Below are 266,881 nucleotides of genomic sequence, written 5' to 3'. Positions count from 1 at the left end.
CTTTACTTTTAAATTCATTCTTTCTAAGATTTTATGTTAACATGTACAGATCTGAGTTTAAAATGATTTATCTAACTGATTCCTTTTGTTACCTGGCTAGCAGGGAAAAGGGGTCGAGGCCGGTCCTGACCTGTTACAATGAAGACTGACTTGCTATGTGGGATTACACCAGAAGCTTGCAGTGGAGTAATGGTAAGGAAATCAAGCAACCTTAAGTATCTCGGCTGTATAGGAGCATATTCTATTGCAGAAGACCTTCCTGCGAAGATCATGGATTCAAATATGGGACATTTTGAACTAATACTTGGACTTTGATATGAATTTCTTTAACAGTTTTCTCTGCAGTGCAAATTATTAAACTAAAGCTACTCTATTACCCCAATGTGTTCAACAAAATCCTTAACTTCTAGCATGGTATCTTCATAAAGAATAAAGTTCTTCTTTAAAAAAATAAAAATAAAAATCTGCTTTAAGTAGGTTTTCCCTCCCAGGTTTTCTTAATTATAAGGATTCCAAAAGTGGTATTCTCTTGCATTCTTGCATTGAAATTTTTATTGCAGTGGTATAGATGAATGCCATCATTGGTATCCTTAAATTTTATTTCTGCTCATGAAGGTTAATCATGATTGTCTATATAGTAATCACTTTTGGATTGTGTTCAGATACAGCAGTTTCAGGTGTAATCATCAGAGCTGGTTAGTCAGGCATTCCAGATAGTGGTTCTTTTCAGAACCTTTTTTAAAGGGTTGGTTAACTACCTCAGTAGCAGAGGATTGAACTATACCCTGTCTGTACTGTACATAGAAAATCTTTGTAGATAAAAGCAAGGCTTGTTTAATATGATATGAGGGTAAGATAATATACCAAATGTAACATTCTTAGTTGCCTTTAGTTTCAGAGGCTTTGTAAGATTTCCTCATGACCATCATAACAGGCCTTGCTTTTGTCGTATTTTGTGGCTGAAAAAGCAGCCTTGCTTCTTCAGATATTGTAGTTATTTGGATGTATAATAGTTTAGCAAGATGTTACTTTTGTAAGACATCAGATGTTCAAAAAAGTGCATCAGCAACTTGTACTAAATACTGCAGTGTCCCTTTATAAAAGGTCAGACTAAAACTGACAACTGTACAGTGAAGCCTGACATTTGGATATTTTGAAGTTTTTCATAAATCATAGAAAATAGTATATGGCTGTAGTTTAGCTTTTTAGGTAAAAGGTATGTTTTCATTAGTGCATTTCTTATTGCTGATCGCTGTAAAAACACGTGGATCAGCTTTCCATTTCTCTTATGCAGATCATGATAACCTGTAGAGTAGAGTACAATCATTTGTGCTATGTTTTTAATTTTCTAAAGCACCTTGATGACAGTGAGCGTTCAGTGGTGAAGCATCCTCTATTGAATCACCTTTCAAAAAAAAAAATTAAGTCCAAACTCGTATAGGTAAAGACAAGTGAAATTATGATTTAACTTGGACTTGACATAATGAGCTTCCCTTATCCCCTTTCCCAAAGGGATACTGCAGTTATACTACATACCCATAGGCACCACAATGAAAATTGAAGCTTATACCTAATTAAGGTTTTATACACACCAGTTCCCCCCAGTAAATGCAAATTTTATTAAAAAATTAGATATGTCATATGTTGAAAATGCTCATGGCAAACAATCATTTTGCATTCCTGCAAATAAAATTGTTTTATACTGTAAGCTGGAGGCGAGTGTAACTTATTTTTGTAATAAAGTTTTTATTTTTTTTATGTGTCATTAATATAAATGTGTGTTAGTACAGAGATCTTCTGGTTTAAAAACTTAGAATCGCACACATTTCAGTATGTTTACTTGTATTTACATAATTTTAGAATAGTGGTTGCCAATAGCCTGTATGTTTCACATTAATTGAATTTTTTGTTACCTTAATAAACCATTTTAGTATGTTGTATGTCAATTACTGGGATAGCTGGGACATGAAGTGTAATTTAAAATTGTCAAGTATTCATTGGAATATGTAAATGTGCCTTGCCAGTTATGAACCTTAAACATAAGTGGATGATGGTAAATTGAGTAGTCAATGCTTAATGAGGCATTTGCTGCCACAGTTTCGTAAACTGCCCATGCTAAAGAAAGTACTTCTTTTTCCTCAGATTTGAGCATAAAAGTATGATATTGAATCAGCTTCTAAAATTTCAAACATTGATAGAATATTAGGCTAATGGAAAGTGGGTTTGCTAAATACATGTACCCTTACGTATAATTTTGAAATTCAATGTAATCTTTGGTGCTGGCAATTCCCAGTGTCAAGGAGTTAATGCTCCCTTCAAAAGAGGTTGCCATGCCTACTGGCACTTTTACTGTCATATATGGTTTTATAAGGAACACTGTCAGGGTGTTTGTATCACTTTTACAGTAAGTCACAAATTTGGGTTTAATGAATTGGGCACTGGGGAAGAGGCAAAATCCTCCAATTTCTATATCACTTAAATCTCTCCATTGCTGAAAAATTGAAAAATGCTTTTGTGGTCTCACAAGTGCTACTTTTTTTCCTTCTCTGTTGGAAAAACTGAAAACCTTCTTATTTCAGAATTGTGTTAACAATTGGTGCTGGTGGGCAAAGAAGATATGACACTAAGGCACTATGTAAGTTGAAATTGTGGACAAATATCCATCCATTTCAGCTCTAATTAAAGTACAGAGGGAAAATATTGGAAAATGTTAAAATTGACAAGGAAGTGTTTTTGTTTGAATGGAATGTAAGCAATGGTGAGTAAACAAAACTACCAGAATCTTGACAGTGTTCTTTTTAATAATTATGAACTCAAGCCATTATAACTTTTAAAATTAAATATGATTTGCACTGTTCTGATATTGGTGCAGTTTTTTAGCAATATGATCTGAAAGCTAAAGTAAAAATGCATGTGATGACTTCATGATATTGTGCAAAATAAGTTTTCAAAACAAGAAATGTTAAGATGTTTGCAAAGCTTTAAATTTGGTTGTTAAAGGAAACAAAACAAACTTCAATATTACGTATTAATGATATTGAAGATGGGCAAGTGCATATATAAAAGGTTGGTTTGGTTGTACTGGGTGTTGGTAAACTTGAAATGTTCTACAGCAATAATGCAGTTTTTATGGAATATGATATAAATGAACATAATACACACACTTCCTATCAACATGTTAAAAGCAACTGTTTACTATCTAAAATATTTTACTACCTGCAGTTGTGTTCATGGGGTCTTTCTCTGCTGAAATAGTTGGAAAGAATTGAGTATGAGCTCTAATAGTTCCACACTAGTGTGTGCAGATCTCTTCCAAAATTCACAGGATAGTTGAATTTAAGAAGAAATTAGAAATCTGTGCTGCTTAACACTTCTGGTTTATAAACACTCCAAAAATGTCATTTGAAAGTATGCTTCGTTTTAAAATTCAAGTTTGTTTTTGTTAAAAGGGGGTTGTACAGTCCTGTTACTATTGTGTTCTTTTTTTAAAGAAGCATGGTTAAATCCAACTTCACTCAAAACTTAGGATATGTGAAAAAGCTTTTTACAAGTCTTCAGATCAGTACCTTACCAGGAACTTATTTAGAATGAAGACCATTTTAAAAATAAACTTAGTCCTGTCCTGTGTGCATCCTGCACGTTCCTGAGCATGTGAAAGTGAAATTGACTAAAATACTTCCATTGTCTAAGCTGAGAAATGCAAAAAGGAAATAACAGTGAAAGGAGAAACTATTTTAATAATATAGGTAATTAAAAATTATATTTCTTTGTTTTACTTTTACCTGAATGTCCCTGTAAACACTACAGATTTAAAAGAAGGGAAATTGCTATTGTTGCTATACTGTGATAACAGGATGACATTAGAACTTCAAATTACACAAGTCTTCTCTTAAAGTGACACCTACCAATTCTAAATCAAACTTCTGTCTGAAAATATTACCTGCTATTCTATATCTCACACAATTGCTATTACTAAAACCTGTTTTTTCTTTTCCAGTTTCACTTTGTGCATTTGTCAGTACTTATAGTCTGTTTCACTCTTCCCTTGTTTAGCCAGTCTATTATTACATTTGTGTGTGATTTTTACAAAGCAATAGGAGAAAAAAAATTAAGTGTAACATACACAGAAATGGAGACCTAGGTTGGTGGCTACATAAAAATAAGTGTGACCGTTTTCTGAATTCACCAAGTCTCAAGCTGATAGTGCTCCTTTCATACCAAAATTAGTTACAATCAAACACATTTGTGAGGACTTAATGAAGAGGATGATGCTTGCTTAAAATCATCTCCGAAGCAGGTATTGGAAATATATATACACACAAAATAAGAAAAATGCATTATTTCTCAAAATGCTCTATAATCTGAAAACTCTCAGATTTTGTTTTGTTTGCACAGATATGAAGCTTAGATGACTTGGTTCCTAATTCTGTAACCAGCTCAGCATGAGCATAGGGATCTGGCTAAATTTTTTAAATTGGGGCTCAAACTGTTAACCAGCCATCTTTGCTGGCTATGAGCACTTGCTTTAACTGATCTCAAGTCTGAGAGAGGACCAGCTCCATCAGCTGAGCCAGGATTTCTAGTGCCAAGCTTCTGCGTTGAAGTGCTTTTCTCACTGACTCTGCCTGCCAAATAAAAATGACAAGTTATTTTCTAGTCCATTTTTCTGCATGGCACTCTGGTAAAGCATAAGAGAGTCTTGCTAAAGATCCTTTTTTGTGTGAGAGAGGCAGGGAGAAAACAGAAAGCGGGGAGAAGACATACCGCTATTTTGGTTCTCCACAACTTTGTGATGAGATACCAAAATTAGGCCACTGAAAACCTCTGTCCCACCATGCAAAACTACTTTTGTATAATGCTTTTTTGGACCAATCTGATTAAAACTTCTCATGCAAATTTGCCAGATCTGTGTTCAGACATATAGGGCAAAGGAAGCTGATTTTTTTTGTTTGTAGCTTTCAGTCCTGCTTTTACAGGACATCCTAGTCACTAAAGGACTTTGAGTGTCAATATTACTATAAATTCTGGTATTTTATTAGCTTATTTAAATTTGGAGAAAGGGACATTTGTTATGGCGAAGTCCTAGATAAAGTTTTAGCTGGTTGATGGGATAAAGAATAGTTTTTTCCCCATCCTAAGGTGGTCACTCAAGTGGATAGCTGAGCTCACCTGGGAACACTTGGTCAAATTTAGTATCATTAACATTTAATGAGAATATCTTCCCAAGGCCTCAACATTTTTCTGAACATGTGGCAAGAGCTAGATAATTCATTGGAGAGTAGCAGCAATTGTTACAGTTGTCTGCTGTTCTGCAGTATCACAAGTCTAGGAGTACTAGTCCTCCTGGTAGGTAAGTAAATATACAACTTCTTGACTGTAGTGCAATGTATCTGGATTAGATTAGTTTCAGGTAGTGGCAAACTACAAAGACCAGAAAATACTATGTGGCTGTAGGAGTTCTCTTGATTTCTGAATGTTAAAGGAGTCAAACATCTGCTCCATGTCACCTTCACACAGTGATGTAACTGGTAATATACTAGCCAAAACCAGCAGCACAAGAAGTCTGGTTTCCTTCTAGGCTGAAAGACTGCATTCACCAAAGCATTGGTGAGGCAGTTACTTAATTTGTTTAAACTCTCTTCTGTGGGTGACTGAATGGACACTAAGGACCACACAGATTTATCTCCTGACCTAATGTAAGAGAAGTAGCATTGAGGACATTGTTCTAAATATGACATCAGCAGTTTCCTATAATACAAGAACTGTTGTGTACTCGGAGCTTATTTTAATGATATACTTTGTGTTTTACCGGGGATTTTGTTTTGTGCAGCACACTCGCCAGGTCTTTTTTCCAAAATTTGTTTGGTGCGTGACCACTTTAAGATCATATTCCTTTCTAAATTTGTATGCCAATTTGCTTGAAGTATTTATTTTCATTTGTTCTATCTTGATCAAAAGTCCTGAATTTTGTTGTAACATCTCTATTTAATAGCACTAGCGCTGCATTGTAGTTCTGTTTTTTAAATGGGATGTTGCTTTCTTTGGTCACTGATGCATAGAAAGAACAAAATAGGACTTGAGCCATCTCCTCTCTATCCCACCCCCATGCTAAAAATTTTCTTAGTACATTATTTCCACCACCCATCCTAGTCATTCTAGATAAACACACACACCCCCACCCCCCATACTGTAATTTGACCTTTATAGAAAATGTGATGAGTAAAAACCTTATGGAACTCTGGATAAGTATTCCATCATTCTTGAAAATGATGATCTAAAATCAAATATTGAGTGTTTTATCTGGTCTCAACTTTTTTATTTCTCTATAGCTGAAGATAAATCACAAGTGTCTAATACCTCTAAACTTCCTGTGACCCAGGTGTGGATTTAGTATTAGCTAATTTCCAGAATGTAGTTTTTATTACATTTCTCTAATGTATAATGTACTTCACATATGAGAATCTCAAAAGGCTTCACAAATATTGAGCCTACCTGGGAGGAAAGGGGGTGTGTGCATGTATGTATATGATGAGTAAGGTTATGATTTTCATAGATATTTTTAGCAAAATCAGGGACAGGCCATGGGCAATGAACAAAAATACATGGAAGCTGTGACCTTCTGACTCTTACTAAAAACATCTCTGACAAAACGGGGTGGAGGGTCCAGCACCCTGCTCCACTGCATGCAGTGGCTGGGAGAGACCCCTGACTGCAGGGCTAGGAGCTCAGGGGAACCCTCCTCCCCCCCTCCCGCAAGGCTGGAGGTTCCCCTGCAGCAATGGGGGACTGCAGGGTTCCCTGCTGCCCACTGGTGCTGGGGAGCTCCATAGGATTCCCCATTGCACTGCAGGGCTGGCGGAGAGGGCCACTACCTGGGGTGGTTAGGAGCTGCAGGGGCCCTCTCCTGCCATGGTGGCTGGGCTGCTGTGGGGCCCCAATGTCACAGTCATGGAATCCGTGACTCCTGCAATTTCCATAACATGCTCATAGCCTTAATGATGAGTAAACCAAGCCACAGAAGCTAAGGTAACACAGAGTGACCCATTGGCACAGCATCTGGCTCCCAATCCTGTGCTCTAGTCATCATAAGGTATTACCTTTCCATCTTGTAGTAGCTAGTAATTTATCTTTTTTCACTTCTGTCTTGAATCATGATATAGTATTTGGCTATTTTATGTTTAAGAGAAGTTACTTTGAGGTGGGCAAAGCAAGGGTGGAGACAACACAATCCATGTTCTAACTAAGTATCTGAGCAAACTAATACAGAATGACTTGTAAGGGAAAGTGACCATCAAAGTGTTGAATTGTTAATGAATGACTAGAGCCAAACACGCAGAAGCAAAAAACTGGTTTGTGGTATTAAACAGGTGTGCCTTCTGTCAATATTTTCAGTTATCAGTCCTAACAAGTCTAGAATGTAGTAGGTGCTAGCAGTGAATAAGTTTCCACAAACTACATCAACCATAGTTTAAAAGCATGTTGAGTATTCCATGACAGGTGGCTGATAGAAAAAGCCATTTCAAATGCTGCTTAATGACTAGGTCTTCCTTCTGGTTAACTTGTGTGACATAAGGACTCCAATTTGGGGCTGCTCTTCTCTAAAATGGTTTCTGTAATTCACATGGGATCCGAACTTCTTGCCTTTGTCTCCATTTAAGTCTGAAAAGGGGGATTGTGCTTCCATAGGATAGGTTTTTGGCAAACCTGGGAACTTTGTAGTAGTTTTCAGACACCTAAGAGAAATAAGTTACTAACCTTTCTGTAACTGATCTTCAAAATGTGTTGCACTGTCCATTCCAATGTAGGAGTGTGCACATCCTGAGCACACTTGCCGGAATTTTTTCCCCTAGTGGTATCCATTGGGTTGTCTCCAGCATGTCTGGTGTATCACACTCATAGCGCTGGTATAACGGGCCCTGCCGACCAGCTCCCCTTCAGTTTCTTACTGACTGCCTCCAGTAAGTGGGGATGGAGGGCGGGTTCTGGAATGGTCATGTGCAACATATCTCAAAGAACAGTAGTTACTGGAAGGTAAGTAATTTTTTTCTTCTTTGATTGTTTGCACATGTCCATTCCAATGTAGGTAACTCACATGCAGCTGTACAGGAGGTGGATTCAGAGTTCGAGGGCAGGCTGATTGCAATACTGTGCATCCGCTCCAGCCTGCTGGGTAATGGCACAGTGCGTTGCAAATGTGGATTGACGACCAGGTTGTTACCCTGCAGCTGTCCTGAATCAAGACTTTTGTGCTAGAAAAGCAGTGGAGGAGGCTTGTGACCTTGTGGAGTGAGCCATCAGATTAGCTGGGAGACCCATCTTTCTGCTGTCATTGTGAACAGTTGAGTAGATTTGCAGAATGGTTTAGTCCTATGTATGTTGAAAGCCAGGGGCCTCCTAATATCCAAGAGTGAAGGCTCTGTACTCCATTCACATATGATTTAGAGTAGAATCGTGGTCGGAAGATTGCTTGATTGCACTGGAATTGTGAGACCGCCTTTAGGTGATCATAACTGAACTTTGTCCTTGAAGAAGACCGTATATGGGGGCTCCGATATGAGGGCCTGGATCTCTGAGAATCTTCTTGCTAAAGTGATGGCCACTTTCCAGAAAAGGGGTGGTAACAAACACATTGCTAGGGGCTCAAACAGACCCTGTAACCTTTGACAGGATGAGGTTCAGGTCCCAGGGAGGGACTGAATCTCTAACCTGGGGTACACCCTCTTCAGGCCTTTGAGAAAACGGATCCCCATCTCATGTGAAAAAACTGATTGGTTGTCAACCTTGGGATGGCTGATAGGTGAACCCTGACTGAAGAGACAGCTAGATCTTGTTTCAGCAGTAGGAGGTACTCTAAAACAAGCTGCAGGGAGGACTGCAAGGGTGAAATTTGCTGTTGGGAGCTTCAGGGGGAGAAGCGCTTCCATTTTGGAAGGCTGGGGCCCTGATGGAGGGCATCCTACTGCCCAGTAGGATCTCACGGACCTGTCCCCAGCAAGCTTGGTCCTGTGGATTCAGCCATGGACCTTCCAGGCCATCAGATGAAGAGACCTGAGGTTTGGGTGGAGCAGCCGACCATGGTCCTGGGAGATCAGGTCCAGTTGCAGCAGAAGCCGTAGCAGTGCCTCCACTGAGAGATTTAAGAGCCCCGGGGGCGAGCTAATGATGCCTGTGAGACAGTGGGCCTACAAGAATGATCTCGCTTGATCTTCATCAGAACCTGGTGAATCAGCAGGATAGAAGAAAATGCGTAATACAGGTGTCTTGTTCATGGTGAGGGACCCCAGGCTCTGACCTTGCAGAGAGCAGAACTGATGGCATTCCTGTTGCAGGTGGCAAACAGGTCTATAAGGGGAGCCCCCCACCATTGGAAGATGTCCCTCATAATGTCCAGTCAGAGAGACCACTTGTGGTGAGAGGAGAAAAAGTGCTGAGGTGATCTGCCAGCTGGTTCTATGTTCCTAGTAGGTAGGATGCTTTCAAGCTGATGGAATGAGCAATGCAAAGCTCCCACAGGTGGAATGCTTCCTGACATAGGGGAAGAACACATGCTGCCCTGCCTACGTAGACCGTGGCTGTCGTATTGTCCATGAGAACCAAAACAGTCTTGCTCGTAATGTGAGGTAAAAATGCCTGGCAAGCTAGACAAACTGCCCTGAGCTCCCTGACATTGATGCAGAGAGCAAGCCCTTCTTGAGACCAGGGGCCCTGAGTCCTGAGGGACCCTAAATGGGCTCCCCAGTCGAGGGCTGATGTGTAAGATGCTATGGACAATGAGTGGTGCCTTTAGAAGGGTACCCCTGCACATGCTATGTGGTGGTTCAGCCACCATGTCAGTGAGCTGAGGACCTCTGCAGGCACCATGAACAGTGAGTCCAGGTCATGACATGAGGGGGAGTATACTGTGGCTAGCTAGGCTTGGAGAGGTCTGAGATGTAGCCTCACATGTTGCACTATATAGGTGCATGATGCCATGTGGTCCAGGAGGCTCAGATGCTTTCACACTGTTGTGATCGGATGAGCTTGGAGGGATCTTATCAGGGATGTAACTATGAAAATTATCATCTGGAAGTAGGGTTCTTGCTTGCACAGAGTAGAGGACTGCACTGATGAACTGTATCTTTTTGGACCTTCAGCAGAAGACCCAATGCACTGAAGGTCAATTGAATAAGATGGATGTCTGCTTCCACCTGAGCTCTAGATTGGCCCTTGACTAGCCAGTCATCAAGGTATGGAAAAATGTGGACTTCCTTCTGAGAGAGGCTGCTACTACTGCTATGCAATTAATGAAAATTCCCGGGTGGCTGACAAGCCAAATGGGAGTACTGCAAACTGATATTGTTCACTACAAAACTTAAGAAATGTCTGTGGCCTTGGAAGATCAAATATGGAAATAAGCATCCTTTAGCTCGAGGGTGGCATACCCGTCCCCTGGATCCAGCGAGGGAATGATGGAAGCCAAGGAGACCATGGGGAACTTTAAGTTCTTGAGATAGCAACTGAGATGATGCAGGTCTAAAATGGACCACCCTTTGCTTTCAGAATTAGGAAGTAGCAGAACTAGAACCCCTTTCATTTTAGGGGAAACGGAACCTCTTCCATGGCTCCCTCCCAAAGGAGGAATTTAACTTCTTGTTCCAACAGTTACTTTTGAGAAGTGTCCATGAAGAGAGGCAAGGAGGGGTAGTGGGGTAGGCAGGTGGAGTAGACAGAAGTTAGATGGTGTAACCCAGTAATCTGAGTCCAGACATCCAGGAAGTGGGAAAGGCAGTTGGAGAACAAGGGGTAGCTGAATCCAGTGTACAGAGGTTTACAATGCTGACCTTGTGTCTTGTCAAAACAAGTGCTTTGAAGATTCTGTGTGTCTGGGGCTGGACTACGCAGGACCTGCTGAGGAGGATTAGGGACAAGGTCTGCACCTGAATCCCTTGCTCTGACTGTGAGAAGTAACTTGTAGTGCTTCCTTGATCCTGCTCATTTGTACAGCCCCAGGGATTTCACAGTTGCCTTTGAGTCCTTGTTTGCTCAGAAAAGAACAATGACCCTTCAAAGGAACAGTCTTGTATTGTTGCACCTCATGTGGGAGCCACAAGGACTACAACCATGAGCTCTGCACATAGTTACCACTGTAGCAATTTTTCTTGCTGTGAATCCAGGGCCACCTGAAGAGAAGATTGTGCCACTGTCTCCCCTTTTTTGACTAAGACTGAGAACTCCTGTCTAGAGTCTGGGGGAGCAGGTCTTTAAAATTTAGCATAGACTCCCATATATTAAATTCATACTGATCCAGCAATGCTTGCTGATTTGCTTTGTGGTGCTAAAGGCCCTCTGTGGAATTTGCTTTTCATCTGAACAGGTCCAATTTCTTTGGATTCTTCACCTTGAGCATAGGACCAGTCTATCCTTGGCAATCCCTTTTGTTGGTAGCCGCTACACCCAGGGATCCCAGGGGAGGGTGCGACAAAAAGAATTCATACCCTTTGGTGGGTACAAAGTACTTGCACTCTGTGCGCTTTGCTGTAGTCAGCAGAGAGGCAGGGGTTTGCCACAGAACCTTGACTGGGTCCATTATGGCATCAGTAAGTGGTAAAACCACTCCAGAAAGACCCATAAATCACACAATGTCTGAGACTGTGTGTTGTCTCTGATCATATCCACTTGGACCCCCAAGTTTGAGGCTACCCGCTTTGAGAGGTCCTAGTGCGCCTTGTGGCAGGGAGACCCCTGGTGCCACTACTGCCTCACTGGAGAGGAGGAGTTTATAATGGGCTGAGGACCCATTCTGAGGAACCCATTGGTTCCTCGCTGTCTGCAGGGGCCTGTGGGGTTTCTTCCTGAGGTTCGGTACCGGAGTCCAGATCTGTGGTGTCTCAGCACAGTACAAGGGTGCCCTAGCCTCTGAGACAACAGAGTGTGATTGTGTTGAGGAGGTGCCCTATGGTGGGGAACCCTCCAAGAGTTCCAAAATAGCCACTGTATAGCTGCTTGTCCCCATGGACCTGGTAGCCAAATATTTGGAGGAACTGCTGTCTTCTGGGCCATGGTGGAACAGGAATAGCCCAGGGAGCAGTGAGGTCTGCTGTGGTGATGAAGGGAATAAGATCCCACCTCCAAATCTGAGGGGGAAGTTGAGCTGTGAGGCAGAGACCAGGGCGGTGTTGTCCTCCTCCATGCCAGAGATGGGCCGTGGGGTGGAGATCTTGAGGCGGTCAACGGGACTTTTTCCCTAGATGGTGGCTGCAGCACCGAGTGAAGTCTTGGTGATAACTCTGTGCTGCTTGGTGGCACTGGTAGTGCCAAGTATTGACCTTCTGGGGATGCTGGTACCAGTAGGGTGAGAAGATCCCTGGCTGCTGCAAATGCCTCAGGAGTTGATGGTACCACAAACTGGTTGGTATGTTGTCTGTCCTGACGAGGAGGCTCCTGTGCCGAAGTCCGTTGTGCTTACAGCAGCACCAGGATTGCAGGCACCTGATGTTGTGGTGCCGGGGAGAAGAGAGGCCTAACATGGGTCTCACTCTATCCCAGTCTCCTTTTGCCTTTGGCACCAGGGAGCAACTCTTCTCTTGATATATTTGGTGCTGCTTCTTTGTCTTCCCCCGTGCCCACTGTGGCTGAGAATCCCAAGTGATGGGAAGAGCGCTCTGCACCAAGGCTGAGGTGCTCAGTATTGAGCCTCAGCACAGCTTGGAGGCAGGTTTTAAGGCTGCCTCCATGAGGATAACTTGCAGTCTTGCTGCTTGCTCCTTTTTGGTTCTGGGATCAGAGTCCCTGCAGACTTGGCAGTGGTCTTTCCTATGAGCTTCCCACAAGCACTTGAAACAAACAATGTGAGTGCAGGCTCACTTATAGACTTACCACAAGAGGCATGCCAGTGACTGAGGCATGCCCCAGCATGGGAGTAAGCAGACAATCCTGCTAGCTAAGTGTGGAGATGTCTGAAATTATATAAGTTCTAAAAATTATTAAACTAATTCCTCACTAAGAACTGGATTTAAAAAGCCACTAGAAGGACTGCCTGAGCAAAAAAGGGTTCCAGCGATCGTCACAGGTGGTAAGAAGGAACTGAAGGGGAGCTGGGTTGGTGGAGCTCTTCATATCAGCACTTTGAGCATGCAACACTGGAGGTCGCTGAGATCACTAGGGGAAAAAATTCCAGCAACTGTGCCCAGGGCATGCATGCACCTACACTGGAATGGACATGTGCAGGAACTCGAATTTGCCCTTTCTCTATCCTAATTTGCTATTTAATACTATATAGTTGATTCCAAAGGAGGGGAAATGAGTAATCTTATGTATGTGACATTGTTTTATAGTTTCAAGTTTTTCATGCCATAGGCTATGTCTACACTACAGCAGTAAGTCGACCTACGCTACATAGCTGGAGTCTATGTACCTAAGGTCGAGTTACCGCAGGGTCTACACGATGAGGGGTCGACAGGAAAAACTCTCCCATCGACTTACCTTACTCTTCTCATCGGGGTTAGAGTATAGGGTTCGACTGGAGAGCGCTCTGCAGTTGATTTGGCAGGTCTAGTGAAATCGACCGCCGGTGGATCAGTCTTAAAGCGTTGATCCCGGCTGTAGTGTAGACCTGCCCATAGTAATCTAATTTAAAGCAGAACATTTTAAGTTGCTTTTCACTGCAGTTCCACATTTGTTGAACAAAAACTATTTAAAGTACACATACTTTTAGATCACATTTGTTTCTGGTAAAACTCTAGCACTACACCTGTTATGGCTTACTGGTCAGAATGTGGACCACATAATCTAAAGACCCCTGGGATAAATTCTCAAAATAGTCAAACCACCAGCAGACTTCTCTCAAAATGTGAAAATAACAAAAAAAAAATCAAACCAGAAATGTTACCTGCCTTATTCACGAATTTGACCTCATAGGATCTTTTGCTCTTCAAAAGCCTCAATAAATGGGCCTTGCAGTTTGCTTTGATGTCAATAGATTTTTAGCTATAACACAAAGGGGGGTGAGTTCCAAAGCCTATACCTGTGGTCTGTCTAGAAATAGACCAAATAGTGTACTGTTAATTTAAATTGCCTTTCTACATTATGTACTCCCTGCCTGGAGAGGTATTTAAGGTCTTAAAAGTAGATCTGGTAGGGAGCCTCACTCCCAAATGCATGCTCATTTACATTTTGAAACAATATGTAAGTTACTAACATGCTTGAAGGTATTGTGGAAGAAAATAATTTCTTTGCTCAGTGGGGCAGTCATCTCCTATAGGTAATAATGAAGTATCAGTAGCTTTGCAGATTGCCCACAACGAGGCACTTTTTGAAGTGAATGTCTATCTATTCAATATTAAATGCAGTATGGAGCTCCACTAGGCATTATCCAGATTTAAAAAGTTGCATAGGTTTAACTAAATTTAAAATCTTAAGTTTGAGTCTCTAATGAAGACACACCTCTTAACTCTTGCCTAGCTTAGCTTAAATTGATCACTGGTTTAGCTTGTATCAGTAATATTGAGGGGTTAATCCAGTATAACTAATCTATTTTACATTATTTAAATGTGTTTAACTTATTTAATGTAGACCTTTTCTAAAGGCTAACAAAGGCTGAAACCAGATTCCACTATAAAGCTATGCTTTAACCACATCCAATGATTTTAGTTTGGAAAACTGGTTTGGTCTGATTGTCAGAATGAAGGTAATAGTACTTCTGTAAAGTTTGAAGACTCTCATTGTTTTGTTACATGTGACTTGAAATAAATCCTGATTTGAAATGTTAGCAGTTATGAAGAATTTAAAGGAAGGGACTATTAGATCTAGTCTGACCTATAGCTCACAGCTCATTGACTCCATTTATCTCTATTACTGAGCTCATGAGAGGCCTTAGTAGGCTTTCCAGAAAGGCATCTAGTATTTATTTGGAGAATCCACCACTTCTCTGTGTAGTTAATCGCCTTCACTTAAAAACGTGCTCCTTGTTTCCCATTTGAGTTGTTGTAGCTTTAGCTCCCACCCATGGGTTCTTGTTATGCCTTTCACTGCCGAATTAAGGGGCCCTTTAGTGTATCCTGTATTTTCTCCAGGGAAGGTACCTCACTCTTTTTTTCTTGTAGAATTCTATCTCTTCATACTCAACCAGCCTACATTTCCTTAAATGTATCCACTACATGAAATGGGTTTTAAGCAAAGCTGATTACTTTAGATGGCTATATCCCATCCTATTTCCCTTCATGTACACAGGATTGTTTTGCCATTGACTTCAGCACACAGGACAGCACTTGTCTGCAAGCAGAATACAACCCAACATATCTTTGACCGTCACTCAGGCAGAAGATATCCACCCAGAAGAGGAAACTTGCCACCATTCCTCCCCTTAAACTTACCTGGTATCTGCTTTCTTTTAACCTATAAGTAGGTATTTCTGGCCAACTTCTAGCAATACAGAGACCATGGGAAGAAAGGAGTATGTATCATCTGTGTGCAGCTCATCATTGCAGCACTTGTACACAAGCAGTGGTGGCATACTATGGTCAATGCAGTCATTTTTAAGAGTAAGGTCTGGACTGCGCAATCTCTGGGTCTCTCACAAATCACAATACTACTTCAGCATAGAGGTGAACAGGCAGCTAGAGGAAGACAAGGTGGAAGAAACAGCTTTGGTCCTTTTACTGTTCTCTCCCCATGCTCCCAACTTCCAGTAAAACTCTATGGAGGGACTAGCTCCTGGATAAATAAAGCTTATACAGCCTCCCTCCTAAAGGATCCAGCACCTTCGGAGAAGCTCCCTAAAATAACCCAGGATTTCTGTTGTGTCCCTTTCTCTGTGGAGGCTTAGGACTATTATCCTGGGGGAGGAAGGAAGGAAGGCCACTCTCCAGTTGTCTTCTGAAGGTGGTCAGTGTGTTTAGATCTGGATAATGCCCTGCCTTCCCTGACTACCACCATTTTTAGCTCTGAAGATGCCTCAGATGAGTATCTGCCCCTTAAGGATGGGAACTAAAGGATATCTGAAATTAAAATTACCATTAAGATTGCCCCAGTAGCCAGAGGAGGAATCAAGGCTGGCTGCTGTTGGCAGGGGAGAAGGGGGGGAAGAGGACAAAATTGTCAAATGGTGGAATCAGTGTTCACCTTCAGTCCTGGCCCTGTCCAGGAATGTATCAACTGGATTCTACCTTGCAAGACAGCTGGTTTGGCACATGAAGTTGTTGATGATTTCCCTCAAAACCTCTCATATTTTGAAAATGAAAAGAGGTAAGATTTGAATTTTTGTAGTGGGTCATAATAAAAATGAGAACCAACTTAATGCAGGACTGAGCAGCGCAGCTATATCTTGTACTGTTGACTAAATATCTTATCCACAGCAATTCAGACACCTTAACTTTCTCCCTGTGTCCTCCTCCCTCGCCATGCCAGCAAAAATCAACCTCAAAGCTGCAGTGCGTTAACAGTACATGGGGTTGAGATTCTTTCACATGTGAGCTCTCCTTGCTTTTGCCTGTGAATTTACATTCCTTAACTCTCTTAACTGTGGCCACGCTGCCTATGGCAGCTAAAGCTCTAGAACCAAATTAACTTACACATTTGTGGGGTAAGTAGATAACTATTGACCCATATTAGTGACCCAGACCATTTAAAAAAACCAACACCACCTTCTATGGAAAGGGCTTACTGCTCAATCTCCATCTTGTCCATATCTGAAACATAGGCCACTAGCCATTCTAAAGGGAAAGTGAAGATGGTCCTGCTTTCCTAGACATTTTACAAGAAAGAGGGTTAATTTGACAGCAGTTGTAGAGCTGGGTTCTGAGAAGAACTGAATGTCCTCAACTCTGAGTCAGATTTAGCTCTCCCAGAGTGGTGCACCTATACAATACTGAACCAAATATTATGGTACACATTCCAGCCCATCATTACTCAGAAAAATTATGCAAAAACAGTACCAATACTGTCAAAGTAACATTTTTTCACAAAGACCACTGCCTAAAACTGTTTTCAATGTCATATTTCTAATGTGCTGTGTTTTCAGTACATCACAGCACTTAACACTCAAGGAGATTGTGAAAGAAAATGCCATTACTTTGTAGTGTACATTGCAATAAACTGATTTTAAAATCGGTCATGTTTTGCCTTCAGTTCTGTTTTTAAATTGAAGATCAATATTATTATTGTAAATTGTACTTATGCCTTGAGCATTCTGTCAGGCACATTAAATAAAATAAAGCAAGGCAACAAAGACTATTTTAAACATTTAGCTAGAAAGCACAATGTTTTGGGTTTTTTTAGCAATGTTTAATTTTGGCAGGCTTTTATCACAAGCTTCTGCCTATATCAAAAACCTTAATTATAAGTCTTGTGCTAAACATAGTTAACACTGTGTGGCATACTGTCTGAAAATTATTCTAGTTTCCTTAAAGAAGAGCAAGAAAAATGTTCAGGGGTTTGCAGGGAATGTTTTAGCAAGAAAGGTTAATGCCCCCTATTGGTTTCAATTCAGCTTTGTGTAGATACAAGGAACTGCCTGCATAAAACAGCTTGCAGGAGTGGGACCTAAGAAGGCAAATATATTGAGCATGGTGAAGAAATGACAGTGGGGAAAAGACACACATGGTCTATGACTTACCTAAAGGTTTAACGCCAAGAACAGAGAGAGAAAGTACTTAGGATGGTAAAGTGGGCTTATGATTGAGCCATTGGACGAAACAGAAGAAAATTCAGGCTGAAAGTCTAACAGAAAGAGGTGTTATACTGTGGAATTAGTTTCCAAAGAGAAGTATAGGAGGTCCCATCCCACAGGACACTTAAATATAGACTTAATCTGGCTCATTCCCCTCACAAATAGAACAGACAACAGCTAGGTCTATCTAGGTGACAGCCCTGTGCTTGACTATGGCTCTATAAATCCTTCTCATCAAGAATGGGAAAATCCAGACACTCAGCTACAGCTATTTCTTCTGGGAAGGCTACTTCAGGCCCAGAAGAATGGGCATCATGTTCCAAGACAGCACTTTTTACCTGCAACTCCCAGTTAGTCAACATTTGAGCTAGACTGTGACTCCTAAGACTGCTCCCAGTAAGACATCTGACACACCACTGACAGCTGATCCACGAATACCAAAATCAACTCAGCATCAATAGCTGCGCTGGTGATGAATGCCAGCACCACCGTCTCCACACCAAGACAAGGTAGAGTAGAACAACTGACCAATATAATTCCCAGAACTGAGTTACCGCCCCTAAAAATGGGAAAAGCAGAAAGGCCTAAGACGCATTTGCTTTCAGTATTCCCCTGAAGTGGGAACGGAGTATAAATCCCTTTTGTCATAGGGGGCAGATGACAAAGGATTGAATTCCGACCTAGTATCTGTTAGTAACAAAATCCTGCTACCCATCTGCTACCACTTTCTCAGAACCAAAGCTGGTAATATTGACACCTGAGCTGACATTTACAACAGAAGCCCTAACAGTTCTACTATGTTGTCAGAAGTCACTACTTCTCATATCAATCATACTAGAATGTGTAGGTGCCAAGAGTAAACTAGTATTGACACCACCACCTTTAGAATGCCTCTTCTCCCCTCCTTCTGCTCAAGATCCTTCCCCACTATCCTACCATAAAAAGAGAGATCAGGGAATGGTTCCCCGAGATGAGGGCCACTCATTTCTAAGCATCAGCTTATCCTCCATACCTCTGGCACTCGTCTAAACAGTCCAACCAACCCTACCTTTACAATCTTGTACCATGGTAATTCTGGGCTTCGTGGCATCCTCCATCAAAACTGTCTAGAAGTGGGTCTCCGTCTCACCCATTGTGCAAACAAAGGTTCGACAATTCTGCAATTTCAATACTCCTTCCTGAGACCACCCAAGTCCCCTGGCCTTAACACGGTTAGAGAGCCACATGAGGAAAAGGCAGGTTCCAAAGCTCTAGAACAGTATATGCCAATCTCTTCTCAAAGATCCCTCAGCGTAATTGCCTGATGAAGTAGTCTCCTCAGCTCCAATACCAGCTCACACATGATTTTAGACCTTTTCAGTAACAGACAACCTTGCCCAGTGAAGTCTACTCCCAAAGACAGCCCCTAAAAAGCTCAACGTCTTTGTGAGAAAAGGCTTATTCCATTGACTCTCTGTGGTTGTGACTAGCAAATTAGCAAGCACTATTTGCTCAGTATAACAACCTGGGACAAGGCAACCCTTTTATGAGTAACTTCAAGATGCTAGTGAGAAATTTAAGGCAATTATATCTGAAGGTCAGGAAATGGCAAAAACACGTAAGCAGCCATGGATGCTTTGGTTATAGCAATTAGATCCATGGCCACAGTAGCCACAATGAGGAAAATGTTGTGGCTACAAATGTCAGGTATCCTAAAAGGAGATACAGAATGACATTGAAGACCTGCTCTTTGAGAGAACAGACTTATTTAGCACTTGTTCTGAAGATGATTTGCATCCACGGAAGGATTCCAGAGCTGCTTGACGATCCCTTTATTTATAGTCTGGGCCTCCAGGAGAAAACCCTTCAAAATATCCACAACAGACCAGTCAGAACACCCACTATTTTCAACAACAGCCTGCTGATTACCCCCCAGGAAGAAGCCTAGGTTATGCCAAAGGAGACTACTATCATCTCCAGCACTAGCCATCCTGCTTCATCATCCAGGCATCAGGCTTGACATGCAGGAAGAGTCACAACTCAGCCAGTACATAACCACTCTTTCTCTCTAACCCAACCCCAACCAGAACCCTTCAGATGCTGTCTTTCTTTATTTTCTCCATCTTAGACTGGAATTACTAATGACAAATGGGTACAAGAAGTCACCTCCCAAGGGTATGCTCTTCAATTCCAGTCTCTGCCCCTCCTCTTCCTTAGTGACCCTTCCCATGAAACCCCAATTACTTAACAAGTAGTTTCCCTACTCTGGCTAGGGGCCATAAAAGGAGACGTTTTAGAATTCAGAAGAAGAGGTTTTAATTCCCAGTATTTCCTCATTACACTGAAGCAAGTTTTTGTCCTGTCCTATATATAAATATATATGCTATTTCAGATTCAGGATGGTGACTTTAGCCTTCCTCCCTTCATTATAAGCTGAAGACTGGCTTGTGGCTCCTGACTTCCAAGACACGTACTTCCATATCACAATCCTTCCAGCCCACAGGAAATACTTGCAATTCACAGTAGGGTGTAACCACTAGCAATATAAAATCCTGTCATTTGGTCTCTCCACAACACCTAGAGTTTGCACAAAGTGCCTACCAGTGCTAGCAGCACATCTGGAGATAGGGTGTTCATGTCTACCCATACTTAGATGACTGGCTAATCAAAGGCATTCCCCCATCAGGAGTTCTCCATGGCCCTAGATTCTGTCCTTCTATTCAAGGAGAAACTACAGCAAATTATCTATCACAGATGATAATTCATAAGAGCTCTAATGATTACAAACCAACAAATTACACATCTTTTTGAGGAGAGATTTCAATCTATCCAGACAATAGTATTCACCATCAAATTAATTCCATCTACCACATTGAGAACTTGCCTCACACTCTTAGGCCACATGACAGATTGCATTTATGTGATGCTGCTAGCCAGACTATTATAGGGATAGCTGAGGTTAGGGGTATTGCCTTTCAAGACATCAGATGTTCGTACATGTTGTAGTTCCCGTTAAACTAGCACTCAACTTGTCGACAGATTGTCAGAATACCTACAAAGGGGATCCCGCCTTCTCCATGTATAAAGTCACTGATCACAGATGCTTCCAGTATAGCGTGGGTGCTCACCTGGACCAATGTCAGATACATGGTCTCATGAACAGATAAGACCTTTATATGTGGTCTCAGGACTATCAGGCTAGCATGCAAAACTTTCCATTCAGCCTTAAAGAGTTTCACCATATTAGCCCTCACGGACAGCACATTGGCAAGGTATTTGGACAACAGTATTTGTGCAAATAAGTAAGGAGGTGCTTGTTCATTGTTTGTATGTGAAGAGGCAATCAAATTTTGGAAATGGTATCAAGTTCATGGGATAACTCCCAACAGACCTTCACTTCCTGGAATTCAACAAATTAGCAGATTTTCTCACCAGACTGCTATCAATCATGCATGGTCTTTGGAGGGTCCCATTAGACTAATATTCCACCAGTGTGTTACCCCATCATGGATCTATTTGCCACAAGAGAACACAAAATGCCCAATGTTTTGCTCTGGGGTGGGAATGAGCCCACAATCCTTACAAGATACTTTTCTCATCTCTTGGACTCAAAGTCTCACACAGTCAACTTGTGTAACTCATTGCCAGGGGATGCTGTGAAGGCCAAACTATAATGGGGTTCAAAAAAAGAATTTGATAAGTTAATTAGATAAGATTAAAAAATGAGAAAATTAGTTAAGAGGATAGGTCCATCAATGGCTATTAGCCAAAATGATCAGAGATGCAACCCTATGCTCTGGATGTCTTTAGCCTCTGACTGGCAGGGAGTGGACAACAGCGGATGGACCACTCAATGATTGTCTGTTCTGTTTATTCCCTCTGAAACACCTATCATTGGGCACTAATGGAAGAGAGGATACTGCGCTAAATGGACCATTGGCCTGACCCAGTGTGGCCATTTTTATGTCTCCTGTATGAATTTCCTTCAATCCCTCTAAAACTAGGTATTAAGAAAAATCAGGCAGTTATGCTGATTCTAATAGCTCCTCATCAGCCCACACAATTCTGGCTGATGGAACTTACTCAAATAACCACTCTACCTCCAATTGCACTTCCAGGTTATCCTGACAAATCACTGTCAGATTCTCCAGCCTGACCTAAAACTGATACACCTAACAGCCTGGATGTAGGCTAAGTGCTTCTGATAGACTGTTTATTGCAAGTACAAGAAAATATATTACAAAGCCATGAGACCTCCACAAGAACTTGCTCCGCCAAAATAAAAAATATTGTCTACCTGGGCCGTCCAATGCAACCATGACCACATTCTCGAGGCCCCTAGCACCAAGATTCTCAGCTATATTCTGCATCTGAAGATCTCTTGCCTCTTCATTATTTCTATGATGTTCCACCTTGCAATTTCTACATGCGACCCTCAAGTCCAGTCATGCTCCATATTTCCCACCATTTTCTAAGTTGTTTTTTAAAAGATCAGTTTACCCTTATCTTCCAGTAAAGAGCTCCCTCCCTCTTGAGATTTTAATATCCTTCTCCCAGGTTCAAGGAGGCCCCCTTTCAACTCCTCTCTAAATGTTCTGTTTACCACCTTATTCTCAAAACAAATTTTTGGTGGCCATTATATCAACCAAACAAGTCAGTGAATGCCAAGCCATCACAGCTCACCCCTATCTCCCTATACCGCATTTCATAAAGTGACATAGAGACCCCATTCTAAACGTACTCCCAAATTTGTTTCAGGTTTCCATTTAAGGCAGTCAATTATTTCCCAATTTTTCTTCATACGCCCCCACTCCTCTCTACGCAAAACAAACTCTGCACCTTAGATGTTTTAGGTCCTTGCTATACTACCTAAATAGGATAAAGGGAAAGTGTGTAAAGGGCTATCTTCTTATTGTCTTTGCCTATTAGCAGTGCACATTATCTCATCTCAAAGATTATCTAAATAGATTACCCAGTATTTCAGTCTGTTATATTGCATTCCCCTTCCTCCAAATATCAATGTTCATTCAACCAGAGTTCAGGCTGCCTCCTTTGAATGTTTCAGAAATATTCCAACAACCGAGGTCAGTTTAGCAGACATTTGAAGTAATCCCCACACCTTTGTCAAACACTTTGTCCTTGATCAGATGCCAAATTTGGGAAGGCGTTATTACAATCAGCTAGAATTCCTTGATCTTGATAGAGCACTGCAGGCCAGTCACCGAGAGTGGGATTAACAGAAATTCTCCAATAAAAGTTGCTTGCCTTCCAGTTACTATGGTTCTTTGAGATGTTATGGCTGGGTGGATTCTATGACTCTTCCTCCATCCCCACTTCTGCAGTCTCCTCCAGTTGAGATACTGAATTAGCAAGGAAACTGAGAGATAGACTTTATGCTTGTGGTAGGAGGAGACCAAGGATGCTCAGGAACAGCCCCAATGGACCCTGCTGTTCAAAGATTCTAATCTCAATATATGAACAAGAGTGGGATCCACACAAAGCATCATGAACCGCAGTTACTGTAAGGTAAGTAACCATTCTTTTTCTGATTTGCCCTTGATTCATGCTTACCAATTGTTCCTCATTATTATGTAAATACATGGAAATTAAATAAGTATATATGAAATCAGTGAAAACCGTGATCTCTAATTGACTAAATCTCATCCTAATGAGTCTGAGGTCACATGTAAGCTATGGTAATGGACTGTTAAGATTGCAAATTTAATGCTGATAATTTAATTGCAATTTTAACTTGGCAACATTTAGCAGCCTAATAAGCAAAAATACAACATATAGTATGTGTAATGGGAGCAAGTTAACACCACATTTCTTAAATGTTTAAATTTTCAAAATTAGGTCTTAATCCTGAAAGTCACATGTGTAATTTTACTTGCATAACTAATTTCACTAAAGTCACCCATGTTTGCAGGAACTGGTCCCAAATCTTGCACTAATATATTTGCATTTTATTTCCTTTTATTTTTTAAATTAAAAAAAAAAGTACTTCATTCCCCTGCTACCCAGTCATTGCACTACTTTCCTCTTCCCTTTCTTCTCATCCCCTTCCCTATTCAGAGGTGATGGGAGTCTGAAAATTGACCCTAGATGGGAAGATGTTGGGTGATGATTCAATGTAAGTCTCGACCATACTTTTCAGGATCAGAGCACTGCCACAACCTCCTTCCCTTGCTCCCTGACCAGCTGTTTAAGTCGAAAGCACAAGGTCCCCTCCTTAGTCAGTAGTAGAGAGTAAAGAAAGAGCCTTTGCATGGATGCGGTGAAGCCTGAATCCTGATCAGTAATAGCCTTAGGTACAAATGAAGCCTCAATACCTATTCCTAGGGTTCTACATATTTGACTCCACCCTCTAGTGATGTTATCACATCACTCCTGGGTTGACGGACCTATTTTGAGACTTTTGAAATTTGCTGCTTTAGAATGCTCACGTGATTAAAAAAGTTCTCCTTTAAACCTTTACAAAATTTGCATGGTTACAGGTCCCCAATTAAGAACCAGCCCTACTACCCAAGTATGACTTTGATGGTTCAGCAGAGTTATGGGTGGAAAAAGTCTTGCCAAGAAAACTCAATGCAAAAAGTGTACTAATACCCATACGTATAATTGCTCTCCCCATTCATTATTAACCCAAATAATTGAACTGAAAAATTTTCTGAAAGAACAAAAACAAAACTACTTTACTAGTTTCAACCTGAAAGGACAGCAAAGGGTTCTTAAAAAATTTAAGAAGAAAGAAAAAAAAAAAAGAAAATTCCGCATCTGGCTGGCTTTAAGCAGTCCTATGACCTGATTTCCCCCCTCTGCCTCCCAAGCATCCAGCCTATAGGTGTTCCTTAAATACCTGTGCAAAAGGATTTACTAAAGTTGGCTCCTTGTTTACTGGTGAACAGGTAGTGCTCCTGCCTCCTAAGACATTACCCTATGGAGACACTTTAAAATACAGTTGTTTTGGGATGTGAGTATCTCATTTGCTCTTTAATTCTTGCAGAAAGCAAATTCTAGCTGTGTTCCTCTTTGCGTGATAGTGTAAGGGCTGAAACCTAGCAGAACTATTTATTTTGTTGAATGTTTGTGGAGGGCAGCACAGAGAGGCATGCATCACTGTCTGCAGCAATGAGAAATGGGAAGAAGTGGAGGAGAAGCAGCTTGCTGAGGTGTACATGGTCACTGTGTTCACTGTCTCTGTGTAACTGGACAAAAACAGTATAAGAAAAACATACTGGACTTCTGAGACAGTATGGGCTAATAAATACTCAGCATCTCCTCACTGCCAGCTCGGTTACATTCACAAAATCTGTTTACTTGATTTTGTGTGGCTGACAAAGATTTCACTTATTCACAAGTGGAACTAGTGAACACTTGCAAACTTTAAGGAAAGTTTCTAAATCATACTTAATATTCTAGGACTGACTCTTCTGTGTGAGCCTGAAGAAATCACACTGTTGCCTCGCAGATGACAAATGATTAGTAATCCCAGAGATTTATAGGTACACAAACACGATTCTTAATGCATTTTAACTAAGGAGGCAGTATAGACCCATGACTAAGACACTGAAGTAAAGTTAAGAACTGACTTATGTTCCTAACTCTGCTATTGGTTTGCTATGTGATGATGGACACGTGACTTCACTCTGTCCCTCAATATTCCCTTTTGTAATATGAGGATGATACTTCTTATTTTCATAAAGCACTTTGACAACTATGGCTAAAAAGCCCAATATAAAGGGCTAAATCATTTAATACATTATAATAAAACTAAGAGGACAAAAAAACCCCTTCCCACTGTGCAAGAGCAGTAGAGTTAGGGAAGGAGTAGGAAGACAGTGGGAAATAAATGCTTCTCCTGGGACTCTGAGTAGCAGATCACACCATTTGTTTTGCACGTATCTAGTTAGACATGTAGTTTTTCTTAATAAAACACACACTTTACTAACAGCGACAGTGACATGTAATCTTTTAGCAGCAGCTCCTACAGCAATTCAATCCCACACAGGGATTTTTGCCAAACCTGAAAAAGGTCAACATACCAAATTGTGACACTTCACCTGCCGTTGAGATCAATAAAAGCTTTGGATTTTATGACAGACGGACATGCTGGAGAAATATTTAAAGCCACCTTCATCTTCAGTCACCCAGATGTTGATATTAGCAGGATTTTTCATGAATGACTTGACTTTATCACGAGATTTGAAAACATGGCTCTTATATTGCACGTGAGGGTCCTGAGTGCACTTATTAGTCTCTTACCCAAGTGTGCCCCCAAGGCAATAAAAAAGATTAAAAATAGCACCTGCTTCTTAGCCAGTCCAGGAGTAAGCAGAAGAGTCCTCTTGAAGCAGATCTTTTGCATGACAGTAATCCAACTGTTCCTGTACACATCCTAGATGAAAACTTGCTTAGGAGTTCATGTCTTTTTTGGTTTGTTTCCCCATAACATCCTAGCTGAAGTTTACATTTGATTTATCTGCACCTAAACAATGATTTGTACCATCATATCTCTTAATTTCATGGTAACTTAGTAAGTACAGATGTGCATTCAATTAATATTAGAAAGTCTATGTCTTACTTTGCAGCTAACAGTAGTTATTAATGTGAACTAGACCTTAAAGTTTAGCCACTATGACCTAAAAATTAATTTTCAGACTATTATTTTGCCTTAGAGACAACAGCACAAACTGTGCATTCACCAGCTAATCTCCCCCCTAAAAAATATTTTTTCAAGTGACCCTCATCCCCTTTTCCCTCAAGTACTTACTTTGCAAATAAGGTTTTGAGAAGCTGGAATACACTATTTGTATATTTCCTCACTCCCCTGATTAATCAGCTTCTTCAGTTCAGTCACCATATGCACACACCACTTTAATAAGATATAGCATATACAGTTTCTAAATGCCACAGGTCTAAATCCCTGCTGCATTAGAAAGTGAGTAATGAAAACTCTATGTCAGCATTCTGCCATCAGGGATCTTCTATTTCCAGGGCTTGGGACAGCATGTTATGCAGTCGGGCTTGAAATGTCATCTAGGCTGGTCACTGACCACTTGCTGGAAAGGATCTTTTTATGCATGAGGTACAAGGGGAGTAGTTCTTGCCCCAAATCAGACCTAGTTTAAAACTGTTCTAAACTGCTGACTTTCTTCTCAATCTCTGGCTCAAGAAAATGTCAAATTTGGAAATAAAACCATTCACCCCAGCGAAGCTAGAGGACAAGGCAGCCAAGTGTGCACTAAAGGGACTCCCCACACACGGGGATCTCTCGAGCCAAGAATCTAAATGGCTCCTAACGGGAACAAAATGTAAAAAAGGGGGAAAGTATCCCAGGACACAGCAGCTGAAGCGGAGACCATGGAGCCAGCAGCAGGCCGACAGCCGGTACAGGCTTGTTGGGCTCGCCGCGCGTGGCCCGCGGCTGCTGGCGGGTGAACGACTAAGAAAGGGAAGCGGATCGATTTTCTCGACTCCTCCCGCAGCCCCGTTTCCACCGGGCCGCCCCGCCCGCCTGCCTGACCCCCGCGCACGCCACAGCGATATCCGCCACCGCGGCGGCCTCGCTCCCGCTGCTTCGCGCCATAGCAAAGAATTTGTCCCCTGCGCCGGGCCTGTTGCCCGGGCGCCGCCACGCTTCTCGCTACGGCGAGGGGAGCAGGCCGCTTCTCCCGCGCTAATCCGGTTCCCCGCCGCCGGGCTGAGCCGGCACCCTCCCGCCCCCCGCAGCCATCTTGAGGGCAGCCCTGGCCTTGCCCCGTCTCCCGCGGTGGGGCCGGGGCGTTCGCAGCGGCGTCGCGCAGCCAACCCGACCGCGGGGCGGCAGGACCCATCCAGCCCTTGGGGTACACAGGGGCCGGGGCCGTTCGGCTCGACCCTCATTATCGGAGCTTTGCCATCCGCCTCCAGCGAAGCTAGGTCCTAGCGCCCCGCCCCCCATCACCATGGCGCCGGCCGGCGCCCCGAGCTGCACGCACGGCACGAACGCGACGCACGCTAGTGCAATCACGTGGTGGTGGGATCACATGACAAAGAGCGGAAGCGGCGCTGCGGCTCCCTGCTCCCCTCCCCAGCCTGTGGGTTCGAGGGTCTCCGCGCTGGGTGCGCCGCGCCCCTCGCCCGCTGGCGGCGATGGGGTGGGGGTGGGCGCGGGCGCGGGCGGCGGGAGAGAGGCTGAGGCAGCGCGCGCGGGGGCTCGAGGCGCTGCGGGAGGCCTGCCGCCAGTACCCGCTGTTCTGCTGCATCCTGCTGGGGCTCAGCGCGGCCACCCTCCTGCTGAACCGGTAACCGCCACCGCCTGGGCCCGCGTCCTTCCCGCTTCTTCCCTGCTCCCTCCCCAGCAGCCGGCGGCTGCGGCGGCGACCTAAGGGCGGCCGTTGCTGGGCACGACGCGGAAGGGTCTGGGAGGGAGGCCGGGGCCCGGGGTGGGGGAGCAGGGCAGACGCTCCCCTACTTGTTGGCCGGGGCCCGTGGGGGCTGTTCGCCTGCAGCGGGGTCGTTGGGCCGGGAGGGGCGCTGGGGGTAGCTCTCCTGCACCGGCTGGGGAGGGCGGGATGGGAACTGGCTTCCCCTGTCCCACGGGCTGCGCGGACGGGAGCTCGCCCGGGGACAGCGGTAGGCGCCCCACTGGCGCAGCTGCGTGGCGCTGTCATCCCGGTTGCTGGGGGCGGGGAGAGGCCGGGACGACTCAGCCCTCCCCCAGGCACGGGCTTAGCTCCGTCTGCTGCCCCGGTGCGGCCCGGTGCGCGCGGTCAGGAGCAGCTGCCCTGACACAGCCCAGGCACTTTGGGAAGCAGGGAAAATGAGGGCTTAGTTCAGATGGTGTCCAGTTTATCCCCTTAACTTTAGAGGAGAGGCGGCAAACAGCGTCCTCTCCTCTTAATCCTCTTCCCTCCCAGAGGCAACGTATTAGCGGCTAGCAATTCAAGGGAAAGTTGGGGCGAGGGGCCAAACTGTGTGGGAGAAAGGGAGCCAGAAAGTGACACCCTCTATCTTTACCCTCCCATGACCCCACGCTTGCTTCACATCCCCCTTCATACTCTTGTCAGCCAGCCTTCTTCTTTACCTATGCTGTGAATAAATAACTTTGGGGGTCAATATCAGTGTGTTGTTATTAGTGCCCCCGGCATGTGATTGCGTAGTCTCACTCAGTTTTTTTGGTCACACTCCTTTCTGACTTCAGTCTCCAGAGTTTCCCTGCTCTATGTGCATTGCAATCCAGAATAGCAACATACCCATCCCCAAATTATTAAACATAAATTGTACATGGTATGAGCAACCGTTCATTGTAAAGAAATGAGTACAGGCTTAATAAAGTCTTGGTGCTGATTCTGTGCTGTACAGGGCACACATGCATACTTTTTGCCCTGAGGCATTTTCAGTGTGAGATTTAACGCTGATAAAACTACATTTACTGGGAGACTATGGCCGTGTCTACACTGCCACTTTACAGCACTGCAACTTTCTTGCTGAGGGGAGTGAAAAAATACCCCCTGAGTGCTGAAAAGTGGCAGTTAGACAGTGGAGTTTTTTTAAACTCTCCCAGCACTGGTGCCGCGACTACACAGCCACGTTAAAGTGCTGCCGCAGCAGTGCTTTAATGTTGCTAGTGAAGACATGCCCTAAGAGGAGAGTGCTAGTTTAGGTTTCTTAAAATTTAACAAAAAGTTCCTGGACAGAAAGACATTTATCAGCTACATCCAACACAGCTCTGCAAGAGGTCATTATGATACTGACTAAAACCTTATTTCATCATCCGTTACTAAACTCAATACTTGTTAAAAAAAACCCCACAAATGTAAACAATTCCCACAGAGCATGAAGGTAGAGAGTGCTGTGTCCCTATACAAAATTAGTATTCAGGCTCACCACCTATTGTAGTAGGGTTAAAAAGTCATATTTTAATGCTTAAAAGATACTATTAAGTAAATGTAAAATATATTTAATTTATTGGATTGTCAGTCAATATCAGAACAAGAAGAGATGAAATGTCTAGTCTGAACATAGACCTGCAGGCCAGTGGTGTTGTGGGGATTAGTTATATTTGTAATATGCTTTGAAGTAAACTACTGTATTAGTATTGCTGTTTTATTAGTCCTGTCTGTAGATGAGTTCAGCTTAGATTTACGTAACTGGCAGCTCCAATTATTATCACACTCTTTTCATGAACACACAGAGCAGTGGTTCTCAAACTTTTTGTATTGGTGACCCCTTTCACGCAGCAAGCCTCTGAGTGCAACATCCCTCTTCTCTCAGTGGCTGACTGCGACCCCACCAGAGACTGACAGCCACAGCCCTGCCAACCAGGGGCTGACAGCTCACAACCCCCATGTAACCACTTCTTGACCTGACCTGTTGCGACTCCCAGTTTGAGAACTCCTGAGATAGAGCTAGGTGTAGTATTTCAGTTAATTTCTGGTAGAGTAGTCACTAAAAGAAATACTTGTGTTCATATGTCATTCTGAAAAATTCTGCTGTAAACATACCATATGGTATTGTCTACCTTGTCATACAGTTTTTTTTTCCTGTTTGTTTACAAGGTATCTTCACATTTTAATGATCTTCTGGTCATTTGTTGCTGGCGTTGTCACATTCTACTGCTCATTAGGACCAGATTCTCTCTTGCCAAATATTCTTTTTACAATAAAATATAAACCCAAGGTAAATTTAATTTTTCTTTGTAGCGTTTGTTTAATTTTTCTCCATTTATTTTGTAGCAATATGTACAACCAGTAATTTTAGAAAATGTTATGCTCTGTTAATGTAACAGTGGTGAATGTAGTTGATATTAACTTGTAACTCTCTGTGGTGAACAGTCTTCAAATACAAATGAAGGCTCTAATTTGACAAATATTTGGGTTGAACCCAGTGGGACTATTTACATGTGTAAAATTAAGTAAATGTGTTTGCAGGATTAGGGCCTTATTACTTAAAGGCTTGAAATATGCAGTCGTCAGTGTGGGCAATTCAGCTGCAGCTTGTATAATGCTTTTAGAGTGTCTGTAATAGTTGCATTTTTTTTTTTTTAAATCCTAAATATGCATGATACTTGTAAAAGAGATGCATTTCCTTTGACAAAATGAATTCAGAATATATCTTACTGGCCACACTCCGCCTGCTTTACATGAATTTGAAAGTTTCAAAGAAAGAAACGTCAATTCTAAATCACCTTTCTGCTGAATTTAGAACAATGTTTTATGTTGATTAGTTTTAATCTGTAAGTTAGTTTCTTAAATTCAGGTGCTTCCATTTGGTACTTTACTAACTTAATTATCTTTCAGAGTAACAGCTGTGTTAGTCTGTATTCGCAAAAAGAAAAGGAGTACTTGTGACACCTTAGAGACTAACCAATTTATTTGAGCATAAGCTTTCATGAGCTACAGCTCACTTGCATCCGAAGAAGCTTATGCTCAAATAAATTGGTTAGTCTCTAAGGTGCCACAAGTACTCCTTTTCTTTTTAATTATCTTTGTATTCACCCCCCCACACACCCCAAAAAAATCAAGCCATCTATGATATTTTGTGCAATTTAATTTTATTTTAATCACATACACTAAAAGCAAATTGGCTAATGCAGAAATGCATTGAGAGAGAGGATTTTGAAAAACTGAGATTTGTTAAATACTTTCTCTTTCTTAGCAATTAGAACTGCAGGAGCTATTTCCCCAAGGTCACAGCTGTGCTGTATGTGGTAATGTCAAATGCAAAAGGCATAGGTAAGTTAAATATTTGGCATTTCTTATCATAACAGTTGTTACATCTTGTACTTCGGGGTGAGAGAACCTTCTATTAAATATTGTATTATTTCTCTTGGTTTCTTACAGACCTGCATTGCTTCTAGAAAACTACCAGCCATGGTTGGATCTACAAGTGTCTTCCAAGGTTGATGCCTCTCTCTCAGAGGTAACTGTTATTTAATCTAAGGTGCCACAAGTACTCCTTTTCTTTTTGTTATTTAATTGTCAGTTAATGTTAATTATTTGACATGATTTCAGTGCATTGAAATCCAAAACAACTAAGGTTTTATCATTCAGATCCCTCCTTAAGACTCATCATTACTTTTGGACATCAGAAGTGAGTCCATCACAATTCTTGTATGTATTAAAAAATATGAAATCAAGGAGGAATAGAGAGATTATACTACCTCTGTATTTTGCACTGGTGCAACTGCTTCTGGAATATTGTGTCCCATTTTGGTGTCCACAATTCAAATAGGATGTTGAAAAATTGGAGAGTTCAGAGAAAAGCCATGAGACTGATTAAAGGACTGGAAAGCATGCATCATAATGAGACCCTCAAGGAGCTCAATCTGCTTATCTTGTCAGACAGAGTGTGTGATCTTTCCCGGGTGTTATCTGGACCGGTGATCTGCTAGGTCACTCCAATCCTCGACTCGGGGAGCCAGCATTACCCTGCTCTGCTGTAAGAACCCCCACTCCCGGGCTGTTCATGCACAGCCTTTATAGCAGAGGTAGGCAAACTATGGCCCATGGGCCACATCTGGCCCACGGGACCCTCCTGCCCGGCTCCTGGGCCAGGAGGCTTGCCCCCAGCCCCTCCCCTACTGTTCCACCTCCCCTGCAGCTCTGGGCAGCCGGGCAGCGCAGTTGCAGAGCCGCGGCCTGACCCTGTGCTCTGGGTGGCGTAGCTGTAGCTCTGCCAGCCAGCAGTGCTCCAGACAGCGTGATAAGGGGGCAGGGGACTGGGGGGGTTGGATAGAGGGCAGGGGTTCTGGGGGGGGGCCAGTCAGGAAGGGGGGGGTTGGATGGGGCGGCAGAGGGCAGTTGGGGTGCAGAGTCCGGGGGTGGTCAGGGGACAGGGAGCTGGGGAGTTGGATGCAGCAGAAGTCCCAGGGGAGCTGTTAGGGGGTGAGAAGCAGGGGGGTCGGATAGGAGGTGGGGGCTGGGCCATGCCTGGCTGTTTGGGGAGACAAAACCTCACCTAATCGGCCCTCCATACAATTTTGGGGAAAAAAAAGTTTGCCCCGCCCCTGCTCTATATCATGTAAGCTGCTCGCAGCTATGTAAATGAGCACTTTTGGCCAGTCGCTGCTTGGATTGTGCAACTGAATGACACTAGGCAATATCTCCGGTCCCAGACGCAACCCTAGGACCCTCCGTCTTGCAGTGTCCAGTTATGCCCACTGGACGCTGCAAGCTTATATGAGTTTGTCAGTTTAACAAATAAATTGATATGTATCAGCTTGTTATCCCAAGGGGAGTCTCAGACATGCTTCAAACCAAACGCACTGCTTCAGGTAGAATAAACAAATTTATTAACTGTAAAAGAGAGATTTTAAGCGATTATAAGTCAAAGCACAAGACATCAGATTTGGTCAAATGAAATAAAAGCAAAATGCATTCTAAGCTGATCTTAATACTTTCAGTGCCCTTACAAACTTAGGTTTCTCACCACAGACTGGCTGGTTGCCCTTCAGCCAGGCTCTCCCCTTTTGATCAGCACTTCAGTCGCTTGGTGGTGGTGTCTGTAGATGGAGGTGGAAGAGAGAAAGCATGGCAAAAGTCTCTCCCTTTTATCATGTTCTTTCTTCCCTCTTAGCTTTGCCCCACCCTCCAGCTTCAGAGTCAGGTGAGCATTACCTCATTGTAGTGCCGAACTGACCAGCAGATCCTTTGTTGCTGCCTAGGCCATTGTCCTTTGTTTCTGTGAAGCTGGGCTGGGTTTGTCCCACACATGCCCTGATGAGGTGTGAGCTGCCCCTCTGCTCCTGGGGAGATTTTGCTTGGGCTTGTTTTAAGCCATGAGGACACATTTTCAGCCTCATAACTATATACATGAAATTACAACCTATAACATTACTATAACAATGCTCAGTGTACCATGAGCCGTCCGAAGACACCCAACATGGCAAACTTTGCACTGGATACCACACGATCATATTATAAGGACGAACATGGAGGTGCAGGGTGCTCTTCCGAGGTACAGAGTGTCACAGGATGAAGGTGTGACTTGATCACAGACTATAAGTACCTAGATGGGGAACAGAAATTTTATTATAAAAGGGTCTTCAATCTAACAGACAGAGGTATAATAAGAGCCAGTGGCTGGAAGTTGAAGCAAGAGAAATTGACTTGAAATAAGGCACAGATTTTTAAATGAGTGTAATTAACCACTGGAACAATTTACCAAGGGTTGTGGTGGATTCTCCATCACTGGCAATTATAAAATCTAGATATGCTCTACTTCAAACAGGAATTAATTCAGGGAAATCCTATGGCCTGTGTTGTACAGGAACAGGAAGTCAGACTAGATTATCATGATAGCGTCTTGGGACCTTAACTATGAAAATGAGTGTATATTTAAACTGAGGCTCCAAGGTAGGTCCAGGACTGTCATTACAATACTACCAATACTAAATAATAAAATACTGTTCTTTCTTATCCATTGTTCTTTCCAGCGTACTGTTATGCACTCTATTATGACCTAAATTTAGATTAAGTTCTCTAAGATGGGGGCATTTGTTTATGAGAAGGAGCCAGCATGTTTTTGGGTTCTTTAAAATATTAAATATTACCAATAATTAAGATGTGCCATGATTACCCGAAGAACTTATTTATGTCCTATCGCCTAGAGTTATTTCCTTCCTAAATGTGAGTGCATATTTAAAAAAAAAAATATTGCACTTTCTTATGCAATAGCTGACTTTTTTACAGCATCTTGACAATGCACAGTGTGTATCTTGAGAGCAGAATGAGTTGAAGAGCTCTGATTAGCAAACCTATTAGTACTTGTAGCTCAATCCCATCAAGAGATTAACATATGTAGAATCTTTATTAAGAAGTCTTTTTGGAAATAAATGCAGTGAGAATATCCTGGAGGATGGTGGTGTATGGTATTCAGAGTTGTTGTTTGTATGGCAATACTACAGCATTGTGCCTTAGAGAATCATGAATTTTACAGCCTTCACTACTCCAGTTAAGCTTGAAAGAAGACAGAATGGAGAAGACTTGGTGCTGGAGTGGGGCATGATTTTCCATGTTTCATTGCAAATTCTAAGTTATAGAATGATGCTGCAACTCATGTAAATTGCATGAAATCTGTGTTCTGTTGTCCAGTTCATCTTGGGCTGAGTTCAAGATGTGATATGTAATATAGTTTTAAATGTCACAAGTTGCATAAAATGAATCTGACTGAAAAATTGCTTACTTGAATTATCTACCAATAATATATTTACAGTGTAGGTTTACTTACCTCTTGATCAATGCACTTGTGAGATGCTTTGTGGCATAAACCATGCTAATGTGTCATTGTGAAAGAGAGCTGATCAGAGATGTCTGTAGCCAGCATCACAAAAGACAGTGGTGTACCTGGTTCAGAACTCCTATCATTATAAATTTATCATTAGTTCTTTGGATTTTTTTTAATTCTTGGTTCCATGTTCTTAAAGAATAGACCTAAGGGATAATGCTTTACTTTCTTGGGCAGGAGGGGAGGGATGGTTCTTTCACCTGTCAGTCCAATTCATCCCTCCATCAGTTTGATTGACAAGCACCCTATAAGCTATCATATTGTCTAGCATTGTCAGACTGAGCCCTTGAGGCAATCCAGAACGCAGCAGCAGCATGGCAGGGTATGTTCTCTATCACCTGGGATCAGTTCCTCGTCTCGGAGACAGATATCATCTTGGTCATCTGATCACTGCTTTCTAAGACTCTCCTCTTATGGGTTGCACATTAACTTTCTAAGGTCTCGCTTTCTTTCAGTCGGTCCCCAGGCTCACTGCTCTGGCTTGGTATTGAGTGCTTCATCCCTAGACCTGTACTCTCATAGTTCCTCTTCCTGGCAGCCTTGGTCCCTTCTTTGGAGGCCCACAGAAAGCTTGTCCTACATAGAGCATTTGACTCTATGGCTTTCAGCCTTACAGTGTTTGCTTAGAAATACATTCCTCTTCTCCTTTCCTCTAGATGTCTTCCCTTTTTTTTAACATATTCTTCTCTAGCCAGTGCATTTTGTTTCTCCACTTTTAATCTCTTGTTGTTTTAGAGTTATAATTCACACATTGAGTGAGGTTAGAAAAGATGTTTGTGTATTTATTTTTCTTTCAGTTCTTCGAACAAGTATATAGAATAAATAGATCCCTTATTTTGTAATGTGATTGTCTTTGTTCTACACAGGTGCTTGAACTGGTGCTGGAAAATTTTGTTTATCCATGGTACAGGTATGAGTTTTCCACAAATTACTTTTTCTTCTAATAATAACCCCTCATTCAAAGCAGTATAGTGGAAACAGTCCTTTACAAAATACATATTCAGTTTTTGTGTTAAAAATAATAAAATACAAAGACTTTTTTTTTACTTTCTCAATATAAGTGTTATCACCTTAGTTTGTTTTATATCTTATTAGTTAAGTAGAGTGGATCAATTTGTTCTAAATTTTTAAAATATTACAAAGATTTTTTTGAAATTTGTATTGAAACTATAAAAACACTGTATCTTAGTGAGGCTTTCCTGGAAAAAGACACATTTTTGATGCAACCATAAGAGGTTCAAAAACTGTAAGAACTTTAAAAATCTTCTTTTATGAGTTATGATTCTAAACGAAAAGTATTCCTCTGACCCGGTATTTCATGTAGTGTCTTAATCTAAAAATAAACGTTTTTATCCTTTTTTTTTTAAAAAAAAGGAAAATACATTCAAAATATGAGCTAAGGCTTTGACCCTGCAAAGATTCTACACATGCTTAATTTTAAGACTGTGAATAGTTCTGTTAAACTCAAATGAGACTATTCACATACTTAAAGTTAAGCATGAGTGTGAATAAGTCTTTGCAAGACTGGGGCCTATATGGGTTTCTTGTGTTTTGTTTTTTTAACTTAAAGGCATATTACTCTAAGCACTTTGAAGGAAAATAACTTAAATATTTCAATTCTTGGTGCATATTAATGCCATGATGTAAGATTATTTTAATTTCTAAAACAAATAAAACACTGGATTTACCTAATTCAACTCTGAATTTGACTTTCCCCTTCTTAAAGGTGATGTTCATTAAAAGAATCAGTCAGCTACTCACATCTTTTATTTTACGATGTCTGTCTTACCCACTGGAAGTTCAGAATTTTTTTACAGGGTGTTCTATTTATCTCATTTATTTTTAAATATAACTGAAGTCTGCATGTCTCTGTTTAGTTATGCCTTTGCTTTGGGTGTGTCAATATTGGTTTGAATATACTGAACAAAGCTATACACTTATCTGCAGGACAACAGAGGGAGCCCAAACACTATGGTGTACATCACCAAATGGATAATCTTTGGGTGTTTAGTAGCTGAGTAAACTTTCAAGTATATGAAATCCAGAGGACATTTTGCAGAGCTCCTTTTAAATAAAATAAAATTTAAGGAGGCCATATAGGTGGCTGTCTTTAATATTTTATAATTTAAAATCGGTGGAGAATCTATGGGCACTGTATCTTTTATGTTACGTCAGACTGACAGAGAGAACTTAGATTGAAGATATTACATTTAAGAATCACAGGTTCCAAAAAAAAGGTTCTTATGTGATCATGTTGTGCTTAGCACAGTGGGGTCCTGGTCATAACTGGGTCCTCTGAACACCTTAGCATTGTGATAATAAAAAGAAGTGAATTAGCACTTCGAGGTGGGGGAAAATTTCTGAAGTTATGGTTTATTGCTTAAAATCGTGGGGCAATATACAAAATTGGAGAATTATTTTTACTTAAGGGCAAATCTTCTTAGCATGTTTGACTGTCTTTAGGGCAGAATTTGTCTAATGTTCTAGGATTTTTTTCTCTTCCCGTTCCAGTCTTTCATCCCTTCTCTCGGTTTGCATCTTTGGGGAAATCCATTTGTCCCAAACAGGAAAATGAGGCCCTCAGCAGACACAGCTTTGTAGGAAGGGGCAGATTTCAATGATGGGACAGGTTTGGTATCTCTTTCTGTCCCAGGCTAGAGCAGCTGGACCAGAGTTTAGGGTGGGAAAGGACTCTGGGATGATATCTTCCTGTCAAGGGAAAGGAGCACAGACTTCCTTGACACCAGCTAGACCCTTTTAGGCAGGAAAAATGGGAACTGGGCGCATGAGGATTTTTCCTTTGCCTCACCAGCTGATGCCATCTTCTACCATCATGCATATTTTGTATGTTAGAGCTCTAACATGCTTTTCCCTACGTGGGAGGGCAATAGGATGATCTACTTTTGGTCAATTTTTAACAAATGAGAATTCCAAAAAATGCTGTACTACAGGTAACATGCATATTGTATTATAATTAGAGCTAGCCAAAAACTTTCTGGTGGGAAAACTTTTGTCAGAAAATGTTGATTCCACACAATCAAAATCTTGTCTCGGAATGTACCAATTTCATCTAATTTTTTACAGGAAATTATCAGAACTACACTATAATATATAAAAGTAGAAACATTTTGACCTTATCAAAACAAAACATTTTGAAATTTCAGAATTTGTCATTAGATAGAAATGCAAAATTTCAACCAGCTCTTCTGATAATATTGAACAGTTACTGCATTTTTCTTGCAAACATTAATTTAGGCTCACTCTGTCTCACCTAACTGGGTAACTATCTTTTTTTTAACATACGGGGAAAGTGAATTAGAGGTTGTTGTTTGCTCAAAATTATTCAGTTAGTTAGTATTAGAACAGGAATTAGAACATAATTCCTGGCTGTTAGTCTTATGCTCTGACCATGCCTCTCAAGTCACAGCTAATTAGAAGTGCAAATATATCTACTATATTGGGGTGTCTGTATGTTTCTATGCTTGAATAGAGGACCAGTCACCAGCTGGCCTTGCCCACTTTTTGTGCTTTCATTTAGAGTGGAGATAATTCTTACACTTTCAAGTGCCACCTTTTAATGGTTTTATTCTTTCTTTTGTAAGTGTCAAATGTAACATGGATGGGTTAAAGTTCAAACTAAATATTTTCCTTGGTTTACTTTGTTTTAAAACTTCGCAGGGATGTAACTGATGATGAGTCCTTCGTTGATGAGCTGAGAGTAACATTGAGGTTTTTTGCATCTGTATTAATTCGCAGAATTCACAAGGTAAAAATTGCATGGAGAGAGAACATGATTTTATATGTAAGAAATGGTATCTAATGCCAAAGTAAATCTTCTTTCTTTTAATTATGTTACCAAAAGAAACATATTGTACTTTCTATATAGAATTACATTTGACAGTTTCTTCCTCTTTATGCCAGTTTCCTTCCTCTGAAACTTATCTCCCATGGTACTCTTGGCCACAGCCCAATCCTATAGAATCCTGCAAATTAAAGTCTTTGTTCCTGCTGTTTTAGTAATGCTTTGTGTTGGCACAAGACTATCTTCTGTGTTGCATTGGCTGTTTCTAAGGTGATTCATTTGAAGGGAGTAGAGAGAAGTACTAGATATTGGGGAGCTGTAGTTCTTGTAGCTACCACCTGGTTCTCCATCTGTGCTTCGGTTCTTTGAAGATACTTTTATACTTGTTAAGAGGATAACTGCTTCAAATAGCTCACTCTGAGAATCCCAGTAGGTGTGACTTGTGTGGAGAAGGGACTATGCTAACTTGGAGTCATTTGATATGTTATAAGTGTTAAGTAAAATTGTGTGATGGGGGTATGTTGCTGGACAAAGACCAACGAACACATACTGTATGTAGGTGCACAGAAACACAGAGGCTTGGACTTCTGTATGGAAGCTCCACCTAAACTGCTTATTCAGAACTTTTTTTTTTTAAAATTTGAATGATCATCAGTTGGCTTCTGTGATCCTGCTCCCTCTCTTCAGAGCAGGTGGGAGAGCTGGTCTGCAATCAGGAAGGGAAATATTGCCAGGATTTTATAAGATCAGATTTTCCTTGTAATAAGAATAAGAAGTGGAGGTATTACCAGACATGATTGTTCTGTTTTTTGTATTTAACCACAGTAAACATTTAGTGGATTGTTTTAAAAGAACAGATTTTGGAGTTGGAATACATTAGTGGGGTTTTGAAGAGATCTGCAGGGCTCTTGAAATAGAAATATAAAAAGCATCCAGCATTGCCCGATGTTCACAGGCAAGTGTCCTGAGAGGAAGATTATAGGGGTAAAAGGGCTGTACTAATGACTCAGACATCAGTTTCGAACAAGATGTTTATCCTGGAAGGGGCATGTCATGGCAACTTGTACGTGAATTTAGTTCCTGTAAAAAGTTTGGACTGACCACCCTCTGTCCTTTAAATAGGTACAGTATATGCAAAGGAAACTTTCTGTTGCTCTGTGGCAATGTGTCTCAGTTCCTGCAAAATGCACTTATCTCTAAGTACCTCTATTCTGCCTACAACAATCAGGAGTGAGAAGCAAGCTCAGTTTCCGTGCCCATTCAGTGCTGGCCCCTCTGCTGACACAGCTACCTAAGGGTATGTCTACACTACAGAATAAGGTCGAATTTATAGAAGTCGGTTTTTTAGAAATCGGTTTTATAAATTCGAGTGTGTGTGTCCCCACAGTAAATGCTCTAAGTGCATTAAGTGCATTAACTCGGCGGAGCGCTTCCACAGTACCGAGGCAAGCGTCGACTTCCGGAGCGTTGCACTGTGGGTAGCTATCCCACAGTTCCCGCAGTCTCCGCTGCCCATTGGAATTCTGGGTTGAGATCCCAATGCCTGATGGGGCTAAAACATTGTCGCGGGTGGTTCTGGGTACATATCGTCAGCCTCCCGTTCCCTCCCTCCCCCCGTGAAAGCAAGGGCAGACAATCATTTCGCGCCTTTTTTCCTGAGTTACCTGTGCAGACGCCATACCATGGCAAGCATGGAGCCCGCTCAGGTAACCGTCACCCTATGTCTCCTGGGTGCTGGCAGACGCGGTACGGCATTGCTACACAGTAGCAGCAACCCCTTGCCTTGTGGCAGCAGACGGTACAGTACGACTGGTAGCCGTCATCGTCATGTCTGAGGTGCTCCTGGTCGCCTCTGTGAGGTCGATCAGGAGCGCCTGGGCAGACATGGGCACAGGGACTAAATTTGGAGTGACTTGACCAGGTCATTCTCTTTAGTCCTGCAGTCAGTCCTATTGAACCGTCTTATGGTGAGCGGGCAGGCGATACGGACTGCTAGCAGTCGTGCTGTACCATCTTCTGCCGAGCAGTCATGAGATGTGGATGGCATGCAGTCCGTCTGCTGCCAGCCAAAGATGTAAAAGATAGATGGAGTGGGTCAAAACAAGAAATAGACCAGATTTGTTTTGTACTCATTTGCTTCCCCCCCCTCCCCTGTCTAGGGGACTCATTCTTCTAGATCACACTGCAGTCAAGGTGCAGCGAGGTAAATCTAGCCATGTATCAATCAGAGGCCAGGCTAACCTTCTTGCTCCAATAAGGACAATAACTTAGGTGCACCATTTCTTATTGGAACCCTCTGTGAAGTCCTGCCTGAAATACTCCTTGATGTAAAGCCACCCCCTTTGTTGATTTTAGCTCCCTGAAGCCAACCCTGTAAGCGCCCCTCCCAGCGTCAGAGCAATGGCAAACAATCGGGCATCTGAGAGTGCTGTCCAGAGCAGTCACAATGGAGCGCTCTGATGGGGCTAAAACATTGTCGCGGGTGGTTCTGGGTACGTGTCGTCAGGCCCCCGTTCCCTCCCTCCCTCCGTGAAAGCAAGGGCAGACAATCGTTTCGCGCCTTTTTTCCTGAGTTACCTGTGCAGACGCCATACCACAGTAAGCATGGAGCCCGCTCAGGTAACCGTCACCCTATGTCTCCTGGGTGCTGGCAGACGCGGTACGGCTTTGCTGCACAGTAGCAGCAACCCCTTGCCTTCTGGCAGCAGACGGTGCAATACGATTGGTAGTCGTCCTCATCGTGTCCGAGGTGCTCCTGGCCGCGTCGGCTGGGAGCGCCTGGGCAGACATGGGCGCAGGGACTAAATTTGGAGTGACTTGACCAGGTCATTCTCTTTAGTCCTGCAGTCAGTCCTATTGAACCGTCTTATGGTGAGCAGGCAGGCGATACGGACTGCTAGCAGTCGTACTGTACCATCTTCTGCCAGGCAGGCAAGAGATGAGGATTGCTAGCAGTCGTATTGCACCATCTTCTGCCAGGCAGGCAAGAGATGGGGATGGCTAGCAGGCGTACTGTACCATCTTCTGCCAAGCAGCCATGAGATGTGGATGGCATGCAGTCCTTCTGCACCGTCTGCTGCCAGCCAAAGATGTAAAAGATAGATGGAGTGGGTCAAAACAAGAAATAGACCAGATTTGTTTTGTACTCATTTGCCTCCTCCCCTGTCTAGGGGACTCATTCCTCTAGGTCACACTGCAGTCACTCACAGAGAAGGTGCAGCGAGGTAAATCTAGCCATGTATCAATCAGAGGCCAGGCTAACCTCCTTGTTCCAATAACAACGATAACTTAGGTGCACCATTTCTTATTGGAACCCTCCGTGCAGTCCTGCCTGAAATACTCCTTGATGTACAGGCACCCCCTTTGTTGATTTTAGCTCCCTGAAGCCAACCCTGTAAGCCGTGTCGTCAGTCGCCCCTCCCTCCGTCAGAGCAACGGCAGACAATCGTTCCGCGCCTTTTTTCTGTGCGGACGCCATACCACGGCAAGCATGGAGCCCGCTCAGCTCACTTTGGCAATTAGGAGCACATTAACCACCACACGCATTATTCAGCAGTATATGCAGCACCAGAACATGGCAACGCGATACCGGGCGAGGAGGCGACGTCAGCGCGGTCCCGTGAGTGATCAGGACATGGACACAGATTTCTCTGAAAGCATGGGCCCTGACAATGCATGCATCATGGTGCTAATGGGGCAGGTTCATGCTGTGGAACGCCGATTCTGGGCTCGGGAAACAAGCACAGACTGGTGGGACCGCATAGTGTTGCAGGTCTGGGACGATTCCCAGTGGCTGCGAAACTTTCGCATGCGTAAGGGCACTTTCATGGAACTTTGTGACTTGCTTTCCCCTGTCCTGAAGCGCATGAATACCAAGATGAGAGCAGCCCTCACAGTTGAGAAGCGAGTGGCGATAGCCCTGTGGAAGCTTGCAACGCCAGACAGCTACCGGTCAGTTGGGAATCAATTTGGAGTGGGCAAATCTACTGTGGGGGCTGCTGTGATGCAAGTAGCCCACGCAATCAAAGATCTGCTGATATCAAGGGTAGTGACCCTGGGAAATGTGCAGGTCATAGTGGATGGCTTTGCTGCAATGGGATTCCCTAACTGTGGTGGGGCCATAGACGGAACCCATATCCCTATCTTGGCACCGGAGCACCAAGCCGCCGAGTACATAAACCGCAAGGGGTACTTTTCAATAGTGCTGCAAGCTCTGGTGGATCACAAGGGACGTTTCACCAACATCAACGTGGGATGGCCGGGAAAGGTGCATGATGCTCGCATCTTCAGGAACTCTGGTCTGTTTCAAAAGCTGCAGGAAGGGACTTTATTCCCAGACCAGAAAATAACTGTTGGGGATGTTGAAATGCCTATATGTATCCTTGGGGACCCAGCCTACCCCTTAATGCCATGGCTCATGAAGCCGTACACAGGCAGCCTGGACAGTGGTCAGGAGCTGTTCAACTACAGGCTGAGCAAGTGCAGAATGGTGGTAGAATGTGCATTTGGACGTTTAAAGGCGCGCTGGCGCAGTTTATTGACTCGCTTAGACCTCAGCGAAACCAATATTCCCACTGTTATTACTGCTTGCTGTGTGCTCCACAATATCTGTGAGAGTAAGGGGGAGACGTTTATGGCGGGGTGGGAGGTTGAGGCAAATCGCCTGGCTGCTGGTTACGCGCAGCCAGACACCAGGGCGGTTAGAAGAGCACAGGAGGGCGCGGTACGCATCAGAGAAGCTTTGAAAAACAGTTTCATGACTGGCCAGGCTACGGTGTAAAAGTTCTGTTTGTTTCTCCTTGATGAACCCCCCCGCCCCTTGGTTCACTCTACTTCCCTGTAAGCTAACCACCCTCCCCTCCTCCCTTTAATCATTGCTTGCAGAGCCAATAAAGTCATTGCTGCTTCACAGTCATGCATTCGTTATTCATTCATCACACAAATAGGGGGATGACTACCAAGGTATCCCAGGAGGGGTGGTGGAGGAGGGAAGGAAAATGCCACACAGCACTTTAAGCACAGCACTTTAAAAGTTTACAACTTTAAAATTTATTGAATGACAGCCTTCTTTTTTTTGGGCAATCCTCTGTGGGGGAGTGGCTGGTTGGCCGGAGGCCTCCCCACCGTGTTCTTGGGCGTCTGGGTGAGGAGGCTATGGAACTTGGGGAGGAGGGCGGTTGGTTACAGAGGGGCTGCAGTGGCAGTCTGTGCTCCAGCTGCCTTTGCTGCAGCTCAACCATACACTGGAGCATACTGGTTTGGTCCTGCAGCAGCCTCAGCATTGAATCCTGCCTCCTCTCATCACGCTGCCGCCACCTTTGAGCTTCAGCCCTGTCTTCAGCCCGCCACTTACTCTCTTCAGCCCGCCACTTACTCTCTTCAGCCCTCCACCTCTCCTCCCGGTCATTTTGTGCTTTCCTGCACTCTGACATTATTTGCCTCCACGCATTCGTCTGTGCTCTGTCAGTGTGGGAGGACAGCATGAGCTCGGAGAACATTTCATCGCGAGTGCGTTTTTTTTTCTTTCTAAGCTTCACTAGCCTCTGGGAAGGAGAAGATCCTGTGATCATTGAAACACATGCAGCTGGTGGAGAAAAAAAAAGGGACAGCGGTATTTAAAAAGACACATTTTATAAAACAGTGGCTACACTCTTTCAGGGTAAACCTTGAAAGTTAACATTACATACATAGCACATGTGCTTTCGTTACAAGGTCGCATTTTGCCTCCTCCCACCGCGTGAACGGATTTTGGTTGAATGCCAGCAAACATACACTGCAATGCTTTGTTCTACAGTGATTCCCCAGTACGTGTTGCTGGCCTGGAGTGGTAAAGTGTCCTACCATGAAGGACGAAATAAGGCTGCCCTCCCCAGAAACCTTTTGCAAAGGCAGAACCGCAAATGCCAGGGCAAAGTAATCCTTTCACATGCTTGCTTTTAAACCATGTATAGCATTTTAAAAGGTACACTCACCAGAGGTCCCTTCTCCGCCTGCTGAGTCCAGGAGGCAGCCTTGGGTGGGTTCGGGGGGTACTGGCTCCAGGTCTAGGGTGAGAAACAGTTCCTGGCTGTCGGGAAAACCGGTTTCTCCGCTTGCTTGCTGTGAGCTATCTACAACCTCCTCCTCATCATCTTCTTCGTCCCCAAAACCTACTTCTGTATTGCCTCCATCTCCATTGAAGGAGTCAAACAACACGGCTGGGGTAGTGGTGGCTGAACCCCCTAAAATGGCATGCAGCTCATCATAGAAGCGGCATGTTTGGGGCTCTGACCCAGAGCGGCCGTTCGCCTCTCTGGTTTTCTGGTAGGCTTGCCTCAGCTCCTTCAGTTTCACGCGGCACTGCTTCGGGTCCCTGTTATGGCCTCTGTCCTTCATGCCCTGGGAGATTTTCAGAAAGGTTTTGGCATTTCGAAAACTGGAACGGAGTTCTGATAGCACGGATTCCTCTCCCCAAACAGCGATCAGATCCCGTACCTCCCGTTCAGTCCATGCTGGAGCTCTTTTGCGATTCTGGGACTCCATCATGGTCACCTCTGCTGATGAGCTCTGCATGGTCACCTGCAGCTTGCCACGCTGGCCAAACAGGAAATGAGATTCAAAAGTTCGCGGTTCTTTTCCTGTCTACCTGGCCAGTGCATCTGAGTTGAGAGCGCTGTCCAGAGCGGTCAGAATGGAGCACTCTGGGATAGCTCCCGGAGGCCAATACCATCGAATTGTGTCCACAGTACCCCAAATTCGAGCCGGCAACGTCGATTTAAGCGCTAATCCACTTGTCAGGGGTGGAGTAAGGAAATCGATTTTAAGAGCCCTTTAAGTCGAAATAAAGGGCTTCATTGTGTGGACGGGTGCAGGTTTAAATCGATTTAACGCTGCTAAATTCGATCTAAAGTCCTAGTGTAGACCAGGGCTAAGGGTGTAATTCCACCTCAATAACAACTATTAATACATTTTATTTCCTGAGCTACAAGATATACCACACATGCTGCAGTAGCTGATGAACAACCTGACACAATCCTAGCTGAATGTCAGATCTGGATGTCTTGCTTGTTAACATGCTTGTGGTACTACAGATGGTTTAAAAGTTATGGTGGGGAAAGCATAAAGGTTTATAAGTGAAGCAGATGTTTCAAAATGGAAATGTAGCATAAGTCTTTAAATTTACTTTAGAATTTTAATTCATGTAACTTGAGCATACTTGGGAGTTACTAGTTGACTTTTTGATCCATTGCTATCATACATGAAAAGATTAAATATGACGGTGATAATACCTTATTATACAGGTAGCTGAAGGAAATGGTTACGTGTGAACTGAAATAATCTAGCATAAACATCTTTTAAACGTATCCTTTGTGAATTAGAATAATAAAGATCACCCAAATTCTCCACCTTTCTTGTCAAGAACAAAAGATTTATAATAACTTCAGTCAGGCTTGGCTGAGAGCAAAAAGATATTTGATCTTTTGTGGCAGTTAAGCTGTGTTAAGTGTTAGATGCTGTGTGGAGAATTGCAGAAGCTTAGCCTATGTCTACACTAGCACTTTTGTCCATGAAATCTTTGTCAGCTGGGGTCTGAAAAAAACACCCCCCTCACCCCCCCCGCCCAACATAAGTTTCACTGATAGAAGCGCTGGTTTGGACAGTGCTACATCAGCAGGAAGCTACTGCCACTTGTTAGGGGTGGTTTAATTATGCCAATGGGAGAGCTCTCTCCTGTTGGCAGAGTGGCTACACAGGAGACCTTACAGTGGCACAGCTGCAGCAGTACAGCTGTGCTGCTGTAAGGTCTTTAGTGTAGACATAGCTTTAGTAGGTACAGGAGTTTAATCAAAACACATTCCCCTTTATACATTATTAGTTCATAAATTTTGTATTAAGGTTGTATCTGATGTAGTATCATTAAACTTATTTTCTGTGTTTTTTTGCGCAAAGTTGCGCGAATATCTCTAAATAACACACAATTAGATGTCATCGTGATAGCTTGAGCTGTATGAATTCTGCAGGGGAGGTGGAGTCTGTGTGCGTGAGTGAGATGACAGAATAATAGGCCTTGGAGCTCACAAAAGTGTAATTCAGAGTGACAGGGTGAGTGAAGTAATATGTTTTATTGGACCAACTTCTGCTGGTGAGAGAGACATGCTTTTGAGTCACGCACAGCTCTTCTTCAGGTCTGTGGAAAGTACTTGCAGCATCACTGCAAAACGCAAGGTGGAAGAGGTGGTTTAGTTAGCACATATTGTAAGGGACCGTTCAAGGTAGAATGACCCGTTAAAATCTCTGCAGTCGTAGGGTAAAAAGAGCCATAAAAGTTCCTGAAATCTAACCATCAGATACTGATCAAACCAGCAGACAAGAGGCACCACTGTAGTCCTCAACTGTGATGACAGTTAACGAGGCTAACCAACAGCACTCTGACACCACCTACTATAAAGAACTCAAAGATGACCCCAGACCACAATTTATCCAGGAATTTAAGGATGATATCCAATCCTTCCTCAAACAACTCAGAGAAACTTTACAAACTCCGCCCCCATGAAACCACCCCAGTGCCCTTCTACATGCTTCCCAAGATACACAAAAAAAGGAACCAAGGCAGACCCATCATATATGACCACGGCACTGTTACTGAAAGTATATCGAGACTCTTAGAAACCACCCTCAAACCACACAAAGGGCCAGCTTTCTCCAGGACACAACTGATTTTTCTCCATAAACTGCAATATTAACAACCTTCCTCAGAACACTGTCCTCACCACTGTGGATGTCATTTCTTATACACCAACATCCCTCACAATGACGCATAGCTGCCTGCCTCAAATACTTGCAAGACAATGGACAACCCTGAGATATTCACTCCAAACACTTCACCAAATTCATCCATTTCATTCTCACCCATAACAGTTTTACGTTCAGCAACAAACATTTTGTCAAAACTATGGGAACAGCCATGAGTACTAGGGTGGCTCCTCAATATGCCAAACTCATCATGGGCCAATTTGAAGAATTTCTGAACAAATACCTGAGATACGTTGATGATATTTTCATCCTCTGGACAGATAGCTTAAACTCACTCATAGATTTCCATCACAACTTCAACAGCCATCACCTGTCCATTGAAGGCTCTCTGGAACACTCCTACACGAGCATCAACTTTCTGAACATAACAGTCAGTTTCAGCAATAAAACCCTACAGACAACCATATCCAAGAAACCCATGGATCACCATGCCTACCTTCATAGATCCAGTAACCAACCCAAACAGCAAGAAAACTTTATCTACAGCCAGGCACTCAGAGACCACAGAATATGCTCCAAGGGGAAAGTCCAGGATATACACCTTAACACATTTAAAACTGCCTACACCAATCAAGGACACTCCACCAGAGAAGTAGATTGCATCATAGAACAGTCCACTGAAATGCCAAAAGAGAACCAGCTTCAACACAGAAATAAAACCCCCTCTGACCATTCACCCCTAGCCGTCACATACCATCCCACACTGGAACCCATGAGGGATACCATCAAACTACTACAACCCATACTCAATGGGGACCCTATCCTGACAGAAATTTTTCCTGAACCCCCTCTGTTGGCCTTCAAACAACCCCTCAACTTCTCTAAGCTAATCAACAAAAGCAAGCTCCATACAGACCAGGACACACCAACTCAAAGCGGCACCAGACCCTGCCAGAACATTGGATGCGAAATCTACAGACATATATCCTCTGCTACAGTGATCAACATCCCCAACACACCTTTCAGGATCCATGCCTATCACAACGTGTAATGTACCTCATCCAATGCACTAAATGCCCCAATAACAACTATGTGAGTGAAACCAGATACAGTAATCGCTATGCTTTTGAGTAAACTCCTTTAGGAAAATGATAAAGTACAAAAATACCCTCTCACATGTGGATGAACACTTTTCACAAAGCGATCACTCAATATCTGACATCTCAGTCCTCATCCTAAAAGAAAACCTGCATAACACTTTCAAAAGATGAGCCTGGGAGCTTAAATTCATTACTATGCTAGACACTAAAAATCATGGACTAAACAGAGACACTGGATTTATGGTTTATTAGAACAATCTGTAACCCGCTAACCTGCTCTTTGTACTATGACTGTAGAGGTGTTAATGGGACACTCTACGTTAAATGGTGCATTACAATATATGTTATCTACTTATGCTAAACAATCTGTTCACCTTGCATTTTGCTGGGGGTACCTTTCCCAAACCTGAAGAAGAGCTCTGTGTGGCTTGAGAGCTTGTGTCTCTCACCAACAGTTGGTCCAATAAAACGTATTACCTCACTCACCTTATCTCTCTAATCTCCTGGGACTGACAGGGCTACAACTACACTGCATGTAATTCAGAGTGTGAAAATTTACATATATGGAAGTGGACAGACTGGAGTGGTGGTTTTGTGATGTGCAGATCACTGAATGTACTGGGTTTAGAAACTGACTTGGTAAGCAACTTACAAAGAAAATTGTCAAATTCCTTCCTCTGTAACAATCTACTTTTAATGCCTCAATAGTCAGGTGAAAATGATCTGTGACATAGAACTCATTTTCTTCTTGAAAGGTTTCAGGTGTACTGTAATGCTTCTTATGGACTTATTTTGGACTTATTTTGAGGGGAAGGAGGGAGAATACAATACATTGTGAAAGGTGGCAGATTTACATTTCTTTTCTAAGGCCTTGTCTACACTACACGGTTATATCAACAAAACAGTGGAGGTGTACATACTGAAATGTTCATCCTGTCAGTGTAACTCCCCTGCTTTGCCAACTTAATAAAACCATCTTGACAAACAGCATAGAGCTTTTTGCGATGTAGCATCAGTGTAGACACCTCACTTGGTTATGTTGCCCTAATTGGCCTCCAGGAGGTATTCCACTATGCCCAACATGACTGCTCTGGTCAGCAGTTTGAACTCTGCTGCCCTGAAGTTACATAGGTAACTATGTAACTATGCCCCTCCCCTGTCTAAAGGTTTGGGAGTTTTTGAAATTCTTCTCCCTGTTTGCTCGGCACAGTTGACACAGCATCTTCACAGCTGACCAGGCCAGCTTTACTCAGCAGACGTGCTCCCGCATGGAGCACACCGGAGCTGTTTGATCTGCTGAGTATACAGAGAGAGAAGGTTGTGCAGTTGCAGCTTTGCACCAGCTGTAGGAATTTCAATACCTATGGGCTGATTGCTGGTGGCATGCAAGAGAAGGGGCACGAAAGGGACGAGCAGCAGTGTCGTGCTAAAATCAAGGCGCTGAGGCAGGCGTACCAGAGGGCAAGGGAGGCCAACTGTCGCTCTGGTGAGGAGCCGAAGACATGCTGCTTCTATTAGTAGCTGCATACCATCTTCAGCAGTGACTTCCCCACCAAGAGGCCCGTGGATACTTAACAGGGACTGGAGGAAGCAGCCCGTGGACTCAACCCTAATGAGGAAGTGGTGGACGAGGTGGAGGACCTGGAGGATGATGTGGAGCCCACGGCAGGCTTATCTGGTGGCGTGGAGAGTCAGGACCTCTTTTCCACTCCAGAGGGGTCTAGCCAGTCCCTGCACTCTGGAGGCAGGAGAGGGGAGCTTTGGTAAGTGTGCATTTTGCTTTGATATTGCACAGTGAGAGGAGATTGAGCTCTCATGTACTTCGTTATATGGTAGAAGAGGGATAAGAGACAGAAATTAGTAACAGAGCCTGTCCATCTAGGCAGTGGAGCCATGGTGGAAAATTTTGTTAATGTACATGGGGATGTCTGAGGAATCCTCCATAGTGATCTCTAGGAAACTTTCCTGTAGGTATTCTGCAATCCTCTGCCGAAGGCTCCTTGGGAGAGCTGCCTTGTTTCTGCCCCCACTGTAGGAAACTTTGCCGCGCCACCCAGCAATTATTTCTGCAGGGACTAGAGTGGCACACAGGTGAGCAGTACACGGAGTCAGTCTGAAGCCACACGCATGCAGGAGATGCTCCCTTACATCTTGGATTGCCCTTAGGAGAGAGAGATCAGGTTTGATTACCCTAGCCTGTGGAAAAAGGATACCGGTATTCAGAATAGGCTCTCTAGTCATTTAGTGCCCCCCTTCCCAAACCACTGTTTGTCCCCTTGCCAATTGCCCCTTTCTCTGCCAACTAACCATAATTGAGACTTGTGGAGACCTGTGTGCTAGCGGAGGGACAGTGAGAAATAGGTGTTATTTTTGTGATTCATAGCTGTGAGTGCACTTGCAATATTATCTCTTTTCATTGTTTGTTTGCTTTCTGCAGATGTGCCTTTGAGAACACTCCTCTATACCGGCAGAGCACCTCCATCAGATAAAGTGCCAACCCAGAAGGAGTATGTGTTTGGCCAAGCGCTGCAGTCAACAGTTTCAGCACAGAGTGAAACTAGAGCATGGAGGGAGACAATGAAAGACTGAGGGCTGGGTAGACAGGAAAGGACATAGGGGCCGGGGCGGATGACAAAGCATCTCAAGGACCAGACAGAGATGTTGAAGTCCCTCATTAGCCTGCAATCACAACAAATCTGTGCCCGACTCCCCCTTCAGCCACTACAGAACTCCTGTCCATGCCCTTCCCAAACTCCCCCACTGCATTCATTGTGTGTTCCCAGTCCCGCACAGTACCTGTGCACTCCACGTCTGGAGTTTACCAATGAAAGCTGGAGTTAAACCCAGCTGTGAGAGCCCTAACCGTGAGACTGTTCTTTGTCATGTCCCCTGTTTGACCAAACATTTGTTTGATCCTGTTATTAAACTTGAGTCTTTTTGAAATTAAATGTCTTTATTTGTGAAATGCATAGATAAATACGTAAATCATTCAGTGCTGACATTGAAACACATTGGCTATAGGTAAAAGTATGTGCTCCTTGCAATTAATGTTCAAGAAGCAAGCATGACCCAGGTAATTCACGTTGCCTGGCTGAATGCATTCTATATGGACACATTACTGGGAATTGTTGTCAAAATGCTCCTTCGAAGCACCCCTGATTTGAATAACCTCCCGCTATGCCCTTCTAATTGCCCCTGTATTGGATGCTCAAAATCAGCAGCCAGCTGATCAGCCTCATAGCACACCCCTGGGGAAACTTTCCCCCTTTGATTCGCAAATATTATAGAGTACAGCAGGCCACAATGACTATCGCAATATTTTCCTCACAGAGGTCTAGCCGGCCAAAAAGACAATACCAGCAACCTTTTAATCGGTCAAAGGCACATTCAATGGTCATTTGGCACCTGCTTGTTGTTGAAGTGCTCCTTGCTGCTGTCTAGGTTCCCAGTGGTAAGGCTTCATGAGCCTCGGGAGCAAGGGATATGTGGGGTCTCCAAGGATTGCTGTGGGCATTTGCATGTTCCCCATTGGAATCTTCTGGTCTGGAAAGAAAGTCCCTGTTTGCAGCTTTCTATACAGGCCAGTGTTCCAAAAGATGTGTGTATCATGCACCTTCCCTGATCACCTGGCATTAATGTCAGTGAAACGGCCTCAGTGATCCACGAGTGCCTGCAAGACCATGGAGAAGTAGCCCTTTTGGTTGATGTACTCCATTGCAAGATGGTTGGGATATGTGTTCTATCTCTCCCACTGTTGCAGTTAGGTAATCGCATTGCCTCAAAGCAGTGTTATTTTCTGGACATTACCGAGAGTCTCAGTCCTTCGTAGCAGGAGGTGATTAATGGCCCTGTACACTTGCATCACTGCAGCCCCCATGGTGGACTTTCTAACTCCAAACTGATTCACGACTGACTGGTAGCAGACTGGAGTTGCCAGCTTCCACACATGGATCGCCACTCACTTTTCCACAGTGAGGGCAGCTCTCATTCTGGTGTCCTTGCACTGCAGCGCTGGGGCGAGCACCGCACGGTTCCAGGAAGGTGGCTTTGCACATCTGAAAGTTCTACAGCCACTGCTTCTCATCCCATACATGCACCATGATGCAATGCCACTGCTCAGTGCTTGTTTCCTAAATCCAGTGCTGGTTGTCCACTATGGCAAGCTGGTCCATGAATGTCAGCAGCAATAATGAATGATTCATTTCCATGGCAGGCAGCAGGGTGGGCATCTGTTTCACAGCTCATGAAATGCTGTAGGACCAGCCGCGTTGTGTTCATAACACTTATCACCACAATGGTCAGCAGCTCAGGATCCATGCTGACAGGCAGAGTTGGAGGTCTATTGAAAAACAGCGTGAAACAAAGAAGGAATCCATGGAATGATGGGACGGAAAGAACTGCATCACGGGGCAGCAAGCACATTCCAGTGATGCACTGCCATCTGTTTGCAGAGCTCCCAGCAGCAGAGGGTGACAGAGGGTAGCGAGTTGCACAGTGGGCTAGCTACCCACAATTCAACACTTTCTCTGTCAATGCAAGAGCAACCACTGTAGACGTGCTCAGCTGACACAAGGAGCATTGTGTGGACATGCTCCACTGATGTTATTAAAGTGATTTATGATTGTTGACAGAACTTAAGTTGATTTAACGCTGTAGTGTAGTTGTGGCCTCAGTTACCTTTTGAAGTGCTGTGCCTTAGTTGATGATAAATCTTTGCTTGTTTTTAATTGCTTGGAATAAATATGTCTAAATCTCAGATTAAATGTATTTAAACACGAGTTAAAATGGGTGAAGACAATAAGGACAAATCCCATCCATTACATTTTATTTATTTTTGTTTAGCTTAGACTTTGTACTGTAAAATCGTCTTGGTTTGAAATGTCAGGAGAAAGGTAGCGCTCATTACCGCCCCCCCAACCCCACAGCCCCTTTATTGACTCTCCTAAATGCTTTTCTTTTTGTGCATGAGGAGGGCTGGACTCGGCACTCTGGAACTCTGTGGCTGGTTGGCTTGAGGAACTTGAATGAGTGACACAGGATACCCTCTGCTTGTGGACTGAGTATGGCCGTCGCTTTGCTCTTGGTCCTTGTTGGCCTTAATGCTCAGGAGCCAAAGCTGGAGAGTGCGTATTGCCTTGATAGTGGCCAGAACAGCCCTTGTGGAATAGAACTTGAGGTTTCATTTAAATTGATTCTAAAATGATTGAGTTAAGATTTATTATTACTACAGATGTACACTTCAACAGATTTCCATTTTGACAGTAAATATGCTAAAGATGTTTAGGATGTTTGTCGGATACTCTAAATGCAGTAGAACCCCAAATTTATAAACAGCAATCATAATGAACAACCAGTTAAGTGAACCATTTTTATCCCCCAAAGAAAAAATCAATGATTTATTTCACTAGTTACTACAGGACACTACAGTACAGTATGTACCTACAGTACTGTATGACAAGACTTGGAGGGATTCGATTTTTATCGATAAATATTGGTAAACATTGATTTCACGATATACAAACTGCTGAAAAAGTATTCCATCAATAATAGAAAAGTGCAGATTGGTAAAGTAAGAAATGTTCCTTGAGAACTTATTAAAGTTTATTTAAGGATATTTACTTTGTATATTTTGACGTGTGATGTTGACAATTCATGATTTTTAACAAATAAAAAGCTTTAACTTGTTGAATCTCAACATTTGCTGTCATTAAATAATTGTCTGATCTTTCTCCATTGTCTGAATGCCTCCCGTAAGTTCCAGCAACTGTGAAAATTTCAATAAATTAAAAAAAATGCTCAAAATTGAACTTTGATATTGAAATTATAAAATAAAATAAAATTGAATTCTGCCAAGCCTGTGTATGATCGTAATATGCACATGCATACATTTTTTACCATTTATGTACATTATCATTGAACGAGTAAATTAACTTTTGCACCTTATCTACTACAACTAACTTTCAAAAGCTCAATATTTTGATGTTTTTAATGTTATGAACTTTAGTCCCCAAATGGTTCATAAAATAGGAATTCTACGGTATTAACTAGTAATTGTAAGTACCTTGCTTTCCCATGAAAATGAGCATGCTGTCAATTACTGTGGTTACTTTTGATAAAAACAAATCTTACTTTTTTGAATAGATTATTTTACTAATAAATTGCATTAACATACTTTTGATAGTAATCTATTTTAATAACTTTGGGAGAATTGGTTTTTTCCTTAATTTAAAATTTATTCTTTTAGGTGGACATTCCATCTGTTATAACAAAGAAAATGCTAAAGGCAGCAATGAAACACATAGAAGTCATAGTTAAAGCCAGGCAGAAAGGTACTGTGAAACATTTGTATGTATGTTAATGTTTTGTAGATTTAAAATGGTTTGTAAGTTTAAAATGCTAAGCCTAAAACTTTTGATGCTTCACATTTGCCAGTACTTTGGCTAATCTGTTCATTCTCAAATCTACTGTTGCCTTCATTTTTTAAAAAACTCCATCACTCCGTCTGCTGTGGTGCTTGTCTGGGGATAGAGGGCCAAACCTGGGCAAGGACTGAATGCAGACAGTTTTTGTTCGATTTAGCAGAACATAAGAATGGCCATGCTGGGTCAGACTAAAGGTCCATCCAGCCCAGTATCCTGTCTACCGACAGTGGCCAATGCCGAGTGCCCCAGAAGGAGTGAACCTAACAGGTAATGATCAAGTGATCTCTCTCCTGCCATCCATCTCCACTCTGTGACAAACAGAGGCTACGGACACCATTCCTTGCCCATCCTGGCTAATAGCCATTAATGGACTTAACGTCCATGAATTTATCCAGTTCTCTCTTAAACCCTGTTATAGTCCTAGCCTTCACAACTTTCTCAGGCAGGGAGTTCCACAGGTTGACACTGCACTGAGTGAAGAACTTCCTTTTATTTGTTTTAAACCTGCTACCCATTAATTTCATTTGGTGGCCCCTAGTTCTTATATTATGGGAACAAGTAAATAACTTTTACTCATTCACTTTCTCTACACCACTCATGATTTTATATACCTCTATCATATCCCCCCTGAGTCTCCTCTCTTCCAAGCTGAAAAGTCCTAGCCTCTTTAATCTCTCCTCATATGGGACCCGTTCCAAATGCCTAATCATTTTGGTTGCCCTTTTCTGAACCTTTTCCAATGCCAGTATATCTTTTTTGAGATGAGGGGACCACATCTGTCCACAGTATTCAAGATGTGGGTGTACCATGGATTTATATAAGGGCAATAAGATATTCTCTGTCCCTTTTTAAATGATTCCTAACATCCCGTTTTCTTTTTTGACTGCTGCTGCACACTGCGTGGACATCTTCAGAGAACTATCCATGATGATTCCAAGATCTTTCTCCTGATTAGTTGTAGCTAAATTAGTCCCCATCATATTGTATGTATAGTTGGGGTGGTTTTTTCCAATGTGCATTACTTTACATTTATCCACATTAAATTTCATTTGTCATTTTGTTGCCCAATCACTTAGTTTTGTGAGATCTTTTTGAAGTTCTTCACAGTCTGCGTTGGTCTTGACTATCTCGAGCAGTTTAGTATCATCTACAAACTTTGCCACCTCACCGTTTACCCCTTTCTCCAGATCATTTATGAATAAGTTTGAATAGGATTGGTCCTAGGACTGACCCTTGGGGAACACCACTAGTTACCACTCTCCATTCTGAAAATTTACCATTTATTCCTACCCTTTGTTCCCTGTCTCCTAACAAGTTCTCAGTCCATGAAAGGATCTTCCCTCTTATCCCATGACAATTTACGTAAGAGCCTTTGGTGAGGGACCTTGTCAAAGGCTTTCTGGAAATCTAAGTACACTATATCCACTGGATTCCCCCTTGTCCACATGTTTGTTGACCCCCTCAAAGAACTCTTAACAGATTAGTAAGACATGATCTTCCTTTACAGAAATCATGTTGACTTTTGCGCAACAATTTATGTTCTTCTATGTGTCTGACAATTTTATTCTTTACTATTGTTTCAACTAATTTGCCCGATACTGACGTTAGACTTACCGGTCTGTAATTGCCGGGATCACCTCTAGAGCCCTTCTTAAATATTGGCGTTACATTAGCTATTTTCCAGTCATTGGGTACTGTAGCTGATTTAAAGGACAGGTTACAAACCATAGTTAATATTTCCGTAATTTCACATTTGAGTTCTTTCAGAACTCTTGGGTGAATGCCATCTGTTCCTGGTGACTTGTTACTGTTAAGTTTCTCAATTAATTCCAAAACCTCCTCTAGTGACACTTCAATCTGTGACAATTCCTCAGATTTGTTACCTACGAAAGACGATTACGTTTGGGAATCTCCCTAACATCGTCAGCCGTGAAGACTGAAGCAAAGAATTCATTTAGTTTCTCTGCCATGACTTTATCGTCTTTAAGTGCTCCTTTTGTATCTCGATTGTCTAGGGACCCCACTGTTTGTTTAGCAGGCTTCCTGCTTCTGATGTACTTAAAAAACATTTTATTACCTTTTGAGTTTTTGGCTAGCTGTTCTTCAAGCTCCTTTTTGGCTTTTCTTACATTTTTACATTTAATTTGTCAGTGCTTATGTTCCTTTCTATTTACCTCACTAGGATTTGACTTCCACTTTTAAAAGATGCCTTTTTATCTCTCACTGCTTCTTTTACATGGTTGTTAAACCAATGGTGGCTCTTTTGTAGTTTTTACTGTGTATTTTAATTTGGGGTATACATTTAGGTTGAGCCTCTATTATGGAGTCTTTGAAAAGTGTCCATGCAGCTTGTAGGGATTTCACTCTAGTCACTGTACCTTTTAATTTCTGTTTAACTAACCTCCTCATTTTTGCATAGTTCTCCTTTCTGAAATTAAATGCCACAGTGCTGGGCTGTTGAGGTGTTCTTCCCACCACAGGAATGTTAAATATTATTATATTATGGTCACTATTTCCAAGGTTATAGTTACAGATCCTGTGCTCCACTCAGGACTAGATCGAGAGTTGCTTCTCCCCTTGTGGGTTCCTGTACCAGCTGCTCCAAGAAGCAGTCATTTAAAGTATCGAGAAATTTTGTCTCTACATTTTGTCCTGAGGTGATGTGTTACCCAGTCAATATGGGGATAATTGAAATCCCCCACTATTATTGAGTTCTTTACTTTGATAGCCTCTCTGATTTTCCTTAGCATTTCATCGTCGCTATCACTGTCCTGGTCAGGTGGTCGATAATAGATCCCTACTGTTATATTCTTATTAGAGCATGGAATTATTATCCCTAGAGATTCTATGGAGCATGTGGATTCATTTAAGATTTTTATTTCATTTAGTTAATTTAGAAAACTGGTCTTTTTTCCTGGAGTGTGGAGCAGGAATGTGTTTCCTGTTCAGTTCAGAGCAAAATATAGATATTTTTCTTAAGACTTTCCAGATGAGCAACAATAAATGAAAGGATGCATGTGTATGTGAATATATTATTTAACTGAAATAAACTGTTCTATAACTTACTAACTAAACTAAAATGAAACTATAATTAAGTAACTGCAAACTGTGCTAATTTTATAGCTAGTGTGAAGTGACATCCATAATTTATTAAATGTAGCCAATCCAAGTATGTGACTTATAATGCATAGGCAGCCTTAACTTTGCCCTGTGAGTGTATGCATTGAAATACAGTCTGTACTTAGTCAAATTTCTGCCGGACTTCAGGCCTCAATGTGCAGGTTAGACGGCGCCTAGTGAACGAACGGGGAAGTTCTTGGGGTAAAAAACTGTTTTAATATCCTTGTTGTTCAACATGTGGCATGGCATGTATGTTCCTTCCCCTCCCCCCTGCACCTTAGCTACTGCACACCATCCAACACCTGCCTTGAATAAGGAACTTTTTCTTCAGGATTTTGCTGAATTTATTGTCACCCCTGCGACGTTAGCAAGTATTGTACCTCTGTTCTGCATCTCTAAAATGAGGATAGAGAGGCTGTTTCTTGCCCGTGGTGTCACAATCTATAGCAGAGGCAGGACTAGAACTAGAATCCGGGGTCCTAGTCCAGTGTCTTAACAGCACCACCATTCTTCATCTCCACCAGGTTCTTGTCTCATTCTCCACAGATTGTATATCTGTTGGAGTGAATGGGGTAGGATGCTTTGGACCCGGACCCAGTCACTGTGCAAATTTACCACATCACCATCCAGCGTGTGCACTGAGGCTCTGGTTCAGCAAGGTACTTAAGAATGTGCTTAACTTTAAGCATGTGAGTAGTGCTGTTGAAGCTGGTGGGACTACTTACATGCTTGAAGTTAAGTAGGCCTACTTGCTGAATTGGGGCCTAAATAAAGCACGGATTCTGCAGAAAAAGTAATATGTAATCACCTTTATGCAATACAACAGTCTTTAGTAATCAAAAGGGAATAGAGTTAAGGTGGCAGAGGCAACCTTAACTTCATCCATTCCTGAGTTTTCAGTGCTTTGCTTTGCAATCTTGACATTCTCTTAACTGTAGTCTTTATGTATGGAATTTCCTATGCTCTTTAAAAAGAAAAATGAAAACTCTGCCACATCTGGCTATTTGCTTGGAAGCAGTAGAATGCTCTGTGCAGCACAGTGGTGTAATCAGTGTGACGGAGACCTTTGCCTCGTTCTTTATGCACCAGTCCATAGCCTGTGGAAGAAGACAGGACCATGGAGCCTTGCCTTCTTTCATATGCCCATTCTCAGATTATATTCCACAATCCTTTGTCTATTAAATCTGCAATTTCACTCCACTTCATTTAAGGATGAGTATGTCCATTGGAATCCTGACAATTCCTTCAATGGAAATTTCCATTCGGGTTGCGTCCTCTATTTTGCGGAGTGTCAATGGAACTTTGGGAGCCTGCATGAGGTATAATTTAGACAAATCAAATCTAACTTTCACCAAGCAATGAAAGGTACATCTTGTGGTGCTATCATAGTAAATTTAAAGTGTCCATGGCCACTTGCTAAGGTGCTAACGCTGTTCAGAAAAAAAATTGCAAACATTTTTCTTACCAGAAGAGCTGCATTTTTTCACTTCTGTGCTTGTAAATGGCATATTGTGGGTGGGTCTTTTTTGAGATTTTTCGCAAAAAATATTGCTACCTGACTGAGAGCAGATATACCCAATTTCAGCTGTAAATGTGAAATTAGGAAATGTGTAAATAGCTGAAAATAACTCCTTGTAAAGTGAAGGTTTCCTAAGCCTTCCCCAGAGGTGTTGCTATATACACCACCATGGTTCAGAAATCTGGACTTCAAGCCTTGCCTTGGTTCCAGTTCTCTTTTGGCCTCTTCCCATTGTTTTCTTTTTCCTCTTTCTACACCCTTCATCTCCGAGGTCTCTTTCTCTCCCTTTTTCTTCCAACTTTTTCCTCTCCTCTATTTCAGATCGCTCCCTGCTATCTCCTATGGCGACTCCTTATTTATAGTTTCCAGAGTGTCTCTCCTCCTGCTGCTTTCAGCAATGCCAGTTAGCTAAATCTCATCAGGTGGTATAAGGATCTATAATAATTGACTCACTTTCAGAATTTGTTAACTGAGATTTATTTTGTATACAGATTCTAGTAAACTAAATACACCTATCTGTAGCCCTCTAATTCACAGGTTCTGTTCTGCAATTACTTCATTTTTAGTGTATTTCTTGGCATAGGGCCTATGTTGAATTAACTCACACCTTGTTGTGCTGATTTACTACAACCCAGTCCTTGCCCTTAAAGTGATTTAAAGGGATTATAAAATGTTTATTGCTAATTAAGGTGCAGAGGTTTTACCTGTTGAAAAAAAAGAATACTTTTTTCAAATAGCTACTGATATGTGAATACTTTATACTTTTGACCAAATAGTCCCAGGTCAACTTTAATTTAAACACAGTGACAAGCAGCACAAAAGATGTATTGCTTCAATCTTTCTTCCAAAGCAACTTTGGAGTATAAATTAAGTAGGAAACACATTACATAACTATAAAATTTCTAGTCTCAGATGTTTCCAAATTATATTTAGAGCAAACCAATAAATAAGAGCCTAGCCTTGGAGAGTGAAACTTAGGTAAAAGCAAATGGAAAGAAGCTGTAGTATAGTTAAAAATCAAACAAGGCTCAAGTTGTCCACTAAATGGTAATATTGAATTGGTCCAGTGAAGAAGTTACTATTTTTTACAGAAGAAGGTGGAAATTTTATGTAGGCTTTGAAGTATGGCTCTACTGTGAAAAGACCATGTACAGGTGTCTTTTTCTTATACAGTTGTTGCTTTGTGTGTCTTTAACAACTATGCATATGTTACATGACATTATCAAGGTAATATTTTTATCAGTGGTTTTCAGTGTGTGGGGGTCTGCAGACTGTTTAAGATTTCCAAAGGAGTCTGCTCCTCCACTTGAAATTTTTTAGGAGTCCGTAGATTGAAAAAAGGTTAAAAACTGCTGTCACATATCGAAGTGGAAAGAAATCTCCTCACCCATTATTTCACAACGGTAGGAAGGAAAAGAGTAGAACATGCTAAACCTTTGTTTTCTTGCAGTGAAAAATTCAGAATTTTTACAGCAAGCTGCTTTAGAAGAATATGGACCAGAACTCCATGTGGCTTTGAGGAGTCGAAGAGATGAACTTCACTATTTAAGAAAACTTACTGAACTTCTTTTCCCTTATATTCTTCCCCCAAAGGCAACAGACTGCAGGTATCAAATATATTAGAAGTTGTACTATTTACAACAGTTGCATGCCATGTAGCGCTGTAGTTCTTAATGGTGGTAAAGTGGGTAAAGGACAGTGTCAGCCTGAACTTTGAATTTTTTTTCTGTGTAAGTACCAAGCGTATTAAGTGTAATTTAAAGAGTGAATTCTTTCTTAATGTTTTTGTTGATTGTATATTTCTGTACAAAAGAGACTAAGTATCTGTTAACTAGGGAGAAGGGAAAGGAATTGAGATGCAGTAGCAGCACTTGGTCAGTTTCCTTGCTTCTACAGTAGTGATCTTAAGTGAAACTCCAAATACAAAAATATAAAATGAAAGAATAATTTGTTGCTTCCTGGGATCCAGGGCAGTGATAGGTTAGTGTGCTTGTTCTAGATGTTGGGTGCACTGAAGTAGATGAAGCTTATTGGGCTCATAAGGTATTTGGACTGGGTAATGCTGTCTCAGGATACTAGTGGTTCTCATAATGCAGGAAACAGCAAAGAAAAGTAGCTGCTTCTCAACAACCTACCCATTTTTACAGTTGGAAATTACCAGTGTCTGTCTTAAAGCTGAAATATATGATTTTTGCTGTTCTGTAGGAGTCTCCCATTAGCATTAGTGAGATATGCATGCATCGTGAATTTATGTCCAGTTCCTACACAATGTTGATTTTTGAAAACTGAACTGTAGGGGTGGGAGGTGTTGTTGCAAGCTGGTGACTGGGGGTGGGTGGGGAGCTTGATAGGCATCAGTAGCTGTGCTCGCATAGATAGGTGGCAGCACTGAAGTCTGAGACATCTACATGCAGTTTGCACCAATTTAACTGAATACGTTGAAAAACCAATTTAGTTAAATCAGTGGAACCCCTTAATGTGGTGCAGTTACCAGTATAAAATTGCTTATCAGTATAGTGAGTTTTGGTAAATGTTCAACTGGTAGCAGGCTGGCCACTAGCTTGTATTTTCTGAGCTCCATGTGTGGCATCTGTCATAAATATAAAGGGAAGGGTAAACCCCTTTGAAATCCCTCCTGGCCAGGGGAAAGCTCCTCTCACCTGTAAAGGGTTAAGAAGCTAAAGGTAACCTCGCTGGCACCTGACCAAAATGACCAATGAGGAGACAAGATACTTTCAAAAGCTGGGAGGAGGGAGAGAAACAAAGGGTCTGTGTCTGTCTGTATGCTGCTTCTTGCCAGGGACAGAACAGGAATGGAGTCTTAGAACTTTTAGTAAGTAATCTAGCTAGGTATGTGTTAGATTATGATTTCTTTAAATGGCTGAGAAAAGCATTGTGCTGAATAGAATAACTATTTCTGTCTGTGTATCTTTTTTGTAACTTAAGGTTTTGCCTAGAGGGGTTCTCTATGTTTTGGAATCTAATTACCCTGTAAGATATCTACCATCCTGATTTTACAGGGGGGATTTCTTTATTTCTATTTACTTCTATTTTTTTATTAAAAGTCTTCTTGTAAAAAACTGAATGCTTTTTCATTGTTCTCAGATCCAAGGGTTTGGGTCTGTGGTCACCTATGCAAATTGGTGAGGCTTTTTATCCAACATTTCCCAGGAGAGGGGGGGTGCAAGTGTTGGGAGGATTGTTCATTGTTCTTCAGATCCAAGGGTCTGGGGCTGTAGTCACCTAGGCAAATTGGTGAGGCTTTTTACCAAACCTTGTCCAGGAAGTGGGGTGCAAGGTTTTGGGAAGTATTTTGGGGGGAAGGACGCGTCCAAACAGCTCTTCCCCAGTAACCAGTATTAGTTTGGTGGTGGTAGCGGCCATTCCAAGGATAACGGGTGTAATATTTTGTACCTTGGGGAAGTTCTGACCTAAGCTGGTAAAGATAAGCTTAGGAGGTTTTTCATGCAGGTCCCCACATCTGTACCCTAGAGTTCAGAGTGGGGGAGGAACCTTGACATGGTGGCACAGTGGTGGGATTAACCTGAAATCATTTTGAGATCCAGTTGAGATTTTTTTGAACTAGAAATACAGATTTTAAAAAGGAAAATTTTTTTTTCCTTTGAAAAGGAGTCCAGAAAGCAGTTGAAACTGAAAGCTGAAACTGTGGCCAAGCAGAGACAAAAGGGGATTATCTTGTGAATTGCAGGTTTTCTTTGCCTGGAGGCAGGGTACTTAACTCCTGCAGGGAAATTCACAGTCTTCCAACCCAGAGGTTTTTTTTTCTTTTCTTCCTAAAAGTAAATAGGGGGTGTGTGTTCTACCCATTTGCTTTTTCTTTGGGCTGGGTAAGCAGGTTTCCAAGTAGTTGGAGGTTTTTTGCTTTGATTTGGGCCCAGAGCAGAGACAAGGGAATTGTCTTTTTCTGTAGGCTGACAATCACTATCAGAGAATAGGTATTCTATTCCAGCACAGCAAAATTTTACAGCCAAGTTTTGTTTGTTTATTTCTAAACCTAGGGTGTAAAGTTAGTTAAAAACAGAGAGGTTAGAATGACCAAATCCTCAGCTCGACTACAGCTGGAATTAGCCAAATTTCAGGCTGAGGAAAGACAAAGGGAACATGAAAGACAGATAGATAGAACTCATGCGGCTGAAAATGGAAGCAAGGGACAAAGAAATGGAAGCAAGGGCCAAAGAACTGGAGGAGAAGGAAAAAGAGAGGAAGCATGTGGAGGAGGTGGAGAAGATAAAGGCCCAGCAGAATATACCAACAAACCCTAGCAATCCTTCTCCAGGTACCACTTCCCATCCCAGAAAGTTCCCCACCTACAAGGCAGGTGATGATACTGAGGCCTTCTTAGAGAACTTCGAAAGGGCCTGCCTTGGGTACAACATCTCTACTGACCAATACATGGTAGAGCTGAGGCCGCAGCTCAGTGGACCCTTAGCTGAGGTGGCAGCTGAAATGCCTAAAGAACACATGAACAAGTATGAACTGTTTAAATCCAAGGCGAGAGTCAGAATGGGGATAACACCCGAGCAGTCTCGTCGGAGGTTCAGAGCCCTAAGGTGGAAACCAGACATGTCATTTACCCGACATGCCTACCACATTGTGAAACATTGGGATGCCTGGATATCAGGAGCAAGTGTTGACTCTCCAGTAAATTTGCCCTTCCTAATGCAAATGGAACAATTCTTAGAGGGTGTTCCTGAGGAAATAGAAAGATACATCCTAGATGGGAAACCCAAAACTGTAATCGAGGCAGGAGAGATTGGAGCCAGATGGGTGGAGGTGGCAGAGAAGAAGAAAACTGGTCGCAGTTGGAGCGGAGACCAGAAGGGACCACCCCAGACCACACCCTATTACCGGGGGCCGCCCAAAGCCCCACCTACCTCCCAAAGAGCCCTCCAGACCCCTTATCGTCCCACCACCCCATTCTCCAGCAACCCTCCTCGCCCCAGTGACCCGTCAGCTGGACGATGTTTTAAGTGTAACGAGCTGGGGCATGTGAAGGCCAACTGCCCCAAGAACCCCAACAGATTACAGTTCATTGCACCGGAATCACCCCAGAGGTCCACAGGCCCAGATACCTCCCAGATACCCTTGGAGCGGAGGGAAACTGTGAGTGTGGGCGGGAAGAAGGTCACCGCGTGGAGGGACACCGGAGCACAAGTGTCAGCTATCCATGCTTCCTTAGTGGACCCCAATTTAATCAACCCAGAGATCCAAGTGACGATTCAACCCTTCAAGTCCAACTCTTTCAATTTGCCTACAGCCAAGTTGCCTGTCCAGTACAAGGGCTGGTCAGGAATGTGGACTTTTGCAGTCTATGATGATTATCCCATCCCCATGCTGTTGGGGGAAGACTTGGCCAATCATGTGAAGCAGGCCAAGAGGGTGGGAACGGTCACCCGCAGCCAGGCTAAACAAGCCGTGAGGCCTAGCTCTGTTCCGGAAACTTCTATCAGGACCCAGTCAGAGGTGATGGACCCGGACCCCAGGCCAATGTCTGCAACAGCAGTAGTGGATCCAGTCCCAGAGACCCAGACGGAACCAGTCCTAGAACCGGAACCAGCCGAACAACCAACACCAGACCCCGTGTCAGCACTGAATCCAGTACTTGCAACCTCAACACCAGAGGGCCCCACCGAACCTGAACTGGCAGCAGCCGATAACCCTACACGAGAGGCTCAGCCGGAGCCTGAATCCCAACATAGTGCACCAGCGGAGAGCGGTTCACAGTCAACAGAAACAGCTCCATCCCCTATATCGCTTCCAGAGGGACCAAGCCTAGGTCCACAATCCCATGAGGAACTGATGTCCCCAGCATCAAGGGAACAGTTCCAGACCGAACAGGAAGCAGATGAAAGCCTCCAGAGAGCTTGGACGGCGGCACGGAGCAACCCACCGCCTCTCAGCTCTTCTAATCGATCCAGGTTTGTTGTAGAAAGAGGACTTTTATACAAGGAAACTCTTTCTGGTGGACACCAGGAAGACTGGCATCCTCAGAGACAGTTGGTAGTTCCAACTAAATACCGGGCCAAGCTCTTGAGCTTAGCCCATGATCACCCTAGTGGCCATGCTGGGGTGAACAGGACCAAAGACCGTTTGGGGGGGTCATTCCACTGGGAGGGAATGGGCAAGGATGTTTCTACCTATGTCCAGTCTTCTGAGGTGTGCCAAAGAGTGGGAAAACCCCAAGACCAGGTCAAAGCCCCTCTCCAGCCACTCCCCATCATTGAAGTTCCATTTCAGCGAGTAGCTGTGGATATTCTGGGTCCTTTTCCGAAAAAGACAGCCAGAGGAAAGCAGTACATACTGACTTTCATGGATTTTGCCACCCGATGGCCGGAAGCAGTAGCTCTAAGCAACACCAGGGCTAAAAGTGTGTGCCAGGCACTAGCAGACATTTTTGCCAGGGTAGGTTGGCCCTCCGACATCCTCACCGATGCAGGGACTAATTTCCTGGCAGGAACTATGAAAAACCTTTGGGAAGCTCAGGGGGTAAATCACTTGGTTGCCACTCCTTACCATCATCAAACAAATGGCATGGTGGAGAAGTTTAATGGAACTTTGGGGGCCATGATACGTAAATTCGTAAATGAGCACTCCAATGATTGGGACCTAGTGTTGCAGCAGTTGCTCTTTGCCTACAGAGCTGTACCACATCCCAGTTTAGGATTTTCCCCATTTGAACTTGTATATGGCCGTGAGGTTAAGGGGCCATTGCAGTTGGTGAAGCAGCAATGGGAGGGATTTACACCTTCTCCAGGAACTAACATTCTGGACTTCGTAACCAACCTACAAAACACCCTCCGAACCTCTTTAGCCCTTGCTAGAGAAAACTTACAGGATGCTCAAAAAGAGCAAAAAGCCTGGTATGATAAACATGCCAGAGAGCGTTCCTTCAAAGTAGGAGACCAGGTCATGGTCTTAAAGGCACTCCAGGCCCATAAAATGGAAGCATCGTGGGAAGGGCCATTCATGGTCCAGGAGCGCCTGGGAGCTGTTAATTATCTCATAGCATTCCCCACCTCCAACCGGAAGCCTAAGGTGTACCATATTAATTCTCTAAAGCCCTTTTATTCCAGAGAATTAAAGGTTTGTCAGTTTACAGCCCAGGGAGGAGACGACGCTGAGTGGCCTGAAGGTGTTTACTACGAAGGGAAATGTGCTGGTGGTGTGGAAGGGGTGAACCTCTCCATGACCCTTGGGCGTATGCAGCGACAGCAGACCCAGGAGCTGTGCACTAGCTACGCGCCAACGTTCTCAGCCCCCCCAGGACTGACTGAACGGGCATACCACTCCATTGACACAGGTAATGCTCACCCAATTAGGGTCCACCCTTACCGGGTGTCTCCTCAAGCTAAAACTGCTATAGAACGGGAGATCCAGGATATGTTACAGATGGGGGTAATCCGCCCCTCTGAAAGTGCATGGGCATCTCCAGTGGTTCTAGTTCCCAAACCAGATGGGGAAATACGTTTTTGCGTGGACTACCGTAAGCTAAATGCTGTAACTCGCCCAGACAACTATCCAATGCCACGCACAGATGAACTATTAGAGAAACTGGGACGGGCCCAGTTCATCTCTACCTTGGACTTAACCAAGGGGTACTGGCAGGTACCGCTAGACGAATCTGCCAAGGAAAGGTCAGCCTTCATCACACATCTCGGGCTGTATGAATTTAATGTACTCCCTTTCGGGCTGCGAAATGCACCCGCCACTTTCCAAAGACTTGTAGATGGTCTCCTAGCGGGATTAGGAGAATATGCAGTCGTCTACCTTGACGATGTGGCCATATTTTCGGATTCCTGGGCAGACCACCTGGAACATCTACAAAAAGTCCTTGAGCGCATAAGGGAGGCAGGACTAACTGTTAAGGCTAAGAAGTGTCAAATAGGCCTAAACAGAGTGACTTACCTTGGACACCAGGTGGGTCAAGGAACTATCAGCCCCCTACAGGCCAAAGTGTTTGCTATCCAAAAGTGGCCTGTCCCAAGGTCAAAGAAACAGGTTCAATCCTTCTTAGGCTTGGCCGGTTATTACAGACGATTTGTACCGCACTACAGCCAAATCGCTGCCCCACTGACAGACCTAACCAAAAAGAAACAGCCAAATGCTGTTCAGTGGACCGGAAAGTGTCAGAAGGCCTTTAACAAGCTTAAAGCGACACTCATGTCTGACCCTGTACTAAGGGCCCCAGACTTTGACAAACCGTTCCTAGTAACCACAGATGCATCTGAGCGTGGTGTGGGAGCAGTTTTAATGCAGAAAGGACCTGATCAAGAATTCCACCCTGTAGTGTTTCTCAGCAAAAAACTGTCTGAGAGGGAAAGCAACTGGTCAGTCACTGAAAAAGAATGTTACGCCATTGTCTACGCTCTGGAAAAGCTACGCCCATATGTTTGGGGACGGCGTTTCCACCTGCAAACCGACCATGTTGCACTAAAGTGGCTTCACACCGTCAAAGAAACTAACAAAAAACTTCTTCGGTGGAGTTTAGCTCTCCAAGATTTTGATTTCGACATCCAACACATCTCAGGAGCTTCTAACAAAGTGGCTGATGCACTCTCCCGTGAAAGTTTCCCAGAATCAACTGGTTAAAATCGTCCTTGAGATGTGGAAAATATTGTTAGTCTTTATGTACTTGGTAGTATATTTAGAGATGCATGTGTCTTATTAACTCTGTTTTTCCTAGAGCTCCAGGAAGAAATCCCAGCCAGTGTTTCACCCTAGCTGAGATTTGGGGGGCGTATCATAAATATAAAGGGAAGGGTAAACCCCTTTGAAATCCCTCCTGGCCAGGGGAAAGCTCCTCTCACCTGTAAAGGGTTAAGAAGCTAAAGGTAACCTCGCTGGCACCTGACCAAAATGACCAATGAGGAGACAAGATACTTTCAAAAGCTGGGAGGAGGGAGAGAAACAAAGGGTCTGTGTCTGTCTGTATGCTGCTTCTTGCCAGGGACAGAACAGGAATGGAGTCTTAGAACTTTTAGTAAGTAATCTAGCTAGGTATGTGTTAGATTATGATTTCTTTAAATGGCTGAGAAAAGCATTGTGCTGAATAGAATAACTATTTCTGTCTGTGTATCTTTTTTGTAACTTAAGGTTTTGCCTAGAGGGGTTCTCTATGTTTTGGAATCTAATTACCCTGTAAGATATCTACCATCCTGATTTTACAGGGGGGATTTCTTTATTTCTATTTACTTCTATTTTTTTATTAAAAGTCTTCTTGTAAAAAACTGAATGCTTTTTCATTGTTCTCAGATCCAAGGGTTTGGGTCTGTGGTCACCTATGCAAATTGGTGAGGCTTTTTATCCAACATTTCCCAGGAGAGGGGGGGTGCAAGTGTTGGGAGGATTGTTCATTGTTCTTCAGATCCAAGGGTCTGGGGCTGTAGTCACCTAGGCAAATTGGTGAGGCTTTTTACCAAACCTTGTCCAGGAAGTGGGGTGCAAGGTTTTGGGAAGTATTTTGGGGGGAAGGACGCGTCCAAACAGCTCTTCCCCAGTAACCAGTATTAGTTTGGTGGTGGTAGCGGCCATTCCAAGGATAACGGGTGTAATATTTTGTACCTTGGGGAAGTTCTGACCTAAGCTGGTAAAGATAAGCTTAGGAGGTTTTTCATGCAGGTCCCCACATCTGTACCCTAGAGTTCAGAGTGGGGGAGGAACCTTGACAGCATCAAATTAGGTCTCTCTTGAAAACTGCCCCCCTCCCCTCTTTCTCCAGACTCATACTACATAGACAGGCCTTTACTCTGTAAGTGGTGCTTGGGTGCATCATCGATGTAGAACAGTGGACCACCTGCTTCACAAGCGCCTCATCTTCAGAACAACATTTGTTTTAGGTTGTCAGTGTACCATGAAAGGATTTATAGGAAGAATATATAGCAGAGCCCAGCTGAAGAATCTACATGATCCTTATCTAGACTTCTTTCATTGGCACAATAGAAAACCTATGTTTCAATACTAAAGAAGGAGGATGGGGTAGTCAGCACAGTCTAAGTATTAAAAACAAGTCAACCTGCGTGTTGAGATAAGGACCTGCTTCCAAACACAAGCATGACCGTTTTTAAAAGGGAGTGCTGAGAATTAAGCAATGAGCTGAGTGAAAAGAGATGTATTTGCCCCTTAGTTTCCATGTGCTGAATCAGTTTAGATATCTTGTGATTCTGAGAGTGAATGTGTAGAGTACTGGAATATCTTTTAAAATAACATGTTTTTATTAAATAAGGAAAGACATTTTAGTACAAAAATATTAACTTTACATCTCTCATCCCATTACAAATTATGAATGTAATAACGTGAGTTACTATGAAAACGTAATACATATTTTTTTCCCTTTCAGATCCCTGGCATTGCTTATAAGAGAGATCCTGTCTGGTTCTGTTTTCCTTCCCTCCATGGACTTCTTAGCTGACCCGGTGAGATTTTGGAGCAGTAGAAATAATTTTTATTTACTCTATCATTGTGTTCCTTTTTGTCCGATGATGAGGTGCTTTGTGGTGAAACAAGTACTTCACATTGGTTTTATCATTGGTGACTGCTTAATGGTTTACAGAAAGAAAAATAACCCCATACCCAATCCTCTTATTTTTTTGGTGAAGCAGTGTTAATTTGGTTTTAGGGATTATTTGGCTACATTAATAAAAAAAAAATACTTAGGCTAGGTCTACAAACTGATTTTTGTATTTGTTAGAGGTATGATTTATTACCAGAATAGTTATACTTACTAAAGCTGTGTATGCAATAAAGGTACTTACAATGGCACATCTTATAACTATATAAATTAATCCACACTAGAGTTGTACCACTTTATCTATACCGGTATAGTTACAATGTTTGTGTGTGGACAAGGCCTTTCTAAAAGCCACTCCCCATAGATGCAAATTTGTTTACTTCTTGCTTATGTAGATACGTGGTACTGCATTTATAAAGATTGGATAGAAAGTCACTTGTCTGATCTTTGGTTTTCAATTGGAAGAAAATTTCACAACTGTCTGAATACAGCTTGGCTGCAGGCAAAGATTAGTTGAGCTTGTGAAACTGCCTGTAGTCAGCTGTAACTCACCTGACCTGCACTGGCATTAAAATGCCAAACAGCTCTCATCTTTGCAGGATGGAGAACTTGTGTCTGTGCATGTCTCATTTGGGAAGTTCATTGACTTAAGAATCTGGATGTAGAGATTATTCAGGTGTCAATTTAGAAGTTGTTAGAACCATCTTTTAATTATTCTGCTTATGTTTGCAATTTTAAGATATAAAAATTGTCAGAATCTTGCTAGAAACTTGGATGGCAATGAAATGGTTTTCAGACAGATTGGTTTGTTGTCATTTGTTTGTTTTTTTCCATTAGGATACTGTCAACCATTTGCTTCTCAAATTCATTGATGATAGCCCAGTGAGTACTGACAAAATGAGAACATTTATAATTGATTCACGCATGTCAGTGTCAATCTTAATCAGTAGGTCAACACTCTTTCTACAGCCTGAAAAAGCAACTGAGCCAGCTGCTTCTTTGATTCCATTCCTGCAGAAATTTGCGGACCCTCGCAATAAAAAAACATCTGTAAGTGAAGAAAACTCTCACTATATACAGATTTTGAATAAGTATTGTATGAGCTGTACATATTACCAGTGCTCTTTTCATTGATTCTATTAGAAAAGGTTTATTTTAATGAAAGCTTGAGAAATATACAAACTAACTGCATTTTCCTCTTCATGTTTAGGTCCTGAAGCTGGAATTGAGGGAGATTAGAGAACAGCAAGACCTTTTGTTTCGCTTCATGAACTTTCTGAAACAGGAAGGGGCAGTACATGTGTTGCAGTTTTGTCTGACCGTAGGTAAGATTACCCTAGTATGCTTAAGTGTACTCATTGAACTTAAACAGTGAGTTTAGGTGTTGGTCCGTTAGTGGATTCTGCAATCAAAGACAGCATCTCAAAGCAAAGGACTGAGCTGAGGTTCTGTGTTCAGTTTTTACTTAGATATTTCCTGACATTTTAATGCTGAACTTAACAACATTAATGTTGCTTCATTGTGGGTTTTTTGCATTTAATTGGATTTCTATTTAGTTGAGAAGACTATTTATTTATTTATTTAAAAAAATTTCATTGCAAGTTTAAAAAAATGCACTTGTCAATTATACAATGTAAAGCCTGGGATATCTTGATTTTCCTTTAAAAGAAAACTATTGTAGTTACCATTGCTACAGTCTCTCTAAAAAGATGTACTGCAGACTATGAAAATTCTGTGAGAATCTCAGTTCTAGCTTATGAAAGTTCTGACTTCTGGGTGTGCCTCCCTTTTTTTGCAGAACGTAAAGGAGGTTGAAACTTGTTCAGCAGCTGTGTCCCTTTTGCCATTACTTATTCAAATTTTGTTACACAGACAGCTTTCTAAGCACTCATTTGAGAATCAAATGGTAGAGAATGGACAATGGCTGTGGTCTGTAAGCAAGATTTTCAGCAAAGAGGCACAACCAGAAGTCTCAACCAGAAGGGAAATAATGAAAATGTTCATAACCCATAGTCTTCCAAAGGAACATTGTGAATTTTACTGTGGAAGGGAATAATTAGTTTTATTGCAGCTCTTATTTTTATGGATCAATTTATATAACTTTAGATTTAAACCATAAGTATTCATACAACTTAAACTGCATTAGAGATTTTGGTGTTATCAGCTTGGTCATAAATTTTAAAACATTTAAGATTTTATGTATATCCACATCTGCTGGAAAGGTATCTGAGGGTATACACTGGAGTCTGGAGGTGTGATTGCAGCGGGTGTAGGTGTAACCAAGGCAACTAGCAGCCATTCAAGTATGTACCCAGGTTCCTGCACAGACAGAGCTATCCTGTGCTGCCATCTGCGCTACCCTGGATTCACTACTCTTGTTACTCCAGCTGCTCTTGATCTAGCTAGATCAAAGCTAGCTCAGATATGCTGCAATCACATGTCCTGAATGCAGTGTAGACATACCCTGATGGCTGATCTGTGCGCCACTTTAAGGTGCCACCATTTATATTAGCTAAGTTTGATCAACACATGCATTTTCTTTTCTTCACCTTCCAGAGGAATTTAATGACAGAATTTTGCAACCAGAATTATCAGATACTGAAAAAATGTCTCTTCATGAAGAGGTGCAGAAAATCTACAAAACCTATTGTTTGGATGAAAGTATTGACAAAATTAGATTTGATCCTTTTATCGTGGAAGAGATTCAAAGAAGTAAGTTTGAGATTGAAAGGAATGATCAAGAATTTATACTGGAATCTATAAAGCATTCTTTCAGACTAAAAAAAGTCCTAGTCAATTCAAATAATAAATAACTTTACCTTTAAATTTATCATAACCATACAACCTAATTAACAAACCAAAGATGTGTAAGAATACATATACTCCTATCTCTGGATTTTCCCTGCCTAATGTTCTCTATGAATGATAATGTATTTAAATCCTGCTTTACAAAGTACTTTAGTATTCCAATATTTTGGCTGCATCCTGCATGGATTTATACAGACTAATTTGAGACTGCGACCTGTAAAAATCAGAAAAACTTTATGAACAACAATGGCACATCCAATTAATATTCACAGCAGGATTTTTTTTCTGCAGTTGCTGAAGGTGAATATGTAGATGTTGTGAAACTTCAAACTATGCGATGCCTTTTTGAAGCATATGAACATGTTCTTTCACTCTTAGAGAATGTCTTTACCCCTATGTTCTGTCACAGTGATGAGGTAAGCATGAAAGACTTGAAGTCTTGCCTTTAAGCACAGTTGTTTCTTTTTTAAAATGGCAATGTAAATGTGACAGCTTAAACAATAGTTTTGCTCCTTGTATGTATTCAAAATTTTATCTATTTAACTGGTAAAAATAGGTGCTTTTATCATCAGGGTAGAGCCAATATAACTGAGGCCTGGTCTACGCTACAAAGTTATGTCGATGTAAGCTGCCTTGTGTTGACCTAGTTTTGTGTTTCTATATTTAAATATGTCTCACCCTGATGTAAATTTCTCATTAGGCCAACATAATAACACTGCCTCCCGGAGCAGAATTGAGCAAAGGTCAATGTACAGAGGTTGATGCAGCACGTGTGTAGATGCTGCATTACCTAGATCGATCCTAACAGCCCTCCAGCAGCTGTTCCACAGTGCCTCACATTGACTGCTGTGGTCACCGTTATGAACTCCACTACCCACAGGTCACCAGGACCAGACACTCCCCCCTCCTTGTTTAAAACCCCTTGAATTTTTGGAACTCCTTTTCCTGACTGTCCGGCTTGGCAATCACACCTAGCAACTCTCCATATTGAGTGTAACTGCCCAGTTGACCATGTCAGCTGCATGCTCCAGACGTGCTCCTCTCTGGAGTGGACAGAGGATATTGGCTCTCTTGGGCCTGTAGGGACAAAAGGCTGTGCTGGCACAGCTCTGAACCAGCCACAGAAGCATGGACATCTCTGAGCAGATGGCTCGAGGGATGCAGGAGGAGGGTATGACAAGGACCAGCAGCAGTGCTATCTGAAAACCAAGGAGCTGTGGCAGACATACCAGAAGGCCAGGGAGGCCAACAATCAATCTGGTGCCAAGCCACAGACCTGCTGCTTTTACAAAGAACTGCATGCCATATATGGCGGAGACCCCACTACCACCTAGCACAAAACTCTCAATACCTTCGGGGAACACAAGTCCCAGGCCTCGGCCATGAACAGCGAGGAGGAGGAGGAGGTGGGACAGGTGACTGGGGGATCCACCGCAGTCCTGCCATTTGAGCATGGGCAAACCTGATGCAAAGGAAGGAACCTCAGGTAAGTGTGTGGTTTTTTTTCATTTTTTCATTACAGAGATGCCACCCCCATTTTCCCCCCTGCTCCTCCTCCCTCCGACCCCCCCGTAGAATAGGAGGACATGGCTTTTGACTTTTGATTAATTTACTTGTGCTAGAAGAGGTAACGGAACAACCAAGAGAGGTAGAGTTGCTATCTGCTTTTTATTTCTCGCTAGAGTTAGGCAGGGAGGACCAAGTGGGACAGTTTGTTTATATATGTAGGGACGTTCCTTGAATCCTCTTGAGAGGTCTCAGTGAAACTTTCATGGAGGTACTCTGCAGTCCTCTGCTTAAGGTTTCTAGGGAGTGACTGCCTTATTTCTTCTTCTGCGATAGGATACTTTCCCATGCCAGTTAGCAATAACTTTGCATTACACCATTGCAGTACATAGGCTAGTTGCATACGGGCCCAGGCAGCTTCGGGACGCTAGCAGCAGCTGTGCTCTTTCTCCCTTTGTTACCCTCAGGAATGAGATATCCGCTAAAATCACCAATGCCTGTGGAAAATGTTGCCAGCATTCAGTGCCAATGCCCTATGCTACTAGGTTCATGCAACCAAGCAATTCCCTCCTCATTTCCCTCATCCCCAGCTGGCCATACTCACAGTGGCTGATGCTGTGACTGGTGCCGTGCACAAGCAATCGCAAACAAAAGTGAGAATGAGCGTGTAGTGCTTAAAACTTTAGGAGAGCAAGGGGAGTGATTTCTGCAGGTTTGCTTCCTGTAGTAAATATACTGACAATGGTATCTCTGTTTTACTTCTGCAGGTGCTGCTGCTGCAGCCTTGAGGGACTCCACCTCCATACCTGCAGAACATCTGACCAAAATAAGGAGGAGAAGGGACTTGGGGTGGTATGATGGAATGCACAGGTGTATTCACAACCTACACACTACTGTAATAATCTTTGTGCAAAATATGCCTTGTAAGATTTCATTTAAAAGCTAATAACTCACAGGTCAGTCTTATCATGGTAAAATATATCTAATAACATTGTATGTGAAGTTATAAAATTCCCCTGTATAATGTTGTTAGCTCCCAGGGAGAAGCTGTCAAACAGGGCTGTCTTGAGCAAAAGAAAATGTGTTTGCCTTGATTTGCATTTAAGCAGTAAATGCAGTCATCAAACAGAAAGGGGGAAAGGGAGGAAACAAAAGGAAACCTGCATCTGAACATAAACAGGTGAAAGAACCCAGCAGGAAGCCTCCTTCCACACCAGACATGCTGTCTCCTTATGGTCAGCTGGAAATGCCTTTCAAAAGAGGGACTGAAACTATAAAAAGAGGGTCAAAGACCCCAAGTGACCTCTCTCTCCCTGGCCATCTCCCTCTTTCTACCTGAGAAGACCAGAGAAACAGCTGCTGGACTTTGAGGAATGGGTCCTGACCTGAAAAGTTCGGTCAGTAATGCTGCTAGAAGGATGTGGTAAGGACTCTACTTTGAATCAAGTATAGTTTAAGGTAGGCACTAGGAAGCAGTTTATCTTTGTTTTTCTTGTAACCATTTCTAACTTTTATGCGTCGTTGTGCTCACATAAAATCTCTTTGTAGTTAAATAAACTTGTTTTTTTCTTTCATTGAAACTGATACAGTGTGTTTAAGTTAAGTTGTTGGGCAACTCCATTTAAGATGGTAAATTATTGTGTTTTGTTCCCTTAAAGGGACAACAGATCTAATATCTCTGGACAGTCCAGAACGTACATTTTTGGGAGAAAGTCTGGGACTGGGAGTGTGTTGGGGTCACCCTGCAGAAGTGTAACCCAAGTGTGGCTGGCGGGTTGCAGTTACACACAGACACTCAGGGTCTGACTTGCTTGCTGGAGGGCTTTTTGTGAGCGGCCCAGGTGGGAGCTACTATAGCAAAGTATTGTAAGGCACCCAAGGTTGCAGAGCCAAGGTGACACAGCCCCTCACTGGAATGGACTGCACACTGGTATGTAACAGACATGTTCAATGATATCCTACATTGGACTATGAGTACAAGGCTTGGAGGATGAACACTGGGGACAGCTTGGAGAAGGAGAAAGTATAGAGGAGAAAGGTACAGGAAAAGAAGAGGGAGATGCTCCAGGACATAATGGGGCTTTTAAGGCAGCAAATACAGATGCTGCAGTCTCTGGTGTACCCAGGCTTGCCTTCCTCTGCAACCCACTGAGAACTCCATATCAGGATCTCCCTGTACCCTCCTCTCAACACTCCATGTGGCATCAGAGGTCACTACACTACCCTTACCACTACCTTGGGAGACATTAAAGACAATCACGGCTTCGTGTACACTGACCTCTGAAAACCAAGGTTGGCATAGGAATAGCTGAAATGGACATAAATGTTCTGTCTGCTTCTTAAGTTCTGTTCTCTTAAGTATTAGTAAATTTTTAAAATATATTTGTTTTAAAATTTCACGATTTCTTTTTTACAGTGAATTCAGTTGCAAACTAATAGAACTATTTTGTAACATCTGCTACCGAGTGCTTAGCAGGTCTGAAAGTAATCAATTACCTCTTACTAACTGTGTGACACAACTCATAGGATAAGATGCAAACAAAATTAATAGACATATTGACAATGTTATATTCCTAAACATACAGCATTCACCACACAATTCCTAACAGCCCACAAAAGAGCAGGGCCAGGTAAGGTCGGCACATGGATTCAGGAATATTGCCTTGTGCACCCAAAAGTTCTGCAACCACTGCTTGTCCTCCGAAGCCTGCATTATGATGCAATCCTATCAGTCAGTGATCGTTTCTTGGGCCAAGAAGTTGTGCTCCACCATCTGCAGCTACTTTGTGAATGCCACCAACCTTGAATTGGTTCTCACTATCTCCCACAGCAGTCTGGCCTCCAAGAAATCCCTGTTCCCCACTGATTCGGTTCTTCTTGCAACTCTGCAAATAGTTCATGATCGTGTGCTCTGTGTTTCCAACACCCATGGCAGTGCAGAGCTGTGTAGGCTTCATGCTTCTGTCAGACGGTGGTCAGCGAGGAGGGCTGTGCGGGTTTTGTGGGATTTTGAAAAAAAGGTGCAAAAATTATGGTTTACAGTTGACATTATGGGAGGAGACAGTTGCACACTGCGAAATTGACCTCAAGCTACTCGTCACCCCGTGCAACTCGTTTTGGCCCCACCATGCACTGCCAAAACTTCCAAAAGACAGAGCACTGCAATGTGGTGGGTTTCATGCTGGGATACCTGCCCATGGCCCACCTCACCATGCATCAATGCAAGCACTCGTTTTGAGTACACGTAGCGCCAATGCAAGGAGCCAAGTGTGCAGTCGCACAAGTGATGTACTAACAGTGACAGCTTTATGATGATATAACTTGCATCGACATAAGTTTGTGGAGTAGAAGTGGCCTCCTAAAGGGAGCTAGGTTCTTAGTGGCTTTCACATCAACAGAACTGTTAATTAGTTCCAGTTCCAGAATTTTTGATGGTGCAAGAGCCTGAAAGAATAAAACTTCCTTTTCAGTTATTACGTTGAGTTTGCAGCACTTACTTTTCTTTTAGAAAAAGGCTTTTTTCTACTTTTATAGTTTCAATTTCTGTCTAGAAGTAATGGACATATAATACATGTGGAACACCATGAATGTTCTTCTTAATTGTTTTTCAGACTACAACAGCACTTCAGGACTCGTATCCGTTTTACACTAAAAAGTTAGGTTGACCTAGCTACGTTGCTCAGGGGTGTGAAAAATCTCTCAAGCCATGTAGTTAAGCTGACAACCTCCAATGTAGGTCTTCCATTGACCTAGCTACTGCCTCTCGGGGAAGTGGCTTAATTACAGTGATGGAAGAACCCCTCCCATCTCTATAGTGATTGTCTACACTGAAGCACTATATATAGCATCACTGCTGCAGCGGTGCAGCTGTGGTGCTGCAATATTTCTAGTGAAGACCTAGTTTTAGTAGAAAGCCTGCCCCTCCATGCCTGTAAGGCTGCCCTTGGGAAAGCATAAATTATGTTGTAAGTTCCTTAGAACTGACCATTTAAAGTGGTCTTATGTGAAATACAATATCTCAACTGCAGAGACTTGTATAGTGTTTCTAATATACTTGTATTAAATCCTCAACAGCTGTGAAGTTAGAAGCAAGAAACATAATTAATTATTAATATTTACAACTGTAAACTACTAGTAAAGAGAGAGAATGAAAAAAATAGAAAACTTGAAGCCAACACTTACTTGCATATTAACTGTTCTATTTTAGTATTTCAGGCAGCTCTTAAGAGGAGCTGAATCCCCAACACGCAATTCAAAGTTTAACAGGTAGGTGTGTTAAACCTTTTAATACGTTTTTGCAGTTGAAAGTTTTAAAAATGTTTGTTTATATGATTGAATCTTCTGCCAAATATACAGTACTGTTCAATGTTAACTTATTTAGATTTCTAAACTTAGTTTTAGATTTGTAGATTACTTACAGGAGCAGCAAGTAATATGTGAAGCAGTACTTCACTTAGTGTTTTTATTGCTTTTTTATTTTAAAAAATGGTATGAGATTCAGACTTACAATCCTTTTTTTGAAATGTCAGAGTGAAAAACCCCTTCAAACTAAGGACCTGTCCAATAACATTAAGATAATATGGCAATAGTGAGTTATACAGAACACATTGGAGAAAGCAAAATAGAAAGAGTTGACTCTAGTGTTTGATTTCCACGTTGAATCACTTTTTCCAGTAACTGTAGAAAACAGCCATGTGAGATGTTTCATTTTACAAATCAGCTCAATAGGATCCTGTGAGAACTGTAACAATTTCTCCCGCTAATATTTAATGGTTATAACAAACACATTTAAGCTCTGAATCTGATTTCTTTAAGATACCCTTGATCTTGGAGTTTGGGAAGAAAAAATTAAAATCTTTTCAATTCTGAATTTGCTTCCAATATGGCCAAGTTTTAAAAAAACAAAAACCATACAGTATACCCAGATTTCCAAACCTCTGGATGTACCTGCTTTATCCTGTGTGGCAGAGGTATACAGAAAAATATATAAAAAATAGACATGCTAGCTTTTGATGTATCAGAAACACAACAAAATACAGTACCGATTTGCCAAGTGGAAGCCAAAAATGGTGGCCAATATCATTGTCAAGTTGTGCTGTGTACTATTTATACTTCAGTGTTAGGTTCCATTCGGCTGAACATAATTCAGGTTTCACAAGTAACATGACCAATGTTACCTCTAATTTTTGACAGGCCGTATGCGCAAAAAATTTCTTCTGTGCAAATTTTTGTGTGCACGGTGTTTTGCCATGTGTGCAGGGTTTAGGATCTGTGTGTGTGCGCACACGGGCACAGCTTAGAAGGAACAGTGAACATGACTAAAGAACAGTCTGAGACATTGTAGAATGAGTTGTTGGTTTTTAAAACACTGTTAGAAGTGTAGGAAGTTTGATCTCAGTCTTCTTTTCCCCCTTCCTTTACTCTATCCAGTATGTGGGGCCTCCCGTGTATCAGAACCAATAACTTCTCTTTAAGAACATTGTTTATTACTGGTTTTAGCATGAATTTGTTTTAGTTCATCCACAAGTTATTGTGCTTGGTGCAGGAATTACTGGGAAAATGTTACAGCCCATATTATGCAAAAGGTCAGACTAGATAATTAAATGGTCTCTTCAGTCCTTAAAATCTGTGAATCAACATAAAAAGCCCTTTGCATCTTTAAAGTTCTTTACAAACTGTTTTATTCATTTATAAAATGTCTATAAATATTTCCCAAAAACATTTTTTCTTTAAAGACTCCATCAAGCAGGGTAAATTCCTGTATGAATCAAACCTGAATTACAGCCTAAGGTTCTGAATTTTCAAGCATTTATGCACATGGTTAACTTTAGGAATGAGGGTAGTCCCTTTAAGCTGGAATTACTTAAATGCTTAACGTCTACAACACACTTAAGTGTTTTCAGGATTGAGGTCTAAAAATTAAATGCAACTATCCCAGCCAAATGCATGTGTATTGATCTCTGGTAAATTTTGGATATTTACATGCTATTTTGAGAATATTTGTCTGGAGATTGGTAGAGACCTTTATAAATACAACAGCAGTCATGCTAATTGCAATGAAAGTTCTAGGCTGTTTAGTGTTGCTTGAAATAAATCTGTCTCTGTCTTTGGGAGTCTCTCTCCTTCTGGGCTTGTGGGGTAATTTCTTGTACCTGTTGTTGCAGAGGTAGCCTGAGTTTGGATGACTTTCGGTAAGTCAAGATAATATGCCATAATTGTTGCCTGTTAATGTTAAATTGCATCTATCATGACTGCATCGTACTGCCTTTTTAACAGACATTAACTGTTTCATTTTTAAACACATGCAAACTCTTTTTGGGCTAAATTCATTTGAAACAGCAAACTAACTGCATGTTCATTCTCTAAGTTTTTAGCAAACAGTGGTTTTGGTCTTGGTTTAATGACTGTTTCTCATACACACAAATATTAAAATATACAAAATATAATCTTCCTGGCCTTTACCTATTTTGTTCTCTCATATTAACTTAGCATATTAGTTGTATGTCTCAAAGTTTTATTGCTGATAGGGTGCTGGTTATTTTGTAGACTTTATTCAAAGTTTTTTCCTTGCTCCTTGTCACATGCTTTCAGAGCCTATCACTTTAAAAAAAAAAGGGGGGGGGTGGAGGGGGAGAGAAAAGAAAATTGTGCCTTCCTTGGCATTAGAATATCAGGCAGCTTCTTCCTCCACTTTACCTGCACCCAACAGGGAGTCACTGAGAGCACAGGACAGACAGGCTCTGTGCTCTTAGTCATGACGCCCAGCTCCCCTTGGGTCTGTAGCAGCCCTGGGCTAGGTCATGCTCAGCGCTGATGGAATCTTCAGAGATTCTAGCTATGAAACTCTAACAAGTCTCTGCTGAGTAGTACAATCCATGATTGGTGAAGACTTACAATTGGGCCAGATTTTCTCAGGGACAGCAGAAGTCACATTCCTGACACAAACCTCATGGCAAACATCAAGTTCCTGTTCCAAAGCATGGGGTGCTAGAGTTTCTCAATTATTTTAACATTGGCAAAACAATGCATTTTCCTCTAGCCTCGTTCTTGGAAATGGCAGAACGGTTTTGGCTGATTTCTTCCACAAAATTCAGCCTGAGGCAGACGCCTATCTGAAAAAACTCAGTACAAATGGTTAAACTTTGGCAAAATTATAAGCACCTGAAAACAGGGTCTTATAATAGGAAGTGTAAGACATGTAATAATAGGGGGCGCTACGAGCACCATCTATAAAAATAAGTATGTGTTTGGGCCTGTCTTTGGGTAGGAGATGACAGTGAATTAGACTTTGTAGAGCGAAATGGGCTTGGGAGAACAAAGAACTGATTATAACAATTGAATTTTAAAATTCAATATACAGAAAAAATTGAGTAGAGTTATAAGCAGGTAAGATTGAAAACAAACATTCAAGTCCCCTTTTAACAAAAAAGTCCTCAGAGTCAACTGGTGATGTCACTGCAGCTCTTAAGGCAATAAAGACACTTCACCTGCTCTGCCCACTGTTCTGCTTTCCTGATGGATTTTTAAAGAATCTTTGTAACTATTACTAAAAATTTTCATATAATTAGAAAATAAACATTGAATAGTTTTTAGTTTTTTTAAAATGTTCATTACTCCTTTGAATGCCAAATGAGTTATCCACTTTTTTCACAATTTTCAGTTTTACAGTTCACCTAGCAGACTTGTAACAAGCTTTATGAAAACTTCAGATAACTATATTCATTAGGAATATGTACCCTCCTGCCCCAATAGGGTTTTTTCAGACTCTTAATTTGTACATTTCTAGTACAAGAAATAAGTTTTCTTTTTCAGGTCTGATGTAAGGGCAGTATATATGGCGTGCATACATTTATGTGCTGTAACATGTGGCTACAATGAAGACTGCAGGCTTCATGCGTAATGCCTCTGCCCTTTTTACTTGAACTTGCGGCTTTTGGATACTCTTTATCATAAGTAGTTCGAGCTCTGAACAAGACTTAAATTTGCATTAAGCCTTCATCTCTAGGGCAAATTGCCTTCTTGAGCTAGGAGTTTTCATCTGTTTCTGTTTTCCTTCATGTTTTGTAAGTTCTGACCCTCCTGTCTGGCTTTCTGCCTACTCTCCCTGCTGCTTTGAAGTAAGTCACAGTCCATCTTGCATCACATGCGTCTGTATAAATGTCTTGATGTTTATAAAGAAAATAAACAGTGTGTTTAAATGTGCAGTACTTGACAAATATGGATGAACGCTCTGATGCCAGAAACTGTTGTGTTGCTACAATCACTCGCTGAAAAGGTCATTGTCATTCCTTGCAATCTTTTACTAAAACACATTGTATTAGGAAGTTAGTGTTATGAAAATAGATTGTTGTGTGTTTCATTCCAAAGTAATGCTGTAATAAGAACATCAGTGTTAGTTTATAGCTGAAATTTTAGTCATGTCCTAAATGCTCTTTTTTAAATCATTTTCTTCCTCCCTAGCAGATGTATTTTACTGATACATTTTAAATTGTTCTGTAATATGCAATACAGCCAGTGAATCTGTAATACTAAAAAGTGTAAACCTACACATCAGTTCCATACTTCATACAATTGCTCACTCTTATCTCTAAATTATATGCAGTGGCTAGTATTACAATTTGTCCTATGCTGTGAATTTTGTTTTTGTATAATCCTTAGGGCCACACAGAAAAGAGGAGAATCATTTGCAATCAGCAGATTAGGCAGCAAAATTAGAGGAGTATTCAAGAGCAACACAATGGAAGGAGCTGTGCTACCTAACTATGGTTTAACTGAAGGAGAGGATGATTTTGTGAGTAGAAATTTTACATTTTTCCTAAATCACGGGGCTGTTGGTTTTCCAGAATCTTTAAATACTTTCAGCTTCTGTCCCTTCTTTTCCTTTCCTTTGCTCCTGGTATATTATAGGCTATTCCACCGTGCCATCCTAGGGGTCACAGCATTTTTCCAGCTTCCTTGTTCTCTTAGTACTACTAAGTTATTTACTCAGTGAGCACAAGATTTGGGCATCTCCCCAGTTCGGGTAATTCCAAGAGTTAATTGCTGGGGTAAAGAGAAGTATTAGAAAGTAATGTTCTCTTTACGAAAGTAATCTTTGTCAAGTAGTGTCATGACCAACTGTTACTTTTCAGTCTAGTAAATATTTGCAGTAAAGTCCTGGGGTCTTTCACACCTCAGTCCTTTCTTTGTCATAGGGCTATCGTGATTCAGGGCCAAATCTTTAGTAATTATTTGAATAATATCTCTCACAATACTGCTTTTATACTAATGGCTGAAAATATTTTTCTGGTTGCATAATTGATACATAAATAAGTATCACTTAAAATGTACAAAACTGTGTTTTGCTCCATAAGTCTCATTCTCATGAATTTTTGAAGTAGAGTATCTTTTAGTAGCATTTCAGAGGAAACCATTGCGGGGGGGTTTGTTGGGGGGTGTGTGTGTTTATAATATTTTCCATTCCAGCTCTTGGTGATAGGCAGTGGTAGAAGCAACCTGTGATAAAGCTATAGGAACTGGATGTCTGAAAAATTGGCATAGCTGCCTTTAAGCTATGTTCCTGAAGGCCAAGTGTATGTCTGACCTTATGCTGGAGAGAGGAGATCACGGATTTGGGTGGGGTACAACGCTATATTGTGGTTAAAGGATGGATGTTTGAGGGAACCACACTGTTTTCTCTGTACACACGGGCAAAATGGAACATTGCCTGTAAGGCTTAAGAGCATTAAGACTACTTCCAATTTTTTTCTTTATTTCTTTTGTGGAACCATCTGCTTTGTGGGGTGACATATTAAATCACGGAAAATTTCAAAATACAGTATTAGACTGACTTCAGCTCAGATGGTGGGACCACGTACTCTGCTGTTTCTTGACTAGAAGGCAATTCACTTTTCTTGTATTTTAAAAGAAGAACCTTAGTTTCGATTTATTGCAGAAATCCCAGTTCTAGGTGGAACTGAGCTAATTGGGTTTTCCATAGTTTTTATATTTGATTACATTTTTCAAACTTTTACTGTTAGATGATGGAAATTTGGTTTAGTGATCATGGCTAATATGGAGCAGATAGGACACTGCCTAAATTGTAAATTGTCACAAGTTCCTTAAAAAGACAGATACAGTGACACAATAAGATACACAAGATACAATAAGAGAAATCATTAAAAATCTCTGAACCCTGGTGTCCCTACAGCTGTTCTTCAGAGGGAAATAAATTGAAATAATGTGTTAATATGTATATTCTGCACTCACACTGCGTTCATTTCCCTGATCCTAGATGAGCTGTTTACACTGGAGTAACCATGTGGGTCCATAACTCATGCTTGCCACAGCTATTTTGCCAGGCTTCTCTTGCAACTAGGTTTTTTCTTGTACACCAAACAGCAACAGCAGTGACTGAATAGCAAACTGGCTGTCAGGAGGTTGATGCCCTGGTATCCATGGCACAGATGTAGGCAAGGAAATATGAGGACGGTGTGGGAGATGAGGGAAATTAAGTTGGTCACAAACTGCCTGATAGTCATGAATTTTTAATTATTTAAATTTATTTCTGTGATGATTTCTCCTGAATTTATGGAAATACATTGGTTTTTAAGTCATGTGAATTTGAGACTTTCTATGGCACTTATAACTATTCCACTGTACATTACATTTAATCAACTTTGTGCTATGTTCTTTGATGCTGTGCTGGTCCATTTTCCACTACTGGAAAATAAAAATATAAAAGGTTTACATGAATTTGAATCTTTCATCTCCCCTCCCCCCCATAGCTCCTCCCCACCCAACTTGTATCCAAAATGGTAAAAACAGAATAATTGATTTTGGAATCTGTATGTTTCCCCTTTTTCTTAAAGGATCCACAAGGTATAGGATAGCTCTTCAGACTATCATATCTTCAAATGAGCAGTGTTGCTTTGCTGTCTTGTAGAGTTTAGGTCTTGTGATGTCACTCATCATTGGACTGTAGTGTAATGCTCCCGAGGAAGGGGCAGAAAACAGATTGTCCAGTATCCTGCTCTTAAAGGATTAATTCTCATCCTACTAGGCTGAAATAAAGCAAGAGTGTATTTTTTCTCTTCTAATTTTTCAGCTATCCAAGAAAAGCAGAATTGTATTTGAATTTTTCATTCCTCAGTAATCAACTCTTTTAAGTTTGATTTTTTGGAAAAACTATAGATTCGTTAGAGAGTCTAACATCTTAGGTACAATGAGAGAGATCATAACAGAAATGTATAAAGAACTTTAAACACAATCTCATATTTATTGAAATAAATAGCTCCACATACTTATGTTACACTTCAGTCTTTTTTTAATTGAAAGACAAAGTTACAAAAAAAAACTATTAATATACTACTTCAGTCTGTTATTGAATTCTAGAAACGGATGGTTGAGATGATGTAAGGGATTATGCTCTATAGCAAAGGCTGTTCATGTTGGAAATAATTTGAGTGAGTTGCCAGTTACAGGGCTTTTGTGGGCAAAATGACCTGAAGCTAATTTTAGTGAAACTTGATAAGCTTGCTTGTAAAATCTTTATGGATAGTTGACTGATGCCACTTATGCCAAAGCAATATTATTTTTGCTGATAACAGAAATGCATAACTTGTATTTCTCTTTGAGTGCTTGCTCACCTCCATTCCATGTTAGGTGTGCGTGAGCTACGTGCACTGTTGCTGGAGATTTTTCTCTCAGTGGTATCCGTTGGGCTGGCTTGAGCGCCCTCTGGTGCCATGCGCTAATATTAGGAGCCCAGCCAGCCCCGTGCCCTCTCAGTTCCTTCTTACCACCCGTGACGGTTGTTGAAACAGCTTCTCTTGCTTCAGCAATGTGATCATTTAGTGTTTTTTTTTCTGTTAATCTGCATGTCCATGAACTCTGAGCCCACCTCCTCGGGTACCGCTTGTGAGTCGCCTAACATGAAATGGACATGAGCAAGCACTCGAAGCAGGAAAAATGGTTACTAACCTTTCCGTAACTGTTGTTCTTGGAGATGTGTTGCTGATGTTCATTCCATGACCCACCCTCCTGCCCTTCTGTCGGAGTTAGCTGGCAAGAAGGGACTGGGAGGGTGTGGGGCCGGTTGGGTCCCTTATACCAGCGCATGAGTGGGCACTAGAGCTTGCCTGAAGGATACCACTGAGAAAAATTGTTCTACTTAACCTCCAAGGGTAGGACAAGAAGCGATGGGCTTAAATTGCAGCAAAGACAGTTTAGGTTGGACATCAGGAAAAACTTCCTAACTGTCAGCGTGGTTAAACGCTGCAGTAAATTGCCTAGGGAGGTTGTGGAATCTTCATCAATGGAGATTTTTAAGAACAGGTTAGACAAACACCTGCCGGGGATGGTCTAAATTATACTTAGTCCTGCCATGAGTTCATGGGACTGGACTAGATGACCTCTCGAAGTCCATTCCAGTTCTATGATCTTGAAGAATAAGTTACAGAAAGATTAGTAACAGGTTTTTTTTCTGATTACTCTTACTTAGCTCTTACCTGTTTATATCTAGAATTACTTTTGTAATAGGTGTAGAATAAAATAGATCAGTGTCTGAAGTGACGACTTTAAACATGGGCAAAAGTGCAACAGAGTGGTGAAATTTGGTATTCTAGGTATAGTGTGCAAAATCCTTTCTCTACCTCCTCCCACCACCTAACAAAATGTAAAACCAACTTTGCAGGCATGTAAGGACTAAAAGACAGTGGAACAAGTGTGCTCCTACTGTGCATGGCAGGGCCTGAAATGTTGTTTTCCATTTACTTAGTGTCTACCACCAGTTGTAGCTGCAGGGTCTGATTAAGGCTTCATACTGGAGACCTTTTGTAGGGGTTAAAAATTGTTGCTTCTCAAAAGATTGAAATGCACCTTGCCTCTCACTCACTCAAAAGTTCTATGGTTGATTGCTGGTGGGCCTTCAACTGGTTCAGATTACCCTATAGTTTATAGGGGATAAACACTGATAGAGGTCCACTCAGTTCAGGCTCAGATGATTGAGTGCTTTGATAGAAGCAACATGCTGGCAGAAATGGTCCCTCAGATGAACCTCCATAGCTCACCAATTGAGAGAGGGCTCCCACTGCTTCAGCTCCACAGATCATCTAGCTGTGGATTGCCAGCTGAGACTGTTCTTTGCTCCTCACATTATTTCCTCACCACTGGGTGACACACCATAATGCCCTATAGTTTTGTACTACCTCAGCCAGTGCACCACTGAAAGTCTGCCAGCTGTAAATCCTGCCCTGAGGCACATAGATGGTAGATCCTGCCCTGATGCACATAGATGCAAGACACCTCTGACTCACCAGATGGAACTGAAGTAGGAAGAGCATCACTAGTAAATGGGCTCCTCCCAGCCCTTCAGCTATCAGCTCCCTTATTGGTGCCTCCTTTTAGGGTCAGGGGGACGTTGGTAGCTATGAGGTCATGAAGAATGCAGTAATCGGTTCTGCTGCAGTTCTAGCTGGTGAACTACATGGTTCATCAGAGCAAGATTTGTAACTGGCAAACAATGAGTGGTTCACTGGCTCAATTGCAGAGCTGGAGGTTACATATATGTGCCATTATTGCTGGGAAAGAACATGACCAGAATGACAGCCCACACGGTAATCAGTTAGGGCAGCCCTAGCTAGGTGCAAGGGCAAATCTTAAACTAATCAAAGATGACTGGAATGATGTACTCAGTTATTTACATAAGAACGGCCATACTGGGTCAGACCAAAGGTCCTCTAGCTCCGTAATCCTGTCTTCCAACAGTGGCCAATGCCAGGTGCCCCAGAGGGAATGAACGGAACAGGTAATCATCAAGTGATCCATTCCCTGTCTCCCATTCCCAGCTTCTATTTGTGCTTCATTCACTGCAGTACAATTAGCTGGTCCATGAGCACTTGAATGCTTTATTGTAAACAAAGCCAAAGTGGATCCTCTAGCCAACTCTGCCCTCCTTCCATAGAAGTGGATAAGGAGCTGTGGTAGCAACCCCTGAACGGCTTCCAGGTATACTCTGTAGCTTTTGTGGATAGCTTCAATTATCCCAATTTCCGCAGAACTCCTTCAAGCAAAACTGGACTTGAATTTAGAGCAGGTGAGAAGGTTCGGCCCTAATTTATTAAGTCAAAGGGGAGGGGAAAAAATGACTTTAGTTTGATGTGTATTCACACATAAGTGGTGTTTTTTTTTTATTGAAGTTGCTTTATTTAATTTTATAAAGTGGGGATTTATAATTTACTGTGTTTATAATTTATTTTTAAAATGGGATATTCCTTTAGTTCACCTATTACTCCACGGTTCAAGATGGAGATCAGTTCTATCTGTACTAACTTATAGTGAGAAGTACTAGCCACTGGAGTTTAAGCAGGCTCATGAACCTTGCTGACAGTCTCAGCCATAATGAAGGGCCTTGAGGTTTTTTCTCTCATATCCAAGTTTACTATTCCGACAGGAGTTTATCTTCTGTTCAGCAACTGAAGAGGCAGGACCAGACCTGTCTACAACGAGGGAAGGGACTTGGCTGCCCACTAAAGAAAACAATCCAGTTCAGTTTGCTTTGTGGCAACTGCAGACAGGTTGAACAATTTAGGAAGACGTGACTGACTTCTAAAAACTGTATTTGTCTTTGGTAAAGATCGGTTTTTTCCAAATGTATCAACTGGCCGTACTTAACAGTAGAGCTGTGCAAAAATATATATATAATTTTGGATTGTTGGCCATTCTGAAAAATAAAAAATGGGTCAAACCAAAACCAATTTTTAATTGCATATTGAAAAAGTCAGAAAAGTGCCATTTTGTATGCTCCAAAATATTTTGTTTGGGGCATTTTTAACTGTTTAAATAAAAGTAAAGGAAATAAAGAGCTAGATTCATAAAACAGAAGGAAGAGGGGGTGGTCTTCTAGAGCAAGCATTTGAATCCAGGTCTTCCACATCCCAGGTGAGTGCCTTAACCTCCAAGCTATTAGTTATTCTTAGGTGATTCTCTCCATCTCCCCTGTTGAAGCTGTTCCAATTTGAGAGTGATTCCATAGCTCAGTGGTTAGGGCACTCACCTGGGAGGGGGGACAGCCATGTTCCAGTCTCTGCTCCAGAACAGGGATTCAAACTTGGGTAGCCCACGATCCAGGTGATTGCCCTAACTACTGGGAAATTGGGCGTATGGGGGCACCTAAATCCCCCTGTGAATCTAGCCCCAAAATATCAAAATTTCTGAAAATTCTTACTTGTTTTGTCCAAAACAGTTACCTGAAATTGACATGAATTCATGTTTGTCAATCTATATCTGCATTTTTCAGCCAAAAAAAATTCAACTGAAAAATGTTGCCCAGTTCTACCTAATAATCTCCCCTAAAATTCTGCTTTTCTCATTTTTGCTGTGTTATTTAGGGTTAGGATTTTAGAAGCACAAATTGACTTTTTAAAGCTTTTTCTGCCTTTTCCCCCCTCTCCCCAGTGCACATACCACACTGTATCTAAATGTTCTTTTTGCTCACACATTTTAATTTCTATGCCAAATTCCAGACAGCTGAGATATGATTCTGTCTAGCCATGTTTGGGGGAAATAAGTAGCTTTTGAAATTAATCAATGGAGTGGTAACAAGATGTAACCTTTGATGTAAGGCCTTTAATGTTTTAAAATCTTTAAAATATTTATTTTATTTTGTTTTTGCTGGTAATGGACTACCAAACTTGATGGTGCTGTATACCATATTGTACTTGAAATGCCTCATCCTTCCCCAAGAGCTAGGAAGAAACTTCAACATGCTGTGAGTCAGCTGGTGATATATTAGATTGACACCTGAGAAACTGTTAACAATTTTGTTTTTAACTTCAAACAAACCTACAGGTCTAGAGATTTTTATACAGAAGTTCTAAAAATAGCAACTACGCAAACGTGCCCCCTTCCAGAATTTTGTTTTAATATGTTGTCTTTGGTCCTGATCACATGTACTTCTTATGCAAAGATTGATCTTCTATATGTTCTGCAAAATTAAAAATTGTGTCCTATACTAAAAATCAGATCAGGGAGGTCTTGATGCTTAAATCTTTCACTGCAGATTGAAGAAGGCATTATGGTAATGGAAGATGATTCTCCTGTGGAGACTCTTAGCACTCCCAATACACCTCGTAACCTTGCTGCATGGAAAATTTGCATTCCATATGTGGACTTCTTTGATGATCCCTCCCTTGAAAGGAAAGAGAGAAAAGAGAGAATTCCTGTGTTTTGTATTGACGTGGAGAGAAACGATAGAAGGGCAGGTAGGACTTTTTGTGATTAAATAAAACTACGTTAAAATGTAGCTCAAACTGTCTATTCTACTATGTTTTATTTATCTGACTGTTCTGATGTGCTACACACACACATTTTAGCATCAAAGTAATGACTTACTAATGAATTTTAAGTCTTTGGTAATGTGGGCATGAAGGAAAAATGGTCACTTACTATCTGGAACTTGTGACAAATTACTTCTAAAAGGAGTCCAGTCTATTCAGAATTCCAACCAAGGCTTAGGAATTCCTCCTTCTCTACAAAAATGTTAATATTGTGATTCATGTTGGTAAATGTTGAATGTGTTTGAAATATATTGCTGGTACATTAAATGGAAAACTCTACTCACTCTTTCTTGAATAGTACTTTGTTTTAAGTAGATTTGTTGGTGCCCAGGTATCTTTCAGATGGACACCGTTACAAGTAGACAAATAGGTATTTACTATTAAACATTCCAGAGCAGGAACATGGCTTTTTCTTATAAACTTTAAAGCAGATTTCTTATGCAAATTAAATTTTTTGGTAACTCGGAAATAAACTTAAACTATTTGCAACAGAGGATTTCAGCATCTGTTTAGAGAAATGTCGATATTTGGGGAGAAAAAAAATCTAACTCCCCTTTTAGAGAAGTAAAAATGGGCATTAATGGGGCTTCTTTCTGCTATCTGAATACTGTAGCACTTGACAAACAGCTGGTGGAGATGACTGGAAGAGCCCTGTACTGAGAGAAGATAATTAGAAGACCCACGCTTGAATTAGATGCAGATTTCCTTCATAGTAGCGTTCCTGTCTACCAGCCATACCTTGGGCTTCTCATGTGATTTAACACTACTTTAGTTATTTAAATAACTAAGTGTGGCTAGAGTAGTGTTATAATATTGGCAGTACTGATTACTTTACACATTTGAGGGCTTTTCCTCTGTGGTATATTTGCTGATCTTAACTCTTTTCTCCCACCTGGGAGAAAAGAACCTATATTACTTCCAATATGTGTATTTTTCAGTTGGACATGAACCTGAACGCTGGTCTGTCTATAGAAGATACCTTGAATTTTATGTGCTTGAGTCAAAGTTAACAGAATTTCATGGTACGTTTTTACTTCCTACTTCAGTGATTGCTTTTTAGAATTGAGCAGAAATTTAAGATACTAAAATTTTTCTTTTTGGTTTTAAGAATAAATGAATCTGCTTGACTTTTTACTAATTTATAGGTACCTTTCCTGATGCTCAACTTCCATCAAAAAGGATCATTGGTCCAAAGAACTATGAATTCTTAAAGACAAAGAGGGAAGAGTTTCAGGAGTACCTGCAGGTACCAGACTGTTGTTCCGTTTTTTAAGTAGATTGCATAATTGTGAAGCTTATAAAAGTTAACACATGCCAATTTTTCCCAAAGGTAATAAAAATTATTTTATGTGACCAAATACTATGTAAAATATTTGGCTGGCATTTTTAGTCTACAGGTTTAAAATTGTTCTATTCTCAAACATTTAAATATTTAATTCTGTTTAAAAAAAAAAAAAAGTATTTGGATGAATGTATAATTTCTAGGATACCATAGCACTGTTTTAAAAATCTGTTGTTGTTACTATAGAGAAACAAATTTTTAACAATGTTCTTTCATCTACTCTCTTTTATGTCCCCCAAAGAAACTTCTGCAACATCCAGAGCTGAGTAACAGCCAGCTTTTGGCTGACTTTCTGTCTCCCAATGGTGGAGAGACGCAATTTCTCGATAAAATGTTGCCTGATGTAAATCTTGGTAGGTAACATAGTTGCTCTTTATTCTGGTAAATAGCACTCTTGTAGAAACTAATACACCAAAATTAAGTGAGGGCCCATTAGTACTGAGAGACTGAACTTTCATAAGTTCTGGGTGTGTGAAATGTGATATGTCTCTTCTGCTATATAGCTGTTACAATCCAGTCATTTTTCCAAGAGTCAGATATTTTGACGCTTACATTCCTATCCATTCCCAGGAGGGAAAGTATTGTGAAGCTTTGGAAAATCTAGTCTGCATATGGATACCTTCTGAATATCTAAGCCTAGTACTTCCAAAATCCATTGCTCATGGAGATCAGATCCTCTACGTCTTCAAGTAATTCAAGATGATGTATGGCATTAGCCCAGATTTTATTTTCAAGAATCAATCCGAGAAGGCAGCTGTTTGTTTGGGGTTTTTTTTAATGTTGATAGAGGCAGTGTATTGATTTAACTTATCTTTGAATATTAGCTGATCGGCCCTATTTAAGTTCATTTGAGAACTACCAGAATTAATGTCAATTTCGCGTACTAATGTTGAGTCTGTGTATTGTATAACATGGTGTCCGAAATTCAACACAGCACCCTATGTAGTTAAACAAGATGGTAATTTGTGTTTCTGCTGATGACCTGTTTAGCTGTAGGCCCATTTTTTTATGTTTTGGCAATTGTGAGCATCTCTTTCAGTAGAAGTGTTTTTTTTCCTGTTGGTATGACAAAATGTCCAAACAAATGTATGTGGTGGGTAAATGTGTCAGGTGTTCTGAAGAGGCATGTCTTATCTGGTCCCAAGCTAGGTGCCGTGCCTCCCCAAACTTACATTTGCTTTTAGTAAATAGAAATCCTCTCAACAATTCACAAGGTTTCTGGTCAGAGGTTAGTTTGTTGTGAGATAAAATTACTGATATATGACTGTTGTTGTGAGATGATAGATATCTAGCTATCTAGATAATCTCACAACAGTCTTAAAATTACTAATCTCTGACCAGAAACTTTGTGAAATGTTGATACGATATATAATTTCTTCCCTAAATTTCCCTTTTATAATATTTAAAGATAAGAAAATCATAATTATTGAATTTGATATTTAATTTTACAATATTTTTAAAATATATTTTTCATTTTTATTACCTTTTAAACTGTTCTGTTGTGCTTCTGATATTCTTATTCAGGTTAATGTGGGTAGTTTTTAAGAATAGGTCTACAGTCTCCCCAACCCTGTAAATCCTTTCTAACATGAGTACTTTCTTGAACTTGCAACATTGTGCATTTCAATACATTGTGCAGACTGGATGACTCTTATTACTGGGGGAGAGGAGAGTAAATACTGTCTCAGAAGTCTGAGGTTTAGGACATTCTTGTGTGATAAAGGCTTGCAGAGAATAAGTGACTAGAACTGAAAAATTATTCTTATCCAGATCATTCAAACAGAAAAATCGTTGGAGCCTAAATTATTGAACAGTTTAGGTCTTTTTTGTATTGTCCCTGTTATCCCTGCACCCTCAGGATGCCTCTTGCTATTTTTTCTTACTGTCACATGCCTCCCATCCACACTACTTGGAGATAAGGCTGTTCATCTCTCCATGGTCCTTTAGAAAACTACAGAAGAAAATCTATGGGACTTAGATTTCTTTATGAATGTGAAAACTTTCTTGCGTGTTTGTAATTTGAAATAGCTTTTGCTGATGGGTATCACATATTTAGTTCCTTTTTAAAGTTTGATGCACCCAAAATTCCATAACTTTCTTGTATGTACTCAGTATCTTTTCAAAGTACTGGTAATTTATTTCTTTCAAATGTTTCTTTAAAAAGATTGTGCAATGATGCTTAAAATGAAGCCATAGATATCAGTGGTGTAAGCTAATCAGTTTCAGACTGAGATGATAAAATGAGACCATGTGTAGGTTTTTTTGCTTCACTTCTGTAAAAATTTATAATATAGCTTATTATAGATCATGGTGGCTTATTCATTTGTATTACAATAGCTCTTAAATGCCCCAGCAAATATTTGTCAGAAACATCATATATTCATGGTAGAAGACGAGCCTTGCCGTGGAGATCTTAGTCTAAATGGAGAAAACAGATAAGTGGGGTAGGGGAGGAGAACAGAAGGAAACTAATAGATATCAGATATGATATTCAGAAGGGCATGTGGTAATATATACTTTTTTGTTCTTAATTGTAGGGAAAATTATAAAATCTGTTCCAGGAAAGCTAATGAAAGAGGTGAGTAAATACTGTGTCTCAGTAGTCTATGCTGTGACTATAGTTAGTATCTTTAACTGTCCACTGACAGGTTGCTACATGTTGGTCCAGCACAAATTTTAGTTTGGAAACTGTCACTTTTTTAACTATTTAACTATCATTATTGTTCACTGTGTATTTAATTTCAGAAAGGTCAGCATTTGGAGCCATTCATCATGAATTTCATTAACTCCTGTGAATCTCCCAAGCCTAAACCAAGTAGACCAGAGCTTACAATTCTCAGTCCCACTTCTGAAAACAACAAGAAGGTGCAGTAAATGTACAGAGGGGGAAATACTGACCCTTACCTGAGAATGTGAAGAGTAAAGGGGAGAAGCTATAAAGATGACAGCTTGACTGCCTATGTTCATGTCTGTTCTTATGGTGGTGGGTGGAGGTTTTTCCTTTTTTCCAGCGTCCATTCATCTTGGTACAGCTGACCTCCATGTTTATCCATGGATGGATTGGAGTCTGTACAATTTATAGAAACATAGGGCTGGAAGGGACCTCAGAGGTCATCTAGTCCAGCTCCCTGCACTGAGGCAGGACCAAGTATACCTAGACCATCCCTGATGTGATTGTCTAACCTGCTCTTAAAAACCTCCAGTGATGCAGATTCCACACCTCCCTGGGTCACCTATTCCAGCAATTAGCTATCCTTATAATTAGGGCTGTCAATTATCACAGTTAACTCACGCAGTTAATGAAAAAAAAATGAACTGTGATTAAAAAAATTAATCATGATTAATCGCACTGTTACACTATAGAATGCCAATTGAATTTTAGTAAATATTTTTGGATGTTTTTCTACCTTTTCAAATATATTGATTTCTATTACAACACCGAATACAAAGTGTACAGTACTCACTTTATATTATTTTTATTACAAATATTTGCACTGTAAAAATGATAAACAAAAGAAATAGTATTTTTCAATTCACTTCATACAAGTACTATACTGCAATCTATATCGTGAAAGTGTAACTTACAAATGTAGATTTTTTCTTTGCACTCAAAAACAAAACAGTTAGTAACAATGTAAAACTTTAGCACCTACAAGTCAACTCAGTCCTACTTCTTCAGCCAATCGCTAAGACAAACAAGTTTGTTTACATTTATGTGAGATACTGCTGCCTGCTTCTTATTTACAATGTCACCTGAAAGTGAGAACAGGCGTTTGCATAGCACTTTTGTAGCCAGCGTTGCAAGGTATTTACGTGACAGATATGCTAGACATTTGTATACCCCTTCACGCTTCAGCCACCATTCCGGAGAACATGTTTCTATGCTGATGATGTTCATTTAAAAAAATAGTGCGTTAATTAAATTTGTGACTGAACTTCTTGGGGGAGAATTGTATGTCCCCTGCTCTGTTTTACCCGCATTCTGCCATATATTTCATGTTATAGCAGTCGTAGATGATGACCCAGCACATGTTGTTTGATTTACGAACACTGTCACTGCAGATTTGACAAAATGCAAAGAAGATATCAATGTGAGATTTCTAAAAAAAGCTACAGCACTCGACCCAAGGTTTAAGAAGCTGAAGTGCCTTCCAAAATCTGAGAGGGACAAGGTGTGGAGCATGCTTTCAGAAGTCTTAAAAGAGCAACACTCAGATACGGAAACTACAGAACCCAAACCACCAAAAAAGAAAACCAGCCTTCTGCTGGTGGCATCTGACTCAGATAATGGAAAATGAACATGCATCAGTCTGCTCTGCTTTGGACCATTATCGAGTAGAACCCGTAATCAGCCTGGATGCGTATCCTCTGAAATGGTGGCTGAAGCATGAATGGACGTAACAATCTTTAGCGCATCAGGCACGTAAATAACTTGCGACACCAGTTACAAAGTGCCATGCGAATGCCTGTTCTCACTTTCAGGTGACTTTGTAAACAAAAAACAGGCAGCATGATCTCCTGCAAAAGTAACCAAACTTGTTTATCTGAGTGATTGGCTGAACAAGAAGTAGGACTGAGTGGACTTATTATAGAGTTAGGTATTCATAGAATCACAGGGTTGGAAGGGACCTCAGGAGATCATCTATTCCAACCCCCTGCTCAAAGCAAGACCAAGCCCCAATTTTTGCCCCAGATCCCTAAATGGCCCCCTCAAGGATTGAACTCTCAACCCTGGGTTTAGCAGGCTAATGCTCAAACCACTGAGCTAGTATGACTTAATAGGCTCTAAAATTTTACATTGTTTTATTTTGAATGCAGTTATTTTTTTTGTACGTAATTCAACATTTGTACAGTACTTATATTAGGGGAATTGAAAATACTATTTTTTTTACAGTGCAAATATTTGTAATAAAATAAAGTGAGCACTGTACACTTTGTATTCTGTGTTGTAATTGAAATCAATATATTTGAAAATGTGGAAAACATCCAAAAATATTTAAATAAATGGTATTCTATTGTTTAACAGTGCAATTAATCGTGATAAATATTTTAATCGCTTGACAACCCTACTTATAAGTTTTTCTTAAAATCTAACCTAGATATCTGCTGCTGCAGATTAAGCTGATCATTGAAGGTAGTATACAAAGTTGACATGGAGAACAATTGATCACTGTCCTCTTTGTAACAGCCCTTAACATATTTGAAGAATGTTATGAAGTTCCTCCTTAGTCATGTTTTCTTAAGACTAAACATGCCTGTTTTTTTCAATCTTTCCTCATAGGGCAGGTTTTCTAAACCTCTTATAATTTTTCATGCTGTCCTCTGGACTCTCTGCAATTTGTCCACATCTGTACTTCAGCTGAGGCCTGACCAGTGCCAAGTAGAGTGGGACAATTACCTCCTGTATCTTCTATATCACACTCCTGTTAATACACCTCAGAATATTAGCCCTTTTTGCCAATGCATTGTATTATAGGCTCATATTTACCAAATGTAATGAATATAAAGTATACTTGCAGTCTTGCAAGCAAGTGACATGAATAAGTGTTATGATTATTTATTATTTGTATTGGGGCCTACCAGTTATACTATAGTAAGGAATTTGACTGATTTTTCTATATTTACTTACAGTCATAAGTCAGTTCTTTAGTATTTCTAATACATTTATCACTCTTCAAGTAATTCTCCGAAGAGTAAAGTCGCATTTTGTCTTAAGGCAGTCTTATACATATGGTCCCCGCTATTTCTAGTGGTTAATTTGAAAGGGACTAGTTTAAAACATCCAAAGCAATTGTTTAAAGTTGTCTGAAACTCTCTTGGGCCACACAAGAGAAGTGCAGTTTTTCCAGTGAACCGAGACCAGATGGAAGAGTGAGAGCATAAAGCAATCAAAATACAGTTCCCATAAAGCACTGCAATGCCTGTTTTGAATTGAAATATTTTATTTTTTAGCTGCAATATATTGGTTTGGGGGCATTTGTAACAGGTCTGCTGCTTAATGAGTGGTCCCTTGTGGCCACAGTGCCCTTTGCAGCAGCCTCCCTCCATTCTTCCTTGTTGGGGCCCCTTACAGACTCCCCGCAGCCTTTCTTAGAAATCCTACCGTCCTCCACTTGGGGCTGGTTTAATGACCACAAAAAGTCCATTACTGTAATCCAAAGATTCACACTTATCTCTAGCTCTTCTGCATGGATGGCAGAGATCTTCCTTTGCTATAGCCTGCTCTTCAGAGGGTCACCTTTTCATAGCTTTCCCTAGAGTTTAGCTTTCTGGCTTTGGCTTCCTTCTCTTGCCAGTGTCTCCTCAGTTCTGAGGGAGAATGCAGTTTATATACTGCCCTCCTTGAAAGAGCTCCTCCTGATTGGCTGGAAGAGAGGGGAACACAGCCTCACCCTGTGTTACAGAGCTCCTGATCTCCGGCCTGTAAAGGAACAATGGATGGTGGGGAAACCCCAGGACAACTCCGAATTACCCAGAACTGCTTCCTATTGTCCATTACCAGGTCATTTCCTGGGCCTTTGTTTGTTCCATCTCCCTGGAATGGAGTCTTCTGGCCCCCTCTACTCTTAAAGGGCCAGTATACCCCATTACAACATTCAACAAAATATTGAAATTTTCTTTGGAAAGTAAACATCTCTGAAAAACTTCATCGTTGAAATCAAATTTTCCATTGAAAATCTTGACCAGTCTGAACTTTTTAGTACTGATTGTTTTTACTCTAGTTAAGTGGTTCCCAAACTTGTTCCGTCGCTTGTGCAGGGAAAGCCCCTGGCGGGCCGCGCTGGTTTGTTTATCTGCCATGTGCGCAGGTTCGGCCAATCGTGACTCCCAGAGGCCGCGGTTTGCTGCTCCAGGCCTACGGGAGCTGCTGGAAGCAACGGCCAGTACGTCCCTCGGCCGGCGCCACTTCCAGCAGCTCCTGTTGGCCTGGAGCAGCGAACCGCAGCCACTGGCAGCCGCGATCAGCCGAACCTGCGGACGCGGCACGTAAACAGCCCCTGGCGGGCCGCACCAGTTTTTCCCTGCACAAGCAGTGGAACAAGTTTGGGAACCACTGCTCTAGTTTTCTTTAATTTGTTTGTTTTTCAAGATGTAATGTTTCTATTTTAGCTTTTCAATGATCTGTTCAAGAACAATGCAAACCGCTCTGAGAATATAGAGAGAAGACAAAATCAGAACTACTTTATAGAGATGATAACAGTAGAAGGAGTCTATGACTACTTAATGTATGTTGGTAAGAAATTATTTTTCTTTGTACTTGGTATGAAGTATAACAGAGGTGCAAAAATTCAGGGTGTTTGATTAGAGTGCTGTTTGAAAAGTTTGTCTAAAGTTTACAGTTTGTTATAACAAGGAAGATGCCAGTTAGGGACACTATCCTGTTTTTAAAGTTCTTGCTATTAGGGTGTCACAAATGTAGCAGTATCACTCTGATTGCTCTGCTTGCATGTTGTATCCCTTCCCCTCCTCTCCCCTACACACTTAGGTTTTGTATTTAGAGTGTAAAGCTGCTTGAGGTATAGACCATGTCTTCCTGTGGCCACTCTAATTTAAATAAATAATACCAACACTTGGTATTTTTGTAGTAAATGTAACACAAACGGATTTAAAAGCTAAAGGATCTGCTGTAGGTTGGGGGGAATGAGGTCACATTGCATGAAGTTAGCTATCTCTTTTTTTTTGGAAATATCAGTGTGCACACTTTTTAAGAAATAAAGCAAGGTACAATGATGATGGGAGCCTTCTTCATATGTGTAATAATAACTTTGCAGGTAGAGTTGTTTTCCGTGTTCCTGACTGGCTGCACCACCTCTTGATGGGGGGAAGAATTATCTTCAAAAACACATTGGAGATGTACACAGACTACTATCTACAGTACAAATTAGAACAGCTATTTCAGGAGCACCGCTTGGTATCACTGATAACACTCCTGAGAGGTTAGTGAAAAGTCATGCAAATACTTCTTCTTTTATCATGTGCTTCTTGTACATGCTTAAACTGCAGTGGTACTTATTTATAAGATATTGATGACTTAATTTTATACTTGTAGCACCCTTTTTTGTGAGCAACCCAAAGTGCTTTGCAAACTATATAGTGCAACATGTGAAAAAGAACACTTGCGCAACATAAATGAGTCAAGAGATTCCAAAAGTTAGTTTCTGCACAGTGTTAGTTTGATTTTGTTGCACATCCTTGATATTTTATTATAGAATTAAGTATTGTGAACAATAATCCACAAAGGCTTATAGTGAGCAAGGAAAAGAAGACTAAAAGACTAATGATCAACATGGTGGAGCTAATGATGCAGTATATATATTGAGTGTAGGAAATTCCTAAAGCGTATGTTATATTTTCATCTTTTTTGGGGGGAAATTAATGCTAGGTTTTTTAATTGTTTCCCTTTTTTTATAAGGGTGGCAGAGAAAATGAAGCCCACAGTTGCTAGCTAACAAGTACCAATTGACCATAGACTGAACAAAATTGGCATATTTAGGAAAATAACTTGGGTGGAGGCCAGTTATGAAAATTACAGCTTCCGAAGAGTTATTGTGAATGAATGAAACTAAAGCGAGGAAGCTTTGAGTGACTGAAACCAAAAGTGGTAGCTGCTCGTGAACGTTGTAAATATTTTTAGTCCTCTGTAGTAAATATGGCCTTTGCAATAGGCCCCATCAGTACTGCAGGGCTGTTTGACATAATGTGAAGAATATCTTTATACAGTTATAAGTACAGGGGGAATTATAGTTAAGCAGCATATAATTAACCTACAGTGGAATTTAGCCAGAATTCTGTGCTGCTGCAGAATTGTGATGCTCTTTAAAAACAGCTTAACACAAGGAATGAGTTGGCAAAACACTATGTATGACTTTACTGAAAACCAATTCCTAAATGACATTTTTGTTCTTTTGGTGGTTACAGATGCTGTGTTTTGTGAGAATACTGAACCTCGCTCACTTCAAGATAAACAGAAACGAGCAAAGCAGACCTTTGAAGAAATGATGAGATACATTCCAGGTTCCACATTTATGACCTATATAAGCTTTTTAATCCTTCAGTCAAGCACCTAGCCCAAATATAATATAATAATGCTAACTTTCCAATCCATAAAGTAGTTATCTGGCTGAGGTTTTAAAGAGTTGCCTAAAATGCCGCTGCTTAATGAGACTTTCATTTTCAAACTTCCATAGTTTTAACAAGGGTTACTTGCACCCCTAGGCCTTTGGTGTAATGGTTCAGTAATGACACTGTGCAGGTCAGGAGGAGCGTGGGATCTGAACCAGTTGAAAGGCTGACACTGATCTTGAGCAAGTCACTCCACTTCTTTGTACATCATTTGGCCCAGCTGAAAACTGAGTAAAAAGCAGGGATGCAGTGAAAACCTGAAGAAGAATTTCATCTGAGCTGTACTTACCCTATATAAATTAGGAAAAAAATCCGGTGATTAGAGGTCATCCAATAATAATTCATTGCAAATGTTATTTGAAGTTGTTCTTTGAGTGCTGATCTCTGTGTGTTCTGCACATGGGTATGCATGAGCTCCATGCACCTGATACTGGAGATTTCTAGCAAGTAGAATCCATTGGTCTGCGCCTGAATACTTGTTCCCCTTGTGCTCCATATCAAGGATATATGGGGTTATGTAAACTGATGCCAGTTCCTCCTTACACCGGTGCATGGCCTGAGTTGGAATCCTCTGTGTCCAAAGCTATGTTTGCATTGTCACTCAAAAACCTGGAAATATAATTGTATATAGTTTTAGTATTCTTAGTGTGTTTATAGTTTAGTTAGTATAGTTTAGTTTCCCCTGCCTCAGGGATCGTCTTCCTGGGGAGAAGTACTGTGCCCAGAATCCTGAGGTTTAAGAACTGTCTTCTGACCCTGCTTGTTCTCAGTCAACAGTGAGCACCATTGCTCCCTTTACTGCCTTGGTGAGGCTCATGTTTCTGCCAGCTGCAGCATCTGACTCTCCTCCTCTCTCCAGACCCATGTGGCATGAGAACTTTGACTGAGGAAGTACCCCTTGGAAAAGGCCATGAGACCCAGTAGGATCCAGGCCAAGGAGATCCCCTGGTTCATTGGCCTCAGTCTAAGAGTGGTGCTCCTCCGAGCAAGCGTTCAGGAGCAGATGCCAGAGCTGTTAAGCCCAAGGAATCAATGCCTTGGGGCGCTCTCATGAACACAGACAGATCTGCTCCTACAAAAAAGGATCCTTTCCTGACTGTCCAGTCAGGTGAGTCCTAATGTTTGGGTCCTAAAGACTTAGGTCCACCTCAGCCTTCCAACCATGAAGGTAAGGTGTTTAGGGGAGAGGATCTATTGGTACTAGCTGTGGCTACAGCTATACAAAAGATCAGCACCTATTGACACCAACTGAGAACTCCAGGTTGAACTCTTCTTCCACAGTAGTAACTTGCTCCCAGAAGGATCTGTTGACTGCCGTGCCATTGGGTGCACTGGATCAGTCAGTCCTGATCACAGGGACACCTCATACCCTGGGATGGACTGAAACCTATACCTCACCAGAAAATATTTTCACCCTACCTTACCCTCAATCTCCTGTCCTTTTGAGTCCAGCCCTCCTGAAGGACATTTTGACACCAGAGGAAGAAACCCCTTTGAAGAGAAGCGGATACTCCCGTTCATAAGTTGGCACATTCATCCACCGGTATCGCTAGTGGAACCAGAACCTGCCTTCTCGTTATCAGAATCTGATGTTCCTGACCCACAGGGAGGCTAGCTTGGACAGAGACTCTAGGAGGTCTTGGACTCATCCTCCACCCAGATATCACAACCTAGGGGACTGATGGTACCTGATGCATTGCAGTCGTCTCCCCCCCACCCCCCCAGCTTGTTGACTCTTCATATTGGCCCTATTGGGCACCACAGGATTCCTATGCTAGGCACTCCAGATCTGAACATGAATCCCACTGCACCCTCTCCTCCTAGCTGACACCAGCTGGCTCTTTTGGAGTATGCAGAGGAGGAAATCAATCCAGATCCACAGGTACCAATAGGTATTTCATCCTCTTCACCTGATGAGGCAGTTGCCCCATCTTCACCATCTCTGCTTGATGATCAGAGGCAATACCAAGAGGTCTTGCAAAGGGTGGTGGCTAAGTGCCAGATTCCTCTTGAAGCAATCCATGTTATACAGCATTGGCTCTTGGATATCTTGCAGCCCTCAGGCCCAAGCTGGATGGCTCTCCCAATAAATGAGGCCATTATGGAATCATCCAAGGCAGTTTGGCATACTCTTGTTTCCTGTGCGCCCCCTCTCCGTCCCCCCCCCCCCGCCACCCCAAAAAAGGTCTGAAAGGCAATATTTTATACCCGCTAAAGGTGCAGTTTCTGTTTATTCACTCTGGTCCCAACTCTCTAGTAGTAGCCACATATTTTCTCTGTTGCCACAGTGAAATCCAGGCTAGAAAACACCAAGGCACCCCCTGCAGACAAAGGAGCTAAACGCCTTGACCTTCTAGGGAGGAAGGTATTTGAATCCACCAGCCTTGAGTTTAGAATTGCTAACTACCAGGCCCTGTTAGCAAAATAGATTTCACAAATTACTCCAAATTCTTGGAATTCAAAGACAAACTCCCTCAGGAGGACATGGCTCAATTCCAAGCCCTCATGAAGCAGATACCTTATCTAGAGTTATAGCTAAAGCAGTAATTATGAGGGGGTGAATCTTGGCTCCACTCCTGGGGGGTCCCCAAGGATGTCCAGAATAGTATTGAAGACTTGCCTTTTGAGTCTGATCTCTTCAATGAAAAGACTAACAAGTTTTTACACTTGCTAAAAGACTCCAGGACAACCCTCCACCCCCTGGGCATTTATATCCCGGCTCCAAAGAGAAAATACCACAAACAGGAATATAAGCCAAGAGCTCTCCCTCAGCTGTTCTACCACCAGTTCCCTTACAAACTGTCGTGGAAAGAGAAGGGAGTACAAAGACCCAGCTGCACACATCCTCCACCTCAGCTGCAGCCACTCTACCTCACCCACCAACCAGGAGTTACTTTTGACAGCATGCTCAAGAACTGTGTACCCTTGTTGATGCAATTTCCTACTACTCCCCTCCCCCCACAACTGCCACCTGGCCCCTTTCGTCCACAACTGGAGGGCAATAACAACAGACAAGTGGGTATTCGAGATCATCCACTCTGGCTGCATTATCAAGTTTCTCTTCCTGGCCCCTCCTCAGGAACTACTCTCACAAGGAAATCCTCTCTCGGGAGGTAGACACTACTAAAATGAGTGCCACCTTAACATCAAGACAAAGGGTTTTACTCCCTATATATCATAGTTCCCCAGAAGAAAGGAGAATGGAGACCCATTCTCAACCTATGTCAGTTGAATTTCTTTATTTGCAAATCCAAAATTCCACATGATCAATCTGGTATCAGTAAGTCGCCCCCCCCCCGCCCCAGAGAAGGGCACATGGTTTGTGTCTCTCAGCATGAAGAGTCTTACTTTCACAATGACATTCATCTGGCCCACAGAAGGTTCTTCAGATTTCTGGTAGGACAAGAGCACTACAAGTTCAGACTACTGCTATTCAGGCTGGCACTGGAACCCAGGGTCCTCACTAAAGTCATCTCAGTGGTGGCAGTCCAGATGAGACAAAGCAACTATACCAGCTTCCCCTACCTGGACCATTAGGTCATAACTGGCAGATTGGTCAGGACACCCAGTCAGTGACCATATCCTTACTCTGTCTTCTGCCACCTTTGGGAACCTGCGTAAACAGAGAAAATACAGACTTGGTCTCTTAGAATTAAGGGCAGTCTGCCTAGCCTGCAATGCATTTCTCAACTTACATGGTTCCATCATATTCAGATAATGTCAGATAATGTGACGATGATCTTCTATATAAGCAAACAAGGTGGAGCGAAATATCTTCCTCTCTGTATAGAGGCAGTCAATTATGGAATTAGTGCATTGGGAACCACATCATGCTCTTGGCAACATACCCACCAGGTGCGCAGAACTCTCTGGCAGACAGTCTCAGCGGACACTTTCCCACATACCACAGATGTGAGATACACAATTCTCTTCTGAACAAAATCTTCACCCAGTGGAGAACATCATCTTGGGACCTGTTCACCTCCCGGATGAACAAGAAGTTCAACCTAGACTGCTCCAGAGCAGCACTTGGTCAGGTCTCCGGGGGCAATAATGCTCTATCCTGGACAGACCACCTGAGGTACACCTTTCCTCCCCACAGGTTCTGCAAAAGATTTGTCACAAGAAGGCTCAAGTCATGCTCATACATCCAACTGGCTCAGATATTTCTGTTTGCTGTTTACAAATGTCCTCCTGTTCTCCCATCAGCTTCGACCCCTTCCTGGATCTGTTAACTCAGGAGAATACAAGATCAGACATCTCAGCCTGGACCCTCTTCACCTCATGGTTTGGTATTTGGATGGGCAACAGACCTAGAATGTTTGTGTTTGGAGGTTGTTCAAGATAGTCTTTTCTGCTTTGATTGAGGTTATCAGAAAATGCTATTTAGTTAAATGGAGATGTTTCTCTACCTCGAGACAACAGAACTAATTATCCCCCAAATCAACAGGAATACCTGCTATTTTAGACTACCTACTCACCTTCAAGACATTGGGACTTTCCATTAGCTCACTGCAAGTCCGCCTAGCAGCAGTCAATGCCTTCCATCCTCTCGTGGAAGGCGGTTCTGTTTTTACTTATCAACAATAAGGTCTCATTAGGACCTTCCCACTGGTGGTGAAACCATCGCTGCTATGGGACATCAATCTTGACCTCTCAGTACTTACCAGACCATCCTTTGAACCACTGGCCATGTGCTCCATGTCCTGCCTGTCCATGAAGGTCACTTTCCTAGTCACCATCACATCTGCTAGAAGAGTGAATGAGCTGGGAGCACTCATAGCTGTCTTGCCCTATTCCACATTTCATAATGAGAGAGTTTCTCTTTGCATCTACCCAAAATTCTTCCCTAAGGTAATTTCCAAACTTCACATAAATCAACTTATCTTAAATAACAAATCAATAAATCAGTATTCTTTCCAAAATCTCATGCAACCAATGAGACGATTACTCTCTCTCGACATAGAATGCTAAAGCCCTTCTGATCTGCAAAGAACTAACCAATTATGAAAAGGCCTACACTATTTGTTGCTCTAGTGGAACAATCAAGGGGACAAGCGTCTGCCCAGAGACTCTCTAAGTGGGTCTCTGGCTATATCATTCTTTATCAGCTGGCATATAATGCACTGCCAGATGGGGTGCAGGCCCATTCCATTACAGCATAGGCAACCTCAATATTATCTCTCTGAGAAGTATCTATGCTGGAAATTTGTAAGGTGGCAACCTGAAGCAGTTCTTTGAGTAGATGCAGCCATGTATTCCACTTAGGTGAGTGCACTGCCCAGAGCACCGGAGCCAGAGAATTTTGCCTAGTGGTACCCATAGGAGGCAGCACTCATGCCTCATGCTCATAGTGCCTCCCCTGGCTATATGAGGCAGTGCTGCCTCAAACCCCCACAGCTGCTTCTTACCCCCTGTGGCTGGAGTTGGAGCTCTGTGTGGTTCTTAACCTCCCAATCTCTCTCTTTATGGTCTTACCCTGTTGTATATAGTTAGTACCCTTAGTGGTAGTTTGTGTTAGATTTAGTTAGTACTTCCTAGTGTTACCCCTAACAACAATCTCCACACATGGTGCTTGCTGTGCTTGGGTGAGGCTCACGTCAAAGAATGGTGTTTGATTTGCAGATTGTTCACAAAATGGCATGGGGCCTTTGCCTAAAGCAGCACCTGCTCAAAGGGTCCATGCAGCCTGCTTTGACACCGAGGTCAGGTTCTGAGAGTGCTGCCAGTTTGCTCTCTGGAGCTGGTGACTATCTGAAGAGATGGAGGAGCTGCTTCCCATCAAGTGCACCGAGGCAGAGATCGCATAAGACCAATCAAGACCCTCCAGGTTTCATGCACCATCTTGCACCACCAATGTTACTATGGTAGCACTCCTCACCCTCCACTTCGGCATTGTCAGATGTATCAGTACTGCTGCTGACTTCAGGGCCGATGCCACTCGGAGCACCAGAAACAATGGAGGCGTACTTGGTGTCGGCGGTGCAATTTCTACCATCAGTGTCGGTCCCTCCCTGGTTTTGGGAGACGGATTAATCAGACCATTAGCTCACACCCTCAGGGCTGGCTCTATTTTTATTCCTGGAAACCCAAGATGACTTGGTGTCAAGGTTGGGATTTTCCTCCTTCCATTCTTCATCACGTAGCCCACATTGGGAACCATTCATGGAGTATTGTGGGTACTGGGATTGGCACTTGTGTGGCAGTTGGGATAGGATCCCATGCCCTGCACCTACTGGCCACTAATGCACTCTCATTATGCCCAGTGGCCTCCATAGAATTCGCGGGGCGCTCCTCAGTCATGGTGGTCGCACTCCACATCTCGCTCCAAGGCGAGATCACTAGGCATGTCTGTGGTGAGGGACGTTGACTTCCCACAGGTTCAGGCACCAGTGAGCCTTCCCATTGTGGAGCCTCCGGAGTTGTCTCATCCAGGACCACCTGTCCAAGAACAGGATCCAGTCCTGGTGCAGTTAACTGCCTCTTCATCATCCTTAGATGATTCAACGATGCTCGGCTCTTCCTTTCCTTCGGTGCCTGAAGACTTCAGGGTCTACCATGACATTTTGCAGTGTATGACTTTTTTCCTGGGCATTCTCCCTGCAGGAGAATGTCCATAAATTGTTGGATATCCTGCAGCCATCTGCTCCTGGGAGAATGACCCTCCCTATTAATGATGCGGTCCTGGAGCCTGTGAAGTTTCTTTTTGGAGCATGCCGGCTTTGGTGTCCCCTGCTGCAAAGCATTTGGGGAAATGCTACTTCTATTCATACCTGAAACATTACTCCTTAGTCCAGGCCTATTCTGCAAATGTAGCTGTTGGAACAGCAGTATTATAGACCTCTATGGTAACTGTATCCTGATACCTCCTGTCCTGTTTGAATACTGCTTACCCATCATCCACGTGTCAAATACACATAGGGACCAGCGCTCAAAGAAATGAAAGTCACTTACCTGTAGCCTGAGGTTCTTCGAGAAGTATGGTCTCTATCTGTATTCCACACCCCTTCCTCCTTACTTTCTGCTTTGGATCCTATTTGATTTTCAGTAAGAGAAAGAACTGGAGAGACATTGGTCCACACCTGTGAAGGCTGATTCCCCACTCTGGCACTCCGAGTGCAGAAGGTGGGGTCCCACAAGGATTTTAAAAATTAATACTTGCCACTCCAGGCTTGTATTAAACCCCCAAGGTTACAGCTTTTCTCTGACCTTGGCTTGGTAAATGCTGCCACCCCCCCAAGTGAAAAACTGTCTCTTGCAAATCCTGGAAAAACTCACTTGGGAAGTTTTCCCTAAGGCCCCTCGGCTTTTCCACCCCTCCCTCAGGGAAGCCAAGAAACAAACAAAAGGGAAACCTATTTGTTGCCACCAGCTAATGGAAAAATGCATGCACAGACCTTTTAAGACACAAAACCAATCAGGTTCTTAAAAAAAGTAAATTTTATTAAAAGCAAAAAAGAAAATATATCTGGAACTTAGGCTTTTGCTAGATTTTAAAAGAGCAATTCCAAAAATTGAGCACCCAAAATAGCTTTCTTGGGGGTTCAGCTTAAAGGTTACAAGCAAACAAAAGCATCTGGGGTTAGCACAGAGTAGTCCACAAGCCTTACAGAAAATAGATGCAATTAGGGTTATTTCTTTTATCTAAACATTCCGTGTCCCAGTGAATTCTTCTAGGTATGGACGATGAATTTTCATACCTGGTCCAAACTTTACACAGCATTCCAGATACCCCTGTCTCCAGCCCAGAGAGTCAAAGGGAAAGCTTTTCCCCTTTTAAAAAGTTCTAGCCTTCCCGTTGGCTTTTTTGGTCAGGTGCCCACTCCTTTTTCTTTACCTGGGGACTTTTTAACCCTTTACAGGTGAAGCAAGCAGCCACCAAGAGGGACTTTATAGGTAACTATCTGGCTAGGTGCCCAAAAAAGGGAGCTCCCCCCTTCATTTATCACAACATCTCTCCTTATTCCCTCAGTACAGAGCATGAAGGGGAGTAACTGCTCAGGCATGGACTAATGGCTGCTACTTGCTAGAAATCACATCTCAAAAAACCTCCGTGTACAGATAAGGAACTTATGTTTTATTACACAAAGCATTAGGGCAGTAAACTCAGGTTGTATTTTTTTCACCTAAAATCTGGCAGTGACTTAGTTCTATGCCATTGAAAGTAAAACTACAAGTGAAAAGATATATGTGTATATCGCTGCAGTGAGTTGGCTAACAAAGGAATAATTTATCTCATATTAAGAACTTGAAGACATAAGCTTCCACTTGTACCTCTTGAAATTCATTTAGTACACACTTTGGCTAATTCTTAGCTAAAATAGTATAATCAAAGGGGTTCAGAAAGATTTTTGACTTATGTGGTTATAAAAACAAATTCATTTGAAAGATAAAGTTATAGCATACAAGTTTAGAGCTATTAGAAGTGCGGAGGATATGATCTACTGAATTTTGGTCTAGCCATGCTTTACTGTAGCACATAACTAATTTGTAATGGCTTTTTGTGATTAGTATGTGTTGGTATCTGGTCTAGATTTGATAGGCAAATGCATTGGAGAAGACGCCAAGTATGAAGGCATCAGACTTCTGTTTGATGGAATGCAGCAGCCAGTGCTTAACAAGCAGGTACTTTTAATTCTGAAAACAATTACATGAGAAACCTTACCGCTTGGTGTAGTGTTTCATAAAGGCTTTCAGTGATCTTTTGTGTATCCCAGGTAAATGCAAATTCTCTTTTAATTATTAAAAATGAAGAGCAATATAGTTGTTCTAAAGGGTTGTCATTAGAACTGACCTTGACTCTTTTACAACAGCTACTTTTTCTGTTTTTTTTTAGTTGACTTATGTTCTGCTGGATATTGGGATACAAGAACTGTTCCCAGAGCTCAATAAGGTATGTGATGACAAACCCATATAAGTGCTGCAGAATAGATCTCCTCTAATCTTAGTCACTTTAAACTCCTCCACTATATTAATCACAAGCAGATAGACAAGAAATCCCAACAGTTACTGTTATCATTACCCATCGAAAGGTTAACTTCATTGAGGAGTCTGTATTTTGTTAGGTTGAAAGATGCCTTCAGATCTTCCAAGGCCAAACTTTTTAATTTTTGCTGATTAAAATTTTTCTCATGAGGCCTGTAAGTTGTGCTAGAAGTAGAGGTGCCAGTGAAACTGTGCAGGGTAGCCAGCGGGCTATCCCCGTATGCCTTGTCATTATTGACTGTCAAATTTCAGCAGATGCTGCCTTTGGAAAATTTATCCTGCTTGTTGCATTCTGATGTGGAGGTTCAGCATTTTTCCCATCGAATGTGTATTTTGTTGTACCTAATTTTGGTTATTGCTTTCTGAAATTCTCAGTGTCCAGATAAAGGAGAGAGTAATCACATGGCTAAAAAGTACTGTATAAGGGCTAAGCACTATTTATATAGTGTATAGTAATCTGGAGGGGTGTGATGTGTTTGTATCTACTGTGTATGTCAAACTTTTTGAAAGAGAATTGTATAATGAGTTTTTTGTTAGCCAAGTAACTTTGATATTTTATTTAAAATATAGAACTTGCATCTTAACAACTGAGATTGTAAGCACCACAGCACGGGAGCTGCATCTTAGAGTTTGCATAGTGCCAAGCACAGTTTTAGCACTTAACTCAAAAATAATACCCTGTCGTTGGAGCCAAATTAATATTTCAGTTTTTCTTGGTAAATATAAGTTAATAATGGAGGTTGAAATGGAGGCCATCTATATTACTTTCACGAAAGAGAGACCTAACTTACTTAGTTGAAACTGCTTTGTGCCTCGGACTCATATTTAATTCCTCTTGTATTTATGCGTTCTAGTGATTTCAAATTGAGGGCAGTGGAAATAAGTAAAGGGAAAAGAGAAGTAGCTTTATGGCCCAAGACTATGAGGCTGCTACTCTTATGCACTGAACTATTTCTGTAGGTGTCCTGGTACTTAACGCTATATCACCAGTAACATTAACCAGTCCCTCAACTGAAGACTTCAAAATGAAGGTTAGAAAAAATGGTTCAAGTTTTTAAAAATCTTACAGGACAAGTTGAATTGTATAATCTGCAGTCATGCTAGACTGCATGTGGATGTACAAAGAACCTATCAAGAAGCTGAAAAAGAAAATGAACTCTGGGAATTATGTACTCCAGAAATTGACCAGTACAAAATGGGGAGTTCACCCCCAAATACTCCAAGCAACTAGTCACTCCTTGTGTTACTCAATTGCAGGTATTGTGCACCAGTATGGTCATGCTCCATCCATGCACACGCAATTGATACTGACCTCAGTCAATCCTGTAGGATCATCACAGGGACTTTGAAACTGACCCCCACACTGTCACTATACTGCCTTTTGGGATTGCACCACCATCAGTGAGGTGGGATGCCTTCAGTAAAAAGGACACTAAAACAGATGCATGGTCCAAGACACGCATTGTATGGACACATTCCACCATCCAAGAGGCTGAAGTCCAGAAAGATACTTGCCTCTGAATATCCCGTACTTCAGAATACCATTGTGGAAGGAGAGAAATGCCAATGATTCCAGAGAACCTTCAGAACAACTCCCTCCAGACACCTCGAACTGGTTGCTCTAAATCACGTGAGACCTAGGGTGGTAAAGCCTTGTGACACTATGACCAAGTGGAATTTGATAAATGACCCCAAATGTGAATGTGGAGAGCCTAGTCCAGTGGCTTTCAACCTGCGGGCCACTTGTGGGCCAATTAGCACACAGCTGCGGCCCAGCTGTCTGCTTAAAAAAAAAAAATTCAAAATTTGCTGCTCCAGTCTGGCGGAGGGTGGGGTTGGCTGAGGGGAGACAGCATCTGGCAGTCCTACTGGAGCGCTCCTGCCAGCAGGGGGCAGGTGAGTGCTGCAGGGGGCAGGGTGTGGGCCACTGGCCTAATTGACTAAAGAGCTATGGCCCTAGCTCTGGAAGCTTGATGCTCTTTTCCCCTCCCACTTGGTGGAAGCTGAGAGGGTCTAGGTCTCTTTCTTGGACTTCAGTGGCTGAAAAAGGGCAGAGATGAGGCCCCCACTTGACAAATTCAGCTACTCCCTCTTTGGCATGTGTGAAGGGGACCTTTTCTCCTAGGAGGCAAAAGCATTCTAGTGGAGATAACAGGTCTGGGATCAGGGTTGGGGGGAGGCAGCAGAAGAGAGACTGGCAGAAGAAAGACAACTGGTATGAGAGGGGTGGAAAACATGGCACAGGATGAGGGATAAGATCTGGAGTCCCAAAGTACCAAGAAAACAGGGGAGAATAAAATAGGTGATAGTCGCTTGATTCTAGGTTGGGGATTACATTTTGATTTCACCCCCATTCCTCCAATCTATCTGTCTAATTTCCATTGATTTGGTAGCTGAAATTTTCATATATAGTCTCCCTCCTAAAAATGCCCTTCCTGCTACCCTTTTTGAAAGAGCCTTGAAGGGAATCTCTTCTTTTTTCCCTCCAATAAATGAGGGGGAGGCGGGGAGCCCTGAAATTACAATCTGGTTTTTGCTTAGTTATTAGTTAACTGTTTTGGTTTTTTTTGGCAAAAGTCTTGACTCAAGTGTCTGGTCTGGCCAGAGTTACTTTAAGACTTCTGAGATTTATGTTCATTATAAAAATTAGAGAGTTACAACTAGTTACCTACAGAATGGTCCCTGTTTAATGTTGGCTTTCTTTTTGTCCAGTTGAGGAATTGTATTAAAACTAAAAATATATTCAGATTCTGAGCAAGAACATACAAAATGAGAGCTCCTCCCATCAATATTTAAAGAGAGGCTGAACCTAGCTTTTGGAGCATTGTTGTTACAGAACACTCACTGTGACGGGATCCCTGCAGTGCAGCCTGCGACTGTGGGACCACTGTGCCCCCTTAACTCTCCAGCTGGGGCAGTCTCTCACAATGCTTTGCTAGTGACAAGCAGCAAACCCCTCCAGGAGCTGTGATCACTCAACACAACTGCGTGTGGAGCCCCACAGCCAGCTAGATTGTATGAATGCTCCCAGAGCCACTCATGAATCACACAGATAAAGTTTCAGAGTAACAGCCGTGTTAGTCTGTATTCGCAAAAAGAAAAGGAGGACTTGTGGCACCTTAGAGACTAACCAGTTTATTTGAGCATGAGCTTTCGTAAGCTACAGCTCACTTCATCGGATAAAGTGTTTTCTTAAAATTAACATGTGCTGGGTCATCATCCAAGACTGCTATAACATGAAATATATGGCAAAATGCTGCTAAAACAGAAAAGGCGACATATAGTTCTCCCCCAAGGTGTTCAGTCACAAATTATTTAATGCATTATTTTTTAACGAGTATCATCTACATGGAAGCATGACCTCTGGAGTGGTGGCTGAAGCATGAAGGGGCATACAAATGTTTAGCATATCTGGCATGTAAATACCTTGCAATGCCGGCTACCAAAGTGCCATGCGAACGTCTGTTCTCACTTTCAGGTGACACTGTAAATAAGAAGCAGGCAGCATTATCTCCTATAAATGCAAAACAGACTTGTTTCTCTTAGCAATTGGCTGAACAAGAATTAGGACTGAGTGGACTTGTAGGCTCTGAAGTTTTACATTGTTTTGTTTTTGAGTGCAGTTACGTAAGAAAAATCTACATTTGTAAGTTGCACTTTCACAATAAAGAGATTGTACTACAGTGCTTGTATGAGGTGAATTGAAAAATACTATTTCTTTTTTCTCATTTTTACAGTGCAAATATTTGTAATAATATAAAGTGAACATTTTATAATTTGTATTCTGTGTTGTAATTGAAATCGATAAATTTGAAAATGTAGAAAACATCCAAAAATATTTAATAAATTTCAATTGGTATTCTATTGTTTAACAGTGCGAATAAAACTGCAATTAATTGCGATTAATTTTTTTGAGTTAATTGCGTGAGTTATCTGTGATTGACAGCCCTGATTTATATAGAACAATGGCTTTCAGCAGATCATAACCTTTCCCTTGATACCTCACATGGCATGCTTTAAATGCAAGATCACAATTGTATATAAATGAGGAATATGGGGGTTACAGGGCACTCCCCCAAGGTATAGTGTTTCACACTCACATACTAGACACATCTTGGGACTCAGGAGAGAAGTCAGCTAATTTTCAAAAAATAAATCAAGTGTTTATGCTTCTCCCTCAGCAACTGCTTGGGATTTTGGGAATGAATCTGCATTTTGAGGCAGCATTGCTTGTTCAGAAGACCTAAATGAGGATGTTTATTTTTGAAATATCCCATTGAAGATCATAGAATTGTACAATTATAGAAATGTAGGGCTGGAAGGGACCCCGAGAGGTTATCTAGCCTAGCGCTCTCTGCCAAGTATACCTAGACCATCACTGACAGGTGTTTGTCTAACTTGTTCATAAAAACCTCCAATGACAGGAATTCCACAACCTTTCTTGTAAGCTTATTCTAATGTTTGACTCTCTATGCAGGAAAACTTTCTAATAGCTAACCTGACTCTCCCTTGCTGAAAATTAAGTCAATTAGTCATTGTCCTACTTTCAGTGGAGATGGAAAACAATTGATCACTCTTTACAACAGCCCTTAACACATTTGAAGACTGTGATCAGGTCCCCCTCCTCAGTTGTATTTTCTCAAAACTGAATATGCCAGTTTATTTACCCTTTGCGCACGTGTCAGATTTTCCAAACCTTTTATCATTTTTGGTGCTCTCCACTAGACTCTCTCCAGTTTGTCTACATCTTTCTCAAGTGTGGCACTCAGAACCGGAAACGGTACTTCAGCTGAGGCCTCACCAGTGCCTAGCAGAGTGAGACAGTTAATCCTTTGTTTTACATACAACTCCCCTGTCATATATGTCCCAGAATATTAGCCTTTTTTGCACCTGTATCACATTGTTGGCTCATATTCAATCTGTGATGCACCACAACCCTAAGATCCTTTTCAGCAGTACTACCATATAGCCAGCTTTCCCCATTTTGTAGTTGTGCATTTGATTTTTTTCCATCCTAAGTGCACTTGTCTTTATTGCATTTCATCTTGTTGATTTCAGCCAAGTTCTCCAATTTAAGGTTGTTTTGAATTCTAATTCTGGTCTTCAAAGTGCTTGCAAACCCTCCCAGCTTTGTGTCTTCTGCAGATTTTATAAATATACTCTCCACTCCATTGGAGTCACCGCATTAGGAATCCATTAGGAATGCAGCTTCGATGCAGCATGCCCCACCAGAGATTCTGCAGCTCTTCGATCTTTGTGGTGCTGCAGAAAACGCAGACACCCTCCTCTAGCTGGGTGCCTCAGTCAAGTTCACCAGTACCATAGCCAGCTAGAGGCAGAAGCTCTAGAAAAGACACTCGAGGCATTTCCTAGAGCACTCATTGACCAGAAAGAAGGGATCACTGCCTCTGGAACCTGGCCAGGTCCATCAAGGCTGACCTGTGAAAAATCCTTGTGTCAGGAATCATTACCACTACCAACCACTCCAGAGGCATATGAAGACCTGCTTAGCCTTTCAGTGCCAATATCCCCAGTGGTACAGAAAGGCTTCCAGTCACCACATCAGGAGCATTCAGTACCACTACAGCCCACACTTCCACAAAAGCCAGTGCAGTTGAGAGGCAAGCCAGCAATGATATCCTTGGTACTGCCATCCCTGGATTCTGGCTACCTATCCCCAGTTCTCACTGGCTGTGCTCTTCCATTTTCTGAGGGCTCAGGCTCTTCTTTGTCAGACTTGGGGGTGCATTCTTGTGTCCCAGCTAGTTCTCAGAGAACTGGGGACCATGGATGTCACAGTAATTACAGCACTGGCTGCCTCCTCAGGGGCAATGGCCCAGTCAAGCAGGAGTCCTAGGCCCATATCTGTTGCCATTCTGGATGCTGTGGGGAATTCCCCCCACCTGCTAGTACTTCTATTCACCTTCCTTGTTTGGTTTCCTCAAGGGTGCACCAAAAGAATTGGCACCACAGACAACATTCTCTAGTACCCGGTACTGAGAGCATCCAGAAGTCACTTGGGTGGCTTCTCCACCATAAGACTCAGAGCAGCCACTACCTCAGCATCTTGTGGTGTCGTCCTCTTCATCACCAGACAAGGCTGTAAAGGTGGCAGGTTTAAGCACCACCAGAGGACCATGAGGCTCATCAAGATCTACTGAGAAGGGTAGTCTCTTGTTCTTGACATTCAGGCAGAGGAGGTCTGTGAGAGCTCTCACAAGTTAGTGGACATTCTGTTACCAGTGGCCCTTTCTAAAATGGCGCTGCGATTCATGAAGCAATTATGAAGACAGTTAAGGCACTTGAGTAGACCCCCATATCTCTCACAACAAAATGGGCCAAGAGGAGGTACTACAACTGTTCTAAAGGATATGAGCCCTTGTTTTCTCATCCTCCTCCAGGCTCCTTAGTAATAGAATCTGCTAACCAGCAGGAGAGGTAAGGACACCAAGCATCAACATGTAAAGGCAAAGATTCAAAAAGACTGGACTCGCTGGGTCGCAAACGTTAATCCTTGCGAAGTCTGCAATTTAGGATTGCAAACCAGCAGGCACTCTTGAATCACTATGACTTCACGCTTGGGGAAGACATTAAATTCAAGAACAGGTTACCAGAGAGCTGCAGGCAGGAATTCACTATAATGATGGAAGAAGGTAAGTTGGTTGCCAGAACTGATCCTCAGAACAATTTGGATGGTGTGGACTTGGCAGCTCGAACCATGGCATCAGCTATTACTTTAAGATGTTCATGGTTTCAGTCCTCTGGGCTCCCCCAGAGGTCTGCCAGGCCATTCTTGACCTTGCTTTCGAAGGTCCGTCTTTGGTTTTGGATAATTTAACAATAAGCTCCAGAGACCCCTGTGGGATGCCAGGAGATATGTCCTTCCAGTCTGACAATGAATCATGGATAACTACTCTTTGAGTATGGGCTTTCAACCAGTTGTGCACCCACCTTATAGTAATTTCATTTCGATCACATTTCCTTAGTTTACTAATGCCTTTTATGACCCTTGCTAGATGTAATTCATTTTGTGCCTTAGTTTTTGATTTTCTCTCTACATTCTTGTGGGTATTTGGTACTTGTCCTTAGCTATTTGTCTGTGTCCACTTTTTGTAGAATTCCCTTTGGATTTTCACATCATTAAAGAGTTCTTGATGGTGCCATATTGGCTTCTTACTGTTCTTCTTGTCTTTCCTTCACATTGAGCTATTCTCATTGTGCTGTTGTGCCTTAAATATTGTCTCTGAGAAACGGCCAGCTCTCCTGAATTCCTTTTCTCCTTAGTTTTCTTCCCATGGGACCTTACCTGTCAGTTCTCAAAGTTTTTTTTTTTTTTTGAGCGTTTTTTGAAGTCATTGTCCTTGTTCTGCAGCTCTCTTGCGTTCCTTTCCTTAACATGATGACATCTGTCATTTCATGGTCACTTTCACCCAGATTGCTTTTCCTACCTTCAGATTCACAACCAGTTCCTTCCTGTCCCCCTCGTTACTACTTCCACTTTCTGAAACAAGTTATCCCAAATACATGCCAAGAATTTATTGGACATTGTGTTTGCCCTCTTACTTTTGTAACAGATATATGGGTAGTTAAAGTTCTCCATTATTACCAGGTCTTGGATTCTGGATATTGCTGTTGTTTGTTGTAGAAATGCCTCATCTACCTCCTCCGCCTGATTTGGTGGTCTCTAGTGACCCCTACCTTGACATCATTCTTGTTTCCCCTTCACCCCCACTTATCTTTACCTAGAAACTTTCAGCTGGTCTGCATCTGACCTTCTGGACCTCAGAACAAGTGTATATATTCTTGATATATAATGCAACACCTTCTCCCTTTTTCCCTGCTTGTCCTTTCTGAACAAGCTCTACTCTTCTATACCAATATTCCAGTTGTGAGGTTTATCCCACCAAGACTTACCAGTGATGCTAATTAAATCATAATCTATCTTGTGTACTACTACTTTATTCCTCATATTCTTGCATTTGTGTATCAACATCCTAAGATGTTGAGCACATTCCCCTGCTCTTTTTCCTCTTGTTGCTCCTATTCACCCTGTTGTAATTTTCCATTTTCCCCGTATCCCTCCTCCCGCAACATCTAGCTTTGTTTGTTTGTTGCCTTTTTTTATGCCTACTTGGGGCATTTGTCACCTGCCCCCTTTGAACCTAGTTTAAAATGAGGTATTATGCTGTAAAGCCATAGCTTGTTTATATATTTGGTTAATAACCCAGTTCTTAACTGGTGCTATGAAATAATTCCCGGGCTTCAGGTTTATATCTATCTTTGTTTGTTTTGTCCAGCCATTCTGTTTCCTTTTCAGCCATTAATCTTCATGTTCGATGTCTTGGATTCTTATTTGATTAGCCTTGTCATTACCAGTATACATTTAATCATTTCAGATGTACTGGATTTAACACCCAAATAAACATTCATAAATAGATTATATAAGAGCTGTCTTTTTAGAAGAGCAGTAAAATGCCATTATATAAACTCAGTCTCAAACACAATGTACATCTAATCTGGAAACCCTGGGGTGGTGAGCTGGGATGATAGAGGGAGGAAGAAATCACAGCAGGGGATGAAGAGAAATGAGAGGTAAAGACTGAAGATTTTATTTCAGAATGAGGGATTCTAGATCATAGGATTGTGTTGAGAAAAGCTGGTTTAAGGTTTGGGAACAGAAGGAAATTACAGAGAAAGGACATTTCCTGATTTAAGGCACAGTAGGGGGGAAAAATTGTGAACATTATCCTTTAATTTCTGGACCTCCATATTTATTATGATGGTTTCTAATGTGTTTAAAATATTTTGTTCATTGTGATTGTTTCTGTGTAAATGTTTCCATATGTCAGTAAATTACAGTGCAAATTTTTTCTCAATTACTACTTATAATAGGTTCAGAAGGAAGCTACCTCTGTATCATCTTGGATGTAAAAGCAGGAGCTTGGATGAACACCAAATGGAAATGTCTGCAGTGCACTAATTTAATGGATGTGAAACATTTTAGTCTTGAATTGTATATTTTCTTGTAAATAACAGTGAAATTTAACTTCTGAAGGTCTGTTTGCCTAATAAAGATTAATTCAAATTTAATACTGATTGAAATTAAAGAACTTTGTCCACTATTTGAACTTGTTACCCCTCTTCTCAAAAGTGTAACTGTTGCTAATAGACAAAATACTCATTTTACAAAGAATTGTCAGTGTAGGAGAGAATATGGTAATGTTTATTGTACATTGAAAAGCAGACCTGTAGAGGACGTAAATGAGTACTGCTAAAAACAAAGGGGTCATCGTCCTGAAAGGATATTTTGAAAAACTCTGGAATTAGGAAGATTTTGTGGGGAGGTGGCTACTGTATATAAACTTAGCTTTGATAGAGTAAGGTTGTAAAATATTGCTAAAAATTTCCCCAAACTAAATCTCTGTCTGTCTTCACTTCCTATGAAAAAAAATTGAATCTGTTGCAAGCAAATCATTATCTCAAAGCTTAAGTTTTTGGCCTTTCATATTTTGTTAGCATGAAAAGTACTTACATTTTGTAGAGAACGGGGAGCAAATGATCATTAAGTGTTCAGTTTATCTAGCAACTGATGTTGAAATATGAAGCACTTCAGACATAATTAGGTTGGTGGTTTTGTTTTTCTGTTTTTACTTCAGAAATATCACAAATATGAAGTCTTGCCAAAGTCTTCCTTAGAGGACTAAAAAACTGGAGTGGGAGCCCCCTCTGTTCTTGATGGAATATGTTTAAAGAATCTTTCCATGTTGAGATTCCCTCCCTTTTCCCGCCCCATGTGCATTTTAAGCTTTTTTTTCCCCCTTCAAAATAACACAATCCTCTGCTTGAGTGATATTAGTAAACCCATTGACAAGTCCTTTTTAAACTAGTTTTATTTTTTGTAGTTACATATTACATGTCCATGCTATACCTTTTCACAGATACTCCTGGGCAGCACTTTCAGAAAATGTCAACACCAAATAAGATAGCTTTGTATTCTAACAAGAAGTTTAAAACAAGTACACAAATCTGAAACTCTGTTAGAGTTCTTGGTCAACCTCTGAGTCACATAACTTTTATATCCCCTTCCCATTTACTCCCTCCTCCCTTTAGCACAAAGATAGCTAAAATGTTAATTCCGCTGGCCAAATCCACCTCATTGGATAACTTGAAGGATACAGCAGAAGCTATCTACAAGGTTTAGATGCTTCTTGGCCCATAGGTGTAACCTTTTGTTGGTTTTTTTATGTCTGTTTAAAAGACACTGATCTGTAAATCAGACTAACTTTTATTCTGCTGGAAGTCTTTGCCTCTGACATTTTCTTATCTATAAGTGGAAGTTGCTGCCTCTAAGAGAGTACCTGTTGAAGGAAGAAGTACAGAATACTATTGAGATGGTATGTGAAATCCAAAAACTCTGCAACTTCCTGGGAACCCACCTTTCTAAGAATGTGGCAGTCTTAATCTCCTAGTTTAAGAGGAGCTTATGTCTGGTTTAAACACTGAAGCATAGTCAATCTCCATAAGAGGGGGCAAATTATCTCCTATTTGCTTCCTGTGTGGTTCTGCACCATCTGTGGCGTGTGGTGCTGGCCACTGTCACAGACTACAGGACTAACTGGACCCCAGGTCTCATTCAGTATGTTAATTCTTATGTTCCTATGCATATTTAGCAAAAGATATGAGCTGTCTCTCCCAACCCACCCTGGAAGGTTTTGGGGATGAGGATAAATATTGTTTGAGAAGGCTGGATCTGAGATGGACAAACAGGTAACAACTAACTTGTAACTAAATGTCTTAAGCGTACAAGAAGGTGGTAGCTATGCTAATATTTTACCTTATCAGAAGTTTAAAAATGCCTCTCTTAGAAACAGTGAGATGCAACCCCACATAGCTCAAGGTTTTTCCAGAACTACCTTATGTTGGAAGTTACCGATTTGAGAAGTAAATATTGACCATACAGAATAATTTATTTCCTGTTCATAATTTGCCTCTAGTATTAAATGTCCCATGTATGTAGTTCCTAGATAAAATGATTGGTTGTAATATAAATAGGTTCTGATTAACGTGGTGCCATCAGTTCATTTTTATTTTCTGGAAAACAGATTAAGTGAATTGAAAATCAATTACATACAGCTACACACAAACCATATGGAAACGTTTTGATATTAAGTTCCTTTATTAGTGGGAAGGTGATGGAAGGGTTTGCAATATCTGTAACTAAAAATTGTAACTAAAGCTGGTGCGGAAATGAGCTGATGTCATGCAATAATAGTGGTAAACTTGGTCCAGTTATTTCAGGCACTGACATAGCCAAGACAAGTGTTATTGAAAACTGGATACAGCTGTCACATTTAAGTTTTCAACCCTGCATAGGGGACAGAGGAAAGTAGTAATGCATCTATAAGTAGGAATTTACTTACACTACTGAAAAAAAGATTGTTTTCACTGTTTCAGCGTGCATGGGAAGAGTTGGAGGGAAAATTTTACACTGAGATGCTTGTAAATATTTCTATATAATACAAATTATTTTCTCCATGGAATAGGATGTTTTTCCTTTAATGCTTTGCTCTTTGGAACTTGAGTTTGAGGGTAGAAACATCAAGGAAGTGCACTTAAACCTGCTGTATCAAATTTGGAAACCGACTACCTGCCAAAATGTCCCATCATTCTGTATAGTATGCTTCACAGCTTTTTTTCAGAGCCAAGCATTGATAGCCAGATCTGGGCTAAAAACCTGTTAGAATGTGTCAACCTTCAGCAAAGCTGTTTTGTTTGTTCCCCAGAGAGATACATCTCAGGAAGCCCTTGGTCAAATGACCCCAAATTTGGATCAGTATTCCTACCTCAAACCCCTACGAAGCACACCAAATTTTAAGGCAACCTAGGTAACCAAGCACATAATACAGCATTTAGAAGAGCCGTGTTTTAGAGAGAGCTCGTCTCAATTTTGACTGTAGTACAGCTGCCCCTCCACTGTAATTACTGAATGCCTGCCGAGACCTAGGACCTGTTTAAACGTGTGCTGGGAGGTGCAGGCAAAGGGGAGGGGAGCAGGCATTCTAGCAGCAGTCTAAAAGCATCGCAAATAAGAATTAAAAAATAAAGTGCAGGAATGTCACAGTGAATAGTCCAGCAATCAGAGTAATACTTCCTTGGATGAAATTTCCTGCAGAAAACTTTACTCGACCTTCAACTGCTGGAAAAACACGTCCCATTCTAGAGATGTAATTGGAAACTACTTCAACATCGAGATCACCTAGATAAACAGAAGTTATAGACAGATATTGTGAAATTACAATTAATGTTAAATAGCACCCTCCAACTTTGTTTTCTTGATTCTCATTTTTAACTATAATTTCCCTTGAAGAAGGAATTGCTTTCTACTACATTTTCATATTCAGGAGAGCACAATTATTTATGACAGTGGTTTTCAACCTGTCGTCTGCAGACCCCTGGGAGTCCACAGACTATGTCTAAGATTTCCAAAGGGTTCCACACCTCCACTTGAAAATGTTTAAGGTTGCAAACCACTGGTTTAGGACATCAATGGACTGGGAAATCACAACTGATTATAAATGTGTGTTCTACAGGGATGGACAGCTAGAACAGTAAAACTTTTCACAATAGTTGTTCCTAGAATGTCCAAGGTGGGCATCTGAAAGATTACTGGGAGTGCATTGCCCCTGCCATAGTTACTCTGGTTTATCTTTGTAGGGTTCCTAGGGCATACCGAGTTTCCTGGCATGTTTACACAAAGAGTGATCCTGAGTCCCATTTCCAAAGGATTCTCTAACACTGTGCATTGTTATGCTGGTAACAGGTATGCATAGCTGACAGGTTATGCACTGTATCTTTCCAGTGTTAAATCTTTAGTATGTTTAGGAACTGTGCACTTCCTTGTACACACAGACTCCTTGTGAATTTTCCTTCAATATGTTAATTTATTTCTGTAGAGGGTTTTACTGGGAGTTGTTTTAACATTACAAAATAAGTGATAATTATGCAAATATGTTCACCTAATGAACATAAAGACACTATAGATTAACTGACTTTGAAATAGCTATGGCTCAAAAGATCCCATCTGTGAGGGATGCAAAAACCATAGATTCTCAGACTAAGGTCAGAAAGGACCACCACTGAACTCTTGCACATTGCAGGCTACAGAACCTCACCCCCCCTTCCCCCAACAGACCCCTAGCCTCTGGCTGAGTTACTGAAGTCCTCAAATCATGGTTTAATGACTTCAAGTTACAGACACTCCACCATTTACACTAGTTTAAACCTGCAAGTGTCCCAGGCCCTATTCTGAAGGGGAAGGTGAAAAACTGCCAATCTGACTCAGGGGAAAATTCCTTCCCAACCCAACTATGGTGATCAGTTAGACCCTGAGCATGTGAGCAAGACCCACCAGCCAGACACATGGGAAAGAATTCTCTGTAGTAACTCAGAGCTCTCTCCAGCTAGTGTCCCATCTCCAGCTGTTGGGGATTTTTGCTACTGGCAGTTGCCAATAGGCCACATGCCATTGTAGGCAGTCCTGTCATACCAGTCCCTCCATAAACCTATCAAGCTCAGTCTTGCAGGGTTTTTGTCCCCACTGCTCCCCTTGGGAGATGGCTCCAGAATGTCACCCCTCTGATGATTAGAAACTTTTACCTAATTTCAAGCCTAAACTTGTTGATGGCTAGTTTATATCCCATTTGTTCTTGTGTCCACACTGGTGCTTAACTTTAAGTCCTCTCCCACGCTGGTATTTATACCTCTGATGTATTTATAGAGAACAATCATATCTCCCTTCAGCCTTCCTTTGGTTAGGCTAAACAAGCCAAGCTCTTTGAGTCTCCCCTCGTAAAGTAGGTTTTCCATTCCTTAGATAATCCGAGTAGCCCTTCTCTGCATCTGTTCCAGTTTGAATTCATCTTTCTTAAACATGGGCAACCAGAACTGCACACAGTATTCCAGATGAGGTATGACCTGTGCCTTATATAATGGTACTAACATTTCCCTGTCTCTACGGGAAATACTTCACCTGATGGATCATAGGACTGCATTAGTCTTTTTCACAGCCACATCACATTGACAGCTCATAGTCATCCTGTGATCAACCAATACACACGTCTTTCTCCTCCTCTGTCACTTCCAACTGACATAAGTCCCTAGCTTATAGCAAAAATTCTTCTTGTTAGTCTCTAAACGCATGACCTTGCACTTTGTGTTATTAAATTTCATCTAATTTCTATTACTCGAGTTTACAAGGTCATCCAGATCTCATACGATATTACAGTTCTCCCCCCTATTCATAGTATCTCCCACCTTTGTGTCATCCACAAATTTTATTAGCTCACTTTTTGTGCCAAAGTCAGTAACAAAAAATGTTAAATAAGATTGGTCCCAAGACCGCTCCCTGAAGAACTCCACTACTCCCTGAGGAACCTCCCTCCAGCCAGACAGTTCACCTTTCAGTATGACCCATTGTAGTCTCCCCTTTAACCAGTTCCTTATCCACCTTTCAAGTCTCATATTAACCCCCATCTTCTCCAATTTAGTAATTTCTCATGTGGAACTGTATTGAATGCCTTAGTGAAATCCAGGAAGCTAAAATTTGCATTTCTATTGTCTAAAAAAAAACCCCAGGTATCTTCTCAAAGAAGATCAGGTTGCTCTGGCATTATCTACTTTTTGTAAAACCATGTTGTATTTTATCCCAATTATCGTTCACCTTTATGTCCTTAACTACTTCCTCTTTCAAAATTTGTTCCAAGACCTTGAATACAATTGAGGTCAAACTAACAGGCCTGTCATTTCCTAGATCACATTTTTCCCCCTTTCTTAAAAATAGGATCTATATTAGCAATTCTCCAGACATAGGGAACAACTACCGAGTTTACAGATTCATTAAAATCTGTGCTATTGGACTTGCAATTTCATGTGCCACTTCCTTTAATATTCTTGGATGGAGATTATCCAGACCCCCCCGAGTTAGCCCCATTAAGCTATCTGAGTTTGACTTCCACCTCAGATGTGTAATTTCTACTTCCATATCCTCATTGCCATTAGCCACCCTGCCACTACTCCAAGCTCTTCATTTGCCTCATTAAAAACGGAGGCAAAATATTTGGACCATGCCTAGATAATTCTTCATCTCCACCTCATCCTCAGCGGTCCCACTTCTTCCCGTACTTATATGGCTATAAACCTTTTACTATTAGTTTTAATTTCCTTAGCAAAGTCCAACTCTGCTGGACTTTGGGCAGGTCTCACTTTATCCCTACACTCTCTGACCTCCAAGAAGTAGCTTTCATTACTGATCCCTCCCAGCTTCCATTGCTTGTAGGCCTTCTGCTTTCTTTTAATCACCTGTTTGAAATACTCAACCAGCTTGGTCTGCAACCCTTCCCTACAAATTTTTCCCCTTGCTTGGGATACAGGCTTCAGATAGTTTCTGCAGCTTTGGACTTAAGTAATTCAAAGCCTCCTCCACATTCAGATCTTTCAGTGCTTCAGTCCAGTTTACTTCCCTAACCAATTCCCTTCTTTTGAAATCAAGGACCCTTACTGCAGATCTATTTTTGTTTATCCTTCCATTTAGTTTAAATTGAATTAGCACATAATCACTCAAAACAAGGTTGTCCTCTACAATCAATTCTTATATGAGGTCCTCACTACTCACCAATACCAAATCTAAAATGGCATCACCTTTTGTTGAAAATCAAAAGGGAACTTTCTTTATATTTTTGTGAATTGAGCTAACAGGACAGTAGCCAGTCTGGAACTGGGAGACCCATCAAAGTCAGATAACATTACAGACCAAATGAAAACTTGTGCTAGATCTAGAAGCATGCCTTTACCCAGGTACTCTGTTTTATGGGAGGCTCTGTCCTTTGTGTATCTTCAGAAATGAATTTGAATAAATAAGTGGCTGTTAACTATATATGTTAAACATTAAATCCTTTAAAAGTTTTACTTCCTAACAGATTTGGATGGCAGCTATACAGGGCAGAGTAGTGTACTTGGTAAACACTTAAATGCTATTTTAAAATGGTGTTAGAAAAATCCATTCATTTTCTTTCCCTCTGGTGCTGGTTTGGCTTCTATTCTGGTACCATCAGCTGTGTGTTGATGCTATATACTCGTACGTGACTAGTCATAATCTGATACAAGGCTCCAAGAGGAGCAAAAGACGCAGCACCAGCTTTTAAAATGCTGGCTCTGTTATGTACGGCATAAGGATTTTTTTCCCCCCTTTCTATAACTTGTTTCCATGTTGTCCGGTGGATGCCTCAGTACCTGGCAATGCAGCTTTGGTGATCCACACACAACAGACTCTCCTTTAGATTTTGGACTAACCTTTTTGGTAAAAGCTACTTGAGCAAATATATTTCTAGTTGGTAGCATGTTTGAGGTGTAGATGAAAGCAGCCACTCCCTCTTCGTTTATTACAAGCTGCATGGTGTACCTAGTGCAGATACCACCTGTGGCCCCTCCGGCACGCTTCTGCTTATTTCCGTAAAATGATACGTTAGTGACACTGTTTCCTGCTCTGTGCTAAACTAAGCTGTTACATGCAGCCAGAGAACCTGATTCTGAGAGATGCTGATTTCAGTGGAAGTTGCAGGTGCTTAGTTTCTCTCAGGATCTGGCTTAACACTTATCAACTGAAAGAGAAGGAGTTAAATCTGGATGATTAGCCCTCAGTGTTTAGCGACTCAAAAGCAAATTATATCCATTCTATTTAAGATTCAGCCGTGTGGTCTCATACTATAGAACATCTTTAACATTCTTAAAACTAGGGGGATGTTAGTCTTCGATGTCCACTACACAGCTAATAGCTTGCTACATGTTCAATATGGAGTGCCTATGCTTACCCTGATTGTGACTCAGTGATTTATTTTTTAGCATAGAATATCCATCTCCTCCCTGCTGCAGAAAAGAAGGAAGAATCACTTTGTATGTTTCATCCATTTGGAGTGGTACATAGGCTGGTACTCTACAGGCTGTGCAAAGAACTTCTGTACTGACAACTCTGCTTCCTGGTGGTCTGGAAAGATCATAGACCACGTGAATGCCTAGGAGAAAACACATTTTTAGACATCACTTTAAATAGCCCCAATGGAGCACCTCAGACCAATAAAATCGTTAAACTGACTACACTTCCGCATGTAAGAATTAGGCCTGACTTTTGAAAGAGAACATTCTTATTGTAAAAAGCTTCCTGCCCTGTCCCCCTCTTACACACAAATCAGCTCTTACTCTTTACTCCAGAAAATTCATGGTTACTGGAACTGTGAGAACAGAGGGAGCATCCCAGCTCAAGCTCCATACCCTTTTTCTTTTCCCAGTTCCCTCCTGGCTGCTGACACACACAAACAGTTCATTGGTGAGATTATGATATGGGAGGTCAGACACCTCCCCTCCTCACCTTATTCCTAGTCTGCCTCCTTGTCATGCATTTGTTTACATACTATTATCTTCCTGGTTGAAATGAGCTCGTATGAAGACACATGCTGACAACTATGCCAACACTATGGTTATTACAGATAATGGCTATCTTCTTCATTCTTTTTGTACCGTAGCTACTAACTCAAATTGATCTAGGCACTGTGGACTTCTTGGCCTCATTGTACACTATGTACGGAAGTTGAAGTAGTGATGGTGTAACTCCGGCCATAACTCATTAATACAGTACTAAAATGCAGAACCATACAATGAAACCTACCAACCATGCAATTACATTAAGGTGTGTCTTAATATGAGGGCAGCAGCATGAGTGAGCAGTAGAGCTAGCATTAAAGGAAGTACAAATAGGTCAAGATAATCGCCGATCTAGTACAATTCCCTTCAAAAGGATTAGTAATCCAATCAATATAGTTATTAGGGTACCTCACAGTCAGATCATAGCACAGTGACACTGTGACAAACTGACGAGAGAAAGGACAGTTGAGGTAATCCACTGGACTGATTTAGCGCAGTTTGTTTACCAAAGGACTGAAAACAGGAAATAGGAGTTTGCAGGGAAACCAGACACAATTTTAGGCAGAATGTCATTTTACCCTCCTTAGAGGCAGGCACCCTAATTAGTCAAAAGTGCCAGTCAAGCCATTGCTATAACAAACAGATTATTGAAATAAACGTGAGTACCCTACCCACTGCTCTGGAACTGCTACAGCACAAGATGTATTACAGAATCTGGTGCAGCTGCTCCCACGTCTCCTCAGGATAGTTAAGAATGTTCTTATTTGAACAGACATGAATGAGATGTTTCTTATCTGGTCATTCTCTTCCTGTTAGCAGTTTCTATCCTCATTTATTACTAACGGGTTAATGCCCCCCATCTATGGTATTTGGAGGTGGTCCGGTGTTGTTGCTGAAGGCTCTAGAACTAAGCTCTGCCCTTCAGATCAGGCCACTTGAAGAGTTGTTCCAAAGCTAGAGAAATGCTCCAACAACCTATTATTAGCATTAAGAGAACAACTTGATATAGTGTATTAACTAACATGAAGACAATACATGTCTAAGTCACCCTTCAGAGAAAATTTTCAATTTTGTATTCTGGTCATTTACCAGATTATCAAGCCAGGTTGAATTCAGAGAAAAGTTGTTAACAGAAAAAATTATCTGGTAAGAAGTTTCTTATTCTGTTTCACAGCTTCTGTCCTCATTCATCATTAATGGGAAGTAGTAAGTAGTAAATCCTAGAAGTGGGGGGGAGGGAATCATAGGGTTAGAAGGGACCACAAGGGTCATCTAGTCTAACCCCCAATTTTAGGAATAATTAAAAAACTCTGCTCATCCTTCTTACATAGAATAATAGGCAGGGATGGATGCTCTTACTATATAAAGCAAGAGATTTGTAAGCTAACGAGTTACATGGGAATCAACCTAGTAGCACCTTCCTATCAAAGGATGCCGCGGTCGAGGAATGGAAACTTACTTTGCACGTCTTCCTCAGATAAGGCTCAGACATGTATTCCCCAGTGCCCACAGGGACTTCTGGGAATAGTTTCCCAGATGCTCAGCATGCAAACTGGTGCAGAATTTAATGTCTTGACTATGGCAAACTTGAGGCCCAAAGGCCCTGGCTTTTTGGACGGCCAAAATGATGGCACTATCTCCCGGAAATTGTGGAAAGAACTTACCTTGAATAGAAAAGGTTCTGGAGTTCTAAGAATAACCTTTTCTTCATGACAACATCAGTGTGGTTCTTGTATAGATTGAGCAACAAATTCCAAAGCTTGCCTTTCAGAGGTAATAGCAATTATTAAAACCAGCCACAGGACTGGTCTAATGTGTCATTGACTCATTTTGGCATCTGATGATACTCAAATGGAGAGTCCAGTGAGCCTACCTACAGAATGCCACTAGGGCTGGTACCTGTTTTTATGGTGCTTGGGCTGTAGGACTCCAACCTATCATCCTGAAGAAACCCTAATGTAGCTCAGATCACCAGGACTTTGTAACTATTTTAATGTGTATCACAATAGCATCCAGAGGTTATGATCCCGATGTGCTGGGCACTGCACAAAGAGGCAGTTTCTGCTGCTTCCCCTTGCATTAGAAACATACATTTGACCAGATCAATACATGATCCTGGCTGAGTTCTGTCAAGATACCAAACTGTAATGGAGAATCCATGCTGAACTACACTTTTCTTCGGATGCCCAGGCTGTTAACTGTAAGTGTTCCTGGTCTGAATGAAGGAATCTCTGCTTCAAGAGATTTGGTCTCTTCATCAGGTACAATGTGGGGTCCTTGACTATCTAGCAAGTCCAAAGTGCCTTCTGGGCCAATGGAGACCTTCAGCTCTCCCTTTAGCTTTATGTAAGCTGTCCTGAAAGACAGCAGGTTGTTTTCCAACCAGGACATTATTTCCATTCCCACAGAGAAACTTTGACTTCTGGTTACTCCCTGGTTTTGGAAGGGATACAATCAATCATAAGACAACCTTGAATGGAAGGTAGTAAGAGACTTCTCCGTGAATGCCTGCTAGGTGGTCTCTTACACCTTCTACTGGTGCAGCTGGACTAGCCACTGTCATAGACAATAATGGACTTAATGGACTATTGGTCCAATTCCATATGACCATGTTTGTGGTTTTTAGTTTTTTGTCCAGACACATTCTGACAGTGCTATCAAAGTGAACTAAAGGGATGTGTACTCTGTGATTTTGGAAGTCTGTCTTCCAAATATGCTTCCCGCTCAGGCTTGCTTCCAGAGTGAGTATGCAAGGTCTAGAGTGAAAATTCGGTTGACTCTCAGCATGTTGCTTGCACCTATCTGCGCACAAAGGGGCCTTCAGATGTGATCTCAGAATGACACCTCATTTTCCACTGCATCAATAACATGTTTCTAGGTCCTCAAAGAATTTCTTCAGGCACATTTTCAGAAACCTACTCAGGGGATGGAGCTGATGGACGATACCAGCAATCCTACTCATTGGAGATAACTGGCTACTGATGACCCCCTCAGGATGTGATTGATGCAAAGTTTTGGATCTTTGCAAATCTTTACCATTATGGTAAAATTATAACCAGAGCCATGTCTGTTTTGACATCTGGGTGAGCAATTTTCTGCATTGGGATCAAAAGCTCTTCTTGATTTTGAAGGACTTGTAGCTATGAATCCTTTCCAGCAGCTTTCCAGTTATGACTGAGTCTGTGTAAGGCGATGAGTCATCCCTGAACCAGAGCCTGATTAAACCAGATGCGTAGATGACTCATTCCTGTGCTAGTTTCCAGCCAAGCCACATGCCTGGAGTTGGTTTTGTGACTCTCAGGACAGCCTCACAAGAGAAACAGCAACTCAGTCCGCTCACCATCACTTCATGAGTTGGAACTCTTCTCTACCTGATAGCGGAGACAGAATCCACAAGCCTTAGCCTGCTCCAGGCTTCCTCTTGCTCCAGCCTTGTTCCTCATCCTGTCCCTGCCTTGCTCTTACTCTGGCCTTGTTCCAACACTGTTCTTGACTCCTGATCTTGGCTCTGTCCCCCTGGCTCCAACCACTAGGCTGCCACAGCTCAGACTATCAGAAACTGTGATGGGGATGGTCAGGCCTAGTGGTCAATTTCCCTGCACAGGGTACTGATTGGTATGCTATCTATGCAGGGGTATAGGATTAATGTGTGACCTGTGCTTTGCTGTGACTACTACCAGCCACTTAAGACTCGGGATGCAGAGGATGAATCAGAAGGAAGAATCTTATGGTGGAATTGTAAGCTCTTGTACACAAATGCTTTTTTCCCCCCGTCATACTGAGGATTCTGTTGGTTTGGAAGAAAACCTACCTAGGCTTCCTTGGAAGTTTCTGTTTGTACTATAAATATGAAATTGAAGAATGAGTCAGCTTAAGTGTTGTTAAGGAAATATATGCGTGTTGCAAAGAAAGGCCCTGACTCACAAGCAGAAGGGGGGCCTTGAAAACCATGAGTGATAAGGCCAGAAGGAATGAAGTAGATAGGATATTTGGCTCAAAGAATAACTGAGATAAGGGAATGCTTCTAAAAAGAAGGCCTCTGGCTGATAAGGGTGACTGCAGGTGGTTTTAGATAAGACAGGGAATCTGTCTAAAAAGGAACCAACATAAACATTCCCACCCCACAGACCAGCATTATTGTAAAAGTAGAGCCTATCTGAAGCTAGGTGCAATGGAAGACTTTTGGCCAGAAAGGCCTTGGGAAGAATGGTGGTTGTAAATCTTATCTGAATTAAGACTGGAACTAAGAAGGAATGGTCTCAAATTGGTTTTTTAGCTGAAGTCAGTAACTGGCAATGACATCACTTGTTTGTTAAAGGGTATAAAAAGAGTTTTGAATTTGCGGGTTCTTTGTCAGACCCTACCTGATCTGCCCGAATGAGATGGCTTTCCCTAGGCCTGGCCTACTTGTAAGTATAATGATCATGTCCATGAATACTTTGTTACTGTACTGGGTGTAGTGACTTTATTTTCAGGCTGTTAGGCATGTTTAGAGCAATTGTATAAAATACCATTTGGCCTTTGGACTTAATATAGGAATTTATGGTTAACATTTGGTTTTAATGAGGAGTCAACATTTGGATCTTATGATGTACTAGGGAGGTATCCATGAGAAACTGTATCTAATATGGCATTTTACTAAATTAATGAGTTCCTTGCTAGCCACTAGCATCCTGTACTGAAAAAGTCTTGCAGGGTATTTGTTTATTTATTTATTTATTTGAGGGGGAGGGAGGTTCTTTGGTGATGTGTGCGTGGTACTTGCCCTGGATGTTAGAGGCGGGAGGTAGCTTGGTATCTGTCCTGGTCTGGAGGATCACACCACCAAGGAAGGCTACTGGTACACATCTTGATTGTGGGAATAGCTTGCTAAGGGGAGCTTGAAAGGCTGCCTGCATTGCTCCTCCAGCCTCGCTAGCAGCACCCAAGTAAGTAGGAGCAGTCTAGTACCACTCGGGTCTTCACTCAGATCTTGCCCATTACACCACTGTGTAGACAGGATAAGGTTAGGATTTCTAACATTCACTAATATGATGCACATTATTTGGTCCGTGTGGACCCTGCTGGGGGCATACGAGAAGTGCCCTAGTGTGCTTTAACTTAGTTCTGTTAACACACACGAGGGAACTCTTCGTGAGCACTAATGGTGTATGTGGACTAGTTAATGTGCAGCACATTAGTGCATGTTAGGCATCCCATGCCTGTGGTGCCCATTCCCCCACCGTACAGTCAGGCAATCAGTCAGGATCATTTTGAACATGGGAAGGGATCTCACACTTACACCTCCGTAACCCCATGATGGTGCAGCGTGGTTGGGAGCGGAATCCTTATCTCTTCTGGTCAGACTGCCTGAAGTACTTTTAAGGCTTTAATGTGGAGACAGTCATGAGGAGGAGGATGGGGAGTGAGAGACTCTTTCCTACCTTCCAGCTTCCAAGCCATTTTCGGGCAGTTCAAGGGTTTATAGCTAGGGTGACCAGATGTCCTGATTTTATAGGGACAGTCCTGATATTTGGGGCTGTCTTATATAGGCACCTATTACCCCCCACCCCCGTCCTGATTTTTCACATTTGCTATCCGGTCACCATATTTATGGCTGATGATCAGAAGGCACAATTCCATTCTGCTGCTGCGTGAAATCTGAGTCCCTGTCCCTGGCAGAGTGATGGTTGTGGGTGGAAGGCCAGACAGCCACAATTCCTGAGGCAGGACTGCAGTGGAAGGATGGGCTCCTCTGCTAGCCCAGACATGCTGTAGGGTGGGGGAAGAGGTGGTGAGCATGATACAGAACACTGCAAGAGCCTCTGTGTAGCAGAAGAGCCCCAGCAGACACTGCCTTGGGGAAGGCAAAGGAAGAGTTTAACTCCTGTTTGCAGCCATTGTTCACTGACAATATTAACTGCTGCGCTGAAAAGGGTGATGCTTGCTTTGCCTTTTTGGGACCCATGAGGAGTTTGCCAGACTTACTTTTGAACATCATAAGAATCCCTCAATTCACAGGGAGAAGCAGGAGAGCTTATAGGAGCCTTTTTTCTTTCCCTCAGGGAGAAGAGACCCCACTTCAGTGGCCGGGGGTCAGGGAGGGACTGTAGCTCCTTTGAGGGGGGTTTCTTCCTCTGGCACAGGTCCGTTGAGCAACCTACCTCCTGAGCTGGCTGGGTAGCATCCTTCACTCTCCCCAGATGCTCAGGGCTTTTCTGCATTAGAGTCACGGCTCCTTGGGGCAGGATGGGGACCCAAGCTGCTGGTCTGACTCTGAGCTCTGTATCTGGCAGCGTGGGGCTCAGCTGGTTGGGAACAGGCAGGGCACAATTTGCCCTCAGTAGAGCATCTAAGTCGGGATGGGCAACCTTTTTGGCCCAAGGGCCATATCGGGGTTGTGAAACTGTATGGAGGCCTGGGTAGGGAAGGCTGTGCCTCCCCAAACAGTCTGGTCCCTGCCCCCATCCCCTGACTGCTCCCCTCCGAACCTCCAACCCATCCAATGCCACCCCTGCTCCTTGTCCCCTGACTACCCCCTCCGGGGACCCCTGCCCCTAACTGCCCCCCAGGACCCCACCCCATATGCTCCCTGTCCCCTGACTGCCCCGACCCCTATCCACACCCCTGCCCCTCACCGCTCCCTGGGACCTCACCCCCTATCCAACTCCCCTGCTCCCTGTCCCCTGACTGCCCCCCAGAACCCCCTGTCCCTTATCCAATCCCCCCGCTCCCCGCCCCCTTACCATGCCGCTCAGAGTGGCAGGAACTCGCAGCCACACTGCTGCACTACCCGGCAGGAGCAGCAGGCCGGAGCGTGTGAGATGAGATTGCGGGGGAGGGGGGAAAGCAGAGGAGGGGCCGGGGCTAGCCTCTCCGACCAGGAGCTCAAGGGCTGGGCAGGATGGTTCCGCAGGCCACATGTGGCCCATGCTGATCTAAGTGCTGCCTCACACAGGGAACATCACTTAGTTTTAGCCAGGGACTGAGAGGGCAGAGGAGTCCTGCAGAGAAGCAGTGGAACAACAGGTGCATGTGGTTGAAGCCACCATGCTGCTATTTACCTGATCCAGGGGAAGAGGGGGAAGACTAATGTTGCAGCCGCACAACAATGAATACAAAATAAAAAGTTTAAAACTCGATAAGTTTATGGAGGAGATGGTATGATGGGATAACATGGTTTTGATAATTAAATATTCATGGTAAATAGGCCTAATGGCCTGTGATGGGATGTTAGATGGGGTGGGATCTGAGTTACCCAGGAAAGAATTTTCTATAGTATCTGGCTGATGAATCTTTCCCATATTCTCAGGGTTTAGCTGATCGCCATATTTGGGGTCGGGAAGGAATTTTCCTCCAGGGCAGATTGGCAGAGGCCCTGGAGGTTTTTCGCCTTCATCTGTAGCATGGGGCATGGGTCACTTGCTGGAGGATTCTCTGCTCCTTGAAGTCTTTAAACCACAATTTGAGGACTTCAATAGCTCAGACATAGGTGAGGTTTTTCGCAGGAGTGGGTGGGTGAGATTCTGTGACCTGCGTTGTGCAGGAGGTCAAAGTAGATGCTCACAATGGTCCCTTCTGACCTTAGTATCTATGAAAAAAAAAAAAAACCAAAATGGTGGGGGAAATTGAACTGCCAACTTGTTCCACTCCCGGAGGCAAAAAATCTAGTAGCCTGAACAAAGGGGGAGAAGTAGCAAAGAGTCCTGTGGTACCTTATAGACTAACAGATGTATTGAAGCATAAGCTTTCGTGGGTGAATACCCACTTCGTCGGATGCATGGGGGAGAAGTTAGTCCTGTAGTCTCCAGCAACAACACTGACCTGCCTCTAGATTTCATTAGTGATGAAGGAGGAGAGAAGCTGTGCAACAGAATGGTGCATAGAACTAGCATGAAGATAAATGTATTTTCAATTTTATTTCATTTCCATTTGAGGCAGTGCAGCTGGTTCCCCAGAGGTATAAATGCCAATACGGGCAGCATGAAGTATGGCTATATTGGAAAGAGAATAATAATAATTAATAAAAAAAGAGAGTAACTAACCCCCAACCTGCAGCAGCTCGCCAGTTCCTTGTCCATGTCTGCGCACACTGTGCTCAAATGCTTCTTTCAGAGTGGAGCCTTTTAACTCCATCAGATCAAAAGTACCTCCAAACGGCAGCACAGCAAGCAGGTCCTCCATCGTAATAGTACCTTGGATAGAACAACACTTTATGTAAACAAATGTTCTTCATAATAAAGCACCTTACATATCTTGTTTAAGATCACTTAATAGTGTGCTACATAACCTATAAAGCCGTGTATCATTTGAAGCAGTGTCATTTCATAGTACAGCAGTATAGACTCAGTCTTTTGATCTGTGTCTCAGTTTTCCAAACTGGCCAGCTAGACATATCTAAGGATTTTCTACCTCTGTTTATGTGTGATGCACATAACCCACCTATACTGCAGCTTCACTAGTGGAAATGGGAGCAAGGCGACAACCTTTATGTGGTGCTTCTGCTACATATTAATAATGAACACAATGAATATTGTCAAAAGGCTACCAGATGTCAGTTTGTTGATCTCCTGCTATGGATAAGTAATGCACAAATCTGTCAAGAGTCCTTGTCTGGGACAGAATCAGAAAACCATTGGACCAGCTTTACACGTGTACCTACTTAATGTAGGAGGTCTGTCCCATGCTATGTATGACTATTTTCCAAAAGTTCTCAAGGAGAAGGACACAGACACTGTTGAGGACTTCCAGAACTTCCCAAAGATATGCCTGAAATATCACAAGCCTTTTTCGGATCAGGCTAAAGCCCTTAAAGCATCGTCATGCAATCCTGAGGCGCACAGGAAAGATTTCTGGGACAATGCCAATGTCCCAAGCAATCACCTTACTGCCAACTCCACAAAACGTACTTCCAGGCTTCAGCCTACCCTGGAAACAGCGCACAAATGACTCTGGACACCAGTCGCAAATGACGGACCACACTGTAAATGAATACTTGCTTCAATGTTTGCCAGCGACATCTCAGAATTTACACCACGCCACTTCCCACGCTACCTGCTGGCTCACTACTCTGAATTCGGTTATTTGAACGTTGTTAATCACCTCTCTTGCCATATGAAAGAAGGTAAGTGGAAAATGGCTACCTGTCAATCTGGGGACAAGAAAAACAGAAGTTCTTACAAAATTTAGCCAGTTTATCCAGTTACTTTCAATTGCTATAGCAGTCCTACAGAATGAGTTATCCAACATTAAAACAAATTGTTCTTCGATTTTATAATATTAGACTGAATTTATGGCACCATAAGAGTATACAGAATTCACTTACCTGTGTGGCAGAACATAAGAGGTTTCTAACAGACATAGCCTCCCTACAGAAGTTTAAAATAGGAAGTGAAGAATACCATCTCCACTTCTTCTGAGCGTAATGACAAGCCATAGTGGTAAAAACATCAGTGACCAAACCCTGCTAGTGCTGTCACCAATGCCAGCATGGCTGCAGCTGCATTAGTGCTAGACTAACTGGGAGAAGTTGAGAATAGCCTCAGTGCAGATGCAGCCTACGTGTCTAGGCCAGACTTACAGGAGGTAGTATGGCTGTAAGTTATTTCAGATTTTTATATGATCCAATTTTATCTGTTGGTGGAACTCAATTTTGATAATGCCTAAAATACTAAAATGGATAAACTCTATTGAGAGATTATTATTCATTATTCTTAAACTCCAGTATTCTATTGGTGCTTGCTCAATTAATTTGTTACTTCTGGGACTACACTGTGCACCCTCAAGCATTGAAATATAGATATTAGTTGTTTCTGATTGTGTTTCAGAATCAGTTATGTATACAATGTGTTTAACTTTTATGCATGTTAGTGGTTCCAGTGAAACTACTGACATGAACTAAAAATTATAAGCATTGGCAGGATTAGGGCCATAGTCCTGAATCCAGAAAAACTGTTCTTTGTAATTGGTATAGTGCAGGATAGCAAAATATGTAAAAGTACAGGCAACAGTATAGAAAGCATCATTAAACAAGCTAACTTACCATTATTGTTGCGTTCATCAATGGGTGACCGTATCCCACCACCATTCATGATGCACATTGAAACATGATTCCATGTATTTTCATCTCGATGTTTGAGATTATTGTAAATCTGTAACATTAGCATAAAATATTTTTAACCACTTTTTCATCTTTGCTTAATTTATATGTAGGAATTTTACAAGTTACAAAATCTGAGTTTCTGGGAGTTTTTTCCAGGTTGGTAGGCCTGTATTTCTCCCCAGCAGTTAGGGAGAAAATCAATCAATTGTGCCATTTACAGTTATCTTAAAGAACAAACTTTTAATAATTCTGCATCCACAGTTTTATTATTTATTATTTTTACGAACAAATCAAGTTTAAAAATAAGCCCCTCTGTCTTTTCTCCCTGCAATCTCTGGTATTCTTTGAAAACCAGAGTGTGACATTATAGGAGATAGAAACCTAAATTTCACCCTCTAAAGCCAAAACTAAATGAAGGAAGGGATGATTCGTAGACAGTGTCATAAAGGAAAAGTAAAGGGTGATGTGTTATTTCAGAAAATGTTGAAATTACAGAGCAATAATTTACACCTATCTCAAGGATTAGGCAATGTCAGAGACCTTAAATATAGCTGCTCATTAAAACCTTGAAGGGGAATAATTAGAAAATCTAAACACATAAAATCAGTCTAATGATGTGCCTTCAAGATTATTAAGGGACCTGACAGAGCAACTTACTGTATCACTAGCATTTAATATTTGAAACAGTCTTAAAAATCCTGGGAAGGTAGAGAACTAGAAGATTGCACTCCATTTGCTTTCCTCCAGATTTTTCCAAAAAGTAAAGCCCAATCTATATACCTGTTGCTCAGAGGACCAAATTAGACCCTGACTTAAGTCTGAATGGTTGCACGAGATCCTCCTGCATTTATCTCTAGTAAAGTAATGAAAAACACACACAGCAAGAGAATCAAAAGACTGCTATAGAATAAGGAGGTAATAATCAGCCTGATTTAAGAATAAACATTACCAGACTAATCTAGTATCTTTGTCAGGTAAATTACAAACATAGTGACTGAAGGGAAGAGAAAGCAGCGATCACTGTACTGGAATTGCCTTAGTTCTTCAGCAAATTTTCAGCATAAAAACTTGTTTATGAATCAGAAATTGGCCTTCTGTGAATATTGGGCACCATCCACAATACTAATAATCATAGCAAATTTGATTAAATATTCAAATGACTATTCCCAGAGAGTTTGCAGTATCCACACAACTTTGTGCAACAAGTGCCAGGGATAAATGAACAATTTCTGATCTGTTCTCTTTTTTGCTCTATTGAGAACAGCCCTGGCCCCACATAAGGAGTTTCATCCAGAAACTTGCATAGCAGTGAGTTCCTGAGAGCTATTCATTGACTTTAATGGGTATTGTGGGAGTTTTGAGACTCTCAGGATCAAAGTCCAAAAGGGAGAACTAAGCACATTCCAGACCTATCCAGGAACTGGTAGATCTTCTATGTCAAACACTTCTAAAAGGAGTAACTGCTGCCACAGAATTCTATGAACTCTGCTAGGGATCTCACTACTACCAGTCTTTAACATGAAAGCAATACAAAACCCTAAGAATCATAGAACTCTCTAGAGTCCACTAAAGTTGAATTGTCCCAAAGCCCTCAAATACTAATTCAGATTAAATTATAGTCTGTGGTTTCTTACCATGGCATCACAAATCAAATTTCCCATGTTGCATTCTTGGAAACGGCATGCCTGACTTGTACCATTTAGGTAAACTATAGTTTTCCCAATCACATGGGAAGAAAAATTATTTAGCTGTATCTTCCACTTGTCAACTTCTTCTCTCAAGACTCTATCTAAAATAGAAGCATAGAATGAGGTTAAAATGGTTACTAACCTTTTGTAACTGTTGTTCTTCGAGATGTGTTGTTCATGTTCATTCCATGCTAGGTGTGTGTGCACAGTTACTGGAGGTTTTTCCGCTCAGTGGTATCCGTTGGCCGGCACTAGCGCCCTCAGGAGTCATGTGCATATGCATTGGTAAAAGGGGCACCCCCGGACCCCACACCTTTCAGTTCCTTCTTGCCGATAACTCTGACAGAGGGGCAGGAGGGTGGGTCATGGAATGGACATGAGCAACACATCTTGAAGAACAGTTACAAAAGGTTAGTAACAGTTTTTTCTTCAAGTGCTTATTCATGTCTATTACGTGAGTCAACTACCATAAGCAGTACCCCTGGAGGTGGGCTTGGAGTTCATGGACATGCTGACTGCAACACTGTCTCCCAAAACTGGCACATTGCAGGCCTGCTGGGTGATGGCGTAGTGAGAAGTGAAGGTCTGAACACACAACCAGGTCGCAGCTCTGCAAATGTCCTGGATAAGTACCTGTGCAAGGAATCCTGCCAACAAAGCCTGGGCTCTTGTGGAACAAGCAGTCACTGTGCCTGGAGGTAGAACTTTTGCCTGCTCGTAACAAGCTCAGATACAGGCAGTTATCCAGGATGAGATTCTTTAGAATGACATGGGTACCCCTCTCAGTCTTTCCACGACTGCTACAAAGAGTTGGGTGGACTTGCAGAAGGACTTAATTCTCTCAATATAAAAGGCGAGGGACCACCTTACATCCAACGTATGAAGGCACCGTTCCTCTGCGGGTCTTGTGAGGTTTTGGGAAGATGACGTAGAAAAATGTCCTAGTTGTTCTGGAATTGTAACACCACTTTTGGTAGGAAGGGTGGATGGGGGCAAGGCTGGACCTTGTCCTTGGAGAACACTGTTTAAGGGGATTCTGACATCACAGCTTTGATCTCAGAGACCTTTCTGGCTGAGGTAATTGCCACCAAGGTGGTGACCTATCACGAGGGGAGGAGCAGTAGAGAGCACGATGCTAATGATTCAAAGGGTGGCCCTATGAGCCTTGACAGGACCAGGTTTAGGTCCGCAGGGGTAACTTGAGGGTAGAGTGTTTCCAGCCCCATGAGAAATCTAGCCATCATCTTGTGGGAGAACACCATTCTGCCATTCACTACGGAGGGTGGAAGGCAGAGATGGCTGCCAGGTGAACCTTAATATATGAGAGAGACACTGATGTTTTAGGTGTAGCAGATAGTCTATGGTTGACTGCAGAGAAGATTGGGGTGGAGAGAGGTTCAGTTCAGAGGCCCAACAAGTGAAACGGTTCCACTTGCCTTGTCCTGTTTGATTTTCAGGAGGACCTTGTGAACCCATAGAATTGGTGGGAAGGCATACAGTAGGTGGTCTACACCTGAGAGCTGGAAAGCATCGGAAAGGTCGCCAATGCTGTGCCCATTCAGTGAGGAGAACTGATGGCATTTCCTGTTCTGCCTTGTGGCAAACAGGTCCTCCAGGGGAAGCCCCCACCTCTGAAAGATGACACTGACAACCTCCAGGTAAAGAGACCACTCGTGGTGAGAAGAAAGTATCTGCTGAGGTGATCTGCCACGGCATTTTGGGCTCCTGGGAGATGTGATGCCTCAAGGTGAATGGCGTGTTTCATGCAAAAGTCCCATAGCTGGAGGGCCTCCTGGCACAGTGCTGAAGGCACAGTGCTCCTCCCTGCTTGCTGATGGACAACACTGCATCAGTGTTGTCCATCAGGACCTGCACCACGCTGCCTGAGATCTGGGGAAGCCAAGCATACCTGACATTTATATGCAGGGCAAGTTCCTCCTGGGACCAGAGGTCTTGAGTCCTGAGACTGCCAAGGTGGGCTCCTCACCCCAGGTCTGATGCATCTCAGATTAGAGTAATGGATGATTGAGGGGCAGCAAAGGGTACGCCTACCATTACTGATCCTGGGTCTCTCCATCAGGTCAACAAAGTGATGACTGGGGGGTGGAATCATGAGTGTTGAGTCTAGGTGATGTCTTCTCGGGGAGTAGACTGACGCCAACCACATCTGGAGGGGTCTGAGGCATATCCTTGGGTACTGTACCACATAGGTACATGCTGCCATGCGTCCCAATAGTTTGAGGCAGACATGAGCGGTTGTTACTGGGAGGGTCGTGACATTGGAGATCCGGTCTGACATAGCTCAGAATCTGGCTTTGGTAGGTAGGCCTTGGCCTGGGTGAAATCCACTACAGAGGGTGAAATCGAGCACTGTCATGATGAATTCTATTCTCTGAAACAGGACCAGAGTTGACTTCCACTCGTTTATCAACAGACCCAGGGCCTGGAAGGTAGCCCATACTGTACTGATGCTGTGCTGGACCTGAGCTTACGAGTGACTCTTGACCAGCCAATTGTCAAGGTACCGGTAGACTTGCATGCCTCAACATCTGAGAGAGGCTGCTACCACTGCCATACACTTCGTGAAGACTCGTGGGGCTGCCAACGGGCCAAAGGGAAGCACAGTGTATTGGTAGTGGCACTGACCCACTACAAACCTGAGAAATCTCCTGTGACCATGGAAAATTGAAATGTGGAAATAAGTGTCCTTTAAATCGAGGGCAGCGTACCAGTCTGGATCCAGGGAGGGAATGAAGAGGCTAGGGAGACCACGCGGAACCTCAGTTTGAGATATTTGTTGAGGTGACACAGGTCCAGGATGGGCCATAGACCGCCCCCTTGGGCTTCGGGATGAGGAAATATCGGGAGTAAAACCCCTTCCATTCTCAAGTATTGAGGAGCCTGCTCTATGGCCCCTACACATAAAAAGGCTTGCACCTCCTGGACAAGAAGTTGCTCCTGAGAAAGGTCACTGAAGAGGGGTGGGGGGAGCGGTGGAAGAAAACTGGAGGGTGAAACCAACTGTTATAGGGCTGAGCACCCAACGGTCAGATGCTATATATGACCACACTAGGCTGAAGGGTGAAAGGTGGCCAAAAACAAAATGGGGGATGGATCTGGTGTCGAGACCGGTATACCATCCTTGGGCGTACCTTCAAAAGGCCTGCCTGGCCCTGCTGGGATAACTATGCAAGCCCGGCAGAGGCAGAGGCAGAAGGTAGGGGTTGGCGTTGCTTATAACCCTTCTTTTTTTTTGTAGGGGTCTTGGAGGTGCCATGAACCTGGGAGGCTACTGGGGCCTAAAATGCTTCCTGGAGGCAGGATAAGTGTAAAGGTCCAAGGAGTGAAGGGTGGCCCTTGAGGCCATGAAGCTTGGAATTCGTCTGTTCAGAGAACAGGGACGTACCCTCAAAGGGGAGGTCCTGGACGGACTGCTCCACTTCGTGAGGAAAGCCTGATGAATGAAGCTATGAACAGCACCTCATGGTGACCACTGACACCATAGTCCTGGCTGCTGAGTCAGCCGCATCATGAGCCTCCTGGAGGGAGATCCTGGCCACTGCCTTGCCCTTCTCTAGGATGGCTGTGAACTCCTGCCTCAACTCCTGTGGCAGGCAATTCTTAAATTTGGACAATGAGTCCCACAGGTTAAAATTGTATCTTTCCAGCAGAGCCTGCTGCTTGGAGATACTCAACTGGAAGCTGCCCATCAAATAAACCTTACGTCCCAACAGGCCTCTTGGCCTCTTTATGTCTGGGGGTAGCACTCAACTGCCCCATCTGTCCCACTCATTTGCCACCAACACTACCAGGGACCCCAGGGGAGGGGGTGTTGAGTAAGGTACTCAAACCCACTGGCTTGGACATAGTATTTCTTCTCTGCCCTTTTTGAGGTGGGGAGCAGAGAAGGAGTCTGCCATAGTGCCCTGATGGGTCACATCACCACCTCATTAACAGGCAGGGCCACTCTGGAGGGAGTCGCTGCAGCCAAGATGTCAATTAGGCTGTGTACAGACTCCGTGAGCTCCTTGATGTCTAGTCCCAAGTTTGCAGCGACCCTTTTTAGGAGCTCTTGGTGGGCCCTGAAGTCATCTGGCAGGAGTGGATTACTAGGGCCTGCAACTGGCCCATCCAGGGATGACGAGGAAGAGGCCTGTACCGGAGGAGGGGCTTTCTCCTCTTCCTCCACCTCCACCACATCCATTGGGGCCATTTGTTGGACTTCAGCACCAGGGTGAGTACCGGAGTCAAGGTTCAGTGCCGGACAGGAAAAAAATGGTAGCTTGCCTCTTGGACACCACCAAGTCTGAGTGGTGGGAAGGGGGGCCCAATACCAGGGGAACTTCCATGGATTCCAGTACTGCCACCCCAGGGGCCTGGTGGCCATGCACGAACTAGGGGGATGGTACCAAAGTCTGGTGTGTAGCCTGGGTACCAATAGGAATTAGGTGGAGCAAAGGATTCCTTTTTGGACTGTGAAGAGGATTCTTCCCTTGGAGACCCATGGCAGAGCAGTACATGCTTCTAGGTAACTGGCGACCATTGTATCGGGACCATGGAAGGTTTGCCCCTTGACAGCACAGCAGTGATCGATGCCACAGTGAAGCTCACTGCCCCTTGAGAACTTCCATCCCCAGTCACCTTGGCTGGCAGGGGGCCTGAAGGGGTCAGCGGCATTGGAAGAGACATCAGGTCCTTTGCTGCATGGAAAGCCTCTGGGGTCGAAGGGGTCTACAGGCGTGTGGTCCCATGGCTGCTCCCAGGAGTCGGAGGCAGGTCCCAGACGGGACTTGGTACTCTAGGCAGCAGTCACCAGAGCCATCAGTGGCTCTGGGGAGGACGAGTGGCTCAGTGTGGGTCTCACTATGCTGGTCACTCCCTACTCATCCCTCTTGGGCACCGGAGAGTGCCCTCTCTCGGTGCACTGTTTCTTATGCTTCTTCCTTGGCACAGAGGATGGAGAACGGTAACGGGGAGCGCTTCTCATAGAAGATGAAGTGCTTGGCACCAATTCAGAGTGGCTCGGCTCCAAGACTGGTCCGAGGACTGCCTCCATGAATAAGGCTTTTAGACGGATATCCTTGTCCTTTTGTGTGCACAGTTTGAAGCACCTGCAGATCTGGCACTTCTCTTTAACGTGAGATTCCCCGAGGCACTTTAGACAGCTAGAGTGTGGGTCACTCACTGGCATCAGCTTGCCACAGGACGCACACAGCTTGAAGCCCGGGGACTGGGGCATGCCCAACCCCTCGATGACAGGGACAACTGTTAACGGTATTACATAAACTAAACTATACACACTAAGTCCAATAACTATACAATATACGACAGAGAAGTCCAAACCACTTCTGGGAAAGAAGCCTTGCAAGATGAAGAAGGATCATTCCAGGCAAGCATCATGGACGGTAAGAAGGAACTGAGAGGGAGTGGGGCTGGAGGTGCCCCTTATGCTGGTGCATGTGCACGCAACTCCAGAGGGCACTAGAGCCGGCCCAATGGCTACCACACAGGGAAAAATCTCTGGTAACTGTGCTCATGACGCACACACACCTAGCATGGAATGGACATGAGCGTCATGTCTCAAAGAAGAACAAGTCTTCCATTAATTAGAACCCTACGTTCATACAAATTTTATGGAAAATTTGCTCCGTAGTGATTCTAAAATATATTAACCTTTCCTTGCATGAGAGCTCATTGAACAATATCAAAATTTACTTTACATGAAATCCAATGATGAGTGAAATTACAGAGGATCCTAATTGTTAGAAGATTACAATATTCATCATCATAAAATCTAGAAATAGGGGAAAATACAGTTAGGTGAGTGAATTGATCCCCTGCCACTGCAGGATTTATTCCCTGTAGTACATTTACAATTACTTTTGCCCAGTCCTGTTTTAAACTGCCAGTGAATGGGACTTCTACCACGTCCTTTGGGAGACGGACAGACTCATTGCACAGTCCAGCAGAGGGTTGGTTTTTTTTAAATATTCAAACTAAATTTTCTCTTACTTATGATCTCAGTTACTCCTAGTTATAGCAGCACTGACTTACAAATTTGTTTAAAACACTATTTGCATATTTCAGCACTGAACAATCTTACCAATAATCACGCAAATAACCATATAGGATTACTGAACTAGAAATTAATTTTATATGCATAGCTGTCCTATTAGTAGCAAATTGATGGTTTATTTTCAGAAACCAAACATAACTTGGATACAGCCATCATACAATTTCTCTGATGATTTTGTATTGTGTACATCATTTGGCATGTTACAAGGTTAATTTGCAAGCAACATATAAACATTAAGCATACTTCACCATGCAAATATCTAGTAGTCTGAATTATAACATTCATTGACATTGCAGAATTACTATAATGTTCAAGGCTTGGTTTAATTAAACTCATTAAATTTGTGAAAACCATGTGACTGGCAAAGCTGAAACACCATGTCAATTTTGAAATGACCTATTCTTCTATTTATATGCTGGTAGTGCCTAAGAGCTCCAACCCACGATCAGGGCCCCACTGTAGAAGGCAACGAACAGATAAGCAACAAAGAATACACACCCAGAGAACTCGTAATCTGTACATCAGACAGGAAGCAACCACTAAATGAAACAAATAAACAGGGTGGCTGGGCTGGAAGTATGAGAGATCTATTTACAAAACAAACCATGGAAGGATTTTCCTCGTTCATAGTTTTATGATGTTTGATGAAAAACATGTTCTTTTTGTATATTACATTTGCACATCGATGCGCTTTGCCTGAATGTATTTAAAAGGTCATGAGCAACCCACATAAAACTACTTAGTTGTTTTTACAATTAGAGTGAACTGAAATGCTTAAGAAAAGTGCTGGCTTGATAACCTCAGAGATCAAAGCCCTTTCTTTGTCCACAAACCAAGTGCAGAGATACCAAGAGTCCAGAGTTCCCCATCCTGCTGGAAACTCTGTTCTGAAGGATAAGATGTTAGTTTACTCTTCATGCCCATTTAAGCAATATTAAGATTAAATGTTTAGAGAGTCTCCTAAAAATGCTAAATGTCATGGAAATATATCACCTGAATGTCATGAGGAAGCTATTAGTGATTTTACATAGACCCAAAAAAACCCGAACACCTGAAATGTGATAAACTGGAAACTTGTTTGATTGCTGAGAGGAGTCAGTGAAGAAAGCAGGTTATAGCATTATAATGTACCCAGAACTTGATGCCAAAGATGACCAAATTAAGAGGAATGCTAAATTCTCCTGTAGCATTGTACTTTACTTTTAAAAAAAGCAATAAAGCTAAAAGTTTAGCTGGGTGATCTATAGGAACTCAAATCTCTGTTTCACATACCTTCAGGAATACTGCTATTTAGCAGAATAGGGTTTCCAGATGTATTAATTACTTTTCCTTGATCATCAAATGTTACATTTAAATAACCAAGATATTTTCCAAAAGCATAGGCTTGTACCACTGGCACCTGCCTCCCATCATCTGACTTCACCAGGAATGGATAGTTGCCAGCTGGCATTTCACTAGAAGGTGGGGGGCCTGAAACAAAATAACCACACAAGTATTTTATCTTTAGAAAATTATCAGCAAGGACTTTCAAATATGTTTTTCTTCCTTAAAAGAATATATGCAATATTTAATATCTATTAAGTAATAATTTGGAAATAAAATAAGGTTCTTCAGGACTTGAGTGCAAGGGTGTATTTTCTCCTTGTAGAAGTGAAAAAGTTGAGTTGATTTTAACCTCTTACTTTGCCGTAAGATCTCTAACTCACAGCAATTAACTGAGAATTAAAACTTTAAAAGAACAATGATTTTTCCATCATATATAAATTGTTGGATTTTTGCCTTCTGCTTTATTGATAAATTGGCTTCTCAGGTGACATTTTTCAGGAACCACGAAGCCCAAAAAGCATACATTTAAGCAGGTGAGTCCTCCAAACCAAATTACTACGTCATCATATTATTCCTTGATGAGATGGACTTTGTACTTTTGTATCATAAGATATTCATCCAAAAAGGAGAAGAGGCTTATCAAAGCTCCACGCACACTTCTCAGTTGAAGGCTTAGATTCTGTTTCATTAAAAAATATGTTTACAGAGGATAACGTAAGAAACAGTAACACCTCCTACTTTTTTAAACTCCTTTTAATTAAACTTTTGTCTGAAGGTTCTACCGAAAATCACCTCACTACGAAAAGCATTCCAGTCCCAGATTCCAATTGCCACATAATTTGTGAAAACAAGGGAAGAACAACAATTGTACTTTGGGTCCCCGAGTCAGCTCTCTTCTGCCAGCTATACATACGTCTGTGAACGTTGGGCAGGACAAATGGAGCTCCTGGAACAGTTCCCAGATGTAATTGTAATGCTGCTAGAAGACTCAAGTGCATGTTTGTAGCTGTCTGCCAGAGTATGCATTTCCAAAAATCAAAGCAGAATCTTTGACTCTGCCAAAGTAAATTTTTTTTGTCCGAACAGATAATGCATTTGAGCGGATTTGGGTGTGGACAGCTCTCAGAGGTCATTTTAGGCTATCCACTTCTTCCATGTTTACAAGACAAGCATTATTTCATATCCAAGTCAGGGGGATTTCTTGCCTTCATGTGTGAACAAGACCAATGAAGTAGAGTGTGAAAGTAGTTTCTGTGTTTAAAGTTATTCATGTGTTGCTTACAAAGGTTCCTATCTCTTAATTCAGAACTCGAGGGTGTGATTCTTTCTAAACAACTAGAATAATAAAAGGAGGCAGAGGCTGATGGAGAAGAAACTGCAGGGGAAGAGAGAGGGGAATGGAACAGCAGTGTGGTGAGAAGGAACAGGACAGTTAACTTAACACACACTGTTAAGTAGGTCCCAAGTTACACAGTGATGGCTGGGTATGTGGGCCGTTTTTTCCTGTAACTCATAGAACATTTCCTTTTTTTTTTTTTTTAAACATGCCTCTTCTGGCTACCTTAAATTTGGCAGAGACTTACAACTATTTTTGATTGCTTTAAAACAAGCCACTGTCACTTTTATTCATATGCTATTTTTATTAATAATAAATGTGGGTTGTGCTTATTTTCAATAGATTGAAAAGACGTGAGAGAGAGAGAGAGAGAGAGAGAGAGAGAATGTGTATATATAACACTAAGATGAGGGGAAATTGCCAAAAGAGTCCCTAGAACACTGGGACAGGGAAAAGAAATCAGAATCTGAAGGAATAGGGAGAGAGAGGGAAAGGGAACAAGAAGGAAGAGCGATGTCAAGTCACACTCTGTGACAATTTTGTGGAAACTTTATAGGCTGCTGACAGGAGTTCAACATTCTTGGTAAAAAAAAAAATGCATGCCAAAGGACAACCACTTCCTTAGCCCTTGTCTACACTACAGAGATATGTCAACATAAGACAGCTTACATTGACCTTATTCAGCAAATATCTATGCTAAAATGCAGCTCTCATTAATGTAACTCACCCACTACACCAACTTAACTCCACCTCCACGAGTGACGTCACACTTAAGTCAATGTAGTTAGGTCAACGAAGTGTCAGTGTAGACATTACATTGCTTATGTTGACTGTTGCTGTCTCTGAGAAACTGTCCCACAATGACCCACACTACCAGTTAAATTGGTACAAGCACTCCTAGTGAGGACCCACACCAGACAAAAGAAGCGCAGTGTGGACATGCAAAAGCAGTTTAATTACTGTGGTGGCTGTAAGTCAATGTAACTTAAGTCGACTTAATTTAGTAGTATAGACTTGCCCTTAGAAAAAGGGTTAGTAAATAAGGGCATGTCTACACTTACCTCTGGAGCAATCAATCCAGCAGGGGTCGATTTATCGCATCTAGTGAAGACGCGATAAATCAACCACTGAGCACTCTCCCATTGACTCTGGTACTCCACCAGAGGGGGAAGTGTAGGTGAAGTTGACAGGGGAGCGGCAAAAAATTCTGGGAATTTTTTTCCCCACCTACAAATTATTAAAAGAGTAACAGCAAGTATTTTAGACTTTCCCACAACCGAGCCAATATTGCGAGACAAGCTAGAGGGATATGAAGAAAGAGTATAGTGGTCTTACAGATTAATTCAGGGGCAGTGGGGTTAGCCAGAGTGGGGAAGTGAACCAACAAGAGACAAGATCAGGTGAGTAAGCAGGGGCAGAGTGGTGAGGGGTTTTAACAGCTTAGGTCCAGAAGCTTGACTTTGAATCCCTCCACTGGTTACTGCTTTTCAGCTCAAAGAGGAGTTGATAGACTTGCTATGACATTGTATTAATAATAAAAGGACGTCATTGTATATGTAATGTATCTCCACCTCCAAATTGCTTTGCAGACATTAATCCTCAAAATACCCAGGCCTTATACTAAAAGCTCCTGAGTGCCTCCTGTGCATCCTCACACCCTGTTGTCTTCAAACAGAAGTTAAAGGCAATTAGCACACTACAGAATGAGGCCCTCCTCTAAAGTGGGGGTGTGTTTGGGGCGAGACGGGGGGGGGGAATCACTAGCTTCCTCTCACCTGTGTTTTTCCTGTATTTTTGAAATAATCAAAATTCAAAACATTCTGACCAGCTCTATAGTTGGCTGAAAGATTAGAAAAGAACTTCAAATAAATATTTTGTCAATTTTTTCCTCTAGGATTTTTCATTGAAATTTCTTTTTTGTTTTAAATTAGAAAAAAAAAGTGACCAGCTTAGGGAGCGAAGTAGAAGTACTCAGAGTGGGCAACACAGAGTCTGTGACTTGCCCAAAGTTACACACAGACAAGTTGCCCAAAGTTACACTCAGGAAGTTCTGGCTCCTAGCATTGTGCTCAGACAACAATGAAACAGAGAAGCTTCATACAGTACTCTGAAGTGACACAGGTTCACTAAGTGGTACTGACAGCTAATCTATACTGCCCAAGTCTTTTCACACACACCAAGTAGCACTGCAGTGTATAGCCAAAACATCTATCATCCTTACCTCTGCCATCTGGCTTGCTCCTAACCCATGTAACCTGCTGATGAGGATCCTTTCTCCAGGATAGGTGCACAGAGTTTTTATATACACCATTCTTCAAAACGCAGAGATAAGTATATTACCTACAGTTTTGCACTATTTGTTTGATGGGGATCCATCGTTATCTGTAATCTACTACATACTTTTTTATGAATAAAAATATCATTTCCTTTAAAAGTCTGAAATCGCATAGCCCTGCAAGACTAGAAATGGAAGTTTAGATTATGTTGCAAAGGGTGATTTCTCCATTTCAAATGGAACTATGCACTTGTTTCTAGTCCTGAAAAGTCCTATAATGTTATGATTTTAAAACTGATGTTGTTACCTAAAAAGGTCATTTAAAATAAATTTTAGGTGGATTTTTTTTTAACTTTTTCTGAGGCTCTCTACATTTGGCCTCATGGTAACTTAGTCACCTATCTTAGCAAGCAGACAAATGAAGGGGAAAAAAATCCTAGTAGCATTAAAAAAAAAAAATTCCCTAAGGCATATACAGAATGTGACAGTGAGAGATAAAGGTTCTACTGGTACTCATTTGGGATGATCTTGCATAACTTATTTGTGGAGTCACCGTTCACTAACTGTGCCCATCCCAAACTCACACTGAGAAGTCTTTGCGGCATGCCACAGCACCATGCATTTTCCTCACACGCAGTTTGCACACATGTATAATTTCTATAGAATATATGGAACTTTGTAAATAAGAGCTACAATCTGGGCCAATGTTCAAAATGGAATTTTTTTAGGCATAGGAAGACAGTCTGTGCACTTTTCATTTTCTGTCACAGTGTGACAAACGTTCATGCTAGCACAATGCTTGGCAGTAGCTGGGTAGGCAAGAACATAAAAATTTTCTACTCTTCTGTCACTTTGGGTATATATTCAGGATCTGTCCCTACACAGATCCATGTCTCAAACACTTCTAAGTGTTTTTTTCTGAAATGTTTAAGATTTTATTTTCTTCCTCTTAAAACCCAATATCAGTGGAATTCTTTTTTAAAATAAATGTTTTCCCTCATGGACTAAATAATACCATCACTAGGCCACCAAATATTACAAACTACATATGTTTTAAAAACCTATACATACAGAAATAGGTTCTACAGGGTAACAATCAACTACAGGATATTTTGAAAAATAATCAAGTAATCTGACTTGTTTTATATTGATTAATTTGTTTCACTGATTCCTTTAATGCATGTATCATAGACAAGGTAAATTAAAATATTTTATTTATTTACTCCCTTATTCAGTAAACTTGTAAAACATGTTAGAATCACAGAAATGTAGGGCTAGAAGGGACCTTGAGAGGTCATCCAAATCCCCCCCCCCCCCCGGGAGTTAGGACCAAGTATACCTAGGCCAGCAGTTCTCAACCCGCGGTCCAATTAGCACACAGCTGCAGCCTAAGTATTATCTGCAGGACTAAGTATTATCTAGTACTTTGCATTTGTCCTCACTGAATTCCATCTTGTTGATTTCAGACCAACTTTCCAATTTGTCAAGGTCATTTTGAATTCTAATCCTATTCCTCCCAGCTCGGTATCATCTCAAATTTTATAAGCATACTTTCCAGTCCAGTATCCAAGTAATTACTGAAAATGTTAAAAGTACCAGACCCAGAACTGACCACTGCAGGACTCCACTAGATATATCCACACAGTTGGACAGTGAACCACTGATAATTGCTCTTTGAGTACGATCTTTCAACCAGTTATACACTCACTTTATAGTGATTTCACATAATTAGGGAAATGTAGTCTCTCTTATGAGAATGTCATGTAGGACTACTATTAAACAAGCTGCGCAATAATTTAGTAGCATTACTGTTTGTGTTGGAGTGGGTCTGTGTTGCACAGGTCATCCTGAATAAGTTCAAAGAGTTAGGACACTTCTTACTCACAGAGGATGTAAAAACTGGGAATGGACTCGTGTCATAGTCTCAGTGTCATTTGTCTTGCTTATGGTAAGGACTGCAAAAGAACTACATCTCAATGTGATATGTACTACATATAGTTGATTGGTTTTAATCATACAGGGTGCCAGATCCTCAGCTGCTCTCAATCAAGGTAGTTCCACTGAAATGGCAGTTGAGGAACTGGCCACAGTGCTTAGTTACAAGTAAATAACATTTTTACAAAGTCATCTCAGTTCAGTGAGAATTTTCTTTCAATTAATGATCAGTTTTGGTTAAAAGCAACACTTTACTGAGAGCTGTAATACCTGTATAAAGAAACGTGTTTGTATGTCCTCCAATTACAACATCCACTCCTCTCACTTTTTGAGCAATCATTTGATCTACAGTGAAGCCGGAGTGTCCTAGTGCAATAATTTTGTTAACTCCCAGCATGGTAAGTTTATTCACATGTGGCTGCAATGCTTCAATTTCATCTTCAAAGTATATATCCGTTCCTTTTTTTAAAAAAAAAAAGAAGAGAGAAAGGAGATTAATATTTATGAGGTATCTAAAAATACTTGTGTTTTCACAAGATCAGATTATTGAAACAGCTGATGGACTATGGCCAGAGTCCCACAAACTGTTGGGAGCTCTGGCCTCTCTCATTATTTAAATGCCCATTTTCGCCATCAAACACGGGATTCTAGGGTGAAAGGTTTAAATGATCTCTGAATTTTAGTGGCCCTAGGGTCCCACATTCCTTTACAGAATGAAGCAAATGAGTCTTTTAATTAGCTTTATTGGGATTTAGTTCAGACTTTTAATCTGGCCAGTGTTTTCAAGTATTGTATAAGCAACATGAACATTTGTGCTCAGTCTACCAACATTTATGAATTGAATTATATACACTCAACTATATATAACAAAGCTGTAATTCCATGAAAAGATGCTGGTGATACCAGCCAACAGAGCAAAGTTCCAATGGTTTTTGACTGCCATTAGAACGAAGAAAGAGTTACATTCAGGTTTGTCTCATATGCATCATTTGGGTGTAAATATAATATTCTTCTGCAATATTACTTCCTACTGATTTTTCCTTAGGCTCTTTCTTCTTCTTCCCCGTTAATTCTTCTCCCACAAAAATCTCCCCTCATCCTGGCTTATTTTGTTTGTCTCCTCTCTATTTCCACAGCAGTTCCCTCAGAGTCCTGCTGCACTAAATCTGCAGGCTCAGGGCCAAATCCTACTTGCCTTCCATATGCAAATTATCTAATTGAATGAGATGAATCATAGGATTTCTGACGGTCAGTGGTACATAGCAATAGCAAAGACTGAAGTGGAATTACTTCACTGAAGGGAGAACCCAAAGATAGAGATTAAAAAGGGTAATGTTTACCCAGCTCACAGTGTTGAGAAATCTTATGGTTTCTCTGAAATGTTTCTATTTTATCATTTCAGAATAATTTCATTTACAATATAAACATGTACACTCTCTCGCTCTCTCTCTACTGTATTTGCTGTATCTCGGTCACACTTTTGATTTCTACAAAAAGGATAAAAGAGCAGCTATCCCAGGTGCTAGGTTCCTTTGACAAAGTTTTAAAATACGTTCTTCTAAGTTACAGATCAACAAATTCCCCTTAAACTCTCCGGCCAAAAATGACCAACTAGAAAATAAACCACACTAATTCTACCTCCCATCCCTCACAATTTGCCTCCATTCCCAGGCATCTTGGGAGAATACAGGAGCCTTGCAGCATACCCCAGCGATCAACAGATCTGGCCTATTGCATAGCAAAGGGGAGAGTGAGAACTAGTCCAGAGTCCAATGCTAAATGTTTCAAGAAATAAAGAGTTACCGCAACAAAGGAACATTGACAAAGCAGTATTATGGGGCTACGTAAGTTTTCAAATTGCAACAGTTCTGTTGTTGCCCAAGTGTAACCCAGGATTCAAAATAAAACACACAACTCATTGCTTAGTACTTGGTCACCCACTTCTCAAAAGTTTAAATTTAGTTTTAAAAAGTTTTTTATACAACAGTTATTCATCTTTTTCTTTGTGGCTCAGCAATTCCATCATTTCTTTTTCAGTGCGTTAAACTAACAGGAAATAAGTTTTCTAATTTCTTTAAACTTTAGAAAGAAAATATAGAAAAGGCAACCAAACAGCACTATTTTTTAACAAGAAGAAAAGATAATGGGCTGGGTGCCAAAAGTATTAGGCACGTGTCCAAGGATAAAATAGTTGACAAATGTTCTCCATTGAATATTTCTACTATTCTACAGACAGGAGAAGTTATCAAGATACCGAAATAAAAAGTTATGCGCAAAAATGTGATTTACTATTTTGCAGCACAAAATGCATGCTAAGCACCTCACAGTACAAATACAGAGACATGGTCCCTATTCTACAGATCTTACAATACAACGAATAAATAAATACGGTCTTGCTTATTTACCACTATTTGGGCAACTGTTGTAGGAAAAAACCTAGTAGGGTGACTCAAATCTGGCAGGTGGATTTAGTAGTGCATAGGACATCTTTAAAAAAAGTTACCAGTTAATAGCTTCATCATTTGTGCAATGAATTATTAAAGTAGCCTTCACCCACTGTTTCCAGATATTTATTAGCAATCCTTATTGAGGGAGAGAGAGAAAGCGAGCGCTATGGGAACCTCCATCCCAATGTTTCAAAAGATTTATGATTATAATATGGTGATAGTTATGAATAGACTGTGAAGGTGACTATGGAAGCAGTAGTGATGAAAGACAACTAGATTAATGGTTAACTCACCAACCCACAATTTCAGCCAGGAGTTTATCAGCACTGCAGATTGCGAAGTCATTTCTGACAAACCACAGTATGTAGAAACTGAATCACCTTTTGAAAGCTACTGAAGGCTTCATACACTAAAGTGGTGTACAAGTAAAAAAGGAGAGAGTTACAAAAATTGGAGAGCCATTGGCCATTATCTTTGAAAACTCGTGGCGAACGGGGGAGGTCCCGGATGACTGGAAAAAGGCTAATGTAGTGCCAATCTTTAAAAAAGGGAAGAAGGAGGATCCTGGGAACTACAGGCCAGTCAGCCTCACCTCAGTCCCTGGAAAAATCATGGAGCAGGTCCTCAAAGAATCAATCCTGAAGCACTTGCATGAGAGGAAACAGGAACAGCCAGCATGGATTCACCAAGGGAAGGTCATGCCTGACTAATCTAATCGCCTTTTATGATGAGATTACTGGTTCTGTGGATGAAGGGAAAGCAGTGGATGTATTGTTTCTTGACTTTAGCAAAGCTTTTGACTCGGTCTCCCACAGTATTCTTGTCAGCAAGTTAAGGAAGTATGGGCTGGATGAATGCACTATAAGGTGGGTAGAAAGCTGGCTAGATTGTCGGGCTCAACGGGTAGTGATCAATGGCTCCATGTCTAGTTGGCAGCCGGTGTCAAGTGGAGTGCCCCAGGGGTCGGTCCTGGGGCCGGTTTTGTTCAATATCTTCATAAATGATCTGGAGGATGGTGTAGATTGCACTCTCAGCAAATTTGCGGATGATACTAAACTGGGAGGAGTGGTAGATACGCTGGAGGGGAGGGATAGGATACAGAAGGTCCTAGACAAATTGGAGGATTGGGCCAAAAGAAATCTGATGAGGTTCAATAAGGATAAGTGCAGGGTCCTGCACTTAGGACGGAAGAATCCAATGCACCGCTACAGACTAGGGGCCGAATGGCTAGGCAGCAGTTCTGCGGAAAAGGACTTAGGGGTGACAGTGGATGAGAAGCTGGATATGAGTCAGCAGTGTGCCCTTGTTGCCAAGAAGGCCAATGGCATTTTGGGACGTATAAGTAGGGGCATAGCGAGCAGATCGAGGGACGTGATCGTTCCCCTCTATTCGACATTGGTGAGGCCTCATCTGGAGTACTGTGTCCAGTTTTGGGCCCCACACGACAAGAAGGATGTGGATAAATTGGAGAGAGTCCAGCAAAGGGCAACAAAAATGATTAGGGGTCTGGAACACATGACTTATGAGGAGAGGCTGAGGGAGCTGGGATTGTTTAGCCTGCAGAAGAGAAGAATGAGGGGGGATTTGATAGCTGCTTTCAACTACCTGAAAGGGGGTTCCAAAGAGGATGGCTCTAGACTGTTCTCAATGGTAGCAGATGACAGAACGAGGAGTAATGGTCTCAAGTTGCAGTGGGGGAGGTTTAGGTTGGATATTAGGAAAAACTTTTTCACTATGAGGGTGGTGAAACACTGGAATGCGTTACCTAGGGAGGTGGTAGAATCTCCTTCCTTAGAGGTTTTTAAGGTCAGGCTTGACAAAGCCCTGGCTGGGGTGATTTAACTGGGAATTGGTCCTGCTTCGAGCAGGGGGTTGGACTAGATGACCTTCTGGGGTCCCTTCCAACCCTGATATTCTATGATTCTATGATTCTAATTGTGATTGCTACAAACAGTGGCCCCTAGAAAACTCCCTATTAATGCCAACTGCTTTTGGATTCCTCAGTTATACCACAGTATGTACTTACAAAAAGAAAAGGAGTACTTGTGGCACCTTAGAGACTAACCAATTTATTTGAGCATAAGCTTTCGATGAAGTGAGCTGTAGCTCACGAAAGCTTATGCTCAAATAAATTGGTTAGTCTCTAAGGTGCCACAAGTACTCCTTTTCTTTTTGCGAATACAGACTAACACGGCAGTTACTCTGAAACCTGTCAGTATGTACTTAGTCTGTCACTGCTTTAGCTTTGCCTAAGAAAGTAATAAGCCTTCTGTCTTACTACTGCTCCTCCTCCTCTTTTGGCTCCTTATTGGCCCTTTCAGTACAATTATAACCATCTTTAGTTTTTGCTACAAATTTATTAAAATATGTCCTTTTACTTAGCAGCAGTTGTAATTCACCACCATCAAACTTCTGCTCTAATATTTTTCCCAGCTACAAAAAGGTAATTTGAAAGTCCTCTCAAAACTCTCAAAATAAACTCTCAAAATAGATAAATTATGACACTGTTTCTCAATAACTTATTTTAATTCCTAGCATGTCCAATTTAGCCAACTTTCTGGATTGCCTGGATGAGAAACCGGCGCACAGAGGATACATAGGCTCTGATCCAGGAGCTTTCCCACATTGCTTCATGGATATTATACAAGCAGGGATATTGTGCAAGCAGAAATGCAAGGGGCTGAGACTGCCAACCTCCCTGGTTGGGTCAACACTCATAGGTAAACATTTAGAACATATCAGTTATGTTATGTTAAGAACTCTCTTCATACCCTCAGCACTATAAGCTTCTCATTTTGCACAGGCAAAGGAAGAATACATTTTCCTTGTTATTCCTTAGAGGAAAAGGATGGACTCAAATAACTGAGCCTCTTGTGTCCGAAGGCAGATTAAAAGTTTCTGTTGACCATAGAGAGGTCTCCTCTGTGGATGTGTTTAACCATTTGCATTGGACTTTAGACTTTTATGTCAGTTGTACATTTGAATACTTGGTTTAAATATTATCATACCTTCCCTATTCTGGGCTAATTTACACCTTCATTTTTACAGTTATTATGTTATTTCAGTAAGTAATGGACAGAAAAGTAGTAATATCTTCCTTGTATTGAAGAGTGATTTTTAAAAAAAATGCTGTGTTCAATGCATTTTAATTCCATTGTGTGTCTAGTTTAAAACCAGAGGGGAATGCAAGGTCCTTTTGTTAGGCGTGAAAGTGGCTCTTTTGCACCTATAATGATGTCCTACATCTGATTAAAAGGGCGAGGTGAGAAACTCTAATGTGAAAATGGTGTTTTTATTATTCTAAAATACAATTATCTGTTCTTAAAATCAGAAGTAGTCTGTTTTTATCTCATTGCTTTACACTAATTAAATAAATCTTGATCACTGGAACAACTTCTTTGTCAGAAGAGGATGAGTTTATGCTTCATCACTTCTGCTATCAATCACTGACAGAAAATAATTGTAATTCCTTCTGTAGTCTAATTTCTGGTATATACTTGAGATGCTGAAAAACAGCGGGGAACAAATTCTTCCTTCAGATACACATATGCAATTCCCACTGACTTTAGTGGGATTTGGGCATGTCTCTGTCTACCTGAAGGCTGAATTATGTTCCTCAGAATTCAAAATTGTCAAATTTTAATAAAATCTGTAAAAAACACATTTTCCTTAATTATACAAGATGTATTCATGTCTTTAGGCTCTCGTATGTGGCCAATAAGGAGAAAAATATATAACCTTTTTTTTTAACCATTGTAAACTTAACACCCCTTTAGAGCAGTGCTTCGTGTGTTCTAAATGGATCTGTGTATGGAACACATCTTTTCATATAACTCGAACATCTAGCAGTTAAAACCAGTCAACTGGCCAGGGAGCTGAATAATACAAAAGTTCTACAGGCAACTAAAACCCTTCATCAATATTCATTAATTCATACTAAGAAACGATATATAGTTAAAATTTTAGCATTTGACCGTTTAAGAACGGCCATGCTGTGTCAGATCAAAGGTCCATCTAGCCCAGCATCCTGTCTTCCGACAGTGGCCAATGCCAGGTGCCCAAGAGGGAACGGACAGAACAGGTAATCATCAAGTGATCCATGCCCTGTCGCCCATTCCCAGCTTCTGGCAAACAGAGGCTAGGGACACCCCATTCCTCTCCATCCTGGCTGTCAAGATTCCTTCCCCACTCTGAACTCTAGGGTACACATGTGGGGACCTGCATGAAAGACCCCCTAAGCTTATTCTTACCAGCTTAGGTTAAAAACTTCCCCAAGGTACAAACTTTGCCTTGTCCTTGAACTGTATGCTGCCATCACCAAGCGTTTTAAACAGAGAACAGGTAAAGAGCCACTTGGAGACGTCTTCCCCCAAAATATCCCCCCAAGCCCTATACCCCCTTTCCTGGGGAAAGCTTGATAAGAAGCCTCACCAATTTGTACAGGTGAACACAGACCCAAACCCTTGGATCTTAAGAACAATGAAAAATCAATCAGGGTCTTAAAAGAAGAATTTTAATTAAAGAAAAGGTAAAAGAATCACCCCTGTAAAATCAGGATGGTAAATACCTTATAGGGTAATCAGATTCAAAACACAGAGAATCCCTCTAGGCAAAACCTTAAGTTACAAAAAGACACATCTTATTTTATCAGCCATTAAACAAAAGAAAATCTAACGCATGTTCTAGCTAGATTACTTACTAACTTTACAGGAGTTGTAATGCTGCATTCCTGATCTGTTCCCGGCAAAAGCATCACACAGACAGACAAACCCTTTGTCCCCCCCTCCATATTTGAAAGTATCTTGTTCCCTCATTGGTCATTTTGGGTCAGGTGCCAGCGAGGTTACCTTAGCTTCTTTACCCTTTACAGGTGAAAGGCTTTTGCCTCTGGCCAGGAGGGATTTTATAGCACTGTATACAGAAAGGTGGTTACCCTTCCCTTTATATTTATGACATTGGCTAATAGCCATTGATGGACCTGTCCTCCATGAATTTATCGAGTTCTTTTTTGAACCCTGTTATGGTCTTGGCCTTCACAACATCCTCTGGCAAGGAGTTCCACAGGTTGACTGTGCACTGTGTGAAGAAATACTTCCTTTTGTTTGTTTTAAACCTGCTGCCTATTAATTTCATTTGGTGGCCCCTAGTTCTTGTGTTATGAGAAGGAGTAAATAACTCTTCCTTATTTACTTTCTCCACACCAGTCATAATTTTAGAGATCTCTATCATATCCCTGCTTAGTTGTCTTTTTTCCAAACTGAAAAGTCCCAGTCTTATTAATCTTTCCTCAAACGGCAGCCGTTCCATACCACTAATTTTTTTTTGCCCTTTTCTGAATCTTTTCCAAGTCCAATACATCTTTTTTGAGATGGGGTGACCACATCTGCATGCAATATTCAAGATGTGGGCATACCATGGATTTATGATATGATCGAGGCAATATGATATTTTCTGTCTTATTATCTATCCCTTTCTTAATGATTCCCAAAATTCTGTTCAAGTTTTTGACTACCTCTGCATATTGAGTGGATGTTTTCAGAGAACTATCCACAATAACTCCAAGATCACTTTCTTGAGTGGGAACAGCTAATTTAGACCCCATTGTTTTATATGTATAGTAGGGCTTATGTTTTCCAATGTGCATTACTTTGCATTTATCAACACTGAATTTCATCAGCCATTTTGTTGCCCAGTCACTTAGTTTTGAGAGATCCTTTTGTAGTTCCTCACGGTCTGCATGGGACTTAACTATCTTGAGTAGTTTTGTATCATCTGCAAACTTTGCCACCTCACTGTTTACCCCTTTTTCCAGCTCATTTATGAATACGTTAAATAGGACTGGGCCCAGTACAGATCCCTGGGGGGACACCACTATTTACCTCTCTCCATTCTGAAATGGAGACCAGTTATTGACCATTTATTCCTAATCTTTTAACCAGTTACCAATCCATGACAGAACCTTCCCTCGTATCCCTTAACAGCCTTTGGTAAGGGACCTTGTCAAAGGCTTTCTGAAAATCTAAGCCCTGGTCTACACTAGGACTTTAGGTCGAATTTAGCAGCGTTAAATCGATGTAAACCTGCACCCGTCCACACAATGAAGCCCTTTATTTCGACTTAAAGGGCTCTTAAAATCGATTTCCTTACTCCACCTCTGACAAGTGGATTAGCACTTAAATCGACCTTGCCGGCTCGAATTTGGGGTACTGTGGACACAATTCGATGGTATTGGCCTCCGGGAGCTATCCCAGAGTGCTCCATTCTGACCGCTCTGGACAGTGCTCTCAACTCAGATGCACCGGCCAGGTAGACAGGAAAAGAACCGCGAACTTTTGAATCTCATTTCCTGTTTGGCCAGCGTGGCAAGCTGCAGGTGACCATGCAGAGCTCATCAGCACAGGTGACCATGATGGAGTCCCAGAATCGCAAAAGAGCTCCAGCATGGACTGAACGGGAGGTACGGGATCTGATCGCTGTTTGGGGAGAGGAATCCGTGCTATCAGAACTCCGTTACAGTTTTCAAAATGCCAAAACCTTTCTGAAAATCTCCCAGGGCATGAAGGACAGAGGCCATAACAGGGACCTGAAGCAGTGCCGCGTGAAACTGAAGGAGCTGAGGCAAGCCTACCAGAAAACCAGAGAGGCGAACAGCCGCTCTGGGTCAGAGCCCCAAACATGCCGCTTCTATGATGAGCTGCATGCCATTTTAGGGGGTTCAGCCACCACTACCCCAGCCGTGTTGTTTGACTCCTTCAATGGAGATGGAGGCAATACGGAAGTAGGTTTTGGGGACGAAGAAGATGATGATGATGAGGAGGTTGTAGATAGCTCACAGCAAGCAAGTGGAGAAACCGGTTTTCCCGACAGCCAGGAACTGTTTCTCACCCTGGACCTGGAGCCAGTACCCCCCGAACCCACCCAAGGCTGCCTCCTGGACCCAGCAGGCGGAGAAGGGACCTCTGGTGAGTGTACCTTTTAAAATGCTATACATGGTTTAAAAGCAAGCATGTGAAAGGATTACTTTGCCCTGGCATTTGCGGTTCTCCTAGATGTAGTCCTAAAGCCTTTGCAAAAGGTTTCTGGGGAGGGCAGCCTTATTTCGTCCTTCATGGTAGGACACTTTACCACTCCAGGCCAGTAACACGTACTCGGGAATCACTGTAGAACAAAGCATTGCAGTGTATGTTTGCTGGCATTCAACCAAAATCCGTTCTTTATCTCTCTGTGTTATCCTCAGGAGAGTGAGATATAATTCATGGTCACCTGGTTGAAATAGAGTGCTTTTCTTCAGGGGACACTCAGAGGAGCCCATTCCTGCTGGGCTGTTTGCCTGTGGCTAAACAGAAATGTTCCCCGCTGTTAGCCACAGGGAGGGGAGAAGGTTGAAGGGGTAGTCACGCGGTGGGAGGAGGCAAAATGCGACCTTGTAACGAAAGCACATGTGCTATGTATGTAATGTTAACAGCAAGGTTTACCCTGAAAGACTGTAGCGACTGTTTTATAAAATGTGTCTTTTTAAATACCGCTGTCCCTTTTTTTTTCTCCACCAGCTGCATGTGTTTCAATGATCACAGGATCTTCTCCTTCCCAGAGGCTAGTGAAGATTAGAAAGAAAAAAAAACGCACTCGCGATGAAATGTTCTCCGAGCTCATGCTGTCCTCCCACACTGACAGAGCACAGACGAATGTGTGGAGGCAAATAATGTCAGAGTGCAGGAAAGCACAAAATGACCGGGAGGAGAGGTGGCGGGCTGAAGAGAGTAAGTGGCGGGCTGAAGAGAGGGCTGAAGCTCAAATGTGGCGGCAGCGTGATGAGAGGAGGCAGGATTCAATGCTGAGGCTGCTGCAGGACCAAACCAGTATGCTCCAGTGTATGGTTGAGCTGCAGCAAAGGCAGCTGGAGCACAGACTGCCACTGCTGCCCCTCTGTAACCAACCGCCCTCCTCCCCAAGTTCCATAGTCTCCACACCCAGACGCCCAAGAACGCGGTGGGGGGGCCTCCGGCCAACCAGCCACTCCACCACAGAGGATTGCCCCAAAAAAAGAAGGCTGTCATTCAATAAATTTTAAAGTTGTAAACTTTTAAAGTGCTGTGCTTAAAGTGCTGTGTGGCATTTTCCTTCCCTCCTCCACCACCCCTCCTGGGATACCTTGGTAGTCATCCCCCTATTTGTGTGATGAATGAATAATGAATGCATGACTGTGAAGCAGCAATGACTTTATTGCCTCTGCAAGCAATGATTAAAGGGAGGAGGGGAGGGTGGTTAGCTTACAGGGAAGTAGAGTGAACCAAGGGGCGGGGGGTTTCATCAAGGAGAAACAAACAGAACTTTCACACCGTAGCCTGGCCAGTCATGAAACTGGTTTTCAAAGCTTCTCTGATGCGTACCGCGCCCTCCTGTGCTCTTCTAACCGCCCTGGTGTCTGGCTGCGCGTAACCAGCAGCTAGGCGATTTGCCTCAACCTCCCACCCCGCCATAAACATCTCCCCCTTACTCTCACAGATATTGTGGAGCACACAGCAAGCAGTAATAACAGTGGGAATATTGGTTTCGCTGAGGTCTAAGCGAGTCAGTAAACTGTGCCAGCGCGCCTTTAAACGTCCAAATGCACATTCTACCACCATTCTGCACTTGCTCAGCCTGTAGTTGAAGAGCTCCTGACTACTGTCCAGGCTGCCTGTGTACGGCTTCATGAGCCATGGCATTAAGGGGTAGGCTGGGTCCCCAAGGATACATATAGGCATTTCAACATCCCCAACAGTTATTTTCTGGTCTGGGAATAAAGTCCCTTCCTGCAGCTTTTGAAACAGACCAGAGTTCCTGAAGATGCGAGCATCATGCACCTTTCCCGGCCATCCCACGTTGATGTTGGTGAAACGTCCCTTGTGATCCACCAGAGCTTGCAGCACTATCGAAAAGTACCCCTTGCGGTTTATGTACTCGGCGGCTTGGTGCTCCGGTGCCAAGATAGGGATATGGGTTCCGTCTATAGCCCCACCACAGTTAGGGAATCCCATTGCAGCAAAGCCATCCACTATGACCTGCACATTTCCCAGGGTCACTACCCTTGATATCAGCAGATCTTTGATTGCGTGGGCTACTTGCATCACAGCAGCCCCCACAGTAGATTTGCCCACTCCAAATTGATTCCCAACTGACCGGTAGCTGTCTGGCGTTGCAAGCTTCCACAGGGCTATCGCCACTCGCTTCTCAACTGTGAGGGCTGCTCTCATCTTGGTATTCATGCGCTTCAGGGCAGGGGAAAGCAAGTCACAAAGTTCCATGAAAGTGCCCTTACGCATGCGAAAGTTTCGCAGCCACTGGGAATCGTCCCAGACCTGCAACACTATGTGGTCCCACCAGTCTGTGCTTGTTTCCCGAGCCCAGAATCGGCGTTCCACAACATGAACCTGCCCCATTAGCACCATGATGCATGCATTGTCAGGGCCCATGCTTTCAGAGAAATCTGTGTCCATGTCCTGATCACTCACGGGACCGCGCTGACGTCGCCTCCTCGCCCGGTATCGCGTTGCCATGTTCTGGTGCTGCATATACTGCTGGATAATGCGTGTGGTGGTTAATGTGCTCCTAATTGCCAAAGTGAGCTGAGCGGCCTCCATGCTTGCCTTGGTATGGCGTCCGCACAGAAAAAAGGCGCGGAACGATTGTCTGCCGTTGCTCTGACGGAGGGAGGGGCGACTGACGACACGGCTTACAGGGTTGGCTTCAGGGAGCTAAAATCAACAAAGGGTGTGCCTGTACATCAAGGAGTATTTCAGGCAGGACTGCATGGAGGGTTCCAATAAGAAATGGTGCACCTAAGTTATCGTTGTTATTGGAACAAGGAGGTTAGCCTGGCCTCTGATTGATACATGGCTAGATTTACCTCGCTGCACCTTCTCTGTGAGTGACTGCAGTGTGATCTAGACAGGGGAGGAGGCAAATGAGTACAAAACAAATCTGGTCTATTTCTTGTTCTGACCCACTCCATCTATATTTTACATCTTTGGCTGGCAGCAGACGGTGCAGAAGGACTGCATGCCATCCACATCTCATGGCTGCTCGGCAGAAGATGGTACAGTACGACTGCTAGCCATCTTCATCTCTTGCCTGTCTGGCATAAGATGGTACAATACGACTGCTAGCAATCCTCATCTCTTGCCTGCCTGGCAGAAGATGGTACAGTACGACTGCTAGCAGTCCATATCGCCTGCCCGCTCACCATAAGACGGTTCAATAGGACGGACTGCAGGACTAAAGAGAATGACCTGGTCAAGTCACTCCAAATTTAGTCCCTGCGCCCATGTCTGCCCAGGCGCTCCCAGCCGACGTGGCCAGGAGCACCTCGGACACGACGAGGACGACTACCAGTCGTATTGCACCGTCTGCTGCCAGAAGGCAATGGGTTGCTGCTACTGTGCAGCAATGCCGTACCGCGTCTGCCAGCACCCAGGAGACATAGGGTGACGGTTACCTGAGCTGGCTCCATGCTTGCTGTGGTATGGCGTCTGCACAGGTAACTCAGGAAAAAAGGCGCGAAATGATTGTCTGCCCTTGCTTTCACGGAGGGAGGGAGGGAACGGGGGCCTGACGATATGTACCCAGAACCACCCGCGACAATGTTTTAGCCCCATCAGAGTGCTCCATTGTGACTGCTCTGGACAGCACTCTCAGATGCCCGATTGTTTGCCATTGCTCTGACGCTGGGAGGGGCGCTTACAGGGTTGGCTTCAGGGAGCTAAAATCAACAAAGGGGGTGGCTTTACATCAAGGAGTATTTCAGGCAGGACTTCACGGAGGGTTCCAATAAGAAATGGTGCACCTAAGTTATTGTCCTTATTGGAACAAGAAGGTTAGCCTGGCCTCTGATTGATACATGGCTAGATTTACCTCGCTGCACCTTCTCTGTAAGTGACTGCAGTGTGATCTAGAAGAATGAGTCCCCTAGACAGGGGAGGGGGGGAAGCAAATGAGTACAAAACAAATCTGGTCTATTTCTCGTTTTGATCCACTCCATCTATCTTTTACATCTTTGGCTGGCAGCAGACGGTGCAGAAGGACTGCATGCCATCCACATCTCATGGCTGCTCGGCAGAAGATGGTACAGTACGATTGCTAGCAGTCCGTATCGCCTGCCCGCTCACCATAAGACGGTTCAATAGGACTGACTGCAGGACTAAAGAGAATGACCTGGTCAAGTCACTCCAAATTTAGTCCCTGCGCCCATGTCTGCCCAGGCGCTCCTGATCGACCTCACAGAGGCGACCAGGAGCACCTCAGACATGACGATGACGGCTACCAGTCGTACTGTACCGTCTGCTGCCACAAGGCAAGGGGTTGCTGCTACTGTGTAGCAATGCCGTACCGCGTCTGCCAGCACCCAGGAGACATAGGGTGACGGTTACCTGAGCGGGCTCCATGCTTGCCATGGTATGGCGTCTGCACAGGTAACTCAGGAAAAAAGGCGCGAAATGATTGTCTGCCCTTGCTTTCACGGGGGGAGGGAGGGAACGGGGGGCTGACGATATGTACCCAGAACCACCCGCGACAATGTTTTAGCCCCATCAGGCATTGGGATCTCAACCCAGAATTCCAATGGGCAGCGGAGACTGCGGGAACTGTGGGATAGCTACCCACAGTGCAACGCTCCGGAAGTCGACGCTTGCCTCGGTACTGTGGAAGCGCTCCGCCGAGTTAATGCACTTAATGCACTTAGAGCATTTTCTGTGGGGACACACACACTCGAATATATAAAACCGATTTCTAAAAAACTGACTTCTATAAATTCGACCTAATTTCGTAGTGTAGACATAGCCTAAATACACTATATCCACTGGATCTCCTTTGTCCACATGCTTGTTGACCCTCTCAAAGAATTCCAGTAGATTGGTGAAGCATGATTTCCCATTACAAAAACCATGTTGACTATTCCCCAACAAATTATGTTCATCTATGTGTCTGACAATTTTGTTCTTTCCATAGTTTCAACCAGTTTTCCCACTACTGAAGTCAGGCTTACCGGACTGTAATTGCCGGGGTCACCTCTGGAGCCCTTTTAAAAAATTGGCGTCACATTAACTATCCTCCAGTCATTTGGTACAGAATTTGATTTAAATGATAGTTACAGACTAGTTAGTAGTCCTTCAATTTCACATTTGAGTTCCTTCAGAACTCTTGGGTGAATACCATCTGGTCCTGGTGACTTATTACTGCTTAATTTATCAATTAGTTCCAAAACCTCTTCTAATGACACTTCAATCTGGGACAGTTTCTCAGATTTGTCACCTAAAAAGAACGGCTCAGGCTTGGAAATCTCCCACACATCCTCAGCTGTGAAGACCAATGCAAAGAATTCATTTAGTTTCCTCGCAATGGCCTTATCATCCTTGAGTGCTCCTTTAACATCTCAATTGTCCACTGGTCCCACTGGTTGTTTCGCAGGCTTCCTGCTTCTGATTTACTTTAAAAAAATTGGTATTACTTTTTGAGTCTTTGGCTAGCTGTTCTTCAAATTCTTTTTTGGCCTTCCTAATTATATTTTTACACTTCATTTGCCAGTGTTTATGCTCCCTATTTTCCCCAGCAGGATTTAACTTTCACTTTTTAAAGGGTGCCTTTTTGCCTCTCACTGCCTCTTTTACTTTGCTGTTTAGCCACTGTGGCTCTTTTATTGGCTCTCTTACTAGGTTTTTCAATTTGGGGAATACATTGAAGTTGAGCCTCTACTATGGTGTCTTTAAAAAGTTTCCATGCAGCTTGAAGGGATTTTACTTTTGGTGCTTTATCTTTCAATTTCTGTTTAATTAACCTCCTCATTTTTGTGTAGTTCCCCTTTCTGAAACTAAATGCTACAGTGTTGGGCTGCTGTGGTGTTTTCCCCACCACGGGGATGTTAAATTTAATTATATTATGGTCACTATTGCCAAGCTGTCCAGCTATATTCAAATCTTGGACCTGACCCTGTACTCCACTTAGGACTAAATCAACAATTGCCTTGCCTCTTGTGGGTTCCAGAACTAGCTGCTCCACGAAGCAGTCATTTAAGGTGTCAAGAAACTTAATCTCTGCATCCCGTCCTGAGGTGACATGTACCCAGTCAATGTGGGGATAGTTGAAATCCCCCATTATTATTATTTTTTTTATTTTAGAAGCCTCTCTAATCTCCCTGAACATTTTACAGTCACTATCACCATCCTGGTCAGGTGGTCGGTAATATATCCCTACTGCTATATTCTTATTATTCAAGCATGGAATTACTATCCATAGAGATTCTATGGTATAGTTTGGTTCATTTCAGATTTTTACTTCATTTGATTCTAAGCTTTCTTTCACATATAGTGTCACTCCCTCACCAGCATGACCTGTTCTATTTTGTATCCTGGTATTACTGTGTCCCATTGATTATCCTCATTCCACCAAGTTTCTGTGATGCCTATATCAATATCCTCATTTAATATGAGGCACTGTAGTTCACCCATTTTATTATTTAGACTTCTATCATTGGTATATAAGCGCTTTAAAAACTTGTCACTTTTTAGCTGTCTCCCATTACATGATGTAATTGCATGAGACATTTTTCATTTGACTGTTTCTTATCAGATCCTACCTGTATTTTATCATCTTCCATCCTCTCCTCCTTCTTAGGACACAGAGAATTTCCATTACTAGATCCTCCCCCGTTTAAATGTATATGGTTTGTTCCTGCTATACTAAAGAAAAGCATACCTGGATTTGAAAGGAAAGATGTTTCCTTAGTGGTATAGCCAACAACTCCGATTTTTTCTGAACCAACCTGTAGTATTTTATAAGGCTGAAAATATCCAGTGATCCTGGATGCTACTGATTTGCTTGCCTGAATGTTTGCACTCAGAATTGAAAAATTAACATTTTTAAGTAGTGGATCCAATAATCCATCCAGACCATTATCAAACTCATGGTTCCCCAAAGCCTACGAAAAACAAAAAGGAAAATTATTAGACACTACCCCCAAATAATAACTATAAGTGCTCTCTCAGAAATTACATACTGGGCATTTCTGACAGTACAAAGTTTTATTCTAGAAAAGCACATTCCTACCATTTTCCAAACAATATTCTATTGTTTTGCACTAACACAATCATATTATATTCATTTTTAATACTTTTTCTTCTGCCTCCGAATCTCCCTTACACCTATTCCAGCTCTGATGCTAGCTTCTGGTACCAAGGAGATGCACCAACCCTGCAGCTATTCAGTGCTGTGTGTGGAGGTATGAACGTCAAATTTAAAACTAGTATAAAACATGACACAAGAGTGTGCGCTGATGAATATTATTGGACTAGAAGGTGAGCAACCTGGTTTTGTTAACTGCTAATCTTGTTCATATGTAAGAAATTAGCAGTTAAAACAACCAGGCTGACATTTTCAGTAAACAAACTACTATGGTTGTTTACCATACTGACAGCCACATTTTGGTAAACTTTCATTTTATTCTAACATATTATAACCCCAATAATAGCTAACATGAAAACACACTATTGTATTTGTGGCAGATATGGAAATTTCCTGCAATATCCTTGGCAAACCTTATCCAAAGAAACTTAATTCAGTAGGATTTAACTTAAGTGTTTTAGGAGTTCATTGTATTATTATTAAATATCATTACATTATTAAAAATGCAAACGTGTTATTGTAAGATTGTATGCAGCAACTCTGGTGCAGCGGGGGAAGGGGAAAAACATGCCTAATATCTCTCCGGGAAGTGTTATGAGCTTCAAAGAACAAATGTCCCAGACAAAAATGAACTTTTAAAGTTAATTGAGTTTCCCAGGAAATATCTAATGGGAGGTATATGCAAATGTCCCTTTCCCTGTTATGCAAGAACTCAGCCTTTTGAAGCTTCACCCTGAGGAGGGGACTTTTGTCTGCTGGTCACCTGTTACATGAGTACAAGATCAGAGGCCCATAAAGGAGTGACTCACTGATTCATGGCAGTTCTTGCTCTGAATGTAAGATGAAGACAGAAACCCCCCCGGTGGGGTTTAAAGACTGATCACCTGCCAGACCCCTTCTTGGAGCTGGGGTGATTTCTGAGAAGCTTATTAACGTGTGTTAGGCTTGGTTATTGTTTTAATATGTTTTCTCTGCAATGCTTTCAGCATAAGAATAAACGTGCTTGCTTAGAAAGGGCTGTGTGATAACTTACAGAGGAGGCCAGTTATGCCTCTGAGGAGAAAGCAAAGCAGGGCTGTTGAGGCAGTTTGACTTTCTGGGGCACTCACAGTGTAGGCAGGGAACTATGCAGCCAGGAAAAGCCCCCCGTCAGGACAGGAGGCAGAGAGACATAGGTCTCTGTCCAAGAGAGGTGACGGCTGGGAATCGACAGCCTAAGAGTAGGTGCCCTTGCAGGATTATCGAGGGGGAATCCGGATGCAGTTGCCCTAAACTGTGACAGTAGCCAGCAGCATATTTGTATGTTATCACTTATTTATATTATATCACCTATTATTACAAGAATTAAATGATATCCCTAAACTCTTGCCATCTGTGAAAAAGAAAACTGCACCAAAACCAAGCTGAAATAATGTCATTGACTTCAATGAGGCCATGATTTCACCCTCAGTGTTAACATGGGAAGTGGGTACCAATGATCAACGAATACCGTATGTATATCCTCTACTGAGTTGAAGAGTCCTTCTGTATCCTGAAGAAAGCTGTGCCAGGATTCTACAAATTTAGGGCAAGCTTTTGTTGCTGAGACAGATCAGTCTTATGCAGAAAGGAACTAAAATCACTTCACATTCTCATTGCATCATCCTGCTTTTCAAAAAGAAATAAGGAACATATCTATATTGGCGAGTACCAGGATAGGTGTAAATAAATAAAATAAATAAATATCAGATTTTTTTTTATTTAAAATCAGATTTTTAAAATACAAATTAAATACATTTTTCTTTTTTTAAATAAACCCATTTAAAGGGGAAATTCTGACCGTCACATTCCAGGGCAACTGCACCCGCATTCCCCCTCCATGGTCCATCAAGGGCACTCACTCTAGGCTCCCGGCTCCTCATCCATTACTTCTCTTGGGCAGAAACCTCTCTCTCTCCCCCTCCTGACCAGAGATTTTCCAGGCTGCACAATTGCCTGCCTAAACTGTAATATTCTCAGCAAGACAAACTGCCTAAACAGGTCTGCACCTGCACTTGGTTGTCTTTTTGAAGGCTACGCACAGCTTTAATTGACAGCAGTTACAACACCACTCTAAGCAAGCACATTTATTCTTAAGGTGAAAGCATTACAGTGAAAACATAAAAACCTCACACATGCTAAAAAGCTTACCAGCAGTTACCCTGGCCCAACTCCAAACTTGGGTTCTCATAGGAGTCAGTCCTTTAAAACCCACAACTGGGTTTTTCTGCATGGTTACAAGTTCATAGTTATGTCAGATTCAGAAACAGAACAAACATGAATAGGTCAGCCTTCCCTTGATACAGCTTGGGCCTTTGATCTTACCAGGTGATCACCAGACAAAGGCCTCTGCTCAGGGCGCAGCTTCCAGAGGCTGGGTTTTTGCAAAACCAGAGATGGGAAATTTGCATTAACCTCTCCTCAGATACTTCACATATATTGTCCCAAAAGTCCACTCTTTTCTTGCACATTGTTCAATATAGATCTTTGATCATCCAGGCCTTATAATATCAGGATATTGTAAGTTGTTGTGACAAGGCAATTTCTTACATTAAGGCCTAAACTTACTATACCCTATTACAATCATTTAAATTAAACACAAAATAATATTAAGCAGTACAAACAGTACAACTGTTTGAAGTTGTAGAGAAAGTCAAACCACTGAACTGCTGGAAGTCACAGGCTAAGCACCTGGAACCAGAATGTGTTGCAGTGCTAAACCAGCATTTGACTGCAGTAGCCTCTTTGGCAGTTGCAGAGAATATATTTTCTTCATTGCAGTTGATTCAGTTCAATGACTAGTTCATGCAAAGTTACAAAATGGATTAGGAGTTCAAAATGCAGGAAAGCTTGTTTTCCTCTTCCAATCTATGAATAAAAATGAGGTGTGATGAGGGCTTATCTACGTTACCCGCTGGATTGATGGGCAGCGATCTATCCAGCGGGCGTCGATTTATTGCGTCTAGTCTAGATGCAATAAATTGACCGCCAAGTGCTCTCCCATCAACTCAGGTACTCCACCAGAGCAAGAGGCAAAGGCAGAGTCGACGGGGGAGCATCAGCAGTCAACTCACCACAGTAAAGACACCGCAGTGAGTAGATCTAAGTACATCGACTTCAGCTACGTTATTCACTTAGCTGAAGTTGTGTAACTTAGATCGACCCACCCCCACCAGTGTAGACCAGACCTGAGAATGAGAGTTACAAGTTCTACAATCTTGAAAGACACGGTAACCAGAAACAAATCACTACCTATAGCTAATACTTCCTTTATTTAATATATCAGTTAGTTTTAAATGCAAAACATGTTTTTAAAAACATTTTTTCTCATGTATCCAGCACATTTAAGATAGTTTTATTTAATTAATACAAAATTAAAATGCAAATACAGCACACTATCGTGTTAAATGTAAACTACTAAAAAATAAAGGGAAAGTTTAAAAAAAGATTTGACCAGATAAGGAAACTGTTTCTATGCTTGTTTCATTTAAATTAAGATGCTTAAAAGCAGCATTTTTCTTCTGCATAGTAAAGTTTCAAAGCTATATTAAGTCAAGGGTCACCTGTAAACTTTTGAAAGAAGAACCATAGTGTTTTGTTCAGAGTTAGGAACATTTCAGAGTTAGGAACAACCTCCCTTCCGCAGGTGTTCCTAACTCTGAGGTTCTACTGTGGTACCTCCCCTACCTTGTCTCGCCAACATTAGAGTGACCAGGCTTTCAGATCAAGGCAAATATTGCCTCGCCTTTTGCCACAGGATCACAACACACTTTACTGCTTCACCAGGCCAACCCCAGGGTTCAGCTAGGAGCTCTGCCTGCCCCTGTCTCCCAGGGGCCCCGGTGGTTCCTACTGAGCACCAGCCACTGGCCAGCAACCTGCGCACCGGGCGAAGCGCTGCGGCGCCGCGAGCTTTAGAGGGTCAAGTTCAAAACACATGGGGCCTATTTCCCTGCAGCTACCCCCCTCCCCTCCCTGCGCCCTTCCCCGGCACCAGCCCCCTGCATCCTCCCTCTCCGGCCGCCCCCCGGCCCGGCAGCCCCCCGATCATGCACCACTTATGCGCACACACCTCCGCTCCCGTAGCCCCAAGTTGCCCTGGAGCCGCCCGCCCTTGCCTGAGCCCGTGGCCCCCCGCGAGGCGCCTGCCCCTTACCATAGCGTCGTAGCCCAGGAAGTTCATGAAGCGGGCCGCTTCCCGCCCCTTGAAGTAGCTGAACCACACGGTGCCCTGGTACTGGTCGCCGGCGTCCAGGAGCAGCACGTTGGGGTGGGTGGCTCGGATCTCCCGGATCTTCGTGTACCTCCGCGCCACCCCGCCGTAGCAATCCGGGGGCCCGCCGCCGGAGCGGGTCTGGCACTTGCCGGAGTCGCGGCTGGTCTGCTCCACCCGCGCGTGGACGTCGTTGGTGTGGAGGATGGTGAGCTGGAAGGCGGCCCGGGCGGCGTGCGCCAGGCACAGCAGGGCGGCCAGCCCCAGCCAGGGGCCGAGCGCCCCGCGCAGCCTCCCCATGCCTGCCCCGCGCGCGGCTGCTGCGGCTCAAAACGGGGCCCCCTCGGGGTGGTAGCTGCGAGGAAGATCCATGGCAGGTGCTGGGGTTGACGGCTCCACCACCCTCCCCACAGGGGTTGAGTGTGGGCGGTTAAAATAATCCTCTGTGCTCCTGCAGCTGCGGAAGTGAGGGCAGGGGTGGGGAGAGATACAGGATGTCCCCAGAGTGCCCTCTCCGAGGTAGTAAAGTTACACACAATGTTCCTTCCCCTGCCTCCTGCCTCCCTCGAAACGGGGCGAGTCCGGGCTGCTGAGGAATTGTGTGGAAATCGCGCCGTGCCCTGCAACCGCCGGAGGCCGGGCTGGGCAATGTACTATGTAGTCCCGTCAACAGGACGTGATTCAGGCAGCGGGGCGGCTTGGCCAGCAGAGTGTTTGGGTTGGAGATCACTGGCTATTTGCAAGAACTGTAGTGGTTGGCTGCTCCTCCTAGAACACCTGCAATCCCCGCCCACTTCCTCAACAGGGTGACAGGTTTCAGAGGGGTAGCCCTGTTAGTCTGGATCAGGAAAAACAATGAGGAGTCCTTGTGGCATCTTAGAGACTACCACATTTATTTGGGCATAAGCTTTCCTGGGCTAGAACTCTAGAGTGGCAAGTATAAATACCCAGCACATGAAAGGATGGGACGCACTTGGTAAGGCAAATCCCATCCTTTCATGTGCTGTGTATTTATACCTGCTACTGTGTTTTCCACCCCATACATCAGATGAAGTGGGTTCTAGCCCATGAAAGCTTAGGCCCAAATAAATTTGTTAGCCTCTACGGTGCCACAAGGAGTCCGCGTTGTTTTTGTCAACATGTTTAACTTGTAAGCACGTGGGCAAGAGTTCTCCCTGGGGCTGCATCAATTTGCCTAAATCCCTCATGAAAATACAGCCACAGCTCAGGTGGGGATGGACTGGTCCTCAGCAATCCCCTGAGAGGAAAACTCTGCCAAGAACTGTCCCGTTCTCACAAGAAGCCTCAGTGTGTCTTTAATGTGCAGGCAGAGCACGCAAGACCTGTTTTTAAGGTATTTTTCCCCAATGACCCCATAATACTCTGGCTGTCAACTCGGGCTGTCAGCATGATTTACACACAATCTCTCAGCAGCCCGGACTCGCCCCGTTTCGAGGGAGGCAGGAGGCAGGGGAAGGAACATTGTGTGTAACTTTACTACCTCGGAGAGGGCACTCTTGGGACATCCTATATCTCTCCCCACCCCTGCCCTCACTTCAGCAGCTGCAGGAGCACAACTTGGGGCTGGGGTGGGCTCCAGTTGTGAGCCCCGCAGGGCTGACAGCTTGGGGCAGGGGGTTTGGTAGCTGGCGGCTGGCAGGGGGCTCCAACTGTCAGTGCCCCACAATGTCCAACACAGGTAAGTCAGTGGAAGCACTCCTGGTGAGGATGAGCACTGCTGACAGAGGGAGCATAGTGTGGACATGAAACATTGCTTTAATTACTGCTCCGACTCTACGGCCCCTTAAGTTGACTTAATTTTGTCGGGTAGGGCAAGTCTATACACTTCATAATTGCTTAAAATGAAGGTGCCATTTCAACCTTAAATAGTGTCAACAGTACAATGGTCTATTTAATGATAGCTTTAGTGATCTTATTGTAGTTTAACTAGATTTCACATACTGATTTAAAAATAACACTTTCTGTTCTGTGGTGGGATGCTAAATTTATAGCTGAGGCTTGAGTATATATAGTGAGGTAGAAAACAACAGAGGGTTTGAAATGATAAACAACTTTAGAGGATAGATTTAAGTTGCAAGTGACAGCTGGGATGAAAATTATAATAAAGCTTCCTTGTAGTTGGTGGATGTAGCTCCACATGTTTTATACTTATCACACATCCAAATTACCAGAGATCAAAGAAAGACTATTTGGTAGTTTTTGTGTAAGTACTGTAACTATTGTATGTCAAAGCATTTCTTCACACAATCTGATTTTGCAAGTCGTTTCTTTCATAAATATAAAGGGAAGGGTAAACCCCTTTTAAAATCCCTCCTGGCCAGAGGAAAAATCCTCTCACCTGTAAAGGGTTAAGAAGCTAAAGGTAACCTCGCTGGCACCTGACCAAAATGACCAACGAGGAGACAAGATACTTTCAAAAGCTGGGAGGAGGGAGAGAAAGAAAGGGTCTGTGTCTGTCTATATGCTGCTTTTGCTGGGGATAGACCAGAAATGGAGTCTTAGAACTTTAGTAAGTAATCTAGCTAGGTATGTGTTAGATTATGATTTCTTTAAATGGCTGAGAAAAGCATTGTGCTGAATAGAATGACTATTTCTGTCTGTGTTTCTTTTTTGTAACTTAAGGTTTTGCCTAGAGGGATTCTCTATGTTTTGAATCTAATTACCCTGTAAGGTATCTACCATCCTGATTTTACAGGGGTGATTCCTTTACTTCTATTTCTATTAAAAGTCTTCTTGTAAGAAAACTGAATGCTTTTTCATTGTTCTCAGATCTAAGGGTTTGGGTCTGTGGTCACCTATGCAAATTGGTGAGGATTTTTACCAAACCTTTCCCAGGAAGTAGGGTGCAAGGGTTGGGAGGATTTTGGGGGGTAAGACATGTCCAAACTATGATTCCCAGTAAACTCAGTTAGAGTTTGGTGGTGGCAGTGGATATTCCAAGGACAAAGGATAAAATTAATTTGTACCTTGGGGAAGTTTTAACCTAAGCTGGTAAAAGTAAGCTTAGGAGGTTTTCATGCAGGTCCCCACATCTGTACCCTAGAGTTCAGAGTGGGGGAGGAACCTTGACAGTTTCCTTGCTTTGTCTCCACATCACTCTTGAAAACAAAAATTTGTAACTGGAAAAAATGATACTTTATCCCAAGGTTGGGTAAGGCTGTTTAAATTGCTGTCTTTTTCTTGTTGGGATGATGTCAGGCCCTTGTCTCCTTGGAATCTGAAGTTGCTGAGATGGAATTTGAACTCAGTTTGGTCTATGTCTCCTCCCCTCCCACCCCCCACCCCCCAGCTTACTGAAAAGTAAATGAAATTTCTTATTCTTCTGCACTGTTATGTCCTGTGTGTAGTTTTTGAACATTGACGGTAGTATCTATCCAAGTTGGAATTTAGATGATGGGGATTTCTACAGGCATCAAAGAATCCTGCTATAAAGTGAAGTGATCTGTGACTACCAGAACAGCATGAAAAGCTATCTAATTTCATCTACTTCTCAGCTGTTCGGGTGTCTCTTTCCTCAGACCTGGTCTTCACTACAAAGTTAGGTTGATGTACGTCACCTTTAATCAACCTGTTTGTGCTTCTGTCTACACTGAAAATTGTCTCTGACCAATGTAAACACCCTGTTATGGTTAGGGTGACCAGACGTCCCGATAAAATCAGGACTGTCCCGATATTTAGTTGTTTGTCCCGCATCCTGACTGATATACAGTCGGGACGCCATTTGTCCCAATATATTGCTTCGGTGACACTCTGGCTTTTTTTTTTTTTTTTTTGCTTCAGCGGCACTCTGGCTTTTTTTCTTTTTTTCTTGGGGCGGCAAAAAACCTAGAGCCAGCCCTGGTGGGGGGGTGAGCCTGTGGCTGCCCCCACAGGTGTCCCGATATTTTGTTCTTGTCATCTGGTCACCCTAGTTACGGTGATGCTGTAAAACTACCTCCCCATATGGTGCAGAGCCATGGTTGACCCACCAAGGTCAATGTAGTGCTAGTGAAGACACTTTGCAACCTTTGTTGATCCTAACAGTCCACTAGCAGCTGTTCCACAATGCCCCATTCCCTGAGACAGTGACCACTCTGATCACAATTGTGAACTCCACTGCCGAGAGCTCACAGAGATCAGAAGCCACACACCCCTTAAAATTCCCCACATATATTTGAAATGCCTTTTCCTGGTTGCTCAATTTGGCAAGCATACCTACCAGCACTCCCTCTCAAATAAAGTAAAAATATTAAATGAATCAAACTGTACCAGAGAATCTCTCTGGATAGAAATTCCTTGCTTGCACATTCAGAGTATAGAAGTAGGAAATTTACTACCGACCACCTTACCAGGATGGTGATGGTGACTGTGAAATGCTCAGAGAGATTAGAGAGGCTACAAAGGCAGAAAACAATATAGTGGAGCATTTTACCTATCCTCCTATTGACTTGGCACATATCATTTGAGGAAAGGATAGATGACTGCTTTGTAGAGCAGCTTGTCCTGGAACTCAAGGGGAAAGGCAAGAGGTGAATATAGCTGAACTGCTCCTTAATAGAAACCATAATGTAATTAAACGTAATGTCCTTGTGGGCGGAAGTGCCAAAGAAATGTTACTGTCGTGGGTTTAACATCAAAAAGGGGAACTACACACAAATGAGGAAGTTAGTTAAACAGAAAAAATAATCCCAACTATACATGCAAAAATAATGAGGTCTAAATTAGTTGTTACCACTCCAGAAAGAGATCTTTAAGTCATCATCGATAGTTCTCTGAAAACATCAGTTCAATGTGAAGCAGCAGGGCACCGTGTGGTTCAGCTACTTCAAGGGGCGGGAAGCGGCCCGCTTCATGAACTTCCTGGGCTACGACGCTATGGTAAGGGGCAGGCGCCTCGCGGGGGGCCACGGGCTCAGGCAAGGGTGGGCGGCTCCAGGGCAACTTGGGGCTACGGGAGCGGAGGTGTGTGTGCATAAGTGGTGCATGATCAGGGGGCTGCCGGGCCAGGGGGCGGCCGGAGAGGGAGGATGCAGGGGGCTGGTGCCAGGGAAGGGCGCAGGGAGGGGAGGGGGGTAGCTGCAGGGAAATAGGCCCCATGTGTTTTGAACTTGACCCTCTAAAGCTCGCGGCGCCGCAGCGCTTCGCCCGGTGCGCAGGTTGCTGGCCAGTGGCTGGTGCTCAGTAGGAACCACCGGGGCCCCTGGGAGACAGGGGCAGGCAAAGCTCCTAGCTGAACCCTGGGGTTGGCCTGGTTGACCATTAGGAAAGGTATAGGAAAAAGAGACAAAAAGTATCATAATACCATTGCATAAACCAATGGTTACTCCTGGGGGAATTCTGTGGCAAAAAATTAAAAATTCTGCACACAATATTTAAAAATTCTTCATATTTTATTTGTCAGAATAACACAGTCTAATCACACCAGTTTCAATTATTTTTGGCCATTTATTTCAAAATACCTGTCAGCAAGTATCTCTGTAACAATACAGACAACCAAAAAAATTCAGGAAATGTTTTTTGATGAATAGATTCCTTACCAGGCATATTAAAACAGAACTCTTAGTAATATCCCATTTAAACTACAGTACAGAACCATATTTCCTGCACCCCTCAGAAGCAGTGCAAAGGCTTGGGGGAGTCAGGGATAACGGAGGAGCTGAGGGAGAGGGAAGTAAATTGCTGGAAAGGAACCTGGCTGTGAACTTGGAGGGCTATTGGGTATGGGTGGGAAAAGTATGGAATGGGTTTTATGGGGGGGGGAAGGATTGTTAGGGAGCTTCCCCCATGCAGACCCTGGTTGACCTCTAGCCTTTCCCATTCAGTGAGGCACATTTACCCCTGTTCCCATGTGTTCCTGCACCCCCATGTGTCCTTGCACCCCCTGTCCATGTGTTCCTCCACCCGCACTCAGACACCCACTCCCCCCCCATCCCCATGTGTTCCTGCACCCCTCTCCCATCCCCATGTGTCTCTGTTCCTCCACCCAGCCACTTCCCTGTTCCTATGTGGCTCTGTACCCCCTCCCCCTGTCCCTATGTGTCTCTGTGCCACCACTCAGCCACCCTCTGTCCCTGTGTCCCTGTCCCTGCTCCCTGTCTCCATGTCTCTGTACCCCCCTCAGCAACTCCCCAGTTCCTATGTAGTTCTGCACCCCCACCCCCATAACCATGTGGCCCTGCACCTTCCTCCCCCCGTGGCCCTGTGCCTCCACTCCCATTAAGCCGCTGCCCCAGTCTGTCCTCCCCCATTAGCCCTTATGAGCCCCTGTCTGACCCCGCCAGCACCGCACTGTCTCCCCATAGTCCCTGTCTCCTGACCTTGCCTGACAGGCGCTACAAAGAAGGCAGGCTCTTTCTCTTCCCTCACTGGAGGGGAGCTGCTGCTGAGTTCTATTGCCACAGTTCCCTCTGGTGGGCAAAAGGTGGAAATGCAGCAACATTGCAGCAGAAGCTTTTTTCTGCGCAAAAAATTAAAAATATGCATGGCTTATTAATTATGTGCACATGCAGTAGCACAGAATTCCCCCAGGAGTAAATGGTACACTCACACCTTAAATACTGTGTGCCATTCTGGTTGCCCCATCTCAAAAAAGATACTTTGGAATTGGAAAAGATACAGAGAAGGACAACAAAAATGAGTAGGTATGGACCAGCTTCCATATGAGGAGAGATTAAAAAAGACTGCGACTGTTCAGCGTAGAAAAAAGACAGCTAAGGAGGGATATGATAGGGGGCTATAAAATCATGGATGGTAAGGAGAAAGTGAATAAGGAAGTGTTGTTTACCCCTTCACATAACACAAGAACAACGGGTCACCCAATGAAATTAGTAGAGAGCAGGTTTAAAACAAACAAAAGGCAGTACTTCTTCACACAGTGTACAGTCAACCTGTGGAACTCGTTTCCATGGATGATGTGAAGACCAAAAGTATAATTGGGTTCAGTATAACTAAGGATAAGCTTATGTCACGGAAGTCACAGATTCAGTGACTTTCAGAGTCCTCCATAGCATTTTCTGCTTCAGCCCCACGGTGATGTGCTGGAGCTGTCAGCCAGCAGGGACTCTGGAGCTCCCAGCTTTGGTGGGCTGCAGGGGGCAACTGCAGTTCTCAGCCTCTGGCCCCAGAGCTTTGAGCCACTGCAGGTGGCAGAGGGACCCTATGCTCTAAGCCGCTATAGGTGGCAGGTGCTGCCCCTGCTTCCGTAACGGTGCTTGGGCTTTCATCCCTCCATCCTCTAGGGCTTCAGTCCTCCTCCCATCAGCCCCATTTTGTCACAATTATTTTTAGTAAAAGTCAGGGACAAGTCAAGGGCTTCCATAAATTTTTGTTTATTTCCCGTGATCTGTCTTTGACGTTCACTAAAGATAACCATGACAAAATCTTAACCTGAAGTATAACTGAACACTAATGTTTTTAAAAATAAAATAAAAGAAACAATAGAATATTTCAACAATTTATATTATGAAATATCAGTAATAGTGCATATTATTCTTCACTACTACACCATTAAATAAAGTAAAAATGTTATAAAAATAAAAACAAATGAAAACTAAAAACAAATTTTGAAATTCTGAAACAATCTTCTAAAATTTCCCAAAATGAAATTTTTTCCTTGGGAATTTTTGCCAAAATTTATACTTTTCAAAATGTTTTTTTTGACAAAAATAGCACATTTTACCAAAAAAATGTTTTGATGAAAAATTTCCAGCCAGTTCTAATGGACCTATTAATCCCTGGTTTGCTATATTCAAAGTAATGTCTTCTTGTCAACGTATTGTGTTTACATAATATATGAATTGTTTACTTTAATATGTGAAAGAGCAAAAGAGTTTTATAGTACTAAAAAAAAGCTTCTAAATCAGTTTATGCATGCTAATACTGACCATTCTGAATGCCTGGTCTCACCATGGAAATGCTAATATCCTGGGACTGACATGGATTTAACAACACAGTATACAAAATAAACTCTTGTATGCAGTGTTGTTAAAGCCGTGTCAGTCCCAGGATATTAGCATTTCCATTGTTTTCTTACCTTTTAGAAATAACTTATTAGCTAATCTATGTACTTGTGCAATCCCAGTCACTATAGTATTTTTCTCAAGTATTTGAAAATAGAACTCAGTGTAATAGTTTCACTCTTTCTGTCTTCTCAGCCTGTAAGAAAAATAGCTTGATTAGTTCATAGATTGTTGCGTGTGAAGAATAGACTGAAGGAATGTCACGGAGTAGCATTTTTCATGTACTTCTGAACATGGTGAGATTATGACAGATCTTCTGACAGCAAGTTCTGTGGATTTGGTCCAGCTCCTGTGATCAGAAGCCTCCTCATATTGGCTGACAGTTTCATCATTCCAGTGGGTTATCATGGAAGGGCATAATCATAGCAGTGATCTTTCAAGTAATTAGGGATAGCCTCAGAGAGTGTTTTTAATATCTGGCTGGACGGGCCCTGAACTGGTCTCTGTATTACTTGGGGTGCCAGTGCAGTGAGTGGAGCACAGAGATGATGTGTACACAGTGTCTTGTGCTGCTAAGTAGATGGGCTGCTGCATTTTGTACCAGTTGAAGCTTTCTTGAGGATGTGCAGCTTCACTCCTAGATATAAGTGGCAATAATCCAATCCAGAGGTCATGAATGACTGGGGCCATGATCTGTGTTTGATAGTATGGGGCACAAACTTCTGGCCAATTGTTTGTGAGTCTGTGTGTTTTGCCACAATAGCTATTGGAGCATTCAGTGGCATTGGGGAGTCCAGAAGGAACTTGGACTTGCCAATTGATTTAACTGGTTGAGGGCAGATGATCTCAATAAAGGAGGAGGCAAGTTCTTCAAAATGCTTGATTAAAAGACTATTATTTTCTTAATAGTAAATAATTAAGAATCAACTATATAATAAGGTTCCAGGACTGATACCAGTCTGTGTGTCACTCTGAAGCCTAGAATGTCTGTTGAATCAGTGTGAAATGATAGAAGCATCTACAAGCATGGTTGACAGCTTTTTTTGTTAAGAATATGACCAGGTGGAATCATCACTGGGATTCACAATCTGTTATTCTCTCCTCCCCCATGACGTTTTTTAACCACACACACACAACTTTACAAATTACACTTGGGCAACAGCATGTGCTTTCAGCTTCTAGTAGAAAATAATTTCCTTGGATGGTCATAGTAAATTAATTTTAAGGACATCTTTAAAGTGAGCACATACTATGTATGACGTGCACAATGGTCACAGCACTAAGGCAATTAAAAAAAAGATTAAAGTAGATAAATGAAGACATTACTAAAGGTATAATTAGTTGTTTACCAGAGAAATAAACCACGTCAAACAAGCAAGCATGTGCAGTTTGTTGTCATTTTTGCCCTAACTCAAGCTTTCTTTATAATGGCCTGCCCTCGTGCTATTTTTGGCAACATGTTTATATTGAAATAAGGAAATACAAGACCTGTACAAAACAATAAAGAACATCAAGTCACCTTAAATAAATCTGAATTACATACCAAGCCATATTATTTTTTTGCTTTGTTCTTACAGTTAGGTAAAAATTAAATTTCATTAGTTCATTCATGACAAACATTTTAAGTGCACATGCTGAAAATTAAATGCTGATATTTTTCAGATGTCAGTCTTAATGGTGCTTCTATTGTCTCTTTCTTCTCCTTAAATCTATCTCCACTTCTCTCTGTTCTGCCTCTTTTAGTTTCTTTCTAGTCTGCTTATCCTGTCCCTTTCAGTCCTATTTTCAGAATCTGTCATTGTGGTGTGCCACACTAGCTGTTTTTTCCTTGTCAGTGTCTCTGGTCAATTCCACAATGTTGGTTGCTCCTACTACTCCTACTACTGGTCGTGCATCTTCTGATTGTTTTTGGAAAGATGTCAAAGCATGTGACATTTGATGTCCTACTGAATATGAATGCCATAGATTCTTGATCATGGCTAGAGAGATTTACCTAAATGGCAAGGCTCTGCTGTTAGTCATTGTCTTTTTCCTTCCAGAACCTCCTCCTCTCTTCTGGACTGAGGCTCATTCTGCCTGGAATTACTGCATTACTCTCTTTTTGTGGAAAAAGCCTCTAGAATTTAATAGAAAATGATAACTTTTTTGCATTCCATGTTGTATGAAATATTCATTGGGTCAGAAAGAATGTGAACAGGACTCGATAGCCCAGTGGTAGGGCACTCTGCTGGGAGATCAAGGGTCCAATCCCTGCTCCAATGAATTTTTAAGTGTTTTATAAACAGTGGAACAACTTAATTATCATGGGGTGCGTCTCCTCTCCCACCATCTCCCTGCAGAAACAGCATGGACTCCAGTGGTTGTTCCCTCACTGTACCCTTTTATTTTAAATTCTCTCTCCCATTTCCACAACACCTCCCCGTGCAACAATCTATTTACAGCACCAACAGCACTTTTTGTCCCTCTCCCCAGGACCTGAGGGGAACAGAGGTCTCCGTCCCTTGATGCCTCCATGTAACTGGGCTCACCCAGCCCTAGTCCCCTCTCTCCCACTTGGGACTTTCTTCCTGTCTCCTTACCGGCCCACCTAGCAAATCCCGCTAAATGTCACCTGGGCAAGGATGAAACAACGGACCTCCATGTAATGAGGCAGAGTGGCCTCATTCTGGATGTGCAGCTTCACTCCTAGATATAAGTGGCAATAATCCACTTGGTTAACTCACCTTGTTGGGCTCAGCTAACCCCACCCCACCTCTACACCCTCAGAGGAAGGGGAGAGGCAGGGCAGCAAGTATATGAGCGAGGCCCTGCAGCTCAGTTGGAGGCAAGTCAGGGAAGGAGCCAGACATCCTTCCTAGGAGCCGAACTGCCAGCAGAGCCATCGACTGGCTGAGGTGGGTGACAGTTCTCGGAGCCAGCCTGGTGAGAAGACCACCTGCTGCTCCATAAGACGGAGAGACCCAGGGCAGAAGTGGAGAATAGGCCACTCTGTGCAGAGATGGGGAACCAGTCCCCAGCAGCCATGGAGCAGTCCCACCAGAGACTGGAAGGAAGTAGCCCAGGGAAACAAGGCGTTGACTCGGCTGTGTGGCTGGGAGGCAAGGCAGTGAACCCATGCTTCCCCGCCGACCATGCAATGAGATCCGCCATTGCTTCTAGGACCCTGGGCTGGGAACCAGTGGAGCAGGGTGGGCCCCCCTATCTTTGGCCCTGCTTTATGAGCACTAACCCTTAGGCCAGAAGGCCTGAGCCATTGACTGTCTACTTGCTTAGATCTCAGGCAGGAGCCCTGAGCCACTGTTTGTCTGCTTGGCTCCCACCCAGAAGGCCTGAGCTACCGGGCCTTAGCTGCAAGCCAGGATGCCTGATAGATCAACCCAGTGCAAGCACCAATTCCCTGTTGCCGCCAAAGGGGGCGCCCCTGACCTTAACTTGGGTACACTTTAGGAAAGGGCACAGTGTGACCCTGGGCCAATAAGGTCCAGGCCCTCCAGTCGTGCCTCACACCTTCCTCAAGGAAACAGATATGCTGGTTTTTAGGACTGGCTGGGTACTACCACCAATTTATTCTGGGTTTCTCAACCATCACAACACCTTTCACTGATCTTCTCAAGAATGGGAGCCCAAGAAAATCCAGTGGACCAAAGCTTGTGAGGAGGCTTTTAGAGTCCTGAAGGCCCAACTCTGCAGAGAACTCATTTTGTACAGCCCTGACTTCACCAAGGAGTTCCTGCTACTGACCGAAGCATCGGACATGGGGCTAAGAGCCATTTTGTCCCAGGTAGTGTGAGGTGACTAACACCCCATCTTGTACATTAGTTGAAAGCTGTTCCCAAGGAAGAAGGCCTACTTTGTGATTGAAAAGGAGGCGCTGGCAGTAACGTGGGCAATGGACTTGCTCTGCTACTACCTTCTGGACACTCACTTCACATTAGTCACTGACCATGCCATGAAGGATACTAACCCCCGAATTCTGAGAGAGTACCGCTCACTCCAGCCCTTTTCCTTCTGCCTTCAACACTGGGCTGGAAGAGCCCACCTGAATGCTGACTTCTTTTTGCAGGATGAAGGACAGTAGATGGTGGTGAGAGTCAGACCCCTAAATGGGGTCATGATGGGGGGATATGTGATGAAGAAGAGAAACTGCCAGCCAGCACAGCAGGAGTTAAAGAGAGCCTTTGGGTCCAAGTAGCTCTACCCCATTATATCTGCAGCCAATGCCAGGCCTGGAGGGGGGAGAAAAGGAGGGATCCTGGCCCAGTTCAGGGCTGACTGGCAAAGAGGCAGGAGCTAGTTGCCTCCTGCCTGAGTGAAAAGAGCAATAGCCTGCCAAGGCAGCCACCTGGGAGTAAGCACTGTCTCCCCAGCCAAGGGAGACTGTGAAGGAGACCTAGGAGTCTCCAGCACCTGAGGTAACTTCACCAGCTTGCAGCTGCCCCGCCCAAAGGAGCCTGAGACTGCGGCAAGGCACCACCCATGACACAAGAGAGGACCCTATGGGAACAAGCCACCTAGCAAATTGGCTATGCCCCAAACTGGACAGACAGGTAGAAGTAGCTCAGGGCAGTGGATTTTGACTCCCTGCTGGGAGGCCCCCCACTTCAGGTGTTGATATACCCAGGGCCCTAGGCTGGGACCTGGTGGAGAGGGAGGGTCCAAGTCCCCCTAACCCCCCTGGCCTTAAAGACTGTGAGGCTCCTCAATCAAACAGGGAGCTGAAAGCCATGCACTCTAACCACTAGGCTGCCTGGCCCTCCAAGCTGCCTGTTACAGGGTAATACTCTCTCCATTTTACAGATGGGTTTTACAAAGGGGTTTAGATGCCTAACTGCCACTTTAGACATCTAAATGCAAAATTTAGATGTGGGGCCTGATCCAGTAGGCATGCTCAAAGCACACCTACCCTGCACAAACACAACAGTTAGGGCATCCCTGGTATAGCTTATAGCCCAGTGCTTAGTGCACTCATCTTGGAGGGATCGTAACACAGCCATCACATGTTTTAGATGGTCCTACCAGTTTAAACCATAGACTATGACAGAGGTTCTCAAACTTTAGTAATCCAAAGACCCCCATTTTGTTTGAAAATTTTTCAGGGACCACCTAGCCCTCCACTCAGCCCCAGGCCCTGCCCCCACTCCACCCCTTCTCCCAAGGCAAAATATTGGATAGCTGCTTGTTAATCGAGCGCTGTCCATTCTGTGCACTGAATAAGGCAAGGAAAAATAGTATGTGTTCATGTAATTAAAAGCTGTATCATAATGAATATGCACAAGGGGGCCAAATTAAGGTTTCACAGGCAACCTTAATTCTGGCATTTTGTAATTTTTGAGTGCTTGACTTTGCAACCTTAGTAATGTTCTTTTAACATAGTTTTTTGGCGGGGAGAGAGGTTGTAATTTGCTAGGTATTTAAAAGAGCAAACTGAAAAAATAGAAATTCCATCATGAGGCATGATATTGACAGCCCCATGGTTCAGCAGCAGATTGGAACCTCTATATCCACCCCACAGACTCAGCCACTTGAGCGAATGGAGTAACTGATAGATTGTCATCCTCTATATGGACCAGGACTAGATGGGGACAAGACGTATACTTTGCTAGTGGGTTTCTCAGATTTGCTGACAGCACAGGCAGAGTGAGACTGAGGAATCTTAGATTCCATTCCAGACTCTGGAGGAGAGTGTTCCCTTGACACTTCTGCCTATTCCCCACAAGCTTGACCCCTTCTGCTCCATCCTGGCCCTGTCTCTTCATCACCTCTGATTCTTCATCCAATTCCAGTCTCCTTACCCAGCCAATCCTAGTCTTCCCCTCCAAGATTGCTGCCTAAGTCCCAATCTCCTCCTCCCTACGTCCATTCACAATCTCCTTGCACAGCCAGTCCCACTTCTCCCCTTGTATCCCAGCTCATCAGATGTTTCCACTTCCCCACTGCGCTTGTTCCTCTTACTTTGGTTTCTAGTCCCAATCTCCTTGTCCAGCCAGTCCCAGACATTCCCTTCCCTCCAGCTACTTGTCCAATTTAAATGTTCCCACCTGAGCTGACTGGCTTCCTGTGCCCACCCCCCAAATTTCCCTCACCAGCTCCCAGTCCCAGTCTAGACCCTTCCAGTCTCAACCTCCCTACTCAACCAGTCCCCTTTCCCCTTCCCTCCACTCCAGTGCCCAGTTTCATTCTCCTTGCCCAGCCAGTCCCAGTTTCTCTCCTGCCTCAAGGCCTAGTCTCTCCAGACTTGTTTTAATCTACTCCTTTCCCTCCCTTGGTCCAGCTTTTGTCCCCTCTGCATTTGAATCAAATGGCTTCTTCGGCACTACCTGGGTGCCAGAAAGTTGTGGGATTTTTTGCAGGGGGGAGGTAGGCTCCTTGCTTTCAGTTCCAGTGCCCAGCCCCACCCTACTTGGAGCAGCAATTATGTGACTTCCACTCTGTAGCCCTGTGCTAGAAGGAGCTTGCATATTTGCTCTATGGGGATGGTGCTTTGCAGTCTGATAAGCACTAGGACCTGCGGGGAAGACGGAATCTTTGGAGATTTAGCTGTTAAACTCCAAGAAGTCTGTACTGAGCATGTGCACACTGAGATTTTTCAAAGGTTTATACCTTTGGGTGGATTTTCCACAGGAACAAACAGGACAATGTTGACACACAGGACAGCACCATGCCAAATTTCAAATCCCTTGTCTCAGAGAAAAGATTGCAAGAGTTTTTTTATTGGGGCAAAACAACGTATTTTCCCCTAGCCTCATTCTCAGAAATGGCTGAACTGTTTGATCAGAAATGTTCAAATAAATAAAACAGCCTGAGACAGACACCTGGCATGAAAATTTTCAGCTTCAACGGTTAAAGTCTGGTAAAGTTATAAGCACCTGAAAACAGGGTTTTATAAAGGAAAGTGTCAGGCAATCTTAATAGGCAGTGCTACCATCCCCGCCTATAATATAAAAGTTATAAAACAGTAGCTACTATGGCCCCAATACTGCAATGAGGTGTGCATGCCTGTAGCCCTGCTCCTGAATATAGCTGCATGGAAGTTAGTGGGACTCTATTGGTGTGTGTGTGTGTGTGTGTGTGTGTGTGTAGGTATCCACCATGCAAAACAAGTTGTAGGATTGGGGCCTTGTTTGGATACAGCATGTTGCCTTCCAAAATTATATGATTTTGGTGCTCTGTCATCTCTAAGCACATCTTTATAGTATCTAACTTTGATATGAAACCCTACGTGTGGGTGTCAGGGTATAAAATATATATATAAATTCTATAAACACTGATGCACACATTGGCACGGCTCATGTATATAACATTTTTATGTGCATAAGTGTTTTTGGAATTAGGGCCTTGGCCACAAACCTGCAGCTTGTGTCCTCAGTTGCCTGCTATCTCTTATAAATAGGCACATATTTGTAGTTTAATATTTACAAATTAGCTATAAAATTTTTTAATTAAAGCAGTTTTGAGGAAAAAATATTCTCCAAAACATTTTCAGTGAGATATATATTTGAATGCAAAATAGTATCTGCATACGAAAAGAAAAGAAAAGGAAAAAAAAGAAAAGAAAGAAAACCCCAAAGAAACCCCGGGGAGTAAAATGCCTTGTATTTGATGAAATGGTATATTTTGTAAGCTTCATTTAGAAATAACATCTACTGTATAATGATAACTGTGCAGAACTACTTGCTATGTTTATAGTGTAATGCTTCACTCTGCTGGAAGTGAATGGAACTTTCAGCTTCATTTTCAGTTTTTAGTTTAATTATGAAAATCTACCCTCTGCTGTATTATTTTTCTGTAATTCATTTGTCTTAAATAATTTTCAGTATAAATAACATTTTTAGCACAAATTAAAGCTTTCTGACTTTCAGTTCTAATTTAGGATTCATATATACTCTGCAGGTTTTATATTCTATTGTGAAAGCTGACTGACATATCTCATTTTGCCTCAGTTTCTCCGGTACCTTAATAGTCTGACAAGAGGGGAACAAAAGGGGGGACAATTGTACCAGTGCCACAAATTCAGGGGTCCCACCAGAACATCTGTAACATTTGTATAAATAAAGCGAAATGGGAGAGGATTGGATCCCAGCAAACATGGGGTACTGGGGCCCCAAATGTCTTTAGATGGTCTTTCTCCTAACCCATAAGAAAATATAGGTAAAGGAAAAATATGAAAGAAGGGGAAGCATTTCGAGGCAGCTATGATCACACAAGTATTTCTTCTGTGTTTGTCAGACCTCAGCCCTGCAAGTGACATCCCTTGTGGGAGAGGCTCCTTAGTCCATTCCACTTTGACCAAACATTCCAAATAGAGCATGTTCCAAAATAGTCTGAATGAAATTCCCAAACAATTTAAAATTCAAATTGTCTAATCAAAATAAAATATACTATGAATGTAGACAGAAAATCAGATTTAGCCAAAGGGAAATGGCTGGATAACTTACCTAATCCTGCTTGGAAAGAGTTAGGCCAGATAGGCGTATCTTGGATGCATTACAAAAGAAACAGTATCTTACTTCTTCTCTGCCCCTTGGCGTGGGTGGATGTCAGGAAGACAATCTCTTCCTTCTATTTGGTTGTCATCTTTCCCTCTTTGATCCCGTTGGCCAGCCAACATCTCAGAGAAGCAGCTTCTAGTGTCTGTCTTCCATCCCTCCTCCTCCTTCAGACACTAGTCCTTTATAGCCTGTGGCCATTTTTGATGTTCAGGTTGTGACAGAATTCATTACTCTATAAAACATGCTGGTTGTAGTTACATCAGCATTTCAATTAAATGTTTATCGGGTACCTTACCACTGGAGGGTAAGAGAAACTATATTATGGTTAATATCTTGTAGCACAATCCCTTTACCCCATGCCCTTCAACTAACTAGAATTTTTTCCCAATTTCCTTTGTCAGAAACTAGCATTTCAAAAGCCCTTTTGATATTGCATGCACCATAGTCAGCATAAAGGGTTAAGATGATCTAGTGATCCTGGTTTGCATGTCAGTCTCACCTGCCTGGGGTTAGGCTGAGACAAGGTCTGTCCATAAAGCAACAGGATCTATATTTTTTTTTTATGGTTTTCTCCTACTAGTATTTCTATACTATATCAAGAATTAATTATTGACAGGCTAAAGTTAATTTTTCACAGAGGCTAAGGACTGATCTTGATTTACTTTGCTGTGTCCTAGTTTCATCCATGTTTCTTTGGTGATTTTGTATTTTCCAGACCTGACCCACTGGCTTCCTGCTTCTGCCTATTGTACTCCAGCTCACTGGCAAGAAAGTAATAGAGGACCCTAACAAAGAACTAGGAGAAAAGGGGCCATTTCACCCTTCTGAACCCTTGAGACAAGATGACAAAAATCACCAAGCCCTTCTTACAGGTAGCAAGCCCAGTCAGACTTGGAAACGTAAATTAAACCACACACCCACAGAGGAACTTTATTTGTGGTTTGGGTGGTAATTCCCAGAGTTCACTAAAAGTGTGCGTGGCATACTTTTAGCTATTCTGCTGACGTGTAGTAATAAATATTTTATTCTACGTATGTCCTGGTCATTTTGGAAAGCTATAGAGTTCATTGTGGGCCAAAAAAAAAATATTTTCAATTTACTTTCTTTCCTTTGTTTTCCACCGAATATATCCTGATTCCAAACAGGCCATACACTACTGACCCTGTTCCTTTGCATTATCCTTCCGCTCATGTAAAACCAACTGCTGTTTCCCAGCTGTTAGTGTAATGCCTAACCTGCATGCCATAATGTCCCCTCTTAGCAGGCTCTACCAATTTTGCCGCCCCAAGCAGTCGCCGCTGAATTGCTGCCGCCGCAACAGTGGCAGAGCTGCCACCAAATTGCTGCCACACCAGGAAGAACGGCGGAGCTGCCGCCAAATTGCCGCTGCGGGACACGGACGGCCACCCCATTCTGAATGCCGCCCCAAGCACCTGCTTGGAAAGCTGGTGCCTGGAGCCGGCCCTGCCTCTTAGAACGTCAGGAAGATCTCCCCTCAGCTCAGCAGCATGTTTTAAGGGGGCCATTTGTGAAGCAGATGATAAGCTCCTTTTCTGATTGCTGGGGTATTGCACAACGTACTGAGACAATACAGCAGGTATTGCCAGTTGGTACATTCAATTATCCCAAGGTTGTGTTGACCTCAGAAGGGATCATTGGTGTGCATGGTGCCAATTAAAGCTGGCTGGGAATTTTCCGATTACATGGTTTTCTGTAGGAAAATGCTGACTTGTCAAAACCAAAACTATTTGCAGGAAAGGGTCAGTTTCAACAAGTGTCCAGATTTCGGGGAAAGGAGTGTGTAAAGAGTTTTGAAATTTTCAAAACATCCTGTTTTGACAGTTTTGAAATGGAAAAATGCATTTTTGGTTTGAAATGACTTTTTGTTCAGAAATTTTAATTTACACTAAAAAAGTAAAATATATTTAAGGGTTGAAATGGAAACACAATGATTTGAAATGATCACAATGAAACGTTTTAACTGACTTAGTACAAAAAAATTCAGATTATTGGTGTGTGAAAAAAATGTGAGATTTTGACTTTTCATTCTGATTTGGGATCTGAAATTTTTTCAAAACCTCAAATTCTTATGGGATGGGAAAAGCCTTTCCTGCCCAGCTCCACTGGTAATATATAATGCAAATTCGGTGCAAAGCCTCATCATACCACAATGCAGATCATTCTTGTTACACACATCATAATAATTCTGTGGGAGCCATCAGGGTTTAGTAAGAGTGCAGAACCTGGATAAGATTAAAATGAATCCTTTGCCAAGCAGAGTTGGAGCTAAGCTATAAAGTTCATATTTGGATTCAGATCAAACTAGAACAGACCCAGAGTTCTGGGGTATTCAGTTACAAGGCGTTGGTTTATTATGTTGTAGTGATAAGGGCCAGCCATTAAATTTGGCTCTGCATCTGAACTTCTCTAAAAGGTGGGATTGATTGGATCTGTGGATTTATTTTGGCCCCATCTCTATGTACGAAGAACAAATACGGTATGTGGCCATTTTTCCCAGGGGGAACAACTCCACTTCTTCAAAGGTTTTGGTTTCCCTTTCTTCCTTTTGAGAATTCAGGAGCATACACCACACCCTCATATTCTGTCCACTGGGTATGTGACGGACGGTGGATGCAGCTTTGCCCTTGTGAAAATTTAGGTCTTAATTTGTACATACTATAAAGCAGCTAAAATACTTTAAGAAGACATATAGCCCAGTTCTATCAGCCTTACTCACAATGAGTAGTGCCTTCTCCAAGAGCAGTTGATACTCACAGAACAAGTACCAAAGATATTACTCACTATGAGTAAGGCTGGTAGATTGGGCCCTATATAAATGATAATTTATTATTTTATTAAGATATGCTGTCTTTACCTATGTAACTTGTTAATTATTGAGAAACTGCCCAGTGCAAACTGAAATCCTCAGTCCATTCTCTCCTACCTCCCATCAGTAAACATACAATCTTCTCAGTTTTGTATCCTAAAAATAAATATTAGCTGTAGGAGTTTATACTGTAAGTTATTACAATGGGCAGGAACCATCTCTTTCTTTTCAGAGTAGCAGCCATGTTAGTCTGTATTCGCAAAAAGAAAAGGAGTACTTGTGGCACCTTAGAGACTAACAAATTTATTTGAGCATAAGCTTTCGTGAGCTACAGCTCACTTCATCGGATGCATTCAGTGGAAAATACAGTGGGGAGATTTATATACATAGAGAACATGAAAATGGGTGTTACCATACACACTGTAACGAGAGTGATCACTTAAGGTGAGCTATTACCAGCAGGTGAGCGGGGGGAAGGGGAACCTTTTGTAGCAATAATCAAGGTGGGCCATTTCCAGCAGTTGACAAGAACGTCTGAGGAACAGTGGTGAGTGTGGAGTACTTGTGGCATTCTTTCTTTATCTGCTGTGAAGCAAAAACTTTGTGTGCTATCAAGTAATAAATAAGCTGTTGACCATGACCTGCCATGCAATTGCTATACTCATTTGGCTGGAAGTGAAGTCTTTTAGTCCAGGGTGATGCCTGCATACTATGGTCTGGTGTTGGGACACCTAGAAATACCTGAAATAGATAACACCAGGCAGTCAGTCAGGTGGCAGGAGATTCTGAAATCTGAAGTGTTTTCTTCTTCTTCTCCATAAGATGGGGCAATAGCTCCTCTTACAGGCTGATGTTTGAGTGCTCATACTTGAATCAAATGAACTGTAAGTCTCTCTTCAGTTCTTACTGCTGTTGTTCGCAGCCTTATATGCCTGCAAACATCAGTCAAATCTTCCTTTGTGTAGATTAGGATTTTAAAAGGTGCCAGGGGAAACCTCCAGAGAAAGTTAATTAATCTTCATTTAACTTATAAGTGGAACCAGTTAAGGAGATGGCAAGAGAACAAGGAGAATTTTGCAATGTTTCGTAACCAGTTATTTTTGCTGTGTCTACCAAGGGAAGTGCTACAGCTTTTTATGCTGCGGGTCATTCAGTCAAATATTGTCGGATTTGACGTTAGGTTCTGTGCTGATCTGTAAGCTGTTTAGGTGGCTATTATATTATCATTATCATCATTATTATAATTTACTGTCAGTGCAGCACTGGCAGAGATGCTGGACAGCATGTTTTTGTCACTGTAGAACGGTGAGAATTTTGCTATGTATAGGGGAAATGGCTGTGGCTACCTCTAAGATACCCTAGAGCAGAGGATGCGTTCATACTGTGGTCCTTTTCATGCCCTGTTTCTACAGGAGGTCATGGAAATAGATACTGGGTTTTCTCTTTAAAGTGTTTCAACTGGATGAGGTTATGAAGCCAGGGGCCCACTGTGGAAGCCTCCGTGAAACTGTATTGCCCCAGGTGATTTTACCAAAGGATTGTATGTGAAGGAGGCAAAATACCTCCCTGAATAGCTCAGAGCACAGGGGCATTTGCAAGCCTGCTTTTTTTTAGTGAGACAAGTCTGTTCCTTCCTGCCCCCACACCTCTGGGGTGTATGGCTTGAGCAATTTCTGTGCTCTCCCAAGTCTAGGAACTACAACTGTAAGTGGCCCTTATGCAGGATGTTCAAGGGGTAAGGGGCTCCTCCTGTATACTAGCACAAGGGCCATGGATTAATGGCAAAACAGTTTCACTAAAGCAGTCAGCTATTAATCAGAAGTTTGATAATAGCAAATGAAAGCATGGTATATAGACATTTACTAATGATTCCTGATTCCTTTTGTTGCACAGAGAGTACATGAAATGGAAAATATGCATTGAATACATGAATTGAGTGACAGGTGCTCATGACCATGGATCCAACAAAGCTGGGCTTTTGTGCGTTCCATTTGCTGGCTATATGCATATATGTTAGTCTGTGTCCCAAGTGAAATAGGCTGTCACTTACACAGTGTAAGATTAGATAAGTATACAAAAAGTTATATTATCTTAGCTAAAGAAAATATATGCTTTGCAGTTTGTGTGGTCCTGTTAGCAGTTGTGGGAAGGCCTTGAAATAATGTGGCATAATTGGAAAAACTGGATTTGGAAAGTAATGGATAAGATGGAGAAAAAGTCCTTGAAGAGGAGGCTCCAGTTACCAAGGTTGGTTCCAACTGGTGTAAAGAAAGAAATTCCTCAGCAGTCACTTAAGGTCAGTAAAAATGTATAAAAGGGGGAGCTCTTAGAGAAGTTATATTCAATAGGTGGCCCACAGACCAAATGTGGCCAGCCAAAGCTTCCTGTGTGGCTAACCAACGGACCTTAAAAATGTTTATTATTAAATTAGACTGGCGGCTGTCAGCCCCAAACCGTGCCTCCTGGAGCTGAACTCAAAGAAAGGGCAGCAAAATACAAGTTCTTCCAGGGTGCAATTTTCCGTAAGGCCAGCCCTGGATCTCATTTTTTCCTTAGTGATGGAAATGAAGTGATGGAAATGATGCAAAAAATGAATGCAATTGGGAGTAAATGTCGCAAAGTTGACAGCGAAAACTGAGCTTTTAACCCAAATTGGATACCTCATTATGCCATCTCATTTAAATGCAAAACCTTTGTGTTTAATATGCCATACCACTGTTATCATGTTGTAAAGTTATCAACATGAGGCACCACTTTGAATCAAAGCACAGAAACTTCAGTGTAGCCTATCCTTCTGGCAGTGTTGCAAGATGTGACAAAACTGAAAATCTGAAACATTCATATCACATTTCAAATGTCATTCTCACATCAGCTACTATATAGGAAAAAGCAATAGCTGCTGTTCTGCAGAGAATGTGGTTACTCGCTAAAAAGAAATAGCCTTTCCTGGATGCTGAGCTTGTGAAGGAGTGCACGTTGGAAATGGTGGAGGAGCTTTTTGCTGGCGATAAAAACAAAGATGACATGAACCGTGTGAAGCAAGTTCCACTGTCTGATTCCACTGCAGTGCAAAGATTGGAGGTTATTTACAAGGATTTTTTTGCCAGAACTGCTTTCTGATCTAAAAAATGCAAAATATTTGTCTCTTGCTGTGGATAACTCAAGCAATTTAAGTGACACGGTTACCTTATTTTTAGGTGCCAATTAAATTAGCCTACAATAGCACTCCTAATTTAACAAGAAGGTAACAAGATTGTGTCCTGCCCTAAAGAAATTGCCAGGGTGTTACCAGGGGGCTTGTCTCCAGCCCGCAGAGGGCTCCCCAGAGCCATAGGCGCCGACTGGAGCAAGCACGGGGAAAAATTGGTGGGTGCTCTGCATCCACCAGCAGCCAAGCTCCCCTCCCTGCCCCACCTCACCTCCGCCTCTTCCCCTAAGCGCGCCGTGTGCCTGCTTCTCCGCCTACCTCCCAGCACTTGCTGCCGCAAAACAGCTGTTTCGCGGTGTAACAAGCTCCCGGGGGGGGGGAGGAGTGGGAACAGAGTGCGCTCGGGGAGGAGGCGGGGAAGAGGTGGGGCTGGGGTGGGGCTTTGGGGAAGGGGTTGGAATAGGGGCAGGGAAGGGGCGGAGTTGGGGCGGGGACTTTGGGGAAGGGGTTGGAATGAGGGTGGAGCAGGAGCAGAGTCAGGGCAGGGCCGAGGGAAAGGTGGGTGGAGCACCCTCTGGCGCCAGCAGAAGTCGGCAACTATGCCCAGAGCAAGCTCGTCTTGCTAACCCTTGAAAGGACACGGATACAGCCTTCCACTCAAGGATTGACACATGCAAGCAGAAATTCTTTGAAAATCAAAGAATTATTTATTTAACAGAAATAAAAAAAATTACAGTGAGTTTAATAAAACGAGGAAAAAATACATAGGATTCAAAAAATACAATAGAATTACATTTAAGAATTGTACACTAAAGCGATGCAACAAAATAAAAGACACAGACTGTATAAAATATCTAACACATACAGAGAATACAATAGTTCCAATGTAATAAGCATATAAAGATCCTGGCTACACAAAGGCTTTAGTCTTAGTGTTACAGTCTAACACCATACTTAATACAATGTAGTATACACGGCCTCTACATACACATATCATGTCACAGATTAAAACAAACATTTACTTAACCCTAACCTTAACATGTAACACTAAACATTTAATATTTAACAGCCAGTGCTCACAGGATAAGTGCCGCAGGATGGGCAGGGGAGATCTCATTCAGAAGCACTGTATTTTCCACTGAATGCATCTGATGAAGTGAGCTGTAGGTCATAAAAGCTTATGCTCAAATAAATTTGTTAGCCCTGGTCTACACTAGGACTTTAGGTCAAATTTAGCAGCGTTAAATCGATGTAAACCTGCACCCGTCCACACAATGAAGCCCTTTATTTCGACTTAAAGGGCTCTTAAAATCGATTTCCTTACTCCACCTCTGACAAGTGGATTAGCGCTTAAATCGACCTTGCCGGCTCGAATTTGGGGTACTGTGGACACAATTCAATGGTATTGGCCTCCGGGAGCTATCCCAGAGTGCTCCATTGTGACCACTCTGGACAGCACTCTCAACTCAGATGCACTGGCCAGGTAGACAGGAAAAGAACTGCAAACTTTTGAATCTCATTTCCTGTTTGGCCAGCGTGGCAAGCTGCAGGTGACCATGCAGAGCTCATCAGCAGAGGTGACCATGATGGAGTCCCAGAATCGCAAAAGAGCTCCAGCATGGACCGAACGGGAGGTACGGGATCTGATCGCTGTTTGGGGAGAGGAATCCGTGCTATCAGAACTCCGTTCCAGTTTTCGAAATGCCAAAACCTTTGTCAAAATCTCCCAGGGCATGAAGGACAGAGGCCATAACAGGGACCCGAAGCAGTGCCGCGTGAAACTGAAGGAGCTGAGGCAAGCCTATCAGAAAACCAGAGAGGCGAACGGCCGCTCCGGGTCAGAGCCCCAAACATGCCGCTTCTATGATGAGCTGCATGCCATTTTAGGGGGTTCAGCCACCACTACCCCAGCCATGTTGTTTGACTCCTTCAATGGAGATGGAGGCAATATGGAAGCAGGTTTTGGGGACGAAGAAGATAGCTCACAGCAAACAAGCGGAGAAACCGGTTTTCCCGACAGCCAGGAACTGTTTCTCACCCTGGACCTGGAGCCAGTACCCCCCGAACCCACCCAAGGCTGCCTCCTGGACCCAGCAGGCGGAGAAGGGACCTCTGGTGAGTGTACCTTTTAAAATACTATACATGGTTTAAAAGCAAGCATGTGAAAGGATTACTTTGCCCTGGCATTTGCGGTTCTCCTAGATGTAGTCCTAAAGCCTTTGCAAAAGGTTTCTGGGGAGGGCAGCCTTATTGCGTCCTTCATGGTAGGACACTTTACCACTCCAGGCCAGTAACACGTACTCGGGAATCATTGTAGAACAAAGCATTGCAGTGTATGTTTGCTGGCATTCAAACAACATCCGTTCTTTATCTCTCTGTGTTATCCTCAGGAGAGCGAGATATAATTCATGGTCACCTGGTTGAAATAGAGTGCTTTTCTTCAGGGGACACTCAGAGGAGCCCATTCCTGCTGGGCTGTTTGCCTGTGGCTAAACAGAAATGTTCCCTGCTGTTAGCCACAGGGAGGGGGGAAGGTTGAGGGGGTAGCCACGCGGTGGGGGGAGGCAAAATGCGACCTTGTAACGAAAGCACATGTGCTATGTATGTAATGTTAACAGCAAGGATTACCCTGAAAGAGTGTAGCCACTGTTTTATAAAATGTGTCTTTTTAAATACCGCTGTCCCTTTTTTTTTCTCCACCAGCTGCATGTGTTTCAATGATCACAGGATCTTCTCCTTCCCAGAGGCTAGTGAAGCTTAGAAAGAAAAAAAACGCACTCGCGATGAAATGTTCTCCGAGCTCATGCTGTCCTCCCACACTGACAGAGCACAGACGAATGCGTGGAGGCAAATAATTTCAGAGTGCAGGAAAGCACAAAATGACCAGGAGGAGAGGTGGCAGGCTGAAGAGAGTAAGTGGCGGGCTGAAGAGAAGGCTGAAGCTCAAATGTGGCGGCAGCTTGATGAGAGGAGGCAGGATTCAATGCTGAGGCTGCTGGAGGACCAAACCAGTATGCTCCAGTGTATGGTTGAGCTGCAGCAAAGGCAGCTGGAGCACAGACTGCCACTGCAGCCCCTCTGTAACCAACCGCCCTCCTCCCCAAGTTCCATAGCCTCCACACCCAGACGCCCAAGAACGCGGTGGGGGGGCCTCCGGCCAACCAGCCACTCCACCACAGAGGATTGCCCCAAAAAAAGAAGGCTGTCATTCAATAAATTTTAAAGTTGTAAACTTTTAAAGTGCTGTGCTTAAAGTGCTGTGTGGCATTTTCCTTCCCTCCTCCACCACCCCTCCTGGGCTACCTTGGTAGTCATCCCCCTATTTGTGTGATGAATGAATAAAGAATGCATGAATGTGAAGCAACAATGACTTTATTGCCTCTGCAAGCGGTGATTGAAGGGAGGAGGGGCGGGTGGTTAGCTTACAGGGAAGTAGAGTGAACCAAGGGGCGGGGGGTTTCATCAAGGAGAAACAAACAGAACTTTCACACCGTAGCCTGGCCAGTCATGAAACTGGTTTTCAAAGCTTCTCTGATGCGTACCGCGCCCTCCTGTGCTCTTCTAACCGCCCTGGTGTCTGGCTGCGCGTAACCAGCAGCCAGGCGATTTGCCTCAACCTCCCACCCCGCCATAAATGTCTCCCCCTTACTCTCACAGATATTGTGGAGCACACAGCAAGCAGTAATAACAGTGGGAATATTGGTTTCGCTGAGGTCTAAGCGAGTCAGTAAACTGCGCCAGCGCGCCTTTAAACGTCCAAATGCACATTCTACCACCATTTTCTGCACTTGCTCAGCCTGTAGTTGAAGAGCTCCTGACTACTGTCCAGGCTGCCTGTGTACGGCTTCATGAGCCATGGCATTAAGGGGTAGGCTGGATCCCCAAGGATACATATAGGCATTTCAACATCCCCAACAGTTATTTTCTGGTCTGGGAATAAAGTCCCTTCCTGCAGCTTTTGAAACAGACCAATGTTCCTGAAGATGCGAGCGTCATGCACCTTTCCCGGCCATCCCACGTTGATGTTGGTGAAACATCCCTTGTGATCCACCAGAGCTTGCAGCACTATCGAAAAGTACCCCTTGCGGTTTATGTACTCGGCGGCTTGGTGCTCCGGTGCCAAGATAGGGATATGGGTTCCGTCTATGGCCCCACCACAGTTAGGGAATCCCATTGCAGCAAAGCCATCCACTATGACCTGCACATTTCTCAGGGTCACTACCCTTGATATCAGCAGATCTTTGATTGCGTGGGCTACTTGCATCACAGCAGCCCCCACAGTAGATTTGCCCACTCCAAATTGATTCCCAACTGACCGGTAGCTGTCTGGCGTTGCAAGCTTCCACAGGGCTATCGCCACTCGCTTCTCAACTGTGAGGGCTGCTCTCATCTTGGTATTCATGCGCCTCAGGGCAGGGGAAAGCAAGTCACAAAGTTCCATGAAAGTGCCCTTACACATGTGAAAGTTTCACAGCCACTGGGAATCGTCCCAGACCTGCAACGCTATGTGGTCCCATCAGTCTGTGCTTGTTTCCCGAGCCCACAATCGGCGTTCCACAGCATGAACCTGCCCCATTAGCACCGTGATGCATGCATTGGCAGGGCCCATGCTTTCAGAGAAATCTGTGTCCATGTCCTGATCACTCACGTGACCGCGCTGACGTTGCCTCCTCGCCCGGTATTGCTTTGCCAGGTTCCGGTGCTGCATATACTGCTGGATAATGCGTGTGGTGTTTAATGTGCTCCTAATTGCCAAAGTGAGCTGAGCGGCCTCCATGCTTGCCTTGGTATGGCGTCCGCACAGAAAAAAGGCGCGGAACGATTGTCTGCCATTGCTCTGACAGAGGGAGGGGCGACTGACGACACGGCTTACAGGGTTGGTTTCAGGGAGCTAAAATCAACAAAGGGGGTGTCTTTACATCAAGGAGTATTTCAGGCAGGACTTCACGGAGGGTTCCAATAAGAAATGGTGCACCTAAGTTATTGTTCTTATTGGAACAAGGAGGTTAGCCTGGCCTCTGATTGATACATGGCTAGATTTACCTCGCTGCACCTTCTCTGTGAGTGACTGCAGTGTGACCGAGAGGAATGAGTCCCCTAGACAGGGGAGGGGGGGAAGCAAATGAGTACAAAACAAATCTGGTCTATTTCTTGTTTTGATCCACTCCATCTATCTTTTACATCTTTGGCTGGCAGCAGACGGTGCAGAAGGACTGCATGCCATCCACATCTTATGGCTGCTCGGCAGAAGATGGTACAGTATGACTGCTAGCCATCCTCATCTCTTGCCTGCCTGGCAGAAGATGGTACAATACGACTGCTAGCAATCCTCATCTCTTGCCTGCCTGGCAGAAGATGATACAGTACGACTGCTAGCAATCCGTATCGCCTGCCTGCTCACCATAAGACGGTTCAATAGGACTGACTGCAGGACTAAAGAGAATGACCTGGTCAAGTCACTCTAAATTAAGTCCCTGCGCCCATGTCTGTCCAGGCGCTCCCAGCCGATGTGGCCAGGAGCACCTCGGACATGACTATGACGGCTACCAGTCGTACTGTACCGTCTGCTGCCACAAGGCAAGGGGTTGCTGCTACTGTGTAGCAAAGCCGTACCGCGTCTGCCAGCACCCAGGAGACATAGGGTGACGGTTACCTGAGTGGGCTCCATGCTTGCCGTGGTATGGAGTCTGCACAGGTAACTCAGGAAAAAAGGCGTGAAACGATTGTCTGCCCTTGCTTTCACGGAGGGAGGGAGGGAACGGGGGCCTGACGATATGTACCCAGAACCACCCATGACAATGTTTTAGCCCCATCAGGCATTGGGATCTCAACCCAGAATTCCAATGGGCAGCGGAGACTGCGGCAACTGTGGGATAGCTATCCACAGTGCAACGCTCCGGAAGTCGACTCTAGCCTCGGTACTGTGGAAGCACTCCGCCGAGTTAATGCACTTAATGCACTTAGAGCATTTTCTGTGGGGACACACACACTCGAATATATAAAACCGATTTCTAAAAAACCGACTTCTATAAATTCAACCTTATTCCGTAGTGTAGACATACCCTTAGTCTCTAAGGTGCCACAAGTCCTCCTTTTCTTTTTGCGGATACAGACTAACACGGCTGTTACTCTGAAACCATTCAGAAGCAGGTTTCCAACTTTATTAACCAACAGACCCAGGCACCCTTAAAGAAAATAATTTATGAAATTAGACTTACACTCTCACACCAAAATCTTTCTGACTCATCTTAGGTCCTTCCGCTCTGTCAATATAAAAGATTAAGATGTCTGCACCTAGAGAAGATGGTTGTTGCTGACAGGTCACAGCGGTTATCTGCCAGAGCTGCTGCAGTAGAGGTGGTTAGCTGCGTCATAGCTGCCTTATAAGCTGCTGCCCTCTAGAGCAGTGGTTCTCAAAGCTGGTCCGCCACTTGTGCAGGGAAAGCCCCTGGTGCGCTGGACAGGTTTGGTTACCTGCCGCGTCCGCAGATTCGGCCGATCGTGGCTCCCACTGGCCACGGTTCGTCGCTACAGGCCAATGGGGGCTGCGGGAAGGGCGGCCAGTACGTCCCTTTGCCCGCGCCGCTTCCCGCAGCCCCCATTGACCTGGAGTGGCAAATCGCGGCCAGTGGGAGCTGCAATCGGCCGAACCTGCGGATGCGGCAGGTAAACAAACTGGTCCGGTGCTCCAGGGGCTTTCCCTGAACAAGCAGCGAACCGGCTTTGAGAACCACTGCTCTAGAAGGTTCTACTGCTATTGCTCCTGCAGGTAGCTGTTTGAGTTGCTATGGAAGCTGTTGCCATGGAGACTTAGAAATCTGTTGCTGCTGCTGCTTCTTCCTGAGGCGTCTGATCTTCACAAACCCCCTCAAACCCTACACCTTCAGCCTGCTAGCTGTTGGCCTTATATACTGGTTGCTCTCTCAAGGTCAGCTCATCTCAGTCAATCAGCTTCTAGCTTTTCTAGCTCCTCCCCATTATGTCATACCTATTTTTAGATACAGCTCCTCCCCCTGACACCATCTTGGGTAGAGCTCCTCCCCATTCTATTTTTTAGATAGCAAAGTTCCTCCCTATGAGTTGCTGGAACCTTCTGGAATTTTCCCCTCTCTAAATTTAAACTATGTCATCCCAGTCTTGCCATTTTGATCCACCATGTTGGATTCTCTAATTTTAAACTATCACTAATTTCTACTTATTTAAAGCCTAAATCATAGAACTTATTACTGTTTTACGCAAATCAAAGTATCCTGATACTGTCACCACCTTAATTATATCAAATGTTTGCGATATTTAAACCCTTTCTCAGTTTTTCTCTGCCAGTGTTTATCAAGGTGCTGCAAGGTTTTTCAAAACAGCTAAAAGCAAAATCTCTTGTTACAACACTGCCCAGCTATTTTGTTACATTTTATGATGGTGACATTTTGAAGGAAAATTTTTTGTGCTTAATACCATTAGAAACCTACACCAGAGGAGAGATCATTTTTGAAAAGGTAAAAGGCTTTTTTGAAAAAAATGGTTTAGATCTGCAAAAGTAAACTTGCTTGTTACATATGGCGGTCCCTCCATGGCAGGGAAAGAGAAGGTCTTTGCTTCATATTTGGCTGTGATACACCCTTCATTAAATACACTTCACTGCATCATTCACCAGTATCCTGTGCAGTAAGTTGTCTGGGAACTTGAAAAAAAACAGTGGGTCTTGTAATGAGATTAGTGAACTACATACGCTCAACTTCTATCTTACAACATGGTCTTCTTAAAGCTCTTTTACAAGACGTTTCAGCCGAATACAGTAACCTGTTGCAGCACAGCAACGTTTGCTGGTTAAGTAGGGAGCGTGTGTTAGAGAGGTTTTGTGTGCTTCAAAAAAAAATATAGAATTTTTTGCAAACCACATGACCAAAAAGGTTTGTGAGTTCCTGGAATTTATGAATGATGTCCCCTCTATGTCACAGGTAGCTTTTCTGTGCAATATTACTGGTCACTTGAATTCCCTCAACTTGCAGTTCCCAGGCCATGCAAGCAGTGTTGGGGATCTATTTGAAAAAGTGTGTGCCTTTCAGAGAAATCCTGAAATCTTTCAGACAGATGTAACAGGAAAGATGTTGCACTTTCCCATATTATGTGTTGTTGCTACAGGGGAAACTTAGATGAAAATGATGCAAGAATTCCTAAACAATCTGATTGGAAATTGTAAAATGCAATTTGAGAATGTTAAAATTTCAAAGGATTTGCTTTTATTTGTTTGTAATCATTTGTTATCTCTGCCGATGGACCTTAGCCTCTGAAGCAAAGAACATTCTCGATTCAATTGACGAAGGTGCCTTTCAATTTGAAATTGTAAGGCTCCAGAGCTCAGATGTTTTGAAGTCAAAATTCAGAGTAGGACTTTGTGATTTCTGGATTCTATATGCTGACCAGTTTCAGAATAGCTAGAATCTAGCCGTCTGTCTTTTAACGATGTTTGGATCAACATACCTCTGCAAATCTGGGTTTTCTACCATAAACATTATAAAAACCCAACACCACAATTGCCTGACAGATAAGCATCTTCAACCACGCATGTGCCTTGCCTGGACCTCCTATAAACCACTCTTCACAAAGCTTGCCAGAGATCATCGATGTCACCTCTCCCATTAGAGATTGCCACAAATACAGGTAACAGTGTTGATTTATAAACTTTGTTAAAAGATACTAACACTTACGTTGCAATCAAGGTCTTTATTTATTGGCAGCTGAAGTTTTTATTTTATTTTATTTTGTCACCCTTCTGCGCAAATGGCCTGCCTCTTATCATAAAGTTCTCAAATCGGTCCACAGGTAGATCTAATTAAGTATCACTGTCTGAGAGGGTTTGTTGCTAGCACCTGCCTGACCAAGTTGGAGCCAGCCAACATGGGTTTAAGTACACTGGGTCTAGTTCTGTTGTAAGTATCTGATCACTACGTATGACTACATGTGACTATATGTGTGTGATTACTGTGTAGACACTGAAGGCACGTTTGGAGCAGCTGAATAAAGACCAATTAGCCTTTGGATTAAATAAAGGAATTTATGGTTAAATTGGTGTCGTGATGATACCCTGTAATAATTCATTCCAACACCCAGTAAATTACGTAACTATGATAGGCACATTTACAAACCGGAAATAAAAATGAATTTTCCCATCCTTTCTCCCTCTGAAAGCTTTACAATATGAGTGAAGAAAAATAGTTTCAATGCCTCCACCCAGTTCAATATTCCCATATAGTTTAATGTTTTCCCTTTTTTTGTTATCTCTCTCTGGAGAGTCCTTAGCTTAACGTTTGTTTCCTTTCCATTCCAAATTCTGTGAAAGAACTTTAGCACATGCAAGGAAAGGAGAAGGGCAGCATAGAGAAACTGGCTCTCACTGCACACTACTCAGCAGAGTTGGTACCCAAATAACAGCAGACCCCCCATCCTCATAATGTGAGAGTGGGACTGGGGAGGAAAACATAGTCCCTTGGCATCAGCCGGATTTAGTGCAGCAGTAATAGAAGAGGGAAAACAAGCAGCAGTTTCTCCATCAGCAGGAGGCAGAGAAATAAAAAAATCAGGGATAAGTACAATTGTCTTGTAGCAATTTGACAACTATAGATGTTAATGAACAAGGCAGTGCTCAAATTCTGTAGGATAACTGGGGTGAAAACCTAGCCCCATTGACGTCAATAGTTTTGCCATTGACTTCAGTGAAGCCAGGATTTCACCTGTGGCGTATTTACTTGAACCAGAGATAGGGAACCCTTAAAAGGTTCACACTTCAGATTCAGGTTGGGGAGGCATCCAAAATTTGTATTCTCATCTGAAATTCATCCAGAGCTCTTGAGTCTACACAATTGGGATTGAAGTTTTCTTTGGAGATTTCTCTGACACTTCCATTTGCAGTCCTAACAGAAATGGTGCATGAATATCCTCTCTCATGGTATTGGGCACTTTCGGCAACAGTCTCAGCTGGAAATTGGAAGTTTAAAAAAAAATCCCATATCAGAATATTTCAAAACCTTATGGACAGGTTGGGAATTCCTCTGTGGTTCTAAACCTAGAACAAAGGGTGGGGAAGGGGTTGCTGCTGGTCTGTTTTACCTGAGATTATAACGTCTCTATTCTGCTTCCATAGACAGAAAGAAGCCATCTACTTTCAGTCTAAAATGACATTTGTTTGTTTTAAATTTAAAAAAAGAAGAAAAAACAAAAATGTAATTACGAGAGAGCGAAGTATGTGTGAGCATCTCTTTTGTAACAGACTGCAACAAGTCTGAGAACAAATGGTTGCTGTTTTTACACATTGGCAGGATTCTTAGAAATGTAGAGGTATACAGTATACAGATGAACCAGTTTCATAGCTACATGTATCACAGTATCCAGTCTCAAAAGGCTAAAGTACTGGTTTTGCTTTGAAGCTTTTGGGGATTTGCCTATGTAATTTCTGATAAAGCAATGTGCAGTCCCCATGTATTACTAGAGTCATGTCTGACTAGTTGTTATAGGTAGAGCTGTGTGAAATTTTTTGGATGAAACCTTTTTTTGCTGAAAAAGATTTGGGTCAGCTGAAATCACAGGCGCTGGCTTCCTCCTTGCCCCAGGGGTGCTCAACCCCCGCTCCATGCCCGACCTCCACTCTACCCCTTCTCCCAAATCTCTGCCCCCACTCCACCCCCACCGCGCCTCTTCCCCACTTTTCCTGTATAGTTCCATCCCCTCCCCTGAGCGCACCCAGTCCCTGCTCCTCCCCCTCCCCCAGTGCCTCCTGCACACCATGGAACAGCTGATCTGCGCGGGCAGGAGGCTCTGGGAGGGAGTGGGAAGAGCTGACTGCCGGTGGGTGCTAAGCACCCACTAATTTTTTTCTGTGGGTGCTCCAGCCCTGGAGCACCCATGGAGTCGGCGTCTATGGCTGAAATATTTCATGACTCTGGGTCAAATTTACCAAATTATTTTGGTTAGGGGAAAAAGCCATACCAAAACAAACAAATCTGCAAATATTGAAATGTTTTGTTCTGATAATTTCAAAATAAAATGTTTTGACTTTTCAATTTGAAATGACTTTTCATTTCAAATTTTATGTCAATTTTACTTTTAAATGTAAGCAACCCCAGAAAACAAAATAAAATATTTCTTTTCAGGTCAAACTAAACATTTTGTTTGACCCAAACATTTTTGACTTTTTTTGGTTTGGCAAAAAAAAAAAATTTTTAATTTCATTTTGGCTTGACCCAATACAATTTTTTTTCCAGTTTGGCCAATAAACTGAAAAATCAATTATTTTCCCACCTCTATTCCTGTCCTCAAAAAAACTTGCAACCTTTCCCAGTTTATATTATCCATAGACGTTATGAGTGTATTCTCTATGCCATTATCTAAATCATTTATGAAGATATTGAACAGAACAAGTATTAGTGCATAATACAAGTTGCAAGCCTGGAGCTTAATCCAATGATGGGACTGTCAGACACTAATTCTATTTTTGATAAATTGTGCATATTATTATAAATAATATAGTTTAAATATTTGTATAAATAACACTAATGTTCTGAATAACTGAATCAAAACTGAGGGAAAAAATCTTAGCTGAAATCCTGATTCTGATTTTCAGCCTTATATCTGACTTTCCAGGCGTTGGTGAGTTTCAGTCAGATCCCTTTGATATCTCTCTTAGGCCCCATGACATATAAACACTTCTGGATGTACTTAACTTTGAAATCAATGGGACTATTCATATGTTTAAAGTTAAGTATGTGCATAAGTGTTTTCTGGATTGGGGCCTTAATGTGTGTGTGAATATAAAAATAGGAATGGAGAAAGAGAGATCTTAAAATCTTTTTGCGTCAAAAAATCTAAGTTGACAGAAAAATTGCTTATGTGTGCAGAAAAATACAAATTTATGGTGTTGCAACTGTAAAGAGATTTTGTATTGAAAAAGCACCCTAGGAAGTATGACTTTTTTCTAAAAAACAATTAGTTCTCAATACTGGACATCTACCTGCAGAGGGCACTCCTAATCCTCAATAAAAATAATGTGGTTCACTAGAACAATAGTGATATAATCAGACCTGCCTAATCTGGAAACGTGCTTTACATGATTTATATCCCATTGGCATCTGGATTATGAGTCAACAGATGATAAAGTCAGATATTTATGACACCTCCATTTACCACCATTTGCAGAACAGTGCTAAATACCCTATAACTGATGCATTTGATTTAAAAGTCACTTTCAGTATACTAGCTGTAGTGAGTTCTTCACAAAAGAATACAGTGCTAAACTCAGGCTGTGAAGGGAGTTTGCTAAAAGAAATAATTAACAAAGGGGTCTGTGTTTCTGTAGCAACGTCCTCAGCGTCCATGGAGTGTTAGTCCCAGGTCAAGATGCTATTTCTGGCTTAGTATATTATGTTGTTACTAATGAAGGCCTAGGAGTGGCTTATTTGGCTGTAAGTGAGGGGAGAGGCAGCTGATGGTGTAGGTGAGTGCTCTGTAGAGCTGTGAGAAAAGCTTTGCCACTTCCTTTTACAAGATCTTGCACCCCTCACAACTTTTTTGCCTTATGCAACATTTCAATCAAATGGTTATTTTTTGCATTGAAAAGCTCGAATTACATATTTTCTTACAGTTCTGCTCTATCTTCATTTGAAAAGGGACTGTTTTGTCATAGCAAAATTTGTCAGAATAATTATCTCATTTTTGAGTTTTAACAAAACGCTAAAAAAACCCACCAGGATTTTTTAGCAGCTTTTCATGTTGTTTGTAAATAATTGCCAAACCTCTAATGGCCAGGCTCTGGGTCTGGCCAAACCTGGGCTGGAAAGGAGGGACCCTACCTGCCTCTTTCTTCCAACCTCGACTCTACACTGTATTAGTGAAATCCTTCTGCCAGGCAGAGCTGGCAGCAACCAGGGCTGGATTCAATATCTAGAGGTTCCTTTCCATCGATACAACACAGAACCAGCTTGAGTCCCCCACGCAGTAACCTGGGTGCCTCTGAGGGGCAATACTTCCCCTCTCGCAAGCACAGAGTCTGAGTGTAGAAAAGAAACTTTTAATGAAAGGAGGGAAGTCACCCAACATTAATTAGGGAAAATGCCACAAGCAGGATTCATAATAATAAAACTGTGAGCAGGATACCCACCCCAGAGTGCATGGGACAGTGCCTTCTGCTTCATGCTCTTGAGTTCTACAACCAAAAGTTCCTTTTCTCTGCTCCCTCACCATACCCCACTTGCAGTGGTTGTCCTTGGTCAGAGAGGACCCAGGGTTCAGGGCTGCATCTGTGTGAGTTCATTTCCTACCCAGGGAAGGAGGCACCTGGCTTGCTCTGCCATCTGAGCACTTGCTTTGTCTGGCCACCTCACCAGCCGCTGCACCTTGATGCCTGGCCGCCCCACCAGCCGCTGCACCTCGATGCCTGGCAGCCCCACCAGCTGCTGTTCCTCTCTGCTGGCCATCCCACCAGCCGCTCATTCTGCTTGCTGCCTCACCAGCCACTTTTTCGCCAACTGTCAGCCACCTTCTGTTGCCAGCTGCCTCTCTGCCGTGACCTCTGCACATCAGTCTCTTCGTAATTTTCAGCTCTTTGAAGGCTGGGCAGAAACATAGTCCCACCACAACTGATTTCAGCTCTCATTGAGCATTTAAAATAACAAAGAGGCTCCTTATGAAGTCTTTTTAGCTCTTTCTTTGAACAGTGGAGAGGAACAGATTAAACCAGAGCGGGGACTCTTGGGGAGAGTCTACACCTCCTAGCTGGAACACCTGCTCCCCACCTCTCTTACTTTCACAGGGTTCTGGCATATGAGCCTCTGGCTCAATGAGGTCCTTTCAGCTGAGGGTGACCCCCTTATTTGGGACAGGTTGAGCACAGTTCTGCTCCCCTTTATTCATACAATAATGACAACAACATTGATAGCAGCATTTCACTACCGCTGCATTCAGTACTAAAGTGATTTGTAAGCCAACACCAGCCAAAGTTGATTACTTTGAGCAACACTGCTCTATCTGCTGGATATCTAAGCAGAGTAGGTGTGGTCATGTAAATTCAGTTGGCTCCTGAAGTCTCTCCCTGTCCCAGCTAACTGTCAGGGAAGAATTTATTCAGATCCTGCTTTCGTCAGCAATGCTTTTTGGTTGGGAATAGATGACCACCATGTTCTACTTGCAGCATTGTAAAGATTGCATAGCAAGATATGTGGGAAGAAGGAAGGCATTCAAGTCAGGGGAGTAGCAGGCATTCTGCATGGACGTCCCAGGATCTTAGGGATGGAAATGCCGGTGAATCTTTGGGCTGGGCTTTGTGTTTCTTCCAAATGTTCCCATCTAGTCTGCTTTACTCAGGGAAGAGCTTCTTTCTCTGTGTGCGTATGACCCTGATTCTCTGCTTGTGGTTTCCTCTTAGCACTCCAAGGATTTCTGACTTCCACATTGAAGGATGGACCCAATTTCACCGTAATGATTTATGGGCTGTTTGTTCACGGTTCCTTTGCTTTGCCATTCAGATCAGTTTCAGTGTTTTGCCATTGCTTCAGCTTTGATGTCAGTGTGAAACAGCTTCAATGGTTTTGAGACATCTAGAGAGAAATAGGGAAAGTCACCTGAAGGAAAAAAAATATCAGCACTGGCCTTCTGCAATGGCATGTGTAATACTACACAGGGCATGAGGATATCATTTCTAAGGTATTGCTACACATAGGGCCAGATTCTGGTCCCAACTCTGCCTCGTTTGTGCTGTTCTGGTGGTGCAAAGCAGTTGGAAATCCATTTTAACTGACTTCAGAAGACTCTTACTTTGGTAGGAGAATCCCCACTTGGGATACGGCTGATGTAGCTGCTCCTGTGCCATCCCTTTCCTGGCCCCTCAGGGTGCTGGGAGTGTGTACAGTCTCCAGCTGCTCACCAGCTGCCAGAAAGGTCCTGTGGGACCTTGGGCATGTTTTTCTGAGGGCAAATATGCACATGTCTCAAGATCCATGAGTTTAGGGCTGTGGATCACTGTGGATTCATCTGTGGATCATCAAGCTCTGTGTGATTAGAAGAGCATAGTTCTGCCTCTTTGGCATCACCTCTAATTCCTCCTTACAACAGATAGTGCAATCAGTTTTCCGTGACTCAAGATAGCAGATTATTTTGTATTAGTTTTTCTCTGCACATTTTTTGCATACGAGAAAGTTATGGCTCAGAGTGAGTATTATTGCTTGGCGAGGAAGTTATTTTAATCTCACTTCAGCAAGGTCTGGTGTTGACTGTACACTTTAAAAGTACTTCTCTTATCTGTTTTCCTTCTTTTCATATCCTCTTCACACTCCGTGACACCTTCACAAGATTCCTCGAATGCCTGCCTGCTGAGAGAAGTTCTGCAGAGATTTATCATAGAATCATAGACTTTAAGGTCAGAAGGGACCATTATGATTGTCTAGTCTGACCTCCTGCGCAATGCAGAGCACAGAATCTCACTCATCCACTCCTGTAACAAACCTCTAACCTATGTCTGAGCTATTGAAGTTCTCAAATCATGGTTTAAAGACTTCGAGGTGCAGAGAATCCTCCAGCAAGTGACCCATGCCCCACGCTGCAGAGGAAGGCAAAAAACCCCCAGGGCCTCTGCCAATCTGCCCTGGAGGAAATTCCTTCCTGACCTCAAATGTGGTGATCAGCTAAACCCTGAGCATGTGGGCAAGACTCACCGGCCAGACACCCAGGAAAGAATTCTCTGTAGTAACTCCGATCCCACCCCATCTGACATCCCATCACAGGCCATTGGGCATATCTACTGCTAATAGTTGAAGATCAATTAATTGCCAGAATTAGGCTATCCCATCATATCATCCCTTCCATAAACTTATCAAGCATAGTCTTGAAGCCAGATATGTCTTTTGCCACCACTGTTTCCCTTGGAAGGCTGTTCCAGAACTTCACTCCTCTGATGGTTAAAAACCTTCATCTAATTTCAAGTCTAAACTTCCTGATGGCCAGTTTATATCCATTTGTTCTTGTGTCCACATTATTACTGAGCTTCCACGGAGGGAGAAGAATTATTTATCCCTCTGATATATTTATCCCTCTGATATATATGAATTATTTATCCCTCTGATATATTTATAGAGAGCAATCATATCTCCCCTCAGCCTTATTTTGGTTAGGCTAAACAAGCCAAGCTCTTTGAGTCTCTTTTCATAAGACAGGTTTTCCATTCCTCGGATCATCCTAGTCGCCCTTCTCTGTATCTGTTCCAGTTTGAATTCATCTTTCTTAAACATGGGAGACCAGAACTGCACACAATATTCCAGATGAGGTCTCACCAGTGCCTTGTATAATGGTACTAACACCTTCTTATCTCTACTGGAAATACCTCACCTGATGCATCCCAAGACCGCATTAGCTTTTTTCACATCCATATCACATTGGTGGCTCATAGTCATCCTTTGATCAACCAATACTCCGAGGTCCTTCTCCTCCTTTGTTACTTCCAAGTGATATGTCCCCAGTTTATAACAAAAATTCTTGTTATTAATCCCTAAGTGCATGACCTTGCACTTTTCACTATTAAATTTCATCCTATTACTATTTACTCCAGTTTACAAGGTCATCCAGAGCTTCCTGTATGATATCCAGATCCTTCTGTGTATTGGCAATACCTCCCAGCTTTGTGTCATCTGCAAACTTTATTAGCACATTCCCGCTTTTTGTGCCAAGGTCAGTAATAAAAAGATTAAATAAGATTGGTCCCAAAACCGATCCCTGAGGATCTCCACTAGTAACCTCCTTCCAGCCTGACAGTTCACCTTTCAGTGTGACCCGTTGTAGTCTCCCCTTTAACCAGTTCCTTATCCACCTTTCAATTTTCATATTGATCCCCATCTTTTCCAATTTAGCTAATAATTCCCCATGTGGAACCATATCAAATGCCTTACTGAAATTGAGGTACAGTAGATTCACTGCATTTCCTTTGTCTAAAAAATCTGTTACCTTCTCAAAGAAGGAGATCAGGTTGGTTTGACACAATCTACCCTTTGTAAAACCATGTTGTATTTTGTCCCAATTACCATTGACATCAATGTCCTTAACTACCTTCTCCTTCAAAATTTTTTGCAAGACCTAGCATACTACAGATGTCAAACTAACAGGCCTGTAGTTGCCTGGATCACTTTTTTTTCCTTTCTTAAAAATAGGAACTATGTTAGCAATTCTCCAGTCATACAGTACAACCTCTGAGTTTACAGATTAATTAAAAATTTTTGCTAATGGGCTTGCAATTTCATGTGCCAGTTCCTTTAATATTCTTGGATGAAGATTATCTGGGCTACCCAATTTAGTCCTATTAAGCTGATCAAGTTTGGCCTCTACCTCGGATGTGGTAATATCTACTTCCATATCCTCCTTCCCATTTGTCGTCCTACCATTATCCCTAAGATCCTCATTAGCCTCATTAAAGACTGAGGCAAAGTATTTGTTTAGATATTTGGTCATGCCTAGATTATCCTTCACCTGCACTCCATCCTCAGTGTTTAGCGGTCCCACTTCTTCTTTCTTTGTTTTCTTATTTATATGGCTATAGAACATCCGATGAAGTGAGCTCTAGCTCACAAAAGCTTATGCTCAAATAAATTGGTTAGTCTCTAAGGTGCCACAAGTACTCCTTTTCTTTTTGCGAATACAGACTAACACGGCTGCTACTCTGAAACCTGTCTTTTACTACTGGTTTCAATTCCCTTTGCAAGGTCCAGCTCTACATGGCTTTTGGCCTTTCTCACTTTATCCCTACATGTTCTGACCTCAATAAAGTAGCTTTCCTTGCTAATCCCTCCCATCTTCCATTCCTTGTAGGCTTTCTGCTTTTTCTTAATCACCTCTCTAAGGTACTTGCTCATCCAGCTTGGTCTACAACTCCTGCCTATGAATTTTTTCCCCTTTCTTGGGATCCAGGCTTCTGATAGTTTCTGCAACTTTGACTTGAAGTAATTCCAGGCCTACTCTGCCTTTAGATCCACAAGTTCTTCAGTACAATCCACTTACCTAACTAATTTCCTTAATTTTTTAAAGTTAGCTCTTTTGAAATCAAAAACCCGAGTCACAGATCTATTTTTGTTTATCTTACCATTTAGTTTGAACTGAATTAGCTCATGATTGCTCGAACCAAGATTGTCCCCTACAACAATTTCTTCTATGAGGTCCTCACTACTCACCAAAACCAAATCTAAAATGGCATCCCCTCTTGTCGGTTCAGTAACTACTTGGTGAGGGAATCCATCAGCTATCACATCCAGGAGAATCTGAGCCCTATTATTATTATTAGCACTTGTCCTCCAATCTGTATCTGAGAAGTTAAAGTCTCCCATGATCACACAATTACCATTATATTTACTTCATTAAAAACATTAAAGAGGTCTCTATCCATATCCAGATCGGATCCCGGCGGTCTATAGCACACCCCAAGCACTATCCCAGGGGAGGCTCTAGTAGCTTTCTTCCCCAATGTGATTTTTGCCCAGACAGACTGTGTCTTATCCATTCCATCACTTCTTATTTCTTTACAGTCTATCTCATCATTGATATACAGTGCTACTCCACCACCTTTGGCTTTATTTCTGTCTTTCCTAAACAGCACATACCCTTCAATACCTGTACTCCTATCATGACTACTCTTCCACCATGTTTTTGTTATCCCTATAATATCTGGTTTCACTTCCAGCACCAGGAGCTCTAGTTCCTCCATTTTGTTACCTAAGCTCCTTGCATTAGTGTACAAACATCTTAATTTTTGCTGTTTGGCCTCGCTTACATTCTTTACGCGATTAGGCACAGACATTCTACCGCCAGTATCACCTATTAGACTGGTATCCACACTGCCCTTCCTCCTTATGTCCATTCTCCTACGCACGGCTGTATCCTTTTTTACTTCATTTTCTTCCCTCTCAATGTTAAAATCCGGTGTGGAGATTACCTGGACATCTCCCAACCATCTCCCCCAGATTCCTAATTTAAAGCTCTCTTGATCAGTTGTGCCATCCTCCATCCTAGAAATCTATTTCCCTCCTTACTCAGGTGAAGTCCAGCCCGAGAGAACAGTCCTCTGTCCATGAATGCTTCCCAGTGGCCACACATCCCAAAGCCCTCCTTATAGCACCACTGCTTGAGCCATCTGTTGAGCATCATAATCTTGTCACACCTTTGTTGCCCTTCTCTAGGAACAGGCAGAATCCCACTGAAGATCACCTGAGCCTCGATTTCCTTAAGCATCTTCCCCAGCCTGGCATAGTCTCCCTTGATATGTTCCAGCGAGAATCTAGCCGTATCATTTGTTTCCACATGAAGGACAATCAGTGGATTCTTTTCCGCTCCCGTTAGGATCCTCTTCAGCCTCAGGTCCACATCCCGTATCTTAGCACCCAGCAGACAGCACACCCTTCTGTTCTCTGGATCAGCTCTTGTTACAGGCCTGTCTATTCTTCTCGGTAAGAAGTCCCCAATCACATAGACCTGCCTTTTCCTGGCGATGGTGCAATTCTCCAGTCTTTCCCCTGTTCCCTCTGGCCGCAAGTCCTCTCGATTCCTATTGTCCCTTGCAGTCGTCTGCAACCCATCCTGTATCCTCCTGGGGCTCATATTTGGTGTTGTTATCTCCATTAACTCTTGCCCTCGTCATATGGGACTAGCTGCTCTTCTCTTCTTCCTTGCCCTCTCACTTTCAGTGACCACCTGCTGTGCCCGTTCTTCATTTTCCAACTCCGCAAACCTGTTCCTGAGCTCTGTTTCTCCTTCACTAGCCCATCTTTTCTTCTGCTTGGTTCTCTTAGTCACATGCTTCCACTGTCCACTTTCCTTACCCGCAGTATCCCCTCAGAGTTCTTCGGTCCTGCTTCCATCTGCAAGTCTGAGCTTTTCCTTTCAGCCTCCTCATGTCTTTGCTCCATCATCTGCTCGAATCCCCTCTAAACTCGACCAGAGTTTCCACCTGCATCTCCAGTCCTCGGATCTTTTCTTCCATCAGCTCTATCAAGCGGCACTTCATGCAGATGAAACTCTTTTCAGGTACCCCCTCCAGGATCATGTACATGCTGCAGCTTCTACATCCAGTCATCTTCATTGTGTCTTCCGCTACTCGGGTCACAACCACTGCTGCCTCTGTATCTGTCATGGCCTTCTCACCTAAGTGCTGTTAGTCCGGGAAACACAAACCAAACCAAAACACCACCACCAGCAACAAAACAAACCCCCAACGAGCACCAAAACACTGCCAGACCAACCCACACTCCCTTCACTAGCCTGTCTGTTCCTTTGCCTGGCTCTCTTAGTCTTCCCCCCGCAAACTCCCCTTACAAACTCCCACTCAAACTCCCCTGTTTACTCATGAGACTGCCACCACATCAGATCATAGGACCACTTTCTTCACTCATCTCCTGGGAAAGTCCCGTTTGGTGTATGAGAATGATTCAGGTAATTGGATTCTGTGACATTCTGTGACAAAGACCACAGGGTTAGCTTAATAAAAGAAGGCCACTTGTAGGTAGATTTAAGCTGTTGGGTTTTCCAAGTCACCAATATCACATGACTGTGGCTTAAAGCTAGTTGAAAATTTTTGAAATGTTGTCAGATGTGTCATGATAACTGTTTGCTGTCTTTCAGCCAACTAGGCCCATGGTCAGTTTTTTTTAAATCTTTGAAATGTAGACAAAAAATGTTTGCAAAAATTAATGTATTCCATATTACTTTATTGAGCTCTGAGGTTATAGTCCTTTTTTTAAAAAAAAAAGTCTGTTCACTTCCATTTGGAATAATCCTGAAAATGGAGCTTGTGTAAATGAGTCTTAATTCGCACAAAAAGAGGTAACTTTTCTTTTCTCACCACCAAGTACTGTAGTTGATTAGCTACATCCCTTTGTCCAGTATGAATAGCTGTTGTTCATCCATATGTGGATTGGATATCTCTAGAAAGAATAAGGGAAACATTTTTCCACTCACCAGACTGCTAGCTCTCAGCTGTCACCTCATAACTATAAATAATAGCTTTGGGGCTAGGTATATTTCAGACACAGGCACAGAAGGAGAGAGAAAATAGAGTCATTTCCCCTCCTTCTCCCTTCCCCGTCCCATATCACTGGCCTACTATTGTTCCTCTGTGGTCAGTGGCAGGACGTACAAGTAGTGTTTGAGATTCCATAAGAACCTGTTTTGTATTTGTGCTAGGCCAGCATCATGTGCTGCTCAACTGATTAGAGGGACAGTAATGATGACTAGCAGCTTGCTGGGGAAAGAGAGAAGACAAGGCTTTTCATAATTAATAAACAGACTAAACTAAAACACAAAATCCTACCGATACTTAAAAAAAAAATTATTTACCTATCTCAGATGTGGTTTGCCACAGTAAAGGCGCAAATGGACATGCGAAAGCACATTGGAAGGTTTGATTCCATCCAAAATCTGTAACAAACATTGAGAACATTTTAACCAGAAACTGAACTTTAGCCACTTTGTGAGTCTCTTAGATGTTAACACATCTATTGCAGAAATACTGTATTGGTGTGCCTTTTCCTCAGTGCATTTGCAGGAAATGCCGACAGTAACAGTCTCCAGTCTAAAACATAAAAGGGTCTCATGGCAAAAGAAGCAGCATGTGTAAGGCTAACTAATTTTTTAAGCTACTGTTTTTCTTCTTTCCCTCTTTTAATATATTTGAATAAAGAACTTAGTTTTGTTTTTCTTCAAGATCACTTTTTGACATACAGTTTTTCTGGCTGATAGCCCCTGGGCCCCAAGGCATCACTGGAGCACAGCACTCTGGTCATGGGCCCTCTGCTCATGCACATGGGGTGGCATAAATCTGACTATGCCACCCAGGGATTCCACTGCTCTGGAGAAGGTAATTATGGAAAGTAGTGCCTGACTGATTGTTCAAGTTCACTGAAATACATAGGCAACAAAGCAATAAAATTGGAGGCATTTTTACTATAAGCTCCAAATCTGTCATTTAGCTGCATGAGAACAGTATCTTTAAATGGAAGAAATAGTCAAAGTCATTAGTGACTTTATGGCTGCAACTGCCAGTGCCACTTCTATGGTATATTAGGGTTTGTTTTTTTCATTCACTGTAAATTAGGAGCAAGTTGTAAAAGTTGTATATAAAACTGAAATATCTTCATTTAAACATGGAAAAAACAAACCCTTTTCTCCTATCCATCTAGGAGCTCAAGGGCATAGAAGTAGTAATATTGTTGTTGTGTTCTGAATCTGAATCAGTGAAAATTAACATTTTGGTATTATTCCCAGCTAAATTAAGATGATTTGGTTATGAGAAGTAATGTACATTCTACTCTTAAAGTGATTTCCTACCAGCTCATAGTTATGATAAGATGGAGTATTCAGGCATAGAGGAACTGGATGTTTATAACAACATGCATAATCATTGGTTGAAAATTTTTGAATGATTTTGTAATATGCTGTGTGTTTTGTATAAATATAACAAACTATTTTCAATGGTAAATATTTATTAGCTGGTTTGAACTGATTCTTGTATTTCCACCTGAAGACTTTAGTAAATAGAAAGATATTTAAATTGCTCATGCGCTCCTATATGTTGTATCTTCTTTTTTGTTTTGTATTCATATTTTTCTTCTTTTCCTTTTTCCTTAAGAGAATTGTTTGAACAAAATATAAACAAAATGGTTAAATATAAATTTCAGTAGCAAAGGGCCAATGGTATCTATGTATATTACAGTAAGATCATAGAAGCTTAGGTCTGATCCTTTGTCTATAACTGAGATCCACTTGGAAGGCTTTGGAAAGCTAAGAGGTTGTAGGGTTAGCTTGGCATCAAATATCAAGGCAACGAAGCCCTGATCCAGCAGGCCATCCTTATTTAACAAAGCACTTAAGCACATATTGATCTCTGGGCATGTGTTAAGTTCCATTGACATCAATGGGACTTAAGTAGATAGAATCATAGAAGTGTAGGACTGGAAAGGACCTCGAGAGGTCTTCAAGTCCAATCCCCTGCACTCAAGGCAGGACTAAGTATTATCAGATTCTAGTCCATCTTTACTTTAAGCACATACTTAAGTGCTTTGCTGAATGGGGAGGGTATTAAGTGCCTACTTAAATGCCTGGCTGAATTGGGGCCTGATCTCTCTTTTATACCACTGACCTGCTCCAATTGCAAAACTTCACTCACTACTCTGTCACTCATATTGGCACGAAATTCTGGTTTCTTCCTCCATAGCGTTTCCTTTTTACTCTGCTAGCCAGATCTATCACATGGTCCCCATTATCACTCACACATGGTCTTCATTAGCACTTCATTGCTCCACATTACAAAGTCTAATACCCGGTTGGTTAATTTAATGCTTTCAATGAAAGTGCTTATCTATTTATTGTTTTCTGCAATTTTGGAGTCCACTTATTGGGAAAGTGATGCCAGTAAAACAAATGTTCAAGATGCTGTTCACAGTTCAAATTATTTTGAGATTCAGTACTTTCACAATGACTCTGTCATATTGGTTGCATGTACTTTTGCTGCATTATTACAATATTATGCAGTGAACCTTTCTGAGTGATACTACTAATGATCAACTTTTCCATTATAAAACACTATTTTAGAATTTGGAACTCAACAGTGGGGGGAAAAATCATTCCAATATTAAATCTAGACACAAGCCTTCAACCTAGGAATATGTTTGTATCCTATATTGAGATGGGAATCAGTTGAGTTGTTTTCATTTTGATGGAGGAGGAAATTTTTCTTTTCAATGTTTTTTCTCCTTAAGTGCAAACTGCACTGCTTCTTTTAAAACGTCTGACAATTACTCAGGGCCAAATTCTGCCCTTGGATGTACATGATCAGCTCCCAATGACTTAAGTTGGAGCTCTGTTTGTCAGTCTGAGAGTGGAAGTTTGCCTTTATTTCCTAAAGCCATTTTAATACAGCCACAAAATATTTACAAATGACAGTACAGCTTTTTCTCCTCAATATTTTATTGAAGCTTGGGACCCAATCCCTTTATTCTTCAGGCTAAATCTTTTTTCCTTAACTGTATAATGTCTAATGAAAAGAAAAAGATAATTAAAATCTCTCGTTGTCTAATTGAAATAATTTTAAACATATAATGAAAAGCCAGGAACTTATCAGTTAAATCTGAAACATAACATTGTCTGTTTCCCACATTCTTTAGCCAAAGTGCAACAGACTGTTAAATCATTCTTGATGTGTTTTGTTATATTGAGGTATTCATAGATTTTTAAGGCCAGGAGGGACCATTATGATCCTCTAACCCCATCTCCTACATAACAACACAGGGCATCAAGCCTCACCCAATAATCTCTGCATCAAGCCTATAACTTCTGTTTGAGCTATGATGTATTTTTTACAAAGACATCAAGTCCCAGTGTAAAGACTTCCAGTGATAGAGAATCCACCATGACCTGTGTAAAATTATTCCAATGGCTAAGTACCTCCACTTAAAAAATTTCAACTTATTTCTAATCTGAATTTGTCTGTCTTCAGCTTCCAAATGTTGGATCTTGTTACACCTTCTTCTGCTAGATGAAAGAGCTTTCTGCTATCAGAAATCTCTTCTCTGTTATACAATATATGGTGCATTTAGACAAAGGAAGGAGCCAGTAGCTGAAATGGAAAATAAATAAGAATGGGAGGACAGATAACCTGAAGAAGGCTACAAACATAAGGAAATGGCACTGACCTGCTGGCTGCTTGGGCTTGAAGGTATCAGAGTGGGACCTGAGATTCATTCTTTGGAAGCTTGTTCATCTGAGGGGCTGAGGCCCTGAGGTGGTCTTAATTTTTGTGGAGTTTTTATGCTGCACAATGTAAACTAAAAATTAAGTGAAATAAATGTATGGGGAAAATGTGACATTCTTAGGGCCTGTCTATACTGTGGTGCCACAGGCTATGGGGGTGTGAATTGCAGAGCACACCAAAATGTTGCACACTAACTGTCCCATGTGAACACTGCTGACATGAACAAAAGGTACCTAGTTAGCATTAACATAGTCCGCCTTCAAACAAGAACTATATTAACACAAACAAAGTATTTTAATTTGCTCCAGCAGGGTCCACATGGGCCAGTTAGAGCACTACTTTTTGGTGTACTCTGCAATTTACACCCCCTTGTCCTCACTGTGCCACAGTGTAGACCGTGTCTACACCACAAACTTATGTCAACTCAAGTTACGTTGGCATATATCCACCACAGTCCTTTCATCACTTGTGCATGAGCATACTTGGCTCTTTGTGTCAGCGGTGTACATATCAGGAGTGCTTGTATCGATGCAGAGTGCAATGCATCATGGGTAGGCATCCCACTGTGCAATTCACCACCATCCAGCACACTGACATTTGGGAAGTTTTGGAAATGCATAATGGGGCCAAAACAAGTTGTGCAGGGGTGACTGGGAGCATGGGGTCATCCCAGTTCGCAACTGTCTCCATACCATGGTATCTGTATCCCATAATTTTCACACCTTTTTTTCAAAAGCTCACAGACCACCATCTCCGACAAAAGCATGGATCCTGCACAGCTCTGCACTATTATCATGAAGTTTGCAAACACAGGCCGCACGATCCTGGAGTATTTCCAGAGAGACAAGAAGAACCAAATGAGAGGGGAACTTGAGGATTCCAAGGAGGCCAGCTTGCTGTGGGACATAGCAAGAACCAATCCAAGATTGTTGGTGGCTTTCACGGAGCAATTGGAGATGGTGGAGCTGTTTTGGACCCAAGAAACAAGCACTGACTGGTGGGATCTCATCAAAATGCGGGTTTGGGATGATAAGCAGTGGCTGCAGAACTTTCAGATGTGAAAGACCACATTCCAATTGTGAGACACAAAGATGAACATGATTTGTTGGGGAAGAGTCAACATGGTTTTTGTAAAGGGAAATCGTGCCTCACCAATCTACTAGAATTCTTTGAGGGGGTCAACAAACATGCAGACAAGGGGGATCCTGTGGATATAGTGTACTTAGATTTTCAAAAAGCCCTTGACAAGGTCCCTCACCAAAGGCTCTTAAGTAAAGTAAGCTGTCATGGGATAAGAGGGAAGGTCCTCTCATGGATCGATAAGTGCTTAAAAGATAGGAAACAAAGCATAGGAATAAATGGTCAGTTTTCAGAATGGAGACAGGTAAATAGAGATGCCCCCCACGGGTCTGTCCTGGGACCAGTCCTATTCAACATATTCATAAATGATCTGGAAAAAGGGGTAAACAGTGAAGTGGCAAAATTTGCAGATGATACAAAACTACTCAAGGTACTTAAGTCCAAAGCTGACTGAAGAGTTACAAAGAGATCTCAGAAAACGGGGTGACTGGGCAACAAAATGGCAGATGAAATTCAATGTTGACAAATGCAAAGTAATGCACACTGGAAAACGTAATCCTACCTATACATGTAAAATGATGGGATCTAAATTAGCTGTTCCCTCTCAAGAAAGAGATCTTGGAGTCATTGTGGATAGTTCTCTGAAAACATCCATTAAATGTGCAGCAGCAGTCAAAAAAGCAAACAGCATGTTGGGAATCATTAAGAAAGATATAGATAATAAGACAGAAAATACCATATTTCCCCTATATAAATCCATGGTACACCCACATCTTGAATACTGCTTGCAGATGTTCTCACCCCATCTCAAAAAAGATGTATTGGAATTGGAAAAGATTCAGAAAAGGGCAATAAAAATGATTAGGGGTATGGAACAGCTTCCATATGAGGAGAGATTAATAAGATTGGGACTTTTCAGCTTGGAAAAGAGACGACTAAGGGGGAATATGATAGAGATCTATAAAATCATGACTGGTGTGAAGAAAGTAAATAAGGAAGTGTTATTTACTCCTCAGAACACAAGAACTTCGCGAACCAGCTGAGCGGCGGCGAACCAGCTGAGCAGCGGGGGACAGCAGAGCAGCTCACAGCAGGAGTTTGCCTGGGACTGGTAAGTATCCGAGTGTGTGTTTGTTTGCTTGCTGAGGAAGTATCCGAGCGTGTGTTTGCTGGGAGGGCAGTGTGAGAGCCTGAGTGAGTGTCTGATTGGCTGCTAGCCTGCAGGGGGCGGGCAGTAGGGTGTCTGTTTGTTTGCGTCAGGGAAGCCTGGCTGTTTAAAAATAGCCAGAGCTTCGCGAACCAGCTGAGCAGCGGGGGACAGCAGAGCAGCTCACAGCAGGAGTTTGCCTGGGAGTTCGCCTGGAGTGAGCCCAGTGAGGCTTACGTCTTGCAAACTGCTCTGAGGAAGCTCATAGTAGGAAGGTGATATGGAAGGGGGGGGTTCCTGCACTGGATGTGCCATGTTTGTCTTTCTTCCACAGGACAGAAGCGACTTTGTCTGTACAAAGTGCAAGCTGGTCTCCATATTGGAAGAGAAGATTGAAGGTCTGGAGCAACAGATAACAACCCTGCGTTGCATACGAGAAACTGAGGATTTTCTGGACAAAACTCAGGATAGGCTTCTAGGGGCACAAAGCTCTAAAGATATAGAGCAGGTTGCACAGAGAAGCCAAGAGGCCAGTGAAGAAGCTTGGCAACATGTGACCTCCAGAAGAGGTAAGCGGAATGTCCGGGTTCCAGTAACACAGACACAGGTAACTAACCGCTTTCATGTTCTCTCCACAGGTACCGTTGCGGAGAGTGGACCAGATGATATGTCTGGGGCGAGAAAGCAGAAGGAGACTCCGCTGGTTGGAAGGCATGAGATGCTATGTCCTGAGGTTGGGGGTTCCACGACCACCACTCCCAAGAGGAGAAGGTGGGTGGTGGTGGTTGGGGACTCTCTCCTCCGGGGGACTGAGTCATCTATCTGCCGCCCTGACCGGGAAAACCGAGAAGTCTGTTGCTTGCCAGGGGCTAAGATTCGCGATGTGACGGAGAGACTGCCGAGACTCATCAAGCCCTCGGATCGCTACCCCTTCCTGCTTCTCCACGTGGGCACCAATGATATTGCCAAGAATGACCTTGAGTGGATCACTGTGGACTATGTGGCTCTAGGAAGAAGGATAAAGGAGTTGGAGGCGCAAGTGGTGTTCTCATCCATCCTCCCCATGGAAGGAAAAGGCCTAGGTAGGGACCGTCGAATCGTGGAAGTCAACAAATGGCTATGCAGGTGGTGTCGGAGAGAAGGCTTTGGATTCTTTGACCATGGGATGGTGTTCCATGAAGGAGGAGTGCTGGGCAGAGACGGGCTCCATCTCACGAAGAGAGGGAAGAGCATCTTTGCCAGCAGGCTGGCCAACCTAGTGAGGAGAGCTTTAAACTAGGTTCACCGGGGGAAGGAGACCAAAGCCCTGAGGTAAGTGGGAAAGCGGGATACCGGGAGGAAGCACAGGCAGGAATGTCTGTGAGGGGAGGGCTCCTGCCTCATACTGGGAATGAGGGGCGATCAACAGGTTATCTCAAGTGCTTATATACAAATGCACAAAGCCTTGGAAACAAGCAGGGAGAACTGGAGGTCCTGGTGATGTCAAGGAACTATGACGTGATCGGAATAACAGAGACTTGGTGGGATAACTCACATGACTGGTGTACTGTCATGGATGGTTATAAACTGTTCAGGAAGGACAGGCAGGGCAGAAAAGGTGGGGGAGTAGCACTGTATGTAAGGGAGCAGTATGACTGCTCAGAGCTCCGGTACGAAACTGCAGAAAAACCTGAGTGTCTCTGGATTAAGTTTAGAAGTGTGTGCAACAAGAGTGATGTAGTGGTGGGAGTCTGCTATAGACCACTGGACCAGGGGGATGAGGTGGATGAGGCTTTCTTCCGGCAGCTCACAGAAGCTACTAGATCGCATGCCCTGATTCTCATGGGTGACTTTAATTTTCCTGATATCTGCTGGGAGAGCAATACAGCGGTGCATAGACAATCCAGGAAGTTTTTGGAAAGCGTAGGGGACAATTTCCTGGCGCAAGTGCTAGAGGAGCCAACTAGGGGGGGCGCTTTTCTTGACCTGCTGCTCACAAACCGGGTAGAATTAGTGGGGGAAGCAAAAGTGGATGGGAATCTGGGAGGCAGTGACCATGAGTTGGTTGAGTTCAGGATCCTGACGCAGGGAAGAAAGGTAAGCAGCAGGATACGGACCCTGGACTTCAGGAAAGCAGACTTCGACTCCCTCAGGGGACGGATGGCCAGGATCCCCTGGGGGACTAACTTGAAGGGGAAAGGAGTCCAGGAGAGCTGGCTGTATTTCAAGGAATCCCTGTTGAGGTTACAGGGACAAACCATCCCAATGAGTCGAAAGAATAGTAAATATGGCAGGCGACCAGCTTGGCTTAATGGTGAAATCCTAGCAGATCTTAAACATAAAAAAGAAGCTTACAAGAAGTGGAAGGTTGGACATATGACCAGGGAAGAGTATAAAAATATTGCTCGGGCATGTAGAAATGATATCAGGAGGGCCAAATTGCACCTGGAGCTGCAGCTAGCCAGAGATGTTAAGAGTAACAAGAAGGGTTTCTTCAGGTATGTTGGCAACAAGAAGAAAGCCAAGGAAAGTGTGGGCCCCTTGCTGAATGAGGGAGGCAACCTAGTGACAGAGGATGTGGAGAAAGCTGATGTACTCAATGCTTTTTTTGCCTCTGTTTTCACTGACAAGGTCAGCTCCCAGACTGCTGCGCTGGGCATCACAAAATGGGGAAGAGATGGCCAGCCCTCTGTGGAGATAGAGGTGGTTAGGGACCATTTAGAAAAGCTGGATGTGCACAAGTCCATGGGGCTGGACGAGTTGCATCCGAGAGTGCTGAAGGAATTGGCGGCTGTGATTGCAGAGCCATTGGCCATTATCTTTGAAAACTCGTGGCGAACCGGGGAAGTCCCGGATGACTAGAAAAAGGCTAATGTAGTGCCAATCTTTAAAAAAGGGAAGAAGGAGGATCCTGGGAACTACAGGCCAGTCAGCCTCACCTCAGTCCCTGGAAAAATCATGGAGCAGGTCCTCAAAGAATCAATCCTGAAGCACTTGCATGAGAGGAAACAGGAACAGCCAGCATGGATTCACCAAGGGAAGGTCATGCCTGACTAATCTAATCGCCTTTTATGATGAGATTACTGGTTCTGTGGATGAAGGGAAAGCAGTGGATGTATTGTTTCTTGACTTTAGCAAAGCTTTTGACACGGTCTCCCACAGTATTCTTGTCAGCAAGTTAAGGAAGTATGGGCTGGATGAATGCACTATAAGGTGGGTAGAAAGCTGGCTAGATTGTCGGGCTCAACGGGTAGTGATCAATGGCTCCATGTCTAGTTGGCAGCCGGTGTCAAGTGGAGTGCCCGAGGGGTCGGTCCTGGGGCCGGTTTTGTTCAATATCTTCATAAATGATCTGGAGGATGGTGTGGATTGCACTCTCAGCAAATTTGCGGATGATACTAAACTGGGAGGAGTGGTAGATATGCTGGAGGGGAGGGATAGGATACAGAAGGACCTAGACAAATTGGAGGATTGGGCCAAAAGAAATCTGATAAGGTTTAATAAGGATAAGTGCAGGGTCCTGCACTTAGGACAGAAGAACCCAATGCACAGCTACAGACTAGGGACCGAATGGCTAGGCAGCAGTTCTGCGGAAAAGGACTTAGGGGTGACAGTGGACGAGAAGCTGGATATGAGTCAGCAGTGTGCCCTTGTTGCCAAGAAGGCCAATGGCATTTTGGGATGTATAAGTAGGGGCATAGCGAGCAGATCGAGGGACGTGATCGTTCCCCTCTATTCGACATTGGTGAGGCCTCATCTGGAGTACTGTGTCCAGTTTTGGGCCCCACACGACAAGAAGGATGTGGATAAATTGGAGAGAGCCCAGCGAAGGGCAACAAAAATGATTAGGGGTCTGGAACACATGACTTATGAGGAGAGGCTGAGGGAGCTGGGATTGTTTAGCCTGCAGAAGAGAAGAATGAGGGGGGATTTGATAGCTGCTTTCAACTACCTGAAAGGGGGTTCCAAAGAGGATGGCTCTAGACTGTTCTCAATGGTAGCAGATGACAGAACGAGGAGTAATGGTCTCAAGTTGCAGTGGGGGAGGTTTAGATTGGATATTAGGAAAAACTTTTTCACTAAGAGGGTGGTGAAACACTGGAATGCGTTACCTAGGGAGGTGGTAGAATCTCCTTCCTTAGAGGTTTTTAAGGTCAGGCTTGACAAAGCCCTGGCTGGGATGATTTAACTGGGAATTGGTCCTGCTTCGAGCAGGGGGTTGGACTAGATGACCTTCTGGGGTCCCTTCCAACCCTGATATTCTATGATTCTATGAACTAGGGGTCCAGAAATTAAATTAATAGGCAGAAGGTTTAAAATATACAAAAGGAAGTATTTCTTCACACAATACACAGTCAACCTGTGGAACTTTTTGCCAGAGGATGTTATGAAGGCCAAAACTATAACAGGTATGATGGGGTGCCTGCCCCACACTAGCCTGAAAGGGGTTAAAGCAACCCTAGGGAGGTTGCACAACAGGCAGCCAATTGAAGAGGACCCTAGGGAGCCTGTGCAGGAGACAGCCTATTGGAAAGGGTCTGTGAGGAGCAGCCAATCAGGGCCAGGCAGGCCCATATAAGAAGAGCCGCAGGGCACAGCAGGTCAGTCACTCCCTGGAGCTTGAGGAGGGAGCAGGATTGGCTGCCTTGCAGGCAGAAGACAGCTAGCACCTTGGACAGAGCAGTACTAGACAGGATCAGTGGAATGAGAGCGAGTTCCCGGCTGACTGCTGGTATGCTGAGGCCCTGAGACAAGGGCGAAGAAGGTGCTGGGGCTGCAGGGAAGTGGCCCAGGGAACTATACTGCAGCATGTGGCTGACATCTACAGGGTCCCTGGATAGGACCCGGAATAGTGGGCAGGCCCTGGTCCCCCGTCTACCCCCACTTCCCACTGACCAAGTGGCTGTACAGTGGACTATGGTTCCCCTGGAAGGTGGGAGACCAGAATGTGACACAGCCAGAGAGCTGTGTCCTGAAGACAATGCTGTGTTTTTTGGGACAACACACTTCCTGGAGCAGATATGACAGTGGCAAGGTGTCACCAGATGAGGGCACACTGGCAACCTAAGCTAATTCCCAGGACAGTTAACAAGAGATGTCATAGCAGTGAGTTGAACTCCATCAAAACAGGGTGGAAAAAAAGAACTAGATAAGTTCACGGAGGATAGGTCCATCAATGGCTTTTAGCCATGATAGGCAGGGAGGGTGTCCCTAGCCTCTGTTTGCCAGAAGCTGGGAATGGGCGAGAGGGGTGGATCACTTGATGGTTGTCTGTTCTGTTCTGGAGCACCTGGCATTGGCAACTGTTGGAAGACAGGATACTGGGCTAGATGGACCTTTGGTCTGACCCAGTATGGCCATTCTTATGTTCTTATTCCTGGATCTGTGGACTGAGTTTACCCCACAATCCTTCAGTGCAGGAACACAAAAATGAGAGCTTCACTGACAGTGGAGAAGTGGGTGGCAATCACACTGTGGAAACTTCTAACACCAGATTGCTACCAGTCCTGCACAGTCCAGTTTCGTGCATCCGATGAAGTGAGCTGTAGCTCAAGAAAGCTTATGCTCAAATAAATTGGTTAGTCTCTAAGGTGCCACAAGTACTAGAAATAATGTAACCTCTTTTTCTGAGAATTATTTTCTTGTTTACTAAAGGGATATATTTGAAAGAAAACTATAAATGACCATGTTAATTGGACTGAACACATTGTTAACATGGTGGCAGGGCTCTTCTGTTGACCCATCTTGTTAGCAAGTGTTAGACCCTGTATAAACTTGTTGACGGGCTCTGCTGATTCACTGTAGCAGCTGCAGCATATTAATTCCATCCTGGATATAAGAAAGGTGCAATTAACCATTTATATAACAGGAGCTGGGGTCTAGGACAGAGGAAACTTTTTTTTTTTTAAAAAAAGCCACGCTTGATAGCTGTTTATGTTATTTGGGTTATCAGTAAAGCCACCAGAAGGGGAGTAAATTGGGACTATGTACAGTATATTATAGATCCTGTTCAGAGCAGGTTGGGAATGGTACTGCTTATATGTGGTACTAGAAATGAGACATCAAGACACGCTCTCTACAAAAAGGAAAATAGGATGGAGTGGGAAGGAGGGAATGGAATTGCAGGTGAGAGGGAAGTGGTGCAGAGTCTCTAATGAAAGATGGGACAGGAAGGGAGTAGTTAAGAGACAATAGGTGAGAGAGCAGGGCTCTCACAAGGGGATGGGGGAAAAGGTCGCTGAGGTGGGAGGGAGGCAACAGCAAATGTGTGTGTGGGCAGCTCAGACTCTCATTGGGACATGTGGAGAAGGGTAGGGAATGGAAAGGGCTGTGGGGGGCATGGCTTGCATGAGGGACTGGTGGAGGAGGATTGAGAGAGAGTAGGGAGGCCCCACATATAGAACTGAAGCTTTCTTGAGATGGGAGCAAGGTGAAATAGGGGCTGTCACATGGGGGCAGTAAAGGTGGCCTACCTTGTTGTGAAGAAGTAAGAGGGTGGGTGTGGAAGTAGGGCAATGGCCAGGTGGGAGACTAAGGAGAGGGGGAGTGGCAGGGAACTGTGAGCAGATGAGGCAGGCAAGAGTGGGCAGGAACAGAATGAGACCTGTTATTGAGGGATGGGCAGAGGGACACTGGTTATTGTGGAGAAGATGAGAAGAAGGGGAAAGGGAGACAGTAGTGGAAGTTAAAAGGGGAATGGGACTGGGCTCTTACTTAGGATGAGTGGAGAAGGGAAGTGGCAATGGATTGATGGAGGAAAGAGCAGGGTCCTGTTATTGATCAGGCACAGTAGGAGAGGATAGGAAGGAAGCACCAGAGGAGTAAGCGCTAGGGCGGGGTGGCCAACCTGTGGCTCCGGAGCCACATGCGGCTCTTCAGAAGTTAATATGCGGCTCCTTGTATAGGCACTGACTCCGGGGCTGGAGCTATAGGCACCAGCTTTCCAATGTGCTGGGGGGGGGTGCCCACTGCTCAACCCCTGGCTCTGCCACAGGCCCTGCTCCCACTCCACCCCTTTCTGTCCCCTCCCCTGAACCTGCCATGCCCTCGCTCCTCCCCCCGCAGAGCCTCCTGCACGCCACAAAACAGCTGATCAGGAGCTGCGGGGACGGAGGGAGAGGTGGTGATCGACGGGGCTGCGGGTGGGTGGGAGGCGCTGAGAGCTGGGTGGGGGAGCTGATTGGGGGCTGCTGATGTATTACTGTGGCTCTTTGGCAATGTACATTGGTAAATTCTGGCTCCTTCTCAGGCTCAGATTAGCCACCCCTGTGCTAGGGGAAGAAGCAGAGGCTGCAGTGTTTCTCATGGGACTGCTAGAGGTGAAGCTGCCAGGGTTCTCCCTCCTCTTTGTTATACTTTCTTTACATGCAGCCCCCACACATCTATGGGTGTTCAGGGAACCTACAGAGAGACATTCTTCTTTTTGCCTTTTTTCAAGCTGACCCGAACCCTGTGACTCACTTTGTTTCAGGTTTCTGGGGCACCTAAGTGCATAAGTCCAATGTGCACGCATTGGGACCCTGAGTGCTTAGCTTTGGAGAGTGAATATTTAAATATTGATAACTTTGGTACGTCTGGGAATGATGTCACAACTGGCACTAACAGCACAGGTTGCAGAAATAGCCATCTACTCCTCTGCTTGATTGGTAATTCTAACTTTGGAAGTATCCAGGTTCTCTGAGGGATATTTGTGAATTCTCCATCTATCTACTAAACTTTCATAATGTCAAATTCCACTCAACACTAGTTTAGGGTCACCCTTGACATTTCTTTATGAAGGGCAGGAAAATATCTGGATAGAGAGGAAAGCAAGTGTAACTGCAGTATTGGAGTAAATTATGTATTACTACTATTGCACTCCTCCTCCTGCACTTCAGCCTTGCTTTGAGCTAAAGCCCTGGCTAGAGTTCAGTTTTCTACATGTTTTCTGAAAATTAGTGAAAATTCTTGAATCTGGCATGCTGTTAATAGCTTGTCTTCAAAGAGAATGGCGCAAGCGCTTACTATATATTACTTGCATTTGGGAAGAAATTTTGCTTTGTGTTTAGGTGAGCCGTACTGAACAGGAGCATGTCTCCACTTAGAGCTGGAGGTCTGACTCTCAGGTCGAGGAAACATACCTGAGCTAGCTTTGATCAAGCTGCCACGTTAAAAAGAGAGTATAATTTCAGGAGCATGAGTGATGGGAGGGGCTAGTTGCCCTGAGTATGTATGAGTCCTTGGGGTGGCTAGCCCTTCCCACCACTTGCGCCTCCATGGCCACACTGTATTTTTACCATGCTAGCTTGATCGAAGTGGTGCAGGTGTATCTCCTCGAACCAGACTCCCAACTCCAAGTTAGATATACCCTGCTCCATAGAAAGAACACCCCACTTGCTAGATTTTACAAGCTCTTCCCCCCTTACGCAGAGGATGCCATCTAACACTGTACTTCTACGTGCCCATCATTTAAATCAACAGACTACTCTCATCTCCCACCTCACTGGTGAGAATCCCTATGGCAAGGAGACACTTGTACTCTGCCATTAAAGCAACCTACAGAACTCCGCACTGAAATGATGCATACTGGATCCCTCAAGTTACACATGCACCTTTTCCCTTTGATCCTTTGAGGGAGGGCAGGAAATGGATTTAGATCTCCCCTACAGAAGGGCAGCTTCCCCCCCAAACTGATCTCCTCATAACACAATCACAGCTTTGCTGAGATGCTGTAATACAATACAGCTACACCTAACTTAGTGCATGCTGTTGAAGAGCATCCAGATAATTCCTAGTGGCTATTTCCAGCTCCGAGGGGATAGAATTAAGGTTGTGTTGGCATGAACCTGAGCTCTGCATTTCCTGATTTTCAAAGGCTTCAGTTTTGCTGAATTCAACAAAAGTTCTGAGGAGCCACCATGCAATCTTAACTCTGTGTTAGTGAAGCTTTTTGTCAGTGAATTCCACTTACAGGGCAGCATCCCTTTCCAGTGGGTCTATTTGAATCTGATAAGTGATTTATAGATCCTCATTGCATTCAGCTGTGCCACTATTCTTTTCCACATTAACTTAGACCAGCGGTTCTTAAACTGTGGGTCAGGACCCCATTTTAATGGGGTTGCCAAGGCTAGTTTAGACTTGCTGGGTTCTGGGGCTGAAGCTCAAGACCTTCTACCTGGGGCCAAATCCTGAGGGATTCAGCCCTAGGTGGTGAAGCTCAGGTTAGGCCCTTTGGCTTTGGGGCCCCCCTCACTGGTGCCATGGGGCTCGAGCTTTGGCTTTGGACCCTTCACCCAGGGCAGCGGGGTTCAGGCTTCAGTTTCTCCTCCTGGGGTCATGTAGTAATTTTTGTTGTCAGAAGGGGGTCGCGGTGCAATGAAGTTTTAGAACCCCTGACTTAGACAAATTTTCACAGAATTAGCTTGTTTCATAGGTTTGTATCCTCTAGTGGTGACAAAAGCTTCCCTCTAATTGTTTCCTCTAAGGCTATTAAGTACATTGCTATGTACCACAAATTTTACAAGAGCTTCTTTTCTTCTTTACAGTCTTATTTATAGTGATACTGGTAGTTTAGAGCCAGCCATAAAAGTAGCAATATTTTCTCAGCTTCATCTGCTTTCAGGATTCCATGTGTTCTATTCACTCTTCTGGGTGGCTTCTGCCATCATCTTCTGTACATTGTTTTCTTCCCCTTCCTCTTGTTGAGCTCTCCATCAGTTTCTGGGCTAAGAGTGAGTGAGTCATAAACTGCTCAGCCTTGAAGAGTCTAGCTTCATTTCAAGCAGCTCCTGAGCATGGCCCCTGAATTTTCTGGGCACTTGTAGCTTTCCCTGCTCTGCTTTTTGCATGTAACTACAAACAGATTGATCAATAAACCTCCCATTTCTGCTCTCTATTTCTCTGGACTTTAAGAAATAAAATAAAGCACTGTAGAATATAAAAGTAGAGATGAGCCTGATCTAAAGCCTTGGAACTAAACATACTCAATTTTTTTAAAGGGTTGATGGTAGTAGTCAGAATTTGACCCTGGATCTGGATCTAAATATGAAAAATATCTCCTTACTTATCAACTGAAATTTGAGAGAGAAAGAGTTAAAAATCTGGATTCAGATCTAAATTTTTCAGCTTTGACAAATGTCCACACTAAAGCAAAATAAAATGTGAGTTTTAAAAAATATTATGCAGTTCACAAAAAATCTCCAGATTTATTTTAGCAAAACAGTAGCTTTATTCAGACTTCTTTGTACTTTATAATACCCCTAATACTTCTTGCAGCAAACTAGAACTTGATCTTCAACTATGACGAAGAACTTGAAAATGTATTTGAAAGACAAAAGGAGAGGAAACTTTGACTAGAAATTCCATAGTACAGTGTAAGTCTGAAGCAGGTTTCCTCTTTTAAAATTAGCATAATTCAGAGAGATTTAAGAACAAGTCCATACACTTGGCAGTCACTGTCCTAAATGATATTCATCCTGTGCCAGTGTGAAATGTCACATCGTAGGCAGGTAGTCCAATTCCCTAACATGGTCATTTTTTCCACTTCACACAGAAAAATGGCAACTCTGGTTACTTTTGCACTTTGACCAGTAAAATAGCTGTAAAGCAGTGTTTCAATTTATTTCACTTATTCTCCATTTACTAGGGCACTGGCCCTACAGAATGCATCCAATCAAACTGAGCAGTTTAACATAAGTATCGGTTTCATAACTCCGGGCAAATACTGGAGCTGCAGATTTGCAAACAGATGTGGGAGTGCATCAGACCCTGTTTCTGGAGAGGTCAAACTGTTTCGGAATCTCAGCTTACACACCACATCCAAACGTTTGAAAATATTTAGCTTGTCTGATAAGTGCTCCTCACCCACTCCCTGTTCTGACCCCTTAGCTTGGCTGATTTCCCACAGACTCTATGATGGATTTTCAGCAAATCTGGCATTCTTTGCTGGGTCTGCTGCTGTGATAATATCTGGCAGGCTCTGGCTTCCCTAGTGTCAATGGCAGCCAGCAAATGCTGGAACATCTCTGTGATAAGATTTGAAATAGAAACATACCTGAGCCTAGGACTAGTTGCTGTGTGTACTGAGAAAAAACCACCAGGGATTTGATAGAATATCAAGAAGGCGAGTGGGGATAGCACTTGGGTCAGAACATAGAAGTGATGAACCGAATACATTGGGTACAGGCTAAGGAAATATGCTAGCTAACTTAGGGAAGGAGGAGGGTGGAATTGTGGCTCAAGTCCTAGAGCAGGGTCAAGCAATAGTTCTGGGTCTGATGAGAGCTGCAGTGCATGATATTGGGTTGTACCACTGGCAGAATGGCTAACGGCACATTTTGCCGATTTTACTTCTGTGATAACTAGGAAAGATATTAAAATGATGTTACAAAATGCTGTGTACTGAAAATACAGAATTTCACTCAACATAAAAATGTGAGCAGGAAGGAGGAAGGACCAAAATATATTCCACATGGGTGAAAAATGTTTGTAGCGTGTGGGTGGAGGGACTTAACATTTCACTTACAGATTTTAACAAATAAGTCGATTATTCTTACTAGAGAGAGTTACTTAGTATGATTTAATTTTCATTAGTATTTGCTTGTAATTATTTTAAATAGATAATAGATATTTGAATTATAATAACAATGCCTATCTCTTATGCATCCTTTTTTCATCTGTAGAAGTATATTATGACTAGGCAATGTGTCCTTACTTGTGCTTTCAATCCCATCTGTACTGTCATTACAACCAATATACAACCAATATTGGGGCACCCAATATAACATGCTTTTGCCTCAACTTTATAATAACAGGGATTGATTTTGCTTCTGTAATGGCACCAAACTACATTGTAACCATGCTACAGGAACTGTGCTTCAGACTTTTCTTTATCTTTAGTTGCATAGGAATTGCCATACTAGATCAGACCTGAGGTACCTATAATATAATATGTTGTCTCAGACAGTGACCAGTCCCAAATGCTTCAGAAGAAGGTGTCAGAGCCATAGAGTAGGCAGATAAGTGTTAATCTACCCCCCAAATTATGTCTCTCCTGCTCTCTAAAAGTTAGTGAGAGATTGTCTAAAATCCTGAGGTTTAATATGCCTTCCAAAATTTCATGGTTCCAAAGATAACTTTGGATTTTTGATACCCATCTAAATGTGCAACCCCTTTTTTACAGTTAAATATGGATGCTACTTCACAAAAATAGATAAAAACTACTACACTAAGCAGAAAAACAGGCTCAAGCAGTGAGGAGATGAAAGTCTAGAATGCAGGGGGTCAGAGCACTCTAGTTTTGACGGATGCTATTGATTCCAATTATATATAGTATATCTATCCTAAGAAAAGGAGTACTTGTGGCACCTTAGATCTTCTCCACTTTCCACAGTATGCATCCGATGAAGTGAGCTGTAGCTCACGAAAGCTTATGCTCAAATAAATTGGTTAGTCTCTAAGGTGCCACAAGTACTCCTTTTCTTTTTGCAAATACAGACTAACACGGCTGTTACTCTGAAACCTATCCTAAGAAAGGCATCCTAACATGCAAGCAGATAAAATATTAGCAGTTGAGTTAATGTAAATTAAGAGCATTCTAGGAAATTCATACATTTGTTTGCTTGTATACTACCTATAAGGAGACTGTTAATAACTTGTGTCTTTGAGGTTATCGATAAAACTTGAGACTTTCTTGCATATTGAGGAAAAAATTACCTTTCCATATATATATGCCATATACTTCCATTTCTGATTTGACAGGGAAAAATCAAGTTTGAATATGTCATTCAGATGGCCCTTAATTCTGTTCTTTAATTCACACTCTCCATTCCCTATGATTATAGTGCTGTGGGGAGTGTTATCCTTTTAAAAGACATCTCTTCCTATCAGAAATTACTCAAATATTTGTAAAGCTTTTAAAAATAGGATAGGAATAGAAGGCAGATCCTAAGCAAACTGTAAACATAAACTGGCAGGGCTTCACTGAAATCAGAGGAATTTTATCATTTTACATTTATTGAGGCTCTGGCCCATGCTATTTACTTATTGATGCTGTTTAACATTTCGTAATCAAGTGTGTTATGGTAGTGCCTAAGGACCAACCAAGAACAGGGCCCCATTGTGCTAGGCACATTGTACCAACACACAGTAGTAGATAGTCCCTGCCCTGAAGAGCTTACAGTCTAAATAGGCAAGACCGACACAAGGAGCGGGAGGAAGAAGGGATATAACACACCAGCAGAGTGAACCATGTGACGGCAGCAAATGTTACATTAGTTCCTTTTTGGGGGTGTGTGGAGGTTAGACAGAAAAGTAAAGGGAGGGGGGATAATGAAGGGAAGGGGAGAAGAGGGTAAGAGTTGCAGGTGTGGAATGAAGCTGAGGTGAAGAGACTGTGAGGGAGGGAAAGGTTTGGAGCCAACTGTCAATCAATACAGGGCAGAGAAAGTCCAGTCAGAACTGTAGGAAGTTCTCTGAATGGTCAAAGGTCCCTGCTGTGGCCTAGTGTGGATGGAGTGTGCGTGACATGAGTATGTGCGTTGCGTGTTGCAACGGAAGTGAGAACTTAAGGTTTCAAGCAGTCAAGAAATATTTGTACAAAACAACTTTATGTCCCTGGGAAATATATAAAGAATCAGCAGATAAGGAAACAACACCAGCTGGACTGCTATAAAAAATGTATAAGAACTGGAGGAAATGGCATGCCTTGGATCATGGCGGCCAGCCTGGAACTGTCTCCTTGGAGTTGTGCGTGAAAGGTCCAGACAACAGAGACAAAAGACTAATGATGCTATGAAGTGGATTGTAAATGGAGGCTTCACACATTTGCAGTTTGGAGTCTTTCAACAACCCAGAGCCCTGTTTGGATATAGATGTGGTCTTTCTTCCAGCTCCCCACACCTGATCTGATCCGACTGAACCTTGACTGGCCATCGGGACTTCATTCTGATCTCCAGACTCTGGTGTAGTACGTTTGGGGTATGAATGTGGAGTGAATGAGGTTTTATTTTGTAAGCAATAAAGAGTACTTAAAGTATTATAAACCAACACTGTGTCTGGTATCTGCCTGCTCCCCCATCCCATAGGGAGGCCCCTGCTTCAGGTCTAACATAATGACTCTAACACCTGATTGTGATGTCTACAACTGTGCTTTCCATATGGTAAATCAAACACCCAAGAAAGTGGTACCTTCTGTGCTATGATGCAACCTGATAACCAGCGAGGGCCATTGCAAAAATTAAGAGCATATGCTTCATTACCTACACCTAATGTTCTTGGTGATGCTAGTACATTGTAATATAACTTTTGTGCTGCCTGCTTTTCCCTCACCTTAGCAGCTTCATTAGGATGTAGAGAGTTCTTAGTTTCCTTCTCATTAAGAGTTCTGCAGGTGACTTTCTATTGTGGGTCATGCAATACTGGAAAAGAAGCCCGGCCAGTTTAGCTTCTATGTTAGCATATAACATCTTCTTCATTTTCTCTTTTAAGATTTGCACAAACTTCTCCACTAGGCCATTTGAAGAAGGGTGGTCTAGTGCAGTTCTTATGTGTCTGATCCTGGCTTTTTTTCATAATTTCCTGAAACACAACACCAGTGAACTGGGACTGTTGTCACTCACCACTGTCTCAGGCAATCCAAGAATAGAAAAGGTAAGTCAAAGTTAATCAATTTTAGCCCTGGCTGTAGAGGAGGGCATTATGTGTGTCTCAGTCCATTTTGAATGAGCATCAATTATTATTAAAAACATTTCCCCCATAAGTGGACCAACCCAACATACATGAAGCGTCGTTCAGGGTTGCTGAGGGCATTCCCATGGGTTCAAAAGAACTTTTGGTGCAGCATCATGGATAGATTAGTAAACCACACAATGTTACACAACAGCCTCGATTTCCTGATCCATTCCTGGCTACCATGCATAACTGCATGTGAGCCCCTTCATGCACACAAGGCCAGGATGCACTTTATGTAATAGCTTTTGCACCACCGGTCTACTTACTGGAGGTATGATCACCAAACATTCATCCTGTAGACTTAAAGACTCCTTTTGGGAGTAACAAGATTGGAATTCTGTACTTACCCTCTCTGTCTAGCCATTTGTAACCATTCTCTGCACGTGAGACAATAATGGGTCTCTCTCTGTCTCTCTTTTTATCTGTGCTATGTTGGTTAGAGAAATGGACAGTAGTTCAATAAGCAGGATAGTTTCTGTAGGCTGAGGTACCTTGCGTGGGGGCTATCTGGTAAATGCTACTTAGCGCATTCACATTACCCAATGGTTTTCCAGGTTTATAATGAAATTCGTAGCCATAAGCTGATAAGGTGAAAGCCTTATCTATGATTCTATGATTCACTCAGAAACCTCAGCTGCTGGCTCCTCTTCCTCTTCTGAAATATGAGGAGCCTCCTTCTTGTGATCCACACTTTCCCTTCCATGTGTCTGTTTTTAACAGCATGTTTTTGCAGGATGACCTCGTTTCCAGCACACCCAGCTCTCCATATCTCTGTATGAGCAGGAGATATGGTCCTGTTTCTCCCCACATTTAAAGCAGGTTCTTAAGGAGATACCTCTGTTTGTTTAAAGATTCATTTCCTTCGTGTGGAATGCTGGACAATTTGCGCATGATGCCCAAGACTTTTTAGCTATCTATGTGCCACATAGTGCTTCTCTGTAAATCCAAAGCATGCTGTGCAGCTACTTCCATGCCTTGTGCTGTTCGGAGAGGTTTTTTTTAAATCTAAGGTGGACTCTGTCAACAAACATCTCTGAATTGTTTCATCATAGATACCACAGACAAGTCTATACCAAATCACAGTATTTAATGTATCTCCAAACCCACCATGCTCTGATAAACGATGCAGTTCTGCTACAAAAACTTGACACAGACATTCCAGGTTGGCAGGAGAAACGATTAAATTTACAACACTGAACAATCTCTGATGGGATTATGATGGTGTGACAGCTTTACCAGCTCCTCAATGGATTTGGCTCTGGGCTTTTCCAGTGCCACTAAACTTCTAATTAAATTATGTTTTTGCTCCACAAATGCTCAATAAAATGGCATGTTTCTTGTTGTCATCCTCTATAGAATTTGCAGTGAAGAGTCTCTCTCTGAGTGCTGAATCCCATCCTCCTGCTCTGCATCATACTTTTCATCTTTACATTTGCAGGCAATAAAAAACTTACTTTCTTTGCAATAAAAAGTTACTTTCTAACAAAGTGTGTAAAACTTGCTGCGGGTGATTTTCAGTTTCTTTGTCACCAGTGTAATATATGGAGACCCAAAAGAGATTTGAACTGAAATAGATCTTTTAGTCTGGTACACTTAGACAACTTTGGAACCTCCTTGAAAAAACCTCTCACTCCCATACGCTCCCCCAACAACTAGCTGGAGCATGCTCTATACAACCTTAGGGCTTCTAACAGTAAATAGCTATTCTTACATTGGCCACCAGGTGGCAATAAGTATAACAAAAATACCTACACCATTACCCCTTCCTTGATACTAGCACTGACATTCCTGCAGCAGGGCCTTACGCATAGGTTGCACTCCTCACTGAGTTCTTGTCTCAAGGGAAATCTTGGGATGTCAAATTGAATGAATTTCTATTTCCATTCTCAGCACTTGCCTGTAGCAAGGGCCTTCATGTAGCTTCTTCAACACTTTGAAGCTTCTGTCTTGAGAAAGAAGGAAACACAAATGCTTCTGTCTTTACTGAAGCTTAGCATCTGGAGGCAGGATTGAGCTGCTTCTGTAAAGCATCACAACAGAGGCATGTGGGTAATTTTGAGGTCAGCAGAATTCAGTGATCAGGAGTGGATATCTGTTCCACTCCTTCGCAGTCAGACGTGACTCATAGCCAGTCAGTAAAACACAGGGCTCAGCGGGGCTGTGACCCCTGGCCCAGCCAACGAGAGGAAACAGGTCCCACTCCCTTCCCCAGCAGCTGAATCCCAGACCGAGGAGCTGAGGGAACTTGCTGGCCACAGCTCTGAAAACCCCCTTGGGGAAGGGTGCTGGGACAGATTACTGTGGGAGAAGGGACTCTTGTACTGGGAATGGACTCCCCAAGGGGAAGCAGAACTGTGGGGGATCAGGAGCCAGCTGGTGGTGCCCCAGAAATATCACTGCAGGCTACTGTACCTGGCCCACGATGTCCCTCTCTCAGGACACCAGGGGATCCAATGCCCCAGGCAGCAGCTGCTGCAGAACTTTTTATGGCCCGGAGTCTGTGACACAGCCCAGCCGTACTGCAGGTCTTGCGACCCCTGCCAGAGGGTGGGGAAGGCCCAGGATAAGAGTGAAGCTCCCTTGAGACCCCTGCCCATCATAGTGGGGCCCCTCAGCAAGGTGACCCGTGCAGGGAAGAAATACATCCTGATGGTGATGGATTTTACTACCCACTACCCAGAGGTGGTGGCTCTGACCTTCACCGAGGCAGACACACTGGCAGACATGCTGCTGACCATCTTCAGCAGAGTAGGGGTCCCCAGTGAGGTCCTTACAGACCAGGGGTCCACTGTCATGTCAGCCCTGCTCCTGGGCTTGTGGGAGAAATGTGGGGTCTGGCCCACTTGGACCTCTGCATATCACCCTCAGTCCAACGGGCTGGTGAAGAGGATCAGAGCTTGGCCCTTTCTCCAGACCAAGAAACAGGTCCAGGCCTTTATCGTGATGGTGGGGTACTACTGGGGGTTTGTACCCCACTTTAGCCCCCTAGCTACTCCCATCACTGAGCTATGTAAGAAGGAGAAGCCAGACAAGGTGGTCTGGACCGAGCAGTGCCAGAGGGCTCTCTGTGCACTGAAGGAGGCTCTAATCAAGGGCCTGGTAAATCTGGTAAACCCGGACAGTGCCAAGCCCTTTTCAGTGTTCACTGACACCTCAGATGCAGGGCTGGGCACGGTGCTAATGCAGGTTGATGCTAAGGGGGGGGAGACACCCCATTGGATGCCCAAGCAAGAAACTGCTGCCCCAGGAGCAGAATTACATGGCCATAACGAAGAAATGCCTGGCCATCGGACAGACCCTTAAAAAGCTGCAGCCCTATCTATTTAGGTGGTGCTTTGCGGTGTATACTGACCCCTCTGTCCTGACGTGGCTGCAGCCAATGAAAGGGGCTGATGCTGAGTGGCGAGTGACAGAGACACATGGTCAGAGGGTGGCCAAGTTCAAGATGGGGGATCGAAGCTACATCTTCTCCTGCTTAGTTTTGAATGAAGAAGTGTTATATGTAGTTAACTCATTGTTGACAGGACAGAATTTTTGACTCCTAACAGTTGATACAGAATATATTAGAACTATAGAAATAATAAACAAAGCTGAATGCTTTTGTTTTCAACATAAAATGGAAGAGATTTATTCTGTGTTTCCTGCTGGAATGGCACTAAAACTGTGTTAATGATAATGGGGACCACTACTATTGTGAACTCCCTATTCTAATGCAAGATTTCTAGGCTCCTTAAACTGCATTCTATAAGAAGCTTCAAAGGCTAAATAATTCTGCATTGGCTCTATGGAAGCTATGTGCATGCCTACGAGGTCAACATTTGGCCCCAAGTGATTTTCTTACAGCAAATTTTAATCTCCAATAGTATCAATCCAAAAAATATTGAGCAGTAGCTTAGTAGCCATGTGGCATTTCCTAGCTGGGTGGAATAGATTCTCCAGCTGAAACCAATAAAATCCAATTCAGGAGGAATTCTTCAGAAAATCAGTTGTGAAATTGACAGTGCTGAAGTGCTCTCACAATTCTTGCAGCTGTGGAGTCCTTAAAGGCAAAGGAGTTCCAGGAAAAATGACAATGGTTCTGGAAACTCTCCTACCACTGCCTCTGGGCAAACATTCAGAATAGCTCATTTACTCAGTGATGTTAATTCATTAATCATTACAGATACTTTTGTTCAGTTTCCTTTTGAAGTTGGCCACAACTTTTTCTTTTGCCTTCAGATGAAATGTGGTCAGTTATATCCATAAATAGATTTAACATGGGGCAGGTTCTTCTTTCTGACAAACTATTTACTTTCTTTGTCAATCCAAACTTCTAGCTCTGTTTCCCAGTTTTCTGTGCTGTCCAGAAAGCATTGCAAGTGTTCATATTTTATTGTGTTAAAACTTTGCTTTCCTTTTTTTGTTCGATTCCATATACATTACATGATCATTAATTTTCTTCTTGAAAGACACCTCCTCTGCCTTCATTTTTCAGCAATATTAACAGAAAGTCACTAATGTTGCGAGGGCTCCCATCCATTCACACAGGAACAAAGTGAGTCCACTTAAATTACACTGGTGATGCCTTTACCCCTCCCTCCTCCTTCCCCCCAGCCAACTCATAGCTTATCTCAAAGGACCCCTCTGAGGAGGCCTAGTCCTGTCTGGCTCCTCTTCTCTGGTTTCTTCAGGACTTGGCCCCTCCATAACTGGGCTAGATTAAAAATAGCTTTCTGCAGCCCAGTGTCTCAAGGAATTCTGGCTGTCTTGGTAGCTCATCTCCTCTCTCTGCACCTCATGGAAGCAGATCAGCAGCTTGGTGATGGGCTGTCTGGTCATGCTGCCTTGGGGCCCTTACAGGCATGGCAAAGCAAAGAAAGCACTGGGTCCAATCCAAGCTGTTCTCTATGTGTTACGCAGCCTTCCCAGGCTCGGCAGATGGTAAGTTGTGCCCAGCTTGCACCCAGCCTTCTTCTGTCCCTAACTCTGTGAGGTCCCAGAGCTATGAGTCTGATAGGCAGGTGGGGTCCCCTACCCATCAAGGCAGCTGAGATTCCAATGGGGGAAAAATGGACCAGGAACCCTAGAGCAGAGAAGAGAGAGGCTCCAAAAGACCCTGACCACTTGACTCAGCAGGCAAGTCCCAGGGGACCCCCTCACAACAAAGAGGGGATGTTTGCAGGGCCAACACTCCTCTCCCTGATTTCTGCCAGGCTTAAAGTGGGTCCTGAGTGCCCTGGGGCAAAAAGCAGGGCTTCTAATCAGCCCCCCTCCCTCCTAGGCCAACCAAGAAGGCTCTGATGGTGAGTTCCCCACCCACCTTCCCAGAGGGAATGGGACCCAGTGGGAAGGATTCTGAGACAGATTTCTCAAGAGGATTCTGGGCCGTAAGGAGGGAAAGCTGCAAAAGGCCTCACTAAAGCCTCAGCAAAGCTTCTACACTCCCAAAGTGCTCTAAAAAGATGAAAAAATCTAAAAAGGCTAAAAAGAGGGGGATAGGGGAATCACAAAAACACAGGAGATATGAGTCCTTTGACTCCTCTTCCATTGAGGAAGGTGAGCTGTCTGGTTCTGAACCCTGAGCAGGTGCCAGTGAGCACACCTCAGAGTGAACAAGAATCACCTCAGGCTTGATAACATTCAAGACCCAAAGGGCTCTATTGCTGAGACACCAAATATTGACACTGCTGTAACATCAGATATGGCTATTTCCTCAGAAGGGGAGTTTTACCCTGTGGAAGCCACTCTCAAGAAGGGTTTTAAGTCTCTTCTGCCACCCTCTGAGCATCCCTAACAGCTACTTGCTTTGCAGGAGTATCTCTTTCCTGTCTGGAAGATCTCAAAGCCCTCAAGGACAGAGATCACCCTGACTTTGGCTCCACTTTAAAGAAAAACTTCCTAGTAACAGTGTTTGTAGCTGATGAGGGAGGCAATGAAGTTCTCAGCCTGAGCCATGGCTTCCAACTCAATAGCCAAGTGTCACCTATGGCTGGCTTTTACCCTGGAAGGCAGATACTCTAAGCAGGTCCTATGGTTGGACAAGTTTACAGGCTCCTTTTGTTTTGGAAAAAAGCTGGCTAAGTTGGTGGCTAACAATGCAGCAATATCCAAACAGTCTCTCCCTTCCCCAGTAAGAGAGAATATAGACCAGCCTTCAGACAGGTGGATTCCTTTCACTCATTGTCATTGCATAGGTACCAGTGAAGAAACAACAGATTCCCCAAGGAAAAACTGTGGAGAGTATTGACTCTAAAAGCATACTCCTCTCTCTAGCACAGATTCAACAACTGGTGCCAAGAACACAATGCAAATCCCAGAAATCCTGGAAATCCAACCATTCTAGACTTTCCCTAAGAAGACATACACAGAGCCCGTTGAGCCTCTGACATCAGTGTCAACAAATTATTTTTCCATTAAGACTTGTTTCTTAGTAGCCATTGCATCTGTCAGAGCTAATAGTCTTATCTATACAGGAGTCTTACTGCATGTTATATGAGGACAAGGTGATGCTCAAGATACCAGAATGCTTTCTTCTTACAGTAAATTTCTCCTTCCATGCTTCTCTCATTGTATGCTTCCTTCATTCTGTCCAAAACCATAACATCCAACTGAAAAGGCACAGCATACCTTAGATGTCAGAAGAGCGTTTAAAGTCTATCTCAGGCATACAGAATACACAAGAAGATTGGGCTCCCTATTTTTGTCCTTCCACCTGATATGCAAGGGGCTCAGAGCTTCTAAGTCTTCCATTGCTAGGTGGATTAGACTAGGAATTGTCGAAGCGTACACATCATTAGAGGCTCCTGTCCCAGAAGGGATCAAGGTGCACTGCATGAGATCCTTAGCAGCTTCATGAGTGGAACGAGCAAGTGGTGTCCACTTTGGAAATTTGCAAAGTGGCATCTTGGTGTACAGCTAATACCTTCATTAAGCACTACAAGGTGAACCTTCTATCTAAAGTAGTGGCCTCCTTTGGCAGGAAGGTTCTGCAAACAGTAGCCTAGAAATAATACAAACTTTTGAGTGAGCTCACAAAAAGGGGGGTACTTCTTTCTTACCAATTTTTTTTGTTTCATGACCCTCCCTGTTCACTGCTTGCTACTTCCCAAACGTCCAGAATTGTGGGAGACACTGGGTTTCAGAATGGAAAATTTCTTAGTGATAATTTCCTTTGAGATAGCAGCATCTCTCACAATTCTACCCACCTTGGATGGCTCATGAGTCAAGGATCAGATATTAAATGGAATCGTTACCACATGATTGTCTTGCTTGGTCTAAAGTACATAGTTTGATAGCAACCTTCAACTATCTGAAGGGGGGTTCCAAAGAGGAAGGTGGTAGGCTGTTCTTAATGGTGGCAGATGAAAGAACAAGGAGTAATGGTCTCAAGTTGCAGTGGGGGAGGTCTAGGTTGGATATTAGGAAAAACTATTTCACTAGGAGGGTGGTGAAGCACTGCAATGGGTTACCTAGGGAGGTGGTGGAATCTTCATCCTTAGAGGTTTTTAAGGCCCAGCTTGACAAAGCCCTGGCTGGGCTGATTTAGTTGGGGTAGGTCCTGCTTTGAGCAGGGGGTTGGACTAGATGACCTCCCGAGGTCTCTTCCAACCCTAATCTTCTATGATTTTGTTATCTCTGGAATATTTGTGAATAATGATCTTATGCAAGTTTTACAGTTTGGGAATAATTTATCTGACAGCAAACTGGAGCAGAGAAGGTGTGGCCAGACAGTGTGGTGCCAAAATGCAGACCTGCCTCTTTGAGCTTCAGAGACAGGAGAGCAGCCCAGATGTCCAGAATTGTGGGAGACGCTGCTAGCAGAGAGGAAATTATCGGTAAGAACTTTTTTTTTTCCTTTATTGACCTTTCCTTTGTCCTTTCCAGTCTAACTGATCACTTTACTGCCTATTTGCTGTCCTGCTTAGGTTTTGAGGTTTCATTATGAGCATGGGCTCACTAATTTTTGGCTCGGTCCCTGTTTTGAGGGCAGGGAGGAGATGAAGATTTGTGCTCTCTCTGTCTCACAAATTCATACCTTACTTCTCCTTCTGTTGAGACACAAGTGGAACAAAAGAACAATGGGCCTGTGTCCTTCCCAAGTAGCTATTCCAAACAGTTTACTGATGGTGTTCAGGGGAAATTTGACTTTAAGTAGATGTCTCCCTTCTAGGAGACCATTGCTCCAAGTGAGGAACCAGCCTGTCTTTTGACAGAAAGACCGCCAGCCCTCCCATGAGAACTATAGCTAGCTCCTAAATGCCTCCTTTCCTTAGATGGTGCTGAGACAAAGAGATAAGGATATGATCAGGGAAAATAGTGGAGGAGCACTTTTATAGTCTCTTTACTCCTTATATGTGACCAAGAAGCTTGTGATTGTCAGGTAGGTTACCATCTACAGCATGTTATCGACTGGTACTCTGCGACCTTGGGGCTCTGGGTTTAGATAAACAATAACTAAAGTTGTACGAAAGGAGTCTGAGTTCCAAGAGACTATGTGCACCACATGTGAAAATCAGTCAGACCCTAAAGGAAAGGAGGTGTCCTGATCCATGCCTGAGGGACTGGTGCTGGGAGGGCATTGGCGCTGGCTGTTTAAGAATGAATAGAACTGTTCCTCGTAAAGTTGATTGATTGCTACTAATAATTGTGTTGGAGTGATTTCTGGTTGTAGGAAGGGTCTTCATCTCAAGGCAAGGGGTGAGAGTATGGATCTAACTACTAGGAGGGGAGGTCCCACCACAGGATCATTTAAAAATGAGGCACTTTAATGGAGATAATCACAAGGGTTTGAATTACTTGTAGCTGTTGGAAAAATCATACTTAACAGGAATTTCAAGAGAAGGCATTTTCACGTATACTTTTAAAAGAAATGTAAACAAATACAAATATTTTAAATGCTTCAGATGGTCAGACCAAAGACTCTTTGGTTACTATTTTTGGAGCTGCTTCTTCAGAAGAGGAGAAAGATCGCTTGATTTTGATCCGTGTATGTATATGCACTAAATTTTTGGTCACAATAGTGTTTGTAAGGAGTTACATATGTTTAACCATCTCCGGATCTTTATTTTCATCAATAATTCCAATAAATGTATACATAAAATGTCAATTTTTCTTCTACAACTTCTGTCTTATTTGCAATTTTTCTTCTTCAGAGATTCTAATGCACACAGCCATTTACAGGATGTGATAGAACTGGCAAAGCCAAATGTGCTAAAGTATATTTAGCTTCTGATTTACATATGTTGAAGGGCTGAAATTTTTTGATAATTCTGTCAGTTAAATTCTTAGATTTTTGAAATATTTGAGTTTTATAGGAGGGGGTTCTTTCTACAAACCACCAATGTGTCACTCATACCACACGTAAGCATGGCTTCCTTAGTAATTCCTAGAGTCTGGGATGGCCATTTTCCTTCAAATTTAAAATTCTGTTTATCTTGGCTCTTAACACTTTTAGCTCAGTAAGGTTGAATTTGAAGAAGACTGGAAACCACAAGTGGAAGTTTGCCATGGTGCATCTGTCTATTATCTTGTTGCACAGATGCTAATTATCCTGACATAAATTTGAGAGGAAGAAACTATATAAATATTTTCTAGACCTCACTCAGTTTCCTCTTTTAATTAGGACTGAGAGTTTGAGACCCTCCAAGTGGCATCTAGCCTCAAACGTAGGGGAGCATCTTGAGCTGAATTTGGCCAAATTCAGCCTGTAATATGTAGGTGCAACTCCCTTAGAAGTCTTTTGGCCTAATTGAACAATGACACTAAATGGTGGTGTGAGTTATACACCAGGCATTAGTGGGTCAGAAAATGAATGTGTGAGAGTAGTCTAACTGGGAGCCACTGGGCATTGTAGATGGGAAAAATGAGTGTAAATTGCATATTAGATTGTGGGGAGGGGCTTAGCAGGAAAAGTAAACAGGACTGTGAAGATAAAGTGGGCCTTTGCTTAACCTAATGTCAAACCATACTCAGCTCTATTGTGTCCAGATTCAGCCCTGATACAAGTGTGCGCTACTACTGTTGACTTCAATGAGTTATGCCCATTTATATCGGGATGAAATGATTCCCTGCAGAATGCTAAATGGGGTAAGTTGCTTCTTTTTCAGACCTGAACTGATTTGGTATTCAGCCAGTTACATTATTTTGTCTCTTACACCTGTTTTCTGACCAACCCAATACCTGACATTTAACTACTGCCACTACAGAACTTGGCTCATTGCTTCTCTTCTGAGTTTCTGAAGACTGAGGTAACTTTGATGACTTGTACAAAATGACAGTTCTAGTTATAAAATCAAGCTGGCTTTGCTCTGACTCTTAGGTCTTGTCTATACTACAAAGTTTTGTGGACCAAGGGCTGCTTTCATCAACAAAACAGTGAATGCGTAAACACTGTGATGCGACTTTTGGTGGCAAAAATGCCCTGTTTTTGTGACAAAACCACCCCAATGAGAGACATAAAGCCTTTTGTACAAAATTTTTGTTGACAAAGTGCCAGTGTAGACACCACATTTGATTTGATCACTTTAATTGGCCTCCAGGAGGTGTCCCACAGTGCCTATCATGACCGCTTTGGTCAGCAGTTTGAACTCCATTACTCTGCAGCCAGGTAAACAACCATCCTCCCCTCCCACTTAGAAGTCCTGGGAATTTTTGAAATTCCATTTCCTGTTTGCTTGGTGTGGAGTGGTCTCATTGCATCTTTCCAGGCAACCATGGCAGGTTATTGCAGCAAACGATCTCCCGCTTGGACCACTGCTGAGCTGTTGGATCTGCTCAGTATATGGGGAGTCCCAGCTGCACCTGAACCATAGGAATTTTCATAGATTCATAGATTCATAGATATTTAGGCCAGAAGGGACCATTATGATCATCTAGTCTGACCTCCTGCACAATGCAGGCCACAGAATTTCACCCACCACTCCTAAAAAAAGACCTCACACCTATATCTGTGCTATTGAAGTCCTCAAATTGTAGTTTGAAGACCTCAAGGAGCAGAGAATCCTCCAGCAAGTGACCCGTGCCCCATGCTACAGAGGAAGGCGAAAAACCTCCAGGGCCTTCCAATCTGCCCTGGAGGAAAATTCCTTCCCGACCCCAAATATGGCGATCAGCTAAACCCTGAGCATATGGGCAAGATTCATCAGCCAGATACTACAGAAAATTCTTTCCCGGGTAACTTGGATCTTACCCCATCTAAAAACCCATCACAGGCCATTGGGCCTATTTACCATGAATATTTAATTACCAAAACCATGTTATCCCATCATACCATCTCCTCCATAAACTTATCGAGTTTAATCTTAAAGCAAGATAGATCTTTTGCCCCCACTACTTCCCTCGGAAGGCTATTCCAAAACTTCACTCCTCTGATGGTTAGAAACCTTCGTCTAATTTCTAATCTAAATTTCCTAGTGGCCAGTTTATATCCATTTGTTCTTGTGTCCACATTGGTACTGAGTTTAAATAATTCCTCTCCCTCTCTGGTATTTATCCCTCTGATATATTTATAGAGAGCAATCATATCTCCCCTCAACCTTCTTTTAGTTAGGCTAAACAAGCCAAGCTCCCTGAGTCTCCTTTCATAAGACAAGTTTTCCATTCCTCGGATCATCCCAGTAGCCCTTCTCTGTACCTGTTCCAGTTTGAATTCATCCTTCTTAAACATGGGAGACCAGAACTGCACACAGTATTCCAGGTGAGGTCTCACCAGTGCCTTATATAACGGTACTAAAACCTCCTTATCCCTACTGGAAATACCTCTCCTGATGCATCCCAAGATGACATTAGCTTTTTTCACAGCCATATCACATTGGCAGCTCATAGTCATCCTATGATCAACCAATACTCCAAGGTCCTCCAAGGTCCTTTTCCTCCTCCGTTACTTTTTTGATACTTATGGGCAGATTTCATGAGGCTTGTGCGAAAAGGGCTAGGATCAGGATACACTGCAGTGCAGAGCGAAGATAAAGGAGCTGAGGCATGCATACCATAAGGCGAGGGAGGCAAACCGTCCTTTCGGTGCTACACTTAAGACCTGCCGGTTCTATAAGGACCTGGACGCTATCCTCGGTGGCAACCCTGCCTCCACCACCAAGAGCCCTGTGGATACTTTAGCAGGCCTGGAGGCGGTGGAAAGAGGACCTAACCCAGAGCACAAAGTCACTGATGAAGAGGTGAAGTTAGACAATGATGTGGAGCACCCGCCAGGGTTGCCCGGTGGGGCAGGCAGCCAGGAACTGTTCACCACCCCAGAGGTGTCTAGCCAGTCTCAGCAGTTGGTCTCTGGCGAGCAAGAAGCAGGAGAGGAGATGCCTGGTAAATGACTGTGGCTTGTATAGTGTGGAGGTGGGTTCAGGGTATAGAAATGTGGGAGGCTGGCTGTGTTTCTGTGTGCTGGACATTTCTCTGTGTAGCTAATCAGTATGGTGGAACAGGGTGTTGATGCACACTGAGATCTCATGGGAATCCTCCAGAGAGATCTCAGGAAAGTTTCCTGGAGGTACTTCATAATCCTCTGCCAAAGGTTCTGTGGCAGAGCAGCTTTGTTCCTTCCCCCACTGTAGGAAAATTGCCCACACCATTTGGCAATCACTTGTGCAGGGACCAAAGTGGCACAAAAGCAAGCAGCATAGGGACCAAGGTGGAAGCCACACCCATGATGTACTCTTTTTTCCCTGCTTACCCTCAGCAGTGAAATATCTGCAACAGTGAAAAGTGTGGGAGAATTTTAGAATTGTTTTCCTAGTTGGCTGCACCACAACCCTTGCAGAGTGCTCTTTTTCCTATGTAGGGTGCCCCCATACTCAGCCAACCCTCCCCATGCTTTGGGTGTTCGCAGAGATGTGCACTTGCCAAGTGTCAGTGAGAAAGTGATTGTTACAAAAGATGTATTTTACTGAAATGTTTCAATACTGTGTGTGAATCTTACAATCATGCTTCTGTGCATTATTCTTTCTGCTTCAGCAGATGTGGCCTTCAGGAACACCCCACACACACCAGCTGAGCATCTCTGCCAGATAAGAAAGCACCCAAGATGGAGCAGAGAAGACATGTTCTGGGAGGTATTGCACTCCTCCAATGTAGAGAAAAGGGAACGCAAGGAGTGGAGGGAAGCTGAAAGGCAGGACAGAAAAGAGAATCAGAAGTTTGTTAAGGACCCTACTGAGCAGATGATTAAAGTCATGGAGGAGCAAATGCAGATGCTGAAGTCCTTAATAATGCTGCAGACTGAGAATATGCATGCCCGCCCTTCCCTGAAGCATATTCAGAATTTTTTTCCATGCCCCCACAAACTCCACCTGCACAGTCCTTTCCACTTTCCGGGACTTCTCGGTTTCCCCTTCATGCCACCCCCTCAGACAACTTTCAGAATGACAGCTGGACCTACACACAGCTCTGAAAGTCTGCCCTTCCCTGGTTCCTCCTTTCACACCAAGCATCTTTGTGTGTGTTGTTTCTTATGCAATAAAAGCAAAGTTTTTGAATGGTAACTCATCTTTATTTGTTTCCTACAAACTGAGATAGCAGGCATTACCAATACATACACAGGCAGTTTAATCATTTGCTTACTGGAATGTAAGACCCCAAATGCCACCATTGCTTCCTAGGAAAACTATGTGTAATGTAACATTGCAGCACCAATCACAGAGATATATATTATTGGTTCTCATTTTCGAAGAGGTGCCTCAATGCCTCCCTGATTCGAATTGCCCCCCTCTGGGCTCCTCTAATAGCCCTGGTATCTGGCTGCTGAAAATCAGCAGCCAAGTAGTCTGCCTCAACACTCCACCCCTGAGCAAACCTTTCACCTTAACTTCACAAAAATTATGCAAAGTACAACATGCAGCTATGACCATGGAATATTATCCTCATTGAGGTCTAACCTACCATAAAGGCATCGCCATCGCACCTTTAATCTGTCAAAGGTACATTCAACTGTCATCCTGCACCTACTCAGCCTGTTGTTGAACCACTCCTTACTGCTATCCAGGTTTCCCGTGAAAGGTTTCATGAGCCATGGCTGTAAGTGGTACGCTGGGTCTCCCAGGATCACTATGGGCATTTCAACATCCCCCACTGTAATCCTCTGGTGTGAAAAGAAAGTCCCTGCTTGTAGCTTTCTGTACAGGCCAGTGTTCCTGAAGATGCATGCATCACGCACCTTCCTGGACCACCCTGAGTTGATGTCAATGAAATGCTCATGGTGATCCACAAGTGCCTGCAACACCATGGAAAAGTACCCCTTCTTATTGATGTACTCTGTCACAAGATGGTCTGTTGCCAACATTGGAATATGTGTCCATCTATCACCCCTCCACAGATAGGGAAACCCATTTCTGCAAAGCTGTCTGCTATTTCATGCACATTTCCCAGAGTCACGGTCCTTCGTAACAGGATGCAATTAATTGCTCTGCACACTTGCATTAACGCAGCCCCAGTGGATGATTTCCTGACTCCAAATTGATTTGTGACTGACTGGTAACAGTCTGGAGTCACCATCTTCCACACAGTGATTGCCACACGCTTCTGTACCAAGAGGTCAGCTCTCATTCTGGTGTCCTTGTGCCGCAGTGCTGGGGCGAGCTCCGCACTCAGTTCCAGGAAGGTGGCTTTCCACATCCAAAACTTCTGTAGCCACTGCTTGTCCTTCCACACCTGCATGACGATATGATCCCGCTATTCAGTGCTTGTTTCCCGAGCCCAGAAGCAATAGTCCACCCTCTGCAGCTGTTCTGTGAATGGCAAAAGCAATCTAAAGTTGCTCCTATCCATATCACACAACATGTTAGGCAACTGGGCATCTTCTTCAGTTAGGAACTTTGTGATTAACTGCACTGCCATCCGTGATGTCTTCATGACAGCTATCAGAGCATAGGAGAGCAGTGCGGGATCCATCCCTTCTCACAAAGATGCCGGGATGCACAGCAAAGAAGGGTCATTTTAAAATGCCGCAAAAGAAAGCCAGAAACCCATGGAACGCTGGGACAGAAAACAATGCATCACAGGACATTGAGCCCTGTCCCAAGATGCACCGTGATCTTCTCTGCCTTCTCACAAGGCCTAGCATCAGAAGGTGTCGAGCTGGACTGTGGGATAGGTACCCTCAGTGCATTGCTCACACTGTCTATGCTAGGACCCCAAGTGTGGACGCGCTCTGCTGACAGAGGGAGTGAGTGTAAACATGCAATAACAATTTTTATTATAGCGCTTTTTGAGTGTTGACATAACTTTTGTCGACAAAACTCTGTAGTGTAGACAATGCCTTCATTCTGCATCTTTTCCATTATTACATCTTGAAAGCAATTATGTGAAAATCTCCATCTCCTCCTCCTTTGCGCCTCCCTCCTCGATCTGTGTTCAAATTATGCCTTAGGTCATAAATAACAATGATTTTGTTGGCCATGACATAAAATCCCTAAATGCTTTGGCATGATTAGTATTGGGCATCTCTCTCTCTAATCAAAGGAGTCCTGTGATTCCAAGACTATAGATGTTTTATATTAAAACAGAAAAATAGGGAACACATATTAAGGGAGCTTGCTTAATCCCTGCCCACACCAAGCCTGGCTGTTGTTAGCTGTGAGTTGGATCCCTTCTCTGGGTCTCCCCCTTTTCATATTAAACTCTAGCATCTTATTGTTATCTTCAAGAATCTGTGCAACTATCTCTCTGTTGTATCTCTGCTCCCATTTACTTTTACACTCCACTTCTACTGTGCATACTCCTGTGAGATACCTGAATCTCCCTATTATCAGCTTGTGGTATCTCACAGCTCCTCCTCAACGCTCACACTTGGACACCCCATTTGTTTCCTTTTCACACCTTCGTTTGCCAGTTGATTTCCTTCTCCTTGTTTAAAATTTCTTTCTAAAATACTCTTCTTCTTTGAGTCTTTTCAGTAGTACCCATTGACTCTAATAGGATCACAGGTTGCTTAGCAGCTTTGAAAAACCAGACTATTCTATTTAGGTACCTAAATACGATTTTAAGAATCTAATTTTAGGCACCCAGGTTTGAAAATTTTGGCCAGTAGTAACTGGATGTCTTTCTAAAAGATCAGTTCTAGCTCAACCAGAAGTTATGTGTCTGCTGTCTGTCTCTTGTCTTAGTCTCTGGGGTCCTGGCCCATGACTACAATTTCTAAGTGTTACGGTAAAATAAAGAATTAATAATAATGATGGGCTTGCTGTAGGAATTACTGAGTGAAGATCACACTATATGATCATATTGGTACTTTCTAGCTTTAAAGTCTATCAGTACTTTATACTAATGCAGTGCTTTGCATTCAAACATCTCAGTGTTTTGTGATAAGCATTATTTATCCTTGTTTTACCGACTGAGGCAGAGAGAAGTAAAGTGTTCTGTTCATGGTCATAGAGCTAATCCATGGTAGAACTGAGAATTTAATCTATTTTGCCTGACTCCCAGCTGGAGTTCACTACAGCAGATCAACTGTTCTGACACCACAGTATCTGAGAGACCACAGTTATTTCCTGTTTTAAGTATAAGGAAAGTATGGTAAATATGGATTTTTAAACAATGACCACCTTCAGCATGGTAAGTGGACTTATGAAGATGTTAAAGACCATAGTGCAAAGTTCTCACTTACTTGTACCACATAATGTAGTACATTTGACATGGTAGATTGTACTGCATACTCAGTCACTGCATACTCAGTCACTGCATACTCAGCGGTTCTCTCCCAGCCCCTCAACATGTTACAGATTGTGGAGGTGGCTTATATGAATGACTATAAGAGAACCTAATTAAAACAAGTTTTATGCTTAAACTATTATGTCACTTGTGGTGTGATGGACAGCCAGTGTGTTCTACAGTTTAGTTTTTTCACTCATTTTGATGGCTTGTCAAATTGGTAGATTTGAAGATTGAGAGCTAGGCTCTGTTGTATTTTGTATGGGTAAATCAAATCAATATCCTCCATTTATAGCACTCCTGCCTCTGAAAGGAGAAACATGGCATTCAGCAGGAAGCATAGCGCCAGTAAACGGTGACAGCACAGTGCAATGTGTAGCTTTGCATGCTGCAGTGCTGTGAGTGACCCTTTGAAATGGAATGAACATTCGCTAGCTGACATTCCTTTTCACATCATTGTAGCTTAACTGGCATAAATACAAAGGTTTACATCTGTATTAAAGATGTTGCGGGTTGCTGAATGCATGATACACAGGCAGTCATCATCTGCAGAGAGTTAAGTGCACTGTGCATATAATCAATCAGATTTTGTTCACATCAAGAGCCAGCCAACTCATTACTACCCAGACTCCATTAACCCTTTAAGTGGGGAATGGTACTATATAGGCAAAAATAATATGTAGTCCACAAGAAACAGTGGAAAGTGCTTCATTAAGTCTTTATTCGGCAGCTTCCTTTCTCTCAATTATGACAAATTATGAGTGTAGAAATACGATGCTAACAGCTATGGGTTAAATCTGGGCTCTGTGGAAGTCAGTGGCAAAACTCCTGTTGGCTTCAGTAGGGCCAGGATTTCACCCATGGAGTTTACTGAGCTTTCATTTGCACATTCCTGTGTAACTTCCTCTAAAATAAAGTTAAGCTTAACACTGCATATAGTTTGTATTCCCTCTAATTGCCACTATCTACTATCATCATCCTTGGGCCAAAACACTATTTTCCATAAATGCTTTTAATAAAGAACTCTCTCTCTCTCTCTCTCTATGCGTTAGCTGAAGAAATTTCACATCTCTAAACCAGTTTTGCTCCAAAGACATAGAGAGTTAAGGGCTTCTTTGACTTGTGTTGTACAGAAGGTCAGACTAGATCTATTGGCTCCTTCTGGCCTTAAAATCTATTAAAGGCCCTGACCCTCAGCTTTCCTGCTCTGCTGGGGCTATATGCCCACAAAGCTGGCTTGGGGCATGCCTATACTACAAAATTAAGTCCACCTATATTACGTGAAGTATAGCCACTGCAGTAATTGAATTGGTTTTTCATGTCCACACTCTGTAGTGTAGACTAGGCCTTAATTGACGATGGGAGGATCACTCCAGCCTGGTCTACGATAGAAAAGTAAAATTCCTTAACTATGTCACTCAGGGTGTGAAAAATCCACCCCTTCGAGTGGCATAGTTAAAACCAATCTAACCCCCAGTGTAGACAATGCTAGGTTGATGGAAGAATTCTTTCGTTGACCCAGCTACCACCTCTCGGGGAGGTGGATTACCTCCGCATCCCATCAGCATAGGTAGTATCTACACTGAGGTGCTACAGTGGCGCAGCTGCAGGAACACAACTGTGGTGCTGTAGCATTTCCAGTGTGGACAAGTCCTCCAGCCTAAAGAGATCCTTCGATGGCATACAGCCAAGATAGCCACTCCAAAATGACCTTTTCCCTGTGGCCAACTGTGTGGTTGGAGGAAAGAGGGTTTGTTTGGTATTGGATGAGCAGACAGAACAAACGTCATGTCCTTTCAGTAGAAAGCTAGAGAATGACTTTCTCATTTTCTAAAGAACTCTCTAGGAAGAAGGGAAACAAAGAACTCAAGAACGCTATGATGTTAACCTAAGTCACTGTTGGAGAGACAATGTGTGGCTATGGCTGTTCCATGCCCTGGTGATCCCCTACTGGAGCCGTAGACAGCTGAATTTATGCTGGGGGACTAGTCCAGCAGACAGTCTGAAAGCTATCTTTGCTCTCCTACCTCCTGAGACTTTGCACTCTTTGACTGCAGCTAAAGATTCAGGGGTTACATTATTTAAAGAAGCCCATCAGTCATTTAAAAAGTCGAATTATATGCTTTCATGAGTGTGTCTTGCATTTAAACTTGACAATTGCATAACTGAAGTGCCATTGACTTCTTCAGCAAATTCTGCTCAAAACCTGGCAAAAATTATTGTTCTTTTCCTGTATTTATTTTATATGATTAGGCATAATTTGTGTATTATTTTACTGGAAATTCAAGAATGAGAGTATTCAATAACAAAGTATGATGATTATTTGTTTCATTTTACTTGATCAAATTACAAGATTGTCTCTTTCCCAGTGCTCCCAGTAACTGAATTAAATTAAAAAGTAAGATACTTAATGCATTTAAACTTAATGCCATAGCTTATCTTTATTACCTTAAATAAAACTGGGAAGAACATTTCTCCCTTCAGTCAACATTGTGATCCTGTTCTGGTGAACAAACTTTCCAGTTATTTCCTTACTTTGCCTCTGAGAGAACTGATTAATTATAAATACAGTTAATTAGAAACCTGATGAGTAACGTTAGTCTGCAGTTATTATATCCATGAGAAATGTGAGTCAGGCTGCTTTTTTTTTCATGTGTGCTATATCAAAGAGCCTCAGGGTTCATATCAAGGCATGATCATTGTAATTATGCTGGATAGCATGGGGTATATTGAAAGTCATATGTGAGATCCTGAGGTGCAACATGATTTGTCTATATATATTTCTAGACCCAGAAGTGAAAAAAAAAAGCTTTTTAATTAATGAGTTCTCTCTCTATGATGACATCATTTCATTCACAGCATAGAAACAATGAGAGAAAAGAAGTTTACTATGCCACCTGCTAGAATCTCACTTGTAAAACCATCTTTCAAGCACTCACATTACTAGGATTTTAACATCCTCAGTAGGCAGATAGGAAGCCAGAGAATCAAGTCACCATAGCAATTGCACAATACAGAATTGCTCAAGGTGGTTCAAAAAGGATGAAAAAGAGATGACATCCCATCTTCTGTTTTTAGCCTCATTAGCTTTCACTTTATATTCAAAGGGTGAAACATAATTCCGACAATGTTGCTCAAAGGTGTTCTGCAATTGTCCTTTTTTCTTTCTTTCTTAGACCCCCAGCTGGTGTAAATTGGCACAAATCCACTGAAATAATTTATTTCAATGAAACGATGCCAACTTATGCCAGCTGTGGATCTGGTCTTTCGTTTTTTCACTTTAAAAGTGGTCATGTTCCACTTGATGTTAAATAGTGCACTGCTGGCATATGGTGTAATACTGGACATATAATTGTAAGGGGACTGTTGCCCCCTTACTAACATTCAGTGGGGGTGTTTTGGTTGGCTAGCTCCCAGTACTAAAAGGGGGAAGGGTCGATGGGGAATCAGGACCCTGAGACTGCCAGTCCCTAGGAGCAATAGGGAGAAGCCAATGCTCCAGGTCAGCCTGAATGACAGGGCGGGCAGGCTAATCAGAGAATCAGGAGGCCAGGGAGGTTCCGTCTTCCGTGTGAGCTGGATTTGCCTGGGTCAGACAGAGTGGGGCCGAGCTAAGGAGAAAGCAGAGGCCCAAGCTAAGCTGGGGAGCAGAGCTGTGCCAGATCCAGAGGGACCAGAAAAGCAGCCCAGAGAGAGCAGACCCTGTCCTGGGAGCAGAGCTGCAGCCCCAAAGCCAGAGGCACAGCCCAGAGAGGGAAGACTTGCCCTGGGAGCAGAGCTGCAGCAACCAGAGCCAGAGGGGCCAGAAAAGCAGCCCAGGAAGCAGGTCAGTGCTGGGAGCAGAGTCACAGAAGCAGCCTGCAGAGCAGACCTGTCCTGGGAGCAGAGCTGCAGCAGCCAGAGGCTGAGGAGCCAAAGAAGCAGCCCAGGGAGCTGGAGGCAGAGCAGCAGCAGCAGCAATGCAGAGACCGAGTGGTGCAGCTGGGGCTGGAGCAGTCTGGAGCTGGGTGCAGTGAGCAGCTGGGGAGAGCGAGGGGGACCCTGGGCAGCAGGCCCAGCACAGGGAGGTGCCTCAGCCAAGAGGCTCTGCAGGCCAGGCTTGGATCGTAACCCCGACAGGGCGGGGGCAACACTGGGAAGAAGGGTCCTACCACTTAGAGCCTGAGAGTATGTGGCCACCACCAGAGCAAGTGTCCAACCCACAGCATCACTGCAGCACAGCCAGGGCCTGAGAAGAAGGCCTGGGACTTACAAGGAACAGACTGTGAACTGCCCTGACATTCCAGAGACACTGTTTGTAATGTTCCCTGCCACAGAACGGGTTGATGTGTTTCCTTTAACCTTTCCCATTTTTCCTTATTCTTTTTAAAATTAATTGTTGATTAAATAACTTGCATTTGCTTTAACTTGTATGTAATGGTCAGTGGGTCAGAGAAGTGCCCAGTGCAGAGAGAGTACCCCAGAGTGGGGACACCCTAGCCCCTGTCCTAGGTGACCACAGCTGGGTTGGGGGTCGAGCCCCCCAGGAATCCTGGGCCCAGCCTTGTTGGGGTTACGAGGACTCTGCCAGACAGGAGAGTGGAAGGGGAGTCCTCAAGGACAGGGAGGCCACTGGGTAAAGGAAGTGGGAGCGAGGACTCAGATCCTTTCGCTAGCCCACTTCACCGGGGTAGTGCAGAAGCCAGGAAAGTTCCCCACAAGAGCGGGACTATTCCCCCGCTTACATAATGCACAAGAAAATGCATAAGTGCTGTTGATGAGTGGACTTTTAAAAGTTTGGTGGTCAGTCTGCGGGACCAGAAAGGCTCTGCTTTGTTTTTGTTTGATTAGCTGTGATGGTTGCCAATCCCTAGTTAGTACACAACATTTACCACAGTGTGTCTTACTGCACTTATAATTAATTTTATTATTTAAAATGAAAGTTTTGAAATTTACTAGCTATATCCCTCTGCTATTAACAGTTATGTCTTAGATGGTAAAAGCAAATGAAAACATATTTCAGTGTGCTATTTTTAACTCCTTGTCTAATTAGAATTGTGCATCCTGAAAAAGGGGGACTAGTATCCATACGCTCTAGGTGCCTTTGTCATAACTTACAAAATAAGACTAAAATGATGCCCAAACATAATGCAGCAGTACTAGTCAATATTTAACACGGTGTAAGCAATAACGGCTTTTATAGCATAAATTAAAGAGTACCTTAGGGAGTCTAGAAGTTAATGTTGAAAGCACAAGAAAATTTAAGTCCTTAAAAATAAGGGGCAGACATATTTAATAATCAATAGAAGAGACAAGGGGTGAGATCCTCCCTTCTGCTGGGGACCCTTTACACCTGGTGAAAGGGCCAGAGTGCCATAAAAGGACAACAAAAGCCTCTGTTCCAGCCAGGGGAGGATTCCCCTAGTGCAGGACCTGAGGAAGACTGACCTAAGGCTGCCTTGCGAGAACTGCCTCACAAACACTCGGGTAGGGAGTGTGCTCGGGGTGATACCGCAGTGCTGGAGAGATTCTGGGTGGCAATGTGTCCCATAGGGAAGTCCAGATAGCCTTAACTTAGACAGGTCCAGAGGTGAAAGTAACTTAAAGAACTTACCGGTACACTGGAGTCCCGAGCGGGGCCGTGGCCTCAACCGGAAGAGGCATGTCCTTTAAAGATATAAAGGCCACAGGGCTGCAGCTGGGAGCCCCAGGGCCTTTAAATCACCCCGGAGCTCCCAGCTGCAGAGGCGGCTGGGAACCCCAGGGCTCAGGGACGATTTAAAGGGCCCAGTGCTCCAGCCACCACTACCTCAACGGAGCTCCAGTCCCTTTAAAACGTCGCCTGAGCCCGGCTGCCGGAGCCCCAGGGTAGCAGTGGCAGGGCTCGGGTGGCGTTTTAAAGGGCCCGGGGCTCCTGCCACTGAGTGGAGCCCCGGTCCTTTAAAGTGCCACCCGAGCCCCGCTGCCGGAGCCCTGGGGTAGTGGGGGCAGGGCTTGGGTGGCGCTTTAAAGGGCCCGGGGCTCTGGCCACAGCGGGGAGCCCAGGCTCTTTAAAGAGCTGCCCAAGCCCTGCTGCCCGATACCCGGGGTGGCGGTGGCAGGGCTCTGGTGGTGATTTAAAGGGCCTGGGGCTCCCTGCAGCAGACGGAGCCCCGGGCCCTTTAAATCACCACTGGAGCCCTGCCACCGCTACCCTGGGGCTCCGGCAGCGGGGCTTGGGAGCCAATTTAAAGGGCCTGGGCTCTGGCCGCTGCAGGGAACCCCAGGCCCTTTAAATTGCCTGCCTGGAGAAGCCCTGATTGCCTCAGGAAAGAGTGCAGTTAGTAAGCGGACTTATATTAGCACGTGAACAAAGAAGGTTTAGCACAACCTCTCGGGCATGTCTACACTGCATTTGAGAGCGAGCCTCTCAGCCTGGGTCCACGCACTCGTGCTAATGAGGGTGGTACTGGCTCTCTAAAAATAGCTGTGTAGAAGTTGCTGTGATATCGGCTTCAGCGGCCGAGTTCCAGCCCAAGGTGCATCTTCTACACAGCTATCTTTGGAGCCCTAGCACAAGGTCTGCTAGTGCGAGCCTGAGGATCCAAGCTGGGAGGCTCACTTCCAGATGCGGTGTAGACATCCTCACACATACCACAGGGATGGGTGCAACATGTAGACCGATATCACCGCTGGAGACAGCAGAAACTGAGGTTGGAACTTAATTAAGTTCCTTAATTAAAATCGTACTCTACTGCACCATGAGTGAGGAGGGTATGCAGTCGTTGCTGCCAATGAGGACGTGGGTTCCTGACAGTGATCCCAGCTTGCAACCAGGAATGACACACCATTCCTGTTACTTTGTGCAGCTGTTGAAAAGACATTGTCCAGCCTGTTTTCAGCTTCCTCTTTTTCCTTTTGTTTGACCCCTACCTCCCCAGCATTCACTTGGTTCTTCCACCTCAGTCAGAAGCAGGCGTCTGAATTATATAAAGGCAAGGTTGTACATATGGTATATTGGAAGGGTACCCAAGGAAGTACTAGATAAAGTTTTTTTAAATGAAATACCAGAAAATGAGTAATATACACTAATTTTTACTTAAATGTAAGTCTGGTAAGATTTATTTGAAGGCTCAGTTTTTTGTCTGTGTTGATGTTTGAAAAGTATGTAGATGCCAAAGCTTCAGGTATTTTTTTAGGAAATATTCACAAATTCTTCAGATGCAATGTTGAAGCTTTTCCCAGTCTTTTGAAAACACAAGTAATAAAATTGGGTGGGTTCAGTGCCTGAGATGGAATCTTCATAGTACAATCCATCTCCTAAGGTGGTTCATATTTTCTAAAAGCCAAAATTGTGCAAACTGGAGTCCAAACTATGAGGTGCTTGTTAAGCATAGTCAGAAAACAGTGTCAAATGTTCTTTATATTGCCTTTCATAATTGCTTATTGGCTCTGCTCCTGGAGGACCCTGAAGGAGGATTTGGCCACATTCTGAAAAAATATATTTATCCATAAGTAGCAAAGGCTAAGGCAGCACCTTACTGTTCACATGAGATTAAAATGCTAATGGGAAAGATCCTTTTAACTTTCCAAACTGCATCATCGAGAGCTGCAGTGTCATTCTGTGCAGTCATAGAAACTCAGGGCAGAGTGACAGTCAGACGAAGGAAGCGCTGGAAGAGGTTGGCATTGTAGATATGAAGTAATTCTCTGAAATAGGGCAGATTCAGGAATTGGATGGGATTCTGCTGCCAGGATGGGGAAGACCAGGGAAGATCAATCTGTGTCTTCATCAGGGATCTTCATCAGAGGGATTCTTCAGCAGGGAAGTGCTGCTGGGAAGTAGAGCCAGGAGAATTTTTTGGGGGTGAATAGTTTACTGAAAAATGAAGTTTTGGGTTGACTGAAATGATTTGCAAATTTATGTCCAGTTTCCACAGTAGTTTCGTCCAAACGAAAAAGTCAAAAGATTTTGGTAATGTTGAAACAATTTTTTATTTGATTTTTTTTGACATTTTGGAATTGCCAGTGAACCAAAACATCCATTTTTTTGCCCACTTTTGCGGGAAATTAAAGAGAAAAGACTATATATATTTTTTGGTATCACAATGTGAGAAATTGCACATCTCTGCTGAAGCTGCCAACTTACTTTTGCAAAAAACACTCAGCTTTTTCTTGGTTTAATATTTGTTTCAGTCAACACATCAGTCTTCTCCAGCAGAGTTTATCCCAGTTTAACAAACCGTGGATACTCTATTGGATGTGGTCCTCTCTGTTCACCTTCCTGTGGAAGCAGGAAGAAGACAGGGCTAGATTGTCAAAATTAGGTATGTGTGTACACTTGTATGTGTCTAATTTAAGCATTCCAGTATTCACTGTGTGAGCAAAAACTTGATTTATACATGCATAGTAGGTGTTTGTGTACATAAATTAGGAATAGGCATAGGATTACGTACAATAGGTGCCATAATGATGTGCCATTTTAGGTATCTTTCTATTATGACCCTGATCCCCTTAATTGAGAAAAACAGACTTCATTTGTGCTATCTTCTCTATTCAGACTTGTAACTTACAGGCCAAAACTCACAGGTATGTAGGGACCAGTCCATAAGATAAATAGGTTGCATATATTGGATAAGCACGTTAGGAAGCACCAAACCTAGCATTTGGTTGACATTTGTTAATTTTCAATATTTCCAGGGCTTTTAGTGCACTTTCTTTGAACTTCTTGTGAAATTTCTGGGAGGTTAGGCAATTTTTTCTGGTTTTAACTTTTTTTTTTAAAAGGTGTTTACAAAATTCCACACCAGACTAAAGTGTTTTAATTTTGCTGGGGAAAAAACCTTTAAATTCTGCCCATCTTGACTTAAGTAGGCTAATCTCTTTTGAAACTGGTTTGTTTTTACTGAATGAGAGAGATGATATATTTAAAAGCAGTGATAAAAAACATTGTATAAGTTCTCCTGAGGTTTATGAACATCTGACAAGTTTTTCAAGACTCGCACAGTCCTAATGAAGAGATGTTTCCTAAGGCAAGCATAATGGATTGATATTTTGGTAGCTTCTTCATGAGAATAAGTGGTTTGTTAGGCCTTGTCTACACTGCAGAGTTTTGTCACTAAAAGGCAGCTTTTGGTGACAAAACAATGGAGGTGTACACACTACAATGCCACTTTTGGCAACAAAACTCTTCAGTTTCAATGACAAAATAAAACCACCTGGACAAGAGGCATAAAGCTTTTTGTGGCAAAGTTAAAATGACAAAGTGTCCGTGTAGACACTACTGTTCATTATATTGCCAGAACTGGCCTCCCCAGTATCCCACAATTCCTACCGTGACTGCTCTGCTCAGTTGTGAACTCAGCAGCCTTGCAGGCATGCACCCCTCCCCTTTCAAAGCTCTGTTCTGACAGCTGAGCATGCTACTCTGCTCCAGGCATCAATGAGCAAACCATTATTCCTGCTCTCTCCCACAGGTAGGGGTGTGTGTGAGTGAGTGAGAGAGAGAGACAGAGCGAGAGAGAAAGACTGCTGTGCCGTGCAGAGCTAGGGAGGGAGGCGGGGGCTGATGTTGGGGGTGTCCCCCTCCCCCACCTCAGGACTGGTTGCTTCCAATGGCTGTCTAAACTTTTGAGACAGCATGCTGACACACTCACTCTCCTCCCACACACACTCTGTCTCTGTCTCTCCTGCCCCCAGACACTCCCTGTCACACCCTCCCTCCCCACTTCAGTTGAAAAGCATCTGGCAGTCAATTAGGATGTTCATGGAATGATGGGATTGAAAAACCTGCATCATGTGACGCTGTACCTGCCCAATAGGGCATTGCAAACCATTCCCAAAGCTCCCTGTGGCCAGTTGCACAGTGGGATAGCTACCCACTGTGCACTGCTCGCTGTGTCAGTGCGAAGAGCTGTTAGTATGGATGGGCTCCAGTGACACAAGGAGCATAGTGTGGACATGCAACAGCAATTTAATTACAGCAGCATAACTTTTGGCGACAAAACTCTGCAGTTTAGACATAGCCTTAGCTGCTCCTAACAAGGTGATGTATTGTTGGATGTCTCAACAGACAGGCTAACATATATGTGAACTGACATGTGGAGAGAACTGCTCTCGCCGCTAGATGTGATCCCTCTAGGCTGGGATTCATGCATGCTGGTGGGGAAGCTTGTACTGCTGTTGCCTTTGCTATCCTTGTTCTGTTGATAAACTGAGAACTTCAGTCTACACAACTGCATAAGTTTAGCCCCTTTCATGAGTACTATATTAATTGAAACTTTGCGGGGGAAGAGATTTATTCTCACTTAATTCATATGAGGGTAATGGGCATAATTATGTTAACAGAAGAATGGAAAGAATCGGAAAGAAATTTTTCCATCTCTTTCTCTGAACTTTAATAAGAGGTACTGGTGAACTGTTATGACATCCATTTCCATATCTTGGCAGAGAAAATTAAAAGTGTAATTGGTTTTATTTATTATTTGAAGTATTTCTTGTCTTTATAACCTTGTCATTGTTAAGAAGCATCCTTCCAGAGTGCTGGTATGCAAAACACTGAAATGGCATCACCATTTCTCCTCTATTGTTCATGTAGATGATGTTCTACAAAGACCATAAGGTCTCTTCCCACCCCAATCCCCATTAAATCAACTGGTGATCCAGAGACTTGGGGAAATGCCATTACAATCCAGTGATATAAAAAAAAAATTACAAGGCCAGAAAAGTCAAAATGATCACTCCATTATATGATTAGGAAAGGGAAGTGAATAGTAGATAAGAACTAATCCACCTGATCTGGGATTGTGAGCCACCTAATGTGAGAAATTATCTCAACTTTGTAAGGAATGTTATGGGTGGCAACTTATCATTGTGCAGCAAATAATTGCTTCCACTGTGAAAGTGGTGAAATTTTCCCTGGGTTAAATTCAAGATTTTGCTCAAGCAGTGAGTTTTTGCCATGGCAGCCATATTCATTTTCATTGTGATCCTGTCAATTTGAAGGAAGATCAGCCTGGGAGGTCCTTGGGTGAGAAACTTTTAAAGGACACCTAGTTGCAGAATAAAGTGGTGATATTGATTCAGTAGGTGGCATTAATGTCAATCAGTAGTGAATCAGTGTTCCTGTGTCTTGCTGAGGACAGTACTGCTGGAGGAGCTGTAAAACGAAGGTTGTAACTAGTTGTAATAATTAAAGATTGTATGGTCTTTTTTCTATTTATTTTAGAATAGGGGTTTTGACCTTGGTGTGCTGGCTGAATTTCAGTTTGGGTAATTTATATTCTGCCTTCTGCATCTAGTTTCAATTGGGCAAGGTATTCTTCTCTTCCCAGTCTAAACTATGATGTGCTACTTCTGTAGTGCTGCTTAGCAGTTGTCACAGGTCATTCCAGAAATGGCTACATTTCACTGGTAGATGAATATATCCCTGCTTACATTGGCTGTATATCAGTTTAAGTCCGCAAAATTCTTCGGGATCCTTTGGGGCAAAAGGCCATGTAATGTAAGGTCATTATCACTTGTGCTGAGAGCTATGTTTGCTGCCAAAAAAGATAAAATCTCCTGTCTCTTCTTGAAAATATATAGCTAGTATCTGCATAAAAATAATGCAAGTACAAAGCAAAATGGAATTTACTGGTAATATCAATGCTGTTTTGGCACTGCCTGCTCCTGATGGAGGCAATGTTAAGCCTATTCCTTTTCACCTTCTTCCTCTGTATTCTCCAAAGTCCATAGCTATAATCATGGGGTGTACTTGGCAGCTGACTGTAGGACCTGGAATGTGTTTTTTCCAGCAGCCGCCTCTGGATTTGTGGTTGACTTCTTTGGCTGACGCTACTCCTGGCTTTGCTGGCAGACAAATCTTCTCAGAGGTTGTCTTGGGTTCACATTGCTGTCCGCTTGCTTTGTATGCTGGCCCCCAATGCCATTTGCCTAGGGTCACTCCTGTTTATGAAGGCCATGTTTGTGGACATGTAGTAAGAAAACATATGACCTGATACAGATTATTCCACCATTCCTATTTTTGCTTCTTGAAAACATTTTCCTACGAACCAAGAGTACATGTGCACAGATTTACTTGGAAAAATAACTTTGATTGTAAACTTGCTTTCATCGGGTTCATTTCTTAGTAAAGAAGCTTGGCTGTGGAGCTTTTGTGGGGCATGCCTTAACGTAACTTGTGTTGTGGCCAATCCTGATTTTAATTACAAAAATTGCGCTGTAGTGTGGCCTTTCACTTCAGAGATAGGTACACCCAAAGCTAGCAATTCTTGTTGCTCACAGTGTTGATATGAGGACTCAACTATGCATGCTCAGAGAGAATGCTGATATCTCTCATGGACTCTCATTTTGCTGGCTAAGAACTACCCTAAAGACGGAATCATACAGGCTGCTGGGATATTGCTTCGTATGTTGTACTAACAGAAATAGGTACTTGATCCTGATGAAAGCTGTCCAAATTTTTTTCACTTTCTCAAAATTGTAATGAAAAGTTTTTCAATGGAAAATTTTCTTCTTTCAATTTTTGGGTCCCCTTTTTCTTCTTCCTTCCCTACCCTTTTTTCTATTTCCTCCACTTTTCCCCTTTTCCATGTTGCCACTTGTAAGGGACTACGGAAGATTTTGTTATGGCCTAGCTAGGGAAATTCCACTTTCCCAAGGCCGCCCGGTCACTGTAGGACATGGGGAACCAACTCTAACTGGTTTTGGCCGGTTCCCTCTGCCCTGTGCAGGTAGCGGAAAGTCCCTGTTGGGAAGTACCTTATTATATATTCATGAGCTGATTTTGTGTACTGCTTATTAGGGCTCTCTGTTTACCCCTTCGTCGGACTCTGTCCCAGGCAAAGCTCTGGTGTGCTGGGTTCTCCGCCTCCGTGACAGCAATGCTTGGAGTCCCCGTTGTGGGTGTGTCACTAACCTTCAATAAAGCCAATAACTCGCTGCTTAGCTGCGTGTGGGTCTCATTTTCCAGAG

General features: G+C 42.9%; 4 protein-coding genes and 1 long non-coding RNA gene across 21 annotated transcripts in view; 4 read left to right on the top strand and 1 right to left on the bottom strand.

Moving 5' to 3' along the window:
• SYNCRIP (synaptotagmin binding cytoplasmic RNA interacting protein) overlaps positions 1–2,857 on the top strand; it is a 36,869-nt gene extending 34,012 nt beyond the window's left edge. For 3 of the 5 annotated variants that reach the window (XM_048845076.2, XM_048845074.2, XM_048845071.2), the window contains exon 11: positions 101–2,857. In XM_048845076.2, the coding sequence (XP_048701033.1) occupies positions 101–142 (42 nt within the window). In that variant the 3' untranslated portion in view covers positions 143–2,857. The remainder of the gene's footprint in view (positions 1–100) is intronic. The other 2 variants (XM_048845077.2, XM_048845075.2) reach the window with 1 other exon arrangement.
• A 24,797-nt stretch (positions 2,858–27,654) lies between these two features.
• Positions 27,655–119,288, top strand: SNX14 (sorting nexin 14). Of its 7 annotated transcripts, none has more exons than XM_075126563.1 (29): positions 27,656–27,909; positions 30,166–30,286; positions 31,265–31,341; positions 31,450–31,528; positions 35,761–35,804; positions 38,573–38,660; positions 54,774–54,858; positions 61,041–61,197; positions 69,948–70,023; positions 70,956–71,000; positions 71,088–71,168; positions 71,329–71,443; positions 72,675–72,830; positions 73,218–73,342; positions 78,640–78,698; positions 80,597–80,623; positions 83,091–83,223; positions 90,472–90,673; positions 91,687–91,770; positions 91,894–91,994; positions 92,332–92,443; positions 94,628–94,668; positions 94,836–94,955; positions 99,201–99,324; positions 99,863–100,027; positions 101,010–101,105; positions 109,747–109,838; positions 110,050–110,106; positions 111,456–114,104. In XM_075126563.1, exons 1-29 carry the CDS (start codon positions 27,758–27,760, stop codon positions 111,501–111,503), a joined length of 2,862 nt encoding a protein of 953 aa, XP_074982664.1. In that variant the 5' UTR covers positions 27,656–27,757; the 3' UTR covers positions 111,504–114,104. The 7 variants fall into 7 exon arrangements, with proteins under 7 accessions (XP_048701042.2, XP_048701037.2, XP_074982664.1 ...); XM_048845084.2 differs by lacking the exon at positions 111,456–114,104 and adding an exon at positions 111,268–111,449; XM_048845081.2 differs by lacking the exon at positions 111,456–114,104 and adding an exon at positions 111,159–111,269.
• A 782-nt stretch (positions 119,289–120,070) lies between these two features.
• Positions 120,071–173,941, bottom strand: NT5E (5'-nucleotidase ecto). Of its 6 annotated transcripts, XM_048845088.2 has the most exons (9): positions 173,163–173,939; positions 168,563–168,785; positions 152,658–152,846; positions 146,788–146,985; positions 139,386–139,540; positions 137,692–137,800; positions 135,695–135,844; positions 127,064–127,264; positions 120,071–122,454 (listed from the first exon to the last, which is right to left on the bottom strand). In XM_048845088.2, the coding sequence occupies exons 1-9, from the start codon at positions 173,517–173,519 to the stop codon at positions 122,291–122,293; spliced, it is 1,746 nt and encodes a 581-aa protein (XP_048701045.1). In that variant the 5' UTR covers positions 173,520–173,939; the 3' UTR covers positions 120,071–122,290. The 6 variants fall into 6 exon arrangements, with proteins under 6 accessions (XP_048701045.1, XP_048701047.1, XP_074982665.1 ...); XM_048845090.2 differs by lacking the exon at positions 152,658–152,846 and having other exon boundaries at positions 173,163–173,940; XM_075126564.1 differs by lacking the exon at positions 120,071–122,454 and having other exon boundaries at positions 127,116–127,264; positions 135,702–135,844; positions 173,163–173,940.
• LOC142071529 (uncharacterized) lies at positions 131,803–147,131 on the top strand. The gene is made up of 6 exons (XR_012667606.1): positions 131,803–132,079; positions 136,020–136,773; positions 139,990–140,137; positions 140,897–141,097; positions 141,841–141,960; positions 142,699–147,131. It is a non-coding gene; the product is annotated as an uncharacterized LOC142071529 (long non-coding RNA).
• LOC125634409 (myb/SANT-like DNA-binding domain-containing protein 2) lies at positions 173,304–198,765 on the top strand. Of its 2 annotated transcripts, XM_075126566.1 has the most exons (4): positions 173,304–173,427; positions 190,382–190,538; positions 197,177–197,756; positions 198,345–198,765. In XM_075126566.1, the coding sequence occupies exons 2-4, from the start codon at positions 190,509–190,511 to the stop codon at positions 198,494–198,496; spliced, it is 762 nt and encodes a 253-aa protein (XP_074982667.1). In that variant the 5' UTR covers positions 173,304–173,427; positions 190,382–190,508; the 3' UTR covers positions 198,497–198,765. The 2 variants fall into 2 exon arrangements, 1 of the variants encoding a protein (XP_074982667.1); XR_012667605.1 differs by lacking the exons at positions 197,177–197,756; positions 198,345–198,765 and adding an exon at positions 190,928–195,978.
• Positions 198,766–266,881: the final 68,116 nt, after the last annotated feature.

The sequence above is a fragment of the Caretta caretta genome, chromosome 3 (assembly GCF_965140235.1).
Source record: "Caretta caretta isolate rCarCar2 chromosome 3, rCarCar1.hap1, whole genome shotgun sequence".
In the NCBI taxonomy this organism is placed as follows: Eukaryota; Metazoa; Chordata; order Testudines; family Cheloniidae; genus Caretta; species Caretta caretta.
Note: the sequence above shows the minus strand (reverse complement) of the source record. Positions and strands in the feature narration are given on the sequence as shown.

Bases quoted from the DNA above. Each gene is read 5' to 3' on its own strand.
- SNX14 (XM_048845084.2), top strand. From the start codon at position 27,758: ATGGGGTGGGGGTGGGCGCGGGCGCGGGCGGCGGGAGAGAGGCTGAGG. The intron at 35,805-38,572 runs GTATGAGTTTTC...AAAACTTCGCAG, and splicing joins TTTGTTTATCCATGGTACAG to GGATGTAACTGATGATGAGT. The intron at 90,674-91,686 runs GTAGGACTTTTT...TGTATTTTTCAG, and splicing joins GAGAAACGATAGAAGGGCAG to TTGGACATGAACCTGAACGC.
- NT5E (XM_048845088.2), bottom strand. From the start codon at position 173,519: ATGGGGAGGCTGCGCGGGGCGCTCGGCCCCTGGCTGGGGCTGGCCGCC. The intron at 137,801-139,385 runs GTAAGAAACCAC...CTAATGTTACAG, and splicing joins ATTTGATTTGTGATGCCATG to ATTTACAATAATCTCAAACA. The intron at 127,265-135,694 runs GTTAGTTACTCT...GTTTTCTCCTAG, and splicing joins CGAGCTGCTGCAGGTTGGGG to GCATTCACGTGGTCTATGAT.
- LOC125634409 (XM_075126566.1), top strand. From the start codon at position 190,509: ATGACAAAAATCACCAAGCCCTTCTTACAG. The intron at 190,539-197,176 runs GTAGCAAGCCCA...CTGTTTGGCCAG, and splicing joins TCACCAAGCCCTTCTTACAG to CGTGGCAAGCTGCAGGTGAC. The intron at 197,757-198,344 runs GTGAGTGTACCT...TTTCTCCACCAG, and splicing joins AGGCGGAGAAGGGACCTCTG to CTGCATGTGTTTCAATGATC.